Source organism: Hyperolius riggenbachi, chromosome 1, assembly GCF_040937935.1.
Source record: "Hyperolius riggenbachi isolate aHypRig1 chromosome 1, aHypRig1.pri, whole genome shotgun sequence".
NCBI lineage: Eukaryota > Metazoa > Chordata > Amphibia > Anura > Hyperoliidae > Hyperolius > Hyperolius riggenbachi.
In genome coordinates, this window is record NC_090646.1 from 22,004,004 (window position 1) to 22,292,361 (window position 288,358).

The 288,358-nt window shown below is 50.2% G+C and overlaps 3 protein-coding genes across 3 annotated transcripts; all 3 read left to right on the forward strand.

Annotated features, from left to right (window-relative positions):
- Positions 1–19,337: 19,337 nt before the first annotated feature.
- Positions 19,338–38,827, forward strand: AP5S1 (adaptor related protein complex 5 subunit sigma 1). Its single transcript, XM_068266263.1, has 3 exons — positions 19,338–19,467; positions 28,433–28,621; positions 37,239–38,827. The coding sequence occupies exons 2-3, from the start codon at positions 28,440–28,442 to the stop codon at positions 37,663–37,665; spliced, it is 609 nt and encodes a 202-aa protein (XP_068122364.1). The 5' UTR covers positions 19,338–19,467; positions 28,433–28,439; the 3' UTR covers positions 37,666–38,827.
- Positions 38,828–44,027: 5,200 nt separating this feature from the next.
- LOC137562598 (uncharacterized) lies at positions 44,028–106,353 on the forward strand. The gene is made up of 8 exons (XM_068274102.1): positions 44,028–44,100; positions 46,131–46,983; positions 69,099–69,279; positions 76,349–76,492; positions 86,745–86,847; positions 87,762–88,602; positions 99,205–99,385; positions 104,149–106,353. Exons 1-8 carry the CDS (start codon positions 44,094–44,096, stop codon positions 104,344–104,346), a joined length of 2,508 nt encoding a protein of 835 aa, XP_068130203.1. The 5' UTR covers positions 44,028–44,093; the 3' UTR covers positions 104,347–106,353.
- A 10,537-nt stretch (positions 106,354–116,890) lies between these two features.
- LOC137520863 (tachylectin-2-like) lies at positions 116,891–194,628 on the forward strand. The gene is made up of 5 exons (XM_068239779.1): positions 116,891–116,982; positions 118,502–119,342; positions 138,764–138,944; positions 140,947–141,090; positions 194,578–194,628. Exons 1-5 carry the CDS (start codon positions 116,976–116,978, stop codon positions 194,626–194,628), a joined length of 1,224 nt encoding a protein of 407 aa, XP_068095880.1. The 5' UTR covers positions 116,891–116,975.
- Positions 194,629–288,358: the final 93,730 nt, after the last annotated feature.

Sequence of the window (288,358 nt, forward strand, 5' to 3'; positions counted from 1 at the left end):
TGCTCGGGAACCCCCTCCACATGAAACTTGGTCTGACCTAATGTCACTTTCCCTAGACACTGTTGGGAACAGAAGTCTGACCAACTGGTTAATTGTCCTGCCGCCCAATTAATCTGTGGCGAATGGAGCTGCAGCCAGGGCATACCTAGGACAATTGTGGAGGTAGTCATATGTAATACAAAAAAACGTAAACTCTCCTTATGCAGAACCCCAACAATGACTCCCACCTCTGGTGTCTGAGACAGCGGACAGTCCCTTTGTAGCGGGGAGTCGTCCACGGCAGTAACCTGGATAGGTGGTTTTACTGGGGTGAGTGGAATGCCCAACTTTTCTGCGAACTCTGAACTCATAAAATTAGCCGCGGAGTCTGAATCAACAAAGGCCTCCGTGGCTTCAGATTTGTCCCCCCATGTAATCGTACAGGGAAGGAGCAAACGTTTTTCTTTTTAGGGGTGTTTTAGGGGTGTCACCCCTTACAACTCCTAGGCGGTAGCGTTTCCCGGCTTATTCTTATCCGGCTTAACGGGGCAGTCTCGTACCCTATGCCCCCCTTCACCACAGTACAAACATAATTGTTCAGACATTCTCCGTCTTCTCTCCACTTGGGTCAGCTTAGACCGACCGATCTGCATCGGCTCAGGTGGAGGCAAGACCGGAGACGGTGAGACAGAAGGAGATGGAGTTACTAGGGGTGCAGCGGAAGGTGCTGCGTAAGAAGTCAACCTGACCCGATGACTGCCCCTAGTCTGTCTCTGATGGCGTAGCCTACGGTCGATTCGAATGGCCGATGAGATGGCCTCATCGACTGTCTTGGGCTCGGGTAGACTTAACATTAGGTCGGAGACCTCATCCGACAACCCGGACAGGAAGTAATCCAATAGGGCATAGGTGTCAAACCGGGCCGTAACTGACCACCTACGAAATTCGGCCGCGTAATCTTCGACTGGACCCTTGCCTTGCCGTAAAAGCTTGAGCTTCCGCTCAGAGGTCGCAGCAAGGTCTGGGTCATCGTAAATTACTGCCATGGCCTTAAAGAATTCCTCTACCGAGGTCAGTGCTGTGTCTATAGGAGATAGGTTATATGCCCAGGTCTGAGAGTCACCGGCCAATAAAGTCTTGATAAACGTGACTCTCTGGGCCTCAGTACCAGAGGATCGGGGTCTCAATTCAAAATATGATAACACTCTACTCCTAAAATTGCAGAAGTCAGATCTGTGGCCAGAGAACCGTTCAGGAACGGGCATGCGTATGTCTGCGCTAGGAGGGGATCGCACTTCATCCACTGACGTCTGGAGGGTTTGAACGGACCCTGTCAAAGCCTCAATCAATGCTTTGTGTTCACCCAGCACTCGATTGACATTATCCACCGAAGTGGCGAGTTCACCCAGAGGACCAGTGCGTGCGTCCATTTTGTTTTTTGGTCTGGCGTTCTGTAACGATCGGTGAAGCACAGAGAGGATCTGATTACCAGTGATCTGCAGTATCACTGGGAATACAGATATATACCAGATTATAAGTGATCTGCAGTATCACCGATAATCCGATATACCAGCTAACCTCTGTTCACCTGAGTGGAGTGTTTTGGTGCAAACAGTAATAATGAGAGGACTGAGCCTCAGAGCAGTAAGGAGTACTGTACAATTCCTTCTGGACTCTCCCGGAGGGAGGAGTCAGGCTGAGAGTAGGAATTGACAGAACGAGAGTGACACTCAAGAGGAAGTGTCACTATCAGGACTGGGAACCGCCTCTAACAGTAAGGTCGGTTCTCGAGGTCAGGCAGATCAGGTCGTAACCACACGGACAGACAAAGTACAGAATCAGGAGGCAAAGGCGGAGTCTAAAGTACAGGCAGGGTTCGGCAACAGGGTATCAGAAATATCGAGGTACAAAATCAAGAGGCAGAAACAGAGTCTAAGGACGAGCCGAGGTACGGCAACAGAGTATCAGAATGGCAAGGTACAAGATCGGAGTTCAGGAGGATAGTCAGGCAGGCAAAAGGGTCATAACAGATAATCACAATCAAACTAATACTTTAAGCTATCAACAGAATCTAGCTAAGTGTAGGATTACAGCTCCAGCTGGTCCCGGCACTCTTAAGGATCTGACTACAGGTCTGAGTGCTCCCACGTATGTGTTCGCAACGCCAGACAACCAGCAACTGAACATCCTGAAGTATATATACACCTAGGACTGCCCAGCACCACCCATAGTGCTGGACCAATGAAAAGATGAAGCCAGTGTCAGCTGACCAGCCTGGTCAGCTGACTACTTCTGGCTGTCATATAATCCCTGCCTGAGTGCGCGTGCGCGCGTCACTCTAAACCTAGAGGGACTATGTGTCCCAGCCACACCAGGTCCGCTCTGCGGTGCCTCCACAATGGGGCCATGCGCGCTAACCGCCGCGTCCAACGCGGCGGTTTCTCCGCGCTCCGCCATGCCCTGCACGGGGACAGCCGCCTCAGACTGAGTGGAGGCGGCTGCCTCTCCGTGCTCTGCAATGCTATGCGCGGAAAGAGCCGCCTGCCGCTGACTCATGGCGGCGGCTCTTCCGCGTTTCCTGACAGGAACACTATACTAATACTGGGTAGGGCCTCTCTTTACTAGAAACACTATACTAATACTGGGCAGGGCCTCCCTTTATTATGAACACTATACTAATACTGGGCAGGGCCTCCCTTTACTGGGAACACTATACTAATACTGGGTAGGGCCTCCCTTTATTAGGAACACTATACTAATACTGGGCAGGGTCTCCCTTTATTAGGAACACTATACTAATACTGGGCAGGGCATCCCTTTATTAGGAACACTATACTAATACTGGGCAGGGCATCCCTTTACTGGGAACACTATACTAATACTGGGCAGGGTCTCCCTTTATTAGGAACACTATACTAATCCTGGGTAGGGCCTCCCTTTATTAGGAACACTATACTAATACTGGGTAGGGCCTCCCTTTATTAGGAACACAATACTAATACTGGGTAGGGCCTCCCTTTACTAGAAACACTATACCAATACTGGGCAGGGCCTCTCTTTATTAGGAACACTATACTAATACTGGGCAGGGCCTCCCTTTATTAGGAACACTATACTAATACTGGGCAGGGCCTCCCCTTATTAGGAACACTATACTAATACTGGGCAGGGCCTCCCCTTATTAGGAACACTATACTAATACTGGGCAGGGCCTCCCTTTATTAGGAACACTATACTAATAATGGGTAGGGCCTCTCTTTACTAGAAACACTATACTAATACTGGGCAGGGCCTCCCTTTATTAGGAACACTATACTAATACTGGGTAGGGTTTCCTTTTATTAGGAACACTATACTAATACTGGGTAGGGTCTCCCTTTACTAGGAACATTATACTAATACTGGGCACGGCCTCCCTTTATTTGGAACACTATACTAATACTGGGCAAGGCCTCCCTTTATTAGGAACACTATACTAATACTGGGCAGGGTTTCCCTTTATTAGGAACACTATACTAATACTGGGTAGGGTCTCCCTTTATTAGGAACACTATACTAATACTGGGTAGGGCCTCCCTTTACTAGAAACACTATACTAATACTGGGTAGGGCCTCCCTTTACTAGGAACACTATACTAATACTGGGCAGGGCCTCCCTTTATTAGGAACACTATACGAATACTTGGCTGGGCCTCCCTTTATTAGGAACACTATACTAATACTGGGTAGGGCCTCCCTTTACTAGAAACACTATACTATTACTGGGTAGGGCCTCCCTTTACTAGGAACAGTATACTAATACTGGGCAGGGCCTCCCTTTATTAGGAACACTATACTAATACTGGGCTGGGCCTCCCTTTATTAGGAACACTATACTAATACTGGGTAGGGCCTCCCTTTACTAGAAACACTATACTAATACTGGGTAGAGTCTCCCTTTATTAGGAACACTATACTAATACTGAGTAGTCTCCCTTTAATAGGAACACTATACTAATACTGGGTAGGGCCTCCCTTTACTAGAAACACTATACTAATACTGGGCAGGGCCTCCCTTTACTAGAAACACTATACTAATACTGGGTAGGGCCTCTCTTTACTAGAAACACTATACTAATACTGGGCAGGGCCTCCCTTTATTAGGAACACTATACTAATACTGGGCAGGGCCTCCCTTTACTGGGAACACTATACTAATACTGGGCAGGGCCTCCCTTTATTAGGAACACTATACTAATACTGGGCAGGGCATCCCTTTACTGGGAACACTATACTAATACTGGGCAGGGTCTCCCTTTATTAGGAACACTATACTAATCCTGGGTAGGGCCTCCCTTTATTAGGAACACTATACTAATACTGGGTAGGGCCTCCCTTTATTAGGAACACTATACTAATACTGGGCAGGGCCTCCCTTTATTAGGAACACTATACTAATACTGGGCAGGGCATCCCTTTACTGGGAACACTATACTAATACTGGGCAGGGTCTCCCTTTATTAGGAACACTATACTAATCCTGGGTAGGGCCTCCCTTTATTAGGAACACTATACTAATACTGGGTAGGGCCTCCCTTTATTAGGAACACTATACTAATACTGGGTAGGGCATCCCTTTACTAGAAACACTATACTAATACTGGGCAGGACCTCCCTTTATTAGGCACACTATACTAATACTGGGCAGGGCCTCCCTTTATTAGGAACACTATACTAATACTGGGCAGGGCCCCCCTTTATTAGGAACACTATACTAATACTGGGTAGGGCCTCCCTTTATTAGGAACACTATACTAATACTGGGCAGGGCCTCCCCTTATTAGGAACACTATACTAATACTGGGCAGGGCCTCCCTTTATTAGGAACACTATACTAATACTGGGTAGGGCCTCTCTTTACTAGAAACACTATACTAATACTGGGCAGGGCCTCCCTTTATTAGGAACACTATACTAATACTTGGTAGGGTTTCCTTTTATTAGGAACACTATACTAATACTGGGTAGGGTCTCCCTTTACTGGGAACATTATACTAATACTGGGCACGGCCTCCCTTTATTTGGAACACTATACTAATACTGGGCAAGGCCTCCCTTTATTAGGAACACTATATTAATACTGGGCAGGGTTTCCCTTTATTAGGAAAACTATACTAATACTGGGTAGGGTCTCCCTTTATTAGGAACACTATACTAATACTGGGTAGGGCCTCCCTTTACTAGAAACACTATACTAATACTGGGTAGGGCCTCCCTTTACTAGGAACACTATACTAATACTGGGCAGGGCCTCCCTTTATTAGGAACACTATACTAATACTGGGTAGGGCCTCTCTTTACTAGAAACACTATACTAATACTGGGCAGGGCCTCGCTTTATTAGGAACACTATACTAATACTGGGTAGGGTTTCCTTTTATTAGGAACACTATACTAATACTGGGTAGGGTCTCCCTTTACTAGGAACATTATACTAATACTGGGCACGGCCTCCCTTTATTTGGAACACTATACTAATACTGGGCAAGGCCTCCCTTTATTAGGAACACTATACTAATACTGGGCAGGGTTTCCCTTTATTAGGAACACTATACTAATACTGGGTAGGGTCTCCCTTTATTAGGAACACTATACTAATACTGGGTAGGGCCTCCCTTTACTAGAAACACTATACTAATACTGGGTAGGGCCTCCCTTTACTAGGAACACTATACTAATACTGGGCAGGGCCTCTCTTTATTAGGAACACTATACTAATACTGTGCTGGGCCTCCCTTTATTAGGAACACTATACTAATACTGGGTAGGGCCTCCCTTTACTAGAAACACTATACTAATACTGGGTAGGGCCTCCCTTTACTAGGAACACTATACTAATACTGGGCAGGGCCTCCCTTTATTAGGAACACTATACTAATACTGGGCTGGGCCTCCCTTTATTAGGAACACTATACTAATACTGGGTAGGGTCTCCCTTTACTAGGAACATTATACTAATACTGGGCACGGCCTCCCTTTATTTGGAACACTATACTAATACTGGACAAGGCCTCCCTTTATTAGGAACACTATACTAATACTGGGCTGGGCCTCCCTTTATTAGGAACACTATACTAATACTGGGCTGGGCCTCCCTTTATTAGGAACACTATACTAATACTGGGCTGGGTCTCCCTTTATTAGAAACACTATACTAATACCGGGTAGACTCCCTTTATTAGGAACACTATACTAATACTGGGTAGGGCCTCCCTTTACTAGAAACACTATACTAATACTGGGCAGGGCCTCCCTTTACTAGAAACACTATACTAATACTGGGCAGGGCCTCCCTTTATTAGGAACACTATACTAATTCTGGGCAGGGCCTCCCTTTACTAGAAACACTATACTAATACTGGGCAGGGCCTCCCTTTATTAGGAACACTTTACTAATACTGGGCAGGGCCTCCCTTTATTAGGAACGCTATACTAATACTGGGCAGGGCCTCCCTTTATTAGGAACACTATACTAATACTGGGCAGGGCCTCCCTTTATTAGGAACACTATACTAATACTGGGTAGGGCCTCCCTTTACTAGAAACACTATACTAATACTGGGTAGGGCCTCCCTTTACTAGGAACAGTATACTAATACTGGGCAGGGCCTCCCTTTATTAGGAACACTATACTAATACTGGGCTGGGCCTCCCTTTATTAGGAACACTATACTAATACTGGGTAGGGCCTCCCTTTACTAGAAACACTATACTAATACTGGGTAGAGTCTCCCTTTATTAGGAACACTATACTAATACTGAGTAGTCTCCCTTTAATAGGAACACTATACTAATACTGGGTAGGGCCTCCCTTTACTAGAAACACTATACTAATACTGGGCAGGGCCTCCCTTTACTAGAAACACTATACTAATACTGGGTAGGGCCTCTCTTTACTAGAAACACTATACTAATACTGGGCAGGGCCTCCCTTTATTAGGAACACTATACTAATACTGGGCAGGGCCTCCCTTTACTGGGAACACTATACTAATACTGGGCAGGGCCTCCCTTTATTAGGAACACTATACTAATACTGGGCAGGGCATCCCTTTACTGGGAACACTATACTAATACTGGGCACGGTCTCCCTTTATTAGGAACACTATACTAATCCTGGGTAGGGCCTCCCTTTATTAGGAACACTATACTAATACTGGGTAGGGCCTCCCTTTATTAGGAACACTATACTAATACTGGGCAGGGCCTCCCTTTTTTAGGAACACTATACTAATACTGGGCAGGGCATCCCTTTACTGGGAACACTATACTAATACTGGGCAGGGTCTCCCTTTATTAGGAACACTATACTAATCCTGGGTAGGGCCTCCCTTTATTAGGAACACTATACTAATACTGGGTAGACTCCCTTTATTAGGAACACTATACTAATACTGGGTAGGGCCTCCCTTTACTAGAAACACTATACTAATACTGGGCAGGGCCTCCCTTTACTAGAAACACTATACTAATACTGGGCAGGGCCTCCCTTTATTAGGAACACTATACTAATTCTGGGCAGGGCCTCCCTTTACTAGAAACACTATACTAATACTGGGCAGGGCCTCCCTTTATTAGGAACACTTTACTAATACTGGGCAGGGCCTCCCTTTATTAGGAACGCTATACTAATACTGGGCAGGGCCTCCCTTTATTAGGAACACTATACTAATACTGGGCAGGGCCTCCCTTTATTAGGAACACTATACTAATACTGGGTAGGGCCTCCCTTTACTAGAAACACTATACTAATACTGGGTAGGGCCTCCCTTTACTAGGAACAGTATACTAATACTGGGCAGGGCCTCCCTTTATTAGGAACACTATACTAATACTGGGCTGGGCCTCCCTTTATTAGGAACACTATACTAATACTGGGTAGGGCCTCCCTTTACTAGAAACACTATACTAATACTGGGTAGAGTCTCCCTTTATTAGGAACACTATACTAATACTGAGTAGTCTCCCTTTAATAGGAACACTATACTAATACTGGGTAGGGCCTCCCTTTACTAGAAACACTATACTAATACTGGGCAGGGCCTCCCTTTAGTAGAAACACTATACTAATACTGGGTAGGGCCTCTCTTTACTAGAAACACTATACTAATACTGGGCAGGGCCTCCCTTTATTAGGAACACTATACTAATACTGGGCAGGGCCTCCCTTTACTGGGAACACTATACTAATACTGGGCAGGGCCTACCTTTATTAGGAACACTATACTAATACTGGGCAGGGCATCCCTTTACTGGGAACACTATACTAATACTGGGCACGGTCTCCCTTTATTAGGAACACTATACTAATCCTGGGTAGGGCCTCCCTTTATTAGGAACACTATACTAATACTGGGTAGGGCCTCCCTTTATTAGGAACACTATACTAATACTGGGCAGGGCCTCCCTTTTTTAGGAACACTATACTAATACTGGGCAGGGCATCCCTTTACTGGGAACACTATACTAATACTGGGCAGGGTCTCCCTTTATTAGGAACACTATACTAATCCTGGATAGGGCCTCCCTTTATTAGGAACACTATACTAATACTGGGTAGGGCCTCCCTTTATTAGGAACACTATACTAATACTGGGTAGGGCCTCCCTTTACTAGAAAAACTATACTAATACTGGGCAGGGCCTCCTTTTATTAGGCACACTATACTAATACTGGGCAGGGCCTCCCTTTATTAGGAACCCTATACTAATACTGGGCAGGGCCTCCCTTTATTAGGAACACTATACTAATACTGGGCAGGGCCTCCCCTTATTAGGAACACTATACTAATACTGTGCAGGGCCTCCCTTTATTAGGAACACTATACTAATAATGGGTAGGGCCTCTCTTTACTAGAAACACTATACTAATACTGGGCAGGGCCTCCCTTTATTAGGAACACTATACTAATACTGGGTAGGGTTTCCTTTTATTAGGAACACTATACTAATACTGGGTAGGGTCTCCCTTTACTAGGAACATTATACTAATACTGGGCACGGCCTCCCTTTATTTGGAACACTATACTAATATTGGGCAAGGCCTCCCTTTATTAGGAACACTATACTAATACTGGGCAGGGTTTCCCTTTATTAGGAACACTATACTAATACTGGGTAGGGTCTTCCTTTATTAGGAACACTATACTAATACTGGGTAGGGCCTCCCTTTACTAGAAACACTATACTAATACTGGGTAGGGCCTCCCTGTACTAGGAACACTATACTAATACTGGGCAGGGCCTCTCTTTTTTAGGAACACTATACTAATACTGTGCTGGGCCTCCCTTTATTAGGAACACTATACTAATACTGGGTAGGGCCTCCCTTTACTAAAAACACTATACTAATACTGGGTAGGGCCTCCCTTTACTAGGAACACTATACTAATACTGGGCAGGGCCTCCCTTTATTAGGAACACTATACTAATACTGGGCTGGGCCTCCCTTTATTAGGAACACTATACTAATACTGGGTAGGGTCTCCCTTTACTAGGAACATTATACTAATACTGGGCACGGCCTCCCTTTATTTGGAACACTATACTAATACTGGGCAAGGCCTCCCTTTATTAGGAACACTATACTAATACTGGGCTGGGCCTCCCTTTATTAGGAACACTATACTAATACTGGGCTGGGCCTCCCTTTATTAGGAACACTATACTAATACTGGACTGGGTCTCCCTTTATTAGGAACACTATACTAATACTGGGTAGACTCCCTTTATTAGGAACACTATACTAATACTGGGTAGGGCCTCCCTTTACTAGAAACACTATACTAATACTGGACAGGGCCTCCCTTTACTAGAAACACTATACTAATACTGGGCAGGGCCTCCCTTTACTAGAAACACTATACTAATACTGGGTAGGGCCTCCCTTTACTAGGAACAATATACTAATACTGGGCAGGGCCTCACTTTATTAGAAAAACTATGCCAGTCAACCCAAAAATAGTGAAACGGCACAATAATGGTCTGTCATTGAGCTAGACCCAAAGAATGAGGAAGACGAATAGAGAGCGTTGTACGTTTCAATAAACACAAAGTTTGCTACTCTTACAATATCTTAATACTTTACTAATATCAAAAACTAACCAAATTTAAAAAAGTCAGTGTGAAATTGGAGTTGCCAACTCCCCTGTCCGTACAGCTCTCATACCACACATCGCTCACAGATCCACACTCATAATTCCGTATATCAGCTATCAGCATGCTGGTGCAGTGCTGGTCGTAATGGAAAAATCTACGCTTACGGATCATTACGCGTAATTTTACGCTATTACGCATTACGCAATTACGGTTACGGCGTAGGAAATTATCTACGGTTCATCACTGTAATTACGCGTTAACTTACGCAGTTACGCGTAAGGATACCGTAATGTAGGCGCTTACGCTACAATGTTACGCGTAGTGCTGTAATACCCATTACTGCGGATTTTTTGACGCATACGGACGATTTGTACGCAATAGCCGTCAATGTGACAGCTATTGCGTACACATCATTCGTATGCGTCAAAACGTACGCTTATATACTGAAGGGCGGGAGAAGATACTATTGGTTGTTTAGGATGTTGACTGATTGGCTACTCTTAGAAAAGGGGAGTTTTTACGTTAGTAATTACGCATAAAATTACGCGTAAGTCTTCGTAAAAATTACGCATACCTAGCAATTACGGTAGACAGTGTAATTACAATACCACTTAACTCCTTACACGTAAATAATTACGCGTAAGACCGTAAGTTACGCGTAGCGCTTACGCGTAAATTTACATTGGATTACGATGCGTAATTACGCTCAGCACTGTGCTGGTGCATTAGTGGGGTATCCTAGTAGTATGGGGGTGGAGGGCAGTATATGCCCTGCCTAGGGCTCTGGTGCATTAGTGGGGTATCCTAGTAGCATGGAGTGGGGGGCAGTATATGCCCTGCCTAGGGCTCTGGTGCATTTGTGGGTTGTCCTAGTAGCACAGGGGTGTGGTCTCAGTCTTGCCTAGGGCTCCAGTAGGGCCAGAACCTGCCCTGGGTTGGTGTGAGCCAGTAGTAGTCGCTGGGCAGTGCTCCTGTCCTTCCACAAGGGGCAGTCATCATCCTTACTTCCTCCTTAGCGGTGGAGGTCCTGACCTGAGAAAACAAAGGCTGCAGAAGATGTTTAGCATAAACAGGCATTTCCTCCGGCACTGACTGCGGTCACTGAAATAGCAACGTGCTAAATCTGGAACTTCAGAAGCTGCAACTGTCACTCTTCCTGTTATTCAAGCAGCACACAGAACGCACTGCTACATTAAAGAGAACCTGTACTGAGTAAAAATATTTAAAATAAACACATGAGGTAACTTCAAATGAACATAGTTACCTTGCCATCAGTTCCTCTCAGAAGCTCACCATTTTCTTCTGACAATAATCCCATCTAGTTCTGACAATATTTTGTCAGATCTGAAATATATCAGTTGCTGTCAGTAAAATATCAGTTGCTGTCAGTTATAGCTGAGAGGAAAACGGATGTACCAGGTAATGTCCATGTTTCCCTATGGCTCAAGTGGGCGATGTTACAGTTTAACTGTGTGCTGACCAGAAAGCTGTTATGGGGTAATGGCTATTTTTAAAATGGAGGACGGAAAATTCCCTTGATCACCGTGAACACACAGGATGCAGGACAGGAGAAAGACACTGAGGAGTAGACTACATGGAAGCAGTGGCGTAGCAATGGGGATAGCCGCCATAGCGTTGCTACGGGGCCCCGCGGCAGCGCTACGTCACAGGGGGCCCGCAGCTGCCCGAGAGGAATTTTTTTTTTGTTTATTAATTTTTTTTTACTCTTTGTTTGGGGCCCCGGGGCCCCGGGCCCCCCTCCCTCCTCACCTGCAGTCCCCCCTCCTTTTATCAGCGGCGGGAGGTGAGTCATATACAGAAGGCTCCGGCGGGGGTAAGCAGCCACTAGAGGTTCAGCTGCCTCCGGGCTACGGTGTCCCCACTGTATTGCTGCTCGCACCGCTTCCTGGTTTTATTGCGAGCAGCAATACAGTGGGGACACCGTAGCCCGGAGGCAGCTGAACCTCTAGTAGCTGATTACTCCGACGGAGCCTTCTGTATATGACGCACCTCCCGCCGCTGATAAAAGGAGGGGGGACCCCAGGTGAGGCAGCTACCTCCCCTCCCGCCCGGCTACCTAACTGCCCACTACCCCACCCGGCTACCTAACTGCCCACCCTCCTACCCGGCTACCTAACTGTCCACCCTCCCACCCGGCTACCTAACTGCCCACTCTCCCACCCGGCTACCTAACTGCCCATCCACCCACCCGCCTAACTGAGGGCTACCTAACTGCCCACCCACCCACCCACCCGGCTACCTAACTGCCCACCCACCCGGCTACCTAACTGCCCACCCACCCGGCTACCTAACTGCCCAACCACCCACCCACCCGGCTACCTAACTGCCCACCCACCCACCCACCCGGCTACCTAACTGCCCACCCACCCACCCACCCGGCTACCTAACTGCCCACCCACCCACCCGGCTACCTAACTGCCCACCCACCCGGCTACCTAACTGCCCACTCACCCACCCGGCTACCTAACTGCCCACTCACCCACCCGGCTACCTAACTGCCCACTACCTAACTGCCCACCCTCCCACCCGGCTACCTAACTGAGAGCTACCTAACTGAAGGCTACCTAACTGCCCACTCTCCCACCCAGCTACCTAACTGCCCACCCTCCCACCCGGCTACCTAACTGCTCACCCTCCCACCCGGCTACCTAACTGCCCACCCGGCTACCTAACTGAGGGCTACCTAACTGCCCACCCGGCTGCCTAACTGCCCACTCTCCCACCCGGCTACCTAACTGCCCACCCGGCTACCTAACTGAGGGCTACCTAACTGCCCACCCGGCTGCCTAACTGCCCACTCTCCCACCCGGCTACCTAACTGCCCATTACCTAACTGCCCACCCTCCCACCCGGCTACCTAACTGCCCACCCTCCCACCCGGCTACCTAACTGCCCAACCACCCACCCACCCGGCTACCTAACTGCCCACCCACCCACCCGGCTACCTAACTGCCCACTCACCCACCCGGCTACCTAACTGCCCACTCACCCACCCGGCTACCTAACTGCCCACTCACCCACCCGGCTACCTAACTGCCCACTACCTAACTGCCCACCCTCCCACCCGGCTACCTAACTGAGAGCTACCTAACTGAAGGCTACCTAACTGCCCACTCTCCCACCCAGCTACCTAACTGCCCACCCTCCCACCCGGCTACCTAACTGCTCACCCTCCCACCCGGCTACCTAACTGCCCACCCGGCTACCTAACTGAGGGCTACCTAACTGCCCACCCGGCTGCCTAACTGCCCACTCTCCCACCCGGCTACCTAACTGCCCATTACCTAACTGCCCACCCTCCCACCCGGCTACCTAACTGCCCACCCTCCCACCCGGCTACCTAACTGCCCACCCTGCCACCCGGCTACCTAACTGAGGGCTACCTCACTGCCCACCCTCCCACCCGGCTACCTAACTGCCCACTCTCCCACCCGGCTACCTAACTGCCCACTACCTAACTGCCCACCCTCCCACCCGGCTACCTAACTGCTCACCCTCCCACCTGGCTACCTAACTGCCCACCCTCCCACCCGGCTACCTAACTGAGGGCTACCTAACTGCCCACCCTCCCACCCGGCTACCTAACTGCCCACTACCTAACTGCCCACCCTCCCACCCGGCTACCTAACTGCTCACCCTCCCACCTGGCTACCTAACTGCCCACCCTGCCACCCGGCTACCTAACTGCCCACCCGGCTACCTAACTGCCCACCTGGCTACCTAACTGCCCACCCTCCCACTTGGATATCTAACTGCCCACCCGGCTACCTAACTGCCCACCCAGCTACCTAGCTGCCCACCTGGCTACCTATCTGCCTACCCTGCCACCCAGCTATCTATCTGCCTACCCTGCCCCCCAGCTACCTAAATGCCCACCCTGCCACCCGGCTACCTAACTTCCCACCCGGCTACCTAACTGCCCACCTTTCTACCTAACTTCCCACCCGGCTACCTAACTGCCCACCTTTCTACCTAACTTCCCACCCGGCTACCTAACTGCCCACCCGTCTACCTATCTGCCTACCCTCCCACTCGTCTACCTATCTCCCTACCCTCCCATCCCAGCTACCTAACTGCCTACCCAGTGCATTGCCTGCACCGCAAATAGTGTGCCAGCCTGCCCAACCACCCTCCCTCCAGGTAATTAATGTTAGCCCACTATAGACCTAACTACATATACTGCATTTTGTGGGGAAATCTGGCGACAATCTGGTTGCATTTTGTGGGGAAATCTGCTGACAATCTGGTTGCATATTGTGTGGAAATCTGCCGACAATCTGGTTGCATATTGTGTGGAGATCTGCCGACAATCTGGTTGCATATTGTGTGGAAATCTGCCGACAATCTGGTTGCATTTTGTTGGGAAATCTGCCGACAATCTGGTTGCATTTTGTTGGGAAATCTGCCGACAATCTGGTTGCATTTTGTTGGGAAATCTGCCGACAATCTGGTTGCATTTTGTAGGGAAATCTGCCGACAATCTGGATGCATATTGTAGGGAAATCTGCCGACAATCTGGTTGCATATTGTAGGGAAATCTGCCGACAATCTGGTTGCATATTGTAGGGAAATCTGCCGACAATCTGGTTGCATATTGTAGGGAAATCTGCCGACAATCTGGTTGCATTTTGTGGGGAAATCAGATTGCCCCACAAAATGTTTGGGTGGGAGGTCCGAGGTCCGTGGGGTTGGAAGGTCGTCGGGGGAGGGGGGGGGGGGCCCATAATTTTTTTTTGCTATGGGGCCCAGTCATTTCTAGCTACGCCCCTGCATGGAAGGTAAGTATGACTTGTGTATACTTATTTTGACTTTTATTTTCAGTACAGGTTTTCTTTAACTCTTTGCAGGGTTCTTCTGTGTAACGTGTGGCACTGAGAACCATGCCCATACTCAGCCCAAATGTCGCTGTTTTGGGAACAGTCATCTATTTCGGCTACTCCCCCCTCACGAGTGGCTCCGTGTCACTGCGCAGGCGGGGCATTTCACGCAGGCGCAGTATGGCCACACTCGTGCAGGAAGAGGAGCGCCGCCGCAATCATAAAGGGAGGCGTGGCAGCGGCGGTGGTCTCCAGGGGGACGCAGGAAGCCTCTGGAGGATACAATTTTTCATCTAACTTTTGTCTTTAGTTTTAAAGAGGAACTCCATTGAAAATAATGTAACAAAAAAGTGCTTCATTTTTACATTGATTATGTATAAATGATTTAGTCAGTGTTTGCCCAATGTAAAATCTTTCCTCTCCCTGATTTACATTCTGACATTTATTACATGGTGACATTTTTACTGCTGGCAGGTGATGTCACTGCAAGGAGATGCTGCTTGCTTTTTTGGCATTTGGAAACAGCTGTAAACAGCTGTTATTTCCCACAATGCAATGAGATTCACAGACAGGAAACTGTCAGCACCATGGTCCTGACATCACACTGTGGGAGGGGTTTCACCACAATGTCAGCCATACAGCGCCCCCTGATAATCAGTTTGTAAAAAGGAATAGATTTCTCATGGGAAAGGAGGCATCAGCTACTGATTGGGATGAAGTTCAATTCTTGGTTACGGTTTCTCTTTAAAGTAGAACTCTAGGACAAGACAAGTAACATTTATACAGCAAAATCCCAGTTATCCGGAATTATGGCAACTGGAAGTCTCAACTAACCGGCATGCCTGATGGATAATGGGGATTGTTTTTTGAGGGGGTTTTGAAAGCATTCAAATAATTACCGAGCCTCCAGCAATGTCTTGTAGTCTCCCTGCAGCTCCTAGCAGCTTACCGTCGCTGTGCACGTAAGGCAGCGTGTCACCTGACCTGATGCGAGTCATGTGACACGCCGGCTGATGTGCACGGAGGACGCCCGGAAAGCCGCTAGGAGCTGCAGGGAGACTACAAGACATTACCGGAGGCTCTGTGAGTATTTATAGGGGGAAGTTTGTGCTTCTTCTGCCAGTTGCTCAAGCAACCGGCAAGCACATGTATCTGGCATCGGGACTCTGCTGCATTGCGCTTTTCTCCTGGCAGCAGGCCCAGTCCACCCATGATGCCAAGTGAGGCAACTTCCTCAGGCAGCAGAAGTCTGGGGACAGCACCAGGCAGAAACAGGAAGTGAAGAGAGAGCCTGGCCAACCTATACTGGGGCAACTGTACCTGGCTAACCTATACTGGGGTCACCTATACCTGGCTACCAATACTGGGGTCACCTATACCTGGCTACCTCCCTATACTGGGGTCACCTATACCTGGCTACCTACCTATACTGAGGGTGTTTTTAGGGGCTCACCGCAGCTATAACGTGCAGTGCAAATTGTCGGGTCATGTGTGATCATTCCAATTCGGGTGGGGGGCATCCTCACAAGTTTGCCTCAGGCAGCAAACAGTCTAGAACGGGCCCTGCCTGGCAGACTCAAAGCGCTTCAGCTGCAGCCACAAGGGTGCATTCAGTAGGCAGTGAGAGTGTCAGGGAGGCTTGCCCGAGGTCTCCTTACTGAATAGGTGCTGGCTTACTGAACAGAAAGAGCTAAGAGTCAAAGCCAGGTCACCCGTGTCAGAGGCAGAGCTATCCAGCCCCCTCAGCGCTGTATGTGTGATAATCACATAACATGGACCACCACTGCCTGAGAGAGGTGTAAGCAGAGGAAAAGGAAAGCTTTACTAATAATTATGATTACCACTATTAAAAGCACATCATATGGCCTTATTGAAGGGGGTGTGATCCAAAGTGCCACTCCCCTTCCCTTTAGTTAGGGCGCCTGTAGAGGGTACCAGTAGATTTACACATATACATTTCTCCCAGAATAAAATGCACTAAAAAATGACTCTCCTAAATAGTAAAAATCTGACAGGTTTATGACTAGTTCATCTCCTCACAGGGGTTTCTCAATATTTCCTTTATCCCATACAAAAGCACTCTCTGGAAGCTGTGTTCCCTACTTATGCTGGGTACACACTATGCTATTTCCGGTCCGATCTACAGGAATTGGACGATTATTTCTGTCATGTCTGATCTGCTTCCGCGGGATAATAAGTTATCACAGCCGGGAAGACGATCCAGTTATCGATCCTGAGCAGTTTGGACAGGTACACACGATGCAACTTCCTGTCAAATTACCCGTCTATCAGACAGGAAATTAGTATTGGTCTCATAAAGTTTCCTGCTGAGTCCCTCAAGTAGACTAACAATAAACATTTTACTGTTACTGGCAGGGTTGTAACTAGAAATCACTGGGCCCCCCTGCAAAACTTTGGATGGGGCCCCCGTCCATCAGGTTAGGGGCTGGGCATTGTACACAAGAGCCTGCTGCACACTGAATAGGGACTGTCTACAAATCTTTGTCTGCAAAACTTTGTATGATTCCTTATCAGTGGCTGAGCAGATGCAGTCATTAGAACAATTGTGCAGAGAGCAGAAAGTTTTTTCTCTGTGCCCTTAGTTGTCTGTCCCTCAGAACAGGGCCCCCTGTAGCTTCTGGGCCCCCCTGCGGATGCATCCCTTGCAGGGTGTATAGTTACGCCCCTGGTTACTGGGCAGCAGCAGGAGTAACCAAGGTCTCTGAATAGCTTTTGTAGTTTCCTTATCTTCCTTACAACACAACTTATTACACTATATCGGCTCATGGCATGTTCAGCTTTTATCACTTCTAGTCCATCGGCAGCCCAATCTGACGGGTAAAAGGTGTTCTGAGACACCTGCAGTGCTTCCGCAGGAGCAGAGACCCTATATGGAGACACAGCAGCACTCCTGATGGAGGGGACCGCCACTACAGAAAGTGTGTCTGGACGGAAGTGATGTACTGTGCATTAGTGAAACAGGCAGTTGATATTTGTGCTTTTAAGTGGCTTTAAAGTGAACCCATGGTGAGAGTGATATGGTGGCTGCCATATTTATTTCATTTTAAACAATACCAGTAGCCTGGCAGTCCTGCTGATCTATTTGGCTGCAGTAGTGTTTGAATAACACCAGAAACAAGCATGCAGCTAATCTTGTCAGTTCTGACAATAATGTCAGAAACCCCCGACCTGCTGCATACTTGTTCAGGGTCTAGGGTTGAAAGTATTAGAGGCAGAGGACCAGCAGGGCAGCCAGGCAACTGGTATTGCTTAAAAGGAAATAAATATGGCAGCCTCCATATTATTCTCACCTCGGGTTCCCTTTAAAGGGGTTCTGTGGAGGGTTTAAAAAACAAAAACTGACACTTACCTGGGGCTTCTATCGCCCCTTGCAGCTGTCATGTTCCGCGCCGTCCTCCTACGATTCTCTGTTCCCTGCCGCCGGTCCCGGTCTAATTATTCGTCTGACTAGACTAATACTGCTCGCTCCCGCTCGCGTCTCTGGGAGCTCACTGCGGAGCCACAGTACGAGAAAACCTTGCACTGTGCAGTATGCGCCTACAGACGCGAGTGTAATCAAGCACGCGCGTGGACACGGCCATACATCCGCAGTTGCAGAAGAGTAATTAGACTGGGACCGGTGGCGGGGAACCGAGGATCGTAGCAGGACAGCGCGGGACAGGACATTGGCAAGGGGGCTATAGAAGCCCCAGGTAAGTGTCAGTGTTTTGTTTTTTAAACCCTCCACAGAACCCCTTTAAAGTGTACCTGAGACAATACTAGCACAAGGATTCATACTTACCTGGGACTTCTTCCAGCCTCCGGTAGCCCCTTCAGTGGTGCTGCTGTCAGCCCCGTACCATCTGCGACCCGGCTGAGGTACACTGTGCATGTGTGCATGGGAGCGCGGTCAGGGGGTGTGCGTGACTGTAACTGTACATGCACAGTGGCGCGCAGCCTGAATCATGGACTCCACAGCGAGAGAACGGAGGGGACTGGACCGACACAGAGGGAGTTACCGGACTACAGGGGGCTGGAGGAAGCCCCAGGGAAGTATAAACCCTTGTGCTTGTATCAGGTTTACTGTACATGTGTTGTTTGGCACATATAACGTTCCTAGTGCTTTTGCTTACTCTGTTGACACATATACAGTGACTACTAATTGCGCATAGTGGCCACATGGTGGCGCTGGCAATGCATGTGTTGGAGGTCTCTGTGGAAGTGCGTTTGTAAGGTGCGGCCAGCAGGTGGCGCTGTGACCTCAGAAATGATTCCCCCCAGCAGGTGGCGCTGTGTCCTCAGAAATGATTCCCCACAGCAGGTGGCGCTGTGTACTCAGAAATGATTCCCACCAGCAGTCGCACTTCCTGCTCTCCGCCGCTGAAGTCGCCCTGGTGCATGCAGTGTCGGGCTGTGTGTGACCGGAAGTGGCGCCCTGATCCCGTGTCGGTCGCGCTGAGTGGCTCTGTCCGGTGACTGCTGTAGAGAGCGGAGAGGGGCGGGTGACGTCACAGGTGAGCGGGTCACGTGGCTGCAGTGGATACATTGTTGCGGCTGGGAGGGCAGGAGGTCCTGCAGTGATTGTACATTTTGTGTATGCAGCATTATATATCTGGCGGCTTATGCTGCATCCGCACACCAGGGCTTTCCTCTGCTCAGCTCATGTCTGCTCAAATCTCATGGTGCATACACACATCCAATTATGATTGGCCGATCACTGACAGATCTTACCACCTCCATGTAGTATGAGGGGCAACATGCTATGATTCCTATGAGCAGGTTGTGTAGGCAAGCCCTCGTACTACATGGAGGTGGTAATATTAGCCAATCAAAATTGGATGTGTGTGCTTGCAGAGGCTGCCTGATGTTCTTAAGGTGGCCACTAGAGTTGGGCGAACAGTTCGGCTGTGTTAGCCGAACTGCACGGCTGCCCAACCTGTCATTTTGATGTGGCTCTTACTGCTTCCGGGTCGCAATGACCCGGAGTAGTACGTCTGCGCTGGCCCGGCGGAGCGCGTCCTAGATCGCGCTCCCGTTGCCGGGCACTCTCACACACATGCGCAGAGAGTGCCCGGCAACGGTAGCGCGATCTAGGACGCGCTCCGCCGGGCCAGCGCAGACGTACTACTCCGGGTCATTGCGACCCGGAAGTAGTAAGAGCCACATCAAAATGACAGGTTGGGCAGCTGTGCAGTTCGGCTAACACAGCCGAACTGTTCGCCCAACTCTAGTGGCCATACACTGGTCGATTTGCCATCAGATCCGGCCAACAGATAGATCCCTCTCTGATTGTATGGCTGCCTTTACTGCAAACAGATTGTGAATCGATTTCACTATGAAACCGATTCTCAATCTGTGAAGCTGCCGCCGGCCCCCGCCTGCATACGTTACCTGATCCGGCCGGCGCGAGTCCCCCGGTCTCCGCTGTCTCTTCTCTGCGCTCGTCTCCAGCTTCACTTCCTGTCTGGGCGCTCTACTGTTTAAACTTTCTGTCGGGACAGGAAGAAGTGAAGCTGGAGACGAGCGCAGAGAAGAGACAGCGGAGACCGGGGGACTCGCGCCGGCCGGATCAGGTAATGTATTGCCACTAGCATTGGACATTCAAACGCCGCTATCGATGCACTCCCGACCCGCCGGTGATCGAGCAAAATCATCTGCACGGACGGATCGACGGGAACGATTGATTTTGGATGGAAATCGATCGTTCGGTCAGCGTTTGCACAACTATTTCACAGCAGATTCGATCACAGTGATCGAATCTGCTGTATATCGGTAAATCGTTTAGTGTATGGGCCCCTTTAAAGGAAACCTGAGATGGGATTCCTTAATGTATTTATACTTTCCTGGGGCTTCAGCCCCATGAGGCGTGTGGGGATCTTACCATCTTCTCCGGCTGCTCTGTCTTATAATCCTCCTCGGTAATCTGGCCGCGCTGTTCTGAGCAGCTGGGAGTGTTTTGCACCTGCGCAGTAGTACAGTGCATGTGCCGAACAGTCCCAGGCAGGGGAGCGCGGAGGGTGTGCATGTGCCGAACAGTCCCAGGCAGGGGAGCGCGGAGGGTGTACATGCGCCAAACAGTCCCAGGCAGGGGAGCGCGGAGGGTGTGCATGTGCTGAACAGTCCCAGGCAGGGGAGCGCGGAGGGTGTGCATGTGCCGAACAGTCCCAGGCAGGGGAGCGCGGAGGGTGTGCATGTGCCGAACAGTCCCAGGCAGTGGAGCGCGGAGGGTGTGCATGTGCCGAACAGTCCTAGGCAGGGGAGCGCGGAGGGTGTGCATGTGCCGAACACTCCCAGGCAGGGGAGCGCGGAGGGTGTGCATGTGCCGAACACTCCCAGGCAGGGAAAGCGCGGAGGGTGTGCATGTGCCGAACAGTCCCAGGCAGGGGAGCGCGGAGGGTGTGCATGTGCCGAACAGTCCCAGGCAGGGGAGCGCGGAGGGTGTGCATGTGCCGAACAGTCCCAGGCACGGGAGCGTGGAGGGTGTGCATGTGCCGAACACTCCCAGGCAGGGGAGCGCGGAGGGTGTGCATGTGCCGAACAGTCCCAGGCAGGGGAGCCTGGAGGGTGTGCATGTGCAGAATAGTCCCAGGCAGGGGAGCGCGGAGGGTGTGCATGTGCCGAACAGTCCCAGGCAGGGGAGCACGGAGGGTGTGCATGTGCCGAACAGTCCCAGGCAGGGGAGCGCGGAGGGTGTGCATGTGCCGAACAGTCCCAGGCAGGGGAGGGTGTGCATGTGCCGAACAGTCCCAGGCAGGGGAGTGTGGAGGGTGTGCATGTGCCGAACAGTCCCAGGCAGGGGAGCGCGGAGGGTGTGCATGTGCCGAACAGTCCCAGGCAGGGGAGCGCGCAGGGTGTGCATGTGCCGAACAGTCCCAGGCAGGGGAGTGCGGAGGGTGTGCATGTGCCGAACAGTCCCAGGCAGGGGAGGGTGTGCATTTGCCGAACGGTCCCAGGCAGGGGAGTGTGGAGGGTGTGCATGTGCCGAACAGTCCCAGGCAGGGGAGCGTGGAGGGGGTGCATGTGCCGAACAGTCCCAGGCAGGGGAGCGCGGAGGGTGTGCATGTGCCGAACAGTCCCAGGCAGGGGAGCGCGGAGGGTGTGCATGTGCCGAACAGTCCCAGGCAGGGGAGCGCGGAGGGTGTGCATGTGCCGAACAGTCCCAGGCAGGGGAGCGCGGAGGGTGTACATGCGCCGAACAGTCCCAGGCAGGGGAGCGCGGAGGGTGTGCATGTGCTGAACAGTCCCAGGCAGGGGAGCGCGGAGGGTGTGCATGTGCCGAACAGTCCCAGGCAGGGGAGCGTGGAGGGTGTGCATGTGCCGAACAGTCCCAGGCAGGGGAGCGCGGAGGGTGTGCATGTGCCGAACAGTCCCAGGCAGGGGAGCGCGGAGGGTGTGCATGTGCCGAACAGTCCCAGGCAGGGGAGCGCGGAGGGTGTGCATGTGCCGAACAGTCCCAGGCAGGGGAGCGTGGAGGGTGTGCATGTGCCGAACAGTCCCAGGCAGGGGAGCGCGGAGGGTGTGCATGTGCCGAACAGTCCCAGGCACGGGAGCGTGGAGGGTGTGCATGTGCCGAACAGTCCCAGGCAGGGGAGCGCGGAGGGTGTGCATGTGCCGAACAGTCCCAGGCAGGGGAGCGCGGAAGGTGTGCATGTGCCGAACAGTCCCAGGCACGGGAGCGCGGAGGGTGTGCATGTGCAGCGGCGCATGCACAGAAGCGCACAATTTGTCAGATTACTGGGGGGGGTTACAAGAGAACGGATCGGCTAGAGACGGACACCACACACCTCCTAGGACTGGTGGAAGCCCCAGGTAAGTATACATACTCCAAGGAAACCCATCTCAGGTACACGGGGTCTGGGCTCACGAGTCCACGTTAGGATCACCGATGATCCCCTGCAACTCCAGCGATATGCTGATGAATGTTAATGGTGGGGGTGGCCAAATCACAAGCGTGGGTGCTGCATTTCTGAATCAATTGCGTTCCAATGCTAATGATGGGAGAGCTGCAAAATCACTTTTGAATCACTCATCAGAAGCAATTTTGCAGAGCCTTTGTGGGTGATTATTATGTACGAATAAAGTTTACATTACTTGCTGGGTCCCCCAAGGTCCATTTCTGCATCTTGTAACATGTAGCCCCGCCCCCTAGCACAAGAGGTCATCGGCCTTTCTCCATAAGGCTAAAGAAGGGGCTATGACCTCTTGTGATGAGGGCGGGGCCAGCGAAAACTGACCTTGGGAGCCCCTGCAAGTGGTTAAAACTTTATTTATGCCAGGTGCAAGAGGGGAAAAACTTCACCAATCGGAAATGCAGGACAATCATGGTGCAAGATTGTACATCACTTCCAATGGCAGCAGAAAACATACTGCGGGATGCTGTACAGAGCGCTTGTGCGATTGCAAGAGCGACCCCTGGTAGGCCCCTGACCTTTCTTGTCCTATATAGATCAAATGTATCTCTCAGACCAGATGGGAAATTGTGATTGACAGGAGGCGGGGCAGGAGAACGATGACCTATAGCAACAATCTGCATCGATTGGCCCAACACTGTAAGTCACTAGATATTCAAAAGATTCTATGAGCAGTGTGTGGAAGGAATAGATCTGTCAGATTCAGATCTGAGGGATCAATCTCTACTGCCTGCTACACACCATGCAATTTCCCGTCAGATTTGGGGTTGGATAATTTCTGACAGGTCTGATTACCTATCGTTTTTCTGATCGATTTTTCAATCACTTTTGTACAGTTGATCAGAAAAAACGATTGGAAAACAGATAGGAAATTATTGATTCAACCCGAAATCTGTCAGGAAATTGCATGGTGTGTACCAGCCAGTAGAGATTGATCCCTCAGATCTGAATCTGACAGATCTATTCCTTGTCGCTATAGGTCATCGTTTTCCTGCACTGCCTCCTGTCAATCAAAATTTCCCATTTGCTCTGAGCAATAATTTTGATCTATATTGGACAAAAATCTATTGAAACTACGATCGGTCGGGCATGCTGGGCCACTGATTTCTAGCAGATTCTGCCAGGAAAATCGATAAATGCGTGACCGCCCTTACATCAGGACAGGCATCTCCCAATGTGATTTGCAATCTGCTGAATCAGAGCACTAAAGCATTGTATGCACACTGGTCTCTAGTGTGTGTACAGCAACCCTGATGCATTGCAGAATAATCTGGATTTACGGATCATTTTCCTTACCCCACCCAAGCTGCCCTGTCGTCTGCTGCGCTACCCCCCTCCCCCTCCCTTTACAAAGCAACATATGCATCTGTACAACACTCAGACCTGAACTGCTGCATGAGAAACTATGGCTGTTCATGACAAATTAACAGGATTATTCAATGCTCCTTATCTTCCCCCCCTTCCTCCTTCTGTAGCACAGAACGGGCTGCTCAGCTGCAGTGTGTCTGTACAGCGATCACTCCTAGAACTGTCAGCCAGCATGATCACCAGTGATTGTCTCATGTAGTTGTCAGATTGTTCAGGCCTCTAATACTTGTGTGACAATATGAATAGTGCAGCTTGGACAGACTAACGTTTAGGACAATATAAATTTTCTCTTTAGTACATAAGTTAGGATGACATCATCATTCTATATGTATGTATTAATGCTGTCACAGTGTATTTGGTATCGGCCAGCCGACCGCTATCCAACATGACAACTCAGCACAAACTGCACCTGTAAACAAATGCACCGAATAGCGGTGATTGTAGAGGACAGCACGGTGGCGTAGTGGTTAGGCGAGAGTTAGCCCTCTCGCCTCGCAGCACTGGGTCCCTGGTTCAAATCCCAGCCAGAGCACAATCTGTGTCTGTGTGAGTTTCCTCTGGGCACTCTGGTTTCCACCCACATCCCCAAAACGTACAGATAAGTTAATTGGCTTCCCCCTAAATTGGCCCTAGACCATGATACATACACTACGGGATACATACATAGACATAGGACTATGGGAGGGTTAAGACTGAGCTCCTCTTATGCCTAATACTTAAATCAATTTTCCATCAGATTATTTCTGACAGGTCCGATTTGATTTTTGTTTTTTTTTGAACGATTTTGTATAGAAGTGTTTGGAAATTGATATCGAAAAACGATCGGAAATCAGATCGGATCTGTTGGTAATAATTGATTTAACCGTCTATTTGATGGAAAATTGCATCTTGTGTACCAGGCATAAGGGACAGAAAAGTGACAAGACTATGAACTCTGTACAGCACTGCAGAAGATGTTGGCGATATTCTCTATAATAACACCCCTGTGTCTCCGCGTCCCGTGTCCGTGTGTGCGTCTCTGTGTCCCGTGTCCGTGTGTGCGTCTCTGTGTCCCGTGTCCGTGTGTGCGTCTCTGCATCCCGTGTCCGTGTGTGTGTCTCTGCGTCCCGTGTCCGTGTGTGTGTCTCTGCGTCCCGTGTCTGTGTGTGCGTCTCTGTGTCCCGTGTCCGTGTGTGCGTCTCTGCATCCCGTGTCCGTGTGTGTGTCTCTGCGTCCCGTGTCCGTGTGTGTGTGTGTCTCTGAGTCCCGTGTCCGTGTGTGTCTCTGCGTCCCGTGTCTGTGTGTGTCTCTGAGTCCCGTGTCCGTGTGTGTCTCTGCGTCCCGTGTCCGTGTGTGTGTCTCTGCGTCCCGTGTCCGTGTGTGTGTCTCTGCGTCCCGTGTCCGTGTGTGTCTCTGCGTCCCGTGTCCGTGTGTGTGTCTCTGCGTCCCGTGTCCGTGTGTGTGTCTCTGCGTCCCGTGTCCGTGTGTGTCTCTGCGTCCCGTGTCCGTGTGTGCGTCTCTGCATCCCGTGTCCGTGTGTGTGTCTCTGCGTCCCGTGTCCGTGTGTGTGTCTCTGCGTCCCGTGTCTGTGTGTGTCTCTGCGTCCCGTGTCCGTGTGTGTGTCTCTGCGTCCCGTGTCTGTGTGTGTCTCTGCGTCCCGTGTCCGTGTGTGTGTCTCTGCGTCCCGTGTCTGTGTGTGTCTCTGCGTCCCGTGTCCGTGTGTGTGTCTCTGCGTCCCGTGTCCGTGTCCGTGTCTCTGCGTCCCGTGTCCGTGTGTGTGTCTCTGCGTCCCGTGTCCGTGTGTGTCTCTGCGTCCCGTGTCCGTGTGTGTGTCTCTGCGTCCCGTGTCCGTGTGTGTCTCTGCGTCCCGTGTCCGTGTGTGTGTCTCTGCGTCCCGTGTGTGTGTCTCTGCGTCCCGTGTCCGTGTGTGTGTCTCTGCATCCCATGTCCGTGTGTGTGTCTCTGCGTCCCGTGTCCGTGTGTGTGTCTCTGCATCCCATGTCCGTGTGTGTGTCTCTGCGTCCCGTGTCCGTGTGTGTGTCTCTGCGTCCCGTGTCCGTGTGTGTGTCTCTGCGTCCCGTGTCCGTGTGTGTGTCTCTGCGTCCCGTGTCCGTGTGTGTGTCTCTGCGTCCCGTGTCCGTGTGTGTGTCTCTGCGTTTGCGCTACTGCGCATGTGTCACAGGGACACCCTTTGGACAGGGAGCAGGACGGGCCAGGGGGCCGCCGGGCGTGCATGTGTGCGTATGCACGCTTACTGTGTGTGGTGACGGCGGTCACTGGGGAGGGGATAATAAAGGCGGTGGATTTTAGCCTGGCCAAATGAGATACTATCAGTCATGTTTAGTTTCGCCACCTGTAGTGGAATTTAAAGAGGGCCTGTAATGACAATTTATAGTACAGTAAATAATTCGGGATACCCACTCTTACTGTAATTATCATTGTTTCAGCATCAGAAACACTTCCTAAATCAATATATTGCTGTATATTGGTATGTAACCCCGTCCTTCCAGTGGTGCTTAGCCTAGGCTGTTTAGCTATGCAGAATTCTCTTCCCAGATCATTCTGGGAGACCAGGCACTATTTGCACTGCCTTCAGAATTCCCCGAAACAAACATTCCGCAGAGATCACCTGCCAGCACTAAAGAAGTCACCACCTGTGATACAATTCAGAATGTAAATCAGGGAGAGGAAAGATTTTACAATGGGCAAACACTGACTAAATGATCTATAGATGAATATTGTAAAAAAAAAAAGGAGTTTTATTCATTACATTTTTGACACTACAGTTTCTCTTTAACCACTTCCTGATCTTGGTCATTTAAATATAAACCATGCTTGGGGCCTGTTATCCTTGCGATGGCATAGATTGCAATTACCGTGCCGCACGCTACCACCGATTGCGCTGCTCTCCTGTCACTACAGCCCATTTGCTCTGCTGTCTGTATAACAGCACAGCTCTGTGAGCCAGTCGGGAGCTGATTTCATTGGTTCCTGGCCCTGGGATCACTGTGATTGGATGTGATTGGCTCGCAGTGATCACAGGGTCAGGAGTCAATGAAATCAGCTCACAGAGCTCTGCTGTTATACCGACAGGAGAGCAGCACAATCGGTGAGAGAGACTGGTTGGTGCTGTGTGGCATCGGTGAGCCCTGTTTCTTAACCAAACAGTCTCTAGTTCTTAAAGTGAACCCACACTGAGAAGGACATGGATTTTTCCTTTTAAAATAATACCAGTTGCCTGACTCTACTGCTGATCCTGTGTCTGTAATACTTTCACCCACAGCCCCTCAACAAGCATGCAGATCAGGTGCTCTGACTGAAGTCAGACTGGATTAGCTGTATGCTTGTTTCAGGTGTGTGATTCAGCCACTACTGCAGCTAAAGAGGTCAGCAGGACTGCCAGGCAACTGGTATTGTTTAACCTCCTTGCTAGTTATCCCGAGCTCAGCTCGGGGTAACCTGCGCAGGAGGATATCTCAGGCCCCGCTGGGCCGATTTGCATAATTTTTTTTTTTGTTACAAGCAGCTAGCACTTTGCTAGCTGCTTGTAACTTCCGCTCGCCGCCAATCCGCCGCAATCTGCCGCGCCGAGTCGCTCCCCCCCGCCCCAGAGCCCTGCGCTGCCTGGCCAATCAGTGCCAGGCAGCGTTGAGGGGCGGATCGGGATTCCCTATGACGTCCCGACGTCCATGACGTTGGTGACGTCATCCCGCCCCGTCGCCATGGCGACCGGGGAAGCCCTGCAGGAAATCCCGTTCTCAACGGGATTCCCTGCATACTCTGATCGCCGAAGGCGATTGGAGTGGGTGGGGGGATGCCGCCGCTTAGCGGCTATCATGTAGCGAGCCCTTGGCTCGCTACATGATTTAAAAAATTAAAAAAATGTGCGGCGCTGCCTCCTTGCCGGATTTTTTAGACCGGCAAGGAGGTTAAAAGGAAACATCCATATCCCTCTCAGTTTAGGTTGCCTTTAAGGGGACAGAGACTGCTGGTAAGGAAAGGGTTTATTGATGCCTTTTATTGGCTGCTGGGAATACATGGATAATCTGTCCTTGTATGTTCTGATGTATGATAATACTGTGAGTATGTACGGTATGTATGAGGCATTGCTGTGAGTGACCTGTACCGCTCTGTGCTGCCGCTCTGTGCTGTATGTGGTGTATAATATGAATATATACTATGAGGCATTGCTGAGTGACCTCTAATGTCTTTGCTGTCGCAGTGCTGCCATGGTGTACGGCTTTGTCATACACACGGTGGGGGCCAGTCCGGGGGAGGGCTCCCCGCAGTGCCGGATTCTCTATTCCCGCCTGTTCCGCTGCCACCCGCTGGACGACAAGCTGAGGACGGACGACGCGGCTCTGGAGAAGGAGAGACTGCAGAGGATGGATCAGATCGCCATAGTGGCCAGGTGAGGGGGCGTGCTCTGTGTGGATCAGTCGCCCGAATTTCCAATTGTCGACAATGTTAACATGGGTGCCTATGTGGTGCCCAAACATCTGCCTGATATTTAGTGTATATAGGGGCGGACTTGGTGTGGATCTTGGGGGGGGGGTCGCGGTTAAAGGAACACTCCAGTGAAAAAAGTAAGTAATTTAAAACTGACAGAACCGACAGGTTTTGGACAAGTCCATTTCCTTATGGCCGATTCTCAGGGTTTTCTTTAATTTCAAAAGCATTTCCTGAACTGCAGTTAAACTGCCAAAATAGCGTACGATTGAGTGGGGAGGCTGGCTGCTATCTTTACTGTTTTAGCAGTTGAACTGCTGCTCAGGAAATGCTTTTGAAAACCCTGGGAACCCCCCATGAGGAGATGGACTAGTCCAAAACCTCTCAGCTTTGGCGGATTTGAACTGCTTACTTTTTCTGCTTGAGTGGTCCTTTAAGGTTAGGTATGGGTGCAGCGTTGGTTGGGGCTTGGGACTGGTGTGTGTGTGGGGGGGGTTTAGGGTTGGACATATGTGGAGGAAATCGGGGTTCGGCTTCATTAGAGGGAGGGGCTCGTATGAAAATAGGGTTAGGTCTTACACTAGTAAAATATCCATCAGAATTCCCATTGCCCAATAGTATAATATTGGTAATTTTACCGATATCCTATTAGCGGCTATTTCCTCTGGGCCGTTTTTACTTGAACACCTGTGGGAGGCCTGACCGCTTCCCCTGCAGCTCATCTCTGTGTGATGGCTTTCCTCGCACATCTGTGATCTGCAGCCTGGTCTGATCATTGTCATCTGCAATCCTTTTATCTTTTATGGTGACAGTGTGTTAGTTAACACTGGATCTGAACTCAGAACTTCCTCTCTGCGCTAAATGATACAAAACAGCATAATAACCTCTAAACACAAAGCATTTCTTTTTTACAGCTGATACAAATGCTGCAATAAATCTGCAGTGTGTCTATTTCCTGCTTTCATGGAAGCAGAGAAAAGGTTAACACCCTGTGCTTTCAAATGAGTTTATCTGCCATCTCTGCCATGGCAGCCAGCTGACCCAGGGGAGAGAGCAAATTACAACTTGTGATTAGTCACAGATAAAGGGAGATAAGACAGGCTAAACTCTCTAAGTACATACAGCGTACATTTCTCTCTCTTCCTTCTGTCCTGTACAAGAGTTCAGCTCCACTTTAAAGGATACCCGAAGTGACATGTGACATGATGAGATAGACATGTGTCTGTACAGTGCCTAGCACACAAATAACTAGGCTGGGTTCCTTTTTTTCTTTCTCTGCATGAAAGAGTTAAATATCAGGTATGTAAGTGGCTGACTCAGTCCTGACTCAGACAGGAAGTGACTACAGTGTGACCCTCACTGATAAAAAAAAAATTACCCCTTTTCTCTCTTTCTTGCTCTCAGAAGCCATTTTCTGCTAGGAAAGTGTTTTATAGTTGGAATTTCTTATCAGTGAGGGTCACACTGTAGTCACTTCCTGTCGGAGTCAGGACTAAGGCCTAGTGCACACCAAAAACCGCTAGCAGATCCGCAAAATGCTAGCAGATTTTGAAACACTTTTTCTTCTTTTCCTGTAGCGTTTCAGCTAGCGTTTTGCGGTTTTGTGAAGCGTTTTTGGTGTAGTAGATTTCATGTATTGTTATAGTAAAGCTGTTACTGAACAGCTACTGTAACAAAAAACGCTGGCAAGCCGCTCTGAAGTGCCGTTTTTCAGAGCGGTTTGCGTTTTTCCTATACTTAACATTGAGGCAGAAACGCCTCCGCAATCCAAAATCTGCAGCAGCCTGGGAGTATGCGTTTCTGCAAAACGCCTCCCGCTCTGGTGTGCACCAGCCCATTGAAATACATTACCCAAGCGTATCCGCAGCCGCAAGCGGATCGCAAAACGCAGCCGAACCGCTCTGGTGTGCACTAGGCCTTAGTCAGCCACTTGCATACCGGATATTTAAAAGGCAACTGAAATGGAACTGTATATGGAGGCTGTCATGTTTATTTCCTTTGAAGCAATACCAGTTGCCTGGCAGCCCTCCTGATCCTCTGCCTCTAATACTATTAGCCATAGCCCCTGAACAAGCATGCAGCAGATCAGGTGTTTCAGACTTTAAAGTCAGATCTGACAAGACTAGCTGCATGCATGTTTCTGGTGTTATTCAGATACTACTGCAGAGAAATAGACCAGCAGGGCTGCCAGGCAACTGGTATTGATTAAAAGGAAATAAATATGGCAGCCTCCGTATACCTCTTACTTATGTTCCCCTTTAACTCTTTCAGGCAGAGAAAGAAAAAAAGGAACACAGCCTAGTTATTTGTGTGCTGGGCACTGTACATACACATGTCTATCTCATTATGTCACATGTCACTTCGGGGATCCTTTAACCACTTGAGGATCGCAGTGTTAAACCCCCCTAAAGACCAGGCCATTTTTTCCCACAATCCTTCAGGGCAAGGTGAGACGTCGCTCCTCCCAGACGCAGGAACAGACAGCACTTCCCCTATAAAAGAATCACATGGTCAGTACACCCTCAGTGCTGTTTGTTCCTGCGTCCAGGCAGGTCGGCATCTCCCCTAGGAGTGGGACCTGTGTGCTGGGCTGCAGGTTACATTCTTTAGGGTAGGCTGAGACTGCGGTACTGAGGCAGTCTAGCCTATCATTCCACGCTGGACTATGTGGAATATGCCTACCTTTCCGTTCCGTCAGGGGAGGCAAGAGTAGAGGGCGTGGAGGCCTTTCTTTCAGGCTTTCAGCGGGAGCGAGACTCGGAGGCATGGCGGCCAGCGGCTCTGCGGACAGCGTGGTGGATTGACGTGCAGGAGCATGGATTATTGCGACCTTCCGGTCGTATGGGGTTCCGCATGCGTAGTTTCCGGCGGGTATGCCGGAACTACTTTTTTATTGGCCAGCCGTGGTGCTCTGTCTCTCGTATGCTTCCGGTTCCGCCCCCCTGTGCTGAGGCCGGAAGTAATAAGGAAGGCCACGCGAGCTGCATGACGGAGAGACAGCGTCTTGTGCCGGACGTGTGGCAACATGTCGGCGGTAGACAGGACGGAAGGCAGCTCTGCCGGGCAGAAGGTGAGATAATTATAGTCATCTCGTTCTGCACTGGGTTACTGTTGTGTACAACTGATTGGGGGCATAGCAAGTATGGCTATTTGTTTTTTCTTGCAGGCAAAGTCAGCAGATACAGCAGCTACTGCAAGTAGTAGGCCTCCGCCTACATATAAAAGATGCCCTGTGTGTAACGCAAAAATGGCCTTGCCATATGCCAAAACTTTATGCCAGATATGTATGGATAAGGTGATTGGGGAACAGCCTGTGCCATCTGTTCAGGATACGTTAAAAGCATTTAGAGAGGAGATTAATGCTTCTTTAGAGTCCTTTAAATCTTCTTTAACTAATGCAGGGCCATCATCTTCTCAGGAAGTTGGGGTGCTCTCGGTACCGGATAATGATAATCAGGATATGGCTGATGAGGCTGCCAATTCTGACGATTCAGATATTGGGGATATGGAGTCAGAATCTGGTTCCCGGTTTAAATTTCGTACTGAAGATACTGAAATGTTAATTTCGGCAATTAACGATATGTTAGAGATCAATAAGGATGTGGCTTCTAACTTATCTATACATGATCAATTATATAAAGGCATGGAAGAGAAAGAGGGTCTGGTCTTTCCAGTTCATAAGGCTATTAAACAGACGATTCTAAAGGAATGGACTGAGCCAGAAAAAAGATTATTGTTGTCCAAAGCGATGAAAAGGAGGTTTCCCTTTTCAGCTGAGGATACCATGTTATGGGATAAGTGTCCTAAATTAGATTCCCCGTTTTCCCAGGTTACAAAACAGGGAGATCTGGCTTTTGAAGACTTAGGGGATTTAAAGGATCCAATAGATAAGAAGCTTGACGCTTATCTGAAAAGATCTTGGGAGGCTAGCGCCACCTCATTCAGGCCGGCGGTAGCTTCTACCTGTGTTGCCAGAACTTTAGAATTATGGATTAACCAACTAAAGTCAAGTATTTTGTCAGGTGCTTCGGTAGAACAATTACTGAATTCAATTACTATTTTGCTTAAGGCAGCTGCGTATATAGCAGATGCTTCGGCTGAATTGGTCAGATTCACAGCTAGATCAACGGCTCTTGTTAATGTTTGTCGTAGGGCCCTATGGCTTAAAACATGGGACGGTAATTTAACATCAAAGAATAGATTATGCGGGGTACCCTTTTCAGGGGACCTTCTTTTTGGGCCTGAACTTGATTTAGCCTTGGAAAGAACATCTAATAAAAAGAAAACTTTTCCTAAGAAACAAAAGGTGGTTACCAATAAAAGATTTTTTTCGTAGAAATAGGAATGAACAGAAGGAGCAACCAAGAGACCAGAAGAGAAGACGGTGGTCTTTTGACAAATCAGCTAAGACGGGTTTCAGAGCAAAGCCTCAGGAAACCCAGTCTAAGTCACAATGACGCGTTCCTGGCGGTAGGGGGAAGGTTGAGATATTTTGCGCTCAGTTGGGCTCGAATGTCAAAAAGTCCGTTTATTCGACAGCTAATTCGATTCGGATACCGAATAGAATTCGCCAGTCCCCCTCCGTCAAGGTACGTGGTGTCAAAACCACCAAAGGATGTTGCACTCATTCCGGAAATTCTAGGAATACTGCAGAATATGTTGGATCAAAAGGTGGTCTGCAGAGTACCAACAACACAACAAAAGAAAGGGTTTTATTCCACAATATTTGTGGTAAAAAAGCCATCAGGGAAGTACAGACTAATTCTAAACCTGAAATCATTAAATCCATTCATGAAAAAGAAAAAGTTTCGAATGGAATCAATTATCTCAGTGAGAGATCTTTTATTTTCAAAAGCTTTCATGGCGTCTCTGGATCTAAGAGACGCCTATTGGCATGTCCCGATTCATGTGAAATCGCAGGAATTTCTCAGGTTCGCAGTAAAGGTGGACGGAATTGTAATGCACTTTCAATTCGTCTGCCTCCCATTTGGAATAACCTCAGCCCCAAGAATATTCACGAAGATTCTGGGAGAGGCTTTGGTTCCATTAAGAGAAAAATCAGTTCTGGTGATACCTTATCTAGACGATCTGCTATTATTAGGCAGTTCGGTGCAGGAGCTAGAAGGTCACTTAGAGTTGGTTTCCAACCATCTTCAAAATCTCGGTTGAATTATCAATTTGGAGAAGTCCTCGATTGTACCAAGTCAAAGAATGGTCTTTCTGGGAATAATAATAGACTCAATCAGTCAAAAGATGTTTCTTCCGACAGAAAAGATTCTGAAACTTACAGTGGCGGTTCAGTCATTGCAAATGGAGATCAGACCAACCTTGAGAACAATCTCTCGGGTGTTGGGGCTCATGACTTCAACTATTGTGGCAGTACCTTTGGGCTCTGGCCCACATAAGGAAGCTGCAGAGTTTTTTTCTGCAGAATTAGGATGGAAATCCAAGAACTCTAGACTTCAGAGTATCGATTCCAGAAACTGTGTGTCGTCCCTGCACTGGTGGTTTAGGGAATCGAACCTTGTGAAGGGCAATCTGTGGAAAAATCCAACAGATTTTATCCTAACTACGGACGCAAGTTCGTGGGGTTGGGGAGCCCATATGAGTCACAGAGCGTTTCAAGGGAAATGGACAAAAATAGAAGCTCAGAGATCCTCCAACTGGAGGGAGTTGAGAGCGGTCCATCTGGCATTGATGGAGGCTCAGTCAGTAATAAATCAATCACATGTTTTGATACAGTCAGACAATGTGACGACGGTGGCCTTCTTAAACAAGCAAGGGGGCACAAGATCCCTGTTGTTACAGGAGGAAGCGGAGAAAATTTTTTCATGGGCAGAAAATCATGTATTATCATTGAGAGCGGTCCATCTCAAGGGAGCGCTGAATATAGATGCGGACAAGCTGAGCAGAAACAAGGTTCTATCAACGGAATGGTCTCTGAACAAGGAAGTGTTCTTAGAGATTACAAAGAGATGGGGAGTTCCATCAATAGACCTATTTGCAACAGAAGAGAATTGTCAGGTACAACAGTTTTTTTCCCTGAATCCAAGGGACAATTGTCGGGGAGTGGATGCATTCAGTCAGGAGTGGAAGTTTCCACTCCTATATGCATTCCCCCCCCCCCCCCCCAGAATTTAATTCCAGAGGTTCTGATGGAGGAGCTACAGAACCCCAATGATAATGATTGCTCCTTTCTGGCCAAGAAGGAGTTGGTTTGCAGTGATCAGGTCATTGTCTGTGGAGGAGCCTTGGAGACTTCCAAACAGACCAGACTTGCTGCAGCAGGGGGAATTATGGCATCCCCATCCAGAGTTTTTGAGTTTAACGGCCTGGATCCTGAATTAATGATGTTAAAAAAATTAGGGGTGTCTGATAAGGCAGCCTGTACGCTGATTTCTAGTCGAAAGGAGGTAACTAGCAAGATTTACTTAAAGTATTGGAAAACTTTTCATTCCTGGTTGAAGGAGTCTAAGTTTAATAGCCTCTCCGTCCCAGCGGTTTTGGATTTTCTCCAGGACGGTTGGGACAAAAAGATTTCTCTAAGTACCTTAAAAGTACAAATTGCAGCCCTCTCAGCGTTTTCTGGGGTTCCCCTTTCCTCTTCTCCTTTGATCATTAGATTTTTAAAGGCGGTCTCTAGGAAATCCCCAGTGTTTAAACCTTATGTCTCTCCGTGGGATTTGTCGGTAGTTCTGAACGGGCTATGTAAGGGTGCTTTTGAACCTATGAAGGAGAGTTCATTAAAATTCTTAACCCTTAAGACAGTATTTCTAGTGGCTGTGACCACGGCCAGAAGAGTTAGTGAGATTCAGGCTCTATCTATGAAAAGTCCATATTTCCAGGACCTTCAAGATAGGATTGTTCTGCAGACTGATCCAAAATTCTGTCCTAAAGTAATGTCTAGATTCCACAGATCACAAGACATTGTTCTTCCTACCTTTTCAGTTAATCCTACTGGGGATAGGGAGAAGATATTTCACATGTTAGATGTTAGGAGGAGTGTCCTTGAGTACTTGCACAGAACATCAGACATTAGGAAGTCGGATTCCTTGTTCATTGTTCATTCAGGGAAATCGGTAGGTCAAAGAGCTTCAAAGTCCACTATTGCTAGCTGGATTAAGTTAGCTATTGTGGAAGCATACAAAACCATGCAGTTAGAAGTACCAGCATCATTTAAGGCGCATTCAACTAGGGCTATGGCAACGTCATGGGCTAATTGCGCAGGAGCATCACCAGAGCAAATTTGTAAAGCAGCTACGTGGTCAAGTTTTTCAACTTTTATTCGGCATTATCGACTCGATGCGATGTCGGCTAATGACCAGGCGTTTGGAAGAAAGGTTCTTCAAGCGGTGGTCCCACCCTGAGGTTATATTACTTGTTAATCGTCTCACCTTGCCCTGAAGGATTGTGGGAAAAAATCAGTTAGTACCTGCTAACGCTGTTTTGAACAATCCTTCAGGGCAACGATCCCACCCGGGTGAAAATTGTCTTGTGATATAGAAGCACATGTGTGGGTTAGAGGTTGTTCACCTGTCCGGTACTTGGCTTAAACGCACTGAGGGTGTACTGACCATGTGATTCTTTTATAGGGGAAGTGCTGTCTGTTCCTGCGTCTGGGAGGAGCGACGTCTCACCTTGCCCTGAAGGATTGTTCAAAACAGCGTTAGCAGGTACTAACTCTGATTTTTTCTTAATTGGGCCACTGCAGCTTTAAGGGCTAGCTGCAGGGCCGCACAACTCGGCACACAAGTGTTTCCCACTCCCCTTTTTCTCCCCACCAACAGAGCTTTTTTGTGTGTGGGGTCTGATTGCTCCCCCAGTGTTTTTTGTTTTTGTTTTTTTGTAAATATTTATGTTCTTTATTTTTTAATAAATGTACCTATTTTATTTGTTTTTTCCCCCAACTTCCTTCCATCCCCCCCCCCCCCCCCCCCCAGCTAGCCAGCCAATGACAGCGATCGGCTCTCACAGGCATCAGCCTATGATAGCCGTTTGCTCTTCTGTGTCCCGGGGTACAGCCATGTGACACAGTACAGCGCTGCCTTAGATCACAGTGCTGTACTATGTTAATAGACGACGGTTTTGTCATCTAACAGGGAGACTGAACTCCGCCTACCAAGCGGAGATGTGCCGCATCTGCACGCGTGATCTCTTGCAAACCACTGCTCCAGGACCTTACTCCAATCGGCGTTAGGCAGTCCTGGGGCTTCCCCACGGGCATGCCCATCGGTGTGACACAGTCGGCAAGTGGTTAAGCCTCTTATGGTTACAGTCTGGGCTCTCAGCTGAGTAGTATGTACTGTACAGTAGAGGAGTGGCCTAGAAGGAGCTGTCGGGTTTACTAATTCATCAAGTAAGTCCAGCATAGATGATTGCTATGAGTTTGAGAAGGGTTCACCTGCAGTGGATACAGGTTTCTCATAGGCTTGTACATACCCCTCAGATAATTACCCAGGTGTAAAGTATAGTCAGACTGTGAGGTGTAAGTGGGAGGGGCATACTCTTGGTGTGGCATCGTGGAGGAGTCATGAGAAGCTTTTTTGCTGGTAAAAGTCTCGTTCTGTTCTCTCCCATAGGCAGACAGAGTCGATGTGCCTTCTGAGGCGTCAAGCATCAGGCGGCCCAGCCAGTGACTTTGTGATCCATTCAGGAGACGAGCAGGTCTTGCTCCAGGAGGAGGATGCTGGGATGTACGGACTGTACCCAGGAGACCCGTTCCCCCAGGAAATGACCGTCCTCTGGGTCGGAGTCTACTCTCTGGGTTTCTCTCTGATCTGTGACTCCCTGGACAACCTGACCTTGGCTGAGAGTGTGCTGAGGACTCTGGTGAAGTCTCTGGTGGACTCGCTGAAGATTCTGGGGAACAGTACCAACGTCCTCCTCAGGACAGACAGAATTGAGTTGACTCTGGAGAAGTTCATTCCTGAGGGACATCTGCTCTTCCTCAGCCACCAGACTGTCCAAGCGCTGGAGAGGGAGCTGACCACCTCTATGATTCTTTAGTCTCTAGAGCTTTGGGGTCGGACTCAAGTCCTTGACAGCCATATCCATGCCATGGACTGAGAACCACACCTTCCATTATTCAGTCCCACCAATTTATTTGAGCTGTGCCTAAAATGTGTGAGGACTGTAATCTGACATCCCTTCGCTCTGGAGGTTTCAGCTGGCTGGAACTGAGACTTTTCCCCCCTCTAGTGGAATGGTTATCAAAGTGAGATTCAGGCGCCCCCTGTGGTCATTAGCATTTGCTGAGAGGTCCTTCATATTTGCTTTATAGGAAGTCCGAGGTGAAGGTGATATGGAGGCTGCCATATTTATTTCCTTGTAAACAATGCCAGTTGCCTGGCTGTCCTGCTGATCTCTGGGCATATGTAGTGTTGGAGTCAAAACCCTGGAACAAGCATATGGCTAATCCAGTCAGCTGAGTCAGAGTACCTGATCTGCATGCTTGTTCAGGGGCTGTGGCTAAATGTATTAGAGGCAGAGGATCAGCAGGACTGCCAGGCAACTGGTGTTTAAAGGAAATAAATATGACAGCCTCTATATCCCTCTATCCTTGGGTTCCCTTTAAATGTGCAAACTGTAGGCAACAGACAGCTTGGCCAATCGCCACTCTTTATACTGATATTAAAGCAGACCTGAACTCAGAACTTCATCTCTGTTCTAAAAGATACCGAACAGCATAATAACCTTTACAGAAAAAACATTTCTTTGTTAAAACTGATACAAATGTTGCAATAAATCTGCACTGTTTCTACTTCCTGATTCATGGAAGTAGACATATTGTTAAGCTCATTTTAAAAGCACAGGATGTTATCTGCCACCTCTGCCGTGGCAGTCATGTGACACAGGAGAGATCAAATTACAATTTGTGATTAGTCACATATGAGGGGGAATTAGACAGGCTAAACTCTCTACATACATACAGGGTGCATTTCTCTGTTTTACTTCTGTCCTGTGCAAGAGTTCAGGTCCACTTTAATTTTTGCTGCCAGGCTGAAGTTATGTATTGCCTTCAAAACATCTGGATTAGGCTGATAAAACTGCTCTGTACGGGGGACTAATGATCAGAACTCTTTAGGAGAAAAGAGGATGGGGAGCTGCGTGTTTTTGTCCTGAGAAGAAAAGTGTTTTACAAGGAATAAAAATAGGCCATCTGTGTCAACCTGACGTCATTTTTCATCAATATACAATCTTGTTTTATCATCCTAAAGGTGTCCACACATCTCTCTATCTGTCACCAGACTAGACCATCAGATAGATCCCTCTCCGATCGGATCTGATCACAGAGGCATCTACTGCCTACCCACCCTCTGCAGACAGGTTTCCAATAGCTTTAATGGACAACTATAGTATGGCGGGAAAAAAAATGCAAACGTTTCTGGTGCGTTTTTGTCCAAATAAGGTAAAAACCAAATTGAAAATTATTTATTTTTACTTGAAGAAGAGAGAACCGAGAGCCCGATATGGTGTAGTATGTCAAGGTAATTGGATAATTGGAAAGAGTATGAATTGTATACTCACAAACCAGGGTTACCTCCAGGCAACCACTGTGTAGGCAGGTGAGGAGATTAGCCTGTCCTCACTCAGGAATAAGAAGTCGCTCTCTGTAGGCTTGAAAAACAAGAAGGGGTATCCCCCTCCACCAAAGGTGGATACAATCAGTATTATGGTAGAGAACAGAGGCGCCAAAAGGATAAAAACAATATTTAAAAGTTTTAAAATTATTGCTTAGGAGGCAGTGGTGGACTCACCTCCCACAAGCAGACACAACAACTGTGTATTCACAAAAGGGACATTTATTGGTATACTCCAAATAAGGTTGCAACGCGTTTCGCAGGTCAAACCCGCCTCATCAGGCAATTACAGGAAGGAGCACACAACAGCAGTATGTCCAGATAGCACCTGGCGTCTCACTGAGGCGCCAGGTGCTATCTGGACATACTGCTGTTGTGTGCTCCTTCCTGTAATTGCCTGATGAGGCGGGTTTGACCTGCGAAACGCGTTGCAACCTTATTTGGAGTATACCAATAAATGTCCCTTTTGTGAATACACAGTTGTTGTGTCTGCTTGTGGGAGGTGAGTCCACCACTGCCTCCTAAGCAATAATTTTAAAACTTTTAAATATTGTTTTTATCCTTTTGGCGCCTCTGTTCTCTACCATAATATTTATTTTTACTTGTTAAATATGAATATTGATTAAAAAACAGAAACTCATAAAAAAACGCAGACAGAAAAACGCAGGAAAAAAACACACAATGCCCATGGTTTTCTGCATAAACAAATGTGAACCTGGCCTTAAAGCGGAACTGAAAATCCCCCCCCCAAAAAAAAAAGTTTCACTTACCTGGGGCTTCCCCAAGCCCCCAGCAGCCGTCCTGTCCCGCACCGGTCCTCCACGATCCTCCGTTCTCCCGCCGCCAGCTGGTTTAGTTGCCGTCGACTTGTAAGTTGATGGCATCTGCGCCTGCACGCCCCGGGCTGCACGTAGCTTTCTTCACGTTCCTGCCCGCTGTCGCGTCCTTCGCCTGTACCTAGTGACGTCAGTGCATGCATCAGTGTCACATGGTACAGGTGCTTGCGGAGGTAAGTCTAAAAAGACGCCAGACACAGGGGGAGGTGAGAATTAGCACCAGCATGACAGGTGAGCTTGCAGCACTTACCATGGGAGGTACACATACACTTGAGGGGGGCGCGGGTCCGTCAGTTGATACCTACACCCACCCGATCAAGCCCTTTCTACCAAGATTTTCCAGTGTACCCAGATGGTTGATTTCCAGACGAATAAATCAAAAATCGGGTGACCATTTTTTTGGGCTTTCAATCGCTGCCAGATTCTGTGATTATGACAGTAGTAAAAATGTTTCTGTACCGTGTTAGCCAAACAATATATGTAGGTAGAAATGATAAAGTTAAATATTGCAAGCTTTTGTGATTATGACAGAATTGGCTGAAGATCGGTGCTGAAAATCCAGTACTGTGTGGGGACTCTTGTTCTGAAGACTTCCCACAACTTCTTCCTGAAAACCATTAACCTCTGCATATCGAAGCTCAATAAGCTAGACTGGCGTAAGTGACTTTCCTGTACATGTAACAGTCTGGGTATTTCCTTCACTTCACTAGAAGAAGCTGAGCGATGAAATGTCTTCTGGAACACTAAGAAGGTGTTCAGATGAAGCTGCCTTATTTTCTTACTTTGGATATTCTATTCTATTCTGTACACCTAAAGTTCAGAGTAGCAATACAAGCAGTCTTAACGGACAACTGTAGTGAGAAGAATATGGAAGCTGCCATATTTATTTCCTTTTAAACAATACTAGTTGCCTGGCAGCCCTGCTGATCTTTTGGTTACAGTAGCGTCTGAATCACACCAGAAACAAGCATGCAGCTAATCTTGTCAGACCTGACAATAATGTCAGAAGCAACTTATATGCTGCATGCTTGTTCAGGGGCTATGGCTAAATGTATTAGAGGCAGAGGAGCAGCAGGGCTGCCAGGCAACTGGTATTGCTGAAAAGGAAATAAATAAAGCTGCCTCCATATGCTTCTTGCTGCAGTTATCATGTGACCAGGACCATAACATGTCCTATTCTGCCAGGCACAGATCTGTATGATGTCTATAGCCTGGTACACAACACGCAATTTGCACTTCAGATCCTATGTCTATCTTCCCCCTGTGTAAAATGCTGTGGAATCGCCGCAGCCGACTTACGATTCCAGCACCAGCTGTCAGGCGCACTCCTCTTCCTCACTTGCGTGGCGTCATGTGACTTCTGGAGGCGGTATTCTAATGCACACAAGTCTGCATACCGCCGGCTCCCGTAGTCACATTACGCAACATGAGTGAGGAAGTGGAGAGTGCGTGACAGCTGGTGCTGGTATTGTAAGTCGGCTGCGGCGATTCCGCAGCATTTTACACAGGGGGAAGGTGGACAGTGGTGGAGGTCCTTTGGGTGATGGTGGGTGGAATGTAGGGGGGAGGATTAAAGATCCTGGCAGCCACTTCACTGCTGCTGCACACAGCATTCAATTACACGGGGGAAGATAGAGAGATGTAGACATGCTTTGGGTGAGGGAGGGAGGGAGGGAGGATTAAAGTCCCTTGCAACCACTTTCCTCCTGCTGTGGACTACACAGCATTTTATTACACACGGTGGGGATGGGGATAGAGAGGGGGACACCCTTTGGGTGATGGTGGGTGGGAGGTAGGATCAATGTCTCCTGCCACTAGTGCTCTGCAGGGAGGGAGAGAGACAATGCATGGCTGCACTTGGGGGCCAGGAGGAGGTATTGGCTGCACTTGGGGGCCAGGAGGGGTTAATGGCCACAATACTGTATGCAGTGCAGCCATTAACCACTCCTGGTCCCCAAGTGCAGTCGTTAACCTTTAGGGGTAGACTTATACTGGAGACAGAGAACAATTCCAGCTTAAGGGGCTCAAATATTGGGGTCGACTTATACACGAGGTTGACTTGTATCCGAGTATATACGGTAATTGATCAGTTCGATATTCAGATCTGACTTCAATCAAATATAGAAGGAAGCTAGCAAACACACGTGTGTCTTTTTTTCCAATTCCAATCAGATTTCTGATCATTTTTCTGTTTGGATATTGATTGATAATAAAGAGACCTACGCATGGAACGATAGCCGGCATTTAGATTTTCCGGCATGTCCAACCTGCTTCTGATCAATAATGAAATCGATTTTGAGCTTGGGATTGATCGCTGGCAATCAGTAGACTATATATCTGTTTGCCTTTCTCTATTGAAACTTAGGTCTGTAGTGATGATTGCATGGTGTGTGCCAGTCTCATGCCATATGATAAGACAATATCAGTGCATTTCGGGTACAATACAATTCTTTGGTCAAGCAAGGGTCCACCAATGTCTTGCAAACCTTGGGGTTCCTTATTCTGGGTTGTCTCATTTCAATGCCTGTTTAGCTGTACCTCAATAGTTCCTGGCACTCTATAATAAAGATTAATACTAAATCATTGCGTATTCAATTCATTTTCTTTTTTATTATTTACATACTAGCTGATGACCCGGCGTTTCCCGGGTATGTAGTTGGCTGGTGATGGCTGCACCCACTTTTTCTAACCCTAACACACAATTACTCAATGACCAAGTTTGTGAGATTTGTGGTCTTTGGCATGAATAATTTGCATTGAAATGAAACAAATCTGATTAGCTGTTTGTGGCTCCACCCCCTTTTTATGAATTTGAACCCCAGTCACCAAATGATCAACTGTACCAGGTTTGAGGCTTGTGCCATTAACAGTGCAAGAATGGCAGCAATGTAAATATTCCATTTGAAAATCAATAGGTAAATTATGATTGGCTTATATAGACTCCACCCACTTTTCTAAATATTAATCCCAGTCACCCAGTGACCAACTGTGCAAAGTTTGAGAACTCTACCATTAACAGTGTAAGAATGGCTGCAGTTTACATTTTCCAGTGAAATTTGCATTTGTCTCCGCCCCCTTTTTGGTTATGGGAATAAAAAGCATCCTATACTTTATTCCAGGTAGTGTACTATGTGTGTGCCAAATTTCATTCAAATCCGTTCAGCCATTTTTGCGTGATCGAGTAACAAACATCCAAACTTTCCCACTTATAATATTAGTGAGATCTATATAATCACTGAAGCCTTGCAGACAACCTCTGTGCAATCAGACTTGGCTAGACTGTACATGTAAAAAAGGCGCCTGTTTAATCTGGCTGCTAGATCCAGCCTTAAAGCAGTAGGATCAGCCATACAATGCCAGGGAAAAAAAACATATATAAGTAGATAAATACTTGATCTACTTACATAACACATGTATTATACTGTCCACGTTTTGATTTCAGTGAATGTTATATAGTAAATGACGAGAATTCTGTTCCTGGTGGGGGCCATGTCTTTTGCCCACAGTTAAGGCTAACTCGTGATGTCATTTCTGCCCTTTACTTTTTTTCTTGTCTCCTCCAATCACTGAGTCGCCTCAGCCTTGCTTGTTATACACAAGTGAGTAGGGGATTAGATTTCAGATAAGCAGCTAGGCAGGGAAATAAAGGGAAGAGGAGGAATAGATTAGAATCCCTTTCAGTGAATGGGATCAGCCACGCAATGCATACAAACGCGGATGGCGTGCGTTTGTACGTTCCGAATTCATGCATTCATTTGTATAAACATTTGCATAAAAATTTGCACCAACTCGAAGTTATTTGCATCTACGTGACCATCGCTACCTCACATGACTTTTGCAAAAAAAAAGGCCGGGTTAACAGAGGAAAGCAGCTTCCTCAGCACAGCCATCTGCGGCCGGCGAGTTGTGTACAATGCTCTTCTGTGTTGCACAATATCCTGTTTCCTGAAATGCTGATAATACGTCTCCAGTTTTCTGGCCTGCCTGTAGCTGCTGGAGAAGCCAGACTGGCCTGATCATGTCTAGTAAGTGCACCTCTGTGTATAGCGTCTCTCGCCTGTTAGCTGTACGTATAGCTGGCTCGTCCTACCTTGGCTGGTGGGGGTTTGGGGGGGGGGGTCAGTTTCCTGCAGTCTGTGCACTTCTCCTTCTCACCCTCTATGTTGCAGGAGGCTCAGAAATCCCTCCACGTCAGGTGAGGCAATCAGCCCACAACGAGGTCCATTGGCGCTGGGAAATCTGAGCGCAGGGTAAAGCCGAAAAACAGCTCACCCTGCTCCTGCACAAGTCCCGGTGGCAGTGGCGTAGCTAAGGAGCTGTGGGCCCCAGTGAAAGTTTTACGTTGGGCCCCCCCCCCTCCCCATAACAATTGATACGCCACACCAAAACCAATCTAGGACAACCACAGTGTCAGATGCAAGAAGGGGATGGGAAGCAGTGTGTTAATGATCACTGCTATTCTAATCATCTATAGAAGTGAATATTATGAGCACAGGACCAATAAAGAGCTAATACTGTGGTTGAGGGTGGGGCCCCTTGGGCCCCTCTAGCCCAAAGGGCCCCGATGCGGTGGCTACCTCTGCACCCCCTATTGCTACACAACTGGCCGGTGGCGTTAATTACTATTTCCCCTCAAGACCGACATGGACTTGGTAAGACGTAATTCTGCTGCCAGCTTTTGGTGGCGGCTGAATTACACTGTTTTTAAAATAATTTAAAACAATTTGGGCACCGTCTTTTGACGGTACCCAAATTACTATCTGAGCGGCGCTACAGCCATTATTCACATTATGACCTATGGTGGCCCCAAATTTCCTGCGCTGCTTCATTGCAGGATGCGTAGGTATTATCAGCCAATGCGGGGATTGGCAGAATGGGCAATGGCCCAGAGCCACACCTTGTAAATCTAGAGCCGGGTGAAGGACAAATGGAGTATTATCAGCCAATGCGGGGATTGGCAGAATGGGCAATGGCCCAGAGCCACACCTTGTAAATCTAGAGCCGGGTGAAGGACAAATGGAGCCCAAGTCAAGTAAGCGTTATGGACCCCTTGATGAAAGCTACAGTTAGGTCCATATATTTGGACACAGAACCCTTTTACTAATTTAGCGAGCGGGGAAGCAATTACTCACTTCCTTGCGTTCCACCTCTCGCCGCATCCCTTCCTGCACTGCCCCTACCTGGCTGCAACCCCCTCCAGGCTACCTATTCTGGGAGCAATTGTACTACCTATGGGGGGGGGGGGGGGGCGTCATCCTCACAAGTTTACCTCAGGCGGCAAAAAGTCTAGAACTGGCCCTGACCATCTGGGGTGAACAAAACAATTGCATAAGAATGTGAGGCAACTAAAGCATTTTACAATCCCTTCATTTCAGGGGCTCTAAAGTAATTGGACCAATTAAATGGAAATCTTCATTTCTAATAGTTGGTTGCAAACCCTTTACTGGCAATGACAGCCTGAAGTCTTGAACTCATGGACATCACCAGATCCTGGGTTTCCCCATTCTTTAAGGACTTACGAGCCCAAATCAGTAAAAAAAGGCTGTACCTGGATGAAGTTTGAAGGCACGGAGGACGCCATCCGCGTAGGGTAGATCGGGGAGAAAGGCACTAGAGCTGCGCAGCTGCGGCCTCTGGCAGCCATACTTGAGGAGGCAGGAGAGCCCGATCCGGGCTGTGGGGTCGGGGTCCGGCCGGGGGAGGATAAGCAGCGGGGACCCGGCGGAGCTGCACGGAGGGCACGGATGGTGTCCTCCGTGCCTTCAAACTTCATCCAGGTACAGACCTTTTTTTACTGATTTGGGCTCGTAAGTCCTTTAAAGAGACTCTGAAGCCTCCTAAAATTGCACTTTTTATTTAACATTTCTCTTCAGCGGTATAACCCAAGCTAAAACGCCGGATCCCTGCAGCAGAACGCTGTACTATAACCCTCCAAATACCGGGGCAAAAATCCACAGCTTTCAAAGTTGTGGATTTTGCTGCCCGCAGGGGCACCTACCTGCTAACCTCCTCCAGTATGTCACTGTAACATCGTATTTTTGTTCTCTTTTTCTAGACTTCATACTGTTTGCGGTTCTAAAAGGCAATGCATTTATTGCCGGTTTGCCACCTTCTGGTTATTATGATAACTTTAATAATCGAGCCATGCCACTTGGGAAGATGGATGACGCAAGGCTTGTGGCCTACAGCCCCGATGGGCAGCTCTATGTTGTACGTGGTCGAGATCTCTACCAAGGACCTGTGCCTACAAGTTTTAAATACAACTGGTTTGAAGAGGCTCAGCTAATTGGTAAAAGTGATTGGGATCAATTCAAAAGTATCTTTTTCCACCCAGATGGTCGACTCTACGCTGCAACCTATCAGGGGGAGTTCTTTGAAGGACCAGCACCAACCAACAAGCATGAATCCTGGCTCTTTAGGCGAGCCAAGAAAATCGGTGCTGCAGGGTGGAACTCATTCACAGCTTTGTTTTTTGATGGAGACGGTGTCCTTCATGGAGTCATGGAAAGACTGTTTGTGAAACGTAACCCACCTACTAGAGCTGATGACCCATGGCTTCAAACCAGCACCACCATCGGCTTGGGGAAGGGATGGAGGGACTTAAGCCATTTCATGGCTTTTGATCCCAGCGGCAACCTTTGGTGTGTCTCCAAAAAGGATGGAAAGATTTATACAGGGCCTCCACCAACTCATGCACAGGAGGACTGGCTAGCAAGGGCCAAGAACTTAGGAATAGGTTACCATCAGTACAAAATCTTGTTGTTTACACAAGATCGGTCAATCGATCATATAACCTGCTTGGAGTTCTTGGTTGACCGTGGCAAAGTTATTTCAGTCGGACCTGAACTGGTCGCTGAACAAATCTACGATAACAAGCAGAGCAGTACGAATCTAGAGGCCACTTTTACGTAAGTAACCACGGAGCGTATGACTAACAGGTCCTAACATATACAACAGTCTAAAGAGAGTGGTGAGATTGTGCCTGCCTTCACCTATCTTAGGTCTGTGTGGCCATACATGGTCCAGCCTTCAAGCAATCAATTAAATTAAATGATCTTTTGAACAACCTTTAAAGGACAGGAAAATAAAAAAAAATCTACTTACCTGGGGCTTCCTCCAGCCCCTGGCAGCCGATGGCTCCTATGTCCCCGGATCCCATGCGTTGCAGATGCCGACCTCGCCAAGTTGGCATCTTTTGCGCCTCTCACGATCACGCTCATGTGGCTGGGAGCATTCTGCGCAGGGGCAGTAGTTCTGTGCAGAATGCTCCAGGCCACATGAGCGCGCAATGGTAAGTAGATTTTTTTTTTCACATCTGTCCTTTAAAGCAGAGGTCCCCAACCTGGGGGCCACGGCCCCCTGGTGGTCCGTGAGCAGATTTCTGGGGGGCAACGGCGGATCTGGCCTTTCTCCCTCCCTCTCCCCCCGCGTCGCCGCTCCTGTTGCCTTATGCGGGCGGCCGCTTTCTCCCTTATATTCCCCATAGCCCCTCTCCTCTTTGAAGCATCTCGTACAGCAGTGCTTCCTGTGTGGCTGCTGTAAGGAGGGAAGGAGGCGGGGCAGTGTTCCCATGGTAACAGTGATTGCCGCTACAGGAAGCCACTGCCCTGCTTTCTTCCCTTCCTTACAGCAGCTAGGCGGGAAGCGCTGCTGTAATACGAGATGCTGCAAGAGGAGAGGAGCTATGGGGTATATAAGGAAGCGACCGCCCGCTCATAAGGTAACAGGAGCGGCGGCCGCGGGGAGGAGAGGGCACCTCTCCTAGATACACTGGGGCAGCTATACTGGGGTAACTACTGGCGACACTGGGCTAACTACTGGCGACACTGGGGCAGCTATACTGGGCTAACTACTGGCAACACTGGGGCAGCTATACTGGGCTAACTACTGGCGACAGTGGGGCAGCTATACCGGGCTAACTACTGGCTACACTGGGCTAACTACTGGCGACACTGGGGCAGCTATATACTGGTCTAACTACTATCTACACTGGGCTAACTACTGGCAACACTGGGGCAGCTATACTGGGCTAACTACTGGCTACACTGGGCTAACTACTGGTGACACTGGGGCAGCTATACTGGGCTAACTACTGGCTACACTGGGCTAACTACTGGCGACACTGGGGCAGCTATACTGGGGTAACTACTGGCTACACTGGGCTAACTGTACTGGCGACACTGGTAGCAGCTATACTGGGGTAACTACTGGCTTCACTGGGCTAACTACTGGCGACACTGGGGCAGCTATACTGGGCTAACTACTGGCTACACTGGGCTAACTACTGGCGACACTGGGGCAGCTATACTGGGCTAACTACTGGCTACACTGGGCTAACTGTACTGGCGACACTGGGGCAGCTATACTGAGGTAACTACTGGCTACACTGGGCTAACTGTACTGGCGACCGACACTGGGGCAGCTATACTGGGGTAACTACTGGCTACACTGGGCTAACTACTGGCGACACTGGGGCAGCTATACTGGGGTAACTACTGGCTACACTGGGCTAACTGTACTGGTGACACTGGGGCAGCTATACTGAGGTAACTACTGGCTACACTGGGCTAACTGTACTGGCGACCGACACTGGGGCAGCTATATTGGGGTAACTACTGGCTACACTGGGCTAACTGTACTGGTGACACTGGGGCAGCTATACTGGGGTAACTACTGGCTACACTGGGCTAACTGTACTGGTGACACTGGGGCAGCTATACTGAGGTAACTACTGGCTACACTGGGCTAACTGTACTTGCTATTCTGGGCTAACTGTGCTTGCTATACTGTGGTAACTGTACTTGCTATACTGGGCTAACTATACTTGCTATACTGTGGAATCTGGGAAAAAAGGGGGGGCTGCTGCCACCAGCCATGCCCCCCCCCGGGGGGGCCCCGGAGAAAATTTGGGTCGGGATAGTGGGCCCCGGGCTCAAAAAGGTTGGGGACCCCTGCTTTAAAGTATACCAGAGATAAATAATCTATTTATACTTACCTGGGACTTTCTCCAGCCCCTGTAGTCTGTCTGCTCTATGCCTGTCCTCCAGATCCCCTCCGTTCTCCTGCAGTCTGGCCCGGTAAACTCCCTGACTGGCTCAGTTTTTGGCCACTGTGCATGCTCAGTCCTGGCCGAGCGCACTCCTCCATCTCGCTCCCATTGCCAGGAGCATTCTATGCATGTGCAGTTTGCTAAGACTGTAACTGCGCTTGCATTGAACATTCCCGACCCGGGGATACCCGCTAGGGATGATCAGAACCAGCAAATTCCGGAAATCACGGATTCCGTCAGTGTTAAATTCCGTCGCTATGAAAATTCCTCCGGATTTGTACGGAATTCCGGATTCCTCGGAAAAAACTCTCTCTCTCTCTCTCTCTCTCTCTCTCTCTCTCGCTCTCTCAACTGACTTAACCGCTATACCACCAACAACACTACATGCTGAAGCCAACCTAGCATGTACCATTATGATCAATCAAAAAGAAAAAGTAGCATGCTTAAAGAGACACTGAAGCGAAAAAAAATATGATATAGTGAATTGGTTGTGTACAATGAATAATTACTAGAAGATTAGCAGCAAAGAAAATATTCTCATATTTTTATTTTCAGGTATATCGTGTTTTTCTAACATTGCATCATTCTCTAATATGTGCAGATTACACAACACTCAGCATTCAAAATGATTCTTTCAGAGCAGTCTGTGAACTAATGACCTCTCCTCTGCCAGAGGATAAGTAAACAGTTGAGATAATAAAAGTCATATAACAGCCCTCTCCACGACTTTTGAAAGTCATAGAAATGAATGGCTTTTTTGCATTGAGATAACAAGTGGAGTTTCTTAACTCTTCCTGTACTGGAAACAATTAGACTGATGAATATGATCTTAATGTTTTATTTCTTAGCTGTACTACACATACAAATCATAATATCATATTTTTTTTTTCGCTTCAGTGTCTCTTTAAGGATTTGTAGCATGTCAAAAGCCAACTTACCGTGGCTGGGAATTGAACCCAGGTCTCAGTGTGTGGTAGGTAACTGACTTAACCACTATACCACCAACAACACTACATACTGAAGCCAGCCTAGCATTTACCATTATGACCAATCCAAGAGAAAAAGTAGCATGCTTAAAGAGGAGCTGTTAGGTATAAGGTCTCAGAGAAAATAAACACATATATCAGTAGCTAAAGATTGGCTGTACTTACATTACATATGCATTTCACTGTCCACGTTTGGATTTCACAGAATTTGTATATAGTATATGCAGAGTAGTGGTGCTCAAATACCCCTTTTCAAAATTCGAGTTAGGTCGAATTCGAATAGTAAATTATTCGAGATCAGTCGAATATTCGAGTCGAATAATTTTTACTATTCGATTCGACCTCGGAATTCGAGCTCACTATTCGAGTCGGTATTCGAGCTCATTATTCGAGCTGACTATTCGAAATGGCCTTAAATAGCTTCCAACACTTGTTTTGAGGGTGAATGTCACGGACGATTGCGGGGACGCAGGCGCGTCCTGGAACCGCCCGTGAAGAAAAGAACGATCGCACTCGATTCCTGCGTCGATTGCGCTTCAAATCGGTACAATCTGGATTTATTGTGTAGGAGGTCTGCAGTCCTTTTCTTAGCAAAGAGAGCACCATTCCAAATGCTGGTTGGCCCTTTTGATATGCTAATGAGCCTGGGCCCAGAGAGTCCCTGGCTTCAAGCTGTGCTGATGGCCCATCCATCAGGTATAAGGTGACAAGCAGCTGGCAGGAAGACTGGCCCTGTGACTGCTGATCAAGCCAGAGGTGTAAACTCAGAGTTGTCTAAGCAGATTTCACATTCAGATGTTAATTGAAGGAGCCAACAGGGCCTTCATAGACAAGAAGCAGACACAGCTGGACTCCAGTCAGGCTGACTCCAGCCTTAGCAGGAAGAAATGAATGTACAATATAATCTTTTGCCCATTTACAGAATACAATAAATAGGGTGGTTATGAGAGCGGTATCATTGGATCCGTAGGGTCATGCTGGATCTCTTGATACCAGTCGAGAGGGGCCCGGGGCCCCTACCACCCAGGTATGAATCTACTCAGGACCCTGATCTGATGCACTAGCCATGTCAGGTATCATATTAATCTGTATTTTCCTCCAAGTATGAAGCTGTTACCCCCCTAAATGTAACGTGTATGGTTCAGGAGTTACAGCAATTCATAAGTTTAGCTCTAAAATCTCTGAGAGGGAATGAACTGTCATTTGCTGGTAGTTCAGAGGGGGCCAGCATTGCCACACCCCCAAACCAGCTTCATCAAAAGCACAGAGCCAGCAGGCGGGCTTTTGTCCTCCACACTGAACCATCTTGCACTCATCAGATGCCAGCTTGAGGATATGCTGGTATCCACCTGGTCTGAACTCTGGACTTTGAAACCAAGGACTTTATGATTCTTCCCACAATAAGGACATCTTTCCAGGAACTAAGTAATTTTCTCCCTTCTTTTATTTTTCATACTGGCTATTGCTGTTTTCATAATTGTTGATTTTCATAATTGTCTGTATATATTAATTATTTATATTGCGTGAATAAACGACTTTCTCCAAGTCATTCACTTTCCGCTACCCTGCTTATCAGCACACACAGAAATGATCCCGGGTCTCTGAAGATACGCTACTGTTTGTTTGTTGTTGGCTAGACAGGATATCGTGTGTTTAACCGTTTTATTCGCAGGATTAGTCAGTCAGTTAGTGGGCCCCACGGTCCCATAGTAACCGCGGTGGTGGCAGTTTACTCTGAACCAGTGGGTGACGTTGTAATCACCCGTGTCTCACAGGCTCCCTTCTGAGTTGTCTGCGGCTAATTCTTAACGGTTCCTGCGCATTGACTGCGACCAGAGTTCGCACGATCTGTGCGCTGGCACCGTTTAGAAGGCTAAGTGCGGTCAGCCACTGAGGGCTCCTGTGACAGTGTTAGGCAGCGGTGGGATCTGTGTTGTGCTGAAAGTATCTGCGATAGCGCTAGCGCTATCGAGAAACGAACTAATTCGTTGGTGTAGCTGGAAGGCAATATATTTTTTATATATACAGAGAGACTGTGTAGCCAGTACCCCTCCCCAAAAGTTTTATTTTATTTGGCGTGGAAATGTCCGGGAACTACAAGAAAATGTGCCTGGCGGACCTGCAAAATCTTTGCCAAGAGTCCATTGAGGTTGGCCGCAAGAAACAAGGGGACCTGGTAACGGAATTGTTTCAATGGGATACCCAGCAACTGCAGGAGCTGGATGTGTCTGCTGAGGTAGACGCTGACCCATCTGACTCAAGGCAAGGGGAACCAGAGACTGAGACTCCTGACCGTACAGAGGTTGTGCATCCTGAGGGCCCTGCATCAACAGTTACGCAGGAGAATGTCAGTGTGGACCCCAATCCCAGAGTTTCTGAAAGTACTCGCCTGGAACCGGCCAGTACTGGACTGTCCGTTTGTACTGATCCGCTAATGCAGCAGGCATTACAAAAGCTGATGGACACTGACCTGCACAAGTACCTGCAGTACATGCGTGAGGAGCGCCAAATGCGGGAGGAACGGGAGCGGCAAGCCGCTGCTGCTGCAGCCGCTGAGCGGGAGCGCCAACGACAGCATGAGCTCAACATGGCAAAGGTTCAACAGGCCAGCCGGAGTTCACCGCCCAGCCTCCCTGCTGAAGGAGCTGCAGCACCCGTAAGTGCAAAATTTAAGTTTGCTAATATTGAAAAAGACACAGACATTGACTTGTTTTTGCGGTCTTTTGAAAAAGCATGCCGTCAGTATCGTCTGTCCCCAGACCAGTGGGCCAGACATCTGACACCTTTGCTGCGCTACAAAGCGCTTGATGCCTTCGCAGAATTGCCTGCGGAGAAGGATAATGATTATGCTGCTATAAAAGACGCTATCATTACTAAGTACCAGCTGACGCCAGAAGCCTATCGCAAAAAGTTCAGGGCCTGGCAGAAAAAGTCTTCTGATTCATACCGAGATGTGGTCAGCAGCTTGCTCACCACACTCCGCCAGTGGACTCTAGGCCTCACCAAAGGGTCTTATGGCGTCCTGGAGGACTTGATAGTCCTCGAGCAATTTCTGAACATTTGCCCTGCTGATGTACGACAATTTGTGTTAGAACGCAAGCCGACTTCAGCAACTGTCGCTGCAGACCTTGCTGAGACTTTTGCAACTACCCGGGTGGCTGATACACGCAGAACTGTCTCATCCAGCTGGAGAGGAGGTCAGCCCAATACCTCGGCAGACTCTCCTGCCCCTGTGAGCCGTCAGCCACAGAGGCCAGCCAGCACAGCTTCTGCACCCAGGGCTGCAGCCTCTGGAGAGGTCACCTGTCACTACTGCCACAAGACGGGACACATGAAGTTCACCTGTCCGGAGCGGAGGCAGACCACCCCAGCACCTGGACCCCCCGCACCTCGCCCGCGGCAGACACCACCTGCCAGCGTACCCCAACCAGGAGCCGCATCCAACCTGATGTTTGCAAAGGGGACAGGGAACTCCCCCATCACAAGCAATCACCAGCTGGTTACTGTGAATGACCAGCTTGTCACTGGTTTCCGTGACACCGGAGCAGATGTCACTCTGGTGCGTGCACACCTTGTCCCCGCAGAGGCCATCATTCCTGACCAGTACCTCACCCTCACTGGAGTGGGGGGCACTCTTTCTCACATTCCCCAAGCTCGGGTGTCCATCGACTGGGGGGTGGGGGTCCACGAGAAGGTTGTTGGGATCCTGGACCAACTGCCGGTCCCTGTTTTGCTGGGGACCGACTTGGGCACGCTGGTGTCGTACTATGAACCTGCACCAAGCCCTGTGGAATGCCAGGACAGAGACGGACTCTCTGCCCACACCCAGGTACTTTGCACCCAGGGGCAAGAACAGGGGGGAGGTGGGTTGAACGTGCCTAGTTCACGGGTACCTGTGTTTGATGTACCAACTGTCTGTGATGAAAATGTTCCTGTTACTGTTATTAATGCTTGTGACAATGATGTAGGTAATGCCAATATGTGCCATTCTGAAGGGATACCTGTGCTAGCGGTAACACGCAGCCATACTGCTCAGACCCTGAGCTCAGAACAGGTAGAGGAGGTCCCGGCCTCCTCCCCCTCCTCTGACCACAGGGATGGTACCCTTCAGCCACTAACCTCATACGCCACGGGCCAGCTGGCTGAGAGTGAGAGTGCTGCATTTGTGCAAGCGCTCCAGACTGACCCTAGCCTCGAGGCCCTCAGAAAACAGGCTTCTGAGCCCCTCACAGACGAGGCTACATTCAAGGTATACTGGGAAGGTGGGAAGTTGTACAGTGAGCCTGTACACCCCACCGAAGGTGAAATGGGGATGGGTACCAAGTTGCTTGTGGTACCTAGTGCCTTCCGTGGGCATGTGCTGAAGTCCGCACATGACATTCCCCTGGCCGGGCACTTGGGGATCCACAGGACACTTGATCGTATCCGGGGACATTTCTACTGGCCTCGAATGCGGATAGATGTGACGAACTACTGCCGCTCATGTACCATTTGCCAAAAGGTAAAAAGGGCTGGGAATCCCCGCAAAGCTCCCTTGTGTCCACTGCCAATCATAGGTGAGCCCTTTCACAGAGTGGCAGTCGACATAATTGGACCATTGCCCACTCCCAGCAGCAGTGGCAAGAGGTACATCCTGACGGTGGTGGATTACGCCACCCGCTATCCTGAGGCCATGGCACTTTCCTCCCTGAGAGCGGACAAGGTAGCCGACGCGCTACTTAACATTTTCTCCCGAGTCGGGTTCCCTGCGGAGATGCTCTCCGATCAGGGAACCCAGTTTATGTCCGGACTCATGGAGGCCCTGTGCAAAAAGATACAGATGACGCACATTGTCTCCAGTCCCTACCACCCGCAGACCAATGGACTGTGTGAAAGGTTCAACGGGTCGCTGAAGCAAATGCTGACCACGTTTGTTGAGTCGCAAGGTGGCGACTGGGAACGATACCTGCCTCATCTGTTGTTTGCATACCGGGAGGTGCCGCAGGAATCTACCGGGTTCTCCCCGTTCGAGCTCCTGTATGGTAGGAATGTCCGAGGACCACTACAATTGATGCGGGAGACGTGGGAGGGCAAGGGGGACCCCACAGATGTCGCTGTAGTTGATTATGTTCTCAGGTTCAGGGACAAGATGGAGTCCCTCACAGAAATGGTAACGGAAAACATGGCCCAGGCTCAGGCCAAACAAAAACTCTGGTATGACCGCACTGCTGGAGAGAGGTCATTTGAAGTAGGTGACAAAGTGTATGCCCTTCTTCCAGTGAGGCAGAACAAGCTGCAAGCGGCCTGGGAGGGACCCTACACTATAGTGCAACGGTTAAACCCTCTGACATACCTGGTGAACATGGGAGGCAGGAAACAGAAAAGCTTTCATGTCAACATGCTGAAGGCCCACCATGACAGGACCAAGTATGTGCTGCCAGTGTGCAGCCGGTTAGAGCAGGGAGAGGCAGACCCCCTATTAGACCTGCTGGCTGACATACGAGATGTGGACAGCGACCTAAGCGTCAACCCACAACTCTCCTCGTCCCAGCAAGAGCAGTTGCAGGAGGTGCTGGGTCCGTACCAGCACACCTTCTCCGGTGTCCCGGGGCGGACCAGTCTGGCAGTGCATAGGGTAGATACGGGCACCCATCCCCCCATCAGGCAATCCGCTTACCGCGTCTCCCCAGAGGTGCAAGCGGACATGCAGAAAGAGGTGAGGGAGATGCTGGAGCTAGGGGTGGTTCAAAAGTCCTGTAGTGCCTGGGCAGCCCCTGTTGTCCTGGTCCCCAAGAAGGACCAGACAACTCGGTTCTGCGTGGACTACAGGAAGTTGAACGCCATCACCACTACAGACGCCTACCCCATGCCTCGCATCGATGAGTTGTTGGATACGCTGGCGTCCGCCAGGTACCTATCAATCATGGATCTGAGCCGGGGGTACTGGCAGATACCACTTGCACCTGACGCGAGGCAGAAGTCGGCCTTCATCACCCCTTTTGGCCTCTTCGAGTTCACGATGATGCCCTTTGGGATGAAGAACGCTCCTGCCACGTTTCAGCGGGCCGTAAACGACCTGCTGGAGGGGCTGCAAGGGTTCGCTGTAGCGTACTTGGATGACATTGCGGTGTTCAGCCCCACCTGGGAGGAACACCTCAAACACCTGTCCCAGGTACTAGAGAGGCTGGCCGCAGCCAATCTGACAGTTAAGCCGAGTAAGTGTCAGATTGGTATGACCGAGGTGCAGTACTTAGGTCACCGGGTGGGGGGTAACACCCTGAAACCTGACACGGGAAAGGTTGACGCCATCCTGGCATGGCCTCGGCCTATCACGAAAAAGCAGGTCCAGGCATTCCTGGGGACCGCCGGCTACTATAGGAAATTTGTTCCAGCCTATAGTACCCTGGCGAAGCCCCTGACCGATGCCACTAGCAAGAAACACCCCAAGGTTGTTAGCTGGACCCCCGCTTGCGAGAACGCCTTCCAAGCGTTGAAGCAGGCACTCGCGAGTGCCCCTGTGCTTCAGGCCCCGGACTTTAGTCGTCGGTTTGTTGTGCAAACCGATGCCTCTGACTACGGTCTCGGCGCAGTCCTCAGCCAGGTGGATGGAAAAGGAGATGAACACCCTATCCTCTACCTGAGCCGGAAGCTCCTGCCCCGAGAGGTAGCCTACTCCACAACTGAAAAGGAGTGCCTAGCGATCGTGTGGGCCCTACAGAAACTACAATCGTATCTGTACGGCCGCTCCTTCACGATCATTACCGACCATAATCCCCTGAGTTGGCTGAACCGCACTGCTGGGACCAATGGCAAGCTCTTACGTTGGAGCCTGTCATTACAGCAGTATGACTTCACGATTCAACACAAGGCAGGCAGCCGACACCAGAACGCCGACGGGCTATCCCGTTGCAACGGGGAACTAGATCAGATATCGCAGGTTAGCGGCAACGACACACATCTTGCTGATGCATGTCTATCTGCCTTCTCCCCAGGGGGGGCTGTCACGGACGATTGCGGGGACGCAGGCGCGTCCTGGAACCGCCCGTGAAGAAAAGAACGATCGCACTCGATTCCTGCGTCGATTGCGCTTCAAATCGGTACAATCTGGATTTATTGTGTAGGAGGTCTGCAGTCCTTTTCTTAGCAAAGAGAGCACCATTCCAAATGCTGGTTGGCCCTTTTGATATGCTAATGAGCCTGGGCCCAGAGAGTCCCTGGCTTCAAGCTGTGCTGATGGCCCATCCATCAGGTATAAGGTGACAAGCAGCTGGCAGGAAGACTGGCCCTGTGACTGCTGATCAAGCCAGAGGTGTAAACTCAGAGTTGTCTAAGCAGATTTCACATTCAGATGTTAATTGAAGGAGCCAACAGGGCCTTCATAGACAAGAAGCAGACACAGCTGGACTCCAGTCAGGCTGACTCCAGCCTTAGCAGGAAGAAATGAATGTACAATATAATCTTTTGCCCATTTACAGAATACAATAAATAGGGTGGTTATGAGAGCGGTATCATTGGATCCGTAGGGTCATGCTGGATCTCTTGATACCAGTCGAGAGGGGCCCGGGGCCCCTACCACCCAGGTATGAATCTACTCAGGACCCTGATCTGATGCACTAGCCATGTCAGGTATCATATTAATCTGTATTTTCCTCCAAGTATGAAGCTGTTACCCCCCTAAATGTAACGTGTATGGTTCAGGAGTTACAGCAATTCATAAGTTTAGCTCTAAAATCTCTGAGAGGGAATGAACTGTCATTTGCTGGTAGTTCAGAGGGGGCCAGCATTGCCACACCCCCAAACCAGCTTCATCAAAAGCACAGAGCCAGCAGGCGGGCTTTTGTCCTCCACACTGAACCATCTTGCACTCATCAGATGCCAGCTTGAGGATATGCTGGTATCCACCTGGTCTGAACTCTGGACTTTGAAACCAAGGACTTTATGATTCTTCCCACAGTAAGGACATCTTTCCAGGAACTAAGTAATTTTCTCCCTTCTTTTATTTTTCATACTGGCTATTGCTGTTTTCATAATTGTTGATTTTCATAATTGTCTGTATATATTAATTATTTATATTGCGTGAATAAACGACTTTCTCCAAGTCATTCACTTTCCGCTACCCTGCTTATCAGCACACACAGAAATGATCCCGGGTCTCTGAAGATACGCTACTGTTTGTTTGTTGTTGGCTAGACAGGATATCGTGTGTTTAACCGTTTTATTCGCAGGATTAGTCAGTCAGTTAGTGGGCCCCACGGTCCCATAGTAACCGCGGTGGTGGCAGTTTACTCTGAACCAGTGGGTGACGTTGTAATCACCCGTGTCTCACAGGCTCCCTTCTGAGTTGTCTGCGGCTAATTCTTAACGGTTCCTGCGCATTGACTGCGACCAGAGTTCGCACGATCTGTGCGCTGGCACCGTTTAGAAGGCTAAGTGCGGTCAGCCACTGAGGGCTCCTGTGACAGTGAATGATGCAAGAAACCTCTTTTTTTCCAAGTAACAACAGCAAGTGATTATGTGGGGATGTTCCTTTAAAAAAAAAAAGTTGAAAAGAGAAGTTGTGTCCAGAAATTTGTTCAGTACTGTATATACTTCTTCTTCTTCTTCTTTATCTTCTATATCTTCTTCTTCTTCTTCTATATCTTCTTCTTCTATATCTTCTTCTTCTATATCTTCTTCTATATCTTCTTCTTTTATATTGTCTTCTTCTTCTTCTTCTTCATCTTCTTCATCATCATCTTCTTCTTCTTCATCTTCTTCTTCATCTTCTTCTTCATCTTCTTCATCTTCTTCTTCATCTTCTTCATCTTCTTCATCTTCTTCATCTTCTTCTTCTTCTACATCTACTTCATCTTCAACTTCTTCATCTTCTTCTTCTTCTTCATCTTCTTCATCATCTTCATCTTCTTCATCTTCTTCATCTTCTTCTTCTTCATCATCTTCATCTTCTTCTTCTTCATCTTCTTCATCTTCTTCATCTTCATCTTCTTCATCTTCTTCTTCTTCTTCTTCTTCATCTTCTTCATCTTCTTCTTCATCTTCTTCTTCTTCTTCATCATCTTCTTCTTCTTCATCTTCTTCATCTTCATCTTCTTCATCTTCTTCTTCTTCATCATCTTCATCTTCTTCTTCTTCATCATCTTCATCTTCTTCATCTTCTTCTTCTTCATCATCTTCATCTTCTTCTTCTTCATCTTCTTCATCTTCTTCTATATCGTCTTCTTCTTCACTTATTTCTCTTTTCAAATTTTTTTTTTTACAGAAATGCAGCTATTTTTGAGCGTAACAAATAGCTGGTGGCGCACGCATGTTGGAAGCGCCATTGTATGTGCTCCCTGGCAGTGGAAACACACAGACAGCAGGAGGTAAATTCAGCAGCAGGAGGAGGAGGATGAGTGTGTGGCAGCAGGCAGTCAATGAGGCAGGCAGCGTGACATAATAGCCCTGGTACCTAGCGGTGATACCAGGGCTGTAAATAAACACAGCAGGCAGGAGGTCCCAGACAGCGGTCGTGCAGCCCACATTGTGTCCAATACACAACTGGGACAACACAGTTTTCAACCCGGGCACTTCAGAAAAATTAAACCTTTTTTTTTTTTTTTTTATGGTTTTGTAGTTTTGGTTTTACAACCAATTACACAGATATAGCTATTTTTTGACGTAATAGCTGGTGGCAGAGTGGCAGCAGAAGGTAAATCTGTGTACCCTGGCGTTGGGAAACACAGACAGACAGACAGCAGCAGCAGCAGCAGGAGGAATGGAGGAGTAATGTGAGCAGCTATTGTTTGACGTAATAGCTGGTGGCAGAGTGGCAGCAGAAGGTAAATCTGTGTACCCTGGCGTTGGGAAACACAGACAGACAGCAGCATCAGCAGGAGGAATGGAGGAGTAGTGTGAGTGTGGCAGCAGGCAGGCAGCGTGACATAATAGCCCTGGTACCTAGCGGTGATACCAGGGCTGTAAATAAACACAGCAGGCAGGAGGTCCCAGACAGCGGTCGTGCAGCCCACATCGTGTCCAATACACAACTGGGACAACACAGTTTTCAACCCGGGCACCTCAGAAAAATTAAACCTTTTTTTTTTTTTTATGGTTTTGTAGTTTTGGTTTTACAACCAATTACACAGATATAGCTATTTTTTGACGTAATAGCTGGTGGCAGAGTGGCAGCAGAAGGTAAATCTGTGTACCCTGGCGTTGGGAAACACAGACAGACAGACAGACAGCAACAGCAGGAGGAATGGAGGAGTAATGTGAGCAGCTATTGTTTGACGTAATAGCTGGTGGCAGAGTGGCAGCAGAAGGTAAATCTGTGTACCCTGGCGTTGGGAAACACAGACAGACAGCAGCATCAGCAGGAGGAATGGAGGAGTAGTGTGAGTGTGGCAGCAGGCAGGCAGCGTGACATAATAGCCCTGGTACCTAGCGGTGATACCAGGGCTGTAAATAAACACAGCAGGCAGGAGGTCCCAGACAGCGGTCGTGCAGCCCACATCGTGTCCAATACACAACTGGGACAACACAGTTTTCAACCCGGGCACCTCAGAAAAATTAAACCTTTTTTTTTTTTTTTTAATGGTTTTGTAGTTTTGGTTTTACAACTAATTACACAGACAGATATAGCTATTGTTTGACGTAATAGCTGGTGGCAGAGTGGCAGCAGAAGGTAAATCTGTGTACCCTGGCGTTGGGAAACACAGACAGACAGCAGCATCATTAGGAGGAATGGAGGAGTAGTGTGAGTGTGGCAGCAGGCAGGCAGCGTGACATAATAGCCCTGGTACCTAGCGGTGATACCAGGCCGTAAATGAACACAACAGGAGGTCCCAGACAGCGGTCGTGCAGCCCACATCGTGTCCAATACACAACTGGGACAACACAGTTTTCAACCCGGGCACCTCAGAAAAATTAAACCTTTTTTTTTTTTTTATGGTTTTTTGGTTTTGTTTGTAAAACAAATTACACAGATATATAGCTATTGTTTGACGTAATAGCTGGTGGCAGAGTGGCAGCAGAAGGTAAATCTGTGTACCCTGGCAGTGGGAAACACAGACAGACAGCAGAAGGGCAGTACACAGCAGCCCACTGTAGGTGTAAAATGTGTGGCTGCAGGCGACGTAATAGTCAAAGTGAACCAGGCTGGCTTAGTGAGCAGGAGCCAGGAGGTGGTAAAGGGTGGTAAGGCACATTAACGATGGTTCTTAGCCAGTTCATGTCCCCCTCTCGCCGACAACAGGGGCCAGGAACTCGCCTTCCACCCACGCCTGGTTCATCTTGAGAAACGTCAGTCTGTCCACAGACTTGTGAGACAGACGTGAGCGTTTCTCGGTGACCACACCACCAGCTGCACTGAAGCAGCGCTCGGACAGCACGCTGGAAGGGGGGCAGGACAGCACTTCCAGGGCGTACTGCGCCAGCTCGCTCCAGATCTCCAGGCGCTTGACCCAATACTCCATGGGATCAACAGGGGCATCGCTGTCAAGCCCGCTGTAGGACCCCATGTAGTCAGCCACCATGCGGGTCAGGCGCTGGCTGTGACCGGTGGAGGATGCTGCTGCATGCACCTCCTCTCTAGTCACTGCTGCCGGAGCCTCTACAGTCCTGTAGAGCTCGTGGCTGAGAGACAGCAGGTCTGTGGGGCGCTTGCTGCTGGATGCAGGCACCTGCTGCTGCCTCTGTGCTGGCTGCTGGACAGTGGGGGTGGAAGGCTGGGGGAAGGCTTCCTCCAAGCGCTCAACAAGGGCCTGCTGCAAGCTCCTTATTTGTTGCGCTGGGTCTCCTCCTGCAGGCGGCAGGAACTGGCTCAACTTCCCCTTGAGGCGTGGGTCCAACATCATGCTGATCCAGATGTCCTCCCTCTGCTTCATCTGGATCACCCTGGGGTCTCTGCGCAGGCACGTCAGCATGTGCGCTGCCATTGGGAAGAGGCGGGCCACGTCTGCTGGCACATCGACGGCAGTGCTGCTGTCCTCATCCTCCTCCTCTGCCTCGTCAGCCTCATCCTCTCTCCACCCCCGCACCAACTCAGCTGCACTGTGCTGCTCCCCCTCATCAGCAGCAAGGTCAGTGACCTCCACCAAGTCCTCCTCCTCCTCCCCCTCAGAGGTGGACTGTGCAGCTGCTTGCCGCTCCTGCTGGTCCAAGGCTGCCGCTCCCTGTTCCAGCAAAGCATCGAGGGCCCTGTTCAGCAGACAAACCAGGGGCACCCACTCGCAGACCATAGCATGGTCCCTGCTCACCATGTTAGTGGCCTGCAGAAAGGGAGCCAGCACTAAGCACACCTGCTGCATGTGCCTCCAGTCATCATCGGGGACGATGGACGGGATGTTGCTGGTCTTGTCCCTTCTCTGAGCGGCGGAAACAGTGGCCAGGGCAAGGTACTGTTTGACAGCGCGCTTCTGTTCAACCAGACGCTCCAACATCGCCAGGGTGGAGTTCCAGCGAGTCGGAACGTCAAGGATCACACCGATGGCGTGGCAGATCCAGCTCCTTTTGCACGTCTTCCAGGCTCGCACAGGCTGCAGCCGAGCGCCGGAAGTGACGCACAACGTTCCTTGCCGTTTCCAGCAGTTCGCCCATCCCCTGGTAGGTGCGCAAGAACTTCTGCACCACCAGGTTCAGCACGTGGGCAAGACAGGGGATGTGGGTCAGGTTTCCCCTGTCTATTGCGGCAACCAGATTGGCCCCATTGTCGGCCACCACCTCTCCGACTCTGAGGCCTCTGGGGGTCAGCCAAATCCTCTCCTGCTCCTGGAGTTTGGCCAACACATGGGTTGCCGTCAGCTTGGTCTTCCCAAGGCTGACCAAGTGCAGCAGCGCTTGGCAGTGGCGGGCCTTCACGCTGCTGCTGAGGCGGGGGGTTTGGCCAGGTGTGCCGGAGGATGGCAGAGGATCGGAGGAACCTGCTGCAGTTCCCCTGACCCTGCGGGGTGGCACCACCCACTGTGTTGCTGCTGCTGCTGTGCCCGCTGCTGCTCTCCCATCCTCACCCCCTTCCACCAAGCTGACCCAGTGGACAGTGAAGGACAGGTAGCGGCCTGTCCCGAAGCGGCTGCTCCAGGAGTCCATGGTGACGTGGACCCTTTCACCAACCGCGTGCTCCAGCCCTCGCTCCACATTGGCCATCACAAAGCGGTGCAGTGCAGGAATGGCCTTGCGGGAGAAAAAGTGTCTGCTGGGGAGCTGCCAGTCTGGGGCTGCGCAAGCAAGCAGCGCACGAATGTCGCTCCCCTCCTGCACGAGCGTGTACGGCAGGAGTTGGGAGCACATGGCCCGTGCCAGCAAGCCGTTCAGCTGCCGCACGCGACGGCTGCTGGGAGGCAGAGCCCTAACCACCCCCTGGAAGGACTCGCTCAAAAGGCTCTGGCGTGGCATTTTGCTGGCACGGGAATCAGCAGACACAGCGGAGGAGGCCACTGAGGACTGGCTGCCAGAACAGGCCTCAGTGTCGGCGGCAGGAGTTGCAGAGGGGGGAGGAGCAGTGCGTTTCCGCACTCCTGCTGGTGCTGCTGGAGGAGCAGGAGGGCGGGTGGCTGCTGTTGCTGCTGCTGCTGAAGGCTGTGACGTGATGGGTGTGGTGCCACTGCCAGCACCAGATGCCTTCAGCCTCTGGAACTCCTGATGCTGGTGGAAATGTTTCGCAGCAAGGTGGTTGATGAGCGAGCTGGTGCAGAACTTTAAGGGGTCTGCACCTCTGCTCAACTTCCGCTGACAGTGGTTGCAAGTGGCGTACTTGCTGTACACTGTGGGCATGGTGAAAAAGCGCCAGATTGGTGACAGAAACATCCCCCTACGGCATGGAAGCGCTGCTGCCTGTCTCCCTGTGGTGGTTTGGGGGGGGGCTTGGGGGGCTTGGGTGCGGCTGGTGGTGGTACTGGCAGATGCTGCTGCTGCTGCTGCTGAGCCTGAGACACCAGCAGGCTGTGGGTCCTGCCTACTGCTGCTGCCAATGCTTGCAATGATGCGCCTCCTTGCAAGGCCCACAAGAGCATCCTCCTCCTCCTCCTCAGAGCTGCTGAGGACGACATCCCCTGGAGGTGGTGGCACCCAGTCTCTGTCTGTCACCGGGTCATCAACATCCTCCCCCTCCTGAAACATGTCCTGCTGGGATGAGGACCCCCCAAACTCCTCTCCTGATGCATGGATGGGCTGCTTGACTGTCGCCACAGTCTTGCTGTCCAATCCCTCATCCCCCAAAGTGCCCATCAGCATCTCCTCCTCAAGATCGCCAACAACAGCAGACAATTTACTCATGATGCCTGGGGTCAAAAGACTGCTGAATGACAGGTCGGCGAGTGACGGTGAACTGGCCTCCTCCCCAGACCCTGCTGGGCGGCTGCTGCGAACAGGGGTGGTGGTGGTGGTGGTGAGGGTGGAGGCCTCAGATGCAGAGCTGATGGCGGGCTACTCATCCTCCGTCATGAGTTGCACCACAGTGTCTGCATGCTTTTCCTCAATGGGACGTTTCCGACCCGGCTGGAGGAAAATCGGAGCAGGTGCTACACGCTGCTGCTGCTGTGTCTCTGCAGCGTGAGTTGCAGATGCTCCTGCTGGGCGGCGCCCAAGGCGTCCACGGCCAGTGGCTATGGGAGGAATGTTAGCCACTGACGCTGCTGCTGCTGCTGCGGAACTGTGCATGGTGGCGCGCCCGCGCCCGCGGCTTGCCACAATGCTGCTCCCTCTCCTCCTGATTCCCTTGCTGCCCTTCCCCTTGCCCAAACCGCGCTGGCTGCCACTTCCAGACATCTTCGATGTTTTGGGCGTATAGACAAAAGTTTTTTAAAAGGGCGGGTGAAAAGTGGGGTACTTTAATGGAGTGGGTTGGTGGGTGAGGTGACTGAGTGAGTGTCCCTAGTACAGTAAGTAAGTAGTAACAGTCAGGAAGTACAACTAGCAGTTACAACTTACAATAATCAGTAGTAATCACAAGTAAATTTAGTGTGTGTACACTACAGACAGTGAGTGCACGCACGCGCAAACACGCGCAGGAGCTAGCCTATGAACAGTGACTGAGTGAGTGTCCCTAGTACAGTAAGTAAGTAAGTAGTAACAGTCAGTAAGTACAACTAACTAATTACAATAATCAATCAGTTATCAGAAGGAAATAGAGTGTGTGTAGTGTGTACACAGACAGTGAGTGCACACACGCAGGAGCTAGTAGCCTATGAACAGTGACTGAGTGTCCTAGACTCCTAGTACAGTAAGTAGTAACAGTAAGTACAACTAACTAATTACAATAATCAATCAGTTATCAGAAGGAAATAGAGTGTGTGTAGTGTGTACACAGACAGTGAGTGCACACACGCAGGAGCTAGTAGCCTATGAACAGTGACTGAGTGTCCTAGACTCCTAGTACAGTAAGTAGTAACAGTAAGTACAACTAACTAATTACAATAATCAATCAGTTATCAGAACTTGGAAATAGAGTGTGTGTAGTGTGTACACAGACAGTGAGTGCACACACGCAGGAGCTAGTAGCCTATGAACAGTGACTGAGTGTCCTAGACTCCTAGTACAGTAAGTAGTAACAGTAAGTACAACTAACTAATTACAATAATCAATCAGTTATCAGAACTTGGAAATAGAGTGTGTGTAGTGTGTACACAGACAGTGAGTGCACACACGCAGGAGCTAGTAGCCTATGAACAGTGACTGAGTGTCCTAGACTCCTAGTACAGTAAGTAGTAACAGTAAGTACAACTAACTAATTACAATGATCAATCAGTTATCAGAAGGAAATAGAGTGTGTGTAGTGTGTACACAGACAGTGAGTGCACACACGCAGGAGCTAGTAGCCTATGAACAGTGACTGAGTGTCCTAGACTCCTAGTACAGTAAGTAGTAACAGTAAGTACAACTAACTAATTACAATAATCAATCAGTTATCAGAAGGAAATAGAGTGTGTGTAGTGTGTACACAGACAGTGAGTGCACACACGCAGGAGCTAGTAGCCTATGAACAGTGACTGAGTGTCCTAGACTCCTAGTACAGTAAGTAGTAACAGTAAGTACAACTAACTAATTACAATAATCAATCAGTTATCAGAAGGAAATAGAGTGTGTGTAGTGTGTACACAGACAGTGAGTGCACACACGCAGGAGCTAGTAGCCTATGAACAGTGACTGAGTGTCCTAGACTCCTAGTACAGTAAGTAGTAACAGTAAGTACAACTAACTAATTACAATAATCAATCAGTTATCAGAACTTGGAAATAGAGTGTGTGTAGTGTGTGTACACAGACAGTGAGTGCACACACGCAGGAGCAGCTAGTAGCCTATGAACAGTGACAGTGAGTGTCCTAGTACAGTTACAGTATATAACTACAATACTAATACAATCAGTAGTAAAGGACAGCAGAAATACTGGTATAGATGAGAGAAATAAACAGAGGACAGGAGGACAGCTGCCCACACAGGCAGGCCCTGAGGCCTAAAGCTGTAAGCCTGCAGCAGCTGGCCTGTCTCTATGTAACACAAAAGCTACTAACTAAAATACAATGTCTAACTAACTAACAACAATATAGGTGTGTATAGGAGGTGTATGTGAGCAAAAACGCTAGGTAAATGACCACAATAAAGCTCTTGCTAAGCCAAAGCACAAAGGAGCAACTCTCTCTCTATGCAAGTCTCAGGCAAGGACGGAGAAACGTAACATGGCGGCCGCTATTTATAGGGTAGGGGCTGGCCAGGGTCCCCCTCTGTGATTGGCTGCCGTCAGAGGGCCTGGGAGCCCTCTGATTGGCTCTAAGGACATCAATCTGGGCTATGACGCTATTCGAGCTCGGTACCGAGCTCGAATAGCGCCGTTTGCTCGAATAGCTCGAATAGTGAATGGGCTATTCGAGTGTACGCGAATAGCCCATTCGAATAGCTGCAGCTATTCGGAGCTCGAATACCGAGCTCGAATAGCTGAAAAAGAGCTCGAATATTCGAGCTACTCGAATATTCGAGCTCTGCTGAGCACCACTGATGCAGAGATAGATGCTCCTGACAGCTCATGGCAGGCTCCATGTTTTTCTGTCAAATGTGTCGTCATGTCCTGCCTGCTTCCTGATCACAGATAAGCTCCTACTTGAACAACACAGTGTGCAGTGAATATTAATGAGCCATGCGGCTAGGAACAATAGCTGACTCCTGCAGAGTACTCTGCCCCGAGATTTATCAGTGCTACACGCTGGACTGATTACAAGCTTCTGTAACGTCTCATTAGCAGCCGAGGGGAGGGCCCCAGAATGCTTTGCAGTTTAGTATGCGGCTTGCGTCCTTATGGGTCTATAACAGACTTGCTGATAAGCACACATCAAAGGTAACTGAGATTTTTATCTTCACTAATGGCTTTTGGGCTTCCTTCTAAACTGTTTAACACAGGAGAATAGAGGTTTAAATTAGCTTCTGCAGCCTGACAGTTACTCTTTAAGGTTTTTTTCCTTTAATTTCGGAAAATTCTGCGGAAATAATTTTTTTTTTCTGATTTAGAGGTTTAGCAATTCCGTTCCAACAGCCTGAATCGGAATTGACCTAATTCCGGCCAGAATCGCGGAATTAAGACTTCCACGGAATCCAGCGAGCATCCCTAATACCCGCGCATGCGCAGTGCCCTGCAACACAGCTGCACCGGGGACTCCACTGCAGGAGATTGTAAGTGATCAGGAGGACAGAGATGGAGCAGATGGACTATTGGGGGGGCGGGAGAAAGTCCCAGGTAAGTATAAATCCTTGCGTATTCAGGTTTCCGTTAAGGTGCACATTAATGGTGCAATTTTTAGCAAACAATCATCTTTTCGATTAGATCATTTACATTGAAAGAACATGTTTAGTCAATTTATACCACTAAAGATCCAACTTGCGATCGTATCTCCCCCAGTTATGATCATATCTATGAAACCGATCGATAATTCAATAATTCGGGATCGATTGGACCCACCAGCCTCTCTGTTTTCATACAATCCGATCTGAAAAGTCTAACTGATAATACAGTTGTTCACTAAAAATAGTACCTTTTTAATGGGTACCTTTATTGAAGTTGGATCACCCCACTAAAGGTAGTGTGATTCTGACCTGATTGCTAAGCTAACCTCTGTGAAATCGATATTTTGCTACCCCAAAATCCTTTTGTACTGTTTAAGTGGACCTGAACTCTTGCACAGGACAGAAGGAAAATGTATGTATTTAGACAGTTTAGCCCAGGCATGGGCAAACTTGGCCCTCCAGCTGTTGAGGAACTACAAGTCCCACAATGTATTGCAGGAGTCTGACAGCCACAGTCTCATAAAGGCAAATGCATTGTGGGACTTGTAGTTCCGTAACAGCTGGAGTGCCGAGTTTTCCCATGCCTGGTTTAGCCTGTCTAATCCCCGCTCATCTGTGTCTCATCACCACTGTAATATGATATGGAGGCTGACATGTTTGTTTCCTTGTAAACAATGCACATTGCCTGGCTGTCCTGTTGATCCTCTGCCTGTAATAAATTCAGCCATAGACCCTGAACAAGCATGCAGGTCAGAAGTCTATAACAAATCTGACAAGATTAGCCGCATGCTTGTTTCAGGTGTGTGATTCAGGCACTACTGCAGCCAAGTAGATCAGCAGGGCTGCCAAGCAACGGTATTGTAGAAAATTAATATGGCAGCTCCATAGGTCTCTCCCTTTGGATTCCTTTGAACAAGAATGAAGAGTTCTAACACCTAACAAAGTTTCTAACGCAGAAAGAAGAATCCTTGAGACTCCTTTTACACCTGCATTCCGTTACCCTAGTTTGCTGCAAGGGGCTGCAAACTTTTACACTTATTGCAGTTCCTTGCGGTGAACCAGGAGTGTCCAATCCGACGCAAGGGTAACAGCGTGTTACCGCAAGCTCCGCCCTTAATGCAACGCGTGTTGTGTAAACGACAGTGTGTTGCACTGCGGACACATACGCAAACCGACGGCACACATGCACGTACTGTTGTTTTTATGGTCTGCTCATATATCGGTTATTAATGCCAACAGAATATAACTGTTCCCTTATTTCCAGGGTGAGTAAGATGTATGAAGCCAGCAGCTCGTTCTCTCATGATCACGGGTTTTCCTGTGATGTAGAATCCAAGGCGAGTATACAAGCCGGGGTTCCATTTATCACCTCTGGATCTTTGAAAGTTGGGATTGACCTCGGCACCAGCCACACCTGGAATATCACCAAGACCAATACAAACAAGGTACCGTGTCTGACAGAAGCTAGAGAACCAAGACAGGGAGGTAAGCCCTCTAATGCTTGTGTAGGAGATTAGGCTCCTCCCAGGATTGCCACCTACCAACCATATGGGAGATGTCTCTCCAATAGGAATGTATGAGACTAGATGGTATCTCACCCTAACAAGCTGCATTTATTACTGAAATAATGTCATTTTAAAGGGGCACTATGGCGAAGAATTGTAAAATTTTAAATATGTGCAAACATATACACATAAGAAGTGTGTTTTTTTTCCAGAGTAAAAGGAGCCATAAATTACTTTTCTCCTATGTTGCTATCACTTACAGTAGGTAATAGAAATCTGACAGAAGCGACAGGTTTTGGGCTAGTCCATCTCTCCATAGGGGATTCTCAGGGATATATTTATTTTCAAAAGCACTTAGTAAATGGCAGTTGCTCTGTCCAACTGCCCAAAAAAACTGTGCAGGGAGCAGGGAAGCTGGCCAGCATCCATCATTGTTTAAATCCTTTTTAGGGAATATCTTTATAAAGAATAAGAGCCTTGCTGAGAATCCCCTATGTGGAGATGGACTAGTCTAAACCTGTCGCTTCTGTCAGATTTCTACTACCTACTGTAAGTGACAGCAACATAGGAGAAAAGTAATTTATGGCTCCTTTTACTCTGGAAAAAAACATATTTTATGTCTGTTTTCACATATTTAAAATTTTTACAATTCTTCGCCATAGTGCCCCTTTAACTAGAGAGACCCATTATACAGTATCTCACAAAAGTGAGTACACCCTAAGTGAAGAATGGCAAACCTCTGCCCAAAGTGTCAATATTTTGTGTGCCCACCATTTGTTTTCCAGCACTGGCTTAAAGGACAACTGTAGCAAGAGGTATGTTGAGGCTGTCTTATTTATTTCCTTTTAACCCTCCTGGCGGTCTATTAACCTCCTTGCCGGTTATCCCGAGCTCAGCTCGGGGTAACCTGCGCAGGAGGATTTCTCAGGCCCCGCTGGGCCGATTTGCATAATTTTTTTTCCCTACACGCAGCTAGCACTTTGCTAGCTGCGTGTAGTACGCGATCGCCGCCGCTCGCCGCCGACCCGCCGCGCCGAGCCGCCTCCCCCCGCCCCAGACCCCTGCGCAGCCTGGCCAATCAGTGCCAGGCAGCGCTAAGGGGCGGATCGGGGTTCCCTCTGACGTCACGACGTCTATGACGTCGGTGACGTCATCCCGCCCGGTCGCCACGGCGACCGGGGAAGCCCTGCAGGAAATCCCGTTCTCAACGGGATTCCCTGCATACTCTGATCGCCGAAGGCGATCGGAGTGGGTGGGGGGATGCCGCCGCTTAGCGGCTATCATGTAGCGAGCCCTGGGCTCGCTACATGATTTAAAAAAAAAAATTTAAAAAAAAGTGCGGCGCTGCCTCCTTGCCGGATTTTTTAGACCGGCAAGGAGGTTAAAATACGCCAGGGGGCAGTGCAGCCTTTTTTTGTAATTTTTTTTATTTAAATCATGTAGCGAGCCTAGGGCTCGCTACATGATAGCCGCTGTGCAGCGGCATCCCCCTACCCTCTTCGATCGCCTCCGGCGATCAGGAAATCCCGTTCAAAGAACGGGATTTCCTGGAGGGCTTCCCCCATCGCCATGGCGACGGAGCGGCATGACGTCACCGACGTCATCGACGTCGTGACGTCACCAGAAGTCCCGATTCACCCCTCAGCGCTGCCTGGCGCTGATAGGCCTGGCTGTGCAAGGGGTCTGGGGGGGGGGGGGCGGCGCTGTGCGGTGAATCGGCGCGGGGCGGCAACGATCGGTGTGCTCACGCAGCTAGCAAAGTGCTAGCTGCGTGCAGCAAAAAAAAATTGTGCAAATCGGCCCAGCAGGGCCTGAGAAAACCTCCTGCGCGGCTTACCCCGAACGTATACCGCCAGGAAGGTTAAGTAATCCCAGTTGCCTGGTTATCCTGCTGATCCTCTGCCTCTAATACTTTTAGCCCTAGACCCTGAACAAGCATACAGCAGATCAGGTGCTCTGACATTATCGTCAAATCTGACAAGATTAGCTGCATGCTTGTTTCTGGTGTGATTCAGACAATTCTGAATCGAAATCGACCAGCAGGGCTGCCAGGCAACTGGTATTATTTAAAAGGGAATAAATATGCTCGGGACCCCCGCCTGTCACGTGCACTAGTGTTTGTATATTTAATTTTTAATTGCAGTTTCCTATGCAGTTTAGTTAGGAGGGGGTGAATGAGAGGGCAATTCCTGCACGCTGGTGCCCCCTGCTGGTCATATAGCTCTTACCTATACACGACTGAAGCCCTCTCCAACACATGGCTGAATTGCTCAGCCTCTGCATAATAAGTATCACAGACTAGGTGTATTTTATTTGCACTTCTTATTGGCTAGCTTGCAGACTATAAATAAGTGACAGAGTGCTGTCTGAGAGTGAGCTATTTCCTTATGTGTGGTAAGTGAGGGGGTAGCGGGGGCAAGTTCCTGGTGGTAGCAGCTCCAGGGCTTGCCTGCTCTCCCCCATTGTGTTACATGGTGGTTTGGAGGTCCGGTGTGGTGGCAGTGCTTGGCAGGCTCGGGACCCCGGCCTGTCATGTGCACTAATGTTTGTACAAGGGAATAAATATGGCAGCCTCCATATACTTCTCACTACAGTTGTCCTTTAAAGTATAGTGATTTTTCTTGGCTCAACCCGAGATGGGAGGGGGTACTAGTGCGCCGCTCTGAAAAATGGGCTTGTCCATGACCGTGGAGGAAAAATGGGCGTGTCCTTGATATGGTGTGGGCGGAGCGATCTGTGCTGTAACTCTGAGGCAGTGGGCCAGAGTTTCCTTCCAGAACACAGATAGGCAAAGGTAATTAGGCCATGTTCCCCAAACACATAAGAAAGCAGTGTTCCCACAATGATGTGGTGAAATGGGAGATTGCATCATGGATGTCAGTCCATTACATGACTATGTACTCTGTAAAGTGCTGCAGAAGATGCAAGTGCTACATAAATACATAATAATAATATGGTAGGACATTAGGCTATGACCATGGCCGGGATAAGATTGTGAGCTCCGCCAAGGACATGACTATATTCTCTGTGAAGTGCTGCCTTAGATGCCAGTGCTATATAAATACATATTATTATGGCAGGACATGTGACTATGGTAGGATTAGATTGTGTGCAAAATCCACTGATGCTACAGTATTAGCGTACCATTTAATAATCATGAGCCCCCCAAATGCCAAATACTGCAACAATAACCCCAAAGTAGCAAATGCAGTCTCTATGACCATGAAATAATAACTACAGCAACCTGCAACAAATACAGTGCAACTACCTTTTATCTCTGACGCATGAAATGCAGCAGAAAACGATTACTCTGACTCAACGATTACTCAAGACTAGACCCCTGGACATAACTGCTAGGTGGTAGGGAGCTGGTGACGCGCGGTGCAGCCAAATGGAAGAAGAAAGATTACCAGTGCGATCACCTTCCTTGACTCCTCCTGGGCTGTGTCAGACGTCACGTCATCATCACATCACCACCGCATGATGACACCTGATGTCCTGTAGCGGTACTGCAGCCTGTCAGTGTGCGGCGCCCATGGAGGAGTCGGCTTTCCGGGCTCTCTCTTCGCCTGTGTGTTTTCCTGGTCCCTGCTTCCTCCTGGATGAGCGGCTTGTCACTAGTAAGTAGGCAGATCTACGCGTGACCTGTGGCTGTGTAGCTGTCCCTAAAGAGAAAGGGTTCTCGAGTCCACAGGTGGGGAGAAGGGGGCGCAATTTTTACACCCTCGCCCTGGGTCCAATTTAGCCTAGAAACTTCCCGGGCGCAAGCCAATCAAGTGTGGTCAGAGGAGTGCAAGCCCCATGACCACTGCTTCTAGTGCAGAGAGGACATTAGTTGGGGAAAGTCCCAGGCGCGGAGCTAGGGGGGGTCGGGGTAGGACAAGTGCCCCGGGGCGCCGGGTCCCCAAGGGCGCCCAGCTGAGCTTTGGGGTTTTTTTTTTGCGGGGCTGAGGGGAGCAGCGCAGACAAGAGAGAGAGCTGTGCGGACGGTGGGGAAGGGGGGCCATCTCCCCCCTCCTTCCCTCACCTTAGGTGCTCTCTCTCTTACTCGCTGTCCCCTCCAATGTCTGTCCGGTGGCTGGCAGCGGCGGGCGGAACTCACCTCCGTCTCGCTCCAGCGCCGGCCGGAAGTTCGGGTGCGCAGCCGCTGCTCAGACCAGAGTAGCGGCAGATCCATCCGGCGCTGCGACGAGACGGAGGTAAGTTCCGCCCGCCGCTGCCAGCCACCGGACAGACATTGGAGGGGACAGCGAGGGAGAGAGAGCAGCTCTTCCTCTTCTCTGCGCTGCTCCCCTCCTGCTGGGGAGGGGGACACCTGGCTACCTACTCTGGGCACCTATACCTCTGGCTACCTACTCTGGGCACATATACCCCTGGCTACTGGCTACCTACTCTGGGCACCTATACCTCTGGCTACCTACTCTGGGCACATATACCCCTGGCTACTGGCTACCTACTCTGGGCACCTATACCTCTGGCTACCTACTCTGGGCACATATACCCCTGGCTACTGGCTACCTACTCTGGGCACATATACCCCTGGCTACCTACTCTGGGCACATATACCCCTGGCTACTGGCTACCTACTCTGGGCACATATACCCCTGGCTACCTACTCTGGGCACATATACCCCTGGCTACTGGCTACCTACTCTGGGCACATATACCCCTGGCTACCTACTCTGGGCACATATACCCCTGGCTACTGGCTACCTACTCTGGGCACATATACCCCTGGCTACCTACTCTGGGCACATATACCCCTGGCTACTGGCTACCTACTCTGGGCACATATACCCCTGGCTACCTACTCTGGGCACATATACCCCTGGCTACCTACTCTGGGCACATATACCCCTGGCTACATATATTGGGCACATATACCCCTAACTACATATACTGGGCATATACCCCTGGCTACCTACTCTGGGCACATATACCCCTGGCTACCTACTCTGGGCACATATACCCCTGCCTACATATATTGGGCACATATACCCCTAACTACATATACTGGGCATATACCCCTGGCTACCTACCCTGGGCACCTATACCCCTGGCTACCTACTCTGGGCACCTATACCCCTGGCTACCTACTCTGGGCACATATACCCCTGGCTACCTACTCTGGGCACATATACCCCTGCCTACATATACTGGGCATATATACCCCTGGCTACATATACTGGGCATATATACCCCCTGGCTACATGGACTTGGCATATATACCCCCTGGCTACTTATACTGGGCATATATACCCCTGGCTACATATACTGGGCATATATCCCCTTGGCTACATATACTGGGCATATATACCCCCTGGCTACGTGGACTGGGCATATATACCCCCTGGCTACTTATACTGGGCATATATACCCCTGGCTACATATACTGGGCATATATACCCCTGGCTACGTGGACTGGGCATATATACCCCCTGGCTACGTGGACTGGGCATATATACCCCCTGGCTACATATACTGGGCATATATACCCCTGGCTACATATACTGGGCATATATACCCCTGGCTACATATACTGGGCATATATACCCCCTGACTACATATACTGGGCATATATACCCCTGGCTACATATACTGGGCATATATACCCCCTGGCTACATATACTTGGCATATATACCCCTGGCTACATATACTGGGCATATATACCCCTGGCTACATATACTGGGCATATATACCCCTGCCTATATATACTGGGCATATATACCCCCTGACTACATATACTGGGCATATATACCCCTGGCTACATATACTGGGCATATATACCCCCTGGCTACATATACTGGGCATATATACCCCTGGCTACATATACTGGGCATATATACCCCCTGGCTACGTGGACTGGGCATATATACCCCCTGGCTACATATACTGGGCATATATACCCCCTGCCTACATATACTGGGCATATATACCCCTGGCTACATATACTGGGCACATATACGCCTGACTATATATACTGGGCACATATTATTCTCCTGGCTACATATACTGGGCATATATACCACTGGCTACATATACTGGGCACATATACCTCTGGCTACATATACTGGGCACATATACCTCTGGCTACATATACTGGGCACACATACCCCTGCCTACATATACTGGGCACATATACCCCTGGCTACCTGTTCTGTGGACATCTCTACCCCTGGCTACCTGTTCTGGGGACATCTATACCGCTGGCCACCTATTCTGGGGACATCTATACTGCTGGCCACCTATTCTGGGGACAACTATAGACCTGGGGCTACCTATTTTTGGGGAACCACGTCAGATTGAGTGTATTTTGGAGAACTGCTGCCAGGTGAGAGGTGTCTACCATATTAAGGGGGCATTCTACCTATTTATGTGAAATGCTGTCTATTTATGTGACTCGTGACTGCTGAATTTGTCTTTTTGGGGGCCTCATGGTTACTGAATTTGTCTTGTTGGGGGCCTCATGATTTGTTGGGGGCCTCAAGATCGCTGAATTTGTCTTGTTGGGGGCCTCATGATTGCTGAATTTGTCTTGTTGGGGGCCTCATGATTGCTAAATTTGTCTTGTTGGGGGCCTCATGATTGCTGAGTTGGTTATGTTGGGGGCCTCATGATTGCTGAATTTGTCTTGGAACATGCTGGAAGGTACATACTGAGGGAGGGTGGGTGAGCGTGAGCCTGCTAACCTCCATATACATTTGGCTCCACCCATAACCACGCCCACATTTATTATGTGACCACGCCCCTTTTTGGCGCGGCGCGCAACCTTGACTTTGGGGGGGCACATTAATAGTCTTTGTCCCCGGGCGCTGAAAATCCTAGCTACGCCTCTGGAAGGTCCATACTGGCCGGTCTGCCTTTCTCACCATATATGTCACCTGAGAGATCACTCCTTAGTTTATGTTAAAGGTATTATGTGTATTCAGAATGATGTAACTATTTATTTGAATTGTTGTTCTGACTGCCCAGTTATTTCCTGACTCTGACCCTTTTCTGGTGTTTTAGGTGGAATTCTCCAACCAGTTTAATTTCCAGGTGCCCCCCGGGAAAGCGGTGAAGCAGATGGCCCTGGTGCAGAAGGCCATGGTAGAGGTGCCATACCGTGCAAGCGTCCGCACAACATTCAGCAACGAGGCCTCCATATCAGGGGTGTGGAAGGGGGTTTGCTATTTTAACATCTATGTCAAACAGGCTGATATCTAAATCATACCTCCCAACATTTTAACTACAGAAAACGGGACACTTAGGCCACACCCTAACCACACACCCTAGTCACGCCCACCACATTTTTTTTATATTTTTATTTTAAATAAATATTTTTATTTTAATTAATATTATTAACATTACTCCCTTTTACTCCCAAAAGGGGGGGGGGGGAAGCCGTGGGTGCCCGTGGGTGGGGGGGAGGCGAGAAAAAAACTGATCGAGGCACCAGCCCTGGGGATGCATATGCGGGATGGATGACCGCTGCCATTTCTCCCTCCCTTCTAATGTGCCCCCCAGAGTCGTCCCCTAACTATTGCCGTGCGTTTCAGCTGGTCTTCTCGGCTTCCTGCTTCCTGTGACGTCACAGGAAGCAGGAAGCCGAGAAGACCAGCTGAAACGCACAGCAATAGTAAGATTAAATGACAGCCCACTCCGCTGCGCATTTAACTCTGCAGGCGGGGGGATGACACTGGGGGGCACATTAGAAGGGAGGGAGGGAGAAATGGCGGCAGTCATCCATCCCGCATATGCATCCCCAGGGCTGGTGCCTCGATCAGGTTTTTTCCCCTCTCTGCCCAGCGGCCGGGACAGAAGGGGGGCAGCGCGGGATGGCGGGAGGACCCCCCCAAAAGGGACAGTCCCGACGAAAACGGGACTGTTGGGGACTATGTCTAAATGCATGGGGCAGTCTGACCACCATGCACTGCAAGTGAGGTCACCCCCCCCCCCTCCCATTACCACCTCCACCACCACCCCAGAAAATAGACTATCACTGGATATAATCAGCCCAGAATACAACAATGACACAATATTAATATTTACAATGAAAACCAGGTTTAAAAAATTATTTTCTATTGAAGCGGCAGCTGAGAAAGTTTGGCCTACCTCAAAATCTAATGGTGCAGTTCTACATTGCAATCATCGAATCCACCATAACATCATCTATGACCAGGGGCGTAACTAGAAATCACTGGGCCCCCCTGCGAATATTTGGATGGGGCCCCCCCCATAGGTGCCAAATAATTGTAATGGGGCAGCGTTTCACTGTAAATTAATTGTAAAGTGGGCAGCATTTTACCAGACAATCGTAATGTGGGCAGAGTTCACCAGAAAATCGTAATGTGGGCCTTTAGAAAATCGTAATGTGGGCAGAGTTTACCAGAAAATCGTAATGTGGGCAGCAGTTACCAGAAAATTGTAACGTGGGCACCAGTCACCAGAAAATCGTAACGTGAGCAGCAGTCACCAGAAAATTGTAATGTGGACAGCATTCACCAGACAATCGTAATGTGGGCAGAGTTCACCAGAAAATCGTAATGTGGGCACCAGTCACCAGAAAATCGTAACGTGAGCAGCAGTCACCAGAAAATTGTAACGTGGACAGCATTCACCAGACAATCGTAATGTGGGCAGCGTTCACCAGAATATCGTAATGTGGGACAGAAAATCGTAATGTGGGCAGCGTTCACCAGAAAATCGTAATGTGGGCAGCGTTCACCAGAAAATTGTAACATGGACAGCATTCACCAGACAATCGTAACGTGGGCAGTGTTCACCAGAGAATCATAATGTGGGCCAGAAAATCGTAATGTGGGCAGCAGTCACCTGAAAATCGCAATGTGGGCAGCAGACACCTGAAAATCGTAATGTGGGCAGCAGACACCTGAAAATCGCAATGTGGGCAGCAGACACCTGAAAATCGTAATGTGGGCAGCAGACGCCTGAAAATCGTAATGTGGGCAGCAGACACCTGTAAATCGCAATGTGGGCAGCAGACACCTGAAAATCGCAATGTGGGCAGCAGACGCCTGAAAATCGTAATGTGGGCAGCGTTCACCAGAAAATCATAACGTGGACAGCATTCACCAGACAATCGTAACGTGGGCAGTGTTCACCAGAAAATCGTAATGTGGGCCAGAAAATCGTAATGTGGGCAGCAGTCACCAGAAAATCGCAATGTGGGCATAAGTCACCAGAAAATCCTAATGTGGGCAGCAGTCACCAGAATATCGTAATGTGGGCAGCAGTCACCAGAAAATCCTAATGTGGGCAGCAGTCAGTCACCAGAATATCATAATGTGGGCAGCACACACCAGAAAATCCTAATGTGGGCAGCAGTCACCAGAAAATCCTAATGTGGGCAGCAGTCACCAGAAAATCGCAATGTGGGCAGCAGTCACCAGAAAATCGCAATGTGGGCAGCAGTCACCAGAAAATCCTAATGTGGGCAGCAGTCAGTCACCAGAATATCATAATGTGGGCAGCACACACCAGAAAATCCTAATGTGGGCAGCAGGCACCAGAAAATCCTAATGTGGGCAGCAGGCACCAGAAAATCCTTATGTGGGCAGCAGTCACCAGAAAATCGCAATGTGGGCAGCAGTCACCAGAAAATCGCAATGTGGGCAGCAGTCACCAGAAAATCGCAATGTGGGCAGCAGTCACCAGAAAATCCTAATGTGGGCAGCATACACCAGAAAATCGTAATGTGGGCAGCAGGCACCAGAAAATCATAATATGGGCAGCAGACACCTGAAAATCGTTATGTGGGCAGCAGACACCAGAAAATCACAATGTGGGCAGCAGAGACCAGAAAATCGTAATGTGTGCAGCAGTCACCAGAAAATCATAATATGTGCAGCAGAGACCAGAAAATCGTAATGTGTGCAGCAGTCACCAGAAAATCATAATGTGTGCAGCAGACACCTGAAAATCACAATGTAGGCAGCAGACACTAGAAAAAAAAATGCACCTGTGAAAAAAAACCAATTCACTTACCTGACAGAAGTCTTCTTCTCTCCCGGCATCTGGCTCGCAGCTCCCCGAGTCCTCCTGCAGCACATCTCCCGCGCTGACAGGCAGAGTGCAGGGCTACGGCAAGATGGCTGCCGAAGCCCTGTACTAGAGACACAAATAGTCTCCAGTGTAGGGCTTCTTCGGCGGCCATCTTGCCGTAGCCCTGCTCTGCCTGCCGGAGACTATGCAGGCTGCTGGAGCGGGGCTGCGGGGAATGAACTGGCGCAGCGTCTATTAGACGCTTGCGGCCAGTTGAGCACCTTGCTGGGGGGTCCAGAGCAGCGCTCCCCCCACGCACAGTGAGCGGGCCCCAGAGCAGCCCCGGGCTCCCCTGCGGCTGAGGGGGTCGCATCCCCGGTAGGTACGCCGGTGTCTATGACTGTATGGTTCAGCTCCTGCTCAGCATTAGAAAAGGGGAGGCTGCAGCGCATCATCCGATCAGCGGAAAGGATAATTGGCTGTAGCTTACCTTCCCTGCAGGATCTTTACACTAGCAGGTGCAGAAAGAGAGCAACCAAAATTGCCTCTGACCCCTCTCACCCAGCTCACTCCATCTTCCAGCGCATGCCTTCAGGAGTAAGATTCCGGTCAATCGCTACCAAAACCTCCAGACACAGGAACAGCTTTTTTCCTCAGGCGGTAGCCATACTTAATGCTGAACCACGTTAGAGCTGCTAGGACTTGATAGTAATCAGCACAGAACTGAAAATGAACAATTCTGACCTTGCTTACTGCCACTATACTTATAATGTCCTTGCCTTGTAATATACATACTGTCTGTCCTTGTATTGTTTTTGTTGTGTTTGTTAAGCAACTGCAAATTCCTTGTAGGTGCAAACTTACTTGGCGAAAATAAATTGATTCTGATTCTCTGAACGTTGCAGTCATGTTTTTATCCCTTTGGACCAGTCTAGCACTTGGGATGGGATTGGAAGGCATTCATACCCTGTAAACATTTAAGCTTGGCATACACCATGCTGTCTTGGTTGTACAATCTTGCTCAGTCTCATCACATCTATATGTTTTACTAACCCAGACGATTATCTCTAGTCTGGCTTTCACCCAGGGCTGGATTTACATCACTGGAGCCTATAGGCACAGATGTCCAGGCACTCTAGACTTCGCCCTCCATGAACCTACAAGCCCCCGCCGAACCGCACCGCAAGTGTGCTGGCTGGACTAGCTGTCACCTCTCCCTTACTTCCCTTGCCTGTCATAGGTAGCTGCAGTTGTCCCCTAGCATTAGATTAGGCAGCGGTACCCTCAGTATTAGGTAGCTAGAGGTGCCCCCGACTGAAGACAGATCTGGTCAGTGGAAGGCCGAGAGCTGGGTGTGTAACCTCTCATATAAGCTCTGCTCAGGACTCCGGACGGCATAGGGAAGGAGAGAGGCACTGGGGAAGGGAGTGAGCTGCCTTTCCATCATCGGGTGCCTTTAGGCCTTTGATTTACCAATTACCTCAGTGTACACATTTTTGATCCAACAGTGCTGTATCCAAATTCAAGTGTCTCTTTCAGTTTGGGCAAATTGCAGAACTGAGCACCAAGTATAAGCAGCTCTGGATGTGTTCTGGTGTATATCTTCTTGGGGGACTGCAGCCTCCAAGAGATTTAGTTGTAGGTGTTGGGCAGTTGGCCTTTTTCCTCAGGGTTCTTTGTCCCTGTTTTAACCTTGTTTATGTGGTATGAGCAATATATGGTCTAACAATATATATATATATTTATATATATATATATATGTGTGTGTTTTGTATAGCAATTTTTCTATTAAAATATTCTAGCATGCACCCAAGAGTCAGTTGCCCTCTATGTATTTCTGCTATGTGCCTGCAGTGCCTTATGGTAAATCCGGCCCCAGACACCCCACAGAGGTGGATCTGACCAGTAGTCAATGATCTCCTAAAAGCTACATCTAAAGGCATTCTTCTATACTCCTCCTAACCTATAAGGTCTGCTCAGAGAACAGAAATCCTCATGGGTTGTCTGACTATGTGATGTGACTCCACAGTACTATCTTATTATCCTTTACAACAACAGCATAACATTTGTAAAGCAGATGCTTGATTATACTTTGGAGTAAACAAACACAGAACATTTATATCGCGCTTTTCTCCTGGCGGACTCAAAGCGCCAGAGCTGCAGCCACTAGGGCGCTCTCTATAGGCAGTAGCAGTGTTAGGGAGACTTGCCTAAGGTCTCCTACTGAATAAGTGCTGGCTTACTGAACAGGCAGAGCCGAGATTCGAACCCAGGTCTCCTGTGTCAGAGGCAGAGCCCTTAACCATTACACCTTTCAGCCATGGCAAGTTACTATATACGGTACCAGTTACCCCAGACTGGGCACTAGAGGGAACAAGGGTGGGGGTAGTAAAAAACCTCACATTTATCATTTCTGCCCTAGCATGGAATACAGTATTACAAAATTGGATCCGCCAATACCAACCCTCACCCAACGGAAGCTGTATTTGTACAGTACAATCTCTTCTTGATGGATCGGCTTGAAACTCCCCAACAGAAGAACACCTATACTAAACGGTTTTATGAAGTCTGGGAAATTGCATGGACACAATAACTACTGTATATACTCGAGTATAAGTCTAGAAATGTAGGTCTGATTCACTTCATAAAAGTATAGGGGTGACTTATACACAAGTCATGGGCAACACTGAGTAATGTGTGTACTAATAGTGACATTCCCAGTTGCAGCAATGTACCCTGGGGTAAGTGATAGTTTAAGGAAAGGAAAAGCCAAGAATACACAAGTCTGAAAGTCCTGGCCACAGCAATTAACAAGGAAAGGAGCCGGGGGGGATACTGGGCTGCATAAAGGGGAGTGAATAATTGCAGCACTCGGTGCCTGGAGGAGGTATTGGCTGCACTTAAGGGACAGGAGGGGTTAATGGCTACAATACTGTATGCAGTGCTGTCATTAACCTCTTCTGAGCTTCAAGTGCAGCCATTAACTTTGCTGGGTAGACTTATACCTGAGTCAATAAAAATTCCAGCTTAAGACAGTTGAATATTGGAGTAGACTTATACATGAGGTCGACTAGTGTTCGAGTATATGAGGGTAAGTCTATCAAGGAAAGAACTCTTGCATAGAGTTGGGCCGAACGGTTCGCCTGCGAACGGTTCCATGCGAACTTCAGTGGTTCGCGTTCGCGTCCCGCAGGCGAACTTTTGCGGAAGTTCGGTTCGCCCCATAATGCACCATGAGGGTCAACTTTGACCCTCTACATCACAGTCAGCAGGCCCAGTGTAGCCAATTAGGCTACACTAGCCCCTGGAGCCACTCCCCCCCTTACAAAAAGGCAGGCAGCGGCGGCCATTACGCTCACTCGTGTGCCTGCGTTAGTGAGAGTAGGGCGAGCTGCTGCAGACTGTCTCTCATAGGGAAAGATTAGTTAGGCTTAGCTTGTTCCTGGCTGCATACCTGTTCTGTTAAGTGAACCTGCCACTGCATACCTGTTCTGTGAACCCACCACTGCATACCTGTTCTGTGAACCCACCACTGCATACCTGTTCTGTGAACCCACCACTGCATACCTGTTCAGTGAACCCGCCACTGCATACCTGTTCTGAGAACCCACCACTGCATACCTGTTCAGTGAACCTGCCACTGCATACCTGTTCTGTGAACCCACCACTGCATACCTGTTCTATGAACCCACCACTGCATACCTGTTCTGTGAACCCACCACTGCATACCTGTTCAGTGAACCCGCCACTGCATACCTGTTCTGAGAACCCACCACTGCATACCTGTTCAGTGAACCTGCCACTGCATACCTGTTCTGTGAACCCACCACTGCATACCTGTTCAGTGAACCCGTCACTGCCGTCACTACACAAACAGCTGTTTGCGGTGCGTTACACGGTGAGTTTGGTGTGTCAGTGTGAAGCAGTACCTTAATTACACTACCTGATTGATGTATACACATGCAAGATGTTTTAAAGTACTTTAGGCCTGTCATTTAGCATTCAATGTGATTTCTGCCCTTAAAACGCTGCTTTGCGTCAAATCCAGATTTTTCCCGGGGACTTTTGGCGTGTATCCCACTCCGCCATGCCCCCCTCCAGGTGTTAGACCCCTTGAAACATCTTTTCCATCACTTTTCTGGCCAGCATAATTATTTTTTTTTTCAAAGTTCGCATCCCCATTGAAGTCTATTGCGGTTCGCGAACTTTAACGCGAACCGAACCTTCCGCGGAAGTTCGCGAACCCGGTTTGCGAACTGAAAATCGGAGGTTCGGCCCAACTCTACTCTTGCACAGGACAGAAGGAAAACATAGAGAAATGCACCCTGTATGTATTTAGAGAGTTTAGCCTGTCTAATTCCCCCTCATCTGTGACTAATCACCAGTGTAATTTGATCTCTCCCCTGTGTCAGTTGGCTGTTTTGGCAGAGCAGCTAATTTGTAAACAGCATGTTAACCCTTTGTCTGCTCCCAATGAAAGCAGGAAGCAGACACACTGCAGGTTTATTGCAGGATTTGTATCTGCTGTATAAAAAATGTTTTACTTTAACGTTTATTATGCTGTTGCTTATCTTTTAGAGCAGAGGGGAGGTTCTGAGTTCAGGTCTGCTTTAAAAATCACCTTGGATGCAGCCAGCATAAAACCTGTTATTTAAATAGACATCAGAGACACACCTTATATCCATATATTGCTGTATATTGGTATGTAACCTCACCAGTGTTGCCTAGCCTAGGATGTTCAGCTATGGAACACCCCCCCCCCCCCCAACATTCAGGAAGAGCAGGTATAATTTGTACTGGCTTCAGAATTCTCATTAAACAGACAGACATTCTGCAGAGTTGCACCTGACAGGATGAAAGATGTCACCACTGGTGATAAATGTCAAAGTACCATAAATAAGGGAGAGAAAAGATTTTACAATAGGCAAACACTAAGTAATTTATAAGTGGATATTAATAAAAAAAACTTAATTACGCTCTTTTCACTACAGTTCATCTTGAAGGTCAGATTCCAGATACATGTTATCCCAGAAACAATGCAATTCTACCAAAACTGACCCATGGAAAATCATATGGCTACAAATCAGGAATTATTCAAATAGAAGTACCTATTACTGACACTGAATACCTCAAACAATAATTGGCATATATGATATAAGCATTGTTATATTGTTAACTTCTTTATATCTAAATCTTCTTTTCTTGTCTTTTTTTTTTATGGGCTAAACAGTCTTCATTTCTGCCCGTTATCTTATTTTATCTTTTTGTTATCCTGTTAATTCTCTGTTATATATACTGTATGCAAAACTGAGTGCACTGTAACAATAGATCTTAATGTTTGACATTGTTCACTCGATAAAAACAAAAATCATAGGGCAAAAACACTTGGTGTTTGCTGCATATAAAGAGGAGCTTTCAGGTCCAGTCTGCCTATCAAGGAAGCAACCAATCTCTCCCAGGGCCAAAACAGAGAACGATCGGTTAGCAGTGATTGGTGCAGCCGTCTGTCCCAACCTAGATTTCAACAGTCACAGTAAAGCTAGCCATACATCTAACAATGATGGGCAGATTCAACCAAGAGACAAACCTCTCTGTGATAGAATCTTACTAGAGAGACATCTGTCGGCTGCCCATACACCACAGTCTGATTCCCGATCAATTCCATGCTGAAATTGATCCGGAATCAGCCTTAAGTGCCTCCTCGCCATCCCCACTGAAGATGCCCTCCCCCCCATAGGTGGTATAATTGTCCTCAGTATAGGTAGCCTGGAGGGGCAGCAGCCAGGAAGGGGGGCAGATGGCACAGTGGTGGAGAGAGGTGGTCGGACCCCCCCCCCTTCCCTCATCCAGGTCTCCCCATCCGCTCTCCCCCTCCAGCTATTAGCGCAGTGTACAAGTGTCAGACAGCAGGTGGGGAAGCGATGACTCAGCTCCTTCTGCGTTCAACCGCTCATCACTTCCTGCAATGCCGCCCTCTGTACTAGTGGGAATGACAAGGAAGTCAGTCATCGCGGAACGGAGGGACCAAGGTGAGGGAAGGGGGTGGTCCGACCCCTTTCCCCACCAATGTGCCTGCTGTCCCCCTTTCTGGCTGCTACCCCCTCCAGCTCAATGCCCCCCCCCCACTTCTGCCACCTGAGGAACCCACCTCATGGGCGGACAAGGGCTGAGCGGTGTCTACGGACAGGTAATGTATAGCTTGCACTGGGCACCAAGGGTCCATTTAAAGAGAGTCTGAAGCGAGAATAAATCTCGCTTCAGACCTCATAGATAGCAGGGGCATGTGTGCCCCTGCTAAAACGCCGCTATCCCGCGGCTAAACGGGGGTCCCTTCAACTCCAAACCCACCCCCGCAAAATCTACGACCAACTTGGTCGTAGATTTTGCTCTTCCTGGAGGCAGGGCTAACCGCCGCAGCCCTGCCTCTCGCGCGTCTATCAGACACGTACCTCCGCCTCTCCCCCGCCCCTCTCAGTCTTCCTTCACTGAGAGGGGCGGGGGAGAGGCGGCGATGCGCTGCTGATAGACGCACTGTGAGGCAGGGCTGCAGCCGTTAGCCCTGCCTCCAGGAAGAGCAAAATCTACGACCAAGTTGGTCGTAGATTTTGCGGGGGTGGGTTTGAGGGTGAAGGGACCCCCGTTTAACCGCGGGATAGCGGCGTTTTAGCAGGGGCACACATTTGCGGCACCGATTTTCATCCAATTATAATAATCGAATCGGATGGTCGATCGGCCACCAAGTCGCCTGACGTTTGGCCACCTTAAAAGGAACCAGAGGTAAAAAACAAAGATTTTATACATACCTGGGGCTTCCTCCAGCCCCATCCCCTCCGATTGCTCCCATGCCGCCATCCTCCGCTGCCCGCAGCTACAAGAACCGGGTCCCATCACTGACATCAGTCGGAGCCAGTCTAAGCAAAGGAGAAGTGCGCTGGTTGCGTATCTCTCCAGCAGCCACTGGAGAGATACGTAGAGAGCGTACGTCTCTTGCGTAGCCCGGCTCCGACTGACATCAGTGACGGGAGCCGGTTCTTGTAGCTGCGGGCAGCAGAGGATGGCGGCGTGGGAGCAATCAGAGGGGATGGGGCTGGAGGAAGCCCCAGGTATGTATAAAATCTTTGTCATTTTCCCATCTCTGGTTCCCTTTAAGAGTCCGCAGAACTGCACAGCGCTGGGTGCAGAGTGGAGCTGTGCAATGGCCAGTTCACCACTGTTCTCTCTTTCCATCTATAAACCTCCTAAAGACCATCTGTCAACTGGGGAAGCAGGCATTTCCCTTTCTTATTTATTAAAATAAAACATAAATACATAAATGTTAGGTATAAAAAACATAACACTGTGTAGGTATAACAACCCGAAAACATTGGCTGGGTTTGGGGAAGTTTTATTCATGTTCTGCAATTTCCTCTCATTTCCTGAGATGATGAAAACATCGAGCAGCAGACATCCCGGTGTCATCATCGTCAGCCTACAAGAGAGACTCGCTACAGTCCCAGGACTCCGGACCCACCTGACCATGTCTAGTAAGTACTGCAGCATTCTGTGCCTGACCCTTGTGGGGGCCCGTCCCACTATGTAGCATTTTTGTTTCCCAGATATTGCCAAGCAGTACAGGGAGCCTGGTTCATTACCATCTTTCAGCGGTGGATTGGATCGATGCTTATCTCTCCTGTTCACTGTGGCCTCATAGCTCTGAACACCTCCTGCAATACTAGTGTCCCTGCATGTCACGTGACATGAATGGGGAGGAGTTCAGATATATGGGGGGATACACCGCTGGAAGCAACTCTGCAATTGGTTGTGATAGGGCCCTGCTGGAGGGGGCTTCAGGATGTGTGGAGGAGAGCAGTGGGCCTCCAGGGGCCGCAGAAGCTATTGTTACACCCTGTGTTGGACTGGGAGCTGTAAAAGCTGAGGAAATCCACTTGCTGGCCAAGCAGCAGTAATCAGGTGTTGCTGCTCACAGTGAAGACTTGCTGCAGGTTTCTATTGGGAGTGATAACACAGGGTTACTGCTGCTTGGCCAGCAGGTGGATTTCCTCAGTTTTTCCACCTCCCAGTCCGACACTGGTTACACCCCTGGTAAAATATTTAATAATAGTAATGTTAACAATAACAAAAGTAATATATACAAGCATAGTATTCCATGTCAGGTACGTTTACACAGATACCTGCCACTCATTTATATGGTGCATTTAGTTTTCAAAGGTGGTTTGTTTATATTGCTTTGGATATGCCATGACCTTAATGTTAAAGTTTATACAGTACATGCTTACATGCTTAGACTGTCTGTGTGTTAAATAGCCACAAGATGGCACTGTGTAGTTTGTAAGTGTGTATTTTCAGTGTTATGTGCTGTTGTGTCAAAGAAGCAATAGCAATAACCACCGACCATCTTTTGATATATCATGAGAATGTTTGATGTTCTCTTTCCTAGACTTCCTACTGTTTGCCCTTTTCAACAGTGAGATTCTTGTTGGAATGCCTCCTTCCAATCCTTCTGATAACTTTCATGCACGATCTATGAAGCTTGGGAGGATGGATGACGCAGGGCTTGTGGCCTACAGTCCCGACGGGCTGCTCTACGTCGTACGTGGTGCAGATCTCTACCGAGGACCTGTGCCTGCAAGCTTTAAGCAGAATTGGTTTGATGAAGCTCAACAAGTCGGAAAAAACAACTGGGATCAGTTCAAATCTATCTTTTTCCACCCAAATGGTCATCTCTATGCTGTGACCTCGTTTGGGGAGTTCTACGAAGGCCCACCACCAACCAACAAGCTAGAACCTTGGAAGACCAATAAAATTGGTGACAATTCATGGGAAACATTTAGTGCTTTGTTTTTTGATGGAAATGGGATCCTCTATGCGGCCGATGAAAGTCAGCTTTTGAAACAAGAGCCACCTACGAGTGCAGATGAGCCATGGACCCAAACCAGCGACAACATTGGCTCTGGGAACTGGAGTAGCCTGAGTCATTTCATGGCATTTGATCCCGATGGCAACCTCTGGTGTGTCTCCAAAGAGGGTGGAAGGATGTATATGGGCCGCCCCCCAATGATGACCAACGTTAATACCTGGATTCAGGGAGTGAAGAGCCTGGGGGTAGATTACCACAACTATGCAGTGTTGATGTTCATTCAGGACCGCAAAATTCAGAGAATTACCAGTCTGGAGTTCTTGGCTAACCGCGGCAGAGTTCTGTCAGCCAGTAATGAGGTGGTGGCGGAAAGAGTCTACAACAACAAGGGGAGCAGCATCGATCTGGAGACCACCTATGTGTAAGTAGATAGACAATGCCCAAACAGTCAGCACTGTCTGTAGGCGGAGAGCTCTGAGGGCCGATTAATCATGTGCGTCCTTCAAAACTCACTGATGTTCTGAGGACTGGAGCATTTTTATTTTTTTAAAGTAAACTTCAGATGAAAGGTAGGAAAGATTTTACTTACCTCGAGCTGCCTCCAGTCCATCTGCTCCCTCAATGTTCTCTTGGACCCCTCCATTGTGCTGCTGTGCAGTCTGCACTCCATTGCACACATGCTGTTTCCTGCCTGGCCTCCTCCACCGCGCTCCCGTGAGCGGAAGTATTCTGTGTAAATGCAGTTATAGTGTTATCAAATTGCGCATGTGCAGAATGCTGCCGACCTGCGGTTGCGAGAGCGAGCAGCAAGAACCACGACTTTACGGGGCCGAAAGCTGCAGAAACGAGGGGACCAGGAGGACAGGGAGAGAGCTTACAGACTACAGGGGGTGGAGGAAGCTCCAGGTAAGGATAAATCATTTCCTCCCTTTCGACTAGTGATGCTCAAATACCCCTTTTTAAAATTCGAGTTTGGTCGAATTCGAATAGTAAATTATTCGAGGTCAGTCGAATATTCGAGTCGAATAATTTTTACTATTCGATTCGACCTCGGACTTCGAGCTCACTATTCGAGTCGGTATTCGAGCTCATTATTCGAGCTGACTATTCGAATTGGCCTTAAATAGCTTCCAACACTTGTTTTGAGGGTGAATGATGCAAGAAACATCTTTTTTTCCAAGTAACAACAGCAAGTGATTATGTGGGGATGTTCCTTTAAAAAAAAAAAGGTGAAAAGAGAAGTTGTGTCCAGAATTTTGTTCAGTACTGTATATACTTCTTCTTCTTCTTCTTCTTCTTTATCTTCTATCTTCTTCTTCTTCTATATCTTCTTCTTCTATATCTTCTTCTTCTATATCTTCTTCTATATCTTCTTCTTCTTCTATATTGTCTTCTTCTTCTTCTTCTTCATCATCTTCTTCTTCATCTTCTTCATCATCATCTTCTTCATCTTCTTCATCATCATCTTCTTATTCTTCATCTTCTTCTTCTTCATCTTCTTCTTCATCTTCATCTTCTTCTTCTTCATCTTCTTCTTCATCTTCTTCATCTTCTTCATCTTCTTCTTCTTCATCTTCTTCTTCATCTTCTTCTTCTTCTTCTTCTCTTCTTCTTCTTCTTCTTCTTCTTCTTCTTCTTCTTCTTCTTCTTCTTCTTCTCCTTCTTCTTCTTCTTCTTCTTCTTCTTCTTCTTCTTCTTCTTCTTCTTCTTCTTCTTCTTCTTCTTCTTCTCTTCTTCTTCTTCTTCTTCTTCTTCTTCTTCTTCTTCTTCTTCTTCTTCTTCTTCTTCTTCTTCTTCTTCTTCTTTCATCTTCTTTTTCTTCTTCTTCATTTCTTCTTCTTCATCTTCTTCTTCTTCTTCTTCTTCTTCTTCTTCTTCTTCTTCTTCTTCTTCTTCTTCTTCTTCTTCTTCTTCTTCTTCTTCTTCTTCTTCTTCTTCTTCTTCTTCTTCTTCTTCTTCTTCTTCTTCTTCTCTCTTCATCTTCTTCTTCATCTTCTCTTCTTCTCCTTCTTCTTCTTCTTCTTCTTCTTCTTCTTCTTCTTCTTCTTCTTCTTCTTCTTCTTCTTCTTCTTCTTCTTCCTTCTTTCTTCTTCTTCTTCTTCTTCTTCTTCTTCTTCTTCTTCTTCTTCTTCTTCTTCTTTCTTCTTCTTCTTCTTCATCTTCTTCTTCTTCATCTTCTTTTTCTTCTTCTTCATTTTCTTCTCTTCTTCTTCTTCTTCTTCTTCTTTTCTTCTTCTTCTTCTTCTTCTTCTTCTTCTTCTTCTTCTTCTTCTTCTTCTTCTTCTTCTTCTTCTTCTTCTTTCATCTTCTTCTTCTTCTTCTTCATCTTCTTCATCTTCTTTTTCTTCTTCTTCATTTTCTTCTTCTTCATCTTCTTCTTCTTCTCCTTCTTCTTCTTCTTCTTCTTCATCTTCTTCTTCTTCATCTTCTTCATCTTCTTCTATATTGTCTTCTTCTTCACTTATTTCTCTTTTCAATTTTTTTTTTAAAGAAATGCAGCTATTTTTGAGCGTAACAAATAGCTGGTGGCGCACGCATGTTGGAAGCGCCATTGTATGTGCTCCCTGGCAGTGGAAACACACAGACAGCAGGAGGTAAATTCAGCAGCAGGAGGAGGAGGATGAGTGTGTGGCAGCAGGCAGTCAATGAGGCAGGCAGCGTGACATAATAGCCCTGGTACCTAGCAGTGATACCAGGGCTGTAAATAAACACAGCAGGCAGGAGGTCCCAGACAGCGGTCGTGCAGCCCACATCGTGTTCAATACACAACTGGGACAACACAGTTTTCAACCCGGGCACCTCAGAAAAATTAAACCTTTTTTTTTTTTTTAATGGTTTTTTGGTTTTGTTTGTACAACCAATTACACAGATATATAGCTATTGTTTGACGTAATAGCTGGTGGCAGTGTGGCAGCAGAAGGTAATTCTGTGTACCCTGGCAGTGGGAAACACAGACAGACAGCAGCAGCAGGAGGAATGGAGGAGTAGTGTGAGTGTGGCAGCAGGCAGGCAGCGTGACATAATAGCCCTGGTACCTAGCGGTGATACCAGGGCTGTAAATAAACACAACAGGCGGTCCCAGACAGCGGTCGTGCAGCCCACATCGTGTCCAATACACAACTGGGACAACACAGTTTTCAACCCGGGCACCTCAGAAAAATTAAACCTTTTTTTTTTTTTTTTAATGGTTTTTTGGTTTTGTTTGTACAACCAATTACACAGATATATAGCTATTGTTTGGCGTAATAGCTGGTGGCAGTGTGGCAGCAGAAGGTAATTCTGTGTACCCTGGCAGTGGGAAACACAGACAGACAGCAGCAGCAGGAGGAATGGAGGAGTAGTGTGAGTGTGGCAGCAGGCAGGCAGCGTGACATAATAGCCCTGGTACCTAGCGGTGATACTAGGGCTGTAAATAAACACAACAGGAGGTCCCAGACAGCGGTCGTGCAGCCCACATCATGTCCAATACACAACTGGGACAACACAGTTTTCAACCCGGGCACCTCAGAAAAATTAAACCTTTTTTTTTTTTTTAATGTTTTTTTGGTTTTGTTTGTACAACCAATTACACAGATATATAGCTATTGTTTGACGTAATAGCTGGTGGCAGTGTGGCAGCAGAAGGTAATTCTGTGTACCCTGGCAGTGGGAAACACAGACAGACAGCAGCAGCAGGAGGAATGGAGGAGGAGTGTGAGTGTGGCAGCAGGCAGGCAGCGTGACATAATAGCCCTGGTACCTAGCAGTGATACCAGGGCTGTAAATAAACACAACAGGAGGTCCCAGACAGCGGTCGTGCAGCCCACATCGTGTCCAATACACAACTGGGACAACACAGTTTTCAACCCGGGCACCTCAGAAAAATTAAACCTTTTTTTTTTTTTTTTAATGGTTTTTTGGTTTTGTTTGTACAACCAATTACACAGATATATAGCTATTGTTTGACGTAATAGCTGGTGGCAGCAGAAGGTAATTCTGTGTATCCTGGCAGTGGGAAACACAGACAGACAGCAGCAGCAGGAGGAATGGAGGAGTAGTGTGAGTGTGGCAGCAGGCAGGCAGCGTGACATAATAGCCCTGGTACCTAGCGGTGATACCAGGGCTGTAAATAAACACAACAGGAGGTCCCAGACAGCGGTCGTGCAGCCCACATCGTGTCCAATACACAACTGGGACAACACAGTTTTCAACCCGGGCACCTCAGAAAAATTAAACCTTTTTTTTTTTTTTTTTAATGGTTTTTTGGTTTTGTTTGTACAACCAATTACACAGATATATAGCTATTGTTTGACGTATTAGCTGGTGGCAGAGTGGCAGCAGAATGTAATTCTGTGTACCCTGGCAGTGGGAAACACAGACAGACAGCAGAAGGGCAGTACACAGCAGCCCACTGTATGTGTAAAATGTGTGGCTGCAGGCGACGTAATAGTCAAACTGAACCAGGCTGGCTTAGTGAGCAGGAGCCAGGAGGTGGTAAAGGGTGGTAAGGCACATTAACGATGGTTCTTAGCCAGTTCATGTCCCCCTCTCGCCAACAACAGGGGCCAGGAACTCGCCTTCCACCCACGCCTGGTTCATCTTGAGAAACGTCAGTCTGTCCACAGACTTGTGAGACAGACGTGAGCGTTTCTCAGTGACCACGCCACCAGCTGCACTGAAGCAGCGCTCGGACAGCACGCTGGAAGGGGGGCAGGACAGCACTTCTAGGGCGTACTGCGCCAGCTCGCTCCAGATCTCCAGGCGCTTGACCCAATACTCCATGGGATCAACAGGGGCATCGCTGTCAAGCCCGCTGTAGGACCCCATGTAGTCAGCCACCATGCGGGTCAGGCGCTGGCTGTGACCGGAGGAGGATGCTGCTGCATCATGCACCTCCTCTCTAGTCACTGCTGCCGGAGCCTCTACAGTCCTGTAGAGCTCGTGGCTGAGAGACAGCAGGTCTGTGGGGCGCTTGCTGCTGGATGCAGGCACCTGCTGCTGCCTCTGTGCTGGCTGCTGGACAGTGGGGGTGGAAGGCTGGGGGAAGGCTTCCTCCAAGCGCTCAACAAGGGCCTGCTGCAAGCTCCTTATTTGTTGCGCTGGGTCTCCTCCTGCAGGCGGCAGGAACTGGCTCAACTTCCCCTTGAGGCGTGGGTCCAACATCATGCTGATCCAGATGTCCTCCCTCTGCTTCATCTGGATCACCCTGGGGTCCTTGCGCAGGCACGCCAGCATGTGCGCTGCCATTGGGAAGAGGCGGGCCACGTGTGCTGGCACATCGACGGCAGTGCTGTCCTCCTCATCCTCCTCCTCTGCCGCCTCATCCTCTCTCCACCCCCGCACCAACTCAGCTGCGCTGTGCTGATCCCCCTCATCAGCAGCAAGGTCAGGGACCTCCACCAAGTCCTCCTCCTCCTCCCCCTCAGAGGTGGACTGTGCAGCTGCTTGCTGCTCCTGCTGGTCCAAGGCTGCCGCTCCCTGTTCCAGCAAAGCATCGAAGGCCCTGTTCAGCAGACAAACCAGGGGCACCCACTCGCAGACCATAGCATGGTCCCTGCTCACCATGTTAGTGGCCTGCAGAAAGGGAGCCAGCACTAAGCACACCTGCTGCATGTGCCTCCAGTCATCATCGGGGACGATGGACGGGATGTTGCTGGTCTTGTCCCTTCTCTGAGCGGCGGAAACAGTGGCCAGGGCAAGGTACTGGTTGACAGCGTGCTTCTGTTCAACCAGACGCTCCAACATCGCCAGGGTGGAGTTCCAGCGAGTCGGAACGTCAAGGATCAGCCGATGGCGTGGCAGCTCCAGCTCCTTTTGCACGTCTTCCAGGCTCGCACAGGCTGCAGCCGAGCGCCGGAAGTGACGCACAACGTTCCTTGCCGTTTCCAGCAGTTCGCCCATCCCCTGGTAGGTGCGCAAGAACTTTTGCACCACCAGGTTCAGCACGTGGGCAAGACAGGGGATGTGGGTCAGGTTTCCCCTGTCTATTGCGGCAACCAGATTGGCCCCATTGTCGGCCACCACCTCTCCGACTCTGAGGCCTCTGGGGGTCAGCCAAATCCTCTCCTGCTCCTGGAGATTGGCCAACACATGGGTTGCCGTCAGCTTGGTCTTCCCAAGGCTGACCAAGTGCAGCAGCGCTTGGCAGTGGCGGGCCTTCACGCTGCTGCTGAGGCGGGGGGTTTGGCCAGGTGTGCCGGAGGATGGCAGAGGATCGGAGGAACCTGCTGCAGTTCCCCTGACCCTGCGGGGGGGCACCACCCACTGTGTTGCTGCTGCTGTGCCCGCTGCTGCTCTCCCATCCTCACCCCCTTCCACCAAGCTGACCCAGTGGACAGTGAAAGACAGGTAGCGGCCTGTCCCGAAGCGGCTGCTCCAGGAGTCCATGGTGACGTGGACCCTTTCACCAACCGCGTGCTCCAGCCCTCGCTCCACATTGGCCATCACAAAGCGGTGCAGTGCAGGAATGGCCTTGCGGGCGAAGAAGTGTCTGCTGGGGAGCTGCCAGTCTGGGGCTGCACAAGCAAGCAGCGCACGCATGTCGCTCCCCTCCTGCACAAGCGTGTACGGCAGGAGTTGGGAGCACATGGCCCGTGCCAGCAAGCCGTTCAGCTGCCGCACGCGACGGCTGCTGGGAGGCAGAGCCCTAACCACCCCCTGGAAGGACTCGCTCAAAAGGCTCTGGCGTGGCCTTTTGCTGGCACGGGAATCAGCAGACACAGCAGAGGAGGCCACTGAGGACTGGCTGCCAGAACAGGCCTCAGTGTCGGCGGCAGGAGTTGCAGAGGGGGGAGGAGCAGTGCGTTTCCGCACTCCTGCTGGTGCTGCTGGAGGAGCAGGAGGGCGGGTGGCTGCTGTTGCTGCTGCTGCTGCTGCTGAAGGCTGTGCAGTGATGGGTGTGGTGCCACTGCCAGCACCAGATGCCTTCAGCCTCTGGAACTCCTCATGCTGGTGGAAATGTTTCGCAGCAAGGTGGTTGATGAGCGAGCTGGTGCTGAACTTTAAGGGGTCTGCACCTCTGCTCAACTTCCGCTGACAGTGGTTGCAAGTGGCGTACTTGCTGTACACTGTGGGCTTGGTGAAAAAACGCCAGATTGGTGACAAAAACGACCCCCTACGGCATGGAACCGCTGCTGCCTGTCTCCCTGTGGTGGTTGAGGGGGGGGCTTGGGTGCGGCTGGTGGTGGTACTGGCAGATGCTGCTGCTGCTGCTGCTGAGCCTGAGACACCAGCAGGCTGTGGGACCTGCCTACTGCTGCCAATGCTTGCAATGATGCGCCTCCTTGCAAGGCCCACAAGCGCATCCTCCTCCTCCTCCTCAGAGCTGCTGAGGACGACATCCCCTGGAGGTGGTGGCACCCAGTCTCTGTCTGTCACCGTGTCATCATCAGCCTCCCCCTCCTGAAACATGTCCTGCTGGGATGATGACCCCCCAAAATCCTCTCCTGATGGATGGATGGGCTGCTTGACTGTCGCCACAGTCTTGCTGTCCAATCCCTCATCCCCCAAAGTGCCCATCAGCATCTCCTCCTCCAAATCGCCAACAACAGCAGACAATACCCTGATGGTGCCTAGGGTAAAAATACTGCTGAGTGACAGGTCGCCAACTTGTGACGGTGAACTGGCCTCCTCCCCAGGCCCTGCTGGGCGACTGCTGCGAACAGGGGTGGTGGTGGTGGTGGTGAGCGTGGAGGCCTCGGATGCAGAGCTGATGGCGGGCTGCTCATCCTCCGTCATCAGTTGCACCACAGTGTCTGCATCCTTTTCCTCAATGGGACGTTTCCGACCCGGCTGGAGGAAAATCGGAGCAGGTGCTACATGCTGCTGCTGCTGCTGTGTCTCTGCAGCATGAGTTGCAGATGCTCCTGCTGGGCGGCGCCCAAGGCGTCCACGGCCAGTGGCTATGGGAGGAATGTTAGCCACTGACGCTGCTGCTGCTGCTGCGGAACTGTGCATGGTGGCGCGGCCGCGCCCGCGGCTTGCCACAATGCTGCTCCCTCTCCTCCTGATTCCCTTGCTGCCCTTCCCCTTGCCCAAACCGCGCTGGCTGCCACTTCCAGACATCTTCGATGTTTTGGGCGTAAAACCCAAAAGTTTTTGAAAAGGGCGGGTGAAAAGTGGGGTACTTTAATGGAGTGGGTTGGTGGGTGAGGTGACTGAGTGAGTGTCCCGACTCCCTAGTACAGTAAGTAAGTAGTAACAGTCAGGAAGTACAACTAGCAGTTACAATAATCAGTAGTAATCACAAGGAAATAGAGTGTGTGTACACTACAGACAGTGAGTGCACGCACGCGCAAACACGCGCAGGAGCTGGCCTATGAACAGAGAGTGAGTGAGTGTCCCTAGTACAGTAAGTAAGTAGTAACAGTCAGGAAGTACAACTAGAAGTTACAATAATCAGTAGTAATCACAAGGAAATAGAGTGTGTGTACACTACAGACAGTGAGTGCACGCACGCGCACACACGTGCAGGAGCTAGCCTATGAACAGTGACTGAGTGAGTGTCCCTACTACAGTAAGTAAGTAGTAACTGTCAGGAAGTAGAATTTACAATAATCAATCAGTAATCAGAAGGAAATAGAGTGTGTGTACAGTACACAGACAGTGAGTGCACACACACACGCAGGAGCTAGTAGCCTATGAACAGTGACAGTGAGTGTCCTAGTACAGTTACAGTATATAACTATTCAGAAGGAAATAGAGTGTGTGTACAGTACACAGACAGTGAGTGCACGCACACGCAGGAGCTAGCCTATGAACAGTGACAGTCAGTGAGTGTCCTAGTACAGTTACAGTATATAACTATTCAGAAGGAAATAGAGTGTGTGTACAGTACACAGACAGTGAGTGCACGCACACGCAGGAGCTAGTAGCCTATGAACAGTGACAGTCAGTGAGTGTCCTAGTACAGTTACAGTATATAACTATTCAGAAGGAAATAGAGTGTGTGTACAGTACACAGACAGTGAGTGCACGCACACGCAGGAGCTAGTAGCCTATGAACAGTGACAGTCAGTGAGTGTCCTAGTACAGTTACAGTATATAACTATTCAGAAGGAAATAGAGTGTGTGTACACAGACAGTGAGTGCAAGCACACGCAGGAGCTAGTAGCCTATGAACAGTGACAGTGAGTGTCCTAGTACAGTTACAGTATATAACTATTCAGAAGGAAATAGAGTGTGTGTACACAGACAGTGAGTGCAAGCACACGCAGGAGCTAGTAGCCTATGAACAGTGACAGTGAGTGTCCTAGTACAGTTACAGTATATAACTACAATACAAAATACAATCACTAAGTAGTAAAGGACAGCAGAAATACTGTCTAATACTATCTAATACTGTCTAATACTGTCTAATACTAATGAGAAATAAACTAACAGAGGACAGGAGGACAGCTGCCCACACAGGCAGGCCCTGAGGCCTAAAGCTGTAAGCTTGCCTGCAGCAGCTGGCCTGTCTCTATGTAACACAAAAGCTACTAACTAAAATACAATGTCTATCTAACTAACAACAATATAGGTGTGTATAGGAGGTGTATGTGAGCAAAAACGCTAGGTAAATGACCACAATAGAGCTCTTGCTAAGCCAAAGCACAAAGGAGCAACTCTCTCTCTATGCAAGTCTCAGGCAAGGACGGAGAAACGGAACATGGCGGCCGCTATTTATAGGGTAGGGGCTGGCCAGGGTCCCCTTCTGTGATTGGCTGCCGTCAGAGGGCCTGGGAGCCCTCTGATTGGCTCTAAGGACATCAATCTGGGCTATGACGCTATTCGAGCTCGGTATTCGAGCTCGAATAGCGCCGTTTGCTCGAATAGCTCGAATAGTGAATGGGCTATTCGCGTTTACTCGAATAGCCCATTTGAATAGCTGCAGCTATTCGGAGCTCGAATACCGAGCTCGAATAGCTGAAAAAGAGCTCGAATATTCGAGCTACTCGAATATTCGAGCTCTGCTGAGCACCACTGCTTTCGACTCAGCCTAGGTACACTTTAACCATTTAATGTCGTAGTGACAGTATATCTATGCCCCTGGAGACTTCATCTTAGCTCCAGGGACGTAGATATATGTATCTCGACGCGATCGCTGCTGTGCGCAGTCCCACACGCATTCACGTCCCCGCTCTTTAGTACACAGATTGGTGAATGGGAACACAGGGGAGCACTAAGCACCACCAGGGAAGCTATATGTGGGTGGGAGGGGGAAGCACTAGGCACCAGGGGAGCTACATGGGGGTGGGAGGGGGAAAGCACTTGGCACCAGGGAAGCTATATTGGGGAAGGAGTGGGAAAGCACTAGGCACCAGAGAAGCTATATTGCCGATTGCCGAAAGATGGAGTAAGCACTAGGCAAGTAAGGCAACCAATATCAGGAATGGAGGGGGTAACTAGCCCCCAGTGAAATGAATGAGCACCACATGCGGAACTGGGGCGTGGCTAAAGGTGTTTCAAGGTGCTTCTTAGTGTCCCTAAGAAGACACTATTATTATTATTATTATTTTAAAATGAATCTCCGAAAATGGGATGCTCTGAATAGAATGTGCCATGGTGGAGGGGGGGGGGGGGGGGGGGTTGGTGTAACCTACGGTGTGCTGCGTCTCTGGCCTCTCATCCTTATGCAGTGCGCCATGTTCACTTTCATTTTCCTGGCAGTGTAGTGCACGCCACAGTGCATGCTGGGAGATGTAGTCCATGGATGCCAGTACAGAGATGTATTAACTAATCAATATAAAATCATAAATTTTTTTAGTAGACAAAAATACACGAGTTGCTCTTTTTCATCGGATGATTTTTGAACCAAAACCATAGCCTTTGCAAAAGTTAGCCTAAAGAGTCGGAGCAATTTTGGGTACCTGGAGTCAGAGTTGGTGGTTTCATAAAGTCGGAGTTGGATGATTTTTGTACCAACACCACAGCCGTGGTTATGGGACTCCAGCAGACATGATTGCTGAGCCTTCAGGAGTATTGGGCTGTAACGGTTGGGATGTGTAGGGATGATGATCAGTCATTAGCATTGTTGTATTGATCAGAATCGCTCTTTCTCCAGGGTGAAGAAGACATACGAGGTCACCAGCTCCTTCTCACTAGATGACAACTTCATATTTGATGCGGGAGCCGTGGCAGTTGTAAAAGGCGCAGTTCCAGTTATCACCTCCAGATCTAAGGAGTTTGGGATTGACCGCAGCACCACTTACACCTGGGATCTGACCAAGACCAATACACACAAGGTACCGTGTCTCAGTGCTGGGAGTCCTGTGCTTGTGTCCCCGGCTCTGCCATGTGAGGATGGGAACAGATCCAGAACTATGATGCGGAAATGTCACAGCTGGAGACAAGACAAGACACAGAACATTTATATTGTGCTTTTTTCCTGACAGTGTCAGCAGGCGTGCCCCGCGGCACGCCTGCAGATACGGTTCCCGACTGCGGGTTTGACCAGATCAAGCGGGGAGCAGCCTAATTTAAGATACAACAAGGCTGTTGCCCCTCATAGCACTTCTCACTGCCACCACTAGCTGCTGCTAGACATTTCACGATTCCCACTCTGCTGTCGAGTGATCTGCACATAGTCCGCGTTTTCGTATTTGGGTCAGCTTTGCGCTTAGGCCAAACACGGGATGCCACACACACAATACAATCGTACAGTAGCAAGGCACTATCAGGCACTGAACTTGTAACGCAAGTTACACTGCAGACTCTCTCTAGGCTATGAGCGTTGGCTTAGTACAGCAGAAGTCAAACTTCTTAAATAAAGGTTTAATATTCCAGAAAAAAGTGTAACAATGCAGAAAATAATATATACAAAAGATTTACAAAAACAAAGTAAAAATTACAAAGGATAAAAGTTACAAAGATACACAATAAGACAGTTTGCTTAAAATAAAATGGGAATAAACGTTACCAGCATATAGATCTGAGCGGTGTTGCGAGGAGAACGCGGTTCTGGTCAGACCAGGTTAGTCCTAGCGTTTTGCTATCTCCAAAGAACTACAACTCTAGATATTCCTAGCTCGGGTTTTATAGCCAGATTTATAGCCACTCAAATGTCCAGATCCAGGAATAATCCAATTTCCTCAGGTGTGACAGCACATCCTTGCTGACCAGAGTTTCCTGTTAGCCTTTGAAGTTCCCAGACTCAGTTAGTCAGGATTGTATGTTTGGTCAACAGGTAGCTGTTTACATGAATGCAAAGTTCAAAGCAATGCAACGCCTTTTCAGGATGCAGGACAAAAGCGGAGGTTGTTATCTAATGACCTCTTTCCTTTCTGGGGGCACAGTTTACAGGTGACAAACACATCTGAGACAGTATTTCCTAGCAGATCAAAGGTGGGGACATGACTGCTATTGGCCTAATTCGCCATCTCCTAATTAGAGGCTAGAAAACCAGTTAAGCAGTTCCTGCTCCTACTATTCACAAGAGTTCACCCCTCAGATGCAAATGTACTATATCCTGTCATACAGACAATCACAGCTTCCCCCAAAGCCAGACTGGCTTTAGCAGACATACACATGATACAGTCAGAAAAATGAAAAATATGGCTTCCACGAGATACAATATGGCGGCTATGTTCTGCATATTACTGTACATATCATCATCACCACATAGATCCTCACAGGTGGGCTCAAAGCGCCAGAGCTGCAGCCAATAGGGTGTGCTCTATAGGCAGAAGCAGTGTTAGTGAGACTTGACCACGGTCTCCTACTGAATAGGTGCTGGCTTACTGAACAGGCAGAGCTGAGATTCGATCTCAGCTCTCCTGTGTCAGAGGCAGAGCCCTTAACCATTACACTATCCAGCCACCATAGAATAACCATGCTGGTGGATTCTCAGATGTTAGTCTGCCTCAGGGGTGGGACTCAAAACCATGGTGTCCCCAGCACCATCCTCATCACTATCCCCGCCCTTACAGATAAACACATCATCACCTGTTTTATTATAGAATTGGTCAAAGACACAGGGACTAGTCTGTGCCACATATTTACTACTAGCTGATTTTTGATTGGCTTTTGTAGGCTCCTCCCACCTTTCTGAATATTAATCCCAGTCACTCAGTGACCAACTTTGCAAAGTATGAGAACCCTACCATTAACAGTGTAAGAATGGCTGCAGTTTACATTTTCCCAGTGACATTTGTATTTGTCTCCGTCCACTAATGACGCAGCCTTGCCGCTTATGTATTTGTCTGGTGTTGGTTGCGCACACTTTTTCTAACCCTAACACACAATTACTCAATTACTCAATTTTGTAAGCTTTACGGTCTTTGGTATCAATACAAAAGCCAATCAAAATTCACCTATTGATTTTCAAGGGGAATATTTACATTGCTGCCATTCTTGCACTGTTAATGGCACAAGCCTCAAACCTGGTACAGTTGATCATTGGGTGACTAGCTTTTAACTTCAGAAAGGGGGTGGAGCCACAAACAGCCAATTAGATTTGTTTCATTCCAATGCAAATTATTGATGTCGAAGACCACTAAGCTCACAAACTTGGTCATTGAGTAATTGGATAAAAAAGTGGGCAGAGTCAACACCAGCCAAATACATACCGGGGTAATGCCAGGTCATCAGCTATTATATATATATATATATATATATATATATATATATATATATATATATATATATATATATTATATATATATATATATATACAGTGGAGGAAATAATTATTTGACCCCCTCACTGATTTTGTAAGTTTGTTCAATGACAAAGAAATGAAAAGTCTCAGAACAGTATCATTTCAATGGTAGGTTTATTTTAACAGTGGCAGATAGCACATCAAAAGGAAAATCGAAAAAATAACCTTAAATAAAAGATAGCAACTGATTTGCATTTCATTGAGTGAAATAAGTTTTTGAACCCCTACCAACCATTAAAGGCAGCCATACACTGGTCGATGTGCCATCAGATCGACCAGCTGACAGATCCCTATCTGATCGAATCTGATCAGATAGGGATCGTATGGCTGCCTTTACTGCAAACAGATTGTGAATCGATTTCAGCCTGAAACCGATCACAATCTGTTCAGCTGCTCCTGCCGCCTGTCCTCCCCCCGCGCATACATTACCTGACGCTGGCTCCCGGGCATCTTCTCCACGCTGCACCGCTCTGTTCTTGCTCCATCTCGGCGCTTCCTGTGTCACTCCGTGACCAGGAAGTTCAAATGGAGCGCCCTCTATTTGAACTTCCTGGGTCACTGCAGTGACCCAGGAAGCGCCGGGATGGAGCGGGTGCAGCGCTGAGAAGATGCGGAGAAGACGCCCGGGAGCCTGCATCAGGTAATGTATTTTTCATCGGATCGGCCGCCGCTAGCGACGCGCACTTTACCCGCGGGCGATCGAGGGTAATTTCCCGCACGGCGCGATCGACGGACCGATCCGATTTCGGGAGGAAATCGGATCGTCGGCGGCGTTTACCGCGAACGATTGGCAGCAGATTCGATCCCAGGATCGAATCTGCTGTCGAAACGGCCGGGAATCGGGCCAGTGTATGGCCACCTTAAGAGTTCTGGCTCCCACAGAGTGGTTAGACACTTCTACTCAATTAGTCACCCTCATTAAGGACACCTGTCTTAACTAGTCACCTGTATAAAAGACACTTGTTCACAGAATCAATCAATCAAGCAGACTCCAAACTCTCCAACATGGGAAAGACCAAAGAGCTTTCCAAGGATATCAGAGACAAAAATGTAGACCTGCACAAGGCTGGAATGGGCTACAAAACCATTAGCAAGAAGCTGGGAGAGAAGGTGACAACTGTTGGTGCGATTGTTTAAAAATGGAAGGAGCACAAAATGACCATCAATCGATCTCGCTCTGGGGCTCCACGCAAGATCTCACCTCGTGGGGTGTCAATGATTCTGAGAAAGGTGAAAAAGCATCCTAGAACTACACGGGAGGAGTTAGTGAATGACCTCAAATTAGCAGGGACCACAGTCACCAAGAAAACCATTGGAAAAACATTACACCGCAATGGATTAAAATCCTGCAGGGCTCGCAAGGTCCCCCTGCTCAAGAAGGCACATGCGCAGGCCCGTCTGAAGTTTGCCAATGAACACCTGAATGATTCTGTGAGTGACTGGGAGAAGGTGCTGTGGTCTGATGAGACCAAAATAGAGCTCTTTGGCATTAACTCAACTCAATGTGTTTGGAGGAAGAAAAATGCTGCCTATGACCCCCAAAACACCGTCCCCACCGTCAAGCATGGGGGTGGAAACATTTTGCTTTGGGAGTGTTTTTCTGCTAAGGGCACAGGACAACTTAATCGCATTAACGGGAAAATGGACGGAGCCATGTATCGTGAAATCCTGAACGACAACCTCCTTCCCTCTGCCAGGAAACTGAAAATGGGTCGTGGATGGGTGTTCCAGCACGACAATGACCCAAAACATACAGCAAAGGCAACAAAGGAGTGGCTCAAGAAGAAGCACATTAAGGTCATGGAGTGGCCTAGTCAGTCTCCGGACCTTAATTCAATAGAAAACCTATGGAGGGAGCTCAAGCTCAGAGTTGCACAGAGACAGCCTCGAAACCTTAGGGATTTAGAGATGATCTGCAAAGAGGAGTGGACCAACATTCCTCCTAAAATGTGTGCAAACTTGGTCATCAATTACAAGAAACGTTTGACCTCTGTGCTTACAAACAAGGGTTTTTCCACTAAGTATTAAGTCTTTTGTTGTTGGAAGGTTCAAAAACTTATTTCACTCAATGAAATGCAAATCAGTTGCTATCTTTTATTTAAGGTTATTTTTTCGATTTTCCTTTTGATGTGCTATCTGCCACTGTTAAAATAAACCTACCATTGAAATGATACCGTTCTGAGACTTTTCATTTCTTTGTCATTGGACAAACTTACAAAATCGGCGAGGGGTCAAATAATTATTTCCTCCACTGTATATTGTTTTTGTTTTTGTTTTTTTTGTTTTTTTCCTGTAATATCGTAACTCTGTCCTACAGTGTTCCTGATTATTCTTTTTCTGGTGTTCCAGGTGGAATTGTCCGAACCGTTCCCGTCACGAGTCCCCCCTCGAAAAGCAGTGAAGGAAATGTTTGTTGTGCAGAAAGCTGTGGTGGAGGTTCCTTTCCATGCCAATGTCACCACACACTTCAATTTCACCACTACGATATCCGGGGTGTGGAAAGGGGTTTGCTACTTTGACCTACATGTGGAAACGGTTAATGTCTGATTGGATGGATAGAGCAGAGATAGAGAGAGCATACTGCATGTACCACCCCTTCCTGTAACCATAGAGAGCATACTGTACTCTGATCTCCATATACTGCACGTACCACCCCTTCCTGTAACCATAGAGAGCATACTGCATGTACCACCCCTTCCTGTAACCATAGAGAGCATACTGTACTCTGATCTCCATATACTGCACGTACCACCTCTTCCTGTAACCATAGAGAGCATACTGTACTCTGATCTCCATATACTGCACGTACCACCCCTTCCTGTAACCATAGAGAGCATACTGCATGTACCACCCCTTCCTGTAACCATAGAGAGCATACTGTACTCTGATCTCCATATACTGCACGTACCATCTCTTCCTGTAACCATAGAGAGCATACTGTACTCTGATCCCCATATACTGCATGTACCACTCCGTCCTGTAACCATAGAGCGCATACTGCATGTACCACCCCTTCCTGTAACCATAGAGAGCATACTGTTCTCTGATCCCCATATACTGCATGTACCACCCCTTCTTGTAACCATAGAGATCATACTGTACTCTGATCCCCATATACTGTATGTATCATCCCTTCTTGTAACCATAGAGAGCATACTGTACCCTGATCTCCATGTACTGCATGCACCACCCCTTCCTGTAACCATAGAGATCATACTGTACTCTGATCCCCATATACTGTATGTATCATCCCTTCCTGTAACCATAGAGATCATACTGTATTCTGATCTCCATGTACTGCATGCACCACCCCTTCCTGTAACCATAGAGAGCATACTGTACTCTGATCTCCATGTACTGCATGCACCACCCCTTCCTGTAACCATAGAGAGCATACTGTACCCTGATCCCCATATACTGCATGTACCACCCCCTTCCTGTAACCATAGAGATCATACTGTACTCTGATCTCCATATACTGTATGTATCATCCCTTCCTGTAACCATAGAGAGCATACTGTACTCTGATCTCCATGTACTGCATGCACCACCCCTTCCTGTAACCATAGAGATCATACTGTACTCTGATCTCCATGTACTGCATGTACCACCCCTTCCTGTAACCATAGAGAGCATACTGTACTTTGATCCCCATATACTGCATGTATCATCCCTTCCTGTAACCATAGAGAGCATACTGTACTCTGATCTCCATGTACTGCATGCACCACCCCTTTCTGTAACCATAGAGATCATACTGTACTCTGATCCCCATACTGCATGTCATTCTGTGCCTGTACAAACTGCTGCCTATCCTACTCCGCGGGAGGTAAAAACCGCCAAGGTTTTACTAAAGCCAGCCCCAAAACTCAGATGGTATAAAAGTTCGGGCAGAACCGACCGAGTCTCCAAAATTCCATCAACTAAAGATCTTCACACACATGTGCTCCAGGAGATCAGAGCACATGGACCACCATAACATGCTTTGTTTCATGGACTCTGATACCAATGCCTGCATTTGCTCCAGGAGACCAGAGTACATGGACCACCATAACATGCTTTGTTTCATGGACTCTGATACCAATGCCTGCATTTGCTCCAGCAGATCAGAGCACATGGACTACCATAACATGCTTTGTTTCATGGACTCTGATACCAATGCCTGCATTTGCTCCAGCAGATCAGAGCACATGGACTACCATAACATGCTTTGTTTCATGGACTCTGATATCAATGCCTGCATTTGCTCCAGGAGACCAGAGCACATGGACCACCATAACATGCTTTGTTTCATGGACTCTGATACCAATGCCTGCATTTGCTCCAGGAGACCAGAGTACACGGACCACCATAACATGCTTTGTTTCATGGACTCTGATACCAATGCCTGTATTTCAACTGGACTTTATTTCTTTCAATACCCCCACCAGGACTGCTAAGCTAGGTAACCATCACCATTATTTCCCTTTTATTTCAGCTTTGTGTTTATATGTTAATTAGTGTATATAAATGTGTATAATGCATTTTTGTTATTAAAACGTTTAAAAATCGTAACGGTTATGACCTGTTCCTGAACATACACAATCGTACTTACTCCTCCAAAAGCGTTACCTTGTGTTCTGTAGTATCTTGTATCTCCAACCCGTATGCTTGAATTGGGCACAGATAGACAGATCTGGAGCCGATCCCTGCATACTGCTAAGGGTTAAGTTAAAGTGTTCTCAGTGTGTTAATATAGTTACAGTCGTGCGCTGACTCGCACATGGTGGCAAGCATTTGAACTGTATGTGTGTGGTGAATCCTTTGGAGTCAGAACGCTCCTCTCGGCTAGTCGGTTCATAGACTGCGAATCCACATATGGGCATCTATGCGCAAAGCGACAGCTAGAGCATACTGCATGTACCACCCCTTCCTTTAACCATAGAGAGCATATTGTACTCTGATTTCCATATCCTGCATGTACCACCCCTTCCTGTAACCATAGAGAGCATACTGTACTCTGATCTCCATATACTGCATGTACCACCCCTTCCTGTAACCATAGAGAGCATACTGTACTCTGATCTCCATATACTGCATGCACCACCCCTTCCTGTAACCATAGAGAGCATACTGTACTCTGATCTCCATATACTGCATTTACTACCCCTTCCTGTAACCATAGAGCGCATACTGTACTCTGATCTCCATGTACTGCATGTACCACCCCTTCCTGTAACCATAGAGAGCATACTGTACTCTGATCTCCATGTACTGCATGTACCACCCCTTCCTGTAACCATAGAGAGAGCGTACTGCATGTACCACCCCTTCCTGTAACCATAGAGAGAGCGTACTGCATGTACCACCCCTTCCTGTAACCATAGAGAGAGCGTACTGCATGTACCACCCCTTCCTGTAACCATAGAGAGCATACTGTACTCTGATCTCCATATACTGCATGTACCACCCCTTCCTGTAACCATAGAGAGCATATTGCACTCTGATCTGCATGTACTGCATGCACAATCCCTTCCTGTAACCATAGAGAGCGTACTGTACTCTGATCTCCATATACTGCATGTACCACCCCTTCCTGTAACCATAGAGAGCATACTGTACTCTGATCTCCATATACTGCATTTACCACCCCTTCCTGTAACCATAGAGCGCATACTGTACTCTGATCTCCATGTACCACCCCTTCCTGTAACCATAGAGAGCATACTGTACTCTGATCTCCATATACTGCATGTACCACCCCTTCCTGTAACCATAGAGAGCATACTGTACTCTGATCTCCATGTACTGCATGTACCACCCCTTCCTGTAACCATAGAGAGAGCGTACTGCATGTACCACCCCTTCCTGTAACCATAGAGAGAGCGTACTGCATGTACCACCCCTTCCTGTAACCATAGAGAGCATGCTGTACTCTGATCTCCATATACTGCATGTACCACCCCTCCTGTAACCATAGAGTGCATACTGTACTCTGATCTCCATGTACTGCATGTACCACCCCTTCCTGTAACCATAGAGAGCATACTGTACTCTGATCTCCATGTACTGCATGTACCACCCCTTCCTGTAACCATAGAGAGCATACTGTACTCTGCCACTAAAGACCACGTTTGTCAATAATCTAGTGGATACAGCAGTCCACGGCCCTCCCTGATGCGTTGACAAGAGATCCGACTTACTGGATCATCTAGGCCGAACGCTACCTGATACTATTGTTTACCCTCCTTACCCTTCCTGTTGTGTTGTGCGCTGTTCATCGTTCCTCCACTCTCCCCCTCCTCCTCCTCTTAGAGGCTACTGACTATACAGCATAATCCCCAAACATTCCCAATCCCAGCCGTGTGACAGTGGTCGCATGTGAGTTCTTAGCTTTAATCTCATCCTAGTTACCAGAGTTATATTGTGGGAGTAAAGCGCACCCGAACTTTTGCACAGCACAAAGTGATTAGTCTTTTTCCCATATATGGTTGCTGAAGAAATTCCCTTCTCTGTGTTCTGTGTTTGTTTAGCCAGTTCAAAGGGGTTGATTCATGAAAAATACTGTGCTCAAGCAGCGCGGGTTGAAACTTGAGAGGTGAAGAATCACGTGTTATTGCTAACGAGCGCACGCTACGCACAGTGCTGTCAGCATAGGGTGCGCTCTTCACTTCCGTGTAACTCTTCCTAATGCAGCGCGATGGCCTTGGAACGCAACTGAGTTCCTTCAGTAGCGTGGGCACTACTACAATAACTAACATAGTAATGCTGTGCTACTGAAGTGTCGCGCTACGGAGCCACCGCGCAGTATTAGGAAAGACTGCGTGGAAGTGACGAGCGTGAGCTACGCTGATGGAACTGCACATAGAGTGCGCTCATTAAAGGGGCACTATGGCAAAAAAATTGTAATTTAAAATATGTGCAAACATATACAAATAAGAAGTATATTTTTTTCCAGCGTAAAATGAGCCATAAATTACTTTTCTCCTATGTTGCTGTCACTTACAGTAGGTAGTAGAAATCTGACAGAAGCGACAGGTTTTGGGCTAGTCCATCTCTTCATAGGGGATTCTCAGCAAAGGCTTTTATTCTTTATATATTCCCTAAAAAGGATTTAACCTTTTCGGGACCGGCCACCTACCCCCCCCTTAAGGACCAGGCATTTTGCGCGGGAAGGGGGTGCGCGCGTTTGGGGGGGTCAGGCGGCCGGATCCCGTCTGTGGCTGCCAGGATTTGTTTCCCCCCATGGTGGCCTGGGCCCCCCCTTCTGCCAGCAGCCTTCACTTACCTTCCAGGCTCCAGCGATGAGCCCCACGGGACCCTCTTCTCTGGCTGGCATCTCCGTTCTGTCTGACAATCAGTTCCGGGTCGCGGCTTGATGACGTCATCAAGCCGGGACCCGGTGCTGACGTCAGACGCTCCGTGAGATGCCGGCCAGAGCGGAGGGGGGTGCCGATCGTCGCGGTAACGGCAGGGAGGTGAGTGGATCCTCTTCTTTTCCCCCCTGCCGCCGCCACTGTCAATGTGATCACTGCGATCCGATGGCGATCGTAGTGATCACGTGATCAGCAGCCATACGCGATGGCTGCTGATCACTCGGGGGAGATGTCGGCTGTCATATGACAGCTTAATCTCCCCCTCCGGGTGCGCACGATCGCGTCGGGAGCGGAAATTGCGGGACGGCGTAGATTCTACGCCGCATCAGGCTAGAACAGCCACAAGTGCGGCGTAGAATCTAATGCACGTGGTCCCGAAAAGGTTACACAATGATGCTGGCCAGCTTCCCTGCTCCCTACACAGTTTTGTGGCAGTTGGACAGAGCAACTGCCATTCACTAAGTGCTTTTGAAAATAAATAAATGCCTGAGAATACCCTATAAAGAGATGGACTAGTCCAAAACCTGTCTCTTCTGTCAGATTTCTACTACCTACTGTAAGTGACAGCAACATAGGAGAAAAGTAATTTATGGCTCATTTTACTCTGGAAAAAACATACTTCTTATTTGGATATGTTTGCACATATTTTACATTTTACAGTTTTTCACTGTAGTGCCCCTCTAACAAAAGCCCACACTGCTTCACCTCGCTAGCTTTAACCCGTACTGCTTGAGGGCCTGTTCACACTAGGGGCGTTTTTTTATTTTCTTAAGCGGTGGCGATTTTCAAAATCGCTCTGAAAGCGCTTGTGCAATGACTCCCTATGAGAGAGTTCACAGCTGAGCGGTTCGTTTCCGATCCGCTCAGCAAAGCGCTGCCTGTACCATTTTTGAGGCGATTTCGCCTCAATGGAAGGTATATGAAAAACGCAAAACGCTCAAAAAATGGCTTTGTGCAGTGATTGCGTTTTTAAGAATAAATACATTGTATTAATTCTTTTCCGGCTCAAAGAGTTCACTTCCTGACTGACGTCAGGGAGTGAAAGATCGGAATCGCTCTGCAAAAGCGCTTATTGAAGCGCTGTACAAAAACAGCAGCGCCCACCTGACTGCTGGGAGGAAAAAAGAAACTCCTCAAAAACCGCCTAATGTGAACGCTAAAGCGAACAGAATGCAATGTGAACGGGCCCTGAATATGGTATTTTTCATGCATCGACCCCAAAGAGCCTTATTAGTTCTTATCAAAAGCTGTGAACAGACTGCAGGAGCTCTGCCACAGCTCACTCCTCATACAGTTACACTGAGCCTTAACCGTTTCAGCGCACCCTGGAAAGTGAATCCAAGTTTAAACTGCAGTGTTTTTTGTTTCTTTTTTAAGTTTTCTATAAATTGTAATTTTATTGACATAAAGGTTATCATGCTGTGGCTAATGATCTTTTAGGCCTGGTGCACACCAAAAACCTCTAGCAGATCCGCAAAATGCTAGCAGATTTTGAAACGCTTTTTCTTATTTTTCTGTAGCGTTTCAGCTAGCGTTTTGCGGTTTTGTCTCCCGGTTTTGGTATAGTAGATTTCATGTATTGTTACAGTAAAGCTGTTACTGAACAGCTACTTTAACAAATACTCCTGCAAAACCGCTCTGAAGTGCCGTTTTTCAGAGCTGTTTGCGTTTTTCCTATATTTAACATTGAGGCAGAAACGCATCCGCAATCCAAAATCTGCAGCAGCCCGGGAGTATGCGTTTCTGCAAAACGCCTCCCGCTCTGGTGTGCACCAGCCCATTGAAATACATTACCCTAGCGGATCCGCACCCGCAAGCGGATCGCAAACTGCAGCCGAACCGCTCTGGTGTGCACTAGGCCTTAGAGCTTGAGAGGAAGATCTGAGTTTAGTTCCATTTTAATAGGTCATACATTAGAAGGGGCAATGCAGTGCTTTACCAGTCGCACACTGCAGCCTAGGCTCTCAGCAGGTGGTACGTCTGGCCCTGGCGGTACTTGGGCTGGTTTCAGGGGGTACTTGCACTTATTATAGGAAGTCTAGAACTATTTGGGATATAAAAAAAAATCAAATAAGCCTGTATATGCATTTTTAATTAATTGAGAACATGAAGGAATATTTGAAAAGGATTTATACAGAAATATTGTGCACTCCTAACATATATACAGTTTATGTGTCAGGGGGTACTTGAGATGATGTAATTCACAGTAGGGGTTACCCAGCAAACACCAACTTTCATAAAGGAGAGCATGATGTAATAATGCATAAAGGCTAGCATTCTCTCCTTGCATACCTCCCAACTTTTTGAGATCAGAAAGAGGGAAACATAAGCTACACCCCAACCATGTCCAGTCACACCCCTAATCACACATACTATAAAGATTTCATAGGAAAAATATGTTGTTTTATAATTCAAACCACACTGGTCCTTTCTATCCTGGAGCATTTTTCTTCATAGTAACATTTGAAAATAAGGGCTCGTTTCCACTATTGCGGTGCAGAATCGCCTGGATTCCACCGCTGATGAAATCGCATGCGGATGCGAATCCCCATGCGTTTTTTGCCGCGAATTCGCATGCAAATTCGCATAGGTGAGGGTATATGCGATTTTAACCATGTCACTGCCTGTGTGAATTTACATACGTACCTATGCGAATTCGCGGCAAAAAACGCATGGGGAAACCGCATGCGATTTCCCTATTAAATACATTGCATGCGATTTGCATGCATTCCACTCGCAGGCGAATTCTGCGGCTCTTTTGTGCGTTTTTTCACCGTTGAAAAAAACGCACCTCAACAACTCTACAGTGGAAACAGGCCCATCCACTTGCATTACATGTGCGAATCCGCATGCGTTGGACGCATGCGGATTCGCGATAGTGGAAACGAGCCCTGAGAAATATATCAATTTAAAGGATGGAAAAAAAAGTTTTGAGTCAAACACATTTTTTCAGTAGAAAAATAATATATATATTTACATAGATCTGTACATGAGTCCTGAAAGAGGGGCAAATGAGGGAAAAAGAGGGACAGGGCTCCCAAAGAGGGACAGTTGGGAGCTATATCCTTGCAGCATTGGGACCTGGTTCAAATCCCAGCCACTATCTGCAAGGAGTTTGTAGTTTGTATGTTCTCCCCGTGTCTGCGTGGGTTTCCTCCAGACACTGATTTCCTCCAGACACTGATTTCCTCCCACACCCCAAAAACATACAGATACGTTAATTGGCTTTCCTCTAAACTGGCTCTAGACTACGATTCATACACTACATGATACATACATAGACATAGGACTATGGTAGGGACTAGATTGTGAGCCCCTCAGAGGTACAGTTATGTGACAAGACAATATACTCTGTACAGCGCTGCAGAAGATGTTGGCATTATATAAATACTAAATAATGATTATAAATGACACAACCAAACAAAACCAGCAATATAGACAAACAGTAAAATATAATTGTCTACAATGCCACCTAGTGGCCTTTCTGCATACTGCAGTATATGCAGTACATAACAACTCTCAGTAAACCGTACTTAGGTGTCCTACAGACTGATCTGCAATGTGGCCTGCAGTGACGTAGCTAAGAAGCTGTGGGCCCCAGTGCAAGTTTTGCATTAGGGCCCCCCAAGCACTATATACATAACAATTGATATGGCGCACCAAAACCTGCCAAGGACAACCACAATGTCAGAGGTGCAAGAAGGGGATGGGGAACAGCTTGTTAATGTTTACTACTATTCAAAGCATCTATGGTAGTGATCATTACCAGCACAGGACCAATAAACAGCTAATACTGTGGTTGAGGGTGGGCCCCTCAGGGCCCCTCTAGTCCAAGGGCCCCAATGCGGTTGCTACCTCTAGACCCCCTATTGCTACGCCACTGGTGGCCTGTATTTGCTAACACAGCTGTGTTGGTATAAACAGATCTCACCCTTTGGTGGCATGTGGAACATAATTATAGAAAATGGACCTCACGCTCCTGTACTGCTAACGGTGTAGAAAGGTTCCCACTTTTTCTCACAGTTATAGGATGTTAAACACACCTGACCCAAGGCAAGACTACCCAAGGTAAGCCCAGGGGTAGGTTCTTACTGTAATCACATACCTCTGTACTTTTTCTCTCCTTGTTCCCCAGTCCCCATAATAACACCTTAAATAATCTCACTTTTTGCATAAAGGTAGAGGCAGGTTTGCTGTGATATTCCCTCCTCTTTCCCACCCCACTCATTACTCTTAGCCTGTCCCCCTCCCACGGGACGAGTATTTACATTCACCATTGGTGAATGGGAACAGGGTCGTCGGACTGGGACACTAAGGGCCCACCGAGGAAGTTTCAGCCTGCTCCCCCCCCCCCCATTTTGGGCTCACATACACATGTACTCCCGAAATTTTGCATGTGTTTATGGTAGGGAATAGATTGTAAGCACTTCTGAGGACAGTCTCCAATAGGGATATGTCCACGCCGCAGCAAAAATAAATGGGTGTCACCACGCACTGGAACATGGGCGTGCTCATGATGAGTCATGGGCAGACTTTAAAAAAAACAAAAAAAAACACAAAATAAGTAGCGGTGTTATTCACAGAGATTAGGTCTGACCAGATACATTTTAGATAAAATAATCAAGTAGTTACATGCCTCATGATAACTTATCAAGTAGTCAAATGGCAGCAGATTTTCTGACAAAATGCAATCAGATTGGTGGCAGATTCCCCACAAAATGCAATTAAATTGGCAGCAGATATCCCCACAAAATGCAAATAGATTGGGGACAGATATCCCCACAAAATGCAAATAGATTGGCGGCAGATATTCCCACAAAATGCAATCAAATTGGCGGCATTTTTCCAAACAAAATACAATCCGATTGGTGGCAGATATCCCCACAAAATGCAATTAGATTGGCAGCAGATATCCCCACAAAATGCAAATAGATTGGCGGCAGATATCCCCGCAAAATACAATTAGATTGGCGGCAGATATCCCCACAAAGGCAGGTCCCCAGTTAATGGGGGCCCCCATGCTGAAAGGGGGTGCAATGGGCACAGAGGGACTCCCCTCCCTCACCTGGAGCCCCCCCACGTTAAGGTAGGCAGGTCACAGGTGTCCCCAGTTAGGTAGGCAGCAGCCAGGTCTAAGTCCCCGCCCCAGCTTGGAAGGGGGGACAGTGGGCACACAGAGCGGCGGGGAGGGTTGAAGCTTCCCCCCCTCCCTCACCTAGGGGCCCCCCTTCCGCGCTCCCCTTTCCGCACTCCCCCTCCCTCCAAAATTGCAGCCAGCGGCAGCGAGCGGGGAATAGCTTACCGGCATGATGAGATGAGAAGATCCATCGCTCTGCGTGCCGCTGGCTGGTCTGGTCTCCTGCAATGCACTGTGTCCAATCAAGCTCTCACGGGAAGTAGTGCGAGAGCGTGATTGGACACAGTGCATTGCAGGAGACCAGACCAGCCAGCGGCACACAGAGCGATGGATCTCATCTCATCATGCAGATAAAGCTATTTCTCATTAGCTGCCGCTGGCTGCAATTTTGGAGGGAGGGGGAGTGCGGAAGGGGGAGCGCGGAAGGGGGGCCCCTAGGTGAGGGAGGGGGGGAAGCTTCCCTCCCCGCCGCTCTGTGTGCCCAATTTCCCCCCTTCCTGCGCTGTGCCCGCTCTGGGGCCCCCAGCAGGCGGGGCCCACCGATCTTTCCATCGGCAGTTCGGTGGGTCAGTACGGGCCTGAATGGGAACATGTGTTCCCAAAGCCAATCAAAGTGTCTAATAAATGACCCCTGTTGCAACCAGTAACAGTGATCGGGGGTTGTGGAGTCTGAGAAATATCCCAAAAAACCTTGCGCTCCTGTCCTGATGATAACCGGCTGCTACAAATGACGATTTTCCTTTTTCCCAATGCACTGTGCTGCTCCAATCACAATTGGCAAGGGGAAACAAATCTAGAAAAGATGAAGCACTCCATGGTCATCTGACGAAGGCGCAGAGCGCCGAAACGCGTAATGACGCCATACGCACGCTAAACCACAGCCACGCCCACACCCACTGCGGGACGGCTTCCCCGGACATCGGAGAACGCGCTACTGGCCACAGCGCGTTGTTGCCAAACCTGCATGCCTGTGTAGCGGTGGACTGTACCGCTGATGAGCGAGTTGTCATTTTATTTCCTTTAAGTAGAACTTTTAATTTGCGATTAAAAATTATCCCCTGATAATGCACCATGGAGCGCTTCATCTTTTCTAGATTTGTTGTGGAGTCTGAGTTGAGGAGTCAGAGAAATTTCCCTAAGAACTGTCATTTACCGCATTTAAATGTATACTATTTTCCATTGAAATTTTAAAATCGATTTTCTCAAAAACTATAAGGTCTCCTCTTGTTCCCACTATTCTTCTTAACATATCTGGCAAATGTGGTGTTCCTACCATGTAAGGGGGCTTTGCGGTTAACCGCTAAAGTCGACGGGAGATGATCACGAATTAATTTTTACCGTGATCCCCACGATCACAACCGTGATTGCATTCCGAATATTTGTAATCACAGAATTTTCGTGGCCGATTTCCGTGATCCAGCATCGATCACAGATTCCGATTCGGAAGTCAAATAGTGAAAAAGTGCTGGTGAATCACGGCTATTCCATGATCACGGAAATTATCTGCCCATCACTGGCCTCCAATATAGCTTAGCCAGATAGGTGGTCAGCCTGCTCGCTCACCCCGAAGTTCCTGTATATCGCTGCTACAGGAAGCTGCTGTCCTGCGTCCTTCCTCTGCACACAGCAGCCGGGTCTCGCTGCTCTGACACTTCTTTGACAAAGGTGAGGAGGTGGGGGCCTGCAAGAAGGGCAGCAATTAAATATTCCCCTTTAAATAAATAGGTGAATTATGATTGGCTTTTGTAGGCCCCACCCACTTTTCTGAATATTACTCCCAGTCACCCAGTGCTCAACTGTGCAAAGTTTGAGAACCCGACCATTAACAGTGTAAAGGTGGCCACACACAATACAATTAAATGATCCGATTTTACGGCAATTCGATAAAAACGATCGGATCTCCTGAAAAAATCGAAAGCTTTTTTTTCATTCGACTGAAAAATCCGATCGGATTTCCCGTTTTTTTGATTTTTATCTATCCGGAATGCCAGATATTTTTCTTCAATTTCTCTAAAGATTGTATGGTGTGTGTTAGATTGTCAATTTATTAATATACACATCCTAGCAATTTTCTCAGAGTTTCCAATCATTTTTATCATAATTGGGGAAAAATTGAACATAGGTGTGTGGTACATTGGTCATATTTTTGAAATGTTACAATCCGTCAGAAAAATTGCTTGCAATTCTTAAATTGAACAGATATTTAAAAGAGTGTATGGTGTGTGGCCACCTTAAGAATGGCTGCTGTTTATATTTTCCCATTTAAAATAAACGGCTGAAATTTGTTTTGTGCTCCGCCCACTTTCCCTGTATTTTTCACCAAGTTTGGGGACTCTGGCTTGATTACTGTGAGAATGGCAGCCTTTTACATGTTTTCCATTGATGTGAATGGGTGAAATCTGATTGGCTGTTTGTAGCTCCACTCAGGTGTGCAGGGGGGCCGCGAGACCCCCAGAACCTATCATCCCAGGTAGTAAGGGATCTGTATATCAAGTTTGGTTGAAATCAGTAAAGGCGTTTTCGCGTGACCAGAAACACAGCCCAGGAAAGTTTGTAAACATGCTCTGCAATTTCCTCCCATTTCCTGAGGTGAGGAAAACATCGAGCAGCAGACATCCCGGTGTCATCATCAGCCTACAAGAGAGACTCTCTGCAGCCGCAGGAGACAGCGGACCCGCCTGACCATGACTAGTAAGTACTGCAGAGTTCTGTGCCTGCCTCTTGTGGGGGCCCGCCAGGTCTATGGGACGTCACCACCTCTGTACATGCCATATGCCGACATGGAGGCTACCATACATAAGCCAGCACTGAGACAGCCATACAGATATCCACATGCTGAGGGGGATGCGTGTCCTCCACACGCCTGACACACGCTGGTCACATGACCTCCTGGCCTCAGCACTTCCTTCCTGATGGAAGGAAATTCTCACATTTGTAGATACAAACTCAGCACTTTCCAGATCAGCTCTGTATAATGTGAGCAGTAACCAGTGGCATAGCTAAGGAGCTGTGGGCCCCGATGCTAGTTGTGCAATGGGGTCCCCCCCCCAAGCACTCTATGCCTAACAATTGATGAGGCGCACCAAAGACTGCCAATGGCAACTACAGTGTCAGAGGAGCAAGAACGGGATGTGGAGCAGTTTGTCAATGATTACCACTATTCAAAGCATCTATAGAAGTGATTATTATGAGCACAGGACCAATAGAGAGCTAATACTGTAGTTGATGAAGGGCCCCAATGCGGTCGCAACCTCTGCACCTACTCCCCTGCCAGTAACAGCGCATAACTTCATCTCTGTACATAGAAAACACCACCATCCCACAGTGTTCCTAAGAGAAGCTAACAGATGGGCCAGTCAGGGTGCCCATACTTTTCTCGATTTCCAAAATCGGTATTCGGCTGATTCCATCATAATGATCAAATCTGGCAGAAATAGTTCGTCCAGAGCGATCAATGACTACCTGGATAGATCAATTAATCAATGCGTCAAGCTGGAAAAATCGAGGTTGCAAGGTCTCAATTGGGAGCACAGTGGTAACAGAGTTTGTTTTCCTGATGACTGACGGACTCCTGACTCGTCTCCCCCCAGGTGTCTCCCCTGGACGGTGCTCCGGCATTGGGCTCACAAGTCCAGAAGGACTCGAATTTGTGATTCAAATGAAGTCTAATGATTTCAGCTGTGACCACAGGCAACGAGGGGTTAACTTACCCAGAAGTCTTCAGTGCCATCTGCGTTTTATTACGCGTCATAGGCGTAATGAAAGCCGCGTTCCAGGACACACTAACGCGCTTCCTTTTTCAAGACGGCAGTGAAGACTTCTGGGTAAGTTAACCCCCCGCTGCCTGTGGTCACAGCTGAAGTCATTAGACTTCATTTAAATCACAAATTCACTAGCGGTGGTAAGTGTTGCAGGAACGTCTGTTCGCTAGTGCACCTCCACTGCTGATTATATCAGTGCATTTAGCTTTCAAAGGCGGTAAGATAAGATACCTTGTTTTTGTTTATATTTCTTTGGATATACCATGACCTGAATGTTTATACGTACATGCTTACATGCTTAGACTGTGTGTGTGCAAGGTCGCCACAAGGTGGCACTGTGTAGTTTGTAAATGTGGATTTTCAGTGTTATGTGCTGTTGTGTCAAAGAAGCAATAGGCACCAACCATCTTTTGATATATCATGAGAATGTTTGATGTTCTCTTTCCTAGACTTCCTACTGTTTGCCCTTTTCAACAGTGAAATTCTTGTTGGATTGCCTCCTTCCAATCCCTCTGATAACTTTCATGCACGATCTATGAAGCTTGGGAGGATGGATGACGCAGGGCTTGTGGCCTACAGCCCCGACGGGCTGCTCTATGTCGTACGTGGTGCTGATCTCTACCGAGGACCTGTGCCTGCAAGTTTTAAGCAGAATTGGTTTGATGAAGCTCAACAAGTTGGACAAAATGACTGGGATCAGTTCAAATCTATCTTTTTCCACCCAAATGGTCATCTCTATGCTGTGACCTTGCTTGGGAAATTCTATGAAGGCCCACCACCAACCAACAAAGAAGAACCCTGGAATGCCAAAGAAATTGGTGACAATTCATGGGAAACATTTAGCGCTTTGTTTTTTGATGGGAATGGGATCCTCTATGCGGCCGATGAAAGTTACTTTGTGAAAAGAGAGCCACCTACGAGACCAGATGAGCCATGGATCCAAACCAGCACCACCATAGGCTCTGGAAACTGGAGTAGCCTAAATCATTTCATGGCATTTGATCCTGATGGCAACCTCTGGTGTGTTGCCAAAGAGGGTGGAAGGATGTATATGGGCCGCCCCCCAATGATCACCACTATTAATAACTGGATCAAGAGAGTGAAGAGCCTGGGGGTAGATTACCACAACTATGCAGCATTGACGTTTATTCAGGACCGCACAATTCAGAGTATTACCAGTCTGGAGTTCCTGGCTGACCGCGGCAGAGTTCTATCAGCCAGTAATGAGGCGGTGGCGGAGAGACTCTACAATAACAAGGGGAGCAGCATTGACCTGGAGACCACCTATGTGTAAGTAGATAGACAATGTCTGTAGGCGGAGAGCTCTGAGGGCCGATTAATCATGTGCGACCTTCAAAACTCACTGATGTTCTGAGGACTGGAGCATTGTTTTTGTTTATTTTTTAAGTAAACCTGAGGCAAAAGGATGGAAAGGATTTTTACTTATGGGGCTGCCTCCAGTCCCTTCTAGTCCGTCTGCTCCCTCAACGGAAAGCAGAAAATTTGGGCACAGGCAACAAGTGGACTAATTGGACGCCGTCATAGACGCCAATGTATTTTATCAGTATTTGGGCGCGGAACTGGAAATTTGGGCACCCAGCAAATGGCGGGCGCTGGTACAGTGCCCGCTAAATATCGGACACCATGGGCACCCAAATGCCCATATACTGTATTTATAGTGCCTGTGGCGGCACCTGAGAACTTGCTTTTTGGCAGGTAGTTAGTTTGTGCAGGTAGGGGAGTGGTTATGGGTTAGGCGTCAGGTAGGCAGTTTGTGCAGGTGGTGGGAATTAAGGGTTAGGCGTCAGGTAGGCTGTTTGTGCAGGTGGATGTGTTAAGGGTTAGGCGTCAGGTAGGCTGTTTGTGCAGGTAGGAGAGTGTTTATGGGTTAGGCGTCAGGTAGGCTATTTTTGCAGGTAGGAGAGTGTTTATGGGTTAGGCGTCAGGTAGGCTGTTTGTGCAGGTGGAGGGGTTAATGGTTAGGCGTCAGGTAGGCGGTTTGTGCAGGTAGGAGAGTGTTTAAAGAAAACCTGAACTGAACATTAACCAGTTCGCATTCAGTCGTTTTTCGCTTCATGCATCCGAACAATGTTCACCTCCCATTCATTAGCCTATAACTTTATTACTACTTATCACAATGAACTGATCTATATCTTGTTTTTTCCGCCACCAATTAGGCTTTCTTTGGGGGGTACATTTTACTAAGAGCCACTTTACTGTAAATGCATTTTAAAAGGAAGAATAAGAAGAAAACGGAAACAAATCATTATTTCTCACTTTTCGGCAATTATAGTTTTAAAATAATACATGCCTCCATAATTAAAACCCACGTATTGTATATGCCCATTTGTCCCGTTTATTACACCATTTAAATTATGTCCCTATCACAATGTATGGCGACAATATTTTATTTGGAAATAAAAGTGCATTTTTTCCGTTTTGCATTCATCACTATTTACAAGCTTATAATAAAAAAAAAAAAGAAATATTTCATCTTTACATAGATATTTAAAAAGTTTAGACCCTTAGGTAAATATTTGTGTTTTTTTTTTTTTTTTAATTGTAATGTTTTTTTTTTTTTAATTAAACATTTTATGTGGGTATTTTTGGGAGGGTGGGATTGAAATTGTATTTTTTTTGTAAATATATGTGTATTTTTATTTTTATTTAACATTTAGATGTAGTTTACTTTTTGGCCACAAGATGGCAGCCATGAGTTGTTTACAGTGACGTCACTCTAAGCGTACCACGTACGCTTAGAGCGACATAGGAGGCAGAAAAAGCGTAGCTTCCGAGAGAAGCTGTCGCTTTTTCTGCGGGGGAGAGGAATCAGTGATCGGGCACCGTTGCCCGATTCACTGATTCACTGGCTAACAAACCGCCGGCCGATCGCGCGCGTGCACGCGCGCGATCGGCCGCGTGGACGCGCAGGAGCGCACATGGCTTCCTGGACGTGAGTTTCACGTCCAGGAATGTGAAATAGTTAAAAGTCAAAATAAGCATACACAAGTCATACTTACCTTCCATGTAGTCTACTCCTCAGTGTCTTTCTCCTCTCCCGCGTCCTGTTTGTTCACTGTGATCAAGGGAATTTTCCGACCTCCATTTTGAAAATGGCCATTACCCATAACAGCTTTCTGGTCAGCACACAGTTAAACTGTAACATCGCCCACTTGAGCCATAGGTAAACATGGACATTTCCTGGTACGTCAGTTTTCCTCTCAGCTATAAGTGACAGCAACTGATATTTTACTGACAGCAACTGATATATTTCAGATCTGACAAAATATTGTCAGAACTGGAAGGGATTATTGTCAGAATAAAATGTTGAGCTTCTGAGAGGAACTGATGGCAAGGTAACTATGTAATGTTCATTTGAAGTTACCTCATGTGTTTATTTTAAATATTTTTACTCAGTACAGGTTAGGCGTCAGGGGGGAGGAGTCTGTGTGAGAGTAGAGTTAAGTTTAGCTATAGTAAAATATTGGTATTTAATATCGATATTTAACACTTTATGATTACTGTCAGGGTGCTTGTTCTAAGCACACTGATGGTGAGTGTGAGGACATCTAGTGGTAAAAAAAAAAGGGGTAAAATGGGGTAAGCGGTGAGCGGCATTACTAACCTACGGTGAGCTGCTCCTCAGGCCTCTCATCCTTATGGAGCACGCCATGTTCGTTTTATTTTCCCGGCAGTGTAGTGTACACTGCAATGCATGCTGGGAGATGTAGTCCATGGATTCCAGTACAGGGATGGATCAACCAATCAATATACAATTATTCATTTTTTGGTAGACAAAAATACACAAGTTGCTCTTTTCCACCACTGGCGGCTATGGGACTCCAGCATATTGAGTGCTGAGCCTTCAGGAGTATTGGGCTGTAACGGTTGGGATGTGTAGGGGAAGCAGGAGATTTGGGCGCATGAGACAAGTGGACAAAAAGGGCGCCCCATTCACTCCCATTATAAATATCGTTTAATGGGCACCGAACAGGGAAAAAAGGGCGCCGGAGATTATTAACGTTTTACAAACGGCGCCCGGAGATTTTTAATGTGTTATAACTGTGCTTGTGATGATTTAACTTTACAAAATGAGCCCGTGACGAATAACGTTTATAAAAATACTAAACATATTTATCCTATTTAATTAAAACATTATTTAACATTTTAACCCTTACTGTTTGTAAAACATTATTATTCACAAAATAAAGCGATCAGTACGTAACGTAAATTCCAATATATTTTTTACAGTCACTATTTGTAAAACATTATTATCCACCCAAAAAAATGATTTATATTTCTTTATTTAAATTTTTTTATTTATTAATGTTTGTAAAACATTATTATCCATAGGGGGTCTTAGGTTTAGGCACCACCAGGAGGGTCTTAGGTTTAGGCACCCCTAGGGGGGTCTTAGGTTTAGATACCACCAGGGGGGTCTTAGGTTTAGGCACCACCAGGGGGTCTAGGGGTTAGGGATAGGTACAGGGAGGGCTTTGGGGTGGTTAGTTTTAGGCACCACCAGGGGGTCTTAGGTTTAGGCACCACCAGGGGGGGTCTTAGGTTTAGGCACCCCCAGGGGGGTCTTAGGTTTAGGCACCACCAGGGGGGTCTTAGGTTTAGGCACCACCAGGGGGGTCTTAGGTTTAGGCACCACCAGGGGGTCTAGGGGTTAGGGATAGGTACAGGGAGGGCTTTGGGGTGGTTAGTTTTAGGCACCACCAGGGGGGTCTTAGGTTTAGGCACCACCAGGGGGGGTCTTAAGTTTAGGCACCACCAGGGGGTCTAGGGGTTAGGGATAGGTACAGGGAGGGTTCTGTGTGAGAGTAGGGTTAGGTGTAGTTTAAGTACAATTTTAATAATATTAATCAACAGTTATTATGAATGTACTTATATTAATATCATTGTTATAAACAATATTTTCACATTTTATTATAATAATAAACGATAAATCAAGATTATTCATAACAATATATAATTATAATGTTTAAACAAATATTACTGTTTTTTTTAACAAACCTAATTATAAGTAGAGGTGTACCGAACGGTTCGCCGGCGAACGGTTCCAGGCGAACATTGGGGGTTCGCGTTCGCCTGCGCCAGGCGAACTTTTCCGGAAGTTCGATTCGCCCCATAATGCACTATGAGGGTCAACTTTGACCCTCTGCATCACAGTCAGCACATTGTAGCCATTCAGGCTACAGTAAGCCCTGGAGCCCCCCCCCCCCCTTATATAAGGCAGCCTCCGGCGGCCATTACAGTCACTCGTGTGCCTGCTAGAGAGAGGAAAGGGACAGCTGCTGCAGACTTTTTCTCTTAGGGACAGATTAGTTAGGTTCTAGGCTGCTTTGCTTGTTCCTGACTGATTAATATTGCTTTTAAAGCACCCAGCAACAGCTCTTTTCAGAGCTCAACCTGTACATTTTTTTTTTCTGACACTTTTGTTGCATGCACAGCCTTGCTAATTGATAGTGTGTGTGCCACTGCCAGCAGCCCAGCACATTCAGTGACTGACTGCCTGTGTGTGTGACAGGGAGCTGCACATTGTACTACCCAGTACTGCATATACCCCAGTACCTGTTGTGTTTACTTAACCCACCTCATCACTGCATATACCTAGCTTTGTGTTGAGTGAACCCAGCTCACTGCATCTAACTACCCAGTACCTGTTGTGTTTACTTAACCCACCTCATCACTGCATATACCTAGCGTTGTGTTGAGTGAACCCAGCTCACTGCATCTAAGTCTAACTACCTGTTGTGTTGAGTGAGAACCCACCTCACTGCATCTTAAGTACCTTTACTGTATACTGTTCAGTGAACCCAGCTCACTGCATCTAACTACCCAGTACCTGTTGTGTTTACTTAACCCACATCATCACTGCATATACCTAGCGTTGTGTTGAGTGAACCCAGCTCACTGCATCTAACTACCTGTTGTGTTGAGTGTGAACCCACCTGGCCACCTCACTGCATCTAACTACCTGTTGTGTTGAGTGAGAACCCACCTCACTGCATCTTAAGTACCTTTACTGTTGAGTGAACCCAGCTCACTGCATCTAACTACCTGTTGTGTTGAGTGTGAACCCACCTGGCCACCTCACTGCATCTAACTACCTGTTGTGTTGAGTGAGAACCCACCTCACTGCATCTTAAGTACCTTTACTGTTGAGTGAACCCAGCTCACTGCATCTAACTACCCAGTACCTGTTGTGTTTACTTAACCCACCTCATCACTGCATATACCTAGCCTTGTGTTGAGTGAACCCAGCTCACTGCATCTAATTACCTGTTGTGTTGAGTGTGAACCCACCTGGCCACCTCACTGCATCTAACTACCTGTTGTGTTGAGTGAGAACCCACCTCACTGCATCTTAAGTACCTTTACTGTTGAGTGAACCCAGCTCACTGCATCTAACTACCTGTTGTGTTGAGTGAGAACCCACCTCACTGCATATAGCTAGCATACCCCCGAGATGGACAAAATGGACAAACCAGGTAGAGGAAGAGGTAGAGGCAGACCCAGAGGAAGGCCACCAGGCACCGGCAGGTCTGTGGCTGTGCGAGGTGGTGTTGCTGTGATTTCATGCGGACCTGCCCCAAAATACAGTGCTCAGAAGAAGGCACGTGCCATCACTTCCCAAAATCGTGAGGAGGTGATTGAGTATTTAACACAGAACACCTCATCTCCCGCAGCCACCAGCGCTACAACAAGCACCACATCCGCTGCATTTGACACTTCGCAGGAGTTATTTGGTGGTGGTGGTGAAATCACTGATTCCCAGCCACTACTGCAACAACAACAAGAAGGCGCAGGTACACCACCTCATACGTCTGAGTTAGGTGGCGATAGTATGGACGTAACGTGTGTGGATGGGGATGATGGTGGACCACCTGAAGTTGGTGCACTTGAGGAGGTGTCTGAGGAAAGCGCAGCTGGCCAGGAGGATTATGATGACGATTATACGGATACCACATATGTTCCCGGTAGAGGAGATGACCAGGGGGACAGTTCAGAGGAGGAGTCAGAGAGGACTAGGAGGAGACGACTCCATGATAGAAGCAGAGGGAGCTCGTCCTCAGAAACAGCTGGGGGCAGTGTCCAGTGCCATGTATCGCCAGCTATGGCCAGGGAGCACACATGCCCTTCAACGTCAGCTGCTGCTGATGCCACCGTAGCGCCATCACCCCAGGGGGGCTCAGCGGTTTGGAAATTTTTTCACGTGTGTGTCTCAGATCGGAGCAAAGCCATCTGTTGTCTCTGCCAGCAAAAATTGAGCCATGGAAAGGCCAACTCTCACGTAGGGACAAGTGCCTTACGGAGGCACCTGGAGAGAAGGCACAAACAGCTATGGCAAGAACACCTGAGTAAAAGCAGCACTCCTCAAAAGACAAGCCAAACTCCTTCTCCTCTTCCTCCTTCAGGTGCATCGTCTTCATCCACTTTCTCCCTTGCACCTTCACAGCCACCCTCCTCCACACCGCCTCTTCCCTTGAGCGGTTCCTTCTCCTCTGCCCACAGCAGTACCCAGCTGTCCGTGAAGGAAGTATTTGAGCGGAAGAAGCAAATGTCTGCCAGTCACCCTCTTGCCCGGCGTCTGACAGCTGGCGTGGCGGAACTATTAGCTCGCCAGCTATTACCATACAAGCTGGTGGAGTCAGAGGCTTTCCGTAAGTTTGTGGCCATTGGTACACCGCAGTGGAAGATACCAGGCCGCAATTATTTTTCTCAAAAGGCCATACCCAAACTGTACCGTGCAGTTGAGAGGCAAGTGGTGTCATCTCTGGCACACAGCGTTGGGTCAAGGGTCCACCTGACCACGGATGCCTGGTCTGCCAAGCACGGGCAGGGCCACTACATTACATACACAGCCCATTGGGTCAACCTGGTGACCGATGGCAGCAAGCAGGGAGTACGTGGCTGCGCAGAGGACCGACTTGTCACACCTCCACGGCTTGCAGGCAGGCCTCTAGCCACCTCCTCTCCACCTGCTATCACCGCTTCGCTGTCGTCATCCTCCTCCTCCTTGGCTGGTGCCGCCATCTCCTCCCCAGCTACACAGCCCCAGCACCCCAGGGCCTATACTGCATGCCAGGTGCGATGGTGTCATGCAGTGTTAGACATGTCTTGCCTGAAAGCGGAGAGTCACACTGGAGCAGCTCTCCTGGCTGCTCTTAACAAACAGGTGGAGCAATGGCTGACCCCGCACAAGCTTGAGATCGGCAACGTGGTGTGTGACAACGGCAGCAATCTCATTGCTGCGTTGAATTTGGGAAAGCTGACACACATACCCTGCATGGCACATGTGCTTAATCTGGTCGTGCAAAGATTTGTGTCCAAGTACCCAGGCTTAGAGGACGTCCTGAAGCAGGCCAGGAAGTTGTGTGGGCATTTCAGGCGCTCTTACAAGGCCATGGCACGCTTTGCAGAGATTCAGCGTAGAAACAACTTGCCGGTGAGACGCCTGATTTGCGATAGCCCGACTCGCTGGAATTCCACCCTGCTGATGTTCTCTCGCCTGCTAGTAGAGTTGGGCCGAACGGTACCGCACGCGAACCTTTTGCGGAAGAAGTTCGGTTCGCCCCATAATGCACTGAGGGTCAACTTTGACCCTCTACATCACAGTCAGCAGGCCCAGTGTAGCCAATTAGGCTACACTAGCCCCTGGAGCCCCACCCCCCCTTATATAAGGCAGGCAGCGGCGGCCATTACGGCCACTCGTGTGCCTGCATTAGTGAGAGTAGGGCGAGCTGCTGCAGTCTCTCATATAGGGAAAGATTAGTTAGGCTTAACTTCTTCCTGGCTGCATACCTGTTCTGTTCAGTGAGCCCTCAGCCCACTGCATACCTGTACTGTGATCCTGCCACTGCATACCTGTTCAGTGATCCTGCCACTGCATACCTGTTCTGTTCAGTGAGCCCTCAGCCCACTGCATACCTGTACTGTGATCCTGCCACTCCATACCTGTTCAGTGATCCTGCCACTGCATACCTGTTCTGTTCAGTGAGCCCTCAGCCCACTGCATACCTGTACTGTGATCCTGCCACTCCATACCTGTTCAGTGATCCTGCCACTGCATACCTGTTCTGTGAACCCGCCACTGTATACCTGTTCTGTTCAGTGGACCCGCCACTGTATACCTGTTCTGTGAACCCGCCACTGTATACCTGTTCTGTTCAGTGGACCCGCCACTGTATACCTGTTCTGTGAACCCGCCACTGTATACCTGTTCTGTTCAGTGGACCCGCCACTGTATACCTGTTCTGTTCAGTGGACCCGCCACTGTATACCTGTTCTGTTCAGTGGACCCGCCACTGTATACCTGTTCAGTGAACCCGCCACTGCATACCTGTTGTGTTCAGTGAACCTGCCACTGCATACTTGTTCTGTGAACCCGCCACTGTATACCTGTTCTGTTCAGTGGACCCGCCACTGTATACCTGTTCAGTGAACCCGCCACTGTATACCTGTTCTGTTCAGTGGACCCGCCACTGTATACCTGTTTAGTGAACACGCCACTGCATACCTATTGTGTTCAGTGATCCTGCCACTGCATACCTGTTCTGTGAACCCGCCACTGTATACCTGTTCTGTTCAGTGGACCCACCACTGTATACCTGTTCTGTGAACCCGCCACTGTATACCTGTTCTGTTCAGTGGACCCGCCACTGTATACCTGTTCTGTTCAGTGGACCCGCCACTGTATACCTGTTCTGTTCAGTGGACCCGCCACTGTATACCTGTTTAGTGAACACGCCACTGCATACCTATTGTGTTCAGTGATCCTGCCACTGCATACCTGTTCTGTGAACCCGCCACTGTATACCTGTTCTGTTCAGTGGACCCGCCACTGTATACCTGTTCTGTTCAGTGGACCCGCCACTGTATACCTGTTTAGTGAACACGCCACTGCATACCTATTGTGTTCAGTGATCCTGCCACTGCATACCTGTTCTGTGAACCCGCCACTGTATGCCTGTTCTGTTCAGTGGACCCGCCACTGTATACCCGTTCTGTGAACCCGCCACTGTATACCTGTTCTGTTCAGTGGACCCGCCACTGTATACCTGTTCTGTTCAGTGGACCCGCCACTGTATACCTGTTCTGTTCAGTGGACCCGCCACTGTATACCTGTTCAGTGAACCCGCCACTGCATACCTGTTGTGTTCAGTGAACCTGCCACTGCATACCTGTTCTGTGAACCCACCACTGTATACCTGTTCTGTTCAGTGGACCCGCCACTGTATACCTGTTCTGTTCAGTGGAACCGCCACTGTATACCTGTTCTGTTCAGTGGACCCGCCACTGTATACCTGTTCAGTGAACCCGCCACTGCATACCTGTTGTGTTCAGTGAACCTGCCACTGCATACCTGTTCTGTGAACCCGCCACTGTATACCTGTTCTGTTCAGTGGACCCGCCACTGTATACCTGTTCAGTGAACCCGCCACTGTATACCTGTTCTGTTCAGTGGACCCGCCACTGTATACCTGTTTAGTGAACACGCCACTGCATACCTATTGTGTTCAGTGATCCTGCCACTGCATACCTGTTCTGTGAACCCGCCACTGTATACCTGTTCTGTTCAGTGGACCCGCCACTGTATACCTGTTCTGTGAACCCGCCACTGTATACCTGTTCTGTTCAGTGGACCCGCCACTGTATACCTGTTCTGTTCAGTGGACCCGCCACTGTATACCTGTTCTGGTCAGTGGACCCGCCACTGTATACCTGTTTAGTGAACACGCCACTGCATACCTATTGTGTTCAGTGATCCTGCCACTGCATACCTGTTCTGTGAACCTGCCACTGTATACCTGTTCTGTTCAGTGGACCCGCCACTGTATACCTGTTCTGTTCAGTGGACCCGCCACTGTATACCTGTTCTGTTCAGTGGACCCGCCACTGTATACCTGTTCTGTTCAGTGGACCCGCCACTGTATACCTGTTTAGTGAACACGCCACTGCATACCTATTGTGTTCAGTGATCCTGCCACTGCATACCTGTTCTGTGAACCGCCACTGTATACCTGTTCTGTTTAGTGAACCCGCCACTGCATACCTGTTCTGTTCAGTGGACCCGCCACTGCATACCTGTTCTGTGAACCCGCCACTGTATACCTGTTCTGTTCAGTGAACCCACCGCATCAGTGCGCATACCTGTGCAGTTAAGTGAACCCACCTACCTACGTGAGTGCACGCAGTGTGATATACCACTCCGTGCATACCCGATATGGACAAAACAGGTAGAGGAAGAGGTAGTGGCAGAGCCAGAGGAAGGCCACCCGGCAGGTCTGCGCGAGGTCGTGTAAATGTAATTTCGTGTGGACCTGGCCCACAGTACAGTGCTCGGAAGAAGGCACGTCCCATCACCTCCCAAGATTGTCAGGACGTGGTTGAGTATTTAGCGACACAGAACACCTCATCTTGCTCAGCCACCAGCGCTACTACTAGCACCACTTCCGCTGCATTTGACACTTCGCAAGAATGATTTAGTGTTGAAATCACTGATGCACAGCCATTGTTGTTACAGCCAGATGAATTTTCACCAGCTAATATGTCTGAGTTAAGCGGCAACACTATGGATGTAACGTGTCAGGAGGATGAAGGACCTACTGATGGTGCAAGTTTGGATTTGTCTGAGGCAAGCGAAGCTGGGCAGGATGACTACGATGATGACGGTAATAGGGATCCTCTGTATGTTCCCAATAGAGGAGATGAAGAGGGGGACAGTTCAGAGGGGGAGTCAGAGAGTAGTAGGAGGAGAGAAGTTGCTGAAAGAAGCTGGGGCAGCTCTTCGTCAGAAACAGCTGGTGGCAGAGTCCGGCACCATGTATCGCCACCTATGTACAGCCAGCCAACTTGCCCTTCAGCATCAGCTGCTGAGGTCCCCATAGTGCCCACATCCCAGGGTGGCTCAGCGGTGTGGAAATTTTTTAATGTGTGTGCCTCAGATCGGACCAAAGCCATCTGTTCGCTCTGCCAACAAAAATTGAGCCGTGGAAAGGCCAACACTCACGTAGGGACAAGTGCCTTACGAAGGCACCTGGAGAAAAGGCACAAACAGCAATGGGATGGCCACCTGAGCAAAAGCAGCAGCAGCACACAAAAGAAAAGTCACCCTCCTTCTCCTCTTCCTCCTTCAGGTGCATCATCTGCTTCTGCCGCTTTCTCCCTTGCACCTTCACAGGCACCCTCCTCCACTCCGCCTCTGCCCTTGAGCGGTTCCTGCTCCTCTGCCCACAGCAGCAGTCAGGTGTCCGTGAAGGAAATGTTTGAGCGGAAGAAGCCACTTTTGGCCAGTCACCCCCTTGCCCGGCGTCTGACAGCTGGCGTGGCGGAACTGTTAGCTCGCCAGCTGTTACCATACCGGCTGGTGGACTCTGAGGCCTTCCGTAAATTTGTGGCCATCGGAACACCGCAGTGGAAGATGCCAGGCCGCACTTATTTTTCGAGAAAGGCCATACCCCAACTGCACCGTGAAGTTGAGAGGCAAGTGGTGTCATCTCTTGCGAAGAGCGTTGGGTCAAGGGTACACCTGACCATGGATGGCTGGTCTGCCAAGCACGGGCAGGGCCGCTACATTACCTACACAGCCCATTGGGTGAACCTGGTGGTGAACGATGGCAAGCAGAAAGCGGCGGACCAAATTGTGACACCTCCACGGCTTGCAGGCAGGCCTCCTGCCACCTCCTCTCCTCCTGCTACATGCTCTTCGCTGTCCTCCTCCTCCTTGGCTGAGTGGCAGTTCTCCTCTCCAGCTACACAGCCCCAGCTCCGCAGGGCCTATGCTGCATGCCAGGTACGACGGTGTCACACCATCTTAGACATGGCTTGTCTCGGAGAGTCACACTGGAGCAGCTCTCCTGGCTGCTCTTAAGAAACAGGTGGATGAGTGGCTGACCCCGCACCACCTGGAGATAGGCAACGTGGTGTGCGACAACGGCAGCAATCTGCTTGCCGCTTTGCATATGGGGAAGCTGACACACATACCCTGCATGGCACATGTCATGAATCTAGTGGTTCAAAGATTTGTGGCAAAGTACCCTGGCTTAGCGGATGTCCTGAAGCAGGCCAGGAAGTTCTGTGGGCATTTGAGGCGCTCTTACACAGCCATGGCACGATTTGCAGAAATTCAGCGTAAAAACAACATGCCGGTGAGACGCCTCATTTGCGATAGCCCCACTCGCTGGAACTCGACCCTGCTCATGTTCTCCCGCCTGCTAGAACAGAAGAAAGCCGTCACCCAGTACCTCTACAACTGGAGTAGAACGAAACAGTCTGGGAAGATGGGGATGTTCTGGCCCGACAACTGGACACTGATGAAAAATGCATGCAGGCTCATGCGGCCGTTTGAGGAGGTGACCAACCTGGTGAGCCGCAGTGAGGGCACCATCAGCGACTTAATTCCCTACGCGTACTTCTTGGAGCGTGCTGTGCGTAGAGTGGCGGATGAAGCTGCGAATGAGCGTGACCAGGAACCGTTACGGCAGGAACAGGCATGGGACCAATTTTCATCAGACCCAGCTGTTTCCTCAACACCTGCGGCAGCACAGAGGGGGGAGGGGGAGGAAGAAGAGAGGTCGTGTGCAGAAGACGAGTCAGACTCAGAGGATGATGAGCAAGGTGTTTCTTTGGGGGAGGAGGAGGAGGAGGGGACAGCGGCAGGAGAACAACCGCAGCAGGCGTCGCAGGGGGCTTGTGCTGCTCAACCTTCCAGTGGTATTGTTCGCGGCTGGGGGGAGGAGGTTGACTTACCTGACGTCACTGAGGAAGAGCAAGAGGAGATGGAGGGTACTGGATCCGACTTTGTGCAGATGTCGTCTTTTATGCTGTCCTGCCTGTTGAGGGACCCCCGTATAAAAAACCTCAAGGGGAATGAGCTGTACTGGGTGGCCACACTACTAGACCCTCGGTACAGGCACAAAGTGGCAGACCTGTTACCAACTCACCGGAAGGTGGAAAGGATGCAGCACATGCAGAACCAGCTGTCAACTATGCTTTACAATGCCTTTAAGGGTGATGTGACAGCAGAACGCCAGCAAGGTACCACTGCCACTAATCCTCCTCCCGTGTCCACGCAGTCAAAGACAGGACGCTCCAGCGATCTCATGGTGATGTCGGACATGCGGACGTTCTTTAGTCCAACGCCTCGCCGTAGCCCTTCCGGATCCACCCTCCACCAACGCCTCGACCGGCAGGTAGCCGACTACCTGGCCTTAACCTCCTTGGCGGTTTAAAATTTATTTTTTTTTAATCATGTAGCGAGCCGAGGGCTCGCTACATGATAGCCGCTGCTGAGCGGCATCCCCCCGCCTTCGGCGATCTCCGATCAGGAAATCCCGTTCATAGAACGGGATTTCCTGGAGGGCTTCCCCCGTCGCCATGGCGACGGGGCGGGATGACGTCACCAACGTCACTGACGTCGGGACGTCATTGGGAGTCCCGGGCCACCCCTCGGCGCCGCCTGGCACTGATTGGCCAGGCAGCGCTGGGGTCTGGGGGGGGGGGGGCAGTGCGCCGCAGCAAATAGCGGCGATCGGGCGGGGGCCGGCGGCGATCAGAGTGCTGGCGCAGCTAGCAAAGTGCTAGCTGCGTCCAGCAAAAAAAAAATTATGAAAATCGGCCCAGCAGGGCCTGAGCGGCACCCTCCGGCGGCTTACCCCTTGTCCAGCACGGGGTTACCGCTAAGGAGGTTAAGTGTGGATGTAGACACTGCTGTGAACAGCGATGAGGAACCCTTGAACTACTGGGTGCGCAGGCTTGACCTGTGGCCAGAGCTGTCCCAATTTGCCATCCAACTTCTCTCCTGCCCTGCCGCAAGCGTCCTCTCAGAAAGGACCTTCAGCGCAGCTGGAGGCATTGTCACAGAGAAGAGAAGTCGCCTAAGTCACAAAAGTGTTAAGTACCTCACCTTTATCAAAATGAATGAGGCATGGATCCCGGAGGGCTGCTGCCCGCCCCAAGACTAAGTCAGTCCCCGCACACACAGCATCTCTGCCTGCACGCCGTGTGACTGGCTGCCTGGCCTGCCCCAAAAAGACTAAGTCGCTCCCAGTCCCTCCACACAGCATGTCTGCCTGCAGGCCGCTTCACTACCTTCTCCGCCACCACCAACAGGGTCCGGGACTCCAGGCGGATTGCTGAATTTTTAGGCCGCTGCTAGCAGCGGCCGCTGTAATAATTTTTATGGTGCGTGTACATGACTGCCTAATTTTTCTGGCTGCACTGAGGGCAGCTGCAACAACAAAAGAAAAGGCATGTACATGCGCCCATTCCCCTTCGTGATCATTACCTTGCCGTGGTGAAGGGGCTTGCGTATCACAATGAAGCAATGACCGGCGCCTAGATGAGTGTCTCGGGGGGCACACAAAAGATAATAAGGTCGTTGCTTCATTGTGGTCAGACCAAATTTGATCAGCTGGACAGTCACTGTTCTGTCATTCAGCTACATCAGCCAGGCCGACCATATGGGCTGTAAAGCCACCAAAACCTGCACTCTCGCCATGGTGCGCACCAGTCCAGCACGGCCGTCACTAGTACAAACAGCTGTTTGCGGTGCGTTACACGGTGAGTTTGGTGTGTCAGTGTGAAGCAGTACCTTAATTACACTACCTGATTGATGTATACACATGCAAGATGTTTTAAAGCACTTTAGGCCTGTCATTTAGCATTCAATGTGATTTCTGCCCTTAAAGCGCTGCTTTGCGTCAAATCCAGATTTTTCCCGGGGACTTTTGGCGTGTATCCCACTCCGCCATGCCCCCCTCCAGGTGTTAGACCCCTTGAAACATCTTTTCCATCACTTTTGTGGCCAGCATAATTATTTTTTTTTTTTCAAAGTTCGCATCCCCATTGAAGTCTATTGCGGTTCGCGAACTTTAACGCGAACTGAACGTTCCGCGAAAGTTCGCGAACCCGGTTCGCGAACCTAAAATCGGAGGTTCGGCCCAACTCTACCTGCTAGACCAGGAGAAAGCCGTCACCCACTACCTGTATCATTACAGTACAAGGACACAATCTGGGAGGATGGGGATGTTGTGGCCCAACAACTGGACACTGATGCGAAATGCATGCAGGGTCATGGAGCCCTTTGAGGAGGTGACCAAACTGGTGAGTCGCGATGAGGGCACCATCAGCGACTTCATCCCCTATGCCTACTTCCTGGAGCGTGCCGTGCGTAGAGTGGTGGATACAGCTGTGGAGGAGCGTGAACAAGAAGAGTTAGGGCAGCAGGATTCATTGGAGCCATTTACACACGAACCCGATGTTTCCACCGGCGGCAGCACAGAGGGGGGGGGGGAGGAGGAAGAAGAGGAGTCGTGTGGGGAAGGAGAGGAGTCAGACTCTGATGATGGTGATGATGAGGAAGGTGTTTCTGTGGAGGAGGAAGAGGCGGCGGAAGGAGAACAACCGCGGCAGCCATCACAGGGGGCTTCTGCTGCTCCACGTTCCCGTGGTATTGTTCGTGGCTGGGGGGAGGAAGAGGAGTTGCGTCCCTTCACTGAGGAAAAGCAAGAGGAGATGGAGAGTACCTCTGCATCCAGCTTTGTGCAGATGTCCTCTTTCATGTTGTCCTGCCTGTTGAGGGACCCCCGTATCAAAAAACTCAAGACGAATGACCTGTACTGGGTGGCCACGCTACTAGACCCTCGGTACAGGCACAAAGTGGCGGACCTCTTACCAACTCAACAAAAGGCGGAAAGGATGCAGCACTTGCAGAACAAGCTGTCGATGATGCTTTACAATGCGTTTAAGGGTGATGTGGCTGCACAACGCAATCAAGGTACCACTGGCAGTAACCCTCCTCCTCCCAAGTCCACGCAGGCAAGAATCAGGACGCTCCAGCGATCTCAGGGTGATGTCGGACATGTGGACGTTCTTTAGTCCAACTCCTCGCCATAGTCCTTCCGGATCCACCCTCCACCTGGACCGGCAGGTAGCCGACTACCTGGCCTTGAGTGTGGATGTAGACTCTTCGAAAAGCGACGATGAACCCTTGGACTACTGGTTGCGCAGGCTTGACCTGTGGCCAGAGCTGTCCCAATTTGCCATACAACTTCTCTCTTGCCCTGCCGCAAGCATCCTGTCAGAAAGGACCTTCAGTGCAGCTGGAGGCATAGTTACTGAGAAGAGAAGTCGCCTAAGTCACGACAGTGTTCAGTACCTGACCTTTATCAAAATGAATGAGGAATGGATCACGGAGGGCTACTGCACGACCGAAGACTAAGTCAGTCCACTCCCCACACACAGCATCTCTGCCTGCAGGCCGCTTGACTGCCTTCTCCGCCACTACCAACAGGGCCCAGGACTCTAGGCGGATTCCTGAATTTTTAAGGCCGCTGCTAGCAGCGGCCGCTACACTAATTTTTCTGGTGCGTGTACATGTGCCCATCCCCCTTCGTGATCATTACCTTGCCGCGGTGAAGGGGCTTGCGCATCACAATGAAGCAATGACCGCCGGCTATTTGAGTGTCTCGGGTGGGGGTGGCACACAAAAGATATTAAGGTCGTTGCTTCATTGTGGTCAGACCAAATTTGATCAGCTGGAAAGTCACTGTTCTGTCATTCAGCTACATCAGCCGGGCAAGCATATGGGCTGAAAAGCCACCATCACCTGCACTCTCGTCACGGTGCGCACCAGTCCAGCACGGCCGTCACTACACAAACGGCTGTTTGCAGTCACTGCATACCTTTCACTGCATCTGTGACTGCACATTATACCTGGCAGTCAGTGCATAACTTGCACTTGAATGGATACACTTTCAAACAATTTAAAAATACAACCATCTAAACTTTCAAACAATTTAAAAATACAACCATCTAAACCTTCAAACAATTTAAAAATACAACCATCTATCATTTTCAAAAAATTTAAAAAAAGGGCAAAAAAACTTGCCCTCCGTAAAACATTCTTGGCAAATGCTTTCGACTTGGTTTGTCTTCCGCTGGCTCAAGGGTCCATCTGACCACAGATGCCTGGTCGGCAAAGCACGGTCAGGGCAGCTACAGCATGGGTCTCAGCAGGCTCCCACTTCGGGCCGGAATCCAACCTTCATTCCCCGCGGTGACAATGGCAGACTTGCCCTCCATAACGGATTCCCGTTAAAGGATTTAAAGTTAGTTCATTTCAATTAGGGCCGCAAAAGGTCCTCCTGAGTCCTGTATTGTTATTTTTGGTCACTACCTCGGGGCGGGCGTGCATGCCTACCTGCTTCCCTCCTTGCCTGGATGTGTGGTGGTAGACGTTGATCAGGCTCCAACTCCGGAACGCAATACAAAAGGGAGCTCGTCCTCAGAATCAGCTGGGGGCAGTGTCCGGCGCCATGTATCGCCAGCTATGGCCAGACAGCCAACATGCCCTTCAACGTCAGCTGCTGATGCCACCGTAGCGCCATCAGCCCAGGGGGGCTCAGCGGTTTGGAAATTTTTTCACGTGTGTGTCTCAGATCGGAGCAAAGCCATCTGTTGTCTCTGCCAGCAAAAATTGAGCCGTGGAAAGGCCAACTGTCACGTAGAGACAAGTGCTTTACGAAGGCACCTGGAGAGAAGGCACAAACAGCTATGGCAAGAACACCTGAGGAAAAGAAGCACCCCTCAAAAGACAAGCAGCGGAGAACAACCGTGGCAGCCGTCACAGGGGGCTTCTGCTGCTCCACGTTCCCATGGTATTGTTCGTGGCTGGGGGGAGGAAGAATGGATACACTTTTAAACAATTTAAAAATACAACCATCTAAACTTTCAAACAATTTAAAAATACAACCATCTAAACTTTCAAACAATTTAAAAATACAACCATCTAAACTTTCAAACAATTTAAAAATACAACCATCTATCATTTTCAAAAAATTAAAAAAAAGGGCAAAAAAACTTGCCCTCCGTAAAACATTCTTGGCAAATGCTTTCGACTTGGTTTGTCTTCCGCTGGCTCAAGGGTCCATCTGACCACAGATGCCTGGTCTGCAAAGCACGGTCAGGGCAGCTACAGCATGGGTCTCAGCAGGCTCCCACTTCGGGCCGCAATCCAACCTTCATTCCCCGCGGTGACAATGGCAGACTTGCCCTCCATAACGGATTCCCGTTAAAGGATTTAAAGTTAATTCATTTCAAATACACAGCAGGGCCTCAAAAGTCCGCCTCCTGTATTGTTATTTTTGGTCACTACCTCGGGACGGGCGGGCGTGCATGCCTACCTGCTGCCCTCCTTGGATGTGTAGTGGTAGCCGTTTCTCAGGCTCCACACCGGATTCCATCCCTCATTTCCCAGCCATTACCCGGGGTCACAAATGACAGACTTGCCCGCCTCCATATGATTCTCGTGAAAGGAATGTGGTGTCATCTTTGCCCGCCATAACTGGTTCTCGTTAAAGGATTTAAAGTACATTCATTTCAAATACACAGCAGGGCCTCGAAAGTCCGCCTCCTGTATTGTTATTTTTGATCACTACCTCGGGGCGGGCGTGCATGCCTACCTGCTGCCCTCCTTGGATGTGTAGTGGTAGCCGTTTCTCAGGCTCCACACCGGATTCCATCCCTCATTTCCCGGCCATTACCCGGGGTCACAAATGACAGACTTGCCCGCCTCCATATGATTCTCGTGAAAGGAATGTGGTGTCATCTTTGCCCGCCATAACTGGTTCTCGTTAAAGGATTTAAAGTACATTCATTTCAAATACACAGCAGGGCCTCGAAAGTCCTCCTCCTGTATTGTTATTTTTGGTCACTACCTCGGGGCGGGTGGGCGTGCATGCCTGCCCGCTGCCCTCCTTGGATGTGTAGTGGTAGCCGTTGCTCAGGCTCCACACCGGATTCAAACCTCTCATTCCCCGGCCATTACCCGGGGTCACAATGGCAGACTTGCCCGTCTCCACAGGATTCTCATTGTAGCGGTACTGAACAAGTACACAGCAAGTAGAAAATGTAAATTAAAAACAAAACGTAAGCTTTTTAACAATGCCATGGAAAGTTGAGAAGGAAGTCACACATTACCTGACATCACTGAGTGAGGAAGAGCAATCACACCATGTTGCGCAGTAGTCCAGCATGGCCGTCACTACACAAACAGCTGTTTGCGGTGCGTTACACAGTGAGTTTGGTGGGTCAGTGTGAAGCAGTACTCTAATTACACTCCCTGTTTGATGTATACACATGCAAGATGTTTGAAAGCACGTTAGGCCTGCAATTTAGCATTCAATGTGATTTCTGCCCTTAAAACGCTGCTTTGCGTCACATCCAGATTTTTCACCGGGACTTTTGGCGTATATCCCACTCCGCCATGCCCCCCTCCAGGTGTTAGACCCCTTGAAACATCTTTTCCATCACTTTTGTGGCCAGCATAATTTTTTCTATTTTTCAAAGTTCGCCTCCCCATTGAAGTCTATTGCGGTTCGCAAATTTTTCCGCGAACCGAACCTTCTGCGGAAGTTCGCGAACCCGGTTCGCGAACCGAAAATCTGAGGTTCGCGACATCTCTAATTATAAGTTTCAGTTTAAAAACAGGGAAGATTAACAGTTTAAGAATTGCCGATTTCATACACATTATTTAATGATTTATAAATTGTTGAAACACTATTTGTAAACGAAATTCTACACAATATTTACAATGTTTACACCACGCGCCCTTTTTTCCCGACGCCCTTTTTTGATGTACGCTGTGTAGGGATGATCAGTCATTAGCATTGTTGTATTGATCAGAATCGCTCTTTCTCCAGGGTGAAGAAGACATACGAGGTCACCAGCTCCTTCTCTCTAGATGACAACTTCATATTTGATGCGGGAGCCGTGGCAGTTGTTAAAGGCGCAGTTCCAGTTATCACCTCCAGATCTAAGGAGTTTGGGATTGACCGCAGCACCACTTACACCTGGGATCTGACCAAGACCAATACACACAAGGTACCGTGTCTCAGTGCTGGGAGTCCTGTGCTTGTGTCCCCGGCTCTGCCATGAGGGTGGGAACAGATCCAGAACTATGATGGGGAGATGTCACAGCTGGAGGCCACATAGAATAATCATGCTGGTGGATTCTCATACGTGGCTCTGCCTCAGAAGTGGAGCTCAAAAGCATGGTGTCCCATAGCAACATGTTTATCCTCCCCACTCTTTCTTTACAAATAAACACATCATCACCTGTTTTACCAAAGATGCAGTCAAGGACACAGGGACTAGTCTGCGCCACACATGTACTATTTTATATATAGAGCAGCAGGGCTGGATGTTTATTAACCTTGGCGGTAATGACGAGCTCAGCTCGTTCATTTACATCGCGGTGGATTGCTCAGCCCCTGGAGGGTCTTTTTCCACCAAATTTTCGGAGGGGGTGTAGCTAGCACTTTGCTACCTACATCACCCCTCCAATCGCCACCGGCCCACTCTGATCCCCCCGATCGTGCTGTTTTATACATACCCCCCGGAGCCCGCGTCGGCGCAGCCTCTCCATTGCCTCCATAGCCTTCAGGGGTGGCGGCGATCGGAACTGCGCATGATGTCATGCCCGATCGTCGCCATAGCAATGCCTGAAGCTATGGCGGAAGTCTCGGCCATCGCGGGATCGCGGCCAGGTAAATATCGCCTGCGGGGAGCGGAGGGAGGGGACAGTGCTGAGGGACTTGGGGGGAAAGTATAGCTAGCCTAGTGCTAGCTACACCAACTTAGACACCTTTTTTTTAAAAGAAGCCACCCGCGGCCGCATGGCCGCAATTAATTGAACATCAGGGTGGTTAATTTTGAGAGCCCATGGGCACCCTGAACTACATCCTGCACAGTAGCTGCATATCCTGATATGAATATGCGTTGGCATGGCGGACTGCACCGCAGGTGTGCTGGCTGTCACTTCTCCTCCTCGCCCCCTTCCTTCCTCTACCTGCCCATGCTCACCATCCTGGAGTGGAACTGATGTCACCACTCCCTGAGCAAAGAGAGCTGGATACTACATGGGACTACTCATCCAACTCTCTAAGCTCCCTCTCCATGGTAACCAGCTATCTCCGCTCATGTAGCATAGAGAGCTAGATGGGTAGGTTCAAAGGTGGCAAGTGTGAGCCCATTACAGCTTCCTCTTGGCTCCCAACTCTTTGGGAACCCAGTCCTTACATCCCTCTTACTTCCTCATTTGCCCCATTTTCAGGACTGATGTACAGATATATGTTAATATATGTATTGTTAGATGAATTTGCAGATGAAGGAGGTATAAATTGAGAACTGCAGGAAGCCCAGAACAGAGCCCTGGGGGACTGTGACCGAGAGGGGGGTGGGAGTTGAGGAGGAACCATAGAAAGAAGTTATGAAGGTGATCAGAGAGGTGTGAGGAGATCCAGGCAAGGGCACTGTCGCAAATCCTTAAGGACTGTAGGGATTGGAGGAGGAGGGGATGGTCAACTGTATCAAACGCTGAGGAAAGGTCAAGGAGTAGCAGGATGGAGTAGTTGCCTTCAGCTTTGGCAAGGGTAAGGTCATTTTCTACCTTGACAAGAGCTGTTTCTGCTGAGTGGGCAGGACTGGAATCCAGATTTTAGGGGTCGAGTAGGGAGTTGGTGCTGCGGTTGTGCGGGATGGGTCTGTGGACCAGGCGTCCAAGGTGCTTTGAGTCAAAAGGGAGGCTGGAGAATGGGCGGTATTTGGAGGGTAGGGTTTTTTTAGCAGGCGAAGTACCTTGGCCTCTTTAAAAGCTGAGGGGAAGGTGCTGGTGGAGAGGGAGAGGTTGAACAAAGAGGTGAGGACCGGGGCCAGTGGTTATTATAATCAATATGGGAGATTAGATTGGTAATTTTATGGCTACTCCAGAAATTCCATTAGAAAAAAAAAGTATATAAATATATAATTTACAGTAGGTATTTATACTGTTCTATCCTCACTTTAGTCTTGCAGCATCCCTAATTATCACTTTCTGGTGTTCCAGGTGGAATTGTCCAAATCGTTCCCGGCATGGGTCCCCCCTCGAAAAGCAGTGAAGGAAAAGTTCATTGTGCAGAAAGCTGTGGTTGAGGTTCCTTTCCATGCCAACATCACCACACACTTCAATTTCACCACTACGATATCCGGGGTGTGGAAAGGGGCTTGCTACTTTGACCTGCATGTGGAAACGGTTGATGTCTGATTGGATAGAGCAGTCCAGTCCCCATGTACCACCCCTTCCTGTAACCATAGAGAGCATACTGTACTCTGATCCCCATATACTGCATGTACCACCCCTTCCTGTAACCATAGAGAGCATACTGCATGTACCACTCCTTCCTGTAACCATAGAGAGCATACTGCATGTACCACCCCTTCCTGTAACCATAGAGAGCATACTGCATGTACCACCCCTTCCTGTAACCATAGAGAGCATACTGCATATACCACCCCTTCCTGTAACCATAGAGAGCATACTGCATGTACCACCCCTTTCTGAAACCATAGAGAGCATACAGTACTCTGATTTCCATATACTGCATGTATCACCCCTTCCTGTAACCATAGAGAGCACACTGCATATACCACCCCTTCCTGTAACCATAGAGAGCATACAGTACTCTGATTTCCATATACTGCATGTATCACCCCTTCCTGTAACCATAGAGAGCATACTGCATATACCGCCCCTTCCTGTAACCATAGTGAGCATACTGCATGTACCACCCCTTTCTGAAACCATAGAGAACATACAGTACTCTGATTTCCATATACTGCATGTATCACCCCTTCCTGTAACCATAGAGAGCACACTGCATGTAACACCCCTTCCTGTAACCATAGAGAGCATACTGCATATACCACCCCTTCCTGTAACTATAGAGAGCATACTGCATGTACCACCCCTTTCTGAAACCATAGAGAGCATACTGCATGTACCACTCCTTTCTGAAACCATAGAGAACATACAGTACTCTGATTTCCATATACTGCATGTATCACCCCTTCCTGTAACCATAGAGAGCATACTGCATGTACCACCCCTTCCTGTAACCATAGAGAGCATACTGCATGTACCACCCCTTCCTGTAACCATAGAGAGCATACTGTTTGGAAACCCCTTGTGGATGAGAGAAATTCCAGGAGAATGGCCAAACAAGTTCAAGCTGAGAGAGAGGCTATGGTACCATAGACAATTATTCATTTCAATATAGGGAATCAGAAAAACATCCAAAATCATTACACATCAAAGCACGTCAAGTTCCCCTCTTGTCAGCTAAGAAAAGCAAGCTGAGATTGCGGTGGGCACAGGATCACCAATACTGGACAGCTGAAGACTGGGATAGTATAGCCTGGTCTCACCAATCTCCTGCACTCTCTCCCTTTGGTGTCTTGTAAAATGCTGCATGTTTTGTTAACCACTTTGCATTCTTGTTTTTTTACATACATCCCGGGACTTCCTCCAGCCTAAATGCTACATTTGCAATCCTCTTCCTCCTCCTGGATCCTCTGCTATGGCTCCTAGTAACATCGGTTAGTGATGCTCAAATACCCCTTTTTAAAATTCGAGTTTGGTCGAATTCGAATAGTAAATTATTCGAGGTCAGTCGAATATTCGAGTCGAATAATTTTTACTATTCGATTCGACCTCGGACTTCGAGCTCACTATTCGAGTCGGTATTCGAGCTCACTATTCGAGCTGACTATTCGAATTGGCCTTAAATAGCTTCCAACACTTGTTTTGAGGGTGAATGATGCAAGAAACATCTTTTTTTCCAAGTAACAACAGCAAGTGATTATGTGGGGATGTTCCTTTAAAAAAAAATGTGGAAAGAGAAGTTGTGTCCTTAATTTTGTTCAGTAGTGTTACTGTATATACTTGTTCTTCTTCTTCTTTATCTTTCTTCTTCTTCTTCTCGATCTTCTTCTTCTATATCTTCTTCTTCTTCTTCTATATTGTCTTCTTCATCATCTTCTTCTTCTTCATCTTCTTCTTCTTCTTCTTCTTCTTCTTCATCTTCTTCATCTTCTTCTTCTTCATCTTCTTCTTCTTCATCTTCATCTTCATCTTCTTCTTCTTCTTTTTCTTCTTCATCATCATCTTCTTCTTCTTCTTCTTTTTCTTCTTCATCATCATCTTCTTCTTCTTCTTCTTCTTCTTCTTCATCTTCTTCATCTTCTTCATCATCTTCTTCATCTTCTTCTTCTTCTTCTTCATCTTCTTCTTCTTCTTCATCTTCTTCTTCTTCATCTTCTTCATCTTCTTCATCTTCTTCTTCTTTTTCATCTTCTTCTTCATCATCTTCTTCATCTTCTTCTTCATCTTCTTCTTCATCTTCATCTTCTCCTTCTCCTTCTTTTTCAATATCGACTTCTTCTTCTTCACGTATTTCTCTTTTCAATTTTTTTTTAAAGAAATGCAGCTATTTTTGAGCGTAACAAATAGCTGGTGGGCGCATGCATGTTGGAAGCGCCATTGTATGTGCTCCCTGGCAGTGGAAACACAAAGACAGCAGGAGGTAAATTCAGCAGCAGGAGGAGGAGGATGAGTGTGTGGCAGCAGGCAGTCAATGAGGCAGGCAGCTCGCCGTGACATAATAGCCCTGGTACCTAGCGGTGATACCAGGGCTGTAAATAAACACAACAGGAGGTCCCAGACAGCGGTCGTGCAGCCCACATTGTGTCCAATACACAACTGGGACAACACAGTTTTCAACCCGGGCACCTCAGAAAAATTAAACCTTTTTTTTTTTTTTTAATGGTTTGTTTGGTTTTGGTTTTGCAACCAATATAGCTATTGTTTGACGTAATAGCTGGTGGCAGAGTGGCAGCAGAAGGTAATTCTGTGTACCCTGGCAGTGGGAAACACAGACAGACAGCAGCAGCAGGAGGAGGAATGGAGGAGTAGGCGAGCAGCTATTGTTTGACGTAATAGCTGGTGGCAGAGTGGCAGCAGACGGTAAATCATCTGTGTACCCTGGCAGTGGGAAGCACAGACAGACAGCAGCAGCAGCAGCAGGAGGAGGTATGGAGGAGCAGTGTGAGTGTGGCAGCAGGTAGGCAGCGTGACATAATAGCCCTGGTACCTAGCGGTGATACCAGGGCTGTAAATAAACACAACAGGAGGTCCCAGACAGCGGTCGTGCAGCCCACATTGTGTCCAATACACAACTGGGACAACACAGTTTTCATTCCGGGCACCTCAGAAAAATTAAACCTTTTTTTTTTTTTTATGGTTTTTTGGTTTTTGGTTTTGCAACCAATATAGCTATTGTTTGACGTAATAGCTGGTGGCAGAGTGGCAGCAGAAGAAGGTAATTCTGTGTACCCTGGCAGTGGGAAACACAGACAGACAGCAACAGCAGCAGGAGGAATGGAGGAGTAATGTGAGCAGCTATTGTTTGACGTAATAGCTGGTGGCAGAGTGGCAGCAGAAGGTAAATCATCTGTGTAGTGTACCCTGGCAGTGGGAAACACAGACAGACAGCAGCAGCAGCAGCAGGAGGAGGTATGGAGGAGTAGTGTGAGTGTGGCAGCAGGTAGGCAGCGTGACATAATAGCCCTGGTACCTAGCGGTGATACCAGGGCTGTAAATAAACACAACAGGAGGTCCCAGACAGCGGTCGTGCAGCCCACATTGTGTCCAATACACAACTGGGACAACACAGTTTTCAACCCGGGCACCTCAGAAAAATTAAACCTTTTTTTTTTTTTTATGGTTTTTTGGTTTTTGGTTTTGCAACCAATATAGCTATTGTTTGACGTAATAGCTGGTGGCAGAGTGGCAGCAGAAGAAGGTAATTCTGTGTACCCTGGCAGTGGGAAACACAGACAGACAGCAGAAGGGCAGTACACAGCAGCCCACTGTAGGTGTAAAATGTGTAGCTGCAGGCGACGTAATAGTCAAAGTGAACCAGGCTGGCTTAGTGAGCAGGAGCCAGGAGGTGGTAAAGGGTGGTAAGGCACATTAACGATGGTTCCGGCAGCCAGTTCATGTCCCCCTCTCGCCGACAACAGGGGCCAGGAACTCGCCTTCCACCCACGCCTGGTTCATCTTGAGAAACGTCAGTCTGTCCACAGACTTGTGAGACAGACGTGAGCGTTTCTCGGTGACCACGCCACCAGCTGCACTGAAGCAGCGCTCGGACAGCACGCTGGAAGGGGGGCAGGACAGCACTTCCAGGGCGTACTGCGCCAGCTCGCTCCAGATCTCCATGCGCTTGACCCAATACTCCATGGGATCAACAGGGGCATCGCTGTCAAGCCCGCTGTACGACCCCATGTAGTCAGCCACCATGCGGGTCAGGCGCTGGCTGTGACCGGAGGAGGATGCTGCTGCATGCATCTCCTCTCTAGTCACTGCTGCCGGAGCCTCTACAGTCCTGTAGAGCTCGTGGCTGAGAGACAGCAGGTCTGTGGGGCGCTTGCTGCTGCTGGATGCAGGCACCTGCTGCTGCCTCTGTGCTCGCTGCTGGACAGTGGGGGTGGAAGGCTGGGGGAAGGCTTCCTCCAAGCGCTCAACAAGGGCCTGCTGCAAGCTCCTTATTTGTTGCGCTGGGTCTCCTCCTGCAGGCGGCAGGAACTGGCTCAACTTCCCCTTGAGGCGTGGGTCCAACATCATGCTGATCCAGATGTCCTCCCTCTGCTTCATCTGGATCACCCTGGGGTCCCTGCGCAGGCACGTCAGCATGTGCGCTGCCATTGGGAAGAGGCGGGCCACGCTGTGCTGATCCCCCTCATCAGCAGCCAGGTCAGGGACCTCCACCAAGTCCTCCTCCTCCTCCCCCTCAGAGGTGGACTGCGCAGCTGGTTGCCGCTCCTGCTGGTCCAAGGCTGCCGCTCCCTGTTCCAGCAAAGCATCGAGGGCCCTGTTCAGCAGAGAAACCAGGGGCACCCACTCGCAGACCATAGCATGGTCCCTGCTCACCATGTTTGTGGCCTGCAGGAAGGGAGCCAGCACAAAGCACACCTGCTGCATGTGCCTCCAGTCATCATCGGGGACGATGGACGGGATGTTGCTGGTCTTGTCCCTTCTCTGAGCTGCGGAAACAGTGGCCAGGGCAAGGTACTGTTTGACAGCGTGCCTCTGTTCAACCAGACGCTCCAACATCGCCAGGGTGGAGTTCCAGCGAGTCGGAACGTCAAGGATCAGCCGATGGCGTGGCAGATCCAGCTCCTTTTGCACGTCTTCCAGGCTCGCACAGGCTGCAGCCGAGCGCCGGAAGTGACGCACAACATTCCTTGCCGTTTCCAGCAGTTCGCCCATCCCCTGGTAGGTGCGCAGGAACTTCTGCACCACCAGGTTCAGTACGTGGGCAAGACAGGGGATGTGGGTCAGGTTTCCCCTGTCTATTGCGGCAACCAGATTGGCCCCATTGTCGGCCACCACCTCTCCGACTCTGAGGCCTCTGGGGGTCAGCCAAATCCTCTCCTGCTCCTGGAGTTTGGCCAACACATGGGTTGCCGTCAGCTTGGTCTTCCCAAGGCTGACCAAGTGCAGCAGCGCTTGGCAGTGGCGGGCCTTCACGCTGCTGCTGAGGCGGGGGGTTTGGCCAGGTGTGCCGGAGGATGGCAGAGGATCGGAGGAACCTGCTGCAGTTCCCCTGACCCTGCGGGGTGGCACCACCCACTGTGTTGCTGCTGCTGCTGTGCCCGCTGCTGCTCTCCCATCCTCACCCCCTTCCACCAAGCTGACCCAGTGGACAGTGAAGGACAGGTAGCGGCCTGTCCCGAAGCGGCTGCTCCAGGAGTCCATGGTGACGTGGACCCTTTCACCAACCGCGTGCTCCAGCCCTCGCTCCACATTGGCCATCACAAAGCGGTGCAGTGCAGGAATGGCCTTGCGGGCAAAGAAGTGTCTGCTGGGGAGCTGCCAGTCTGGGGCTGCGCAAGCAAGCAGCGCACGAATGTCGCTCCCCTCCTGCACGAGCGTGTACGGCAGGAGTTGGGAGCACATGGCCCGTGCCAGCAAGCCGTTCAGCTGCCGCACGCGATGGCTGCTGGGAGGCAGAGCCCTAACCACCCCCTGGAAGGACTCGCTCAAAAGGCTCTGGCGTGGCCTTTTGCTGACACGGGAATCAGCAGACACAGCAGAGGAGGCCACTGAGGACTGGCTGCCAGAACAGGCCTCAGTGTCGGCGGCAGGAGTTGCAGAGGGGGGAGGAGCAGTGCGTTTCCGCACTCCTGCTGGTGCTGCTGGAGGAGCATGAGGGCGGGTGGCTGCTGTTGCTGCTGCTGCTGCTGAAGGCTGTGCAGTGATGGGTGTGGTGCCACTGCCAGCACCAGATGCCTTCAGCCTCTGGAACTCCTCATGCTGGTGGAAATGTTTAGCCGCAAGGTGGTTGATGAGCGAGCTGGTGCAGAACTTTAAGGGGTCTGCACCTCTGCTCAACTTCCGCTGACAGTGGTTGCAAGTGGCGTACTTGCTGTACACAGTGGGCATGGTGAAATATCGCCAGATTGGTGACTTAAACATCCCCCTACGGCATGGAAGCGCTGCTGCCTGTCTCCCTGTGGTGGTTGGGGGGGGGGGGGGGGGGCTTGGGTGCGGCTGGTGGTGGTACTGGCAGATGCTGCTGCTGCTGCTGCTGAGCCTGAGACACCAGCAGGCTGTGGGACCTGCCTACTGCTGCTGCCAATGCTTGCAATGATGCGCCTCCTTGCAAGGCCCACAAGAGCATCCTCCTCCTCCTCCTCAGAGCTGCTGAGGACGACATCCCCTGGAGGTGGTGGCACCCAGTCTCTGTCTGTCACCGGGTCATCATCATCCTCCCCCTCCTGAAACATGTCCTGCTGGGATGAGGACCCCCCAAACTCCTCTCCTGATGCATGGATGGGCTGCTTGACTGTCGCCACAGTCTTGCTGTCCAATCCCTCATCCCCCAAAGTGCCCATCAGCATCTCCTCCTCAAAATCGCCAACAACAGCAGACAATTGACTCATGATGCCTGGGGTCAAAAGACTGCTGAATGACAGGTCGCCAACTGACGGTAAACTGGCCTCCTCCCCAGGCCCTGCTGGGCGGCTGCTGCGAACAGGGGTGGTGGTGGTGGTGAGGGTGGAGGCCTCGGATGCAGAGCTGATGGCGGGCTGCTCATCCTCCGTCATGAGTTGCACCACAGTGTCTGCATCCTTTTCCTCAATGGGACGTTTCCGACCCGGCTGGAGGAAAATGGGAGCAGGTGCTACACGCTGCTGCTGCTGTGTCTCTGCAGCGTGAGTTGCAGATGCTCCTGCTGGGCGGCGCCCAAGGCGTCCACGGCCAGTGGCTATGGGAGGAATGTTAGCCACTGACGCTGCTGCTGCTGCTGCGGAACTGTGCATGGTGGCGCGCCCGCGGCCGCGGCTTGCCACAATGCTGCTCCCTCTCCTCCTGATTCCCTTGCTGCCCTTCCCCTTGCCCAAACCGCGCTGGCTGCCACTTCCAGACATCTTAAATGTTTTGGGCGTATAGACAAAAGTTTTGTAAAAGGGCGGGTGAAAAGTGGGGTACTTTAATGGAGTGGGTTGGTTGGTGAGGTGACTGAGTGAGTGTCCCCTACTAGTACAGTAAGTAAGTAGTAACAGTCAGGAAGTACAACTAGCAGTTACAATAATCAGTAGTAATCACAAGTAAATTTAGTGTGTGTACACTCAGACAGTGAGTGCACGCACGCAGGAGCTAGTAGCCTATGGACAGTGACTGAGTGTCCTAGACTCCTAGTACAGTAAGAGTAAGTAGTAACAGTAAGTAGAACTAACTAATTACGATAATCAATCAGCGATCAGAAGGAAATAGAGTGTGTGTTGTGTGTGTACACTCAGACAGTGAGTGCACGCACGCAGGAGCTAGTAGCCTATGAACACAGTGACTGAGTGTCCTAGACTCCTAGTACAGTAAGAGTAAGTAGTAACAGTAAGTAGAACTAACTAATTACGATAATCAATCAGCGATCAGAAGGAAATAGAGTGTGTGTTGTGTGTGTACACTCAGACAGTGAGTGCACGCACGCAGGAGCTAGTAGCCTATGAACACAGTGACTGAGTGTCCTAGACTCCTAGTACAGTAAGAGTAAGTAGTAACAGTAAGTAGAACTAACTAATTACAATAATCAATCAGCGATCAGAAGGAAATGGAGTGTGGGTGTGTGTACACTCAGACAGTGAGTGCACGCACGCAGGAGCTAGTAGCCTATGAACACAGTGACTGAGTGTCCTAGACTCCTAGTACAGTAAGAGTAAGTAGTAACAGTAAGTAGAACTAACTAATTACAATAATCAATCAGCGATCAGAAGGAAATGGAGTGTGGGTGTGTGTACACTCAGACAGTGAGTGCACGCACGTAGGAGCTAGTAGCCTATGAACACAGTGACTGAGTGTCCTAGACTCCTAGTACAGTAAGAGTAAGTAGTAACAGTAAGTAGAACTAACTAATTACAATAATCAATCAGCGATCAGAAGGAAATAGAGTGTGGGTGGTGTGTGTACACTCAGACAGTGAGTGACCGCACGCAGGAGCTAGTAGCCTATGGACAGTGACTGAGTGTCCTAGACTCCTAGTACAGTAAGAGTAAGTAGTAACAGTAAGTACAACTAACTAATTACGATAATCAATCAGCGATCAGAAGGAAATGGAGTGTGGGTGTGTGTACACTCAGACAGTGAGTGCACGCACGCAGGAGCTAGTAGCCTATGGACAGTGACTGAGTGTCCTAGACTCCTAGTACAGTAAGAGTAAGTAGTAACAGTAAGTAGAACTAACTAATTACGATAATCAATCAGCGATCAGAAGGAAATAGAGTGTGTGTTGTGTGTGTACACTCAGACAGTGAGTGCACGCACGCAGGAGCTAGTAGCCTATGAACACAGTGACTGAGTGTCCTAGACTCCTAGTACAGTAAGAGTAAGTAGTAACAGTAAGTAGAACTAACTAATTACAATAATCAATCAGCGATCAGAAGGAAATGGAGTGTGGGTGTGTGTACACTCAGACAGTGAGTGCACGCACGCAGGAGCTAGTAGCCTATGAACACAGTGACTGAGTGTCCTAGACTCCTAGTACAGTAAGAGTAAGTAGTAACAGTAAGTAGAACTAACTAATTACAATAATCAATCAGCGATCAGAAGGAAATAGAGTGTGGGTGGTGTGTGTACACTCAGACAGTGAGTGCACGCACGCAGGAGCTAGTAGCCTATGAACACAGTGACTGAGTGTCCTAGACTCCTAGTACAGTAAGAGTAAGTAGTAACAGTAAGTAGAACTAACTAATTACAATAATCAATCAGCGATCAGAAGGAAATGGAGTGTGGGTGTGTGTACACTCAGACAGTGAGTGCACGCACGCAGGAGCTAGTAGCCTATGAACACAGTGACTGAGTGTCCTAGACTCCTAGTACAGTAAGAGTAAGTAGTAACAGTAAGTAGAACTAACTAATTACAATAATCAATCAGCGATCAGAAGGAAATAGAGTGTGGGTGGTGTGTGTACACTCAGACAGTGAGTGACCGCACGCAGGAGCTAGTAGCCTATGGACAGTGACTGAGTGTCCTAGACTCCTAGTACAGTAAGAGTAAGTAGTAACAGTAAGTACAACTAACTAATTACGATAATCAATCAGCGATCAGAAGGAAATGGAGTGTGGGTGTGTGTACACTCAGACAGTGAGTGCACGCACGCAGGAGCTAGTAGCCTATGGACAGTGACTGAGTGTCCTAGACTCCTAGTACAGTAAGAGTAAGTAGTAACAGTAAGTAAAACTAACTAATTACGATAATCAATCAGCGATCAGAAGGAAATAGAGTGTGTGTTGTGTGTGTACACTCAGACAGTGAGTGCAGTGCGCACACGCAGGAGCTAGTAGCCTATATGAACAGTGACAGTGAGTGTCCCTACGGGTACAGTAAGAGTAAGTAGTAAGTAAGTACAACTAACTAACAATAATCTATCAGTAATCAGAAGGAAATAGAGTGTGTGTACACACAGACAGTGAGTGAGTGCACACACGCAGGAGCTAGCTAGTAGCCTATAAACAGTGACAGTCAGTGAGTGTCCTACTCCTAGTACAGTATAACTACAATACTATTAGTAAAGGACAGCAGAAATACTGGTATAGATGAGAGAAATAAACAGAGGACAGCTGCCCACAGAGGCAAGGCCCCCCTGAGGCCTAAACCTGTAAGCTTGCAGCAGCTGCCTGTCTCTAATGTAACACACAAGCTACTAACTAAAATACAATGTCTATCTAACTAACAACAATATAGGTGTATATGGCAGGTGTAGGTGAGCAAAAACGCTAGGTAAATGATCACAATAGAGCACTTGCTAAGCCAAAGCACAAAGGAGCAACTCTCTCTCTGTACAAGTCTCAGGCAAGCATGGAGAAACGGAACATGGCGGCCGCTATTTATAGGGTAGGGGCTGGCCAGGGTCCCCCTCTGTGATTGGCTGCCGTCAGAGGGCCTGGGAGCCCTCTGATTGGCTCTAAGGACATCAATCTGGGCTATGACGCTATTCGAGCTCGGTACCGAGCTCGAATAGCGCCGGGTTGCTCGAATAGCTCGAATAGTGAATGGGCTATTCGAGTGTACTCGGATAGCCCATTCGAATAGCTCCAGCTATTCGGAGCTCGAATACCGAGCTCGAATAGCTGAAAAAGAGCTCGAATATTCGAGCTACTCGAATATTCGAGCTCTGCTGAGCACCACTGACATCGGTTAGTCAGGGCCAGTCAGCTCAGGTGAAGTACGGCCGTGTGCGCTCCCGCATTGCGCTTCTGCGGCCAGCAGATCAGGCCGAAGGGGGTTGGAGGAAGCCCCGGTATGTATTAATTTTTTTAGTTTCATCTCAGGTTCTCTCAGGGGAGGACTGGGACCTTTCAGCCTGGGGGGGGGGGGGGGAACACAAACTAGAGGCCCGTTTCCATGGCAGCCCCAGCCCAAATGACGTCAGACACGCACCCCACATGCTACATGCTGGTAGTCATGTGGGGTGCACAGGCACCGGGGGTCACATATTACATTTGGAGGGATGACAGCAAGGGGTTTCCGTTGTGTTCGTCGTTCGTGGTTATCGCACGTCGTTACCGCTGCGCACCAAATCAACCACATTGGCCTGAGATTTCCCAGCATCTCAGATTCAACCAATTTCCAACCAAAATCAGTCAAATTGTCAATTGGGCATGCTTGTGGCGGCACCGATTTTCACCCAATCCGATAGTAATTATCAAAACAGTTGGTAGATCTCCGAGACAACAGATGTATTGCCATATTAATTCCCCAAGACTCTCTCCCCCCCCACACACACACACACTTATGTCAATAGAGGTACTGTCCTCTACTACTGTGAAAGCAGACAGTTTTTTTTTTCTATGGACCCTGCAGGCAAGCCTCTGCTCTGCATCTTGCTGTGTACATTTACCAGCTTACCCGTCTTCTAATTGCTCCATAATTGCACCTTTATTTCTCTCAGCCAGCCTAAATTTTCACATTGCCTTATACAAAAACCTGAATGCAGCAGGCACTGTACCAGCCCTAAATCATTAAATGAGAGGCAGCCTGGGGGGAAATCTCCCCCTTTCCCCCCTGGCCAGTCCTCCCCTGGGTTCTCTTTAAGAATCCTGTGAATTTTGGAATATAAGCTGTGTCACTATTGATACAACAACAACTTTATTACCTGCAGTGTAAGTGACACATATTTTGTTTTTGTTTTTTCAGGACAATCTAGGCTTTCTTGGGGTAATATTGTTTTCCAAGTATAAATTCATTTTCACAAATCATAAATCTTGGGGCCACCCAGCAAAACTTTAACGGGCATCCCAGTGTCCACACCTTTCTCTTGCCTACCCCGGGTGACCCTCACAGCCTGGGGGCCATCTTGCTGGCAGTGGTGTAGCTAGAGGCTATGGGTCCATCAGATTGAGGTACTCGTGAGCGATGCCACCTGCCCCTACCCGATGGGTATTAGTAGACTGGGCAATCTACATTTCCATGCAATGTGCACTGGGCATAGTCCATGGGCACTGAGACAAAGTCAGAGGGTGGAGACAGGGGCGTAGCAATAGGGGTTGCAGAGGTAGCCACCGCATCGGGGCCCTCGGGCCAGGCACATACCCATGTCTATCTCATCATGTCACTTCGGGTATCCACTTAAGGACCAGGGGATTTTCCTATGATCGGTGCTGCGTGGGCTCTCCAGCCTGCAGCACAGATCAGGATTGAGCCAGGGCAACCAGACTTCCCCCCCTTTTTTCCCCACTAGGGGGATGTCCTGCTGGGGGGGGGGGTCTGATCGCCGCCGGCTATTTCTGCTTAGCGGGGGGCTCCTCAAAGCTCCCCTCCGCAGCGATTTCCGCCCTCTTTGCCCTTACCTGCCTCTCCCGCAGGCTATGGGCTGCGCAGGACGGATATCCGTCCTGCGCCGTCTAGGATAGATTTCAGCCTATCAGATGCCGGCGATCCCTGGCCAATCAGAGGCCGGGGATCGCCGATCTGCTTTATGGCGCTGCTGCCGTATGATGTAAACAGCGGGGATTTCTTCCCAGGGTGTTTACATTTCACGTGCGAGCCGCGATCGGTAGCTCGCAGGCTGTTCACGGAGACACTCTCCGTGAACTGACATGGAGAGGCCGCTCGTATGAGCGGCAGTTTCCATGTAATACCACTTACGACCTGCCGACGCCTATCGGCGTTAGGCGGTCGTTAACTCTGTCACAAATGAAGGAGGAGCAGCTACCCCAGGGGCGTAGCAATAGGGGGTGCAGAGGTTGTGATCACATCGGGGCCCTTGGGCTAGAGGGGCCCCAAAGGGCCCTCCCTCAACAACAGTATTAGCTCTTTATTGGTCATGTGCTCATAATAATCACTTCTATAGATACTTTGGATAGTGGTAATCAGTAACAAGCTGCTCCCCATCCCTTTCTTGCACCTCTGACACTGTAGTTGCCATGGCCAGGGATTGCTATGTATAGAGTGCTTGGGGGTAATCAGTAACAAGCTGTTCCCCCTCCCCTTCTTGCACCTCTGACACTGTAGTTGCCATTGGCAGGGATTGCTATGTATAGAGTGCTTGGGGATAATCAGTAACAAGCTGCTCCCCATCCTCTTCTTGCACCTCTGACACTGTAGTTGTCATTGGCAGGGATTGCTGTGTATAGAGTGCTTGGGGGTAATCAGTAACAAGCTGTTCCCCCTCCCCTTCTTGCTCCTCTGACACTGTAGTTGCCATTGGCAGGGATTGCTGTGTATAGAGTGCTTGGGGGTAATCAGTAACAAGCTGTTCCCCCTCCCCTTCTTGCTCCTCTGACACTGTAGTTGCCATTGGCAGGGATTGCTGTGTATAGAGTGCTTGGGGGTAATCAGTAACAAGCTGTTCCCCCTCCCCTTCTTGCTCCTCTGACACTGTAGTTGCCATTGGCAGGGATTGCTATGTATAGAGTGCTTGGGGGTAATCAGTAACAAGCTGTTCCCCATCCCCTTCTTGCACCTCTGACACTGTAGTTGCCATTGGCAGGGATTGCTATGTATAGAGTGCTTGGGGGTAATCAGTAACAAGCTGTTCCCCATCCCCTTCTTGCACCTCTGACACTGTAGTTGCCATTGGCAGGGATTGCTATGTATAGAGTGCTTGGGGGTAATCAGTAACAAGCTGTTCCCCATCCCCTTCTTGTACCTCTGACACTGTAGTTGCCATTGGCAGGGATTGCTATGTATAGAGTGCTTGGGGGTAATCAGTAACAAGCTGCTCCCCATCCCCTTCTTGCACCTCTGACACTGTAGTTGCCATTGGCAGGGATTGCTATGTATAGAGTGCTTGGGGGTAATCAGTAACAAGCTGCTCCCCATCCCCTTCTTGCACCTCTGACACTGTAGTTGCCATTGGCAGGGATTGCTATGTATAGAGTGCTTGGGGGTAATCAGTAACAAGCTGTTCCCCATCCCCTTCTTGCACCTCTGACACTGTAGTTGCCATTGGCAGGGATTGCTATGTATAGAGTGCTTGGGGATAATCAGTAACAAGCTGCTCCCCATCCCCTTCTTGCTCCTCTGACACTGTAGTTGCCATTGGCAGGGATTGCTATGTATAGAGTGCTTGGGGGTAATCAGTAACAAGCTGCTCCCCATCCCCTTCTTGCACCTCTGACACTGTAGTTGCCATTGGCAGGGATTGCTATGTATAGAGTGCTTGGGGGTAATCAGCAACAAGCTGCTCCCCGTCCCCTTCTTGCTCCTCTGACACTGTAGTTGCCATTGGCAGGGATTGCTATGTATAGAGTGCTTGGGGGTAATCAGTAACAAGCTGTTCCCCATCCCCTTCTTGCACCTCTGACACTGTAGTTGCCATTGGCAGGGATTGCTATGTATAGAGTGCTTGGGGGTAATCAGTAACAAGCTGCTCCCCATCCCCTTCTTGCACCTCTGACACTGTAGTTGCCATTGGCAGGGATTGCTATGTATAGAGTGCTTGGGGGTAATCAGTAACAAGCTGCTCCCCGTCCCCTTCTTGCTCCTCTGACACTGTAGTTGCCATTGGCAGGGATTGCTATGTATAGAGTGCTTGGGGGTAATCAGTAACAAGCTGCTCCCCATCCCCTTCTTGCACCTCTGACACTGTAGTTGCCATTGGCAGGGATTGCTATGTATAGAGTGCTTGGGGATAATCAGTAACAAGCTGCTCCCCATCCCCTTCTTGCACCTCTGACACTGTAGTTGCCATTGGCAGGGATTGCTATGTATAGAGTGCTTGGGGGTAATCAGTAACAAGCTGCTCCCCGTCCCCTTCTTGCTCCTCTGACACTGTAGTTGCCATTGGCAGGGATTGCTATGTATAGAGTGCTTGGGGGTAATCAGTAACAAGCTGCTCCCCGTCCCCTTCTTGCTCCTCTGACACTGTAGTTGCCATTGGCAGGGATTGCTATGTATAGAGTGCTTGGGGGTAATCAGTAACAAGCTGCTCCCCGTCCCCTTCTTGTACCTCTGACACTGTAGTTGCCATTGGCAGGGATTGCTATGTATAGAGTGCTTGGGGGTAATCAGTAACAAGCTGCTCCCCGTCCCCTTCTTGCTCCTCTGACACTGTAGTTGCCATTGGCAGGGATTGCTATGTATAGAGTGCTTGGGGGTAATCAGTAACAAGCTGCTCCCCGTCCCCTTCTTGCACCTCTGACACTGTAGTTGCCATTGGCAGGGATTGATATGTATAGAGTGCTTGGGGGTAATCAGTAACAAGCTGTTCCCCATCCCCTTCTTGCTCCTCTGACACTGTAGTTGCCATTGGCAGGGATTGATATGTATAGAGTGCTTGGGGGTAATCAGTAACAAGCTGTTCCCCATCCCCTTCTTGCTCCTCTGGCACTGTAGTTGCCATTGGCAGGGATTGATATGTATAGAGTGCTTGGGGGTAATCAGTAACAAGCTGCTCCCCATCCCCTTCTTGCTCCTCTGACACTGTAGTTGCCATTGGCTGGGATTGCTATGTATAGAGTGCTTGGGGGTAATCAGTAACACGCTGCTCCCCATCCCCTTCTTGTACCTCTGACACTGTAGCTGCCATTGGCAGGGATTGCTATGTATAGAGTGCTTGGGGGTAATCACTAACAAACTGCTCCCCATCCCCTTCTTGCACCTCTGACACTGTAGTTGCCATTGGCAGGGATTGCTATGTATAGAGTGCTTGGGAGTAATCAGTAACAAGCTGCTCCCCATCCCCTTCTTGCTCCTCTGACACTGTAGTTGCCATTGGCAGGGATTGATATGTATAGAGTGCTTGGGGGTAATCAGTAACACGCTGCTCCCCATCCCCTTCTTGTACCTCTGACACTGTAGCTGCCATTGGCAGGGATTGCTATGTATAGAGTGCTTGGGGGTAATCAGTAACAAGCTGCTCCCCACCCCCTTCCTGCACCTCTGACACTGTAGTTGCCATTGGCAGGGATTGCTATGTATAGAGTGCTTGGGGGTAATCAGTAACAAGCTGTTCCCCCTCCCCTTCTTGCACCTCTGACACTGTAGTTGCCATTGGCAGGGATTGCTATGTATAGAGTGCTTGGGGGTAATCAGTAACAAGCTGCTCCCCGTCCCCTTCTTGTACCTCTGACACTGTAGTTGCCATTGGCAGGGATTGCTATGTATAGAGTGCTTGGGGGTAATCAGTAACAAGCTGTTCCCCATCCCCTTCTTGTACCTCTGACACTGTAGTTGCCATTGGCAGGGATTGCTATGTATAGAGTGCTTGGGGGTAATCAGTAACAAGCTGTTCCCCATCCCCTTCTTGTACCTCTGACACTGTAGTTGCCATTGGCAGGGATTGCTATGTATAGAGTGCTTGGGGGTAATCAGTAACAAGCTGTTCCCCATCCCCTTCTTGCTCCTCTGACACTGTAGTTGCCATTGGCAGGGATTGCTATGTATAGAGTGCTTGGGGGTAATCAGTAACAAGCTGCTCCCCATCCCCCTCTTGCTCCTCTGACACTGTAGTTGCCATTGGCAGGGATTGCTATGTATAGAGTGCTTGGGGGTAATCAGTAACAAGCTGTTCCCCATCCCCTTCTTGCTCCTCTGACACTGTAGTTGCCATTGGCAGGGATTGCTATGTATAGTGCTTGGGGGTAATCAGTAACAAGCTGCTCCCCATCCCCTTCTTGCACCTCTGACACTGTAGTTGCCATTGGCAGGGATTGCTATGTATAGAGTGCTTGGGGGTAATCAGTAACAAGCTGTTCCCCATCCCCTTCTTGCACCTCTGACACTGTAGTTGCCATTGGCAGGGATTGCTATGTATAGAGTGCTTGGGGATAATCAGTAACAAGCTGCTCCCCATCCCCTTCTTGCTCCTCTGACACTGTAGTTGCCATTGGCAGGGATTGCTATGTATAGAGTGCTTGGGGGTAATCAGTAACAAGCTGCTCCCCATCCCCTTCTTGCACCTCTGACACTGTAGTTGCCATTGGCAGGGATTGCTATGTATAGAGTGCTTGGGGGTAATCAGCAACAAGCTGCTCCCCGTCCCCTTCTTGCTCCTCTGACACTGTAGTTGCCATTGGCAGGGATTGCTATGTATAGAGTGCTTGGGGGTAATCAGCAACAAGCTGTTCCCCATCCCCTTCTTGCACCTCTGACACTGTAGTTGCCATTGGCAGGGATTGCTATGTATAGAGTGCTTGGGGGTAATCAGTAACAAGCTGCTCCCCATCCCCTTCTTGCACCTCTGACACTGTAGTTGCCATTGGCAGGGATTGCTATGTATAGAGTGCTTGGGGGTAATCAGTAACAAGCTGCTCCCCGTCCCCTTCTTGCTCCTCTGACACTGTAGTTGCCATTGGCAGGGATTGCTATGTATAGAGTGCTTGGGGGTAATCAGTAACAAGCTGCTCCCCATCCCCTTCTTGCACCTCTGACACTGTAGTTGCCATTGGCAGGGATTGCTATGTATAGAGTGCTTGGGGATAATCAGTAACAAGCTGCTCCCCATCCCCTTCTTGCACCTCTGACACTGTAGTTGCCATTGGCAGGGATTGCTATGTATAGAGTGCTTGGGGATAATCAGTAACAAGCTGCTCCCCGTCCCCTTCTTGCTCCTCTGACACTGTAGTTGCCATTGGCAGGGATTGCTATGTATAGAGTGCTTGGGGGTAATCAGTAACAAGCTGCTCCCCGTCCCCTTCTTGCTCCTCTGACACTGTAGTTGCCATTGGCAGGGATTGCTATGTATAGAGTGCTTGGGGGTAATCAGTAACAAGCTGCTCCCCGTCCCCTTCTTGCTCCTCTGACACTGTAGTTGCCATTGGCAGGGATTGCTATGTATAGAGTGCTTGGGGGTAATCAGTAACAAGCTGCTCCCCGTCCCCTTCTTGTACCTCTGACACTGTAGTTGCCATTGGCAGGGATTGCTATGTATAGAGTGCTTGGGGGTAATCAGTAACAAGCTGCTCCCCGTCCCCTTCTTGCACCTCTGACACTGTAGTTGCCATTGGCAGGGATTGATATGTATAGAGTGCTTGGGGGTAATCAGTAACAAGCTGCTCCCCGTCCCCTTCTTGCACCTCTGACACTGTAGTTGCCATTGGCAGGGATTGATATGTATAGAGTGCTTGGGGGTAATCAGTAACAAGCTGTTCCCCATCCCCTTCTTGCTCCTCTGACACTGTAGTTGCCATTGGCAGGGATTGATATGTATAGAGTGCTTGGGGGTAATCAGTAACAAGCTGTTCCCCATCCCCTTCTTGCTCCTCTGACACTGTAGTTGCCATTGGCAGGGATTGATATGTATAGAGTGCTTGGGGGTAATCAGTAACAAGCTGCTCCCCATCCCCTTCTTGCTCCTCTGACACTGTAGTTGCCATTGGCTGGGATTGCTATGTATAGAGTGCTTGGGGGTAATCAGTAACACGCTGCTCCCCATCCCCTTCTTGTACCTCTGACACTGTAGCTGCCATTGGCAGGGATTGCTATGTATAGAGTGCTTGGGGGTAATCACTAACAAACTGCTCCCCATCCCCTTCTTGCACCTCTGACACTGTAGTTGCCATTGGCAGGGATTGCTATGTATAGAGTGCTTGGGGGTAATCAGTAACAAGCTGCTCCCCACCCCCTTCCTGCACCTCTGACACTGTAGTTGCCATTGGCAGGGATTGCTATGTATAGAGTGCTTGGGGGTAATCAGTAACAAGCTGTTCCCCCTCCCCTTCTTGCACCTCTGACACTGTAGTTGCCATTGGCAGGGATTGCTATGTATAGAGTGCTTGGGGGTAATCAGTAACAAGCTGCTCCCCGTCCCCTTCTTGTACCTCTGACACTGTAGTTGCCATTGGCAGGGATTGCTATGTATAGAGTGCTTGGGGGTAATCAGTAACAAGCTGTTCCCCATCCCCTTCTTGTACCTCTGACACTGTAGTTGCCATTGGCAGGGATTGCTATGTATAGAGTGCTTGGGGGTAATCAGTAACAAGCTGTTCCCCATCCCCTTCTTGTACCTCTGACACTGTAGTTGCCATTGGCAGGGATTGCTATGTATAGAGTGCTTGGGGGTAATCAGTAACAAGCTGCTCCCCGTCCCCTTCTTGCTCCTCTGACACTGTAGTTGCCATTGGCAGGGATTGCTATGTATAGAGTGCTTGGGGGTAATCAGTAACAAGCTGTTCCCCATCCCCTTCTTGCACCTCTGACACTGTAGTTGCCATTGGCAGGGATTGCTATGTATAGAGTGCTTGGGGGTAATCAGTAACAAGCTGCTCCCCATCCCCCTCTTGCACCTCTGACACTGTAGTTGCCATTGGCAGGGATTGCTATGTATAGAGTGCTTGGGGGTAATCAGTAACAAGCTGTTCCCCATCCCCTTCTTGTACCTCTGACACTGTAGTTGCCATTGGCAGGGATTGCTATGTATAGAGTGCTTGGGGGTAATCAGTAACAAGCTGCTCCCCATCCCCTTCTTGCACCTCTGACACTGTAGTTGCCATTGGCAGGTTTTGGTGTGCCGTATCAATTGTTATATGTAGAGTACTTGGGGGGCCCCATTGTACTACTTGCATCGGGCCCCACAGCTCCTTAGCTATGCCACTGGGTGGAGAAACAATAGAGAACACATCAAGAATCACATGGACCCTCCGTTCTCCAGGGCCCCATAGCAGTTGCTATGGCTGCTATGGCTATTGCTACGCCCCTGCTTGCAAGGGTCATAAAACAAGTGCGGCCACCATAATCTTCACACCCATAATGCCATAAATACACCTGACCAGAGGGATGGACCTCTTTATCAGAGGGAGTGACGTAGTTAGGGCCCACACACAGCTCTGGGCCCCCTAGAGGTCGTAGGAGCTGCACCCCTCTAGTTACATCTATGGACATCCTCTATAATAAAACCCCTTTGTCCCTGCGTCCCGTGTCCCTGTGTGTGTGTCTTTGCTGTGTGCATGTGCAGGGAGGGACGCAGAGACAGAAGAGCTGGGGGAATGACGCGGCAGGGGGGTCAGGAGGGGCGGGCGTGTGCGTGCGCGCATGTGCAGGGAGGGACACAGAGACAGGAGAGCTGGGGGAATGACGCGGCAGGGGGGCCAGGAGGGGCGGGCGTGTGCGTGCGCGCATGTGCAGGGAGGGACACAGAGACAGGAGAGCTGGTGGAATGACGCAGCAGGGGGGCCAGGAGGGGCGGGCGTGTGCGTGCGCGCATGTGCAGGGAGGGACGCAGAGACAGGAGAGCTGGGGGAATGATGCGGCAGGGGGGTCAGGAGGGGCGGGTGTGTGCGTGTGCGCATGTGCAGGGAGGGACACAGAGACAGGAGAGCTGGGGGAATGACGCGGCAGGGGGGCCAGGAGGGGCGGGCGTGTGCGTGCGCGCATGTGCAGGGAGGGACGCAGAGACAGGAGAGCTGGGGGAATGACGCAGCAGGGGGGCCAGGAGGGGCGGGCGTGTGCGTGCGCGCATGTGCAGGGAGGGACGCAGAGACAGGAGAGCTGGGGGAATGACGCGGCAGGGGGGCCAGGAGGGGCGGGCGTGTGCGTGCGCGCATGTGCAGGGAGGGACACAGAGACAGGAGAGCTGGTGGAATGACGCAGCAGGGGGGCCAGGAGGGGCGGGCGTGTGCGTGCGCGCATGTGCAGGGAGGGACACAGAGACAGAAGAGCTGGGGGAATGACGCGGCAGGGGGGCCAGGAGGGGCGGGCGTGTGCGTGCGCGCATGTGCAGGGAGGGACACAGAGACAGGAGAGCTGGGGGAATGACGCGGCAGGGGGGTCAGGAGGGGCGGGCGTGTGCGTGCGCGCATGTGCAGGGAGGGACACAGAGACAGGAGAGCTGGGGGAATGACGCGGCAGGGGGGCCAGGAGGGGCGGGCATGTGCATGCGCGCATGTGCAGGGAGGGACGCAGAGACAGGAGAGCTGGGGGAATGACGCGGCAGGGGGGTCAGGAGGGGCGGGCGTGTGCGTGCGCGCATGTGCAGGGAGGGACACAGAGACAGGAGAGCTGGGGGAATGACGCAGCAGGGGGGCCAGGAGGGGCGGGCGTGTGCGTGCGCGCATGTGCAGGGAGGGACACAGAAACAGGAGAGCTGGGGGAATGACGCGGCAGGGGGGTCAGGAGGGGCGGGCGTGTGCGTGCGCGCATGTGCAGGGAGGGACACAGAGACAGAAGAGCTGGGGGAATGACGCGGCAGGGGGGTCAGGAGGGGCGGGCGTGTGCCTGCGCGCATGTGCAGGGAGGGACACAGAGACAGGAGAGCTGGTGGAATGACGCAGCAGGGGGGCCAGGAGGGGCGGGCGTGTGCGTGCGCGCATGTGCAGGGAGGGACACAGAGACAGGAGAGCTGGGGGAATGACGCGGCAGGGGGGCCAGGAGGGGCGGGCGTGTGCGTGCGCGCATGTACAGGGAGGGACGCAGAGACAGGAGAGCTGGGGGAATGACGCGGCAGGGGGGTCAGGAGGGGCGGGCGTGTGCGTGTGCGCATGTGCAGGGAGGGACACAGAGACAGGAGAGCTGGGGGAATGACGCAGCAGGGGGGTCAGGACTCAGGAGGGGCGGGCGTGTGCGTGCGCGCATGTGCAGGGAGGGACGCAGAGACAGGAGAGCTGGGGGAATGACGCGGCAGGGGGGCCAGGAGGGGCGGGCATGTGCATGCGCGCATGTGCAGGGAGGGACGCAGAGACAGAAGAGCTGGGGGAATGACGCGGCAGGGGGGTCAGGAGGGGCGGGCGTGTGCGTGCGCATGTGCAGGGAGGGACACAGAGACAGGAGAGCTGGGGGAATGACGCGGCAGGGGGGTCAGGAGGGGCGGGCGTGTGCGTGCGCGCATGTGCAGGGAGGGACGCAGAGACAGGAGAGCTGGGGGAATGACGCGGCAGGGGGGTCAGGAGGGGCGGGCGTGTGCGTGCGCGCATGTGCAGGGAGGGACACAGAGACAGGAGAGCTGGTGGAATGACGCAGCAGGGGGGCCAGGAGGGGCGGGCGTGTGCGCATGTGCAGGGAGGGACACAGAGACAGGAGAGCTGGGGGAATGACGCAGCAGGGGGGTCAGGACTCAGGAGGGGCGGGCGTGTGCGTGCGCGCATGTGCAGGGAGGGACACAGAGACAGGAGAGCTGGGGGAATGACGCGGCAGGGGGGTCAGGAGGGGTGGGAGTGTGCGCGCATGTGCAGGGAGGGACGCAGAGACAGGAGAGCTAGGGGAATGACGCGGCTGGGGGGTCAGGAGGGGCGGGCGTGTGCGTGCGCGCATGTGCAGGGAGGGACACAGAGACAGGAGAGCTGGTGGAATGACGCAGCAGGGGGGCCAGGAGGGGCGGGCGTGTGCGCATGTGCAGGGAGGGACACAGAGACAGGAGAGCTGGGGGAATGACGCAGCAGGGGGGTCAGGACTCAGGAGGGGCGGGCGTGTGCGTGCGCGCATGTGCAGGGAGGGACACAGAGACAGGAGAGCTGGGGGAATGACGCGGCAGGGGGGCCAGGAGGGGCGGGCGTGTGCGTGCGCGCATGTACAGGGAGGGACGCAGAGACAGGAGAGCTGGGGGAATGACGCGGCAGGGGGGTCAGGAGGGGCGGGCGTGTGCGTGCGCGCATGTGCAGGGAGGGACACAGAGACAGAAGAGCTGGGGGAATGACGCGGCAGGGGGGTCAGGAGGGGCGGGCATGTGCGTGCGCGCATGTGCAGGGAGGGACACAGAGACAGGAGAGCTGGTGGAATGACGCAGCAGGGGGGCCAGGAGGGACGGGCGTGTGCGCATGTGCAGGGAGGGACACAGAGACAGGAGAGCTGGGGGAATGACGCAGCAGGGGGGTCAGGACTCAGGAGGGGCGGGCGTGTGCGTGCGCGCATGTGCAGGGAGGGACACAGAGACAGGAGAGCTGGGGGAATGACGCGGCAGGGGGGTCAGGAGGGGCGGGCGTGTGCGTGCGCGCATGTGCAGGGAGGGACACAGAGACAGGAGAGCTGGGGGAATGACGCGGCAGGGGGGTCAGGAGGGGCGGGCGTGTGCGTGCGCGCATGTGCAGTCAGGGACACAGAGACAGGAGAGCTGGTGGAATGACGCAGCAGGGGGGCCAGGAGGGGCGGGCGTGTGCGCATGTGCAGGGAGGGACACAGAGACAGGAGAGCTGGGGGAATGACGCAGCAGGGGGGTCAGGACTCAGGAGGGGCGGGCGTGTGCGTGCGCGCATGTGCAGGGAGGGACACAGAGACAGGAGAGCTGGGGGAATGACGCGGCAGGGGGGCCAGGAGGGGCGGGCGTGTGCGTGCGCGCATGTGCAGGGAGGGACGCAGAGACAGGAGAGCTGGGGGAATGACGCGGCAGGGGGGTCAGGAGGGGCGGGCGTGTGCGTGCGCGCATGTGCAGGGAGGGACACAGAGACAGAAGAGCTGGGGGAATGACGCGGCAGGGGGGTCAGGAGGGGCGGGCATGTGCGTGCGCGCATGTGCAGGGAGGGACACAGAGACAGGAGAGCTGGTGGAATGACGCAGCAGGGGGGCCAGGAGGGACGGGCGTGTGCGCATGTGCAGGGAGGGACACAGAGACAGGAGAGCTGGGGGAATGACGCAGCAGGGGGGTCAGGACTCAGGAGGGGCGGGCGTGTGCGTGCGCGCATGTGCAGGGAGGGACGCAGAGACAGGAGAGCTGGGGGAATGACGCGGCAGGGGGGCCAGGAGGGGCGGGCATGTGCATGCGCGCATGTGCAGGGAGGGACGCAGAGACAGAAGAGCTTGGGGAATGACGCGGCAGGGGGGTCAGGAGGGGCGGGCGTGTGCGTGCGCGCATGTGCAGGGAGGGACACAGAGACAGGAGAGCTGGGGGAATGACGCGGCAGGGGGGTCAGGAGGGGCGGGCGTGTGCGTGCGCGCATGTGCAGGGAGGGACACAGAGACAGAAGAGCTGGGGGAATGACGCGGCAGGGGGGTCAGGAGGGGCGGGCGTGTGCGTGCGCGCATGTGCAGGGAGGGACACAGAGACAGGAGAGCTGGTGGAATGACGCAGCAGGGGGGCCAGGAGGGGCGGGCGTGTGCGCATGTGCAGGGAGGGACACAGAGACAGGAGAGCTGGGGGAATGACTCAGCAGGGGGGTCAGGACTCAGGAGGGGCGGGCGTGTGCGTGCGCGCATGTGCAGGGAGGGACGCAGAGACAGGAGAGCTGGGGGAATGACGCGGCAGGGGGGCCAGGAGGGGCGGGCATGTGCATGCGCGCATGTGCAGGGAGGGACGCAGAGACAGAAGAGCTGGGGGAATGACGCGGCAGGGGGGTCAGGAGGGGCGGGCGTGTGCGTGCGCGCATGTGCAGGGAGGGACACAGAGACAGGAGAGCTGGTGGAATGACGCAGCAGGGGGGCCAGGAGGGGCGGGCGTGTGCGCATGTGCAGGGAGGGACACAGAGACAGGAGAGCTGGGGGAATGACGCAGCAGGGGGGTCAGGACTCAGGAGGGGCGGGCGTGTGCGTGCGCGCATGTGCAGGGAGGGACACAGAGACAGGAGAGCAGGGGGAATGACGCGGCAGGGGGGTCAGGAGGGGCGGGCGTGTGCGTGCGCGCATGTGCAGGGAGGGACACAGAGACAGAAGAGCTGGGGGAATGACGCGGCAGGGGGGTCAGGAGGGGCGGGCGTGTGCGTGCGCGCATGTGCAGGGAGGGACACAGAGACAGGAGAGCTGGTGGAATGACGCAGCAGGGGGGCCAGGAGGGGCGGGCGTGTGCGCATGTGCAGGGAGGGACACAGAGACAGGAGAGCTGGGGGAATGACGCAGCAGGGGGGTCAGGACTCAGGAGGGGCGGGCGTGTGCGTGCGCGCATGTGCAGGGAGGGACGCAGAGACAGGAGAGCTGGGGGAATGACGCGGCAGGGGGGCCAGGAGGGGCGGGCATGTGCATGCGCGCATGTGCAGGGATGGACGCAGAGACAGAAGAGCTGGGGGAATGACGCGGCAGGGGGGTCAGGAGGGGCGGGCGTGTGCGTGCGCGCATGTGCAGGGAGGGACACAGAGACAGGAGAGCTGGGGGAATGACGCGGCAGGGGGGTCAGGAGGGGCGGGCGTGTGCGTGCGCGCATGTGCAGGGAGGGACACAGAGACAGAAGAGCTGGGGGAATGACGCGGCAGGGGGGTCAGGAGGGGCGGGCGTGTGCGTGCGCGCATGTGCAGGGAGGGACACAGAGACAGGAGAGCTGGTGGAATGACGCAGCAGGGGGGTCAGGACTCAGGAGGGGCGGGCGTGTGCGTGTGCGCATGTGCAGGGAGGGACACAGAGACAGGAGAGCTGGGGGAATGACGCAGCAGGGGGGTCAGGACTCAGGAGGGGCGGGCGTGTGCGTGCGCGCATGTGCAGGGAGGGACACAGAGACAGGAGAGCAGGGGGAATGACGCGGCAGGGGGGTCAGGAGGGGCGGGCGTGTGCGTGCGCGCATGTGCAGGGAGGGACACAAAGACAGAAGAGCTGGGGGAATGACGCGGCAGGGGGGTCAGGAGGGGCGGGCGTGTGCGTGCGCGCATGTGCAGGGAGGGACACAGAGACAGGAGAGCTGGTGGAATGACGCAGCAGGGGGGCCAGGAGGGGCGGGCGTGTGCGCATGTGCAGGGAGGGACACAGAGACAGGAGAGCTGGGGGAATGACGCAGCAGGGGGGTCAGGACTCAGGAGGGGCGGGCGTGTGCGTGCGCGCATGTGCAGGGAGGGACGCAGAGACAGGAGAGCTGGGGGAATGACGCGGCAGGGGGGCCAGGAGGGGCGGGCGTGTGCGTGCGCGCATGTGCAGGGAGGGACGCAGAGACACAGGAGAGCTGGTGGAATGACGCAGCAGGGGGGCCAGGAGGGGCGTGTGCGTGCGCATGTGCAGGGAGGGACACAGAGACAGGAGAGCTGGGGGAATGACGCAGCAGGGGGGTCAGGACTCAGGAGGGGCGGGCGTGTGCGTGCGCGCATGTGCAGGGAGGGACGCAGAGACAGAAGAGCTGGGGGAATGACGCGGCAGGGAGGTCAGGAAGGGCGGGCGTGTGCGTGCGCGCATGTGCAGGGAGGGACACAGAGACATGAGAGCTATGGGAATGACGCGGCAGGGGGGTCAGGAGGGGTGGGAGTGTGCGCGCATGTGCAGTGAGGGACGCAGACACAGGAGAGCTGGGGGAATGACGCAGCAGGGGGGTCAGGAGGGGCGGGCGTGTGCGTGCACGTATGTGCAGGGAGGGACGCAGAGACAGGAGAGCTGGGGCAATGACGCAGCAGGGAGGTCAAGAGGGGCGGGTGTGTGCGTGCGCGCATGTGCAGGGAGGGACACAGAGACAGGAGAGCTGGTGGAATGACGCAGCAGGGGGGCCAGGAGGGGCGGGCGTGTGCGCATGTGCAGGGAGGGACACAGAGACAGGAGAGCTGGGGGAATGACGCAGCAGGGGGGTCAGGACTCAGGAGGGGCGGGCGTGTGCGTGCGCGCATGTGCAGGGAGGGACGCAGAGACAGGAGAGCTGGGGGAATGACGCGGCAGGGGGGCCAGGAGGGGCGGGCGTGTGCGTGCGCGCATGTGCAGGGAGGGACGCAGAGACAGGAGAGCTGGGGGAATGATGCGGCAGGGGGGTCAGGAGGGGCGGGCGTGTGCGTGCGCGCATGTGCAGGGAGGGACACAGAGACAGAAGAGCTGGGGGAATGACGCGGCAGGGGGGTCAGGAGGGGCGGGCATGTGCGTGCGCGCATGTGCAGGGAGGGACACAGAGACAGGAGAGCTGGTGGAATGACGCAGCAGGGGGGCCAGGAGGGGCGGGCGTGTGCGCATGTGCAGGGAGGGACACAGAGACAGGAGAGCTGGGGGAATGACGCAGCAGGGGGGTCAGGACTCAGGAGGGGCGGGCGTGTGCGTGCGCGCATGTGCAGGGAGGGACGCAGAGACAGGAGAGCTGGGGGAATGACGCGGCAGGGGGGCCAGGAGGGGCGGGCATGTGCATGCGCGCATGTGCAGGGAGGGACGCAGAGACAGAAGAGCTGGGGGAATGACGCGGCAGGGGGGTCAGGAGGGGCGGGCGTGTGCGTGCGCGCATGTGCAGGGAGGGACACAGAGACAGGAGAGCTGGGGGAATGACGCGGCAGGGGGGTCAGGAGGGGCGGGCGTGTGCGTGCGCGCATGTGCAGGGAGGGACACAGAGACAGAAGAGCTGGGGGAATGACGCGGCAGGGGGGTCAGGAGGGGCGGGCGTGTGCGTGCGCGCATGTGCAGGGAGGGACACAGAGACAGGAGAGCTGGTGGAATGACGCAGCAGGGGGGCCAGGAGGGGCGGGCGTGTGCGCATGTGCAGGGAGGGACACAGAGACAGGAGAGCTGGGGGAATGACGCAGCAGGGGGGTCAGGACTCAGGAGGGGCGGGCGTGTGCGTGCGCGCATGTGCAGGGAGGGACGCAGAGACAGAAGAGCTGGGGGAATGACGCGGCAGGGAGGTCAGGAAGGGCGGGCGTGTGCGTGCGCGCATGTGCAGGGAGGGACACAGAGACATGAGAGCTATGGGAATGACGCGGCAGGGGGGTCAGGAGGGGTGGGAGTGTGCGCGCATGTGCAGTGAGGGACGCAGACACAGGAGAGCTGGGGGAATGACGCAGCAGGGGGGTCAGGAGGGGCGGGCGTGTGCGTGCACGTATGTGCAGGGAGGGACGCAGAGACAGGAGAGCTGGGGCAATGACGCAGCAGGGAGGTCAAGAGGGGCGGGTGTGTGCGTGCGCGCATGTGCAGGGAGGGACACAGAGACAGGAGAGCTGGTGGAATGACGCAGCAGGGGGGCCAGGAGGGGCGGGCGTGTGCGCATGTGCAGGGAGGGACACAGAGACAGGAGAGCTGGGGGAATGACGCAGCAGGGGGGTCAGGACTCAGGAGGGGCGGGCGTGTGCGTGCGCGCATGTGCAGGGAGGGACGCAGAGACAGGAGAGCTGGGGGAATGACGCGGCAGGGGGGCCAGGAGGGGCGGGCATGTGCATGCGCGCATGTGCAGGGATGGACGCAGAGACAGAAGAGCTGGGGGAATGACGCGGCAGGGGGGTCAGGAGGGGCGGGCGTGTGCGTGCGCGCATGTGCAGGGAGGGACACAGAGACAGGAGAGCTGGGGGAATGACGCGGCAGGGGGGTCAGGAGGGGCGGGCGTGTGCGTGCGCGCATGTGCAGGGAGGGACACAGAGACAGAAGAGCTGGGGGAATGACGCGGCAGGGGGGTCAGGAGGGGCGGGCGTGTGCGTGCGCGCATGTGCAGGGAGGGACACAGAGACAGGAGAGCTGGTGGAATGACGCAGCAGGGGGGCCAGGAGGGGCGGGCGTGTGCGCATGTGCAGGGAGGGACACAGAGACAGGAGAGCTGGGGGAATGACGCAGCAGGGGGGTCAGGACTCAGGAGGGGCGGGCGTGTGCGTGCGCGCATGTGCAGGGAGGGACACAGAGACAGGAGAGCTGGGGGAATGACGCGGCAGGGGGGCCAGGAGGGGCGGGCGTGTGCGTGCGCGCATGTGCAGGGAGGGACGCAGAGACAGGAGAGCTGGGGGAATGACGCGGCAGGGGGGTCAGGAGGGGCGGGCGTGTGCGTGCGCGCATGTGCAGGGAGGGACACAGAGACAGAAGAGCTGGGGGAATGACGCGGCAGGGGGGTCAGGAGGGGCGGGCATGTGCGTGCGCGCATGTGCAGGGAGGGACACAGAGACAGGAGAGCTGGTGGAATGACGCAGCAGGGGGGCCAGGAGGGGCGGGCGTGTGCGCATGTGCAGGGAGGGACACAGAGACAGGAGAGCTGGGGGAATGACGCAGCAGGGGGGTCAGGACTCAGGAGGGGCGGGCGTGTGCGTGCGCGCATGTGCAGGGAGGGACGCAGAGACAGGAGAGCTGGGGGAATGACGCGGCAGGGGGGCCAGGAGGGGCGGGCATGTGCATGCGCGCATGTGCAGGGAGGGACGCAGAGACAGAAGAGCTGGGGGAATGACGCGGCAGGGGGGTCAGGAGGGGCGGGCGTGTGCGTGCGCGCATGTGCAGGGAGGGACACAGAGACAGGAGAGCTGGGGGAATGACGCGGCAGGGGGGTCAGGAGGGGCGGGCGTGTGCGTGCGCGCATGTGCAGGGAGGGACACAGAGACAGAAGAGCTGGGGGAATGACGCGGCAGGGGGGTCAGGAGGGGCGGGCGTGTGCGTGCGCGCATGTGCAGGGAGGGACACAGAGACAGGAGAGCTGGTGGAATGACGCAGCAGGGGGGCCAGGAGGGGCGGGCGTGTGCGCATGTGCAGGGAGGGACACAGAGACAGGAGAGCTGGGGGAATGACGCAGCAGGGGGGTCAGGACTCAGGAGGGGCGGGCGTGTGCGTGCGCGCATGTGCAGGGAGGAACACAGAGACAGGAGAGCTGGGGGAATGACGCGGCAGGGGGGTCAGGAGGGGCGGGCGTGTGCGTGCGCGCATGTGCAGGGAGGGACACAGAGACAGGAGAGCTGGGGGAATGACGCGGCAGGGGGGTCAGGAGGGGCGGGCGTGTGCGTGCGCGCATGTGCAGGGAGGGACACAGAGACAGAAGAGCTGGGGGAATGACGCGGCAGGGGGGTCAGGAGGGGCGGGCATGTGCGTGCGCGCATGTGCAGGGAGGGACACAGAGACAGGAGAGCTGGTGGAATGACGCAGCAGGGGGGCCAGGAGGGGCGGGCGTGTGCGCATGTGCAGGGAGGGACACAGAGACAGGAGAGCTGGGGGAATGACGCAGCAGGGGGGTCAGGACTCAGGAGGGGCGGGCGTGTGCGTGCGCGCATGTGCAGGGAGGGACGCAGAGACAGGAGAGCTGGGGGAATGACGCGGCAGGGGGGCCAGGAGGGGCGGGCATGTGCATGCGCGCATGTGCAGGGAGGGACGCAGAGACCGAAGAGCTGGGGGAATGACGCGGCAGGGGGGTCAGGAGGGGCGGGCGTGTGCGTGCGCGCATGTGCAGGGAGGGACACAGAGACAGGAGAGCTGGGGGAATGACGCGGCAGGGGGGTCAGGAGGGGCGGGCGTGTGCGTGCGCGCATGTGCAGGGAGGGACACAGAGACAGAAGAGCTGGGGGAATGACGCGGCAGGGGGGTCAGGAGGGGCGGGCGTGTGCGTGCGCGCATGTGCAGGGAGGGACACAGAGACAGGAGAGCTGGGGGAATGACGCGGCAGGGGGGTCAGGAGGGGCGGGCGTGTGCGTGCGCGCATGTGCAGGGAGGGACACAGAGACAGAAGAGCTGGGGGAATGACGCGGCAGGGGGGTCAGGAGGGGCGGGCGTGTGCGTGTGCGCATGTGCAGGGAGGGACACAGAGACAGGAGAGCTGGTGGAATGACGCAGCAGGGGGGCCAGGAGGGGCGGGCGTGTGCGCATGTGCAGGGAGGGACACAGAGACAGGAGAGCTGGGGGAATGACGCAGCAGGGGGGTCAGGACTCAGGAGGGGCGGGCGTGTGCGTGCGCGCATGTGCAGGGAGGGACGCAGAGACAGAAGAGCTGGGGGAATGACGCGGCAGGGAGGTCAGGAAGGGCGGGCGTGTGCGTGCGCGCATGTGCAGGGAGGGACACAGAGACATGAGAGCTATGGGAATGACGCGGCAGGGGGGTCAGGAGGGGTGGGAGTGTGCGCGCATGTGCAGTGAGGGACGCAGACACAGGAGAGCTGGGGGAATGACGCAGCAGGGGGGTCAGGAGGGGCGGGCGTGTGCGTGCACGTATGTGCAGGGAGGGACGCAGAGACAGGAGAGCTGGGGCAATGACGCAGCAGGGAGGTCAAGAGGGGCGGGTGTGTGCGTGCGCGCATGTGCAGGGAGGGACGCAGAGACAGGAGAGCTGGTGGAATGACGCGGCAGGGGGGTCAGGAGGGGCGGGCGTGTGCGTGCGCGCATGTGCAGGGAGGGACGCAGAGACAGGAGAGCTGGGGGAATGACGCGGCAGGGGGGCCAAGAGGGGCGGGTGTGTGCGTGCGCGCATGTGCAGGGAGGGACGCAGAGACAGGAGAGCTGGTGGAATGACGCGGCAGGGGGGTCAGGAGGGGCGGGCGTGTGCGTGCGCGCATGTGCAGGGAGGGACGCAGAGACAGGAGAGCTAGGGGAATGACGCGGCAGGGGGGCCAAGAGGGGCGGGTGTGTGCGTGCGCGCATGTGCAGGGAGGGACGCAGAGACAGGAGAGCTGGTGGAATGACGCGGCAGGGGGGTCAGGAGGGGCGGGCGTGTGCGTACGCGCATGTGCAGGGAGGGACGCAGAGACAGGAGAGCTGGGGGAATGACGCGGCAGGGGGGCCAAGAGGGGCGGGTGTGTGCGTGCGCGCATGTGCAGGGAGGGACGCAGAGACAGGAGAGCTGGTGAAATGACGCGACAGGGGGGCCAGGAGGGGCGGGCGTGTGCATGCGCGCAAGTGCAGGGAGGGACGAAGAGACAGAAGAGCTGGGGAAATGACGCGGCAGGGGGGTCAGGAGGGGCGGGCGTGTGCGCATGTACAGGGAGGGACACAGAGACAGGAGAGCTGGGGGAATGACGCAGCAGGGGGGTCAGGACTCAGGAGGGGCGGGTGTGTGCGTGCGCGCATGTGCAGGAAGGGACGCAGAGACAGGAGAGCTGGGGGAATGACGCGGCAGGGGGGCCAGGAGGGGCGGGCGTGTGCGTGCGCGCATGTGCAGGCAGGGACGCACAGACAGGAGAGCTGGGGGAATGACGCGGCAGGGGGATCAGGAGGGGCGGGCGTGTGCGTGCGCGCATGTGCAGGGAGGGACGCAGAGACAGGAGAGCTGGTGGAATGACGCGGCAGGGGGGCCAGGAGGGGCGGGCGTGTGCGCATGTGCAGGGAGGAAGACAGAGACCGTAGAGCTGGGGGAATGACGTGGCAGGGGGGTCAGGAGGGGCGGGTGTGTGCGTGCGCGCATGTGCAGGGAGGGACGCAGAGACAGGAGAGCTGGGGGAATGACGCGGCAGGGGGGCCACCAGGAGGAGCGGGCGCGTGCGTGCGCGCATGTGCAGGCAGGGACGCAGAGACATGAGAGCTATGGGAATGACGCGGCAGGGGGGTCAGGAGGGGTGGGAGTGTGCGCGCATGTGCAGGGAGGGACGCAGAGACAGGAGAGCTAGGGGAATGACGCGGCAGGGGGGTCAGGAGGGGCGGGCGTGTGCGTGCGCGCATGTGCAGGGAGGGACACAGAGACAGGAGAGCTGGGGGAATGACGCAGCAGGGGGGTCAGGACTCAGGAGGGGCGGGTGTGTGCGTGCGCGCATGTGCAGGAAGGGACGCAGAGACAGGAGAGCTGGGGGAATGACGCGGCAGGGGGGCCAGGAGGGGTGGGCGTGTGCGTGCGCTCATGTGCAGGCAGGGACGCACAGACAGGAGAGCTGGGGGAATGACGCGGCAGTTGGGTCAGGAGGGGCGGGCGTGTGCGTGCGCGCATGTGCAGGGAGGGACGCAGAGACAGGAGAGCTGGTGGAATGACGCAGCAGGGGGGTCAGGACTCAGGAGGGGCGGGTGTGTGCGTGCGCGCATGTGCAGGAAGGGATGCAGAGACAGGAGAGCTGGGGGAATGACGCGGCAGGGGGGTCAGGAGGGGCGGGCGTGTGCGTGCGCGCATGTGCAGGGAGGGACGCAGAGACAGGAGAGCTGGTGGAATGACGCGGCAGGGGGGCCAGGAGGGGCGGGCGTGTGCGCATGTGCAGGGAGGAACACAGAGACCGGAGAGCTGGGGGAATGACGTGGCAGGGGGGTCAGGAGGGGCGGGTGTGTGCGTGCGCACATGTGCAGGGAGGGATGCAGAGACAGGAGAGCTGGGGGAATGACGCGGCAGGGGGGCCACCAGGAGGAGCGGGCGCGTGCGTGCGCGCATGTGCAGGCAGGGACGCAGAGACATGAGAGCTATGGGAATGACGCGGCAGGGGGGTCAGGAGGGGTGGGAGTGTGCGCGCATGTGCAGGGAGGGACGCAGAGACAGGAGAGCTAGGGGAATGACGCGGCTGGGGGGTCAGGAGGGGCGGGCGTGTGCGTGCGCGCATGTGCAGGAAGGGACGCAGAGACAGGAGAGCTGGTGGAATGACGCAGCAGGGGGGCCAGGAGGGGCGGGCGTGTGCGCATGTACAGGGAGGGACACAGAGACAGGAGAGCTGGGGGAATGACGCAGCAGGGGGGTCAGGACTCAGGAGGGGCGGGTGTGTGCGTGCGCGCATGTGCAGGAAGGGACGCAGAGACAGGAGAGCTGGGGGAATGACGCGGCAGGGGGGCCAGGAGGGGCGGGCGTGTGCGTGCGCGCATGTGCAGGCAGGGACGCACAGACAGGAGAGCTGGGGGAATGACGCGGCAGGGGGGTCAGGAGGGGTGGGAGTGTGCGCGCATGTGCAGTGAGGGACGCAGACACAGGAGAGCTGGGGGAATGACGCAGCAGGGGGGTCAGGAGGGGCGGGCGTGTGCGTGCACGTATGTGCAGGGAGGGACGCAGAGACAGGAGAGCTGGGGCAATGACGCAGCAGGGAGGTCAAGAGGGGCGGGTGTGTGCGTGCGCGCATGTGCAGGGAGGGACGCAGAGACAGGAGAGCTGGTGGAATGACGCGGCAGGGGGGTCAGGAGGGGCGGGCGTGTGCGTGCGCGCATGTGCAGGGAGGGACGCAGAGACAGGAGAGCTGGGGGAATGACGCGGCAGGGGGGCCAAGAGGGGCGGGTGTGTGCGTGCGCGCATGTGCAGGGAGGGACGCAGAGACAGGAGAGCTGGTGGAATGACGCGGCAGGGGGGTCAGGAGGGGCGGGCGTGTGCGTGCGCGCATGTGCAGGGAGGGACGCAGAGACAGGAGAGCTAGGGGAATGACGCGGCAGGGGGGCCAAGAGGGGCGGGTGTGTGCGTGCGCGCATGTGCAGGGAGGGACGCAGAGACAGGAGAGCTGGTGGAATGACGCGGCAGGGGGGTCAGGAGGGGCGGGCGTGTGCGTACGCGCATGTGCAGGGAGGGACACAGAGACAGGAGAGCTGGGGGAATGACGCGGCAGGGGGGCCAAGAGGGGCGGGTGTGTGCGTGCGCGCATGTGCAGGGAGGGACGCAGAGACAGGAGAGCTGGTGAAATGACGCGACAGGGGGGCCAGGAGGGGCGGGCGTGTGCATGCGCGCAAGTGCAGGGAGGGACGAAGAGACAGAAGAGCTGGGGAAATGACGCGGCAGGGGGGTCAGGAGGGGCGGGCGTGTGCGCATGTACAGGGAGGGACACAGAGACAGGAGAGCTGGGGGAATGACGCAGCAGGGGGGTCAGGACTCAGGAGGGGCGGGTGTGTGCGTGCGCGCATGTGCAGGAAGGGACGCAGAGACAGGAGAGCTGGGGGAATGACGCGGCAGGGGGGCCAGGAGGGGCGGGCGTGTGCGTGCGCGCATGTGCAGGCAGGGACGCACAGACAGGAGAGCTGGGGGAATGACGCGGCAGGGGGATCAGGAGGGGCGGGCGTGTGCGTGCGCGCATGTGCAGGGAGGGACGCAGAGACAGGAGAGCTGGTGGAATGACGCGGCAGGGGGGCCAGGAGGGGCGGGCGTGTGCGCATGTGCAGGGAGGAAGACAGAGACCGTAGAGCTGGGGGAATGACGTGGCAGGGGGGTCAGGAGGGGCGGGTGTGTGCGTGCGCGCATGTGCAGGGAGGGACGCAGAGACAGGAGAGCTGGGGGAATGACGCGGCAGGGGGGCCACCAGGAGGAGCGGGCGCGTGCGTGCGCGCATGTGCAGGCAGGGACGCAGAGACATGAGAGCTATGGGAATGACGCGGCAGGGGGGTCAGGAGGGGTGGGAGTGTGCGCGCATGTGCAGGGAGGGACGCAGAGACAGGAGAGCTAGGGGAATGACGCGGCAGGGGGGTCAGGAGGGGCGGGCGTGTGCGTGCGCGCATGTGCAGGGAGGGACACAGAGACAGGAGAGCTGGGGGAATGACGCAGCAGGGGGGTCAGGACTCAGGAGGGGCGGGTGTGTGCGTGCGCGCATGTGCAGGAAGGGACGCAGAGACAGGAGAGCTGGGGGAATGACGCGGCAGGGGGGCCAGGAGGGGTGGGCGTGTGCGTGCGCTCATGTGCAGGCAGGGACGCACAGACAGGAGAGCTGGGGGAATGACGCGGCAGTTGGGTCAGGAGGGGCGGGCGTGTGCGTGCGCGCATGTGCAGGGAGGGACGCAGAGACAGGAGAGCTGGTGGAATGACGCAGCAGGGGGGTCAGGACTCAGGAGGGGCGGGTGTGTGCGTGCGCGCATGTGCAGGAAGGGATGCAGAGACAGGAGAGCTGGGGGAATGACGCGGCAGGGGGGTCAGGAGGGGCGGGCGTGTGCGTGCGCGCATGTGCAGGGAGGGACGCAGAGACAGGAGAGCTGGTGGAATGACGCGGCAGGGGGGCCAGGAGGGGCGGGCGTGTGCGCATGTGCAGGGAGGAACACAGAGACCGGAGAGCTGGGGGAATGACGTGGCAGGGGGGTCAGGAGGGGCGGGTGTGTGCGTGCGCACATGTGCAGGGAGGGATGCAGAGACAGGAGAGCTGGGGGAATGACGCGGCAGGGGGGCCACCAGGAGGAGCGGGCGCGTGCGTGCGCGCATGTGCAGGCAGGGACGCAGAGACATGAGAGCTATGGGAATGACGCGGCAGGGGGGTCAGGAGGGGTGGGAGTGTGCGCGCATGTGCAGGGAGGGACGCAGAGACAGGAGAGCTAGGGGAATGACGCGGCTGGGGGGTCAGGAGGGGCGGGCGTGTGCGTGCGCGCATGTGCAGGAAGGGACGCAGAGACAGGAGAGCTGGTGGAATGACGCAGCAGGGGGGCCAGGAGGGGCGGGCGTGTGCGCATGTACAGGGAGGGACACAGAGACAGGAGAGCTGGGGGAATGACGCAGCAGGGGGGTCAGGACTCAGGAGGGGCGGGTGTGTGCGTGCGCGCATGTGCAGGAAGGGACGCAGAGACAGGAGAGCTGGGGGAATGACGCGGCAGGGGGGCCAGGAGGGGCGGGCGTGTGCGTGCGCGCATGTGCAGGCAGGGACGCACAGACAGGAGAGCTGGGGGAATGACGCGGCAGGGGGATCAGGAGGGGCGGGCGTGTGCGTGCGCGCATGTGCAGGGAGGGACGCAGAGACAGGAGAGCTGGTGGAATGACGCGGCAGGGGGGTCAGGAGGGGTGGGAGTGTGCGCGCATGTGCAGGGAGGGACGCAGAGACAGGAGAGCTAGGGGAATGACGCGGCTGGGGGGTCAGGAGGGGCGGGCGTGTGCGTGCGCGCATGTGCAGGAAGGGACGCAGAGACAGGAGAGCTGGTGGAATGACGCAGCAGGGGGGCCAGGAGGGGCGGGCGTGTGCGCATGTACAGGGAGGGACACAGAGACAGGAGAGCTGGGGGAATGACGCAGCAGGGGGGTCAGGACTCAGGAGGGGCGGGTGTGTGCGTGCGCGCATGTGCAGGAAGGGACGCAGAGACAGGAGAGCTGGTGGAATGACGCAGCAGGGGGGCCAGGAGGGGCGGGCGTGTGCGCATGTACAGGGAGGGACACAGAGACAGGAGAGCTGGGGGAATGACGCAGCAGGGGGGTCAGGACTCAGGAGGGGCGGGTGTGTGCGTGCGCGCATGTGCAGGAAGGGACGCAGAGACAGGAGAGCTGGGGGAATGACGCGGCAGGGGGGCCAGGAGGGGCGGGCGTGTGCGTGCGCGCATGTGCAGGCAGGGACGCACAGACAGGAGAGCTGGGGGAATGACGCGGCAGGGGGATCAGGAGGGGCGGGCGTGTGCGTGCGCGCATGTGCAGGGAGGGACGCAGAGACAGGAGAGCTGGTGGAATGACGCGGCAGGGGGGCCAGGAGGGGCGGGCGTGTGCGCATGTGCAGGGAGGAAGACAGAGCCCGTAGAGCTGGGGGAATGACGTGGCAGGGGGGTCAGGAGGGGCGGGTGTGTGCGTGCGCGCATGTGCAGGGAGGGACGCAGAGACAGGAGAGCTGGGGGAATGACGCGGCAGGGGGGCCACCAGGAGGAGCGGGCGCGTGCGTGCGCGCATGTGCAGGCAGGGACGCAGAGACATGAGAGCTATGGGAATGACGCGGCAGGGGGGTCAGGAGGGGTGGGAGTGTGCGCGCATGTGCAGGGAGGGACGCAGAGACAGGAGAGCTAGGGGAATGACGCGGCAGGGGGGTCAGGAGGGGCGGGCGTGTGCGTGCGCGCATGTGCAGGGAGGGACACAGAGACAGGAGAGCTGGGGGAATGACGCAGCAGGGGGGTCAGGACTCAGGAGGGGCGGGTGTGTGCGTGCGCGCATGTGCAGGAAGGGACGCAGAGACAGGAGAGCTGGGGGAATGACGCGGCAGGGGGGCCAGGAGGGGTGGGCGTGTGCGTGCGCTCATGTGCAGGCAGGGACGCACAGACAGGAGAGCTGGGGGAATGACGCGGCAGTTGGGTCAGGAGGGGCGGGCGTGTGCGTGCGCGCATGTGCAGGGAGGGACGCAGAGACAGGAGAGCTGGTGGAATGACGCAGCAGGGGGGTCAGGACTCAGGAGGGGCGGGTGTGTGCGTGCGCGCATGTGCAGGAAGGGATGCAGAGACAGGAGAGCTGGGGGAATGACGCGGCAGGGGGGTCAGGAGGGGCGGGCGTGTGCGTGCGCGCATGTGCAGGGAGGGACGCAGAGACAGGAGAGCTGGTGGAATGACGCGGCAGGGGGGCCAGGAGGGGCGGGCGTGTGCGCATGTGCAGGGAGGAACACAGAGACCGGAGAGCTGGGGGAATGACGTGGCAGGGGGGTCAGGAGGGGCGGGTGTGTGCGTGCGCACATGTGCAGGGAGGGATGCAGAGACAGGAGAGCTGGGGGAATGACGCGGCAGGGGGGCCACCAGGAGGAGCGGGCGCGTGCGTGCGCGCATGTGCAGGCAGGGACGCAGAGACATGAGAGCTATGGGAATGACGCGGCAGGGGGGTCAGGAGGGGTGGGAGTGTGCGCGCATGTGCAGGGAGGGACGCAGAGACAGGAGAGCTAGGGGAATGACGCGGCTGGGGGGTCAGGAGGGGCGGGCGTGTGCGTGCGCGCATGTGCAGGGAGGGACGCAGAGTCACAGGAGAGCTGGGGGAATGACGCGGCGGGGGGGCAGGAGGGGCGGGCGTGTGCATGCGCGCATGTGCAGGGATGGACGCAGAGACAGGAGAGCTGGGGGAATGACGCGGCAGGGGGGGCAGGAGGTGCGGTCGTGTGCGTGCGCATGTGCAGGGAGGGACGCAGAGACAGAAGAGCTGGGGGAATGACGCGGCAGGGGGGTCAGGAGGGGCGGGTGTGTGCGTGCGCGCATGTGCAGGGAGGGACGCAGAGACACAGGAGAGCTGGGGGAATGACGCAGCAGGGGGGCCAGGAGGGGCGGGCGTGTGCGTGCACGCATGTGCAGGGAGGGACGCAGAGACAGTAGAGCTGGGGGAATGATGCGGCAGGGGGGTCAGGAGGGGCGGGCGTGTGCGTGTGCGCATGTACAGGGAGGGACGAAGAGACAGGAGAGCTGGGGGAATGACGCGGCAGGGGGGCCAGGAGGGGCGGGCGTGTGCGTGAGCGCATGTGCAGGGAGGGACGCAGAGACAGGAGAGCTGGGGGAATGACGCGGCAGGGGGGCCAGGAGGGGCGGGCGTGTTTGTGCGCGCATGTGCAGGGAGGGACGCAGAGACAGGAGAGCTGGGGGAATGACGCGGCAGGGGGGCCAGGAGGGGCGGGCGTGTGCGTGCGCATGTGCAGGGAGGGACGCAGAGACAGGAGAGCTGGGGGAATGACGTGGCAGGGGGGCCAGGAGGGGCGGGCGTGTGCGTGCGCGCATGTGCAGGGAGGGACGCAGAGACAGGAGAGCTGGGGGAATGACGCGGCAGGGGGGCCAGGAGGGGTGGGCGTGCGCGCATGTGCAGAGACACAGGAGAGCTGGGGGAATGACGCCGCAGGGGAGCCAGGAGGGGCGGGCGTGTGCGTGCGCATGTGCAGGGAGGTACTCAGAGACACAGGAGAGCTGGGGGAATGACGCGGCAGGGGGGCCAGGAGGGGCGGGCGTGTGCGTGCGCATGTGCAGGGAGGGACTCAGAGACACAGGAGAGCTGGGGGAATGATGCGGCAGGGGGGCCAGGACGGGCGGGCGTGTGCGTGCGCATGTGCAGGGAGGGACGCAGAGACACAGGAGAGCTGGGGGAATGACGCGGCGGGGGGGGCAGGAGGGGCGGGCATGTGCGTGTGCGCATGTGCAGGGAGGGACGAAGAGACACAGGAGAGCTGGAGGAATGACGCGGCATGGGGGCCAGGAGGGGCGGGCGTGTGTGTGCGCGCATGTGCAGGGAGAGACGCATAGACACAGGAGAGCTGGGGAATGACGTGGCAGGGGGGCCAGGAGGGGCGGGCGTGTGTGTGCGTGCGCGCATGTGCAGGGAGGGACGCATAGACACAGGAGAGCTGGGGGAATGACGCGGCAGGGGGGCCAGGAGGGGTGGGCGTGTGCATGCGCATGTGCAGGGAGGGACGCAGAGACACAGGAGAGCTGGGGGAATGACGTGGCAGGAGGGCCAGGAGGGGCGGGCGTGTGCGTGCGTGCGCATGTGCAGGGAGGGACGTAGAGACACAGGAGAGCTGGGGGAATGATGCCGCAGGGGGCCAGGAGGGGCGGGTGTGTACGTGCGCGCATGTGCAGGGAGGGATGCAGAGACACAGGAGAGCTGGGGGAATGACGCGGCAGGGGGGTCAGGAGGGGCGGGCGTGTGCATGCGCGCATGTGCAGGGAGAGACGCAGAGACACAGGAGAGCTCGGGAAATGACGCGGCAGAGGGGCCAGGAAGGGCGGGCGTGTGCATGCGCGCATGTGCAGGGAGGGACGCAGAGACACAGGAGAGCTGGGGGAATGACGTGGCAGGGGGGCCAGGAGGGGCGGGCGTGTGCTTGTGCAGGGAGGGACGCAGAGGCAGGAGAGCTGGGGGAATGACACGGTAGGGGGGCCAGGAGGGGCGGGCGTGTGCGTGCGCGCATGTGCAGGGAGGGACGCAGAGACAGGAGAGCTGGGGGAATGACGCGGCAGGGGGGCCAGGAGGGGCGGGCGTGCGCGCATGTGCAGAGACACAGGAGAGCTGGGGGAATGACGCGGTAGGGGGGCCAGGAGGGGCGGCCGTGTGCGTGCGCATGTGCAGGGAGGGACGCAGAGACACAGGAGAGCTGGTGGAATGACGCGGCAGGGGGGCCAGGAGGGGCGGGCGTGTGCGTGCGCATGTGCAGGGAGGGACTCAGAGACACAGGAGAACTGGGGGAATGATGCGGCAGGGGGGGCAGGACGGGCGGGCGTGTGCGTGCGCATGTGCAGGGAGGGACGCAGAGACACAGGAGAGATGGGGGAATGACGCGGCATGGGGGCCAGGAGGGGCGGGCGTGTGTGTGCGCGCATGTGCAGGGAGGGACGCATAGACACAGGAGAGCTGGGGGAATGACGCGGCAGGGGGGCCAGGAGGGGTGGGCGTGTGCATGCGCATGTGCAGGGAGGGACGCAGAGACACAGGAGAGCTGGGGGAATGACGCGGCAGGGGGGCCAGGAGGGGCGGGCGTGTACATGCGCATGTGTAGGGAGGGACGCAGAGACACAGGAGAGCTGGGGGAATGACATGGCAGGAGGGCCAGGAGGGGCGGTGCATGTGCAGGGAGAGACTCAGAGACACAGGAGAGCTACGGGAATGACGCGGCAGGGGGGCCAGGAGGGGCGGGCGTGTGCGTGTGCATGTGCAGGGAGGGATGCAGAGACACAGGAGAGCTGGTGGAATGACGCGGCAGGGGGGCCAGGAGGGGCGGGCGTGTGCATGTGCAGGGAGGGACTCAGAGACACAGGAGAGCTGGGGGAATGATGCGGCAGGGGGGCCAGGACGGGCAGGCGTGTGCATGCGCATGTGCAGGGAGGGACGCAGAGACACAGGAGAGCTGGGGGAATGACGCGGCATAGGGGCCAGGAGGGGCGGGCGTGTATGTATGCGTGCGAGCATGTGCAGGGAGGGACGCATAGACACAGGAGAGCTGGGGAATGACGTGGCAGGGGGGCCAGGAGGGGCGGGCGTGTGGGTGCGTGCGCGCATGTGCAGGGAGGGACGCATATACACAGGAGAGCTGGGGAATGACGTGGCAAGGGGGCCAGGAGGAGCGGGCGTGTGTGCGTGCGCTCATGTGCAGGGAGGGACGCATAGACACAGGAGAGCTGGGGGAATGACGCGGCAGGGGGGCCAGGAGGGGCAGGCGTGTGCGTGCGTGCACATGTGCAGGAAGGGACGTAGAGACACAGTAGAGCTGGGGGAATAACGCGGCAGGGGGGCCAGGAGGGGTGGGTGTGTGCGTGCGCATGTGCAGTAAGGGACTCAGAGACACAGGAGAGCTAGGGGAATGACGCGGCAGGGGGGCCAGGAGGGGCGGGCGTGTGCGTGCGCATGTGCAGGGAGGGACTCAGAGACACAGGAGAGCTGGGGGAATGACGTGGCAGGGGGGCCAGGAGGGGTGGGCGTGTGCGTGCGCGCATGTGCAGGGAGGGACGCAGAGACAGGAGAGCTGGGGGAATGATGTGGCAGGGGGGCCTGGAGGGGTGGGCGTGTGTGTGCGCGCATGTGCAGGGAGGGACGCAGAGAAAGGAGAGCTGGGGGAATGACGTGGCAGGAGGGCCTGGAGGGGCGGGCGTGTGTGTGCGCGCATGTGCAGGGAGGGACGCAGAGACACAGGAGAGCTGGGGATTACGTGGCAGGGGGGCCAGGAGGAGCGGGCGTGTGTGCGTGCGCGCATGTGCAGGGAGGGACGCATAGACACAGGAGAGCTGGGGGAATGATGCGGCAGGGGGGCCAGGAGGAGCGGGCGTGTATGCGCACGCACGTGAGCGCATGTCGGGCATGCGTCGAGTGCGCAGATGTTCAGTGATAGACCTAAGGTCACTAGTCTTAATATAAAATTGCTAAGCTTTGGCAGTGATGAAATGTCTTTTAGGTTACATACCGAAGGCTTTAATCTTTGTGAATTGCCAGTTACTGACATTTATTGAGGTACTAGATGATGGCCCGGCGTTGCCCGGGTATGCATTTGGCTAGTGTTGGCTCCACCCTCTTTTTCTAACCCTAACACACAATTACTCAATTACTCAATGTCCCCAGTATATGTAGCCACGTGTATAGATGTCCCCAGTATATGTAGACAGGCGTATAGGTAACCCCAGTATATGTAGCCAGGCGTATAGATGTCCCCAGTATATGTAGCCAGGCGTATAGCAGTCCCCAGTATATGTAGCCAGGCATATAGGTGTCCCCAGTATATGTAGCCAGGTGTATAGGTGTCCCCAGTATATGTAGCCAGGTGTATAGGTGTCCCCAGTATATGTAGCCAGGTGTATAGGTGTCCCCAGTATATGTAGCCAGGCGTATAGATGTCCCCAGTATATGTAGCCAGGCGTATAGGTGTCCCCAGTATATGTAGCCAGGCGTATAGCAGTCCCCAGTATATGTAGCCAGGCGTATAGGTGTCCCCAGTATATGTAGCCAGGCGTATAGGTGTCCCCAGTATATGCAGCCAGGTGTATAGGTGACCCCAGTATATGTAGACAGGTGTATAGGTGTCCCCAGTATATGTAGCCAGGCGTATAGCTGTCCCCAGTATATGTAGCCAGGCGTATAGGTGTCCCCAGTATATGTAGCCAGGCGTATAGATGTCCCCAGTATATGTAGCCAGGCGTATAGCAGTCCCCAGTATATGTAGCCAGGCGTATAGGTGTCCCCAGTATATGTAGCCAGGCGTATAGGTGTCCCCAGTATATGCAGCCAGGTGTATAGGTGTCCCCAGTATATGTAGCCAGGTGTATAGGTGTCCCCAGTATATGTAGCCAGGCGTATAGCTGTCCCCAGTATATGTAGCCAGGCGTACAGGTGTCCCCAGTATATGTAGCCAGGCGTATAGGTGTCCCCAGTATATGTAGCCAGGCGTATAGGTGTCCCCAGTATATGTAGCCAGGCGTATAGGTGTCCCCAGTATATGTAGCCAGGTGTATAGGTGTCCCCAGTATATGTAGCCAGGCGTATAGATGTCCCCAGTATATGTAGCCAGGCGTATAGGTGTCCCCAGTATATGTAGCCACGTGTATAGGTGTCCCCAGTATATGTAGCCAGGCGTATAGGTGTCCCCAGTATATGTAGCCAGGCGTATAGGTGTCCCCAGTATATGTAGCCAGGCGTATAGGTGTCCCCAGTATATGTAGCCAGGCGTATAGGTGCCCCCAGTATATGTAGCCAGGCGTATAGGTGCCCCCAGTATATGTAGCCAGGTGTATAGGTGTCCCCAGTATATGTAGCCAGGCGTATAGGTGTCCCCAGTATATGTAGCCAGGCGTATAGGTGTCCCCAGTATATGTAGCCAGGCGTATAGGTGTCCCCAGTATATGTAGCCAGGCGTATAGGTGTCCCCAGTATATGTAGCCAGGCGTATAGGTGTCCCCAGTATATGTAGCCAGGCGTATAGGTGTCCCCAGTATATGTAGCCAGGCGTATAGGTGTCCCCAGTATATGTAGCCAGGTGTATAGGTGTCCCCAGTATATGTAGCCAGGTGTATAGATGTCCCCAGTTTATGTAGCCAGGTGTATAGGTGCCCCCAGTATAGCCAGGTGTATATGTGCCCAGTATATGTAGCCAGGCGTATAGGTGTCCCCAGTATATGTAGCCAGGCGTATAGGTGTCCCCAGTATATGTAGCCAGGCGTATAGGTGTCCCCAGTATATGTAGCCAGGCGTATAGGTGTCCCCAGTATATGTAGCCAGGCGTATAGGTGTCCCCAGTATATGTAGCCAGGCGTATAGGTGTCCCCAGTATATGTAGCCAGGTGTATAGGTGTCCCCAGTATATGTAGCCAGGTGTATAGATGTCCCCAGTTTATGTAGCCAGGTGTATAGGTGCCCCCAGTATAGCCAGGTGTATATGTGCCCAGTATATGTAGCCAGGCGTATAGGTGTCCCCAGTATATGTAGCCAGGCGTATAGGTGTCCCCAGTATATGTAGCCAGGTGTATAGGTGTCCCCAGTATATGTAGCCAGGCGTATAGGTGTCCCCAGTATATGTAGCCAGGTGTATAGGTGTCCCCAGTATATGTAGCCAGGTGTATAGATGTCCCCAGTTTATGTAGCCAGGTGTATAGGTGCCCCCAGTATAGCCAGGTGTATATGTGCCCAGTATATGTAGCCAGGTGTATAGGTGTCCCCAGTATATGTAGCCAGGCGTATAGGTGTCCCCAGTATATGTAGCCAGGTGTATAGGTGTCCCCAGTATATGTAGCCAGGCGTATAGGTGTCCCCAGTATATGTAGCCAGGTGTATAGTGTCCCCAGTATATGTAGTCAGGTGTATAGATGTCCCCAGTATATGTAGCCAGGTGTATAGATGTCCCCAGTATATGTAGCCAGGTGTATAGGTGTCCCCAGTATATGTAGCCAGGTGTATAGGTGTCCCCAGTATATGTAGCCACGTGTATAGGTGTCCCCATTATATGTAGCCAGGCGTATAGGTGTCCCCAGTTTATGTAGCCAGGCGTATAGGTGTCCCCAGTATATGTAGCCAGGTGTATAGGTGTCCCCAGTATATGTAGCCAGGTGTATAGATGTCCCCAGTATATGTAGCCAGGTGTATAGGTGTCCCCAGTATATGTAGCCAGACGCAGGGCCGCCATCAGAAATTTTGGGGCCCCTCACAAATCATCAGTCCGGGCCCCCCCCCCCCCCCCCCCCCAACTGAGAAATGTGCGTAGCCATCACATGTTGGCAGAGCTAGTTGGAGGCTTGCTGTCCACAAATTAATCACGAATAACCACGGTGGATACTCGTGATTCAAGTTAGCTCTAATTGCCACAGCTGAGCGGCTAGATGCGGCGGGGTTAATTACCCAGAACGCCGCTCTCCACCCAGCGTTTCAACGAGGTGCAAGTGTCCGAATGGACGCGTTGCAAGCCTCGATATCGAGCACTTCCTCCTTCAAGCCGGAAGGAGGAAGTGCTCCATCATTTTTTTAGAACCTCCCAGTTTTATTTTCTGTTTAAAAAAGCTAAAAAAGTAGGTTTAATGCTATTGTCTCATATAGTAATGATTCAGCTTTTCCCATAGTCTCGCAGTTAGCAATCATGTGACCCCCAACAAGACAAATTCAGCAATCATGAGGCCCCCAACAAACCATGAGGCCCCCAACAAGACAAATTCAGCAATCATGAGGCCCCCAACAAGACAAATTAAGCAATCATGAGGCCCCAACAAATCATGAGGCCCCCAACAAGACAAATTCAGCAATCTTGAGGCTCCCAACAAATCATGAGGCCCCCAACAAGTAAAAATTCAATCATTAGGCCCCCAACAAGACAAATTCAGCAGTCATGAGGCACATAAATAGACAGCATTTCACATAAATAGGCAGAATGCCCCCTTATTATGGTAGACACCTCTCACCTGGATTCTGACAGGGACCCTCAGGTTAGGTAGTGAGTGACATGGAGCCCTTTTAGGTAGTGAGTGAGTGACAGGGAGCCCTTTTAGGTAGTGAGTGAGTGATAGGGAGCCCCTTTAGGGAGTGAGTGAGTGACAGGGAGCCCCTTTAGGGAGTGAGTGAGTGAGTGACAGGGAGCCCCTTTAGGCAGTGAGTGCCAGGGAGCCCCTTTAGCTAGTGAGTGAGTGCCAGGGAGCCCCTTTAGCTAGTGAGTGAGTGACAGGGAGCCCCTTTAGCTAGTGAGTGAGTGACAGGGAGGCCCTTTAGGGAGTGAGTGAGTGACAGGGAGCCCCTTTAGCTAGTGAGTGACAGGGAGGCCCTTTAGGGAGTGAGTGCCAGGGAGCCCCTTTAGGGAGTGAGTGAGTGACAGGGGGCCCCTTTAGGGAGTGAGTGACAGGGAGCCCCTTTAGCTAGTGAGTGAGTGACAGGGAGGCCCTTTAGCTAGTGAGTGAGTGACAGGGAGGCCCTTTAGCTAGTGAGTGAGTGACAGGGAGGCCCTTTAGCTAGTGAGTGAGTGACAGGAAGGCCCTTTAGCTAGTGAGTGAGTGACAGGGAGGCCCTTTAGCTAGTGAGTGAGTGACAGGGAGGCCCTTTAGCTAGTGAGTGAGTGACAGGGAGGCCCTTTAGGGAGTGAGTGAGTGAAAGGGAGGCCCTTTAGCTAGTGAGTGAGTGACAGGGAGCCCCTTTAGCTAGTGAGTGAGTGACAGGGAGGCCCTTTAGGGAGTGAGTGAGTGAGTGACAGGGAGCCCCTTTAGCTAGTGAGTGACAGGGAGGCCCTTTAGGGAGTGAGTGCCAGGGAGCCCCTTTAGGGAGTGAGTGAGTGACAGGGAGCCCCTTTAGGGAGTGAGTGACAGGGAGCCCCTTTAGCTAGTGAGTGAGTGACAGGGAGGCCCTTTAGCTAGTGAGTGAGTGATAGGGAGGCCCTTTAGCTAGTGAGTGAGTGACAGGGAGGCCCTTTAGCTAGTGAGTGAGTGACAGGGAGGCCCTTTAGCTAGTGAGTGAGTGACAGGGAGGCCCTTTAGCTAGTGAGTGAGTGACAGGGAGGCCCCCCCCCCCAGCCGCCGCCGCTGCTTCCCCTACCTTGCCAGGCTGCCAGCAGCGTCAGACCTCAAGATCAGCGGCGACCCGACCAGTAAGAGCGGGCGCTGGACGCACCCGCTCTATATGCGGAAGTGACGTCACTTCCGCATATCAGTGCGGGCGCTGGGTCCTAGCGCCCGCACTATTGTCGCCGCCTGATCGGGGTCTGATGGGCGGAAGAGGCGGCGGCTAGAGGGAGGGAGCAGCGGCCAGGGGAGGTTGAGCGGTGGCCGGGCGGCACCCGCCAGGGCCGCGGCGGGGATGGGGCCCCCCTGCACGCCCGGGGCCCGTGACGGGAGTCACGGATGTCCCCCCGATGGCGGGCCTGGCCAGACGTATAGGTGTCCCTAGTATATGCCAGGCAACTGGTATTGTTTAACTGGAAATACATTTGGCAGACTCCATATCCCTCACTTCAGGTGTCAATTGCCAAGTGAAATTCCTGTAAGCAGGGTTGTGGAGTCGGAGTCAGTGGTTTCATAAACTGAAGAGTTGGAGTCAGGTGATTTTTGTAACGATTTCAAGTTTGCCTGGAAGTGTAAACTTATTTGGCCAAATAAAATGGATTCTGATAGGTGTTGAGGAAAACTGCAGCACAGAGTGGGTAATAGAGAGCCCATCAGGGGCGTAGCAATAGGGGGTGCAGAGGTAGCGACCGCATCTGGGCCCTTGGGCCAGAGGGGCCCGGTGGGGCCCACTCTCAACCACAGTATTAGCTCTCTATTGGTCCTGTGCTGATAATAATCACTTCTATAGATACTTTGAATAGTAGTCATCATTAACAAGCTGTTCCCCATCCCCTTCTTGCTCATCTGACACTGTAGTTGTCCTTTATTGGTTTTGGAGAACCGTATCAATTGCTATGTATAGCATGCTTGGGAGGCCCCAATGCATAACTTGCACCAGGGCCCATAGCTCCTTAGCTACGCCACTGGAGCACATGGAAAACACTAAAATGGCCCTGAAGCCTTCCCGGTCAGAGCCCCTTTCCCCCCTAAAAGCAGCATCCTTTCTCGTGTACATTTGTTATGGTTGCCTGAGGTTTTTGGCTCTGGATATTGCTTAAGTTACTTTTTTGGAAATATCTCTCAGGCCCCATTCACACTTGACAACGCAAAGCGCCAGCGCTTGCAGGAGTGATTTTTCAGCTGAAAAATCACTGAAAACTGCGGTGATTTCTCCGCGATCGCGTTTAGCGCTTCTATAGCATTGAAACGTGATCACTGGAAAATGCCTGAAAATGGCGCAGGCGACACATTGGCGTTTTGTGCGATTTGCGGCGATTACCGTAAATCGCCCAAGTAAGAAAAGGCCCATAGGGTTTGTCACAGGAGCCCTAGTGGTCAGACCGCAAACTGCCTTCCAATCGGTTTCAGCACACAGACCATGCAAGCTTTGGTCGTGATCTTTGCGCAGAAACCGACAGAAATTTGGGCAGCAGCCCGACCAGAAGGGAGCCTGTGGGTTACGGAAATACAACTTTAAACACTAGTTCAGGGTATAGCTGCCACCACCGCGGTTACCATGGGACAGAGGAGCCCGCTGACTGACTAGTCCTGCGAATAAAACGGTTAAACACACTCTATGCTGTCTAGATATCAACAAGAATAGCGTCTCTTCAGAGATCTGAGTTCAGTTCCTGTGTATGCTGAATAATAGGGTAGCTAGAGCAACAACTGACAATAGCGTCGGTTTATTGAAAGCAATATAAATAATTAATATTCAGACAATTATTAAAATCAACAATTATTAAAACAGTAATAGCCAGTATGAAAAATAAAAGCAAGGGAGAAAAAATACTTAGTTTCATGGAAAATGTCCTTTTGTGGGAAAATCATCAAGTCCTTGATTTCAAGTTCCGCAGAGTTCTTTGTTTCAGCTAAGTTCAATCAAAATGGCCACCACTTGTTCCTCACGGTGGCCGTGTGTTCATGAAGGTGGAAAAATGGAGGACTGAGGGAAAAGCCCCTCGCATATGCTTTTGATGAAGCTGGTTTGGGGGTGTGGCAATGCCAGCCCCTCTGAATTACCAACCAATGGCAGTTAATTTCCTCTGAGAGATTTTAGGTTTTAAACTTACAAACGGCCATAACCCACAAATGATTCATACTTGTCAGAAAATACAGATTCATACTTGTCAGAAAATACAGATTAATATGACCTCAGACATGGCTAGTGCAACGGACCCAGTTCTTGAGAAGGGTCATACCTCAATAACCGGACGTACTATCACAATGAATTTCATATCAGCACGATGACCAGATTTTACCGAATAAGACTATATGAATTTCATAGCTGTGCGATATACGGTTTTCGTATACCGACAGGAAATCATACATCACATAACTTCAGGTCTGCTCTGGTCGGTGCCGGAGAGTCTGGCTTCCTCAGGCCCCCCCTGGGGAGCCAGTTTCCTGGTTCTTTTCATAAAGACATCTGGCTGTAGGGGGACTGAGCTGGTCCCTGCAGGGAATGTGGCCTCGTGCGACATTCCTGAGGGGTGAGGAGAATGCTTTGCTCACAGGGGAACAGATCTCTGGAATAAAAAAACACAAAAGTGTCGTTCTCTGATCGCTTGCACGACTGCACAGATCCGACAGGGAGCGATCAGGCAATCGACTGGGAATTTTCTAGATTCACCTGCGTTTCTCACGGCTGTTCCGTGACAGGGTTTTATTATACTAACACTTTGAAAAGCGCTAGCGTTTGAGCATTTTGCCAAAATCGCCGGCAAAACGCTCAAGTGTGAATGGGGCCTCATTCCCTCTCTGTATTCTTTTCTAACACTAAGCCAAGTTCACCCTATATAAATACATACATAAATTAACCTGATAACTGATTTTGCATGGGGGGAGCGCGTTTGGGGGGTCAGGCAGCCAGATCCCTGGCAGGGCTAGCTAGGCATGGTGTCCCTGTTTTAGCCAGATGTCCCCCCTGTAGCCAGCAGCCTTTACTCACTTCCCAGGCTCCAGCAATGAGCAGCTGTGGGCCCCTCTGTTCTGGCCGGCATCCCCGCAAGTACTGCCGCTAAGTTCCAGGTCGCCGCTTGATGACGTCATCAAGCTGCGGCGTCAGGAAGATGAGTGGATACTCTCCCCCCCCCCCCCCCTCTACAGCAGAAGCTCTAATAGTGATCACTAAGATTCGCGATCGTAGCGATCACGTGATCATCGCGATGGCTCCTGACCAGTGAGGAGAGATCATTGAGGAGAGATGTCAGCTGTCAGGGCTCGTTTCCACTATCGCGAATCTGCATGCGTCCAACGCATGCAGATTCGCACATGTAATGCAAGTGGATGGGCCTGTTTCCACTGTAGCGTTGTTGAGGTGCGTTTTTTTCAGCGGTAAAAAAACGCTCAAAAGAGCCAACGAATTCGCCTGCGAGTGGAATGCATGCGAATCGCCGCTAATGTATTTAATAGGAAATTCGCATGCGGCTATGGTATGCGAATTTTCATGCGAATTCGCATGCGAATTCGCATAGGCACCAATGTAATTCAAACAGGCAGTGACATGGTTAATTTCGCATATACCCTCACCTATGCGAATTCGCATGCGAATTCGCGGCAAAAACCGCGCAAAAATTCGCATCCGCATGCTAATTCATGGAATTTCAACAGCGGTGGAATCCAGGCGATTCTGCACCGCAATAGTGGAAACGAGCCCTCATATGAGCTCAATAGAATAGACTGTGTAGAGTATGGCTCTCATACTACATGAAAGGGGGTAAAATTGGTCTGTGATCTTTCATTTTCCAAAGACTATGGTCTGATGTGTGTACGCACCTTTAGACAGCCACAAAGTGCGGCGTAGGATTTACCTACTCTGGTCTCCAAAAGGTTAAGTAGCCATGTTCCCCAGATAACAGAAATTGATATGATCTGAGGTGTAAGTGATGGGGAGGCATTGGGGCAGGCATGGCAGTACAGCACTTGGGGGGCAGCACAGGGGCAGGCATGGCAGTACAGCACTTGGGGCAGCACAGGGGCAGGCATGGCAGTACAGCACTTGGGGCAGCACAGGGGCAGGCATGGCAGTACAGCACTTGGGGCAGCACAGGGGCAGGCATGGCAGTACAGCACTTGGGGCAGCACAGGGGCAGGCATGGCTGTACAGCACTTGGGGCAGCACAGGGGCAGGCATGGCAGTACAGCACTTGGGGGGCAGCACAGGGGCAGGCATGGCAGTACAGCACTTGGGTGGCAGCACAGGGGCAGGCATGGCAGTACAGCACTTGGGGGGCAGCACAGGGGCAGGCATGGCAGTACAGCACTTGGGGCAGCACAGGGGCAGGCATGGCAGTACAGCACTTGGGGGGCAGCACAGGGGCAGGCATGGCAGTACAGCACTTGGGGGGCAGCACAGGGGCAGGCATGGCAGTACAGCACTTGGGGCAGCACAGGGGCAGGCATGGCAGTACAGCACTTGGGGGGCAGCACAGGGGCAGGCATGGCAGTACAGCACTTGGGGCAGCACAGGGGCAGGCATGGCAGTACAGCACTTGGGGGGCAGCACAGGGGCAGGCATGGCAGTACAGCACTTGGGGGGCAGCACAGGGGCAGGCATGGCAGTACAGCACTTGGGGCAGCACAGGGGCAGGCATGGCAGTACAGCACTTGGGGGGCAGCACAGGGGCAGGCATGGCAGTACAGCACTTGGGGCAGCACAGGGGCAGGCATGGCAGTACAGCACTTGGGGGGCAGCACAGGGGCAGGCATGGCAGTACAGCACTTGGGGGGCAGCACAGGGGCAGGCATGGCAGTACAGCACTTGGGGGGCAGCACAGGGGCAGGTATGGCATCTGTGGTGCCCATGGCATAAGCCATGCTTGCAGTGTACCCCTCTAGATACACCTCTGCTGCAGCATGCACTATTATTTATTTTTTTAGCAAAAAAAAAAATCAGATATGAAGATTTGCATTTAAACACAGAACAAGTGCGATGCCATTGAATTGCATTAGATGTGTGATTAATGCGTATTTGGAAAAACACAAGTCACACACAGATCCTGTCGTGTGAAGGGGGCCTCACATTAGTGATTGTCAAGTAGATGCAAATAACAGTTGATGCAAATTTTTATGCAAAATTATGCAGCGCGAAAATGAACCAATCAAATCCTGCTGAGGTAAAATTCGGTTGGTTCATTTTCAAGCTGCATAAATTTGTATTAAAATTTGCATACATTTGCACCAACTCGAAGTTATTTGCATCTACTTGACCATCGCTACCTCACATGACGTTTGCAAAAAGGCCGGGTTAACAGAGAGGAAAGCAGCTTCCTCAGCACAGCCATCTGCGGCCGCTGACTTGTGTAAAATGCTCTTCTGTGCTGCTCAATATCCTGTTTCCTGAAACGCTGATAATACGACTCCAGTTTTCTGGCCTGCCTGTAGCTGCTGGAGGAGCCAGCCTGGCCTGATCATGTCTAGTAAGTGCACCTCTGTTTATAGCGGTTCTCGCCCTCTAGCCCAAGGGCCCTGATGTGGTTGCTATATCTGCACTCCCTATTGCTACACCACTGCCCAGTGGCGTTAATTACTATTTCCCCTCCAGACCGCCATGGACTCGGGGGTGGTAAGTCGCAATTCTGCGCTGAATTACACTGTTAATTTGGGCACCGGTTTTTGGCGCTACACAAATTACCATCTGAGCACCGCTACAGGCATTATTCACAGTAATGTGCTCTATTCATAAAACATGTGCGGAAAAAACATTTTTGGAGGGAAAACACGGCATCGGTATTTTAGACTTTTGTGTGCTAATTCATAAAGTTTACACTTGCAATAATAGGTTTGGGAATTCCTGCACTAAACTGGCGATGCTGCTGAGTTGTTAAATTTGCTGGCTGAGTTGTTACATTCAGAGCAGTGCTTTTCAGCGCTGCTAGATTTGGGCGCAGCCGGCGCCTCCATAGACTATAGTAGGAATCACTCCTATTGAAGCGCTCAGTGAGTAACGTCAGAGCCGTCAGAAGACGGAGCTGAGGTTGCTTAAAAAACATAATAATTCGGCCTCCAGCAATCGCTGGAAGCCGAACTATTTCATTCCCCACTATCCATGGCGGCCTGGAGGGGGAATAGTAATTAAAATCGGCCTGGACTTGTGCAGCGGCAGGATCAGCCATATACCGGCCGTATCCTGCGCCCAAGTCTACTGGCGCCGATTTCAAATGTACTGGTTACATTTGCTTGCTGAGTTGATACATGTTCTCTGTGCAGAGACAGTCAGTATAGAGGAGGCAGCTCCAGCATCCCTTTACATGTGCTTTTTTTTTTTTTTTTTTTTTTTTTTTTTTAAACTGCCTCTCCTTGCCCTGAATCTGTCTATTTTTAGTCTTTCTAAACAATCTAATTGCCACAGCTTAGAAGAACTTCAAGAAATGTTACACATGCAGGCTTTCTGATGTGAAATTTATCTGAAAACAGGTACCCAAGGGGTTAAAAAACACAGCCTTGGTATTCCGGGATGCCTTTTTTGTTCTTTTCTCACTGCAGCTGCCTGGGAGGTCTGTCTCCATTAGCTTGCCTGTTATCCGCATGCTTATCTCCTTTTATAAACACCCGGTATTCTGTTCCCATTCCGCCTGCTCTTTATGAACTGACATGTAGTGACTGGTTGTGATAATCACCACACAAGGCAGTAATTTCCCGCACTGCTCAGGAATGTCAGATTTTCATGCGGAAACAGCTTTTATGAATGGACACTTTGCTAAATGGTCACTACAGTCAGCTGTTTTGAGCATTACCGCATGCGGGAATGCTTTATGAATAGAGGCCAAAGTCGGTAATATGTATGGAAATAAAGCTTTGTTTGACCACTGTAGGGCAGCCCATATGCTTGCCACCAATTACACAGAGACAACCCAGGAAAGCCTGTCACATTTAAAGTGGACCTAAACTCTTGCGCAGGACAGAAGGAAAACCTATAGAAATGCACCCTGTATGTATATCATTTAGCCTGTCTAATTCCTCCTCATCTGTGAATAATCACAACTGTAATTCAAGCTCTCAGCTGTGCCAGCTGGCTGCCTAAGCAGAGCAGCTAATTTTTAAACACAGGATGTTAACCCTATATCTGCTTCCATGAAAGCAGGAAGTACACACATTGAAGATTTTTCGCAGGATTTGTATCAGCTGTAACAAATGTTTTGCTTTTAAAGGTTATTATGCTGTTGCTTATCTTTTAGAGCAGAGATGAATTTCCTCCTTGGCATCTAAAATTATCTAAAAGACTGTAGGACGTCTGAAAGTGCGCCTTGAGATTAGACAGACTCTTCTTCTTTGCCTCCTTCTGTGTAAAATTGACATAAACTCGAGCAAACAAAGCTCAAAAGGCTCCATCCTGAAGGCCAACAGCAGAGAAGTGAAAATTATCACCTACCATTTGTAAGTGAATAAAAAAAATCTTTAACACCAACTATTCAATTAATAATCCCAAATTGGAGATAAATGTTGAGGTAATGACCTTACTTTTACTGCAAGAGTTAATTTAGGGAGAAAAAAAATTGAATTTCAAAATGGAGATATTTTTGTTGGTATTTTTCACTACCTAAATCACTGCTGAATATATGCAAATTAACCATTGTACCCTTAGCAGCTAAACACACCTCCAGAACCGCTGGAATGCAATGATGTGTCAGCTTGTTAATTTGGACCATTGTAGCCCCTCAAACACTCCAATGAGTTCTGGGTCACCATGATCTTGCTGGTTAGTCTGTACCGCACTGCAGAAGATGTCAGTGCTATATAAATACAGAGGGCGGCATTGCAGGAAGTGACGGCGAGCGGTGTGGGCGGAAGTGCCCGGCTCGCCGAACTTCCTTAGGTACAATTTTTTTACATTATGGGCGAGCTGGAGGGGGAGCGGGGACGGGGGGCACCCAGGTGAGCAAGGGGGGAGTGACCTCCCCTGGCCGCCGCTTTGCCCGCAGCCTCCCATTGTGGCTACTACCCCCTCTAGCAAAAAAAAATAAATTAAAAAAACCGCAAACGGATCCAGAATGTATGCTGCAAGAAAGGCAGCATGGATCCGTTTGCGTTCCTGTTTTTGAAAATCGGAGCACGGACCGCGGGTGCGTCCCGCACCCGGAGCTAGTGTGGCCCTAGCCTAAGGGTAGAATGGTTAATTTGCATATATTCAGCAGTGATGCACTGGGAGACATCTCAAGCTCACTCCAACCTGAATTATCACAAATTCTTTCTGTTTTTAAGAAAGCAAACTTTTGTTTTTCTTAACATCTTAGTAAGGGGGCTTTTAGGACCATTGTAGTCCCTTACACACTCCAGTGAGTTCTGGGTCACCATGAGCTTGCTGGTTAGTCTGTACCTAAATTACCTTATGCGTAGAGTTGAGCTGAAATTTTCGTAATTTCGCATTACTATAATTACGCATGCGAAATTTGCGATTACAATGCGAAATTAGCGTAGCGAAATTGCCATTAAAATCGTAATTGAAAATACCGTAAGCGTAATTTTCAATGCGAAATTTCGCGTTTCGTTCATGCCGTAATTTCGCATTAAACGCTACCGTAATTTCGCGTTAAACCGTAACGCTCCGTATAATATAAAAAAGCCGCCGACTTTAAGGGTTAATAGCAAAGCCCCCTTAAATGCTAAGAGCCTCAAATTTGGAGAATATATTAAGGAGATCAGGAGGAATAAGAGGAAAATTTTTTTTTTTCAAAAAGACCTTATAGTTTTTGAGAAAATCGATGTTAAAGTTTCAAAGTAAAAATGTATACATTTAAAAACCCGCCGACTTTAACGGTTAATAGCAAAGCCTGCTTAAAGTTTAGGAACACCAAATTCCTAGGGTATATTAAGGGGATCAGTGGGAATGAGAGAAAATTTTTTTTCAAAAAGACCTTATAGTTTTTGAGAAAATCGATTTTTAAGTTTCAAGGGCAAAAATGTCTTTTAAATGCGGAAAATGTCAGTTTTTTTTGCACAGGTAACAATAGTGTATTATTTTCATAGATTCCCCCAAGTGGGAAGAGTTTTACTTACTTCGTTCTGAGTGTGGGAAATATAAAAAAAAAACGACGTGGGGTCCCCCCTCCCAGACCTCTTTAACCCCTTGTCCCCCATGCAGGCTGGGATAGCCAGAATGCGGAGCATCGGCCGCGTGGGGCTCCGCACCCTGACTATACCAGCCCGCATGGTCCATGGATTGGGGGGTCTCGGAAGGGGAGGGGCAGCCAAGCTTTCCCCTCCCCCTCCGAGCCCTTGTCCAATCCAAGGACAAGGGGCTCTTTTCCACCTCCGATGGGCGGTGGAGGTGGAGGCCGCGATTTCCTGGGTGGGGGGTTCATTGTGGAATCTGGGAGCCCCCTTTAAAAAGGGGTCCCCCAGATGCCCACCCCCCTCCCAGGAGAAATGAGTATAGAGGTACTTGTAGTACCCCTTACCCATTTCCTTTAAGAGTTAAAAGTAAATAAACACACAAACACATAGAAAAAGTATTTTAATTGAACAAAAAACATAACCACGAAAAAAGTCCTTTAATATTCTTAATTAACCATTAATACTTACCTGTCCCTTTAAATAAATGATCCCACGCAATATCCTCGGAAATGTTCTATCAGTTACAATGTAACAAAGTTATTACAATATAACAACTTTGTTACATTGTAACTACGCCGCACCCGACGTCACTCGCCGCCGCCGCGTCTGCGCTGCAGGACCCGACAGAGCTCTGAGCTATAGCTCAGAGCTCTCGAAAGCATCTTTGTGTTTGGGCTCCAAGGAGCCCCATTGGTCCTTAGCAGACCAATGGGGTTCCTTCTGATTTGAAGGAACCCCATTGGTCTGCTAAGGACCAATGGGGCTCCTTGGAGCCCAAATACAAAGATGCTTCTCAGAGCTCTGTCGGGTCCGTGCAGGACGCTAAGTCCCCGCCGGCTCCGCTGCCCTCCCCGCCTCTCCCACATGTCACCCACATGTCACCCACATGTGGGTGACATGTGGGTGACAGATGTGGGCGGGGTGGACAGCGGGAGCTGCAGGGACTTAGCGTCCTGCACGGACGCGTATGCGGCGGCTGAGCGGCGAGTGGCGTCGGGTGCGGCGTAGTTACAATGTAACAAAGTTGTTACATAATAACTTTGTTACATTGTAACTGATAGAACATTTCCGAGGATATTGCGTGGGATCATTTATTTAAAGGGACAGGTAAGTATTAATGGTTAATTAAGAATATTAAAGGGCTTTTTTCGTGGTTATGTTTTTTGTTCAATTAAAATACTTTTTCTATGTGTTTGTGTTTATTTACTTTTAACTCTTAAAGGAAATGGGTAAGGGGTACTACAAGTACCTCTATACTCATTTCTCCTGGGAGGGGGGTGGGCATCTGGGGGACCCCTTTTTAAAGGGGACTCCCAGATTCCACCATGAACCCCCCACCCAGGAAATCGCGGCCTCCACCTCCACCGCCCATCGGAGGTGGAGAAGAGCCCCTTGTCCTTGGATTGGACAAGGGCTCGGAGGGGGAGGGGAAAGCTTGGCTGCCCCTCCCCTTCCGAGACCCCCCAATCCATGGACCATGCGGGCTGGTATAGTCAGGGTGCGGAGCCCCACGCGGCCGGTGCTCCGCATTCTGGCTATCCCAGCCTGCATGGGGGACAAGGGGTTAAAGAGGTCTGGGAGGGGGGACCCCACGTCGTTTTTTTTTTTTTTATATTTCCCACACTCAGAACGAAGTAAGTAAAACTCTTCCCACTTGGGGGAATCTATGAAAATAATACACTATTGTTACCTGTGCAAAAAAAACTGACATTTTCCGCATTTAAAAGACATTTTCGCCCTTGAAACTTAAAAATCGATTTTCTCAAAAACTATAAGGTCTTTTTGAAAAAAAAAATTTTCCTCTTATTCCCACTGATCCCCTTAATATACCCTGGGAATTTGGTGTTCCTAAACTTTAAGCAGGCTTTGCTATTAACCGTTAAAGTCGGCGGGTTTTTAAATGTATACATTTTTCCTTTGAAACTTTAACATCGATTTTCTCAAAAACTATAAGGTCTTTTTGAAAAAAAAAAATTTCCTCTTATTCCTCCTGATCTCCTTAATATATTCTCCAAATTTGAGGCTCTTAGCATTTAAGGGGGCTTTGCTATTAACCCTTAAAGTCGGCGGCTTTTTTATATTATACGGAGCGTTATGGTTTAACGCGAAATTACGGTAGCGTTTAATGCGAAATTACGGCATGATACGACTGTAATGCGAAAATTACGCGAAAATTACGCTTACGCGAAATTTCGCGAAATCCTTCTTCATTACGATTATGTACTTACGGCCATAATCGTAATTACACTAATTACGCGAAATTTCGCAAAATCGTAATTAGGTCATTACGCTCATCTCTACTTATGCGGTAACTCATTGTTAATAGAGCCCAATTAATTTTAAATAATGCAACTCAGATGCAGTCGCAGTGAAAATTTTCAATTCACTTTATTGTCATTGTGTAACACAACGAAATTACTTTTCATGACAACCCCACGGTGCATATAGGGAACATAGTGATAGTAACAAGGAAGAGAAGAAATTATACAAGTATGCCAGGTATTACAGATGTTTAAACAATTTGTACACAGTGTTAATAATTTCAGAGAGGATTCAGAGTTCATAAAGTTTATGGCGGATGGGAAAAAGCTGTTTTTCAGTCTGTTTGTGTGTGTGTGCGGATTGATCTAAAACGTTTACCTGATGGAAGGAGCTCAAACAAGGCATTTCCAGGGTGACTGTTGTCCTTGATAATGTTTTTGGCCCTTCTCACGCTGCGAGTATTATACAAAAGTTCCAGTGATGGTAGTTCAGTGCCAATAATGGCTTCTGCTGTTTTAACAACTCGCTGCAGGGCTTCTCTAGTGGCCTTTGTGCAGCTGTTGCACCAGGCCGTCATGCAATTGGTCAGAACCAGGGCTCATGAGGCGGGGTGAAACATTTGCCTCAGGCGGCAAACTTCTAGGGGCGGCACCCGCCCGGGGGAGGCTGACTGCCGAGCCGGAGGGGTAGCGGGCAGGTCGGGGGTATTGGGCCTAGCGGTGGGGAGCGGGGTCGGACCCCCCCCCCCCCCCCCTCCCTCGCCTGGATCCCCCGATCTGCGCTCCTCTCCAGCCTGTAATTAGGAAGCCGCTGCCAGATCGTAAGAGGCACGGGCGGGGAGGACTCACCTTTTCCGCATTCCAGCGAGCGCTCCACTGACGTCACTTCCTGCATCGCCGCTAACTGTATTGTAAGTGGACGGCGATGCAGGAAGTGACGTCAGTGGAGCGCACGATGGAACGCGGATAAGGTGAGTCCTCCCCGCCCGTGCCTCTTACGATCTGGCAGCAGCTTCCTAATTACAGGCTGGAGGGGAGTGCAGGGGGGGGGGGGGTCCGACCCCCCCCCCCCCCCCCCCCCTCCCCACCGCTAGGCCCAATACCCCCGACCTGCCAGCTACCCCTCCGGCTCGGCGGCCGGGGGTGGGGGGCGGCGGCGGTGTCAGCAGCTCTCTCCTAAATTTGCCTCAGGCGGCAAAAAGTCTAGGGCCGGCCCTGGTCAGAACACTTTCTATAGTGCATCTGTAGAAATTAACCAGCAGCTTCTGTGAGAGGTTACTGCTCCTTAGTTTCCTCAGAAAGTAGAGGCATTGTTGTGCTTTGCCAGTTAGAGCTAAAGCATTGTCAGCCCAGGACAGGTTCCTCGATGGTGATGCCCAAAAATTTGAAGCTGGCAGATGTTAGCTTGGGGATCCAAGGTTCCACATGCCCCTTGGGCCAAACTAGAATTTTAACAATTTCTACCCTGGCACCCTAGTTCGGCTCTATAAAATACAAACTGTAATGTACCTTCTGGCACTAAAATATTTGGATCCATCTGAAAATGGTGCCTGTGAATAATGGCGCACAGTGTTGCCGCTTATCGTTATTTAACGTTAACGCCTTATTGTTATTTAGCGTTAACACACAGAACCCTCTCTGTACCTATCCCTAACCCTAAGACCCCCCCCCCCCTGGTGTTGCCTAACCCTAAGACCCCCCCCCCTGGTGTTGCCTAACCCTAAGACCCCCCCCCCTGGTGGTGCCTAACCCTAAGACCCCCCCCCCTGGTGGTGCCTAACCCTAAGACCCCCCCCCCTGGTGGTGCCTAACCCTAAGACACCCCCAGTGGTGCCTAACCCTAACCTTGACAGTGTTACATCAAATCCATTCACCGTTTTGCAGTTAAATAACGTCTGCAGTTTGGCTTATGTAGGGCGCTATTGATAACGTTACTGTAGGCAATAACGTCTTCTGTTTGGCAAATGAACGGCACTATTGATAAATAACGTTAGTGTGTGCCGTTCTTCCCTATGCGCAATTATTATGCAGTACTAACGATAAATAGCGATAAGCGTATCTTTTTAATGCGGCTCCATTTTTATGCATAGGCGCTGTGCGCCATTATTCACTGATCCAAAAATATTTACCTCAATTACTATTAATTTAAAACTCTGGAACCATTTACACAGATCAATAACTCTATTTCCTAAAGATACAAGTCTTCAACCGCTGTTTGGCAAACCACAATTTTTACCCGGAATTCCAGAGTTCTCTTTCTCACACTGGAAAGTTAATCAAGTATTACGGATTGAGGACATTCTGGACCCTTTCACCAATCGCCTGGCTACATTTGAAGCTCTGAAAGAACGCATACATCTGACGGACTCAGACTTTTTGCAATATCTTCAAATCCGAAGCTTCCTTCACTCAATCTCTCCAACATTGACTTTTCCCACAAAATCGGATTTTGATCGAATTTGGGAGATGGGCCCTACTTCAAAAGGAATTATTTCACAGCTCTATACTTGGCTCAATAACCCTACTAAGGATTCTTCGGATTTACAACTAAAATATGAGATACTGGGACACTGTTTGCAATACAACCACCACTTTAAAACAGTGGGAAAAGGTCTGGTCTAATATTGCTAAAACCTCGCTATGTGTAACAACTAAAGAAAATATATATAAAATATTAATGCTATGGTACAGAACTCCTGAACGTTTAAACAAATGTTACTCTACAGTATCTCCACTATGTTGGCGTGGGTGTGGCCAAATTGGCACAATGTATCATTTATACTAGGATTGCCCAAAAATACAGGAGTACTGGTCTATGATTATTGATACTATTCATTCTCAGATTGACATTGAGATCCTTGGATATGTGCTTTGGGTAAACCAATTCCTAAAACTAGAGCACATACCCAAAGATTGATAAACCATTACTTGACAGTCGCTAGGTGTCTAATAGCTTTGCATTGGAAAAGTTCCAGCTGTCCTACCAAACAGGAATTTTTGGCAAGAATGTCCTATGTTTATAAAATGGAATATCTTTCAGCCCAATTATCGGACACCATTGCTAGGTTTAACAAGATCTGGGAACGATCTCCATTATTTGTAGGTTGAGCATGGTTAATTGAGATTTAATTTTAGGCCTACTGGACCCCAGGTTTATTCGGTTTCTATAATCTCCTAAATTAGGATCTAGACCAGACACTCGTCTCTCTTCTTTCTCTTTCTATTCTTCTTTCTTCCCTTTCTCTCTTTCTCCTTCTCTTTTCTCTTTCCACCCTAGGGGTATCTCTCTCTCAAATAAAACTCAAAAAACCTCTTGAGAAGTTATCTGGTAATTGTTATACTCCAGGACTATCTACATGTGGTCTGGTTGTGTGTGGGAATAGGTGTATTCCCACACACAACCATGCCATTCTGATAATGCTGTGATACTAGATACCCTGGTATTCCCCTGCATTATGTTTCATAATTGTTTTATCTGATAATGAGTGTTTACATTATTCAATGGTTTTACTACTCTGCAGTACATTTTGAAAAAAAAAAAAATTGAAGCTGGAAACTCTCTCCACAGCCTCTGCATTGATCATTAGCGGTAGGTGAGTGGCATGGGCGTAGCTAGAAATGACTGGGCCCCATAGAAAAAAAATTATGCCAACCACACGGACCTCGAACCTCCCACCCAAACATTTTGTGGGGAAATTTGATTTCCCTACAATATGCAACCAGATTGTCGCCAGATTTTCCCACAATATGCAGTATATGTAGTTAGGTCTATAGTGGGCTAATATTAATTACCTGGAGGGAGTGTGGTTGTTGGCTGGCACACTATTTGCAGTGCAGGCACTGCACTGGGTAGGCAGTTAGGTAGCCGGGTGGGCAGTTAGGTAGCCGGGTGGGCAGTTAGGTAGCCGGGTGGCAGGGTAGGCAGTTAGGTAGTAGTGATGGGCCAAACCTCCGATTTTAGGTTCGCGAACCGCAATAGACTTCAATGGGGAGGCGAACTTTAAAAAATAGAAAAAATTATGCTGGCCCCAAAAGTGATGGAAAAGATGTTTCAAGGGGTCTAACACCTGGAGGGGGGCATGGCGGAGTGGGATACATGCCAAAACTCCCGGAGAAAAATCTGGATGTGACGCAAAACAGCGTTTTAAGGGCAGAAATCACATTGAATGCTAAATTGCAGGCCTAACGTGCTTTAAAACATCTTGCATGTGTATAAATCAATCAGGTAGTGTAGAGTACTGCTTCACACTGACGCACAAAGCTAACTGGGTAACGCACCGCAAGTTACCAGCTGTTTGTGTAGTGACGGCCATGCTGGTCTACTGCGCAACATGGCGAGATTGCTCTTCCTCACTCAGTGATGTAGGTAATGTATGACTGCCTTCTCAACTTTCCATGGCATTGTTAAAAAGCTTACGTTTTGTTTTTAAATTACATTTTCTACTTGCTGTGTACTTGTTCAGTACCGCTACAATGAGAGTCCTATGGAGGCGGGCAAGTCTGGCATTGTGACCCCGGGTAATGGCCAGGGAATGAGGGATGGAATCCGGTGTGGAGCCTGAGCAACGGCTACCACTACACATCCAAGGAGGGCAGCAGTCAGGCATGCACGCCCACCCCGAGGTAGTGACCAAAAATAACAATACAGGACTCAGGAGGACTTTTGAGGCCCTAATTGTAATGAATCTACTTTAAATCCTTTAATGGGAATCCGTTATGGAGGGCAAGTCTGCCATTGTTTGTCACCACGGGGAATGAAGGTTGGATTCCGGCCCGAAGTGGGAGCCTGCTGAGACCCATGCTGTAGCTGCCCTGACCGTGCTTTGCAGACCAGGCATCTGTGATCAGATGGATCCTTGACCCAGCGGAAGACAAACCAAGTCGAAAGCATTTGCCAAGAATGTTTTACGGAGGGCAAGTTTTTTTATTGTTTGAAACTGTAGATGGTTGTATTTTTAAATTGTTTGAAACTGTAGATGGTTGTATTTTTAAATTGTTTGAAACTGTATCCATTCAAGTGCAAGTTATGCACTGACTGCCAGGTATAATGTGCAGTCACAGATGCAGTGAAAGGTATGCAGTGACTGCAAACAGCCGTTTGTGTAGTGACGGCCGTGCTGGACTGGTGCGCACCATGACGAGTGCAGGTGATGGTGGCTTTCCAGCCCATATGGTCGCCGGGCCGAGGTAGCTGAATGACAGAACAGTGACTGTCCAGCTGATCAAATTTGGTCTGACCACAATGAAACAACGACCTTATTATCTTTGGTGTGCCAGCCCCACCCGAGACACTCATATAGCCGGCGGTCATTGCTTCATTGTGATACGCAAGCCCCTTCACCGCAAGGTAATGATCACGAAGGGGGATGGGAACATGTACATGCATTTTTTTTTTTTTTTTTGTTGCAGCCGCCTGCAGTTCAGCCAGAAAAATTAGGCAGGCATGTGCACGCCCCAGAAAAATTAGTATAATGGCCGCTGCTAGCAGCGGCCTTAAAAATTCTGGAATCCGCCTAGAGTCCTGGACCCTGGTGGTGGTGGCGGAGAAGGCAGTCAAGCGGCCTGCAGGCAGAGATGCTGTGTGTGGGGACTGACTTAGTCTTCGGTCGTGCAATAGCCCTCAGGGATCCATGCCTCGTTCATTTTGATAAAGGTCAGGTACTGAACACTGTCATGACTTAGGTGACTTCTCTTCTCAGTGACAATGCCTCCAGCTGCACTGAAGGTCCTTTCTGACAGGACACTTGCGGCAGGGCAAATTGGGACAGCTCTGGCCACAGGTCAAGCATGCGCAAGCAGTAGAGCAAGGGTTCATCCTCGCTGCTCGCAGTCGCAGTGTGTACATCCACACTTAAGGCCAGGTAGTCGGCTACCTGCCGGTCCAGGCGTTGGTGGAGGGTGGATCCCGAAGGGCTACTGCGAGGCGTTGGACTAAAGAATGTCCGCATGTCCGACATCACCCCGAGATCGCTGGAGCGTCCTGTCCTTGCCTGCGTGGACTGGTGAGGAGGAAGAATACTGCCAGTGGTACTTTTATTGCGTTGTACTGTCACATCACCCTTAAATGCATTGTAAAGCATCATTGACAGCTTGTTCTGCAAGTGCTGCATCCTTTCCGCCTTGTGTTGAGTTGGTAACAGGTCTGCCACTTTGTGCCTGTACCGAGGGTCTAGTAGCGTGGCCACCCAGTACAGGTCATTCCCCCTTGAGTTTTTTGATACGGGGGTCCCTCAACAGGCTGGACAACATGAAAGAGGCCATCTGCACAAAGTCGAATTCAGTCGTACTCTCCATCTCCTCTTGCTCTTCCACAGTGACGTCACGCAACTCCTTTTCCTGCCCCCCCCCCCAGCCACGAACAATACCACGGGAACGTGGAGCAGCAGAAGCCCCCTGTGACGGCTGCTGCGGTTGTTCTTCTGCCGCTGCTGCCCCTTCCTCCTCCACAGAAACACCTTCCTCATAATCATCCGAGTCTGACTCCTCTCCTTCCCCACACGACTCCTCGTCTTCCCCCTCCTCCCCAGGGGCGTAACTAAGCCCCGCCGGGCCCCCCTGCAGAATTTCAGTGTCCCCCCCCCCCCCCCCCCCCCCAGGGGTGGGGCCCCCGCTCGTGGCCGGTTTTTGGGGGCTGGAGGGGTGGCAGCATGAGGGGAAAGCCTTGCCCACAGTCGGCGGGGAGAGGGGAAGTTTCCCCCCCCCCCCCCCCGCCCCCCTCTCTCCCTCACCTCGGGGCTCTCCCCTCCAGCTAGTTACCGTGTGTGAGCAGCGGCGGCAAGATACATACCTTCTTCCTTGCGTTTCATCGCAGCCTTCTCGCTCTAGCGGCTGACGTCACTTCCGGAAGTGACGTCAGCCGCTAGAGCAAGAAGGCTGCGATGGAACGCAAGGAAGAAGGTATGTATCTTGCTGCCCACACACGGTAACTAGCTGGAGGGGAGCGCAGAGGGGAGAGCCCCGAGGTGAGGGAGAGGGGGGGAAACTTTCCCTCTCCCCGCCGACTGTGGGCAAGGCTTTCCCCTCATGCTGCCACCCCTCCAGCCCCCACAAAACGGCCCAGAGCGGGCCCCCCCTGCGGGCGCAGGGCCTATTGTTACGCCCCTGCTCCTCCACCCCCCCCCCCACCTCTGTGGTGCCGCAGGTGTTGAGGAAACCTGTGGTTCGGCTGAAAATTGGTCCCACGACTCCTCCTGCCGTAGCTGGTCCTGTTCCCGCTCCTCTACAGCTTCATCCACCACTCTACGCACGGGGATCAAGTCGCTGATGGTGCTTTCAGCGCGACTCACCAGGTTGATCACCTCCTCAAACGGCCGCATGGTCCTGCATGCATTTCGCATCAGTGTCCAGCTGTTGGGCCACAACATCCCCATCTTCCCAGATTGTGTCCTTCTACTGTAGTTGTACAGGTACTGGGTGACGGCTTTCTCCTGGTCTAGCAGGTGAGAGAACATGAGCAGGGTGGAATTCCAGCGAGTCGGGCTATCGCATATCAAGCGTCTCACCAGCAAGTTGTTTTTCCGCTGAATGTCCGCAAAGCGTGCCATGGCCGTATAAGACCGCCTGAAATGCCCACACAACTTCCTGGTCTGCTTCAGGACGTCCTCTAAGCCTGGGTACTTTGAGACAAATCTTTGCACGACCAGATTCAGCACATGTGCCATGCAGGGTACATGTGTCAGCTTTCCCAAATTCAAAGCGGAAAGGAGATTGCTGCCGTTGTCACACACCACGTTGCCAATCTCCAGCTGGTGCGGGGTCAGCCATTGCTCCACCTGTTTGTTAAGAGCAGCCAGGAGAGCTGCTCCAGTGTGACTCTCCGCTTTGAGGCAAGACCTGTCTAAAATTGCGTGACACCGTCATACCTGGCATGCAGCGTAGGCTCTGGGGAGATGGGACTGTGTAGCTGGAGAGGAAGAGGAGATGCAGTGGCGGATCTAGAGGGGTACAGGCATGGCTAGTGCCATGGGCGCCAGCACACCATGGGCGCCATGCCTGCCCCCATGCTGCCTGCCACCTCTGCATCCTTGCCGCTCTTCTACTATGCCTCCGGTCCCCCGCGCCCCCTCCCCCGTTCCTTCCCACCTCCGCATCTTGCGCTTCCCTCCCATGCTGCCTCCGGTCTTCCGCGCCCCCGCCCGCCGGCTCTCTGTCCCTGCTGTCAGACTTTACTTTAGCGGCAAGAGGCGAGACAGAGAGGGCACACTCCATACACCGTCGCGTCACATGCGGAAGTGACGTCATCAACCACTTCCTGCATTTGAAGCGCACCGGACGGGAAGTGTGCGCCCTCTCTGTCTCGCCTCTTGCTGCTAAACTAAAGTTAGACAGCAGGGACAGAGAGCCGGCGGGCGGGGGCGCGGAAGACCGGCCACCGGAGGCATCTAGCATGGGAGGAACGCACAAGATGCGGAGGTGGCGAACATCTAACTCTAAGCCAGGTCCAGGAACAGAGAGCCGGGAATGTCAGTGGTAGAGGTGAGCACTTCACCCCTCCTCCTTATAATCTAACCCCTGCTGCATTCTGCTGTATGTCACCACAGGGCCTCTTTACTGCATTCTGCTATATGTCACCACAGGGCCTCTTTACTGCATTCTGCTATATGTCACTACAGGGCCTCTTTACTGCATTCTGCTATATGTCACCACAGGGCCTCTTTACTGCATTCTACTGTATGTCACCACAGGGCCTCTTTACTGCATTCTGCTATGTCACCACAGGGCCTCTTTACTGCATTCTGCTATATGTCACCACAGGGCCTCTTTACTGCATTCTACTGTATGTCACCACAGGGCCTCTTTACTGCATTCTGCTATATGTCACCACAGGGCCTCTTTACTGCATTCTGCTATATGTCACTACAGGGCCTCTTTACTGCATTCTGCTATATGTCACCACAGGGCCTCTTTACTGCATTCTGCTATATGTCACTACAGGGCCTCTTTACTGCATTCTACTATATGTCACCACAGGGCCTTTTTACTGCATTCTGCTATATGTCACTACAGGGCCTCTGTACTGCATTCTACTATATGTCACCACAGGGCCTCTTTACTGCATTCTGCTATATGTCACTACAGGGCCTCCTTACTGCATTCTACTATATGTCACCACAGGGCCTCTTTACTGCATTCTGCTATATGTCACTACAGGGCCTCTTTACTGCATTCTACTGTATGTCACTACAGGGCCTCTTTACTGCATTCTGCTATGTCACTACAGGACCTCTTTACTGCATTCTTCTATGTCACTACAGGACCTCTTTACTGCATTCTTCTATGTCACTACAGGGCCTCTTTACTGCATTCTTCTATGTCACTACAGGGCCTTTTTACTGCATTCTTCTATGTCACTACAGGGCCTCTTTACTGCATTCTGCTATATGTCACTACAGGGCCTCTTTACTGCATTCTGCTATATGTCACTACAGGGCCTCTTTACTGCATTCTGCTATATGTCACTACAGGGCCTATTTACTGCATTCTTCTATATGTCACTACAGGGCCTCTTTACTGCATTCTGCTATATGTCACTACAAGGCCTCTTTAATGCATTCTGCTATATGTCTCTATACGGACCTCTTTACTGCATTCTGCTATACGTCACTACAGGACCTCTTTACTGCATTCTGCTATGTCACTACAGGACCTCTTTACTGCATTCTTCTATGTCACTACAGGACCTCTTTACTGCATTCTGCTATATGTCACTACAGGGCCCTTTTTACTGCTTTCTACTCTGTCACTACAGGACCTCTTTACTGCATTCTACTATATGTCACTACAGGACCTCTTTACTGCTTTCTACTCTGTCACTACAGGGCCTCTTTACTGCATTCTACTATATGTCACTACAGGGCCTCTTGTTTTCCTTGTAATTTGCTTGTGTGATTCCATCCACACTTTTGGTGGTATAATAACAATGTATAATATTACAGAATCACGTTTTATTATTCACAGTTCACTATTCTGCTCAATATAGGCAGGTTTCCTTTACATCACAGGAGGCTGATTTCTGGGACTCTTGTATGAAGCAATGCTTGGCATTAGTGGAGTGACGATGTTAGAGTAGCAGGATTTCCAGAATTAGATGCTGTTAGACTCTGTTGTCTCATCTAATTTACCATCACAGGGATATCATTTAGTTGTGATTTTTCATCGGAATCATTTGTCATCTGCAACGCATTTGCTAATTCTGTTACAGGGGTGCAGGTATACCTTGTGTGGGGAGGGGGGAGGGGGGGGGGATTGGGCTGGCTGTGCAAGAGGAGCTTACAATCTAACTTCTGCCGCACTTGGCTACCTAATTATTTGATCTTGATGCCCCTGACTGTAATGCTTATTGTCAGGCACCTGGTTACTGAATTATTGCATCTGGAGGTGTGTAACTACTTAATAAAAACTACTACTAATCTGGAGGCATGTGACTACTTGGTTGGGGGGGGGGCGCGCAATCTCAGTGTTTGCCATGGGCGCTATATTGCCTAGATATGCCTCTGAGGAGATGGCAGCACCGCTAGAGTTCAACTGACACTGAGCCGAGGAGGAGGAGGTTGACAGCGAAGAGGATGTAGCTGGAGGAGAAGGAGAGGAGGTGGCAGGAGGCCTGCCTGCAAGCCGTGGAGGTGTGACAAGTCGGTCCGCTGCGCAGCCACGTACTCCCTGCTTGCTGCCATCGGTCACCAGGTTGACCCAATGGGCTGTGTACGTAATGTAGCGGCCCTGCCCGTGCTTGGCAGACCAGGCATCCGTGGTCAGGTGGACCCTTGACCCAACACTCTTCACAAGAGATGACACCACTTGCCTGTGAACTGCCCGGTGCAGTTTGGGTATGGCCTTTCGTGAAAAATAAGTGCGGCCTGGCATCTTCCACTGCGGTGTCCCAATGGCCACAAATTTACGGAAAGCCTCTGACTCCACCAGCTTGTATGGTAATAGCTGGCGAGCTAATAGTTCCGCCACACCAGCTGTCAGACGCCGGGCAAGAGGGTGACTGGCCGAAATTGGCTTCTTCCGCTCAGACTTCCTTCACGGACACCTGGCTACTGCTGTGGGCAGAGGAGCAGGAACCGCTCAAGGGCAGAGGCGGTGTGAAGGAGGGTGGCTGTGAAGGTTTCAGGGAGAAAGCGAATGAAGACGATGCACCTGAAGGAGGAAGAGGAGAAGGAGGGTGGCTTGTCTTTTGAGGGGTGCTGCTTTTCCTCAGGTGTTCTTCCCATAGCTGTTTGTGCCTTTTTCTCCAGGTGCCTTCGCAAGGCACTTGTCCCTACATGAATGTTGGCCTTTCCACGGCTCAATTTTTGGAGGCAGAAAGAACAGATGGCTTTGCTCCTATCTGAGGCACACACCGTAAAATATTTCCAAACCGCAGATACCCCCCCCCCTCCCGGGGTGATGGCACTACGGTGGCATCAACAGCTGACCTTGAAGGGCATGTTGGCTGGCTGGCCATAGCTGGCGATACATGGCGCCGGACACTGCCCCAGCTGTGAGGACGAGCTCCCTCTGCTTATTTCATGGAGTCGTCTCCTCCTACTCCTCTCTGGCTCCCCCTCTGAACTGTCCCCCTGGTCATCTCCTCTATTGGGAACATACGTGACATCCGTATAATCGTCATCATAATCCTCCTGCCTAGCTTTGCTTTCCTCAGACACCACCTCAACTGCACCAACTTCAGGTGGTTCATCATGCCCCTCCTCACACGTTACGTCCATACTATCGCCACCTAACTCAGACGTATGAGGTGGTATACCTGCGCCATCTTCTTGTTGTTGCAGTAGTGGCTGTGAATCAGTGATTTCACCACCACCACCACCAAATGGCTCCTGCGAAGTGTCAAATGCAGCGGATGTGGCGCTGCTTGTAGCGGTGGTGGCTGCGGGAGATTAGGTGTTCTGTGTTAAATACTCAAGCACGTCCTCACAATTTTGGGAAGTGATGGCACGTGCCTTCTTCTGAGCACTGTACTTTAGGTCAGGTCTGCACAAAATCACAGCAACACCACCTCGCACAGACCTGCCAGTGCCAGGTGGCCTTCCTCTGGGTCTGCCTCTACCTCTTCCTCTACCTGGCTTGTCCATTTTGTCCATCTGGGGGGGGGGGAAGCTAGGTATATGCAGTGAGGTGAGTTCACTCAACCCAAAGGTAGTTATATATGCAGTGAGGAGAGTTCACTCTACAGAAAAGGTAGATATGCAGCGAGGTGGGTTCATTCAACACAAACGTAGGTGTATGCAGTGATGAGGTGGGTTAACTAAACACAACAGGTACTCGTAGTAGGTAAATGTAGTACAATGTGCAGCTCCCTGTCACACACACAGGTGTCACTGAATGTGCTGCTGAATGCTGGTGGGCTGCTGGCAGTGGGACACACACATTATGAATTAGCAAAGCTGTCTAAACACAAGTGTCAGTTTCAAATACAGAAAAAAAAAATTGATCACACGAGCAGGATGAGCTCTGAAAAGAGCTTTTCTGGGGCGCTATTATAGCAATAAGATTTAGCTAAGCAAGCTAAGAAGGCAAGAGCCTGACTAATCTGTCCCTAGGAGAACAAGTCTGCAGCAGCTGTCCCTATTCTGTCTCTCGCAGGCACACGAGTGAGGCTAATGGCCACCGGAGCCTGCCTTATATAAGGGGGGGTGGGGCTCCAGGGCTTAGTGTAGCCTGATTGGCTACAATGCGCCTTCTGACTGTGATGCAGAGGGTCAAAGTTGACCCTCATAGAGCATTATGGGGTGAATCGAATTTCCGGGAAAGTTCGCTTGCGAAGGCGAAACACCCGATGTTCGCCGGCGAACCGTTCGGCCCATCTCTATTAGGTAGCTGGGTGGGCAGTTAGGTAGCCGGGTGGGCAGTTAGGTAGCTGGGTTGCAGGGTAGGCAGATGGACAGCTAGGTAGCTGGGTGGGCAGTAAGGTAGCTGAGTGGGCAGTAAGGTAGCTGGGTGGGCAGTAAGGTAGCTGGGTGGGCAGTAAGGTAGCTGGGTGGGCAGTAAGGTAGCTGGGTGGGAGGGGAGGTAGCTAAGTAGTTAGTGGGGTAGGGGCCTGACCCTTATTCCTTCCCCCCCCCCCCCCCCCCGCCTCACCTGGGGTCCCCCCCTCCTTCCATCAGTGGTGAGAGATGCCCCCACGGCAGCCCTACGTCACAGGGAGCCCGCAACTACCTGTCCTGAGAGGACGCTTTATTTTTTATTTTTATTTTTTGGCTGGCCGGCCGGAGCCCCTTTCCCTCACCTCGGCGCCCCCCCCCCCCATCCTTGCCTCACCTTGGGTACCCCCTCAGCGGCGAGAGAATAAACCAGTAAGCGGTGCGAGCAGCAATACAGAGGAGACAGCGTAGCCCGGAGGCAGCTGAACCTCTAGTGGCTGTTTACCCCGCCGGAGCTTTCTGTATATGTCGCTCGTTCACCGCTGGGGGGGGGGGCGCCGAGGTGAGGGAGGGGGGCGCCGAGGTGAGGGAGGGGGGCCCCGGCCGGCGAAAATAAGGAAAAACAAAAAAAAAACAAAAGTCTTCTCAGGACAGGTAGCTGCGGGCCCCCTGTGATGTAGGGCTGCCATGGGGCCCCATAGCAACGCTATGGCAGCTATCCCCATTGCTACGCCACTGGTGAGTGGTCTTTTTGGTGGTCCTAAAGTCCAGAATAATTTCTTTGGTCTTCTTTGTATTTAATAACAGGTTGTTAATGTCGCACCATGCAGTCAGGTTCCTAACTTCTTCTCTGTATGCAGCTTCCTCATTGTCTGATATAAGCCCAATGACAGTCATATCATCTGCAAACTTAACAATTATGTTTGAGGTATGGATAGGCTGGCAGTCATGGGTGAAAAGTGCATAGAGGAGAGGGCTTAATACACAGCCCTGTGGCACGCCAGTGCTCAGGGTAAGGGTGGAGGATGTCTGTTTTCCTAGTCTGACAGTTTGAGGGCGATTAGTAAGGAAGTCCAATAACAAAGTACATATGGAGGGAGCAAGACCTAGTGCATGGAGTTTGTTGGTCAGCTGGCTAGGTACAATGGTGTTAAATGCTGAGCTGTAGTCAACAAAGAGCATCCTAACATAGGAGTTGGGCTTTTCCAGGTGTGAGAGGGCAGCATGGAGAGCTACACAGATGGCATCCTGTGAGGAAACGCGGAAAAACAGCCGCCTCTACTCAGCGTGAGGTGGCTGTTTCCATGGAGGGCATGGCGGAGCGCGGAGAAACGTCAGACGCGGCGTTTAGCGCGCATGGCCCTGTTGCTGACACTTTGACCCAGCGCGGGGAGGCCGCCGCCAGTGTTGATAGCGGTGCGACCAACCCCGCGCATGGGTCAGCGGAGACATTACAAAGCAGTACTGGTGTGGCTGGGACTGATAGGCCACCTAGGTTCAGAATGACGCGCGTGCGCGCGGAGAGGCAGAACTTATATGGCAGCCAGAAAAGGGTCAGCTGACAACTCTGCTTCTTCTCATTGGTCCAGCACTTAGGGAGGTGCTGGAGAGTGCTTGTGTATATATACTGGATCCTGGTCATTCCTCCGGTGTCTGGCGTTGCGATCACCAGTGATGCTCGGATACCCCTTTTTTTTATTATTCGAGTTTGGTCGAATTCGAATAGTAAATTATTCGAAATATTTGAGTCGAATATTTTTTACTATTCGATTCGACCTCGAACTTCGAGCTCACTATTCGAGTCGGTATTCGATCTCATTATTCGAGCTGACTATTCGAATTGGCCTTAAATAGCTTCCAACACTTGTTTTGAGGGTGAATGATGCAAGAAACCTCTTTTTTTCCAAGTAACAGCAAGTGATTATGTGGGGATGTTCCTTTAAAAAAAAAAAAAAAAAAAAAAAAAGGTGGAAAGAGAAGAGAAGTTGTGTCCAAAATTCTGTTCAGTAGTGTATATACTCCTCGTCCTCGTCCTCGTCCTCGTCGTCCTCGTCGTCCTCGTTCTTCTTCTCGTTGTTCTTCTTCTCGTTGTTCTTCTTCTTCTTCTCCTTCTTCTTCTTCTCGTTGTTCTTCTTCTTCTTCTTCTCGTTGTTCTTCTTCTTCTCGTTGTTCTTCTTCTTCTTCTCGTTGTTCTTCTTCTTCTTCTCGTTGTTCTTCTTCTTCTTCTCGTTGTTCTTCTTCTTCTTCTCGTTGTTCTTCTTCTTCTTCTTCTCGTTGTTCTTCTTCTTCTTCTTCTCGTTGTTCTTCTTCTTCTTCTTCTCGTTGTTCTTCTTCTTCTTCTTCTCGTTGTTCTTCTTCTTCTTCTTCTCGTTGTTCTTCTTCTTCTTCTTCTCGTTGTTCTTCTTCTTCTTCTTCTCGTTGTTCTTCTTCTTCTTCTTCTCGTTGTTCTTCTTCTCCTTCTTCTCGTTGTTCTTCTTCTCCTTCTTCTCGTTGTTCTTCTTCTCTTTCTCTTTTATATATATATTTTTTTTTTAAAGAAATGCAGCTATTTTTGAGCGTAATAAATAGCTGGTGGCGCACGCATGTTGCGAGCGCCATTGTATGTGCGCTCGCAACATGCGTATGTGCCAGGGGGAGCACCCCTGGCAGTGGAAACACACAGACAGCAGGAGGTAAATTCAGTAGCAGCAGCAGGAGGAGGAGGATGATTGTGTGGCAGCAAGCAGTCAATGAGACAGGCAGCGAGACATAATAGGCTGTGTGGTACCTAGCGGTGGTACCAGGCCGTAAATACACAGCATGAGGTTCCAGACAGCGGTCGTGAAGCCCACATCATGTCCAATACACAACTGGGACAACACAGTTTTCAACCCGGACACCTCTAAAAATAATATCACAAAGTATTAATAAAAAGTATATATATATTTTTTTGTTTTTTTAAAGAAATGCAGCTATTTTTGAGCGTTACAAATAGCTGGTGGCGCATGGTGGAAGCGCCATTGTATGTGCTCCCTGGCAGTAGAAACACACAGACAGCAGGAGGTAAATTCAGCAGCAGGAGGAGGAGGATGAGTGTGTGGCAGCAGGCAGTCAATGAGGCAGGCAGCGTGACATAATAGCCCTGGTACCTAGCGTTGATACCAGGGCTGTAAATAAACACAACAGGAGGTCCCAGACAGCGGTCGTGCAGCCCACGTCGTGTCCAATACACAACTGGGACAACACAGTTTTCAACCCGAGCACCTCAGAAAAATTACACTTTTTTTTTTTTTAACAGCAAATTTAACATATAGCTATTGTTTGTCGTAATAGCTGGTGGCAGAGTGGCAGCAGAAGGTAATTCTGTGTACCCTGGCAGTGGGAAACAGACAGCAGAAGGGCAGTACACAGCAGCCCACTGTAGGTGTAAAATGTGTGGCTGCAGGCGACGTAATAGTCAAACCAGGCTGGCTTAGTGAGCAGGAGCCAGGAGGTGGTAAAGGGTGGTAAGGCACATTAACGATGGTTCTTCCGGCAGCCAGTTCATGGCCTCGATTCATCAACACTTAGCAAATTTGTTAACAGTTTGGTAAAATACCGAATTTGTTAACTTCATTTCAGGATTCATCAAAGTTATCTACAGCTGTTAGCGAACATTCGGTAACGATTCGGTAACGATTCGCTAAAACGGAAGACAGTGCAATTCATGAAAAAGAAAGTGGGCGTGGTTTAGCGTTACATTTTAGGATTAGTTATCTCCTTCACCACTCTGTCGTTATTCCTGTCAGATCATTGCTGACAGAGAAGATGGAGCCATGTGAAGTGGTTCTGTATCAGCTGAGAGTGATTCAAAGGCGCAGAAGGGCAAGAATAAGGTCTGCAACCATATAAATTTGTAAGAGAATAGATTTATTTGCTATAACACGACATCTGCATTTCTCTTGAATCATCTTGTAAGAGAACACAGGCAGTGTCAGGGTTAACTAATTTGCTAGCTGCACTATAATTTTTTAGAAAAGGCTCCTATCAAATTGTGGGATTGTCCCAACCACTTTCAGAATCCTGGTCCAGGTGTAAAGCCCTATTCAGAATGTTGCTACGTAGTGCTCAAAGGACTGCCTTTTACCCACAATTCCATGGGAATCTTATGGCCTTGTGTTAAAGTACCACTGTAAAATGGAAATATCGACACGTTACCGAATTGTTATCGAATTCACACCGAATGAGGAAAAACCCTGATGAATACAACTAGAAATCGCTAAACTTCGAATTCGGTAATTTAACAAACTGGAAAAAGTTCTCAAAGACAATGATGAATCGAGGCCCATGTCCCCCTCTCGCCGACAACAGGGGCCAGGAACTCGCCTTCCACCCACGCCTGGTTCATCTTGAGAAACGTCAGTCTGTCCACAGACTTGTGAGACAGACGTGAGCGTTTCTCGGTGACCACGCCACCAGCTGCACTGAAGCAGCGCTCAGACAGCACGCTGGAAGGGGGGCAGGACAGCACTTCCAGGGTGAACTGCGCCAGCTCGCTCCAGATCTCCAGGCGCTTGACCCAATACTCCATGGGATCAACAGGGGCATCACTTTCAAGCCCGCTGTAGGACCCCATGTAGTCAGCCACCATGCGGGTCAGGCGCTGGCTGTGACCGGAGGAGGATGCTGCTGCATGCACCTCCTCTCTAGTCACTGCTGCCGGAGCCTCTACAGTCCTGTAGAGCTCGTTGCTGAGAGACACCAGGTCTGTGGGGCGCTTGCTGCTGGATGCAGGCACCTGCTGCTGCCTCTGTGCTGGCTGGACAGTGGGGGTGGAAGGCTGGGGGAAGGCTTCCTCCAAGCGCTCAACAAGGGCCTGCTGCAAGCTCCTTATTTGTTGCGCTGGGTCTCCTCCTGCAGGCGGCAGGAACTGGCTCAACTTCCCCTTGAGGCGTGGGTCCAACATCATGCTGATCCAGATGTCCTCCCTCTGCTTCATCTGGATCACCCTGGGGTCCTTGCGCAGGCACGTCAGCATGTGCGCTGCCATTGGGAAGAGGCGGGCCACGTGTGCTGGCATATCGACGGCAGTGCTGTCCTCATCCTCCTCAGCCTCATCCTCTCTCCACCCCCGCACCAACTCAGCTGCGCTGTGCTGATCCCCCTCATCAGCAGCAAGGTCAGGGACCTCCACCAAGTCCTCCTCCTCCTTCCCCCTCAGAGGTGGACTGTGCAGCTGCTTGCCGCTCCTGCTGGTCCAAGACTGCTGCTCCCTGTTCCAGCAAAGCATCGAGGGCCCTGTTCAGCAGACAAACCAGGGGCACCCACTCGCAGACCATAGCATGGTCCCTGCTCACCATGTTAGTGGCCTGCAGAAAAGGAGCCAGCACTAAGCACACCTGCTGCATGTGCCTCCAGTCGTCATCGGGGACGATGGACGGGATGTTGCTGGTCTTGTCCCTTCTCTGAGTGGCGGAAACAGTGGCCAGGGCAAGGTACTGGTTGACAGCGTGCTTCTGTTCAACCAGACGCTCCAACATCGCCAGGGTGGAGTTCCAGCGAGTCGGAACGTCAATGATCAGCCGATGGCGTGGCAGCTCCAGCTCCTTTTTGCACGTCTTCCAGGCTCGCACAGGCTGCAGCCGAGCACCGGAAGTGACGCACAACGTTCCTTGCCGTTTCCAGCAGTTCGCCCATCCCCTGGTAGGTGCGCAAGAACTTCTGCACCACCAGGTTCAGCACGTGGGCAAGACAGGGGATGTGGGTCAGGTTTCCCCTGTCAATTGCGGCAACCAGATTGGCCCCATTGTCGGCCACCACCTCTCCGACTCTGAGGCCTCTGGGGGTCAGCCAAATCCTCTCCTGCTCCTGGAGTTTGGCCAACACATGGGTTGCCGTCAGTTTGGTCTTCCCAAGGCTGACCAACTGCAGCAGCACTTGGCAGTGGCGGGCCTTCGCTGCTGCTGAGGCGGGGGGTTTGGCCAGGTGTGCCGGAGGATGGCAGAGGATCGGAGGAACCTGCTGCAGTTCCCCTGACCCTGCGGGGTGGCACCACCCACTGTGTTGCTGCTGCTGCTGTGCCCGCTGCTGCTCTCCCATCCTCACCCCCTTCCACTAAGCTGACCCAGTGGACAGTGAAGGACAGGTAGCGGCCTGTCCCGAAGCGGCTGCTCCAGGAGTCCATGGTGACGTGGACCCTTTCACCAACCGCGTGCTCCAGCCCTCGCTCCACATTGGCCATCACAAAGCGGTGCAGTGCAGGAATGGCCTTGCGGGCGAAGAAGTGTCTGCTGGGGAGCTGCCAGTCTGGGGCTGCGCAAGCAAGCAGCGCACGCATGTCGCTCCCCTCCTGCACGAGCGTGTACGGCAGGAGTTGGGAGCACATGGCCCGTGCCAGCAAGCCGTTCAGCTGACGCACGCGACGGCTGCTGGGAGGCAGAGCCCTAACCACCCCCTGGAAGGACTCGCTCAAAAGGCTCTGGCGTGGCCTTTTGCTGGCACGGGAATCAGCGGACACAGCAGAGGAGGCCACTGAGGACTGGCTGCCAGAACAGGCCTCAGTGTCGGCGGCAGGAGTTGCAGAGGGGGGAGGAGCAGTGCGTTTCCGCACTCCTGCTGGTGCTGCTGGAGGAGCAGGAGGGCGGGTGGCTGCTGCTGCTGCTGCTGAAGGCTGTGCAGTGATGGGTGTGGTGCCACTGCCAGCACCAGATGCCTTCAGCCTCTGGAACTCCTCATGCTGGTGGAAATGTTTCGCAGCAAGGTGGTTGATGAGCGAGCTGGTGCTGAACTTTAAGGGGTCTGCACCTCTGCTCAACTTCCGCTGACAGTGGTTGCAAGTGGCGTACTTGCTGTACACTGTGGGCATGGTGAAAAATCGCCAGATTGGTGACAAAAACCCCCCCTACGGCCTGGAGCCGCTGCTGCCTGTCTCCCTGTGGTGGTTGGGGAGGGGGCTTGGGTGCGGCTGGTGGTGGTACTGGCAGATGCTGCTGCTGCTGAGCCTGAGACACCAGCAGGCTGTGGGACCTGCCTACTGCTGCCAATGCTTGCAATGATGCGCCTCCTTGCAAGGCCCACAAGCTCATCCTCCTCCTCCTCAGAGCTGCTGATGACGACATCCCCTGGAGCTGGTGGCACCCAGTCTTTGTCTGTCACCGTGTCATCATCATCATCCCCCTCCTGAAACATGTCCTGCTGGGATGATGACCCCCCAAACTCCTCTCCTGATGCATGGATGGGCTGCTTGACTGTCGCCACAGTCTTGCTGTCCAATCCCTCCTCCCCCAAAGTGCCCATCAGCATCTCCTCCTCCAAATCGCCAACAGCAGACAATTGACTCATGATGCCTGGGGTCAAAAGACTGCTGAATGATATGACAGGTCGGCGAATGACGGTGAACTTGCCTCCTCCCCAGGCCCTGCTGGGCGGCTGCTGCGAACAGGGGTGGTGGTGAGGGTGGAGGCCTCGGATGCAGAGCTGATGGCGGGCTGCTCATCCTCCGTCATCAGTTGCACCACAGTGGCTGCATCCTTTTCCTCAATGGGACGTTTCCGACGTTTCCGACCCGGCTGGAGGAAAATAGGAGCAGGTACTACATGCTGCTGCTGCTGCTGCTGCTGCTGTGTCTCTGCAGCGTGAGTTGCTCCTGCTGGGCGGCGCCCAAGGCGTCCACGGCCAGTGGCTATAGGAGGAATGTTAGCCACTGACGCAGCTGCTGCTGCTGCGGAACTGTGCATGGTGCCGCGGCTTGCCACAATGCTGCTCCCTCTCCTCTTGATTCCCTTGCTGCCCTTCCCCTTGCCCAAACCGCGCTGGCTGCCACTTCCAGACATCTTTGATGTTTTGGACGTAAACAAAAAAGCTTTTTTTAAAAGGGCGGATGAAAAAGTGGGGTACTTTAATGGAGTGGGTTGGTGGGTGAGGTGACACTAATCACTAAGTGATTAGATTGCTAAGTGATTACTAGTACAGTACTAATACAAAATACAATAATTCAGTAATCAGTAAAAGTGTGAACAGTGAGTGTGTCCCCTAGTACACTAACGTGAAAATACAATAATCAGATTAAGTAGAAGGAAATAGAGTGTGTGTGTGTGTGTGTGTGTGTGTGTGTGTGTGTGTGTACTGAGTGCACGCGCACACACACACGCAGGAGCTAGCCTATGAACAGTGACTGAGTGTCCCTAGTACTAAGTAGTAAGTAAGTGTACAACTAGAAATTACAATAATCAATTCAGTAGTAATCAGAAGGAAATAGAGTGTGTGTACAGTACACTACAGACAGTGAGTGCACGCACGCACACACACACACACGCAGGAGCTAGCCTATGAATAGTGACTGAGTGTCCCTAGTAGTAAGTAAGTAGTTAGTAAGTACAACTAGAAATTACAATAATCAATAGTAATCAGAAGGAAATAGTGTGTGTACTCAGAGCTGGGACAAGGTCCTCCAGCACCCAAGGCTGAGACACCAAAGTGCGCCCCTCCATCCCTGCCACCCCAGCCGTCACACACTGATTGCTATTAGACTAAGAGGGCCACAGGGCCCACAACCTCCCCAACACCTTAATCTCTAGTTATCTGGCTTGCAGTCACTGCTATGTATCCCCTTTTCTTATTTCTTTCTGCTTCAAACACAATTAGGAATGACAGCTGAATGAATTGTGCGCCCCCTCCTACACTGTGCCCTGAGGCTGGAGCCTCTCCAGCCTATGCCTCGGCCCGGCCCTGTGTGTACTGCACGCACACACGCAGGAGCTATGAACAAACAGTGACAGTGAGTGTCCTCCTAGTGCAGTTACTACAAAATACAATCACTCAGTAGTCAGTACTAGTAAAGGACAGTAGAAACACTGGTATAAAAACTAACAGAGGACAGGAGGACAGCTGCCCACACAGGCAAGGCCCTGAGGCCTAAAGCAGTGTAAGCTTGCCTGCAGCTGCCTGGCTGTCCCTATGTAACACACAAGCTACTAACTAAAATACAATGGCTATCATTCATGAACAGGCTGTCGGTAAGGGGAACCCGTGCGGGATAATACCGCCGTCGGTAGTTTATCCTTCTGGGTGGTCATTCATAAACTTTGTGCCTGGGGAGGTAGCAGTGCGGAGGTTTTCTGGAGAATGGTGTCGGCGGGCGGTAGGCATGCGGAAACAGAAAAGCTGGCCGAGTCCCTCCATGCGGTGCTCTCTCTGCTGATGTGTGGGAGGTCCGTCCCATTCACTTACATGTACTCCGCAAGCCTACCGCTACATCCAGGGATCGGTAATCCCCTTCCGCATACCGCTATGCGGAAATGTTTATGAATGAACATTTTGCTACTTTTTCTGGATAACTGCGTATCCACACTGCACAAGGTGGTATGTTGTCACTCTGCACGGGAATGTCAGCTCCGCATGCGGAAAGAGGTTTTATGAATGCACAACTTGCTCAGTGCTCGGTAAAGTCAGCGGTATTACGCATTTCCGCATGCGGGAATGCTTTATGAATGATAGCCAATGTCTATCTAACTAACAACAATATAGGTGTATATAGGAGGTATATGTGAGCAAAAACGCTAGGTGATTGACCACAATAAAGCACTTGCTAAGCCAAAGCACAAAGGAGCAGATCTCTCTCTGTACAAAGTCAGGCAAGGACGGAAAAACGGAACATGGTGGCCGCTATTTATAGGGTAGGGGCCAGGGTTGCTCGCTCGGATATCGCGGAATTGTAATTTCCGCAATTCCGGCCGGAAATTACGTTTCCGCATCGGAACGCGGAACGCGGAATTTTCCGTTAACGGAAACGGAATTCCGCGGAATTTCCGCGATTCCGGCAGAACGGTATTTTTAAGCCAATCATTGCATTCGGAATGAATGAACCAATCAGGCAACTGCCGGAATTCGGAATTCCGCGGAAATCCGCGAAATTGCTGAACAAATAGGGCTGCTTTAAAAAGATAGACCAATCATACGTTAGCAACCATTTCCTAGCGACCTATCACAACTTATCCCACCCATCTTGTATAAAATAGAGGAGAGGCTGTCCTCCATTTTGTGGGTTTCAGTCTTGTGGAGCAGAGGAGAGAGACAGACCCATATTTTGTTACTGACTGAGTTTGAGATATATACTTTACTGTATAAATAATAAACCAATAGTCTTTTTAAAGACTGTGTGTGAGTGAGCTTAGACTAGAGTGAGGATTAGTGAGTTAGCTGGGTATTTGTGACAGATTGTAGATTGAGTGTGAGAGCTAGATTGTAGTGTAGTGTGTAATATTTGCTGTGAGGAGAATCAGAGAGGTAGGCTTAGGTTAGTGTGATAGAGATTCAGGCTTAGGTTAGTGTGATATATAGAGAGAGAGTCAGGTTTAGCTTAGAGTGATATATATATAGAGAGAGAGAGTCAGGTGTAGTGTGATAGAGAGTGTACTTGCTGTAGTGTGCGAGGGTCAGGGATAGTTAGCTTACTGTGGTGTGACAGAGAGAGTGTGTGTGTGTATATATATATATATATATATATATATATACATATATTTATATTTTTATATATATATATATAAAATTTTTATTTTATCTACTGAGTCCAAAGGCAATGGATCGAAAGCAGCAGGATGCACCTTTCACTCCAAAAAGACAGTGGAGCGATGGTGGATCACGCAAAGCACGTGATCAGGCAGAAGGTGGCAGCAGGAATAGATCCCCTTTGGTACGCAATTTGTTCCCTGTGTTTGGTCGCAGGATAACTATTAATGAGGAACGAGCCAATACTGTCCTGAACTATTTTGAAAAGGAGCCCTGTACCCAGTCTGAGGAATTGTTAGGTAGTCTTGACAGTCACAGCAGCACCAGTTCTCATGTTCCTCGTGAGGCTGCGAAAACCCTGGCGGCAGTTGCTGATTGTGATGTGATTGCCTCCTCCCAGTGCTCTTCTCCAGAGCTAAATTTAACATTTCAGGATGAGGAGAGGGATTTGCAAAAAGATTTTGATGAGGTATTGTCAGAGACCTTGGGTCCAAGCTCTCAAGAAATAGTGGGTGATGTTTTGACAGAAATGGCCCCCATTTTTTTGTCATGCAGAAAAGCTCCACAAGCTTGTGACACCAGTGGTACTACTCAACTTCTTAATACAACCACTGATTTGCACAGTGTGCAGGTGGAGGAACAAGATGATAATTCTGTGGTAGAAGTAGATGATTGTGAGGCTAATGTTCCTACATGGACGGCATCTCGTGGCCTAGGTGTCAGCAGCAGTAGGCACAATCACCATGGTCAAAGTGATCATCCAGTTGGCCAGCAACTTCCAGCTGTAATTCCTGTTGCTGCCAATTCCAATGCTGGTAAAAAAACAACCAAAAAAACCAGTAGGAGTGCAGAAAGGTCATCCCCAGCATGGCATTTCTTTACAGACCATGCAGAGGACGTTTGCAAGGTGGTCTGTACCATATGCCGCAAAGCGGTAAGCAGAGGCCAAAAGGGCAGCGGCTTTGGCACTTCTGGCATGAGAAGCCATCTGCGCGTCCATCACCACAGTGCATTTCAGTGGGTACAGAATTCTGGGAAGAGTGTGGCTGGAACAGCAGCAACAGCAGGCCCACCCCTTCCTCCTTCCAGCCTTCGGCCTGTCCCTATTCAGCCTGCACCTTCCCAATCCTGTCCGATTCTCTCTGCAGGCCAGGCTGGAATAGTGCACCAATCCACCTCATTAGGTTTTCAGCGCCAGCCTTCGGTTCCTGAAATGTTGCAGAGGAAGCGTATGCTCCCTGCAAATGACAAATTTGTTGTAAAAAATAATGGGCTCCTGGCAAAAATGTTGGCCCAACAGCTGCTACCCTACAATTTTGTGGACAGTGCCCCCTTCCGCAAACTTATGAGCAGTGTGGCGCCACAATGGAGGATCCCCAGCCGACATTATTTTGCCAGGAAAGCGATACCTGCCCTACACCAGCAAATGGTGGCGTGTGTAGCCCGGTCAATGGACCATGCGGTGGGTGGAAAGGTCCATTTTACTACAGATGCCTGGAGCAGCAGGCATGGGCAGGGGAAGTATATAACTTATACAGCCCATTGGGTCACTCTACATCGTGCTGGGGATGGTGGAAGATCTTGTCCAGTATCTCAACAGCTTGTGGTGCCACCTCGTGGGGTCAAGGGGAGGCCCGCTCCACTCCCCTCTGCCACCTGTTCTGTGGCAGGCCAGGTAGTTGATGAGCCTCCCATCAAGCAGTTTCGCTCGTATACTGGCATGCAGCACCATCGATGCCAAGCAATGCTGAAGCTGGTATCGATGGAAGAGAAGAGGCAAACAGGATCTGAAATCCTTAGTGCCTTTGAAGATCAGATCCGCCAGTGGTTGGCCCCACGGAAACTTCTTACAGGAATTGTCGTCTCTGACAATGGGTCTAATATGCTGTCTGCTATGCGTCTAGGTGGCTACACCCATCTTCCCTGTTTGGCCCACGTCTTCAATCTTATAGTTAGTAAGTTCTTAGGAACATATGAAGGGTTAAAGGACGCTGTTTCAACAGCACGAAAGGTGTCAGCTCACATCCGGCGCTCAGCAACCGCCTCCGCTTCTTTGAAGTTGTTGCAGCGCCGTCATAATCTTCCGCAGCACAGACTCATAAGTGATTGCCCAACGCGGTGGAACTCCACCCTCTACATGTTGCAGAGGTTGTGGGAGCAGCGAATGGCAGTCAGAATCTATCTTTCTGAGACAGCTTCCTCAAATTTGTCACTGGACTACATTACTGGGGACCAGTGGGAGCAAATTGGTCAGGTTTGCCAAGTTTTGCAGCCTTTCGAGCAAGCCACAAAGTTGGTCAGCATGGAGAACTGTAGCATCTCACAAGTACTCCCCCTTATCTTCATGCTTGACAAAATGTTGTTTAACTTGCTTGGACGTGGAGATCAGAGTGCACAGGCAAATTTGGGAGTGTCTGATCATGCTGATGCCCAGGAAGAGGACGTAGGAGAGGCAGAGGTTGAGGAGGAGGAGGAGGAAGAGGCAATTGTACGGGGGTGGGAAGAGATTGATGAGCTGCTGGAGCAGGATGGTGACAGCTGTGATAACAGGCCGGAAGAGGAGATTTCTGGCAGGCACCTCTTTCCTATGGCTGCTCACATGATCCAGTGCTTCAAGAGTGACCCCCGGATAAAGAAATTGAAAGTGAGGCTGGACATGTGGGTGGCCACCATTTTAGATCCCCGCTGTAAAGGGAAATTAAGGCAGTTCCTTCCCCCATCCCAGGCAGACAACATGATGCGAAAGATCCATGAAGCCCTTGCTCGCTGGGTTGAAGATGCTTTTCCCGCACCTTCACCCCGGGCCACAGTTTTCACTCCTCTGCAAAGTACTCAGCAAACTTGTGGTGGTCCCAGCAGTACCAAAAAACCACAAAATTTGCTGAGTATGTTTTATGACTTTTATCAGCCAGAGTCTTCCAATGCTCCATGCAGCAGCACCAGCAGCAATAGTAGTCACCGCCAGCGGCTGGACCGTATGGTGAGTGACTATTTAGGGTCGGCTAGTGCTCCTGATAACATAGAGAGTAATGACCCCATGGAGTACTGGACCAAAAAAATTGACACCTGGCCAGAACTTGCTCAGTATGCGCTGGAGGTACTTGCATGCCCCGCCTCAAGTGTTCTATCTGAGAGAGTGTTTAGTGCGGCAGGTGGCGTGGTCACTGACTACCGGACACGTCTGTCTGCAGAAAATGTGGACAGACTCACATTCATCAAAATGAACGAATCCTGGATTAATGATGATTTTAATGCCCCTCTTATTGATCCTTAAGGAGACCAAATAAAATAAAATTGTTGAAGAAAATGAAAATTATCCCTTACAAACTTGGCGAATATTGTATCTGATTTTTTCCCCCGTGAATTTTACATCAAAAACCTGCAGTCTCAAACCTAATATGATACTTACTACTACTGCTGTGACAAGTCTACTGCCGGACGTTATATCCTTCAACACAGGTCCCTAAGGGGCAAGGGCCTGTGTACTCTGCTGCCGTTACCTGCTGTCTCAAGACTCTAAAACCTAATGATACTTACTACTGCTGTGACAAGTCCATTTCCTGGACGTTATATCCTTCAAACCATGTCCCTAAGGGGCAAGGGCCTGTCTACTCTGCTGCCGTTACCTGCTGTTTCAATACTCTAAGACCTAATGATACTTACTACTGCTGTGACAAGTCCATTTCCTGGACGTTATATCCTTCAAACCATGTCTCTAAGGGGCAAGGGCCTGTCTACTCTGCTGCCGTTACCTGCTGTCTCAAGACTCTAAAACCTAATGATACTTACTACTGCTGTGACAAGTCCATTTCCTGGACTTTATATCCTTCTACACAGGTCCCTAAGGGGCAAGGGCCTGTGTACTTTGCTGCCGTTACCTGCTGTCTCAAGACTCATAAACCTAATGATACTTACTACTACTACTACTGCTGTGACAAGTCCATTTCCTGGACGTTATATCCTTCAAACCATGTCCCTAAGGGGCAAGGGCCTGTCTACTCTGCTGCCGTTACCTGCTGTTTCAATACTCTAAGACCTAATGATACTTACTACTGCTGTGACAAGTCCATTTCCTGGACGTTATATCCTTCAAACCATGTCTCTAAGGGGCAAGGGCCTGTCTACTCTGCTGCCGTTACCTGCTGTCTCAAGACTCTAAAACCTAATGATACTTACTACTGCTGTGACAAGTCCATTTCCTGGACTTTATATCCTTCTACACAGGTCCCTAAGGGGCAAGGGCCTGTGTACTTTGCTGCCGTTACCTGCTGTCTCAAGACTCATAAACCTAATGATACTTACTACTACTACTACTGCTGTGTCAATTCAACTGCCGGACGTTATATCCTTCAACACAGGTCCCTAAGGGGCAAGGGCCTGTCTACTCTGCTGCCGTTACCTGCTGTCTCAAGACTCTAAAACCTAATGATACTTACTACTGCTGTGACAAGTCCATTTCCTGGACGTTATATCCTTCAAACCATGTCCCTAAGGGGCAAGGGCCTGTCTACTCTGCTGCCGTTACCTGCTGTCTCAAGACTCTAAAACCTAATGATACTTACTACTGCTGTGACAAGTCCATTTCCTGGACTTTATATCCTTCTACACAGGTCCCTAAGGGGCAAGGGCCTGTGTACTTTGCTGCCGTTACCTGCTGTCTCAAGACTCATAAACCTAATGATACTTACTACTACTACTACTGCTGTGTCAATTCAACTGCCGGACGTTATATCCTTCAACACAGGTCCCTAAGGGGCAAGGGCCTGTCTACTCTGCTGCCGTTACCTGCTGTTTCAATACTCTAAGACCTAATGATACTTACTACTGCTGTGACAAGTCCATTTCCTGGACGTTATATCCTTCAAACCATGTCTCTAAGGGGCAAGGGCCTGTCTACTCTGCTGCCGTTACCTGCTGTCTCAAGACTCTAAAACCTAATGATACTTACTACTGCTGTGACAAGTCCATTTCCTGGACTTTATATCCTTCTACACAGGTCCCTAAGGGGCAAGGGCCTGTGTACTTTGCTGCCGTTACCTGCTGTCTCAAGACTCATAAACCTAATGATACTTACTACTACTACTACTGCTGTGTCAATTCAACTGCCGGACGTTATATCCTTCAACACAGGTCCCTAAGGGGCAAGGGCCTGTCTACTCTGCTGCCAATTACCTGTTGTGTCAAATATTATGATACTTACTTTGCTTCTGATGCTGCGACCAGTCAACTACCGGACATGATATCCCTCAACCAAGGTCTCTAGTGTGCGAGGACCTGTGTGTACTCTGCTGCCAATTACCTTTTGTGTCAAACCTTATGAGACGTACTTCTGCTGCTGAGCCTGTGACAATTCAAATACCGGACGTTGTGGTGCCTACAACAGACAAAAAAGTAATGCCAGGCAGGCAAGAGCCTAATGGTTGTCATCACCAGCCAGTTAGATATGCATTGTGCAATACATACAATACAACAAAGACCAGGTTTTTTTAAAAACTTTTATTGCAATTTGCAATAAGTTTTGTCAATTTTTTTTAAAAAAGGTACAAAACAAGAAACACAGGAAAACATAAAACTTTCCTTTCTTACAACAGAAAGAGTTTGCGAGAATTGTAGTTGGACGAGACAGGAAACTTCTGATGTCTACTACTCCATCAACATAACAGTGCATTGCCTATCAACTGGGAGGGGTGACCAGGACACAGGACAGTTGGCACTGTGTAACATAGTCCCTGGGCCAGATTTCTCAAAGCATTACCGACAGTTTATTCTTCTAAAACTGTTCTAGCCAGTTGAAGAATAGTTCTGCATGATAGTAAGAAAATTCGCAAAGCCTATGTAATAGCGACAGTTTAGCGTGGATTTCTAGAGCTACACTACAGTTAAAAAGACTCTGAAGAGAAAAAAAAATATATGATATAATGAATTTGTAGTGTACTATGAATAATTACTAGAAGATTTGCAGAAAAGAAAATATTCCCTTTTTTTTAGGTATATAGTTGTATTTATAACATTGGATCATTATACACTATGTTCAGATTACACATCACTCAGCATTCAGAATTCTTCTTTCCGAGCAGTCTGTGAACTACTGACCTCGCCTCTGGCAGAGAAATATTAAATAGTTCAATAACATTTCAGATAATAAAAGTCATAAAACAGCCCATTCCACGACTCTGAAAGCCGTAGAGATTAATGGCTTCTTTGCATAGAGATAACTGGAGTTTATTAACACTTCTTGTACTGGAAACAATTCGACTGATGTATCTGATCTTAACGTTTTATTTCTTAGCTGTACTACACATACAAATCATAATAGCATAATTTTTTTTCGCTTCAGTGTCTCTATTTGAAGGGGCAGTTTATTGATAATTACTATTTACATTAATCACATATCGGTTATTTTATATGGAGAGCTTATCTTTCTCCATCGACCTTGGCGTCAATTCACCAGAGGTTAACAACCTAAATATCTCTTGGGAGGTAATTAACCTCCTGTGATATCTCCAAGTAGCAATTATCCAGAAGTATCGGGGAAATTATCGATCGAGAGAAATGCAAGAGATAAATGTGAGATAAGTATGAGATAAATAAGTGATAGTTAGTAGTTAGTTTTTCCCCAAATCACATTTCACCAGGGAAGAAACGGTGTGTGGTCATTCGGAATTTTTACATCTCTTAACCCCCTGAATTAACCTGGAGATTTCGTGGTTTTCACACAGCAGCTGCTGCTGTGGAAGATGGAGCCTTTAGAGCTTACTCTGTTAGGCCTGATGCACACCAAAAACTGCTAGTATATTCGCAAAATGCTAGCAGATTTTGAAACGCTTTTTCTTGTTTTTCTGTAGCGTTTCAGCTAGCATTTTGCAGTTCTGTGGAGCCTTTTTGGTGTAGTAGATTTTCTGTATTGTTACAGTAAAGCTGTTACTGAACAGCTACTGTAACAAAAACCGCCTGACAAACCGCTGTGAAGTGCAGGTTTTCAGAGCGGTTTGCGTTTTTCCTATACTTAACATTGAGTCAGAAACGCATCCGCAATCCTAAATCTGCAGCAGCCCGGGAGTATGCGTTTATGCAAAACGCCTCCCACGCGTATCCGCAGCCGCAAGCGGATCGCAAAAAACGCAGCCGAACCGCTCTGGTGTGCACTAGGCCTTAGAGCTTGCTTCTATTATGAGGATACGAAGGCGCAGGAGGAGGGTCTGTTTAATCGCCCCTCGTATTTTTCGTGTGAGAACAGTTCGTGATAATTTTACTGAGACAAGAGGTAGTTAAGACGTTCAGAATCACTCGTGAATGATATGATTAATGATGTGATCCGGCAGTATAAGGCGGGAATACTCTGGTCATGTAGTGGTTACACTCTGCCTCCTACCCACAATGCTTCACTTTCATGCTTACAGAGCGGAGAAGTAACCCATGTAAATCATTAATACCGATTATTACCTAAATCTCTGCTTTCTCACACTTTCCTCATGCATATCTCTCCATTATCCCCTGCTATCGAACACTTTTCTCTCTGTCCTCTCACACTGGTGAATTGACTCCAGAGTGTTAAAATACCTCATGAGATAATCTACCTACCTTTTTTCTCTTAGTAAATCCTCTCTGGTGAATTGACGCCCTTGTGTTAAAAAAAGTAGATGCTATCACTTAGTTTTGCTTTGGCCGATGGCTCATTAGCATAGTATGCGACGACAGGCTTCAGCCTGCTTATAGGCTAGCAGACACTCCAGCTGATTTATAAGGCTGTCTCATACACCACAGAGAGCTGGGCTGTGTCATGCGCCGGACGGACTTCTCTGATAGCAGACACTCAAGCTGATAACGCTAACTCACTCACTACAGAGAGCTGCGGTTCTCTGTAACTAGATAAGTAAATAAACAAACATGCTTTTTCATAAGTACATAATTAGCCGACTGCTTTATCTATTCAATTAACTTGTTACAGAGAACTCAGAACAGCAGCTGTCTGTAGTGTGTGAGTCAGCGTTATAATAAATCAGCTGGAGTGTCTGCTATAAGCAGGCTGAAGCCCGTCGTCGTACAGTATGCTAATGAGCCAGCTCAACTCGCTGCCAAAGCAAAAATAAGTGATAGCAACAATTTTTTTTAACACAAGGTCTATGGAGAAAGATATGCTCTCCATATGAAGTAACTGATATGTGATTCATTTAAATAATAAAAATCAATAAACTGAACATTTAAGAAATGTGCAAATCCATTCCTTTAATGTTGCAGAAAAGTGCTCATTAGCAGTTCTACAGATAGTGTAGGCTAGATGTGATTTGTGAAGGGCTCCTCCCCTCTCAGTCAGAGTTTGCTGACAGCAGGTGTGTTGGTAGCCTTAGCCACAGCAATTTTCCGCACACATTGCACTGCCTGAGAGACCTTCCTATCTCCTTCTATTCCTTACAGTTTAAGAAGGAATCTTCATTATCTATTGATTTTTTTCGGCTGTCTGAGACAGTTCTGCAAGGATTTTTAAAAATAATACTAATATTTTGTTTAAAACGCTCTTGATAAATCTGGCCCCCTGTCACCTCAACAAAAGGTTGGCTGCCAACATAAAATCAACCATTTGCCTGCTCTTTTAAAACAGGGTGGGTAAGAGATTAGAGTGCACCTGTCTGTAATGTAATCTCAGTACAAATACAGCTGCTCTGTGAGGGCCTCAGAGGTTGTCTTAAGAGAATATTTGGATCAACAGCACTGTGAAGTAAAAAGAACACACAAGACAGGTCAGGGATCAAGTTATAGAAAAACGTAAAGCTGGTTTAGGCTACAAAAACATTTCCAAAGCCTTGAACATCCCACAGAGCACTGTTCAAGCAATCATTCAGAAATGGAAGGAGTATGGCACAACTGTAAACCTACTAAGACAAGGCCGTCCACCTAAACTCACAGGCCAAACAAGGAGAGCGCTGATCAGAAATGCAGTCAAGAGGCCCATGGTGACTCTGGATGAGCTGCAGAGATCTACAGCTCAGGTGGGAGACTCTGTCCATAGGACAACTATTAGTCATGCACTGCACAAAGTTGGCCTTTATGGTAGAGTGGCAAGAAGAAAGCCATTGTTAACAGAAAAGCATAAGAAGTCCAGTTTGCAGTTTGACACAAGCCATGTTGGGGGACACGGTAAACATGTGGAACAAGGTGCTCTGGTCAGAGGAGACCAAAATGGAACTTTTGGTCCAAAATGCAAAACGCTATGTGTGGCAGAAAACTAACACTGCACATCACTCTGACCACACCATCCCCACTGTCAAATATGGTGGTGGCAGCATCATGCTCTGGGGGTGCTTCTCTTCAGCAGGGACAGAGAAGCTGGTCAGAGTTGATGGGAAGATGGATGGTGCCAAATACAGGGCAAACTTGGAAGAAAACCTCTTGGACTCTGCAAAAGACTTGAGACTGGGGCGGAGGTTCACCTTTCAGCAGGACAATGACCCTAAACATAAAGGCAGGGCAACAATGGAATGGTTTCAAACAAAACATAACTATGTATTAGAAAGGCCCATCCAAAGTCCAGATCTAAATCCAATGTAGAATCAGTGGCAAGATCTGAAAAATGCTGTTCACACACGCTGTCCATCTAATCTGACTCCGGAGGACTCCAGGAGGACCCGCCTTACATCCTCCTTTTACCGGCAACCTGGGCAAAATACTCATGGAGCCGTTCTCCCTCCTCCCTGCAGGCCAGAATCCTCTGCCGTTGGTCCTCAATCTGTGCCTCCAGCTGTTGTTGCAGTTGCTCTATCTGCTGCTGAAAAGCAGCTTGTAGCTGCTGGAGGCGCGCTTCATATTCCACCCGCTGCTGCTGTACTTGTTGCTCAAGGGCAGCAACACGGGCGGTTACTTCAGAAGCTGTAAAAAACAAGATGTACAAAATTACAAAATTACACTATACATGGACATTGTACAATAACGTTTGATAAAAGTAAAAACAGTACAGTGTGGTACCGTATTAGCCATAAAAACAAGGAGTTTTGAAACAGGATGATAGCATTTATTGGCTGATTTTGAGAAAAATAACATGAGATTTTTCTAATTATAAAAAGGCTTCCTTGTACTTTTCCCTGACCAACACTGAAAACACGGCTTACAAACATTGACATTCACTGTATTAATGGGTGGCTTAAAGTCAGAAATGAGATTTAAAAAAGAGACAAAGTACATACATTGGATCATATCTGTACAACATGGTTAAAACCAGGACTCTTGTTTACAACTTCTCTTGCTGGTACAATGGCTTTTCAATATTACAATATTCTTTTTATTTTATTTTTAATTTTTCAATTCAATTTTTCTGTTATATGCTTGCGTTTGATGGTGTTTACTGTTTACTGTCACTATGCATTATTTTGTACTTGCATATGCTGGTTTGAAATGCCAGAATGCTCTTTAGTTTAAAATTAATGTGGCATGTGACTACTAGCCCAGTTAGTATTTCAACTTGGAATTTCCAATAGTTACCCATCATCATCACCAGAGTGTACTTTACGTTACATGAAGGGAACTGTTTAACTTATCAATTTAGCCCAGAGGCCAGGAAAAGTGTTCTGAGTAACAGTTAAGACATGTAAAAATACATTAATGTTTGCCGAAAAATTATTCAACTCTGTATGTCAGTGTACATAAAGTGTGGTTTTCATTTTTAGTCAGGAACCAGTCCGCCGAAGGCATTTTAAAATCCGAAAGCTCACTGTTTAATCATGTCTAAGTTTGACAATGAATGGTATCATCCAGATTCAAAAACAAAACTCCTGGTTTTACCTAAAGTAAAGAAAGAGTAATGAAATATGACTGCCAAAAGTAGTGCCTTGCAATCCACCCAAAAAAATCAAAAATGTATTAGAACTTGTTGTGGCTACAATGGATGTGAAATACCTTTATACTACCATTCCACACATGCATAGTACTGCAGCTTGTCAACATTTCTTCAAGTGATATGTTGCCCCATTATGTACATTTATTTATGGCCAAATTTGAATGAAGCTTCCTTTGAAGTTGTGAAATTAAAGCATGTCCTTACATTATATTAACAGATGATACACTAGTTTTACTATGGACATAATCACTGGCCGGAAGAAGTGTTCTAATTTGGAGGCAGGGTGATGTAGTGGTGGTTGGTGTGTTAGTGCTCTTGCTTTGCAACGATTCCAATCCCTTCAACATCGGGATGTAGTTCTTAAAGGGGGGACAGGCAAAAATGGCGCACAGCGCCAATAGTGTCAGAATAGCGCTGCATTACAACGATATGTAACGTTTTATATGTTCATTTTTTTTAGCAGGGATCGTGCTGGAGAGGCAGCGGGCTGGCAGCGGGGTCGGGCTGGAGAGGCAGCGGGCAGTAGGGGGTCGGGCTGGAGAGGCAGCGGGCAGTGGGCTGGCAGCGGTGTCAGGGTGGAGAGGCAGCGGGCTGGCAGCGGGGGTCGGGCTGAAGAGGCAGTGTGGTGGAGGGAGGATTACGCAGCATGTGTATATTGTGTATACATTACCTTGTCCCGGCCGGCGATCGCTCCTTCACTTCATAGCTTGCACGAGTTCTGCATCCAGCCAATCACCATGAGGAAACTGAAGCCGCATGGTGATTGGCTGGATGCAGAACTCGTGCAAGCTATGAAGTGAAGGAGCGATCGCCGGCCGGGACAAGGTAATGTATACACAATATACACATGCTGCGTAATCCTCCCTCCACCCCGCTGCCTCTTCAGCCCGACCCCCGCTGCCAGCCCGCTGCCTCTCCACCCTGACACCGCTGCCAGCCCACTGCCCGCTGCCTCTCCAGCCCGACCCCCGCTGCCAGCCCGACCCCCTCTGCTAGTTCCCTGCATTTTTCAATGGCGCACCATTCTGCTGTTTTATAAAACGCTATTTACCGTTTTAATGTATTTACATTAAAACGGTAAATAGCGTTTTATAATCGGCAGAACGGTGCGCCATTATTTCCTCCGCGCCATTTTTTACTGTATGCCTTAAAGGACCACAAGCGCAAAAAACAGTAGGCATTGAAAATCTGACATAACCGACAGATTTTGGGACAATCCATCTCCTCATAGGGTATTTCAAGGGTTTGCTTTGTTTTCAACTGCATTTCCTGAACATCTGATTAACTGAAAAATTAGCAAGAAATCAGCCGGCCTCACTAATCACTTGAACAGTCCACTGTATTATGTCAGTGACATTTTGCAAATGTTCAGGAAATGCTGTTGCAAACAAAGAAATCCCTGAGAATCCCCCTTAAAAACATGGACTGGCCCAAAACCTGTCATCTGTCCCATTTTAACTGCCAACTTTGTTCAAGATAGTGGTCCTTTAAGTTTTTACTTCTGTCAGAAGCTATGCTCCTGGGAGCAAAGAGACCATCTTCCCAATACACAACTATCCAGGCTCTCTTGCTGGCATGGGAACACTTTATCAAATTCCCGCCTAAGTCGTCCCTGACTCATAGTCCTACCATCTCTTTAAATGCCCTTAAAATCCTCAGCCCCCATTTGAACCTATCCGCATGGGATAAAGTTAAAATCACCTCACTAAACCAACTGTCACAAGGCTCTCAGCTTAAAACATTTGAGGAATTACATAAAGAATTCCAATTACCATTCAACCAACTCTTTACCTACCATAGGATATATAGCCTGATCAAAAATAACACAATTAATATACCCCAGCTCAATAGTCATATCCTAATCCTAACAGCCATTAACAATAAAGGCCCCCCCCCCCCCACACACACATTTTGGCCGGAGGTATCTCCACTTGGTATACGTCGATACTAGAAGTGAGTGATGCCTCACTGAAAAGATATGCTTTAGCCTGGTCCAATGACCTACAATCTAACATAACTGACCAGCATGTGCTCAGGACCACTTCTAAAAGCCTAAAACTCTCAAAGAACAACTCCCACTGTGAACTTTCACGTAAAGTTATTTTCAGGTGGTATCTGACCCCCAGAAGAATGGCCTCGTTCTCAGAGGATAACTCCCCCAACTGCTGGCATTGTAAGAACTCAGTGGGGACTCTACTCCACATGCTATGGGAGTGCCCTAATATTGCTCAGTTTTGGGACCATGTGGAACTCTTAGGGCTGGTTCAGATGGACGTTTGGAGGCGTTGCGTTCGTTGGCGTCGCTTTCAGCAGCGTTCGTGTGCGTTTGGATGCGGTTGCGTTTTTTCTTCCCCTAGGGGGACATTAGCCGTCGCGGTTAACCTCCCCTGGAAGCTACATGTAGCTTCCAGGGGCTCCTTGAACGCCAGGGAAAATCGGGACCCAAACGCCGCGTTTGTGTAAACGTGCTTGAAAGCTTGGTACAAACGCTCCCATTCACTTGAATGGGAGCGTTTAGCACCAAGCCCTGAACGCTGGCTGTAAACGCTCTGCAAACGTCCGTCTGAACCAGCCCTTAATTAATAGCTTTTTCCTTCCCTACTTACCGTCTTTCCCCTAAAGTAAGACCTACCCCGAAAGTAAGGCCTCCCTTATATTTCAAGCATGCTTGAAATATAAGGCCTACCCCGAAAATAAGGCCTAGCTGGGGGCGGGGCGCTGTGTGTATGGGGAGGTGCGTGGTCTCTTACCGCACCTCCCTTGTGGCTGCGTCCCCCTCCGTTCCTGGTAATTCCTCCGGTGGCGGCGGCATAGTAATCCATCTGTGAGGGCGCCCTGTGACCCTCACGCAGTACGCTAGGCCGGCTCTGCGCTGGCGCCCTCTTCCTGTCATCATGTGCGCCCGGCAGATGCGTCCCAGGCGCACATTGATTAATCAGTGTGCGCCTGGGACGCATCTGCCGGGCGCACATGATGACAGGAAGAGGGCGCCAGCGCAGAGCCGGCATAGCGTACTGCGTGAGGGTCACAGGGCGCCCTCACAGATGGATTACTATGCCGCCGCCACCGGAGGAATTATCAGGAACGGAGGGGGACGCAGCCACAAGGGAGGTGCGGTAAGAGACCACGCACCTCCCCATACACACAGCGTCTAGCCCCTCCCACCCCCGAAAATAAGCCCTAGCACACATTTCCTCCCCAAAAAGAATATAAGACAGTGTCTTATATTCGGGGAAAGACGGTACGTACGTCTATCAGCTAAATTAGCTTTACTCTTAGTAGGGCTAGAGGAGATCCCACTAAATTTGCAGCCCCAGGTTATGCATATCATTCTGTCGGCACTCTCCCAGATAACTAGCAATTGGAAATCGGCCGACTACCTATCTATTACCCAACTAATCTCCCTAGTAAACAGCAACCTGAATATGGAATATAAAATTAGACTAAGATCCTCAGTGGACCATAAGATCTTCACCCTTCCTAGTACCTGGTTGGAATACACTAACTAGAATCTCACTTCCAATATAGCTCCTGGTATACTATACACTATAAGTTAAGTAGGTAGTGTTACTTATGGTAGACTACTCAGACCTCGTCCGTCCTTCCCACAGGTGTTGTACTTTATACTCACTACAGCGACGAGCATTATGTAGACACTCTAGCACTGAAACAGGATCCCTGTAACCCTGTATCAAGGGCTAACCTTCGGGCCACTGAATTGATACAGTACATTGATGTCCGAGCCCTGGGGGTTACCTAGTATGGGTCAAGTTAAAACTCCCATGCTGGACTAAGCGCATAGGAGTGCTTCATGTATTACCTCCCTCTGTTCTTCATGGGAATAAGACAGACCAGGGGTGTTATTCATAGAATAGTTTGCAAGTGTATTTGAATGTATGATGAATATTATGCAGTCAGCTGTTTTCATTACTATGGAACTCTGTATTTGAAATGTAATAAAAAATTATGATGAAGAAAATTAATTTTACTTCGGTCTGTATTGTTTTCCTCCTAGCACTCATTCTTCCGCCCACATCCAAAACATCTACAACTAGTATACTTGGCTTCCCCCTGAATAGACCCTAGAGTACAATACGATACATACACTACACAATGGCTCCAAATCAATAAGCTGCATCAAACACTTATTAATGTATTTTGTTCTACAACAATAAATTTTACTTACACTCAGCTGTTTCAATGGCACCACTTTCTGGCCTGCCGGAGGAAAGTTGCCGTGGCTGGCGTCTGCGCAATCGCACAGAGATAGAGGCTAAGATAAAAAGAAGACATGGTATCATTCACCTTTTTTTTTTTTTTTTTGGGACTGTAAAAAAAAAAAAAAATTCTATTCTGTACAAAAAAAACATTAAGTACTAATCTCCTAAGAGACGTAGCACTGTCATCTGATTAATGTTGCAACTTTGTTAAAAAAATACTTACATGCCACAGATCGGCTCCGGGAGCGCCTTCGCCCACGCTGCCGGCAGCGCCTTCGCCCACGCTGCCGGCTGCTACGGGGCCTTTGGCTGGTGCTGGGTCCAGCCTCATCATCAGCAGGGGGGGAGGCAGCAGCAGGATCCTCCTGAGTGGGGTCCACAATATTGCGGGAAGAGGGAGGAGCAGAGGCGGAACGGGCCCGCCTGCGTGCCTGAGACCGATCCACTAAAAAAGAATGTGAGATTGTTTTTAAAATTGTGAGTTACATACCCAATAGGAGAGACAATTTGTTAGACATGAAAATCGTAAGGATTTCCAAGGTTGAAAACACGTACACATCACGCTACATATATGAAAAACACATTATTTACTTACATTCCCGAAGCTGGTCTTTAATTCTCCTCACCGCACATGGTGTCTTCGACTTGAAGTCGCTCCACATGGTCTGGATCTTCTTGACCGACCATGTGCGGTGGTATCGGGTCTCAAGGTCCCGCTGTAGCTGGTCCAGGATAGCCCTCTTCTCCTCCCTCTTCCTCTTATCGTAGGCCCCTCGTAACATTGTCTGAAAAAAAAAAAACCAACAACAAAATTAATGATCTGCTAAAAGTAACCTTTACAATACCTACATCGCTTGCTATTGTACTAACATATGATAAGACTGATGAAAAGTCAATTTAATATTCAATTGACTTATCATCAGCAGTCTTATCAACTCCTTGAACAATAGAAGGAGATTTTCGGTAAGTTAATCGAAATCAAAGTTATGAGAGCCTAAAGGCCAGTACAAACGCTACACGGGAGGCAACGACGGGTCTGTAGTCACCTCCCGCTGGTCAGATTTTCCGTGGACAGTCCGACGTGTCTACAGGCTGTCGGCTGACTGATAAGGCTCTTTCTGAGGTTCTGAGCAATCCGCCCGGCGGCCTTTACAGACCGCTGTTGAGTGTTGACTTGAGTGTGTGTATGGGGCGTACAGTTGTGTAGTCTGAACATTAAGCCCTTCAATTGCAAAGCTTCATGGTACTATTAAAGTAGCTACAGATGCAGCATGCATTACACAGTCAAGCAAAATAAATTGAAAGTCATGGATTAATACAGTGAAGAAAAAAATAAATAAACTTACTTTAATAATCAAATTCTTTTCCCGATTCCGCAGGCGTGCAGCGGAGGCAGCAGAGGCTGACGTCCTGCTCCTCCCACCATCACCACCACCACTCCCACCGGCTTCAGCAGCATCTGCCATGTTCGTACAACTCTATGAATAATAACATTGCAAAATATCAAATATATTTTTTCACATACGAGAAATTATTTATGATCAAAACATGTATAATTGCAATGAGTTTGCTGTTTTGAGGCAAACACAGCGACATAGCGTTCTATACTCTGTACAATGACTATTGTGTAAATGGCTATCTAGTTACAAATCATCTGATTAATAGTAATACGGAAGTGGATATCTAATACTTTCATATACTTCTGAAGTGCTAGAAATTCCTGATGTACTTGCTAGGGAGCAGTAATGAATAAGAAAATTACCATTTTGGCGGAAGACAGCGCTGCTTCCGCCTCTGGGAACACGGAGAGAGCGTTGGTGTCATCTGGAGCTGGCAGCGTGCGGCGTTCTGGATTGTCCACGCTGCATAGGAGGAGCGTGGACAATCTAGGGCACATCTGCTACCAATCAGACTGCACTTTGTGGCCACATCTGCGACCAATCAGACTGCACTTTGTGGGCACAGCTGCGACCAATCTGACTGCACTTTGTGCACACATCTGCGACCAATCAGACTGCACTTTGTGGCACATCTGCAACCAATCAGACTGCACTTTGTGGCACATCTGCGACCAATCAGACTGCACTTTGTGGCACATCTGCAACCAATCAAACTGCACTTTGTGGACACATCTGCGACCAATCAGACTGCACTTTCTGGGCACAGCTGTGACCAATCAGACTGCACTTTGTGGCCACATCTGCGACCAATCAGACTACACTTTCTGGGCACAGCTGTGACCAATCAGACTGCACTTTGTGCACACATCTGCGACCAATCAGACTGCACTTTGTGGCACATCTGCAACCAATCAAACTGCACTTTGTGGACACATCTGCGACCAATCAGACTGCACTTTCTGGGCACAGCTGTGACCAATCAGACTGCACTTTGTGGACACAGCTGCGAACAATCAGACTGCACTTAGTGGGCAAAGCTGCGAACAATAAGACTGCACTTTGTGGCCAGATCTGCGACCAATCAGACTGCACTTTGTGGACACCTCTGCAACCAATCAGACTGCACTTTCTGGGCACAGCTGCGACCAATCAGACTGCACTTTCTGGGCACAGCTGCGACCAATCAGACTGCACTTTCTGGGCACAGCTGCGACCAATCAGACTGCACTTTGTGCACACATCTGCGACCAATCAGACTGCACTTTGTGGCACATCTGCAACCAATCAAACTGCACTTTGTGGACACATCTGCGACCAATCAGACTGCACTTTCTGGGCACAGCTGTGACCAATCAGACTGCACTTTGTGGCCACATCTGCGACCAATCAGACTACACTTTCTGGGCACAGCTGTGACCAATCAGACTGCACTTTGTGCACACATCTGCGACCAATCAGACTGCACTTTGTGGCACATCTGCAACCAATCAAACTGCACTTTGTGGACACATCTGCGACCAATCAGACTGCACTTTCTGGGCACAGCTGTGACCAATCAGACTGCACTTTGTGGACACAGCTGCGAACAATCAGACTGCACTTAGTGGGCAAAGCTGCGAACAATAAGACTGCACTTTGTGGCCAGATCTGCGACCAATCAGACTGCACTTTGTGGACACCTCTGCAACCAATCAGACTGCACTTTCTGGGCACAGCTGCGACCAATCAGACTGCACTTTCTGGGCACAGCTGCGACCAATCAGACTGCACTTTCTGGGCACAGCTGCGACCAATCAGACTGCACTTTGTGCACACATCTGCGACCAATCAGACTGCACTTTGTGGCACATCTGCAACCAATCAAACTGCACTTTGTGGACACATCTGCGACCAATCAGACTGCACTTTCTGGGCACAGCTGTGACCAATCAGACTGCACTTTGTGCACACATCTGCGACCAATCAGACTGCACTTTGTGGCACATCTGCAACCAATCAAACTGCACTTTGTGGACACATCTGCGACCAATCAGACTGCACTTTCTGGGCACAGCTGCGACCAATCAGACTGCACTTTCTGGGCACAGCTGCGACCAATCAGACTGCACTTTGTGGACACAGCTGCGAACAATAAGACTGCACTTTGTGGCCACATCTGCGACCAATCAGAATGCACTTTGTGGACACATCTGCGACCAATCAGAATGCACTTTATGGACACATCTGCGACCAATCTGACTGCACTTTGTGGGCACAGCTGCGACCAATCTGACTGCACTTTGTGGGCACAGCTGCGACCAATCAGACTGCACTTTGTGGGCACAGCTGCGACCAATCAGACTGCACTTTGTGGGCACAGCTGCGACCAATCTGACTGCACTTTGTGGGCACAGCTGCGACCAATCAGACTGCACTTTGTGGGCACAGCTGCGACCAATCAGACTGCACTTTGTGGGCACAGCTGCGACCAATCAGACTGCACTTTGTGGGCACAGCTGCGACCAATCAGAATGCACTTTGTGCACACATCTGCGACCAATCAGACTGCACTTTGTGGCACATCTGCAACCAATCAAACTGCACTTTGTGGACACATCTGCGACCAATCAGACTGCACTTTCTGGGCACATCTGCGACCAATCAGACTGCACTTTCTGGGCACAGCTGCGACCAATCAGACTGCACTTTGTGGACACAGCTGCAAACAATAAGACTGCACTTTGTGGCCACATCTGCGACCAATCAGAATGCACTTTGTGGACACATCTGCGACCAATCAGAATGCACTTTATGGACACATCTGCGACCAATCTGACTGCACTTTGTGGGCACAGCTGCGACCAATCAGACTGCACTTTGTGCACACATCTGCGACCAATCAGACTGCACTTTGTGTCACATCTGCAACCAATCAAACTGCACTTTGTGGACACATCTGCGAACAATAAGACTGCAATTTGTGGCCACATCTGCGACCAATCAGACTGCACTTAGTGGGCACAGCTGCGACCAATCAGACTGCACTTAGTGGGCAAAGCTGCAACCAATCAGACTGCACTTTGTGGACACATCTGCGACCAATCAGACTGCACTTTGTGGCACATCTGCGACCAATCAAACTGCACTTTGTGGACACATCTGCGACCAATCAGACTGCACTTTCTGGGCACAGCTGTGACCAATCAGACTGCACTTTGTGGACACAGCTGCGAACAATCAGACTGCACTTAGTGGGCAAAGCTGCGAACAATAAGACTGCACTTTGTGGCCAGATCTGCGACCAATCAGAATGCACTTTGTGGACACATCTGCGACCAATCAGAATGCACTTTGTGGACACCTCTGCAACCAATCAGACTGCACTTTCTGGGCACAGCTGCGACCAATCAGACTGCACTTTCTGGGCACAGCTGCGACCAATCAGACTGCACTTTGTGCACACATCTGCGACCAATCAGACTGCACTTTGTGGCACATCTGCAACCAATCAAACTGCACTTTGTGGACACATCTGCGACCAATCAGACTGCACTTTCTGGGCACAGCTGTGACCAATCAGACTGCACTTTGTGGACACAGCTGCGAACAATCAGACTGCACTTAGTGGGCAAAGCTGCGAACAATAAGACTGCACTTTGTGGCCAGATCTGCGACCAATCAGAATGCACTTTGTGGACACATCTGCGACCAATCAGAATGCACTTTCTGGACACCTCTGCAACCAATCAGACTGCACTTTCTGGGCACAGCTGCGACCAATCAGACTGCACTTTCTGGGCACAGCTGCGACCAATCAGACTGCACTTTGTGCACACATCTGCGACCAATCAGACTGCACTTTCTGGGCACAGCTGTGACCAATCAGACTGCACTTTGTGGACACAGCTGCGAACAATCAGACTGCACTTTGTGGGCACAGCTGCGACCAATCAGAATGCACTTTGTGCACACATCTGCGACCAATCAGACTGCACTTTGTGGCACATCTGCAACCAATCAAACTGCACTTTGTGGACACATCTGCGACCAATCAGACTGCACTTTCTGGGCACATCTGCGACCAATCAGACTGCACTTTCTGGGCACAGCTGCGACCAATCAGACTGCACTTTGTGGACACAGCTGCAAACAATAAGACTGCACTTTGTGGCCACATCTGCGACCAATCAGAATGCACTTTGTGGACACATCTGCGACCAATCAGAATGCACTTTATGGACACATCTGCGACCAATCTGACTGCACTTTGTGGGCACAGCTGCGACCAATCAGACTGCACTTTGTGCACACATCTGCGACCAATCAGACTGCACTTTGTGTCACATCTGCAACCAATCAAACTGCACTTTGTGGACACATCTGCGAACAATAAGACTGCAATTTGTGGCCACATCTGCGACCAATCAGACTGCACTTAGTGGGCACAGCTGCGACCAATCAGACTGCACTTAGTGGGCAAAGCTGCAACCAATCAGACTGCACTTTGTGGACACATCTGCGACCAATCAGACTGCACTTTGTGGCACATCTGCAACCAATCAAACTGCACTTTGTGGACACATCTGCGACCAATCAGACTGCACTTTCTGGGCACAGCTGTGACCAATCAGACTGCACTTTGTGGACACAGCTGCGAACAATCAGACTGCACTTAGTGGGCAAAGCTGCGAACAATAAGACTGCACTTTGTGGCCAGATCTGCGACCAATCAGAATGCACTTTGTGGACACATCTGCGACCAATCAGAATGCACTTTGTGGACACCTCTGCAACCAATCAGACTGCACTTTCTGGGCACAGCTGCGACCAATCAGACTGCACTTTCTGGGCACAGCTGCGACCAATCAGACTGCACTTTGTGCACACATCTGCGACCAATCAGACTGCACTTTGTGGCACATCTGCAACCAATCAAACTGCACTTTGTGGACACATCTGCGACCAATCAGACTGCACTTTCTGGGCACAGCTGTGACCAATCAGACTGCACTTTGTGGACACAGCTGCGAACAATCAGACTGCACTTAGTGGGCAAAGCTGCGAACAATAAGACTGCACTTTGTGGCCAGATCTGCGACCAATCAGAATGCACTTTGTGGACACATCTGCGACCAATCAGAATGCACTTTCTGGACACCTCTGCAACCAATCAGACTGCACTTTCTGGGCACAGCTGCGACCAATCAGACTGCACTTTCTGGGCACAGCTGCGACCAATCAGACTGCACTTTGTGCACACATCTGCGACCAATCAGACTGCACTTTCTGGGCACAGCTGTGACCAATCAGACTGCACTTTGTGGACACAGCTGCGAACAATCAGACTGCACTTAGTGGGCAAAGCTGCGAACAATAAGACTGCACTTTGTGGCCAGATCTGCGACCAATCAGACTGCACTTTGTGGCACATCTGCAACCAATCAAACTGCACTTTGTGGACACATCTGCGACCAATCAGACTGCACTTTCTGGGCACAGCTGTGACCAATCAGACTGCACTTTGTGCACACATCTGCGACCAATCAGACTGCACTTTGTGGGCACAGCTGCGACCAATCTGACTGCACTTTGTGGGCACAGCTGCGACCAATCAGACTGCACTTTGTGGGCACAGCTGCGACCAATCTGACTGCACTTTGTGGGCACAGCTGCGACCAATCAGACTGCACTTTGTGGGCACAGCTGCGACCAATCAGACTGCACTTTGTGGGCACAGCTGCGACCAATCAGACTGCACTTTGTGGGCACAGCTGCGACCAATCAGACTGCACTTTGTGGGCACAGCTGCGACCAATCAGAATGCACTTTGTGCACACATCTGCGACCAATCAGACTGCACTTTGTGGCACATCTGCAACCAATCAAACTGCACTTTGTGGACACATCTGCGACCAATCAGACTGCACTTTCTGGGCACATCTGCGACCAATCAGACTGCACTTTCTGGGCACAGCTGCGACCAATCAGACTGCACTTTGTGGACACAGCTGCAAACAATAAGACTGCACTTTGTGGCCACATCTGCGACCAATCAGAATGCACTTTGTGGACACATCTGCGACCAATCAGAATGCACTTTATGGACACATCTGCGACCAATCTGACTGCACTTTGTGGGCACAGCTGCGACCAATCAGACTGCACTTTGTGCACACATCTGCGACCAATCAGACTGCACTTTGTGTCACATCTGCAACCAATCAAACTGCACTTTGTGGACACATCTGCGAACAATAAGACTGCAATTTGTGGCCACATCTGCGACCAATCAGACTGCACTTAGTGGGCACAGCTGCGACCAATCAGACTGCACTTAGTGGGCAAAGCTGCAACCAATCAGACTGCACTTAGTGGACACATCTGCGACCAATCAGACTGCACTTTGTGGCACATCTGCAACCAATCAAACTGCACTTTGTGGACACATCTGCGACCAATCAGACTGCACTTTCTGGGCACAGCTGTGACCAATCAGACTGCACTTTGTGGACACAGCTGCGAACAATCAGACTGCACTTAGTGGGCAAAGCTGCGAACAATAAGACTGCACTTTGTGGCCAGATCTGCGACCAATCAGAATGCACTTTGTGGACACATCTGCGACCAATCAGAATGCACTTTGTGGACACCTCTGCAACCAATCAGACTGCACTTTCTGGGCACAGCTGCGACCAATCAGACTGCACTTTCTGGGCACAGCTGCGACCAATCAGACTGCACTTTGTGCACACATCTGCGACCAATCAGACTGCACTTTGTGGCACATCTGCAACCAATCAAACTGCACTTTGTGGACACATCTGCGACCAATCAGACTGCACTTTCTGGGCACAGCTGTGACCAATCAGACTGCACTTTGTGGACACAGCTGCGAACAATCAGACTGCACTTAGTGGGCAAAGCTGCGAACAATAAGACTGCACTTTGTGGCCAGATCTGCGACCAATCAGAATGCACTTTGTGGACACATCTGCGACCAATCAGAATGCACTTTCTGGACACCTCTGCAACCAATCAGACTGCACTTTCTGGGCACAGCTGCGACCAATCAGACTGCACTTTCTGGGCACAGCTGCGACCAATCAGACTGCACTTTGTGCACACATCTGCGACCAATCAGACTGCACTTTCTGGGCACAGCTGTGACCAATCAGACTGCACTTTGTGGACACAGCTGCGAACAATCAGACTGCACTTAGTGGGCAAAGCTGCGAACAATAAGACTGCACTTTGTGGCCAGATCTGCGACCAATCAGACTGCACTTTGTGGCACATCTGCAACCAATCAAACTGCACTTTGTGGACACATCTGCGACCAATCAGACTGCACTTTCTGGGCACAGCTGTGACCAATCAGACTGCACTTTGTGCACACATCTGCGACCAATCAGACTGCACTTTGTGGCACATCTGCAACCAATCAAACTGCACTTTGTGGACACATCTGCGACCAATCAGACTGCACTTTCTGGGCACAGCTGCGACCAATCAGACTGCACTTTCTGGGCACAGCTGCGACCAATCAGACTGCACTTTGTGGACACAGCTGCGAACAATAAGACTGCACTTTGTGGCCACATCTGCGACCAATCAGAATGCACTTTGTGGACACATCTGCGACCAATCAGAATGCACTTTATGGACACATCTGCGACCAATCTGACTGCACTTTGTGGGCACAGCTGCGACCAATCTGACTGCACTTTGTGGGCACAGCTGCGACCAATCTGACTGCACTTTGTGGGCACAGCTGCGACCAATCAGACTGCACTTTGTGGGCACAGCTGCGACCAATCAGACTGCACTTTGTGGGCACAGCTGCGACCAATCTGACTGCACTTTGTGGGCACAGCTGCGACCAATCAGACTGCACTTTGTGGGCACAGCTGCGACCAATCAGACTGCACTTTGTGGGCACAGCTGCGACCAATCAGACTGCACTTTGTGGGCACAGCTGCGACCAATCAGAATGCACTTTATGGACACATCTGCGACCAATCGGACTTTACTTTGTGGGCACATCTGCGACCAATCAGACTGCACTTTGTGGGCACAGCTGCGACTAATCAGTCTGCACTTTGTTCCAACATTTCAGCATACCCGACAAAATAGCATACAAATGAAATTGAACACGTGCAAAGTCATGCAAGTCATACATTAACCCCATAATGCCCATCAGCAGCACTAACCCTTGCAACCCAATTTAGATTCCTGGGTCCAACTCCTAACACTGGCCCTCCTCCACCATGTGGTCTGGAATAAAAACCGCGCTACATGCCCACGAAGGTAACTTCATGCACAGAAAGTGCATGCCACAAATCTCCATCAAATGCAACATGATGCTATCCTATTCCTAATCAAATGACTGACAGGTCAGTGTCAAACACACAAATATGGTAACTTGTTTTTCTAACCTAAAAAAAAGGAATAATTGCATTCATCATTAAACATAATAAACATCTATGTAAACAAATATATGTACATATTATTCACTTACCTCAATAGCAGGTGCAATCTGCTCCTCCAGGTCTCTCTGCCTCACCAGACTCCACAACAAGTTCCTGGAAGTGAGCAAACCACGGAATTCCTCCAGGGATCCGCCCCCCAGTGTATCATTGGGAAAAAAAAACGGAATTCCGGAAAAATGGGCGGAAACTGACGAAAGCACGCTGTTATCACAAATTTAAACCATACACAAAAACTTTATTCAATGAGCAAAAAGACGGAATGAACAACGCTAACGTAATTTACGGAAGTCCGTAATAAAAATACGGAAACATACACTCGGAAAATTCCGGAATATAGCCGGAATACCGCGGAAACCCTCCGGAATACCGCGGAAACCATCCGGAATACCGCGGAATGACCCGGTAACGGAATTCCGGAGCGGCGGTATGCGGAATTTACCGCGGTACACGGATTTGCAATTCCGAGCAACCCTAGTAGGGGCTGGCCAGGGTCCCCCTCTGTGATTGGCTGCCGTCAGAGGGCCTGGGAGCCCTCTGATTGGCTCTAAGGACATCAATCTGGGCTATGACGCTATTCGAGCTCGGTATTCGAGCTCGAATAGCGCTGTTTGCTCGAATAGCTCGAATAGTGAATGGGCTATTCGAGTTATCTCGAATAGCCCATTCGAATAGCTGCAGCTATTCGGAGCTCGAATACCGAGCTCGAATAGCTGAAAAAGAGCTCGAATATCCGAGTGAGCACCACTGGCGATCACTACGTGGTAGCACTCAGACCCTGTCCGTTCTGTGACATTAGCTGTAATTATTTAGACAGTTTCCTAGGTGTTGACGGCTAAGGATCTCACACCTTAGACTAGGAATTGTGTTTATATGTTATGACCTTCTGCTTGCCTGACTATTCTTCTGAACTCTAATCCTGTACTTTGCTATTCTGATACTCTGTTGCCGAACCCCGGCTCGCCCTAAGACTCCGCTTCTGCCTCCTGATTCTGTACCTCGATATCTCTGATACCCTGTTGCCGAACCCTGCTTGTCCGTTTACTCTGCATCTGTCTCCTGATTTTGTACCTGATCTGTCTGTGTGTTAACGACCTGGCTTGCCCGACCTCGAGAACTGACCTTACTGTTAGAGGCAGTTCACAGATCTGTTAGTGACACTCCCTCATTGGTGTCACTCATGTTCTGTCCTTCCTACGCTCAGCCTGACTCCTCCCCTCGGGAGAGCCTAGGTCTACGGAAGGAATTTGTACTGATGCAGTACTCCTTGCTGCCTTATACTTGTTTCTGGGGCTCAGTCCTCAAAGTATTACTGTTTGCACCAAAACACTCTCATCACTCAGGAGTCCAGAGGTTAGAGATATATCTGATTATCGGTGATACTGTAGATCATCAATAATCCGGTATATATCTGCATTCTCGGTGATACTGCAGATCACCGGTAATCAGACCCTCTCTGTGTTACACCGATCGTTACACCTCCTCAATCGATCTATTTATTGGGTAAGCAAACTGGTGGTGTTCTAGATTTGCTGGGATGGAGGCCTTGATGTGTGTGGCTACCAGTCGTTCAAAGCACTTGGCGATGTCGGGTTAGAGCAACTGGTCGATAATCATTAAAGGACTTCTGGGGCCAAATTCTGCCCCCAAAACATAAAAAAAGTTAACTACCTGCATGAGTTTGTATGGCACGGAGGACGCCGTCCGCGCCCTCCGTGCCATTCCGCCTGGTCTCCTCTGCGCAATAGCCCCCCGAAAGGCTGCGACCCCACGGTCCGGGTCGGGATCTGCAGCCTGCAGAAAGATGGCCACCGGAGCTGGCCACGGCTGCGCAGTCCGCATAGCCGCAACTGCGGCTGCGCAGCTCTAGGGCCAACCTCCCGATCCACGTAAAAGGCAGCCATACAAACTCATGCAGGTAACTTTTTTGTTTTGGGGGCAGAATTTGGCCTCGGAAGTCCTTTAAGACAGGTTATCCTAGGATTTTTTGGGGGACTGGCACAATGGTTGTAGATTTAAGGCATGATGGGACTACACCCAAGAACAGAGAGAGGTTGAATATTTGTGTAAAAACTTTTGCTAGTTGACCAGCACAGGCCTGGAGCACACGTCCTTGCACACCATCAGGACCTGCAGCTTTTCTGGTGTTGATATTTGTGAGTGCTTTCTGCACTTCATGTATGTGAAGGATTAAGGCTGTGAGTCTGTAGTGGGCCCAAAGTTGACTGGAGGCCGATTGTTGTCTTTTTCAAATCTAGCAAAGAAGTTCCTCTGCTAGGCTGGGGATGTTATTGTCCAGTGTATTTTTTTTTTCCATCATAAAGTATTGAGATTTTAAGCATACATAACAATTACAGCTGTAATAAACGCATTGTCAATATATATCACAGATTTGGTATATTCACATCTTGTCTGATTCAGCACAGTTTCAATCAAACATGAGACCGAGAATATTGCTAGGCTGTATCAAGTTTTTCAACTAGTATTCACAAAACCTTATAGGTAACCAGTGGGGTAACTTTCCTATGAGTCTTTACCTAGCGGAACCAGTGGGTCTATATGTACCCTCCGCTAGAGTCTCTTATAGCTTCTATTAAGTCTCTAGAGAGCCATATTCGATTTCCTGTTTATATCACCCGCGGAACCTGGAGTCATGTCTCCAAATTTTGTTTGTGATATTGTGATGTTGGCTTATGAGCGAATATAACCTGCTCAAAGATACCTATTTGTCTTATAGCTGGAGAGCTTTATATAAAACTTAACTAATCTATTCTAAAAGGAAAAACTAAGTTAATGTTTGTACCTCATATTGGATCATAAGTAGTGTGATTAACACATTAATTAAATGGTAGGTGGACTTTCGGTTAGAGAGAGGAAGCCTATGTAGTTAACTGTGGTTATTGCTTCAACCTGGAGAAGTGGAACGAAATTGTTGGGACCGACGTGTGTGATTTTACCAATCGCTAGGGATGGAAAAGTTATTATTGTTGAGACCTAATCTCGCTCGTACTTTAATCTCCATAAGAATATTGAGTTTAGTGATGGCCAGAATTTGAGAGAGGGAGAATTCCTCAGTGGATTTCCAGTTTGTTGTGATCATATGTAGGGTGCTCACTATTATATGGCATGTGATGGGGCGTACTTTGTTTGGTATTTCCACCGCGTCTACCAGGAGTAATGCTAGCTTGGCATGTAACTTAAAAGTTGGGATGAAGTGGGATCTTATATGCGATTCTACTTTGGCCCAAATTTGCGCAACTGAGGGGCATTCCCAGAACATATGCATGTACGTTCCTACCTCTTTATTACACTTCCAACATAGTGGAGATGAATTTGGCGCATAGGAAGCTATTTGTCTTGGTGTTACATACCACCTATATAGTATTTTTTTCGACATTTCCCAATGAGAGTTACATTTAGAGATTTTGGAGATCAAGTTACCAATTGTCCAGTGTATATTGAGTGCTATTCTTCTTTTTGTAATCTGTGAATAGTTGAATGCTTTGCCACATCCTCTTTGGGTTTGAGTCATTTTCAAAGTTTTCCTCAATCCTTTGTTTGTATTTTAAGTTTTGCTTTTTGTATGCCTTTTTTCAGACTTGCTCTGGCTGAAGAATATGCGTCTTTGTCCTGCATTTTAAAAGCTTTGTTTCTATTCTTTAGAAGTTCCTTGAGTTTTTGTTATCAATGGTTTATGATTTGGGTAAACCGTAATTCTTTTCTTGACAGTGATGGTGTCCACACAGAAATTAACATATGACAATACAGAGGAAGTACTCGTCTCCAGGTCTGTTTCATGAAAGAAAATATCCCAATCTGTATTTTCAAAGCAATCTTGGAGCTGAGAGACGGCAGTCTCAGGCCAGACTTTAACAGACTTGCTAATTAGTTTAGCAGTGTTGATAATGGCTTTGTATGCGGGAATAAGAAACAAAGATAGATGGTCATACTGTCCCAGTGGGGGATTTGGGGTGATCTTATAGGCACTTTTTATGTTTGTATAGACATGATCCAAGGTGTTTTCTCCTCTGGTTTTACAGTCCACATGCTGATAAAATCTGGGAAATACCTTCTTAAGATTTGCTTGGTTAAAATCTCCAGCAATGATGAAAATTGCATCAGGGTGTGAGTTCTGTTGCTTACTAATGACATCAAACAGTTGTTCATTTGCTGACTTAGTATTGGCATGAGGTGGAATGTACACTGCCATAATTATAACTGTATGTTCCCTGGGTAGGTAAAACGGTCGACATCTCAGCATTAGATATTCCACATCAGGTGAACAAGACTTGTTGATTATGGTTACGTTAGTGCACCAAGCATTATTGATATAAACACATAGTCCTCCACCTGTTTTCTTGCCAGAATCATGCGTTCGATCAGCACAGTGAAGCGTGTGACCTGCAAGCTCAACTGCAGCGTCTGGTATGGAGGGGTCCAGCCATGTCTCCGAAAAAATCAAAAGGCAACAGTCTCTCATAGTTTTATACGTGGAGATATCCAGTTGGAGCTCATCCATTTTATTTGCGAGGGATCTCACATTTGCAAGCAGTGCGCTAGGAAGAGGGGTTTTATGTGGAGTAGCTCTCAGTCTAGTTAGCAGTCCTGATCGCTTACCTCTTTTTTTTTTTTTTCCTCTTGCTTCGCTTTCTGCCCCGTCTATTTCCGAGGATAGCAGTGGTTAACGAAAGTCCCGGTGATCTAAGAATCTCCTGCGGTATTGATTCCGTGTTAAAGTAATCTCCTGTGCTGCTTGATCCGATCTGTAGAAGCTCCTGGCGATTGTAGTGGATGCTGGCCTTTGCTTGTGAGGTAGTGAAGGTCAGTAGGAAGAAAATTAATAGAAGAGAGCACCAATGTGGGTAGCATGAAGCCGCTGCGTCTGTGCGCGCCGCCATCGTACTTGGTCTGGGCTGCAGATGATGGTTCTTGTGCTGGTTCTTGTGCTGGTTCACCCCATAATTCTATGGGGTGAACCAGCCCCGGGTCGCCCATGAGGCAGGGTGAGGCGGGTTCCTCAGGCAGCAGAAGTGGGGGGTGGGTGATTCTGTCCCTTCCTCACCTCCTTCCTGACCCAGTGCGCGGTGAAAGAGGTACCTTCTGTCAGGAACCGGCCCGCGGCACGCCTGCGTATACGGTTCCCGACTGCGGGTTTGACCAGATCAAGCGGGGTGCAGCCTGATTCAAGCTAAAAACAAGGCTGTGACCCCCTCAATTGCTTTTTACTGTCACCACTAGCTGCTGCTAGACACGTCCACTCGGCTGTCGAGTGGTCAGCGTGCAATCCGCGTTTTCGTATTAGCTTTGCGCTTTAGGCAAAATACGGGACGCACATGCGCACGTTGTACAGTAACACGGGACACACACGTTGTACAGTAACACGGGACACACACGTTGTACAGTAACTAACACACACGCGCACGCGCACACACACGTTGTACAGTAACACGGCACACACACACAAACACGTTGTACAGTAACACGGCACAATCAGGCACTGACTTGTAATGCAATTTACACTGTAGTACAGCAAAACCACTAACAGTTGTTCCGAATGATACTGTTAGCCACTCTGCTGTCGAGCGCAACAGTGCCCATACACACAATGCAATTACAATCTCATACGGTAGGGTTGCTCAAACGTAAAATCAGGCATGGACTTATACACAGTTACACGTCAGTCTCTTCTAGGCTATGAGTGTTAGTTTAGTACAGCAGAAGTCAAACTTATTAAATAACGATTTCATATTCCAGGAAAAAAGTGGAACAATGCAGAAAATAATATATACAAAAGATTTACAAAAACAGTAAAAGTTACAAAGATACACACAAGGCTATTTGCTTACCAAAATAAACAGGGATCAAGATAGAAGAACCTTGGACTTGGGTTTTGTGGACGGACACAGTTCTGGTTGGACCAGGAGCCACTTAGCTTGGACCGGGAGTCCAGCTTCAGCTACCGCCAGGAGTGGACTGATTTTAGGTATCTGCCCCTGCCTTTTATGCTGGAATATTTGCCTTGAGGCTGCAAGCCTGTTGGGATGGGGGTACTAGTTTTAATTAAATCTCCAGACTTAATTTAATACCCAGAGATCTAACTTCCACATGTAAAAAGTGTATTATAGCGCGCACACACCACAAAAGACTTCCTTAACATCCCATTTCCAGTAGGCTATCATGCAAATTTCAAACATTCCTGTTCCTGTTCACCATCGGTCACCTTCAGATGCAAATGTAGTGGTCATTGACAAACAGACCATCACACCTGAGACAGCAGATGGGCTAGAGGCCTAATGAGCCATTTCCTTGCCCCAAGCTAGTAATTCCAGGTAACAGCTTCCTTCTAGCAGACAATGGTAGTTAATCTACATATACATACAGGAACTCTATGACGCCAGCCTGGCATATCTACACCTTTGACATAATACACAGCAGATAGAAAAATGATAGAATATGTTCCTGTATTATCCCAACATCATAACTAGCTGCTATATCATGACACCGGCCTTTTCAAAATCGGCTTGACCATGAGTCCATGGTCACATGGACGCGCGCACCCACCACATGATCCAGCCCGCGCTCCACGTTGGCCTTCACAAACCGGTGCAGTGCTGGGATGGCCGTCCATGCGAAGTAGTGCTGGCTGGGGATTAGCCAATCTGGCGCTGCGCACTGCAGGAGCGCACGCATCTGGCTCCCCTCCAGCACAAACGAGTAGGGAGGACATGGCCCGTGTAAGCAAGCCGTTCAGCTGGCGTATGCGACGGCTGCTGGGAGGCTGAGCCCTGACCACGAAGGACTCGTTCAGCAGGGTCTGGTGGTGCTTTTGGCTTGCACAGGAAGCCGAGGAGGGAGCAGAGGAGACCACTGATGACTGGCTGCCTGAACAGGCCTCAGTGTCGGCAGGAGTGGCAAAGGGGGTTATGGTGCTCTGACCACTGCAAGGGCCAGCGCCAGCTTCCTTCAGCCTCTTGAATTCCTCATGCTCAGGTTTATGTTTATTGGTCAGACGGTTGATGAAGCTGGAGGTGCCATAGTTGGAGGGGTTAGACCCTCTCCTCATCTTCACATGGTACACATTACAAGTCACAAACTTGCTATCAAGTGAGGGCAGATGAAAAAACTGCCATATTGGGGATTGCAGTTTGCCCTTACGTCACTCAGAATGGGATGCTGCTGCTGATTTTCTCCCTGTGGTGGTGGTTGGGACCTGGGGTTGAGTGGTGCGGCTGGTGGTAGTAGTGGCAGATGAAGCAGCAGGCTGTGGGTCACGCATTCCATGCCCACTGCTGCTCCAGCCAATCCCTGCAATGCTGATGCTCCATGCCAGACCCACTGAATCATCCTCAGTCAGAGCTGACATGATCCCCCTCCGGTGGATGGTAGTCCTGGTTCTTCATCTCATCATCAACATCAAACTCCCCCCTCCTTGAACAACTGCTGGGATGATGAGCCCGCCCCAAACTCCAATTCTGATGACACATCATATGGGAGGAAGGACTCTACCCCCCCACCCCAAAAATTACTAATTACTGTCACCATCTCAGACTCTTCCACAAAGCCCATTGCATCCAGAATGTGTTTTTGTAGGACTGATGGTGGCCTGCTCGTCATCCACCATCCGCTGCATCACAGGCATGGCGTCTTTCTCCTCCAATTTGCGCCGCTGGCCCTGCTTGAACATGGCCACTACACGCTGCTGCGTCTCTGCAGCGTGACTCCCCCTAACAGCTGGACGGCCAGTGGGTAGCGGCGGAATGGAGACTGATGCGCAGAACTGCTGATGGAGGCCGCGATGTTGCTCCCTCTCCTCTTGGCCTTGCTGCCCCTCCCCGGCTGCCAGTGCCAGACATAGTACAAGATATGTGTTGATGTCACAGATAATGTGTGGAGTACTTGTATTTTATTAGCGGGCTTGGACTGTGAATCAGCACGGAGTGACAGACAGCAGGGTACAACAAGACACACTTACACTGCTCATTGCTCAGTCAGCAGCACTGCAGTGGCGTTCCTACCGTCAAGCGGCAGGGGCGGCCCACACCGGGTGTCTTCATGGTAGGGGGTGACACCCGGCCCGGAGTCCTGTGTTGCTGCCCCTGCTGCTGCCCTGTGTTCCCAATTGGGGATTTTAACCCCCCCGCGGCTATCCCCGCTGCCTAACCACCGCCCCGACCCCCGCGCAGGACCCCGCTGCCTAACCCCCACACCCTCCGCGAGCGTCCCTCTGCCAGGCAGGAGCAGCCCGGCTTCAGACCTCCGACCAGCCGGCGACCACTATGCGGGCGCTAGGACCTAGCGGACACCGCACTGATATGCGGAAGTGAAATCACTTCCGCATATACAGCGTGGTGTTCACCGAGATCGGTGCGCCCGCTCCAACTGGTCGCCGGCTGATACTGAGGTCTGAGTTGGGCTGTCACTATCTAACCTGGGGGTCCTTCCCTGTAGCTATCTAACCTGGGGGGGGGGGGGTGCCTGACACTGACTATCTAACCTGGGGGGGTCCCTGTCACTATCTAACCTGGGGGGGTCCCTGTCACTATCTAACCTGGGGGGGGGTCCCTGTCACGATCTAACTGGGGGGGGGGGTCCCTGTCACTATCTAACTGGGGGGGGGGGGGGTCCCTGTCACTATCTAACTGGGGGGGGGGTGGCAGGCGCAGCACTATGTAGTGCCTTGTGCGCTGTGGCATTAGAAGAATTATGCAATCTGTCTCTTTAGTCTAAGCAGACTGTCTATTACTCTGTAATTCCTCTAACACCGTTCTATGGAAGCAGTAGGTTTAAAGAGCACACCAAATACTTTAGAATAACTTCTTTAATAACTTCAACTTTTCTTCATATAATACTGCAACATGTGCAGCAGATAGTCCATGTACAAAATGTGGTGGATAAAAATCACAAAAGGTGGTTTAACAGTTCAATCTTGTCAGATAACATAAGATTGTCAGATAACATAAGATGGTGGATGGATTTGACTCTCTGTGCTTGAATCTGTACTCTGTATCTGATTGAATTTGTACTCTGAAGATGAATTTGCATCTTATTCAATTTGGATTTGATTTGGTGGAACTGCAAGTAAACACATAACAGATTCACTATATAGGCCTACTCTCACACTACTAAACAATAAGGGAACATAGATAAGTGTATTAAATACCTATTTGGCCTTCTGTACTTCCATAAAACTTCTCTGGAACTCTGGTCTCTTCTCTCTCTGATGAGCAATGACTCTAGAATGATCTAGCTAGGGGGTTTCCCACACAGGCTCAGTGTGTAACTAGCTAGGATTGGTTGAGGCTCTGGTGCAGTGTGAGGCTGGCTGTGATTGGCTAACCTATGTCATGACTCTTAAAGGCATATTTCCCCCTGCTGCCTTTGATAACACAATGCATATATATTCTGTTATATAACATTCAGAAACATACATTTCTGCACTGAGGTTACTGGCAGGTTTTGGTGTATATTTCTATAAACTATAATGGCAACCTAGGACAGGTCTTAGCTGGCCAGCTACACTCCCACCAAAATTACCTATAATTCTATGTTCTCAGTAGTAGGATTTGAACATGAATTTGTGGAATTTTCTATCAGGTTCTTAACTCTCAAGTGTCTTGTTACTCTCAAGCAGAACAACTAACTTTTGTATTGGACGTTCTAACTTGAGTGGAGTTGTGAGACGTCTTCCTTTTTTGTCAAGTTTTGAGTCTCCTATTTGTAACAAAGCTCTTCTTACTAGCCCGTCTTTGTCCTTTTGAACTTCTAGGACTTTGGCCAACTTCCATTGGCTTCTAGGTAAGTCGTCTTCTTTTACTAACACTATGTCATCAACTTGGACATTTCTTCTGGGTGTTTGCCATTTACTTCTTAGCATGAGATGAGCTAAGTACTCTTTGTTCCATCTTTTCCAAAACTGTTCTGATAGATATTGAACTCTTCGCCATCTTTTTCTGGCATATAGATCCTCTTTGGTGAATTTGCCAGGTGGTGGCTGTATGTAATCAGACTTGAGGTGAAGTAGATGATTGGGAGTTAAAGGTTCCAAACTTGTTGGGTCGTTGATGTTGTCGACTGTAAGTGGACGACTGTTAACAATGGACATTACTTCATAGAATAGTGTCCTAAGTGAAGCATCATCTATTGTTCCGGTGTTCTTTTTCAACACTGAACTTAGCACGTTTCTTACAGTTCTGATTTGCATCTCCCAAACTCCTCCTGTATGGCTTGCATTGGGAGCATTCATGTGAAAATCGCACTGTTTCTCTAACAAGTACTCAGTTACCTTTTCTTTATCAATCTCTTTTAGAGCCTTGTTCAATTCGTTCTTTGCTCCAACAAAATTAGATCCTTGGTCAGATCTAAGCTCTCTGACAGTACCTCTAATGGCTATGAAACATCTTAAGGCTTTGATGAATGCGTCAGTTGACATATCTTCCAACATTTCCAGGTGAATTGCTCTGGAGCTTAGACATGTAAATATTAGTCCATATCTCTTGTACTCTTTGCGGTACTGTTTGGTGATAAATGGACCAAAACAATACATTCGAGTATAAAGAAATGGTGGTGATGGGTTTACACGATCAGCCGGTAGATCAGCCATTCTTTGTTCTTCTGTAGGTCTACGTATCTTTCTACAGGTTACACATTTACTTATGTACTTTGCTATGACTTTGCTTCCTTTCACTATCCAGTAACCACCTTCTCTCAAACAATTTTGGGTAGAGCTTCTTCCTTGATGTAAGGATTTGTTGTGGTAATGATCAATAATCAATCTTGTGAAGGTAGCATTTTTAGGTAGAATTGCTGGATGCTTAACTCTGCTTGGCAACGATGCATTTTCCAGTCTCCCTCCCACCTTCAGTATAACATCCTGCAGAACAAGATTAAGCTTGTACAATGGGTGGTTGTTTGGAAGCCTTTTTGGTTCTTGACTAAGTCTCTTCAGTTCTTCACTGTAGAATCTCTGTTGAATGAGTCTTATGACTGTTTCTTCAGCTTTCATTCTTTCCTCTACATTCAAGGATTCTTTCTTTCTGATTCCTTTTGCCAAGCGTTGAATTCGAGCTACTACGTTTATGACTGTATTCCACTTTGAACATCTGGCTAGTCTTTCTAGTATGTCATCTTGACACTTGGCAGCAGTGCTCAATATTTGAACAACCTTTACTTCTGGATCACCAATAGACAGTTCTGTATAACCTTCACTGGGTAGGATTTCCTTTTCCCAAAGGAACTCTGGACCGGTTAGGGATGGTCGGAATGCCAATTTCCGATTCCGCGGTAAATCCGCATTCCGCCATTGCCAAATTACCGATTCCGCCTTCCGCTACCAATTTCCGCATTCCAATGCGGAATTTCCGCCGGAAAGAAATTCCGCCCGACTTTAACATCGATTTTCTCAAAAACTATAAGGTCTTTTTGAAAACTTTTTTTTGCAACTTGTTCAGAAGATTCTGTTTAATAAACCCTGCAAATTTGGTGTTTCTAGGACTTACGGGGGCTTTGCTATTAACTGCTGAAGTCGGCGGATTTTTACTGTAATGTAAAATGCAGAAAATAGGCATATGCAGATTTTCTGCATTTTACATTACAGTAAAAATCCGCCGACTTTAGAGGTTAATAGAAAAGCCCCCTTAAGTCCTAGAAACACCAAATTTGCAGGGTTTATTAAACTGAATCTTGTGAACAAGATGCAAAAAAAAGTTTTCAAAAAGACATTATAGTTTTTGAGAAAATTGATGTTAAAGTCGGGTGGAATTTCCGCGATTTCCGGCGGAAATTTCCGCGATTTCCGGCGGAAATCCGCCTACCGCACTAGAATTACCGATTTCCGCATTCCGATGCGGAAATGCAATTTCCGATCGGAATTTCGGAAATTGCATTTCCGCGGAATCCGAATGAGCATCCCTAGGACCGGTGAACCAGTTTGAATTCTTCAATTCTGTTACATTCAGGCCTCTTGAAGCATGATCTGCTGGGTTATGCTTTGTGTCAACATAATGCCAATGTTCTGGATTTGTTGTTTCTCGAATTTTCTGAACTCTGTTGGCGACAAAGATGTGGAATCTTCGAGCTTCATTGTTTATGTATCCTAAGACAACTTGTGAGTCTGTCCAAAAATACTCTTCATCTATTTTCAATTCCAATTCTTCTTTCAGAAACTGGCTTACTGATGCTGAAACAGCTGCTGTCAGTTCAAGTCTTGGTATTGTCTGAATACTGTTAGGTGCGACTCTGGCCTTTCCCATAACCAGGGCACAATGTACCTTTTCTTCTCCTATCACTCTGATATAGGAGCACTGACCATAACCATGACTACTGGCATCAGAAAAGTGGTGAAGTTCTATCTTCCTGTACTTTCCGAAATCAGGAGGTACAAAACATCTGGGTATTCGAACTTCATTCAAATTTTGCAAGTCTCTTATCCAACTCTCCCACCTTGGCCTCAAACTTTCCAATATGAGTTCATCCCATCCCAACTTCTGTCGGCACAACTCTTGCAGTATTTCTTTTGCTCTGAGGATTACTGGTGCCAAGAATCCCAATGGATCATATATTGAAGCCACTGCAGAAAGAATGGTTCGTCTGGTTGGAACTTTCTCTTCCATGGATACTTCAAAGAAAAAATTGTCATTTTCTACATTCCATCCCAATCCGAGTACATTCTGAACTGGAAGATGATCATAATTAAGATCTACATTCTTCATTGTTGATGCACGTTCAGAGTCGCTTATGGATTCCAGTACCTCTCTGTTGTTCGAGATGAATTTGTGAAGGCGTAGGTTTCCCCTTGCGCACAACTCTTGGCTTTCTTTCACCAATTGGATTGCAGATTCTGTGGATTCTAGACTTATAAGACCATCATCTACATAAAAGTTTTTCTTTAGAAAATTTGCTGCTGATGGACAATCCTTTTCATTCTGATTGGCCAGATACTTCATACCATAATTGGCGCAACCTGGAGATGATGCTGCTCCAAACAAGTGTACTTTCATCCTGTATTCCACTGGCTCTGTATCTGTATCTCTGTTCTCCCACCACAGAAACCTCAAGAAGTCCCTATCTTCATTCTTCACATGAAACTGGTGGAACATCTTTTCAATGTCACACATGACTGCTATGGGATACCTTCTGAATATACAGAGTACTCCAGGCAGGGTGTTTGTAAGATCTGGTCCTTTCAGTAAATGATCATTCAATGAAACATTATTGTACTTTGCCGAGCAATCAAAAACGACTCTGATCTTATCGGGTTTCTTTGGGTGATAGACACCATGATGTGGGATGCACCACACTTCTCCTCCTTTTTTAGGCTGACTATCCACTTTCTCTGCATGTCCTTCTTTGATTACGTCTTTCATGAATTTCAAATAATCATCCTTGAATTTTGGATCTCTTCCCAACCTTTTCTTTAAGCCTTTCAATCTTGCTAGGGCAAGATCTCTGTTATTTGGCAGACGCGGTCGTTCTCTAAAGGGTAGGGGCATTTCAAGATGACCTTGTTGATTTTGGTGAATATCATCTTCTAGAGTGTGTACAAACTTTATGTCCTCTTGGGATACACTCTTTTCACTGGAACTTACATCTGCAAAGTCGGATTCTAGGATCTTGATTACTTTCGCTGGACTTACAGTTGGTAACTCTTGGACAGATATTCGATGACACAATCCTGTCACCTGTCTTGAGTTTGCAATCTGCTGTTTTCCTCCAACAACACCCCATCCTAGATCAGTTTGAACTGCGTAGGGTTCACCCTTTCCTCCTGTGATTACCTTTCGTGGCACCAAGGCTTTGGGACAGTCGTAACCTATCAACAGTCCTACACCAAACTCCTTCAGCGGGGACATTTCATGAGATATGACAGACAGGTGCTCCCATTTGTTGGCTGTTTCACAGGTAGGTATGCGATCTCGCTCTAGAGGTATGTAATCTTTTGTATAAGCTGGAGGTAGATATATTATGCAGTTTGAATGAAGTCCTCTAACTCTCAGTCCTTTGACCCTTTGACTGTTCACCAGTGTGTCTCTTCCTGTCATTGTGGTGAGTTTGAGTTTCACTGGTTCTGTAGCCACTTGTAATTTCTTGCAGATTTCTTGATCAATGAAGGTGACATCACTTTGGGCATCCAGTAGCGCATAGGTGTATACTTTCTTGTTCCTCTTTTTAGGATTTGAAATGCACACTGGTACAACCATTGATGTGCCATTGAGTTCTCCTTCCCTCACTCTGCAAGAGATTACAGATACTTTCTTTTCTTCCTCAGTTTCTTTGAGCATTAAGGATTTCTCTTTCTTTGGACGCTCTTCGTGCAGTGGTGTAGGATGGTGTCCTTTACAAATGCTGCATGTGGCTCTTTTCCTGCATTCCTTAGTAACATGGCCTTTTCTTAGACATCCAAAACACAGTTGGTTGTCAAGTACAAACTTTTCATCTGCAGACTTTTCTTTCAATCGTTGGCACTTATGTATGGAGTGGTTCTCTCCACAGAACATACACTTGAAGGTGGTCTGAAGATTTGACGGTTCTGACTCTTTACTATTCCCAGTAGTGACTTTGTACTTGCTCTCGTAGTTATCTTGACCTTTAGAAGCTGTGTTGGTTGCAAAGCTAGTTGCTCTTGCGCGTCTTGTCTCTCTTGCAGGTCTTGTCTCTCTTGCAGGCCTTGTCTCTCTTGTAGGCCTTTCTTCAATGGATTTTAAGACGTACGATGCTGTTACTGGATTACATGCTATCCGTGCTTCCTCATTGACAAAATCAGAGAACTCTTTGAAACTTGGGAAGTTTTTGCCTTGATCTAACTGCTTAGTCACATAGCGATTCCATCTAGAAGCCACTTCTTCAGGTAACTTGGCTAGCATCCTGTGGTTTTCTAGGTAATCGTTCAGCACTTCTAGTCCTTGAACATGTGGGATTGCATTGCTGCATGCTTGCAGGAAGTCACCATACTCTTGGAGTTTGAAATGTTCTTTAGGACCTATTTTAGGCCACTTTATCAATTTCTCTCTGAAAGCTCTTTGTACTAAGAAGGGGTGACCATATCTTGCATTTAATTTGTCCCAAGCTTGCTTGTAGGCTTCTTCATCTTTTCTATAGAAGTTACCTTCAAGAACTTTCTTTGCTTCACCACCAGTATATCTTTGCAGGTAGAATAACTTGTCAACTGGACGGAAGCAATGATGCTCAATGATCATTTCAAAACTTGCTTTCCACTCTATGAACTTCGGGATCAGTGAATAATGGCGCACAGCGCCTATGCATAAAAATGGCGCCGCATTAAAAAGATACGCTTATCGCTATTTATCGTTAATACTGCATAATAATGGCGCACAGGGAAAAAAGAAGAAAAACGGCACACACTAACGTTATTTATCAATAGTGGCACACCCTAACGTTATTTATCAATAGTGGCACACACTAACGTTGTTTATCAATAGCGCCCTACATAAGCCAAATTGCAGACGTTATTTAACTGCAAAACGGGGAATGGATTTAATGTAACACTGTCAAGGTTAGGGTTAGGCACCACTGGGGGGGTCTTAAGGTTAGGCACCACCAGGGGGGTCTTAGGGTTAGGCACCACCAGGGGGGTCTTAGGGTTAGGCACCACCAGGGGGGTCTTAGGGTTAGGCACCACCAGGGGGTGGTTAGGGTTAGGCACCACCAGGGGGTGGTTAGGGTTAGGCACCACCAGGGGGTGGTTAGGGTTAGGCACCACCAGGGGGGTTTAGGGGTTAGGGATAGGTACAGAGAGGGTTCTGTGTGTTAACGGTAAATAACAATAAGGCTTTAACGTTAAATAACAATAAGGCTTTAACGTTAAATAGCGATAAGCGGCAAACGGATTAGCGGCAACACCGTGCGCCATTATTCGCAGGCGCCATTTTCAGATGGATGCATGAACTTCAGTACGTCTCCGGAGAATACAGTAGGTTCCGGAACAGGAAGTCTAGTGAGGAATATTCTCTGAGGTCTCGTTGGGACAACAGTTGTAACATCCTCATGACCGTTGCCATGACATACAGGAATAGAGTTATCTGGTTCTATTTTCTCACTTGGTTCCGATTTAGGTGAGTCTCTCTTTTTGTCTCTCTGAGCAGGGATGGAAGGACTATGACTTATTTCTTCACTACATGCTGGAGATTTCCTTCCATTCTCCTGGTTGTATGGAAGAAAGTAGGAGTCAGCTTCTTCACTTAGTACTGATTTGGATCCATGACTACCTTGATTCAAATCCTCTTCATGTACTCTGAGTCTTGCTTTTATAATCTTAACTTCTTTTTGCCTTTCCAGACTTTTCATTTGTGCATCCATTTCAGCTATCCGTAGACGCTGTGCCTCAATGGCAGATTCCATCTCAATTTCAGCTCTCTTGGCAGCGAGTTGTTCAGCTAATTCCTTTCTTTTGGCTGAAGTATTTGAGGACTCTGATATGCAGCTGGCACTTCTGCTAGCGAAGGAAGTCCCACTTGAGATTGTGGTTCCTCCTAAGGATCTGGCATAGTCTTTCATGAAGAGCTCATTCATACCTTTTCGTGCTCTAACTTCATCATAGTTTGCTGCAGATGATAGTTCTTTCATGAGCCTTACTAAATATCTAGTGACTGCTGTGCATGTGTCAATGTTCCTTACAATATCCTGGGAAGGTGTCATAGACGACCGCAGGTGGACATATGCTGCCATAAGTTCTGACTCAGATTCCTCTACTGACTCTGCAGGTTCCCCATTATGCTTTCTTGTTTTAGCTTTCTACGAATGCCTATAATATATAATTTCCACCTCTCATACATTCTGGTGAACCTTTTTTCCTTTCAGTGCTGCCTCTTGCTCTAAATTTTCTAGCACCTTTTGGGTAGGTTTTCTGTTACGTGATGAACGTCTCAGTTCACCTGTTTGGGAGGCAACTACTGTTACATTAGACCTTTCTAACTCTGACAGGTTCTCTTGCTCTTCACCTTCTACCATATCTATCTTTGCATTATCTAATGGTGGAGTGATAATTCTAGGCTCAGACATTTTTGCAATAATAATACAAATAACAGGGAACTGTCACTTTATAAGCAATACTGGCAAATGCAAAGAAAAAACAAATGACTTTCACTTTAAATACTTTAGAGTCCGTATACTATAAACTTTCCTTTTTGCTTTAGACAAAAGCAAAGTCTGTTTTTCTTGAACACACACAAAAAATAAATGTCTCTTGCAAAAAGCTTATGTGCAAAGATAAGTTATAAACAGGAAAGCTCTGACCTTATTTGAAGAGCAGGATACTGTGATCTGAAAGTTGCAAGAACAATTGTCAGTCTTAAAGGAGACTTGTCTTTTCTTGATACGATGAATTGCGATGCTCTGATAACTTGCGATGCGCTGGCTTGGATACGCTGCTGCAGGCTTTGGGCCTAGTGGCGGGAAACTATCTGGCTGCAACACGTGGTCTCTCTGTGGATAGCGGTGCGGGCACTCTAACTCTGGACTCTGGCCTCCCACCATGCGTCTTTTACTCTCTCTAGGGATCGCAGGGAGGTTGGCGCTCTTTCTGATTCTCTTGCCTTTGCCGTTCTGCCACTTTAAAGAGGAACTCCAATGAAAATAATTTAATAAAAAAAAGTGCTTCATTTTTTACCATAATTATGTATAAATGATTTAGTCAGTGTTTGCTCATTGTAAAATCTTTCCTCTCCCAGATTCACATTCTGACATGTATTACATGGTGACATTGTTACTGTGGGCAGGTTATTTAGCTGTTTCTAGCGCGTCTAGTGAAAAATGGCGCCGGCCAAAAAATGGCGCCACCTTCTGCCCGATATATGTTTAAAACGATATTTATCGTTTCAAAGGTTAAAATAGTGCAGAACGAAATTTATCGTTTTAAAACTGTTTTTTTTTTTTTTTTTTTTTTGTCCTGCCTGAACGGTATTTATCGTTTTAACCCCTGCTTTGCTGCCGTTTTGAAAATATCTGCCCGCCGGCTTTAATGTTTAATAGCAAAGCCCCCTTAAAAGCTAAAAACACCAAATTTGCAGGGAATGTTAAGAAGAAAATTGTGAACAAGAGGAGAAATTTTTTTTTCAAAAAGACCTTATAGTTTTTGAGAAAATCGATTTTTAAGTTTCAAGGGCGAAAATGTCTTTTAAATGCGGAAAATGTCAGTTTTTTTTGCACAGGTAACAATAGTGTATTATTTTCATAGATTCCCCCAAGTGGGAAGAGTTTTACTTACTTCGTTCTGAGTGTGGGAAATATAAAAAAAAAACGACGTGGGGTCCCCCCTCCCAGACCTCTTTAACCCCTTGTCCCCCATGCAGGCTGGGATAGCCAGAATGCGGAGCACCGGCCGCGTGGGGCTCCGCACCCTGACTATACCAGCCCGCATGGTCCATGGATTGGGGGGTCTCGAAAGGGGAGGGGCAGCCAAGCTTTCCCCTCCCCCTCCGAGCCCTTGTCCAATCCAAGGACAAGGGGCTCTTCTCCACCTCCGATGGGCGGTGGAGGTGGAGGCCGCGATTTCCTGGGGGGGAGGTTCATGGTGGAATCTGGGAGTCCCCTTTAAAAAGGGGTCCCCCAGATGCCCACCCCCCCTCCCAGGAGAAATGAGTATAGAGGTACTTGTACCCCTTACCCATTTCCTTTAAGAGTTAAAAGTAAATAAACACACAGACACTTTGAAAAAGTATTTTAATTGAACAAAAAACATAACCACGAAAAAAGTCCTTTAATATTCTTAATTAACCATTAATACTTACCTGTCCCTTTAAATAAATGATCCCTCGCAATATCCTCGGAAATGTTCTATCAGTTACAATGTAACAAAGTTATTACAATGTAACAACTTTGTTACATTGTAACTACGCCGCACCCGACGTCACTCGCCGCCACCGCCGCGTCTGCGCTGACCCGACAGAGCTCTGAGCTATATAGCTCAGAGCTCTCTAAGCATCTTTGTATTTGGGCTCCAAGGAGCCCCATTGGTCCTTAGCAGACCAATGGGGTTCCTTTAAATCAGAAGGAACCCCATTGGTCTGCTAAGGACCAATGGGGCTCCTTGGAGCCCAAATACAAAGATGCTTACAGAGCTCTGAGCTATATAGCTCAGAGCTCTGTCGGGTCCGTGCGGGACGCTAAGTCCCCGCCCTCTCCCGCTGTCCACCCCGCCCACATCTGTCACCCACATGTCACCCACATGTGGGTGACATGTGGGTGACATGTGGAAGAGGCGGGGAGGACAGCGGGAGGCGGCGGGGACTTAGCGTCCCGCACTGACCCGACAGAGCTCTGAGCTATATAGCTCAGAGCTCTGTAAGCATCTTTGTATTTGGGCTCCAAGGAGCCCCATTGGTCCTTAGCAGACCAATGGGGTTCCTTCTGATTTAAAGGAACCCCATTGGTCTGCTAAGGACCAATGGGGCTCCTTGGAGCCCAAATACAAAGATGCTTAGAGAGCTCTGAGCTATATAGCTCAGAGCTCTGTCGGGTCAGCGCAGACGCGGCGGTGGCGGCGAGTGACGTCGGGTGCGGCGTAGTTACAATGTAACAAAGTTGTTACATTGTAATAACTTTGTTACATTGTAACTGATAGAACATTTCCGAGGATATTGCGAGGGATCATTTATTTAAAGGGACAGGTAAGTATTAATGGTTAATTAAGAATATTAAAGGACTTTTTTCGTGGTTATGTTTTTTGTTCAATTAAAATACTTTTTCAAAGTGTCTGTGTGTTTATTTACTTTTAACTCTTAAAGGAAATGGGTAAGGGGTACAAGTACCTCTATACTCATTTCTCCTGGGAGGGGGGGTGGGCATCTGGGGGACCCCTTTTTAAAGGGGACTCCCAGATTCCACCATGAACCTCCCCCCCAGGAAATCGCGGCCTCCACCTCCACCGCCCATCGGAGGTGGAGAAGAGCCCCTTGTCCTTGGATTGGACAAGGGCTCGGAGGGGGAGGGGAAAGCTTGGCTGCCCCTCCCCTTCCGAGACCCCCCAATCCATGGACCATGCGGGCTGGTATAGTCAGGGTGCGGAGCCCCACGCGGCCGGTGCTCCGCATTCTGGCTATCCCAGCCTGCATGGGAGACAAGGGGTTACAGAGGCTCGGGAGGGGGGACCCCACGTCGTTTTTTTTTAAAATTTATTTCCCACACTCAGAAGATTTTAAAAAAAAAAAATTGATAGCAAATTTAAAAAAAAAAATGACGTGGGGTCCCCCCTCCCGAGCCTCTGTAACCCCTTGTCCCCCATGCAGGCTGTGATAGCCAGAATGCGGAGCCCCGGCCGACTGGGGCTTCGCACCCTGAGCTATACCAGCCCGCATGGTCCATGGTATGGGGGGGCTCCGGGGGGGAGGGGCGGCCAAGCCTCCCCCTCCCCCCCGGAGCCCCTTGTCCAATCCATGGACAAGGGGCTCTTCCCCGCCTCCCTTGCCCCAGGTGGAGGCGGGGGCGACGACTCCCTGGGGGGGGGTTCATGGTGGCATCTGGGAGTCCCCTTTAAGAAGGGGACCCCCAGATGCCCACCCCCCTCCCAGGAGAAATGAGTATAGGGGTACAAAGCACCCCTTACCCATTTCCACAAAGGGTTAAATGAAATAAAAACGCAACAACGAAAAAAGTCCTTTAATGTTCTAAATTAACCACAAATACTTACCTGTACCTTTAAGAAAAAATCCCACGCCAATCAGGTCCCACGACAGTATCCTCTATCTTGCGATCTTCTGATACATGTTGATTGAAGATCTCCGCCGCCCCGACGCCACACACGCCGCCTCCGCCGCACTGCTCTCAGCTATACTAAGTATAGCTGAGAGTTGCGTCTATGCGTCTATACAGACGCATTAGCGCTGGCTGCAGCTGCCCTCCCTGCCTCCCCCCACCTGTCACCCTCACCCATGCTGGCACCCATGGGTGCATTGGGTGCCAGCATGGGTGAGGGTGACAGGTGGGGGGAGGCAGGGAGGGCAGCTGCAGCCAGCGCTAATGCGTCTATATAGATGCATAGACGCAACTCTCAGCTATACTAAGTATAGCTGAGAACAAAAAGCATCTTTAAATTTTGGCTCCAAGGCTCCCCATTGGTTCCTTATCGACCAATGGGGATCCTCCTGATCCCCATTGGTCTGTTAAGGAACCAATGGGGACCATTGGAGCTAAAATTTAAAGATGCTTTTTGCTCTTAGCTATACTTAGTATAGCTGAGAGCAGTTCGGCGGAGGCGGCGTGTGTGGCGTCGGGGCGGCGGAGATCTTCTTCAATCAAGATGTAACTGAAGGTCGCAAGATGGAGGATACTGTCGTGGGACCTAATTGACGTGGGATTTTTTTCTTAAAGGTACAGGTAAGTATTTCTGGTTAATTTAGAACATTAAAGGACTTTTCTCGTTGTTGTGTTTTTATTTCATTTAACCCTTTATGGAAATGGGTAAGGGGTACTCCTGCACCCCTATACTCATTTCTCCTGGAAGGGGGGCAGGCATCTGGGTTCCCCTTCTTAAAGGGGACTCCCAGATGCCACCATGAACCCCCCCCCCCCCAGGGAGTCGTCGCCCCCACCTCCTCCTGGGGCACCGGAGGTGGGGAAGAGCCCCTTGTCCATGGATTGGACAAGGGCTCCGGGGGGGGAGGGGAAGGCTTGGCCGCCCCTCCCCCCCGAAGCCCCCCCATACCATGGACCATGCGGGCTGGTATAGCTCAGGGTGCGAAGCCCCAGTCGGCCGGGGCTCCGCATTCTGGCTATCCCAGCCTGCATGGGAGACAAGGGGTTACAGAGGCTCGGGAGGGGGGACCCCACGTCATTTTTTTCAAAACTTTTCCCACACTCTGAACATAACCCAAAAAATTTAATTTAAAAAAAAAATAAATACAATTTTTCAATTTTTTTTTTTTTTTAAAAATATTGTTTCCCAGTATCTTTTTAACATATCCTGCAAATTTGGTGTTGCTAGGATTTAAGGGGACTTTGCTATTAACTGCTAAAGTCGGCGGAAAAAGTTTCCACGGAAAAATGTCAGTACGCGATTTAAATAGATACATTCCCTTTGAAGATTTAAACTCGATTTTCTCAAAAACTATAAGGTCTTTTTGAACAATTTTTTTTTTCTTCATGTTCCCACTATTTTTCTTAACATTCCCTACACGTTTGGTGTTTCTGGCATTTAAAGGGGCTTTGCTATTAACCGCTAAAGTCGGCGGGCGTTTAATTTTCCCACGGTCAGAAGAAGAATATTCAAAATCGATTTTCTCAAAAACTATAAGGTCTTTTTGAAAAAAAAATTTTTTCTCTTGTTCACAATTTTCTTCTTAACATTCCCTGCAAATTTGGTGTTTTTAGCTTTTAAGGGGGCTTCGCTATTAAACATTAAAGCCGGCGGGCAGATATTTTCCAAACGGCAGCAAAGCAGGGGTTAAAACGATAAATATCGTTCAGGCAGGACAAAAAAAAAGTTTTAAAACGATAAATTTCGTTTTTAAAGCCGGCGCCATTTTTTAGCTGTCAAAAAACGAAAAATAACTAGTGATAATGGTTCTCTATGGGGCGCCGTTTTTTAACTACGATAACTGGCGCCATTTTTAACGGACCCGGTTTCTAGCTGTCAGACAGCTGTAAACAGCCATTTCCTGTCTGTGAACATTGTTACATTGTGGCAGTTTGCCAGGAGTACCGCGGTATTCAGAGCCTCTTGTAGGAGGGGTTTCAGCACAAAATTAGTCACACAGCGCCCCCTGATGGTCTGTTTGTGAAAATCATTCTATTTCTCATGTAAAAGGGGGTATCAGCTACTGATTGGGATAAAGTTCAATTCTTGGTTGGAGTTTCTCTTTAAGAGTTGGTTGCAGTCTCACTAATGCACACGTTCTATGGCCTGTATGGTAGCTCTGCTGCGGTGTCCCTGCGTGCTCACTCAGGGAACAGTTGCTGCGTGGCGGTATATGCTGGTGCTCCGCTTCTCTAATGCACTCTTTACTTTGCTAGTTGAGGAACACTTTGCTTTGCCCTCTGAGGGTAATAGTTCCACTGTGGCAGGCGCAGCACTATGTAGTGCCTTGTGCGCTGTGGCATTAGAAGAATTATGCAATCTCTGTCTCTTTAGTCTAAGCAGACTGTCTATTACTCTGTAATTCCTCTAACACCGTTCTATGGAAGCAGTAGGTTTAAAGAGCACACCAAATACTTTAGAATAACTTCTTTAATAACTTCAACTTTTCTTCATATTATACTGCAACATGTGCAGCAGATAGTCCATGTACAAAATGTGGTGGATACAAATCACAAAAGGTGGTTTAACAGTTCAATCTTGTCAGATAACATAAGATTGTCAGATAACATAAGATGGTGGATGTATTTGACTCTCTGGGCTTGAATCTGTACTCTGTATCTGATTGAATTTGTACTCTGAAGATGAATTTGCATCTTATTTAATTTGATTTGACTTGATTTGTACTCTGAAGATGAATTTACATCTTATTCAATTTGGATTTGATTTGGTGGAACCAGGGCCGGCCTTTGCTATGAGCGACCTGTGCGGTCGCTCAGGGCGCCGTCGTCTCAAGGGCGCATGTGCCCTGTCGCCCCTCGCCGCCCCGCTGTCTCCCGGTGTCCTCTCAGTCCATATTTAGAGCAGGACTACAAGAAAATGGCCGCCGATGTCCACAAATGCAGACAAACGGCGGCCATTTTCTTGTAGCCTGCTCTAACTACAGATGGAGCGGAGCCGGGGAGAGAAGAGTGACGTCGGCGCTGGAGCTGGATGTCAGGTGAGTCGGTTTCTGCCACATAAAGGGAGGGCATACTGGGGCAAGCTACCTACGCTGGGGCAAGCTACCTACACTGGGGGCATACTGGGGCAAGCTACCTACGCTGGGGCAAGCTACCTACACTGGGGGCATACTGGGGCAAGCTACCTACGCTGGGGGCAAGCTACCTACGCTGGGGGCATACTGGGGCAAGCTACCTACGCTGGGGGCATACTGGGGCAAGCTACCTACGCTGGGGGCAAGCTACCTACACTGGGGGCATACTGGGGCAAGCTACCTACACTGGGGGCATACTGGGGCAAGCTACCTACGCTGGGGGCAAGCTACCTACACTGGGGGCATACTGGGGCAAGCTACCTACGCTGGGGGCAAGCTACCTACGCTGGGAGCATACTGGGGCAAGCTACCTACGCTGGGGGCAAGCTACCTACGCTGGGGGCATACTGGGGCAAGCTACCTACGCTGGGGGTATACTGGGGCAAGCTACCTACGCTGGGGGCAAGCTACCTACACTGGAGGCATACTGGGGCAAGCTACCTACGCTGGGGGCAAGCTACCTACACTGGGGGCATACTGGGGCAAGCTACCTATGCTGGGGGCATACTGGGGGCAAGCTACCTACACTGGGGGCAAGCTACCTACACTGGGGGCAAGCTACCTACGCTGGGGGCATACTGGGGCAAGCTACCTACGCTGGGAGCATACTGGGGCAAGCTACCTACGCTGGAGGCAAGCTACCTACACTGGGGGCATACTGGGGCAAGCTACCTACACTGGGGGCATACTGGGGCAAGCTACCTACGCTGGGGGCAAGCTACCTACACTGGGGGCATACTGGGGCAAGCTACCTACGCTGGGGACAAGCTACCTACGCTAGGGGCATACTGGGGCAAGCTACCTACGCTGGGGGCATGATACTGGGGCAAGCTACCTTCGCTGGGGGCATACTGGGGCAAGCTACCTACGCTGGAGGCATACTGGGGCAAGCTACCTTCACTGGGGGCATACTGGGGCAAGCTACCTACGCTGGGGGCAAGCTACCTACGCTGGGGGCATACTGGGGCAAGCTACCTACGCTGGGGGCAAGCTACCTACGCTGGGGGCAAGCTACCTACGCTGGGGGCAAATTACCTACACTGCTGGGGGCAAACTACCTACACTGCTGGGGGCAAACTACCTACACTGCTGGGGGCATACTGGGGCAAACTACCTACACTGGGGGCAACCATGCTACTACACTGGGGGAAACTGTACTAGCTACACTGAGGGCAGCTATGCTACCTATATGGGGCAACTATACTACCTACACTGGGGGCAACTATGCTACTTATATGGGGACAACTATGTGGGGGCATACTGGGGGCAAGCTACCTACACTGGGGGCAAGCTACCTACACTGGGGGCAAGCTACCTACGCTGGGGGCATACTGGGGCAAGCTACCTACGCTGGGAGCATACTGGGGCAAGCTACCTACGCTGGAGGCAAGCTACCTACACTGGGGGCATACTGGGGCAAGCTACCTACACTGGGGGCATACTGGGGCAAGCTACCTACGCTGGGGGCAAGCTACCTACACTGGGGGCATACTGGGGCAAGCTACCTACGCTGGGGACAAGCTACCTACGCTAGGGGCATACTGGGGCAAGCTACCTACGCTGGGGGCATGATACTGGGGCAAGCTACCTTCGCTGGGGGCATACTGGGGCAAGCTACCTACGCTGGAGGCATACTGGGGCAAGCTACCTTCACTGGGGGCATACTGGGGCAAGCTACCTACGCTGGGGGCAAGCTACCTACGCTGGGGGCATACTGGGGCAAGCTACCTACGCTGGGGGCAAGCTACCTACGCTGGGGGCAAGCTACCTACGCTGGGGGCAAATTACCTACACTGCTGGGGGCAAACTACCTACACTGCTGGGGGCATACTGGGGCAAACTACCTACACTGGGGGCAACCATGCTACTACACTGGGGGAAACTGTACTAGCTACACTGAGGGCAGCTATGCTACCTATATGGGGCAACTATACTACCTACACTGGGGGCAACTATGCTACTTATATGGGGACAACTATGTTACTTATGGGGGGGGGCAACAAAATCCGGTTTCGCTCAGGGCGCTGTGAAACCTAAGGCCGGCCCTGGGTGGAACTGCAAGTAAACACATAACAGATTCACTATAGGCCTACTCTCACACTACTAAACAATAAGGGAACATAGATAAGTGTATTAAATACCTATTTGGCCTTCTGTACTTCCATAAAACTTCTTTGGAACTCTGGTCTCTTCTCTCTCTGATGAGCAATGACTCTAGAATGATCTAGCTAGGGGGTTTCCCACACAGGCTCAGTGTGTAACTAGCTAGGAATGGTTGAGGCTCTGGTGCAGTGTAGTGTTGTCCGGATCATGAACGATTCGGATCTTTGATCCGAATCTATTTTATGAGTCGATCATCCGAATCATCAAAATAAACGATTCGGATCACAAAAGGGGCGGGGCCAGGAGCGACACGCCCCCTCTCAGCGAGCAGCGGGGTCCTGGAAGCAGAGCTGAGATGGATCGCTCTGTTGGATGGGAGGCAGCCTTGCAGGGAGACAGGTAGATGAGAGAGAGGGGACATGGGTGCCACTGCCAGGTATGTGTAGAGCACACATACTGGCTGCAATGTGCTGCTCATTATAGGCTGTCTGTTCCGTAGTTGTGCACAGTGAACACATTGGAAGCTTTTGGCTCAGCACAGCTCAGTAACTTTGCAGACACTGTGATTGAAAGGCAATATAATCCTCCTGCACTCGGCACTAAACAGCTGCACTTATCTTCTGGGAATGCTTTCTTTCACTGTGCGACCTTTTCTTTCAAAGTGTACAGATGAACATATAGGTGAAATATATGTAAAGCATAAATGTGGGTATTGCGTGCAAACATTTCTGCTCTCTGCTCGTCCCTCCTCCCTTCTCTGTCCACTCCCTGCCCTCTGTCCATCTTCTCCCCTTCTCTGTGTCCACCCCCCTCTCCTTCTCCTGTCCACAGACCTATCCTGCTGTTCATTTCACCCCCGAATGCTTCCGGTAGTAAAATGATCCGAGATTCGGATCAAAGATCCGGATCTCTTCAATGATCCGATTCGAATCATCCGGATCATTGAAAAGATCCGAACTTCCCATCTCTAGTGCAGTGTGAGGCTGGCTGTGATTGGCTAACCTATGTCATGACTCTTAAAGGCATATTTCCCCCTGCTGCCTTTGATAACACAATTAGGGTTGCCAGGTGTCCGGTTTTACACCGGACAGTCCGTTTTTTGTGCGCTGTGTCCGGTGCAAAAAGGCATGCTAAACCGGACAATTAAGTTGTCCGGCTTAGAGCCCCCCCCCCCGCAGCGCAGGAGGAGAACAGCGCAGCAGAGAGAGAGCTGGGAGCAGCGGTGGAGAAGGGGGGCAATCTCCCCCCCCCCCTTCCCTCACCTTAGGGTGCTCTCTCTCCCCCGCTGTCTCCTCCAATATGATGTGCAGGCTGGCGAGTGGCTGCAGGCGGAACTTACCTCTGTGTCGCTCCAGCGCCGGAAGTTCGGGTCCCGCAGCCGCTGAGATTCGACTCAAAAAAGATCCGGATCAAAGATCCGAATCATTCATGAGCCGGACAACACTAATCAGTCTGAATAGTGTTGTCCGGCTCATGAATGATTCGAATCTTTGATCCGGATCTTTTTTGAGTCGAATCTCAGCGGCTGCGGACCCGAACTTCCGGGGCCTGCGACACAGAGGTAAGTTCCGCCCGCAGCCACCCGCCAGCCTGCACATCATATTGGAGGAGACAGCGGGGGAGAGAGAGCACCCTAAGGTGAGGGAAGGGGGGGGAGATTGCCCCCCTTCTCCACCGCTGCTCCCAGCTCTCTCTCTGCTGCACTGTTCTCCTCCTGCGGGGGGCGGGGGGCACCTGGCTACCTAACCTATTCTGGGCACATATAGCCCCTGGCTACCTATTCCGGGCACATATAGCCCCTGGCTACCTATTCCGGGCACATATAGCCCCTGGCTACCTATTCCGGGCACATATAGCCCCTGGCTACCTATTCTGGGCACATATAGCCCCTGGCTACCTATTCTGGGCACATATACCCCCTGGCTACCTATTCTGGGCACATATACCCCCTGGCTACATATACTGGGACATATATACCCCTGCCTACGTATACTGGGACATTTACACCCCTGCCTACGTATACTGGGACATTTACACCCCTGCCTACATATACTGGGACATATATACCCCCTGGCTACATATACTGGGCACATCTATCCCTGGCTACATATACTGGGAACACTGGCTGTTTGTCATTATGTGCATTTAGTGGTGAAAAGCTGTCTCTTTTGTGCATTTACTGGTGAAAAGCTGTCTCTTATTATGTGCATTTACTGGTGAAAAGCTGTGTCTTATGTGCATTTACTGGTGAAAAGCTGTCTCTTGTGCATTTACTGGCGAAAAGGTGTCTCTTATAATGTGCATTTACTGGTGAAAAGCTGTCTCTTATGTGCACTGGACCAGTACTACTGGTGAGGACAGTTAGTGACATGGCTATGTACTCTGTAATGTGCTGCAGAAGATGTCAGTGCAATATAAATACTATAACTTTTTTTTTTTTTAAAAAGCCCATTGCTTAGCCCCACTCTACATAAAAGTGTGCTTCTGACTCCGCCCCTAACTCCACCCCTAACTCCACTCCCTGTCCGGTTTTCTCCATCAGCCGACCTGGCAACCCTAAACACAATGCATATATATTCTGTTATATAACATTCAGAAACATACATTTCTGCACTGAGGTTACTGGCAGGTTTTGGTGTATATTTATAAACTATAATGGAAACCTAGGACAGGTCTTAGCTGGCCAGCTACAAGGGAAGGGGGGGTCCCTGGTCCCTGTCACTACCTGAACTGGGGGGTACCTGTCACTACCTGAACTGGGGGGTACCTGTCACTACCTGAACTGGGGGGTACCTGTCACTACCTGAACTGGGGGGTACCTGTCACTACCTGAACTGGGGGGCTCCTGTCACTACCTGAACTGGGGGGCTCCTGTCACTACCTAAACTGGGGGCTCCTGTCACTACCTAAACTGGGGGCTCCTGTCACTACCTAAACTGGGGGCTCCTGTCACTACCTAAACTGGGGGCTCCTGTCACTACCTAAACTAGGAGGCTCCTGGCGCTACCTAAACTAGAGGGCACCTCTCACTACCTAAACTATCTAGGCCAGCCAGCCCAACATCGCCTCCAGCCAACCAGCCCAGAATCATTGGCAAAAAGGCCACAGCATCACCACCAGTCAGGCCAGCATTTACTGCAACCAGCCACAACATCACCGCCAGCCAGCCCAGCCACAGCATCACTGCCAGGCCTTTCAGCCCACACATCATCCCCAATCCAGACAAAAATAGTATTGCCAGGCACAGCAGCCAGTAGAAGAGAATTCAGAAGCCAGGTGAGAGGTGTCTACCATATTAAGGGGGCATTCTGCCTATTAATGTGAAATGCTGTCTATTTATGTGCCTCATGACTGCTGAATTTGTCTTGTTGGGGGACTCATGGTTACTGGATTTGTCTTGTTGGGGGCCTCATGATTGCTGAATTTGTCATGCTGGGGCCTCATGATTTGTTGGGGGCCTCAAGATTGCTGAATTTGTCTTGTTGACAGTTTTTATTCAACTTGGATTTTCCATAATGTTTATGTATGAGTTAAAATGTTTGTATTTAGTTTAAATTGCTATTTGCAATTTGCGATAGATAAGTGACTTTTCGCCACCACTGTCCTAATCTAATGTCCCACTATTGCTAAGTTCATGTAAACTCACGACCACACACATTTTTCGCTACGCGCCGCGCATCGTAGCCCCAATTACGGGGGGGGGGGGGGGGAGGAGGGGGGGTGACTGTGGATAATCAGCACCGGGTGCCAAATACCTTGGCCACTGCAGCACTGCAATAATATGTAGTAGCTAACAGTACTATTCTGACTCTCGAACAACTATAGCACTGCAGCCAGGAACTACACAATATAACACAGTAATCCTACCTACCTATACTGTGTAACTACTAGCTAGCTAAGGCTAATAGCAGGCCAGCCAGCCAGCAGCAGAAGGCCTGGACTGTGCACAGGACACAGACACAGGACCTAACTAGCAGGCAGCTGCTGCAGCTCAAAGTCTGACTGACTGACACTAACAAATTATACACAGGCTAGCTAACTACAACACAGTATAACTATAGTGTAGTGAAGGTGTTTATGTGTAAAAATGCGTTTATCACTGTGATACAGCACCTGCTTAGCCAAACACACTGGAGTTGTCTCTCAGTGGCAGTCACAAAGCAAGGACGAGATTCTCATCCTGGCCCCCCTCCTTATATATAGGAGGGACTGGCCAAGGTTCCCTTCTGTGATTGGTTGCTTAGGCTGGGAGCCCTCTGATTGGCTCAATGACGGCATGGATGTCATCTCCATGGTTACAGTACCCGGATTCGGATATCCAACCGATATCCGGGTATGCGACCAGATATCTGCGGTTTTCTATCTGGATTTGGGTCCAGGTATCCGGAATCCTGATAAGCCGCACTGGCAGCCAGGAAGGGGGAGCAGTGGGCACAGCGATGGGGAGGGGAGTCAGACCCCCTCTTCCTCACCTGGTTCTCCCCCTCCAGCAATTTTGCTAAATTTAGAGCCGGTAGCGAGCAGGGAAGCAATTACTCACTTCCTTGCGTTCCACCACTCGCCACATCACTTCCTGCAATGCCGCCCACTGAGGTACAGTGGGCAGCAGTGCAAGAAGTGATGTGGCGAGTGGTGGAACGCAAGGAAGTGAGCAATTGCTTCCTTGCTCGCTGCGGGCTGTAAATTCCCCCCTCCCCACCGCTGTGCCCACTGCTCCTACATGGCTGCTACCCCCTCCAGGCTACCTATTATGGGGCAATTGTACTACCTATGGGGGGGGCGTCATCCTCACAAGTTTACCTCAGGCGGCAAAAAGTCTAGAACCGGCCCTGAGCATCTGGGGTGAACAAAACAATTGCATAAGAATGTGAGGCAACTAAAGCATTTTACAAACCCTTCCTTTCTTTCAGGGGCTCTAAAGTAATTGGACCAATTAAATGGAAATTTTCATTTCTAATAGTTGGTTGCAAACCCTTTACTGGCAATGACAGCCTGAAGTCTTGAACTCATGGACATCGCCAGATCCTGGGTTTCCATCTTCTTAAAGAGACTCTGAAGCCTCCTAAAATTGCACTTTTTATTTAACATTTCTCTTCAACACTGTATAACCCAAGCTAAAACGCCACATCCCTGCGGCAGATCGCTGCATTAAACCTCCCAAATACCGGGGCAAAACTCCTTTCAAAGTTGTGGCTTTTGCTGCCCGGGGAGGCAGAGCTTAGCGCTGTAGCACTACCTCCATTAGCATCAATCACTGCTGATCGCAGCCTCTCCCCGCCCCTCTCAGTGAAAGAAGACTGAGAGGGGCGGGGAGAGGTGGTGATAAGCGAGGACTGACATGAGTAGAGGCAGAGCTGCAGCCCTAAGCTCTGCCTCTACAAGGAAGCGCGCCCCACATTTAGCCCAGGAGATCTGGGGGGTTATAATACAGCGATCTGCCACAGGGATGCAGCGTTTTAGCTTGGCTTATACTGCTGAAGAGAAATGTTAAAAAGTGCAGTTTTAGGAGGCTTCAGAGTCTCTCTAATGCTCTGCCAGGCCTCTACTGCTGCGGCTTTCAGTTTCTGTTTGTGGGCCTTTCTGTCTGAAGTTTAGTCTTCCAACAGGCTTCTCTTTATGGTAGACTTGGCTATTGATACACCTACCCCCTGGAGAGTGTTCTTCTCTAGGTTGGTTGTTGTGAAGGGGTATCTGCGCTGTGCAATATGTTGGCGCTTTATAAATACAATTAATAATCATCTCTTCACCATGGAAATGATTCTGCAATCATCCACCACTGTTGTCTTCCGAGGGCGTCCAGGTCTTTTGCGTTGCATTCACCAGTGCTTGCTCTCTTTCTCAGGATGTACCAAACTGTAGATTTTGTCTCTCGTAATATTGTAGCAATTTCTCGCTTTTGTTTGTTTGTTTTGTTTTCACAGCTTAAAGTGAACCAGAGACGAAGCACCCTCATGTATTTACTCTATATCTATATCTCAGTGGGAACATTAGAGAAAACACCTACCCTGCTGTCTGTTTCATTTTTAACTGCTCAGCCTGCTTGTTATCAGCCCCGATAAAATCCCCGACTGAGCATTCAGTCTGGCTTTGCTCAGGAACACAGGAGGACGGGGGAAGCCTCGATAGGATCCAGAGGCTTCCCCCACCCGAGGAGAGTATCCCCCAGGGGATTTTTTCTCTTTTTTGTTACAGGTTTTCTTTAAACCTCTTTAGATTTCAGGACGTGAATTTCACGTCTTAATTGGCTCCCTGGTGCATTCCAGGAAGTGAAATTCACGTCCTGCAGTTAAAATGCTGCCGAGCGCTCCTGCACGTGCGCACCCCTGTCGTCCTGTATGTGGACATGATTGTGCAGGAGTGTCCATTTATGAAACAGTGAAGCACTCATTCATGAGAAAGTAAAAAGATATAAAAGATCATATCTTTCACCCCCCCCCCCCCCACTAGTAAAATATTAACTCCTACCTAAGTAACCCCCTGTGTCGCCTAAACTTAGCCCAAAGATTAGTGGACACCTGTAATGACAGCCGCCTGTAGTAATCGGACAGCTAGGACGACCGCTCCAATAACCCAACACTGTACATATGCATCACTGTGCTGTTGCCTAGCAATGTAGAAGTACAGCACTGGGGTCCCCAAACTGTGCGCCATAGCGATCGGATCCAATAGCTACAAATGCACAGGCTGGAGATAATGGACGCTACATGCCCAGCTAGTGATGAAATATGGCACATAAGGGTATCATTTTAACCGGGAAAAGACAAGTAACATACTTTGAGATGTTTTATAACTGTGGCACTTGTCATGTTAACCCTCCTGGCAGTCTATTAAAATCCGCCAGGGGGCAGCGCAGCAGTCTTTTTTTATTTATTTTTTTTAAATCCTGTAGCGAGCCCTGGGCTTGCTTCATGATAACCGCTATGCAGTGGCATCCCCCCACCCACTTCAAAGAACAGGATTTCCTGGAGGGCTTCCCCCGTCGCCATGGCGATGGGGCGGGATGACGTCACCAACGTCGTGATGTCATTGGGAGTCCCGATCCACCCCTCAGCGCTACCTGGCACTGATTGGCCAGGCAGTGCACGGGGTCTGGGGGGGGGGGGGGGGGCGGCGGATAGCGGTGATCGAGCGCGGGGCGGTGGCGATCGGTCTGCTCACGCAGCTAGCAAAGTGCTAGCTGCGTGCAGCAAAAAAAAAATTATGCAAATCGGCTCAGCAGGGCCTGAGAAAACCTCCTGCGCGGCTTACCCCGAACTATGTTCGGGGTTACCGCCAGGAGGGTTAAATACTTTTTTAGTTCTGTACTTTTTCAATTGCTAAGTGCTGAAAAGTTGTTCTTAAGTGTGTAAAAAAAGAAAAAAAAAATGTAGTGGGACAAAACTCAGGAAAAAGGTTACTTGGATAAGCACCACTATCTTCTGATTACTTCTCCACATAATCACCTCCCATTATTTAATCATTTTTTCTTTTTACAAGGTTTTCAATCCCTTTTGTTGTAGTAGCCTCACACTCCTCGCCTTCATGTAAGTGCTGCTGAACTAACAGTTACTGGCGTTCTGCAGGCATGTGACAAAAGGTGCAGAGAGAGACAAGGTTAACCTGACAGATATGTCCCTCAATCATGTGACCGAAGCAAGTCACATGATCAGGAGCCATAGGATAGCGGCATAGAGCGATTGGCTGCCGGGAATCATGGAGAGGACCCACAGCACTGGAAGCAGACAAATATCTCATTGCTCCCTGCGCTACTTCGCAATATATTGAGTGCTGAGATGGGGGAAAGATGTCCAGGGAGTGGGACCCTTTTCTGCCCAAGTAAGCGTGGCCAGGACAAAAAAAATCCCATTCCCTTTCCGCTTCAGTAAATGTGACAAGATGTGTATATTATTTTTTTTTACTTTATCCAAAGCTACAAAACAAGTTTTGATTGAAGAGGCTCTTTAAAGCAAACCCGAGACGAAGCTCTGGTGAAAAATCCCATACTTGCCTAAGGAGAGGGAAGCCCCTGGATTCTCCGGAGGCTGGCCAGGCTGTCCTCTGCCGCTGCCCGGGACCACCAGCTGATTGGGGCCGTGCTCCTCTAATGGCACGAGCGTGGCCATGCCCACGCAGTAGCACAGAGCCGCCCCAGCTTACTGCACAGGTGCGGGTGTACTCATGCACATTATGCAGACATAGTACCGTTATGTTTGTGCTTGGAGAGGAGCGTGTCCCCAATCAGACTGGCAAGTGGCAATGAGGAACTGGAGAATGAAGCCTATAAAGGATCCAGAGTCTTCCCTCCCTCTTTTTTTTTTTTTTTCTTTTAGGTAAGTACGAGAATTTTGACCTGAGCTTCAGCACAGTTACTCTTTTGTTTGCTAGATGATGACCTATGAATTTAGGAGGCGCCTACCGGTTATCCTCCTCCAGTATGTCACTGTATCATCTGATTTTTGTTCTCTTTTCTAGACTTCATACTGTTTGCGGTTCTAAAAGGCAATGCATTTATTGCCGGTTTGCCACCTTCTGGTTATTATGATGACTTTAATAATCGAGCCATGCCACTCGGGAAGATGGATGACGCAAGGCTTGTGGCCTACAGCCCCGATGGGCAGCTCTACGTTGTACGTGGTCGAGATCTCTACCAAGGACCTGTGCCTACAAGTTTTAAATACAACTGGTTTGAAGAGGCTCAGCTAATTGGTAAAAGTGATTGGGATCAATTCAAAAGTATCTTTTTCCACCCAGATGGTCGACTCTATGCTGCAACCTATCAGGGGGAGTTCTTTGAAGGACCACCACCAACCAACAAGCATGAATCCTGGCTCTTTAGGCGAGCGAAGAAAATCGGTGCTGCAGGGTGGAACTCATTCACAGCTTTATTTTTTGATGGAGACGGTGTCCTTCATGGAGTCAGAAAAGGACGGTTTGTGAAACGTAACCCACCTACAAGAGCTGATGACCCATGGCTTCAAACCAGCACCGCCATCGGCTTGGGGAAGGGATGGAGGAACTTAAGCCATTTCATGGCTTTTGATCCCAGCAGCAACCTTTGGTGTGTCTCCAAAAAGGATGGAAAGATTTATACAGGGCCTCCACCAACTCATGCACAGGAGGACTGGCTAGCAAGAGCCAAGAACTTAGGAATAGGTTACCATCACTACAAAATCTTGTTGTTTACACAAGATCGGTCAATCGATCAAATAACCTGCTTGGAGTTCTTGGTTGACCATGGCAAAATTATTTCAGTCGGACCTGAACTGGTCGCTGAACAAATCTACGATAACAAGCAGAGCAGCACGAATCTAGAGGCCACTTTTACGTAAGTAACCACTGAGCGTAGGACTAACATTATTATTATTATTATTATTTGTATTTATAAAGCGCCAACCTATTACGCAGCGCATACACAACAGTCTAAAGCGAGTGGTGAGATTGTGCATGCCTTCAGCTATCCTATGTCTGTGTGGCCATACATGGTCCAGTCTTCAAGCAATCAATGAAATGAAATGATCTTTTGAACAACCTTAAAGGACAGGTCCGAAGAAGAAGAAAAAAAATCTACTTACCTGGGGCTTCCTCCAGCCCCTGGCAGCCGATGGCTCCTGTGTCCACGGATCCCCTGCGTCGCAGATGCCGACCTCGCCTGGTTTTCATCTTTTGCGCCTCTTGCGATCTCTCTCATGTGGCTGGGAGTGTTTTGCGCAGGTGCAGTAGTTCTGTGCAGAACGCTCCAGGCCACATGAGCGCGCACAGCCTAGGTAAGTAGATTCCCCCCCCCCTCACATATGTCGTTTAAAGCAGCGTTTTTCAACCAGTGTGCCGCGGCATGTTGCCTGGTGTGCCGTCCTCTTCCCGAATCCCCCCCCTTTCCGCACGTCCCCGCGGCCGCCGCTGCTATTACCTTAGCAGCGGCCGCTCTCCCCTCTCCAGCGCATGTGTTTAAGGCAAGCAGCGTATCTCGCGGCTGCTCTGCGATGCGCAGGAATCAGGGCTCGGTTACCATAGTAACGGCGATACATATCGCCGCTACAGGAAGCCGCTGCCCTGCTGTCGCATCACAGAGCAGCCGGGAGATGCGCTGCTTGCCTTGAATAAACACATGCGCTGGAGAGGGGAGAGCGGCAGCTGTTAAGGTAATAACAGCGGCGGGGACGGGCGGGGGGCACCACCTACCCATACTGGCTATTCTGGGGCACTATACTAGCTATACTGGGGCACTATACTGGCTATACTGGGGCACTATACTGGCTATACTGGGGCACTATACTGGCTATACTGGGGCACTATACTGGCTATACTGGGGCACTATACTGGGGCACTATACTGGCTATACTGGGGCACTATACTGGCTATACTGGGGCACTATACTGGCTATACTGGGGCACTATACTGGCTATACTGGGGCACTATACTGGCTATACTGGGGCACTATACTGGGGCACTATACTGGCTATACTGGGGCACTATACTGGCTATACTGGGGCACTATTCTGGCTATACTGGGACACTATTCTGGCTATACTGGGGTGCTATACTGTGGCGCTATACTGTGGCGCTATACTGTGGCGCTATACTGTGGCGCTATACTGGGGCACTATACTAGCTATACTGGGGGCACTATACTGGCTATACTGGGGGCACTATTCTGGCTATACTGGGGGCACTATTCTGGCTATACTGGGGGCACTATACTGGCTATACTGGGGGCACTATACTGGCTATACTGAGACAACTAAACTCCCTCCTACACTGGGGCAGCTATGCAGCCGCACCCCCCCCCCCCCATAGCCTGCTGCGCACGGCACTGTCCACTAGGTCGTGCAAACACCCCCCCCCCCCCACGCCGTTCCCCGGAGAAAAATGTGGCTATTCTGGGGCACTATACTGGCTATACTGGGGCACTATACTGGCTATACTGGGGCACTATACTGGCTATACTGGGGCACTATACTGGCTATACTGGGGCACTATACTGGCTATACTGGGGCACTATACTGCCTATACTGGGGCACTATACTGGCTATACTGGGGCACTATACTGGCTATACTGGGGCACTATACTGGGGCACTATACTGGCTATACTGGGGCGCTATACTGGGGCACTGTACTGGCTATATTGGGGCACTATACTGGCTATACTGGGGCACTATTCTGGCTATACTGGGGCACTATACTGGCTATACTGGGGCGCTATACTGGGGCACTGTACTGGCTATACTGGGGCACTATTCTGGCTATATTGGGGCACTATACTGGCTATACTGGGGCACTATTCTGGCTATACTGGGGCACTATACTGGCTACACTGGGGCACTATACTGGCTATACTGGGGCACTATACTGGCTATACTGGGGCGCTATACTGGGGCACTATACTGGGGCGCTATACTGGGGCACTATACTGGGGCGCTATACTGGGGCACTATACTGGCTATACTGGGGCACTATACTGGCTATACTGGGGCACTATACTGGCTATACTGGGGCACTATACTGGCTATACTGGGGCACTATACTGGCTATACTGGGGGCACTATACTGGCTATACTGAGGCAACTAAACTCCCTCCTACACTGGGGCAGCTATGCAGCCGCACCCCCCCCCCATAGCCTGCTGCGCACGGCACTGTCCACTAGGTCGTGCAAACACCCCCCCCCCCCCCCCCACGCCGTTCCCCGGAGAAAAATGTGGCTATTCTGGGGCACTATACTAGCTATACTGGGGCACTATACTGGCTATACTGGGGCACTATACTGGTTATACTGGGGCACTATACTGGCTATACTGGGGCACTATACTGGCTATACTGGGGCACTATACTGGGGCACTATACTGGCTATACTGGGGCACTATACTGGGGCACTGTACTGGCTATACTGGGGCACTATTCTGGCTATACTGGGGCGCTATACTGGGGCACTATACTGGGGCGCTATACTGGGGCACTATACTGGCTATACTGGGGCACTATACTGGCTATACTGGGGCACTATACTGGCTATACTGGGGCACTATACTGGCTATACTGGGGCACTATACTGGCTATACTGGGGCACTATTCTGGCTATACTGGGGGCACTATACTGGCTATACTGAGACAACTAAACTCCCTCCTACACTGGGGCAGCTATGCAGCCGCACCCCCCCCCCCCCATAGCCTGCTGCGCACGGCACTGTCCACTAGGTCGTGCAAACACCCCCCCCCCCCCCCCCCCACGCCGTTCCCCGGAGAAAAATGTGGCTATTCTGGGGCACTATACTAGCTATACTGGGGCACTATACTGGCTATACTGGGGCACTATACTGGCTATACTGGGGCACTATACTGGCTATACTGGGGCACTATACTGGCTATACTGGGGCACTATACTGGCTATACTGGGGCACTATACTGGCTATACTGGGGCACTATACTGGCTATACTGGGGCACTATACTGGGGCACTATACTGGCTATACTGGGGCGCTATACTGGGGCACTATACTGGCTATACTGGGGCACTATACTGGGGCACTATACTGGCTATACTGGGGCACTATACTGGCTATACTGGGGCACTATACTGGCTATACTGGGGCACTATACTGGCTATACTGGGGCACTATACTGGCTATACTGGGGCGCTATACTGGGGCGCTATACTGGGGCGCTATACTGGGGCGCTATACTGGGGCGCTATACTGGGGCACTATACTGGCTATACTGGGGCACTATACTGGCTATACTGGGGCACTATACTGGCTATACTGGGGCACTATACTGGCTATACTGGGGCACTATACTGGCTATACTGGGGCACTATACTGGCTATACTGGGGCACTATACTGGCTATACTGGGGCACTATACTGGCTATACTGGGGCACTATACTGGCTATACTGGGGCACTATACTGGCTATACTGGGGCACTATACTGGCTATACTGGGGCACTATACTGGCTATACTGGGGCACTATTCTGGCTATACTGGGGCACTATTCTGGCTATACTGGGGCACTATTCTGGCTATACTGGGGCACTATTCTGGCTATACTGGGGCACTATACTGGCTATACTGGGGCACTATACTGGCTATACTGGGGCACTATACTGGCTATACTGGGGCACTATACTGGCTATACTGGGGCACTATACTGGGGCACTATACTGGCTATACTGGGGCGCTATACTGGGGCACTATACTGGCTATACTGGGGCACTATACTGGGGCACTATACTGGCTATACTGGGGCACTATACTGGCTATACTGGGGCACTATACTGGCTATACTGGGGCGCTATACTGGGGCACTATACTGGGGCGCTATACTGGGGCACTATACTGGGGCGCTATACTGGGGCACTATACTGGCTATACTGGGGCACTATACTGGCTATACTGGGGCGCTATACTGGGGCACTATACTGGCTATACTGGGGCACTATACTGGCTATACTGGGGCACTATACTGGCTATACTGGGGCACTATACTGGCTATACTGGGGCACTATACTGGCTATACTGGGGCACTATACTGGCTATACTGGGGCACTATACTGGCTATACTGGGGCACTATACTGGCTATACTGGGGCACTATACTGGCTATACTGGGGCACTATACTGGCTATACTGGGGCACTATACTGGCTATACTGGGGCACTATACTGGCTATACTGGGGCACTATTCTGGCTATACTGGGGCACTATTCTGGCTATACTGGGGCACTATTCTGGCTATACTGGGGCACTATTCTGGCTATACTGGGGGCACTATACTGGCTATACTGAGGCAACGAAACTCCCTCCTACACTGGGGCAGCTATGCAGCCACACCCCAGCCCCCCCCCCCCCCCCTAGCCTGCTGCGCACGGCACTATCCACTAGGTCACGCAAACACCCCCCCCCCCCCCCACGTCGTTCCCCGGAGAAAAATGTGGTCAGAAATTGTTCCCCGGGCCGGAAAAGGTTGGGAACCACTGCTTTAAAGTATACCAGAGGTAAATAATCTATTTATACTTACCTTGGACTTTCTCCAGCCCCTGTAGTCTGTCTGCTCTATGCCTGTCCTCCAGATCCCCTCCGTTCTCCCTCAGTCTGGCTCGGTAAACTCCCTGACTGGCTCAGTTGTGGGCCACTGTGCATGCTCAGTCCTGGCCGAGCGCACTCCTCCATCTCGCTCCCATTGGCAGGAGCATTCTGTGCATGTGCAGCTTGCTAAGACTGTAACTGCGCTTGCATTGAACATTCCCGGCCCGGGGGTACCTGCGCATACGCAGTGCCCTGCAACCCAGCTGCATCGGGGACTCCACTGCAGGAGACTGTAGGGGGTCAGGAGGACAGAGATGGAGTAGATGGACTATTGGGGGCGGGAGAAAGTCCCAGGTAAGTATAAATCCTTGTGTATTCAGCTTTCCTTGAAGGTGCACATTAATGGTACAAGTTTTAGCAAACAATCCTCTTTTCGATTAGATAATTTACATTGAAAGATCATGTTTAGTCAATTTATACCACTAAAGAATCCAACTTGCGATCGCATCTCCCCCAGTTCAGAATCAGAATATTTTATTTCGCCAAGCACGACTGGGCCATGCCCGGAATTGGGTTTGGCGAGTACAGGGCTAGTGTGAGAACGAGCAGGACATAACGATACATATATGTAAGCAGACAGACAATATAAAGGGTACAGTTACAGCATTTGGACACATTTGAGCACGTATATATGAAGTGTGCAGCCATGCGGACAGGCTGGGTGCTACCAGACACCGCTTGTCGCGGTAGGATGAGGAGGGATTTAAGAGTTCTAAGAGTTCAGATAATTTACGGCTGAGGGGAAGAAACTATTTCTGTGCCTTGTGGTGCTGGTGTAGATGGATCGGAATCTCCGGCCTAGGGGGAGCCTACTAAAGAAGCGGAAACCTGAGTGGGACGGGTCATTAGCGATTTTGATTTTTTTTTTGAGCTCTGGAGCGTAGTCTAGAGTTGAAAATCTGGTTAAGAGAGGGGAGTGGTTTCCCGATTATTCTCTCTGCTGATCTGATGACCCTCTGTAGTTTGTGTCTGTCGCTGGCGGAGGATCCAGCATACCAGACCAGGATGGAGGAGCAGAGGACAGATTCAATTGTGGCTGTGTAGAAGCTCGTCAGAAGCTCGCGGGACATACCGAACTTCTTTAGTTGGCGTAGGAAAAATAGCCTCTGCTGGGCTTTTTTCTAGGTTGAGGTAGTGTTGGCTTTCCATGTCAGGTCCTTAGAGATTGTCGTGCCAAGGAGGCGTGCACAGGGGACGTTCTCAACTACTGTGTCGTCAATTCTGATCGGGGTGGGGTGGTGGCGCGTTTCCTAAAATCAGCCCCGTTTCTATGGGCGTGCGATACGTGCCATCGCCCGGGGCGCTATATTGTGCGGCAGGAGGGGGGCGCAGGAGCAGGGGAACAGACATAATAGTTATAACTCACCTTCTCCAGCCGTTCCCCCGCAGTTTCAATGTCTTTCCT

What these genes read in the sequence shown, in the direction of transcription:
- AP5S1 (XM_068266263.1), top strand. Translation starts at nt 28,440, where the DNA reads ATGGTGTACGGCTTTGTCATACACACGGTGGGGGCCAGTCCGGGGGAG. An exon ending in CAGATCGCCATAGTGGCCAG is followed by an intron (nt 28,622 to 37,238) that starts GTGAGGGGGCGT and finishes TCTCTCCCATAG; the next exon opens with GCAGACAGAGTCGATGTGCC.
- LOC137562598 (XM_068274102.1), top strand. An exon ending in AATCTAGAGGCCACTTTTAC is followed by an intron (nt 46,984 to 69,098) that starts GTAAGTAACCAC and finishes CCTTATTTCCAG; the next exon opens with GGTGAGTAAGATGTATGAAG. An exon ending in CCAAGACCAATACAAACAAG is followed by an intron (nt 69,280 to 76,348) that starts GTACCGTGTCTG and finishes CTGGTGTTTTAG; the next exon opens with GTGGAATTCTCCAACCAGTT.
- LOC137520863 (XM_068239779.1), top strand. An exon ending in GACCTGGAGACCACCTATGT is followed by an intron (nt 119,343 to 138,763) that starts GTAAGTAGATAG and finishes CTCTTTCTCCAG; the next exon opens with GGTGAAGAAGACATACGAGG. An exon ending in TCACCACTACGATATCCGGG is followed by an intron (nt 141,091 to 194,577) that starts GTGTGGAAAGGG and finishes CTTATCTTTTAG; the next exon opens with AGCAGAGATGAATTTCCTCC.